General features: G+C 36.9%; 6 protein-coding genes, 2 long non-coding RNA genes and 1 other non-coding gene across 14 annotated transcripts; 4 read left to right on the top strand and 5 right to left on the bottom strand.

Moving 5' to 3' along the window:
- Positions 1 to 15,259: 15,259 nt before the first annotated feature.
- On the bottom strand, positions 15,260 to 17,679 carry LOC105278603. The gene is made up of 3 exons (XM_020031386.2): positions 17,553 to 17,679; positions 16,235 to 17,194; positions 15,260 to 15,301 (listed from the first exon to the last, which is right to left on the bottom strand). Exons 1-2 carry the CDS (start codon positions 17,677 to 17,679, stop codon positions 16,554 to 16,556), a joined length of 768 nt encoding a protein of 255 aa, XP_019886945.1. The 3' UTR covers positions 15,260 to 15,301; positions 16,235 to 16,553.
- On the bottom strand, positions 15,590 to 16,669 carry LOC105278604. The gene is made up of 2 exons (XM_020031388.2): positions 16,558 to 16,669; positions 15,590 to 16,456 (listed from the first exon to the last, which is right to left on the bottom strand). Exon 2 carries the CDS (start codon positions 16,454 to 16,456, stop codon positions 15,644 to 15,646), a length of 813 nt encoding a protein of 270 aa, XP_019886947.2. The 5' UTR covers positions 16,558 to 16,669; the 3' UTR covers positions 15,590 to 15,643.
- An 8,108-nt stretch (positions 17,680 to 25,787) lies between the features above and the next one.
- On the bottom strand, positions 25,788 to 167,443 carry LOC105278602 (E3 ubiquitin-protein ligase LRSAM1). Of its 5 annotated transcripts, XM_026968613.1 has the most exons (14): positions 167,256 to 167,443; positions 164,779 to 164,842; positions 164,600 to 164,703; positions 136,753 to 137,166; positions 136,040 to 136,069; positions 133,701 to 133,802; positions 116,216 to 116,324; positions 97,492 to 97,653; positions 97,325 to 97,424; positions 83,760 to 84,003; positions 35,534 to 35,659; positions 28,910 to 29,104; positions 27,309 to 27,524; positions 25,923 to 26,048 (listed from the first exon to the last, which is right to left on the bottom strand). In XM_026968613.1, exons 1-14 carry the CDS (start codon positions 167,322 to 167,324, stop codon positions 25,923 to 25,925), a joined length of 2,061 nt encoding a protein of 686 aa, XP_026824414.1. In that variant the 5' UTR covers positions 167,325 to 167,443. The 5 variants fall into 5 exon arrangements, with proteins under 5 accessions (XP_026824412.1, XP_026824414.1, XP_026824416.1 ...); XM_026968611.1 differs by having other exon boundaries at positions 25,788 to 26,048; positions 164,600 to 164,842; XM_026968615.1 differs by lacking the exon at positions 164,600 to 164,703 and having other exon boundaries at positions 167,256 to 167,409.
- On the top strand, positions 68,407 to 70,607 carry LOC109610920. Its single transcript, XM_020031387.2, has one exon. It carries the CDS (start codon positions 69,446 to 69,448, stop codon positions 70,409 to 70,411), a length of 966 nt encoding a protein of 321 aa, XP_019886946.2. The 5' UTR covers positions 68,407 to 69,445; the 3' UTR covers positions 70,412 to 70,607.
- Trnap-cgg lies at positions 73,033 to 73,106 on the top strand. Its single transcript has one exon. It is a non-coding gene; the product is annotated as a tRNA-Ser (tRNA).
- Positions 110,572 to 116,209, bottom strand: LOC105278600. The gene is made up of 2 exons (XM_011337807.3): positions 113,206 to 116,209; positions 110,572 to 110,973 (listed from the first exon to the last, which is right to left on the bottom strand). The coding sequence occupies exons 1-2, from the start codon at positions 113,671 to 113,673 to the stop codon at positions 110,644 to 110,646; spliced, it is 798 nt and encodes a 265-aa protein (XP_011336109.1). The 5' UTR covers positions 113,674 to 116,209; the 3' UTR covers positions 110,572 to 110,643.
- LOC113561711 lies at positions 147,551 to 151,072 on the bottom strand. Its single transcript, XR_003406384.1, has 2 exons — positions 150,507 to 151,072; positions 147,551 to 150,420 (listed from the first exon to the last, which is right to left on the bottom strand). It is a non-coding gene; the product is annotated as an uncharacterized LOC113561711 (long non-coding RNA).
- LOC105280901 lies at positions 152,351 to 153,337 on the top strand. 2 transcript variants are annotated; one of them, XR_003406383.1, is made up of 3 exons: positions 152,351 to 152,916; positions 153,003 to 153,134; positions 153,214 to 153,337. It is a non-coding gene; the product is annotated as an uncharacterized LOC105280901 (long non-coding RNA). The 2 variants fall into 2 exon arrangements; XR_894199.3 differs by having other exon boundaries at positions 153,003 to 153,337.
- A 228-nt stretch (positions 167,444 to 167,671) lies between the features above and the next one.
- Positions 167,672 to 217,336, top strand: LOC105279385. The gene is made up of 8 exons (XM_026968515.1): positions 167,672 to 167,806; positions 168,274 to 168,749; positions 189,384 to 189,540; positions 189,645 to 189,815; positions 194,953 to 195,041; positions 205,099 to 205,255; positions 214,975 to 215,197; positions 217,272 to 217,336. The coding sequence occupies exons 3-8, from the start codon at positions 189,409 to 189,411 to the stop codon at positions 217,334 to 217,336; spliced, it is 837 nt and encodes a 278-aa protein (XP_026824316.1). The 5' UTR covers positions 167,672 to 167,806; positions 168,274 to 168,749; positions 189,384 to 189,408.
- The last annotated feature ends 13,512 nt before the right edge of the window (positions 217,337 to 230,848 follow it).

Raw genomic sequence — 230,848 nt, 5'->3', positions numbered from 1 at the left:
AGTTATACGCATGGTAGCCAATGTAAAGATTATCTCCTCTCTTTGTCCTTCTGACCCGAGGGGCGAGATGCGTTTCCCGATTCGCGTTGTGAATTGTTATATTGCCGCTTCCGGCATTCCTCTATCTCGTGTCCAACGTTTTTTACAATAACGGCACCATTTTTTCTCTGGGGTTGCCACGTGTATGGTCCCCTGCACGGTTGGTCTTCTCGATGTTTATTGGCGATAGGGGCTTCCCGGTATCTGTTTATGGTAGGGCCGTCCCGATATTTGTTTATGACGGGACCTTCCTGGCGGTGTCCATATCTGGCGAGCCTTTGTGGCGAAGGGTTTTCTGTTACCGCGGTGTTCACGTGTTTGGTTTGTGTATGTTATAGGTCGAATGTTGGTTCGTGCGCGGTATTCTTCCGTTGGTCTATCGTTACGTCGTGGTTCGAATCTTTCCTTGTCTAACTCTCTTTGCTTAGCTAAATCGATTGCGCGAGAGTATGCTTCGAGGGGTTGCCTGTAATGCCCGTCGGACAACTGCATGCGAAAATCCGGCGGCAACCCTTTGCAGAAGGCTTCGGCTACCTCGGCACGATTTCGGTGGCCTTAGTCCTTGTTAAACTTCCATACTCATGTCGTTCCGCGTCGAGTATGCAGGAATGGAGGTCTTTTACACGGTCGATGTAGTCAAGAATGTGTTCGCTAGGTTTCCAGTAAATGTAAGATAGGTCTCCGTGGTACTGGCGTACAGTTTTTCCTTTTTCCGAATACGCGGTTCAACAAGTCAGCAAGCTGCGTTACTGTGTTACAAGGAACTCCATCCACAGCGGAATAAGCGCGTCCGCGTAGTTTGTTTACTAGCATACGCGTGAGGCTGATTTCGGAGGATGCGGGTACGGTCTCGCGAGCGCGACGGCATGCTCGAATGAACTGTGTCACCGTAATGTTATAACCATCGAAATGCGGTACTGCTTCTAGGATCTCGCGGAAGTGTACTCGCGGTGTCGGGGAGTCGAAGGAGGATTCTTGCGATGCCTGCGCATTTGGTGTAGTAAAGTATCGCATGGTGTTCGCATGGGAAGGTATTTGGGATAGGGGTGTAGGTTCAGGTATTACGGCTGCACGTAATCGCGCTAATTCTTGTCTCAGTTCGGCATTCTCGCGGAGTGCGTCGTCGATAGAGTCCGTGTCGTTCGTTGGGTTGGGTTGCTCGTCTAATGTCAACCCTCGTCTTTCCAACTCGGCTTCCTTTTTTTGAAGCCCTAGTTGGATGTTTTTCAAATCGCGTTCAGTGGATTCTTTTAGGTTGAGAAATTCGCGTTTTTGTTCCTCTAGAGCGGAGGATTGTTCCCGTAACTGTATTTCCTTCTTACGTACCTGAGCCTGAAGCTCCTCTATTTCCGCTTCCGTTAACATCTTGGGTGTTTTAGAACGCGTTTCCATTACGAAATTTTCTCGTATCCCACCGCTGTCACCAAATTATGTTACGTCCCGGTCGGCCGCGGTTGTTGATTAACTCGGGCAATGACACGGGGCTGGATCGCTGTTTTCGGGTATTAACGAATCCGAGAATTCTTCCCGGGGATACCGCGATCGGAGTAATTTCGTAGAGGGAAACGGGTCTAGTTATCACCAGGTGCAAGAGCTAGAGTGCTTATTTCGTCGCCCTGTACCCGCACCACGGTCGGGTCGGGGAAATCAAGAATACTTTCACCGGCTGCCTGTAACAAACTGAGCAGTGCCGAATATTCGAGCGCACAGGTATCGCAGCTTAGCACCGGAGAGTAAGACGCAAGGTTACTTCTGCAATCGTGGCACGTAGGAATGTATCGTGTGAATCCTACCACTAAATCGTGCTTCTGTATTAGCTCACAACTCAATTTCTCTGAAGTGGAAATGGCGTTGGTATAGCAGTTCCGACAGAACAAGTTTCTAGACTCTGGATGGAAGTAGGCCGAATACTTCATACACGAAGTGGCGGTGGTCCGCAATTGATGATCCAGTATGGGAGGAGGAGGTCGGGAGAGGCTAAATCTACGCGTTATGAAGCGGCACATCACACGTTATTGCGCCCGCTTCCGGGATAAGTAAGTTCTGTTAAGCCGACCGGGGCAGGAAGGGCGGTGCATGCCCCAAGAAGCGATGTTCGCTCTTCGATTTGTCGTAGGTATAGGGGGGAGAGGGGTAAGGTAAAAGAAATATGCATACAGTTGGTTAGCTTACGCTACTTCGGTAAATTTATTAAACAAACTCCATTTCCTCGGGGAATTCGGTCGTAGTGAGCGAGTGTCCGCTCGAGAAATGAGCGTTATTCGCCCGAGGAGAGGTTATGTTTCCCGACGAACACGTGGCTCGAATAATACACGTTGAGGTTAGACGTTGAGGTTATATCTCACGACAACACGTGGCTCGAATAATAAGTAAGGTGGCACGACCAAAGTGAATAATTAATGGTTTAAATTACGTAAGCAACACTATAGCAGTGGGCTTAAATGTAAATATAAGTTGTACTCACCGTTGCTGGCCACATGTCTTGGAGGTTAAAACTCTAGCGTAGCGTGCGTCTACTGGATTTGGAGGTTAGCTGCCTCGTGGTCGTCCTTCTCGTGGTAGATCGTTTGTAATACGCACCACAACTTCGTATTTTAAAACGCGCACACTTATTTATTACTACGTTCGCTGAAGGAAAGGGGAAGAATGGATGAGAGAATTAAATAAACAGTGATTACAATTATTAATATGTATAATTGAATACTCTCGAAAGGAGAAGTCGAGTTTACATACGTTATGAAAAATATAAAAGAATCTACGATAATGTAGCGATATCTATAAACGCTTAATTATTAGTTACAAATAATAGTAATGATAGTAGTCGATATAATAATGGTTGAATAAATGGAACTTGGTTGTAGGTTGATTCGCGCTAAAACTTTGAGGTTAATAATGAAAATAGAATCTAACACTAGACCCCGAAGGGATGCGAGGAAGGTTTGGAGGTGTTACCTCGACGACGGCTGCTGCACAAGAGAGCGATCGCGGCGGATGTTCCGAGTATATAGTCGGAGATTTGTGTTGTCTAGTTCCGTCGGGTGGCGTTCCGAGTTGTAACTAGGAACTAGGGCTGGTGACGTTAGTTACAACTAGCGTCGTCTGATGGGTCTAGTTCCGAACTAGGATTTTAGTAACTTGTCCAAACCTTACTCTAGGAACTTGCCCAATTCCCAAGTTTTGTCCAATAGTGTTAGTGATATGTAACAGCTTCTGATTGGTCTATTTTCGAACTAGTGCAAATACTTGGCCAATGGCGTTGGGATTTGTTCAAGTGTTTTTCCTTATGATCTAGCGCTCGCAATTATTACTATATATAGTCTAACGCTGGAGATTGTTATTGTAAAAAGGAAATTTTTAATTCTGCGGTAGCGGTGGACGTGACAATGCATTTTACGCCAATGAATAGATTCCTATAACTGTGCAGTAGCTCGGTCGGCAGCACGCTGGTCTTCCTGGACTGCGTCAACCGAAACGTCGAGTGCACGGTCGTTCCGCCGATCGACACCGCCGCCTTCCCTGTCGATGCGCAGGCAACATACGCGTTATGAAGCGAGTTGTGCTGCTGCGTATACCGGTTATATATCTCCATGACCGCTTTGAGAACGTATGTCTTCCCGCAACCGGCGGGTCCGGTAAAGAAGACCTGTATGGGATCCGAGTTGGGATTATGCAACCGGTGTATGACCTCCAGTATAAACTCGCGCTGCTCGCTGTTGGTAGAACGCAGCATTTCGCAATACTCTTGCTTGGACATTACGTTGGTTCGTCGCCGCACGGCAGAGATGCCGGGCCTCGCCTCGATCTCGTCGAAGTCGTCGGCGTTCTCCACGCCACCTTCTCCAAGCACGTCGTTCACAAATCTAATGCGGCTCTCATTTGGCATCTCCACACGTCGAAGCTCGTCGTCATCATTGATGCAGAGCTCCTTCAGCTCGGCCAACACTGCGTCTATGTCTATATAGTGGACTCATATAACTTTCTCCGTTGCAGTATATCCTGCTCGTGAGTGTCGTACAAGTCGAGGAACTTATTGCGATCCAAAATATCAACGACCTTCTTTCGAAACGGTAGATACAAAGTAACCATCTCACGTTTGCAGTTGACGGTTTCATCCAACTCGTAATGCCTGTAGCGAATCACACGCGGAACGTCACGTTTATGATAGATGCGAGATGGTCGGCGACGGTCACCGTTGTCATCGGTATCATCTTCGATATCCGACGACGACTGTACCTGTTTACTGTCAGCGTACCACGCCACGAACTCGGCCAGGTAGACAGCGTCGAGCGACGGCGGCCTTTCCTCGTATTGCTGTATCACATTCATGGTCCACACTTCGGTACTGTCGTCGCCGATGTTCTCTTTGTCCATCTACGCCCGTCGCTTGCGGCTCTTCTGTCGCTCTTGCGGCCACACTGTCGGAATGTAGACAACCTGTCTGCTGCTATGGCTCATCGGTTGCCTAAGCAGATACCATGCACCCTCTTGCGCCGACATCTCGACTGTATTCAATAGCTTGACACCGAGTTGTTTCAGCAGCGAGGTGTAGTCTTTATCGGGATTGTCATCTTAACGTGATTGTGATTATGAGCTTAACGAGTTCACGATGCAAGTTACCCATACCTCGATTAGACTTGTTTACGTATTCTACCACGTACGAGGCGCAGCTGTATTCATCCAGTATAAACTGCAAGTCCATATTCGAGTTGAGAACACCGGCTATCCAGGGGTGGAAAGTGTTCGTGTTCACTTCGCGCATGCTGCGCTTGAAGAACAGCGTAGGTCGTCGAATCGAGGCACGAATAATATTAAAGTAAATCTCCTGAGTCAACTTGTTGTCAATCAGGAATTCACCGATCGAGTTGTAGTTCTTCTCCTCGAGTACTGATCGCAGACGTCTCGCCTTCCGTTGCAGCTACGCGCGCCTGCCGTCATCTTTTGCCAAAGGAAGCAAAATTTTGGTTTCCTCCATTGGCCAGAATGGTATGTTAAAGCGACATAATGTCTCGCCGCGTTTTGTGCATGTGAACGTGTGTCTGTGCACCTGATTACTGTACATGGACTCGTCCGGCAGATCATTGATGCTAACTGAGCACAACTCGTTCACCAATTGCACCGTTAACGGCATATTCTCGCTGACCGGCTCCTTGGGATCGTTCTCGAGCCAAAGCAGTATATGAGCGTGTGGACTACCGCGGTGTTGAAACTCGATGCGCAAGAAGTGGTCGTTGACTCTGTACTTGCCGAACGGATTGTACGAGCATTTGGAGCGGAGCATGGTCATTATCGTGTTCACTGTCACGTCCGGGGAGGTGAGAACGTTGCTAACCTGGTTTCTGTGCTAACCTAGCCCTCGGTAATTAACATCAGATACTCTCTTTTGATTTAGGGTCAATCTGCATACACCGACTTTACCCGGGAATGGAGAGAGTTTGGATCAACTTACAATGATGACGATATCTTTCAAAATCGAACTATGAATGTATAATTGTTGATTAATAAAATATAGTCTATGACTCTATGATGCTAGTATTATTTATTACTATGTATTAAATTGAATTAATAACAACAAAGGAAAAATTAATAAACGTAATTGGTACTAACTAAATAATTAAGTAGTATAACTCAAGTAATAACTAACCTTATATTCTTCATTGTTGGATTAACGGTAAAATAAGTGGTATAAACTAATAAAATCGTATCGTAGATGGACAACTTCAAGTAGTATAAGTAAGTTAATAAAAAGTTGTAATGCAAGCGAATTAAACGCTTGATATAATAACTTATAAGTAAAATAATAGTGATATGAGTCAATGACAAAGGTATATCGCAGGCGGATAAACGCCGATTGGTATAGGTAGGAAAAGAAAAAATGAATAAGTAGTACAACTCAATGAAAGATTTATATCATAAGCGAAGTAAACGCTTAGTAGTGTAATTATAGGTAATACTAATATTCTAAGGATAATTAAAAATTGTATCATAAGCGAAATGGACGCTTAATAATATAACTAAAGGTGTATAGCCAATTGTATAGCTATAAGTAGCATAAGTATTAAAGGGTTGTATCATAAGCGAAATGGACGCTTAATAATATGACTAAAGGTGTATAGCCAATTGTATAGCTATAAGTAGTATAAGTATTAAAGGGTTGTATCAAAAGCGGAATGGACGCTTAATAATATAACTGTAAGTAGTAATGGATCAACAAATAAAATAATAAGGAGTGAAATAATAAGGAATTATGCTGATAATACGAGCAAATTGATGCTAGTAGTATAGTCATAAATGGTATCGCCTAGTGGTAATATAGCTGGAAATAGTATAAATAAAATGAAACTAAAAGAAGTCGGACTATCAGCGGATAAACGCCAAGTAAAATAAGGAAAGGTAGTATAAATCTTTTAAAGAATATTTTAAGGATCATATAAATGAATAATTAATTAAGGTAAAGAGGATACAAAAGTTACAAAATAAATGATGAATTAATAAGTAAACTGTCACTGAATGTAGATATAATATAATTGTGTTACAGAGAGATTGAATACAAATGTCGTATGAATATAAAATAAAGTATGAGTTGGCAAACAACAATTAAGAATAGTGAGTATACAATAAGAATTCAAACTTGGTACAAATCTACTCACAAGTGTTCGCAGGAATCTGGACCCTCAGGCCAGGAAGCACTTAACAAGCAGCAGCGAGAAATAATTGTTAAACAACTCCACTGATTCTAAATTAGGTTGATGCCTCAGTAGCGACTCAACGCTATAATGCAAATCAAGTAATAGCAAATTATAAATGACTGACAAGTACTGAGTTAGGTAGACGCTTTATATGCGACGTAACGCTATAAAGCGAAGTGACTTCAAGAAGCAAATAATAAGTGACTGACAAGTACTGAGTTAGGTAGGCGCTTTATTAGCGACGTATTGCTATAAAGCGAAGTGACGAAAGTAATGATCAAATAATAAGTCAAGAGTCTTCCAAAGAGTAGTCGTAGTAGTAGTAGTAGTAACGCTCTCTTGCTGCTGCACCAAGTCTTATACTAAAATTTTAGGGCTGAGTCCCTGTCGCTCGAGAAAGGGTTACAAAAAGTGGGGACCTTATAATTAAATGCAAAGTTACAATAGTAGGGAGGCTACGCCTTGATCGCTGATTGGTTCCCCGCTCTTAAAATTATTAATGGTGGGATCGAGACCTTGAAAAGTCTGGTGGGGACGATGAGCTCAGTGCTTTGGTTAGATAAAATTATTTTTCTCCCAATGTTCAACATAAAATTCTCAGTACGAATTTATCGCATGAGCTGTTGGGACTTATGGTCAACAGAAATTTCTCCGTACTAAATAATCAGAACACCCGATATGACTTTCAGTCAACTAAAATTTAACGATTAAATTTATCGAAGAGACTGTTATGTCTTTTGATTAAGACAGTGGACACCGATTATTACTTCAATCTGGCATCAGTAAATCGCCGCCTTAAGAATTAATATTTCATGGTTCGCGTCCCGTTAATTATTTTTTCTTTTATTTTCTTTTATTTTAATATTAAAAGTCTTTAATAAACCAATAAAATCAATATATCTAGTGTAAAACATGAATATTGCATGATTACTATTAAAAATATGAAGAAATATAAAGTATTAGTAACAGGAGCACATAGCAAGTAAGGAAGTAAAGCCTCGAGTTTAACATATCCTGGTTCGCGCCCCGTTAATTAAATTTTTTTTCTTTTATTTTAAGATTAAAAATCTTTAATAAACCTATGAAGACAATATTATCAAATTTTAAATGCGAATATTGCATGATTAATATTAAGATATGAAAAAATATAAAGGTAACCTTACATGGTAGTAGTACGAATCAACCAATAATGATACTAAATTATAAGTGATATTTTCTGTTAATGAAATAATCTTCAATTAACACCTTGTCCACTTTATTATTCGATCCCAACAAATGAAATATTAAAATTATTAATTTAACCTAAATTTCTACAACCTTATGCATTAATTATTTATAAGGTCCCTTGTACCTCTGGATAATAATTTAATGCATTCAGTTAATTAATATTAGAGTAACCTTGTGTATTATACTTTAACGCACTACTGTAACGTTTCTTATTAATAATAATTGTTCATACACCTTAACCTATTGATTAGTTGTCATATTAATGTTAGTCATTATAATATCTTCCATTAAATAAAATAATGAATTAATAATTCAATACAAGTAATATTAAAATAATTAATAGTATTGCAATTTAATGCATTATAATTGTTTCTTACTTCACAAATTAGCAACTTAATGTTACGAAGCGTATGAAGTCTCTTAACCGCTTTAAAGTGTTTGAAACATTACAAAGCGTACGAAATGTTGTAAACGCTATGTGGTCCATATAAATAACTAAATGCCTAAGTTTACAATTTGACCCATTATTATAATGTTCTTTATTCTACGATTAATAATCATTCATATATTTTAACTGATTAACTAAATGTTATATGAATTTTAATGATGGTATAGTTAAATAATTACTCTTATTAAATGAATAATGAACCATAATGCCACAGCGAGCTAATAACTAATAATGTAATAATCAATATATGTTTTTTGCAATTGGTTTTTCGTTATTCATAGTTAATGATCAATTAATTAATTGATTTTAACTTAATTTATTCAAATCCATATAACCTTTAAACTACTGATAATTTATTAAAGTCTTTTACACCAAACGTAATAAAAAATAATGTATATTTGTTTACTGAATAGTAACTTTTCGAATTTTGCAATATCTCGTGAAGTAATAATGTTAAAACAAAAATTTTTCCACAGGTACCATCAGACTAGCGAAAAATGGTGCTCAACGAAAGTTGTTGGTCATTTCTAAATTAATGAGTTTTTCATAAATTTGATGGTACCGTTGAGTTCCTTTTATTACCCACAATAACGCTATATAATTATAAAAAATTATTTCCCAACGGTTAAGATTTTCATTGCTTAGTTAACAAATAAAAATTTCGACAATTTTAAAATTCCAAATTCCTACGGTCCTTTGATAGGGTCCATGGACCATTATTATATACTTTTTATTCATCTAACCTTATTCCTTCAATTATTATAAACAATAACCTATGGTTTTTTCATAACAAATGCACTCAGATGTTCTATTTATTTTTGTTATACTCGCAGATGACTATATAATCGTATAATTAAATATATCATAAATGTGATTGTTATTATAAAATTTGTTTGTTTAGAACAAAATTTTATTATATTCAAAAAATTTAATTTGCTCCTATATTTAATTGATAAGCCTTAATGTAACAGTGTACATAAAATATATTGTTATAAGGACGCCCTAAATTATTTATATGTATATAGTATGTCTAACAGCTAACGTTATGAAATATCCAAAAATTATAACAATTACAGTATTAAAACGTATTATAATGGCTTTTTAGTGGATTTTCGTTCTTATGCATGTTTTTATGGTTTTTTCATTCTTTTATATATATATATATATATAAGTATCTCTTCCCGTTCATAAAAGGCTACTACGTAACTTAGGTAATAACTATAATTCTAAATTTAGTATATTGTATTGGTTTTACTCGTTTGTGTTTTTTGGATTTTTCCTTTTTCCTTCTTAACTATTGATTAGCAACATTAATAATGATTAATAAAATATAATAGTAATATGTTCGATACAATAGTTGGTACCTATCGAAGGTCGGTAATTGGTTAAGTAGTGAATATGCGTTTGCCGGTAACCTGTCTTATATGGTTATACATTGTCGGTAACAACTTATGATGTACCTTGGTTGACGATAAGTGTCAATGGTAAGTTTTAATATTGCCAATATGTTGGTAGTTATACCGTAATTCTAGGGATTAATTCATAAATGTGTTGAATAAGCAAAAAATAAAATTTTTAATGCTATTGGACATCGCAGGATGTCACAGTACTTTCGCGTTCAATACACGTTCTTGACCCGTTCGTTCCACGTTCTTAAAACGTGCGTTCGCGTTCGATACCCGTTCTTGACCCGTTCGTTCCACGTTCTTAAAACGTGCGTTCTCGTTTGGTACACATTCAAGCACGTGCGATACACGTTCCTAAAACGTGCGTTTTTAGCGCGGCTAGCGCGCGATTCGCTGCCCCGCACCCTCGCGAGCCAGCTGAATGGGTCGATCAGCTGAGCGGTCCGCTATCGCGCTGAGCAGTGGTGCTCCTCTGCGAGTCAGTCGCGCTCGCGCCGATGTGTTTCGAACAGTTCGCTATTGAATTATTAGCGTTCGCGTTCGATACACGTTCCTAAAACGTGCGTTCTCGTTCGATACACGTTCTTGACCCGTTCGTTCCACATTCTTAAAACGTGCGTTCGCATTCGATACACGTTCTTGACCTGTTTATTCCACGTTCTTAAAACGTGCATTCGCGTTCGATACACGTTCTTGATCCGTTCGTTCCACGTTCTTAAAATGTGCGTTCTCGCTCGGAGCTAGAATCATTCCCGTCTCGTATCTGAACCGCCTCCTCTTACTCGCTCTTTGATAGCAGCCAGGTATAACGTGTATCGAACGTTTTAAGAACGTGGAACAAACGAGTCAAGAACATGTATCGAACGTGTATCGAACGTGTAGCAAACAAGTACGAATGTTCGCGAACCGCTCTTAAAGGACTGATAAACGGGTCAGTAACAATCAGTGATTTACGCCCGTCAACACATGAGCTCCGAAGACCGTAGGGATGTGGTTTAACGGTTATCCTTTGATCTGACGCGGTATCGACGACGAACGCGTCATACCGATCCTTTAGATATACGTTTGCGGAGACGCACGGACGCGTTTATATTTAAATTTTCCACCGGATGTGGTGCAACGGTTATTTTGAATGTTCCGAATTTCCGCGAGGTTATCACGACGTAGCGAGTGACGCGTATATAAGATGGGGAGCGCGGCCGATCGGGCAAACGCAACGATGTTCTTGTTGCTGCCGGACGATAGAGCGATTCTCGGTCTGACGAGCGAGTTGTTGCAGTACGTTCCGAAGATCATTCTCCTGGAACGATACGGCGACTACGTGGAAGGGTTGTGGGACAGGTTACCTGAACACCTGAGACGCGATCCCGAGGTGCAACGGTACCGCAAGTGCTACGCGCACCACAACCAGCCCTGGCAGCGTACGCACATAGACGGACCGGCGCCGCGGATCATGGACTGTTCCACGTGTTGAGCGATCGAGGAGCGAAGGTCGCGCGGAGCGACATGTGATCGTATCACGTGAACGGATGAAGCCGCATATACTGTCGTATACGGGACGCGTAAACCGATGTAAGAAAACATACAATAAAAAAATACTTTTACATGTATAAGGACGTGTACCTCATAGAGAAAGTACTGCGCAGGAGAGGTGACGAGGTCTACGTGAAGTGGCTGGGATTCGATGAATCGCACAATTCGTGGATACAAAGCAATGTCGTTTAATGCATTAATTTTTTTCACAAACATATAAAATATATAAATGTATAACTCTATGACAGTATATATTGATACATTATATGAAAATATATGGAATACAATAACTCTTTATTATCCTTATCCTACATATTTTACAACGGTATCCGGAAATGTGCCCACGGTAGCGTATCGTTCCTATCGGGTACGACGTAGCGCTTATCGTCGTACGGACTCAGAGCGATTTTCGTCTCGCGAACGGTGTACACGTTATGCAGCTTCGATGTTATACGCGATTGATCTCGAGTCATTTCTACGTGGTCTGTCAAACACTGCATGTAATCAGCGAACGCTATCGTTCGCGCGACTACATTACTCTTAACACCTTTCGCTTTTTTGGTATCTGTTTTACCGTCTACTTTCAACGCGTACATTTTCGCTCTGAGCCCCACGAATTCCGTCATGATTGCGCCGTTGTTCTCATCTTTCATTAAACCTGGTACCTTTTTATTCGCGAGCGGAATACCATATATGTTTTCGGATGCATAATCGCTTGTATCAAATCATGCAATGTCGCGTTTCATTTGCTCGTACACGTCCTCGCACTCGATATGATAAATCAAACTATCGGTATCCGTGTATGTAACCTTACACTTCTCGCGATAAAGGGGTAACATGTGTACTCGTGGTGAAACTCGTACAAACAGACCTTGGATATGTCGAGGATGCACATACCCACGTAGATCGGTTTGTTGAACTTCACTTCAAGCTTACGCATCTCGATCGCGACCAGGTTTTCCGAAAAGACGCTGCGACTGTGGAAATTCGGTTTCGCGATCATTGCCTCCGCGCCGTATGGTCCGTTCCATTGCGTTAATAGTTTAACATCCACGTGATTGCGCACGTTCTCTATGGTTTTACCGAATACCGCGTTGTTCATTAGCTTGTACAAATTTTTCTCAAAATCATTTTTCGCTGCCGTTCTAAATCGCGTATTTAGTTCGATGTAATCGCGGAGCCATGGAGATTGCGCAAATTCTAATACGCGATGTATTTTTGTGACGCGAAGACCGTGACGAGTACACTGCTGCAGGTTGCGATAATGAATGACGTACCGCTTCTTATCGTACACAGTTGCGAGCAGCTTATCCTGCCGTTTACCCGGCGGTTTATCGTGCGTCGGGCAGAATGGAAGGTCGACGTGCGCGTCGTGTAGCAGTTGTGGATACTCGAGATCGACTTCGAGAATGTACCCTTTCGGTGAATCCGGAGCGATCACGTTCACGTCGCAATTGGAAGTGTCATCGACCCATCGAAATTCGGCATAGGGCAGTGGTTGACACATTGCCCAACCGTACAAGTTATTAACGTCGTAATACACGAGATACAACGAAGGTTTCGATGGGTCGTACTACTGCATGTACTTGTTGTTGGCTTGCGCGTATCTGTTCGAACATTGGCTCAGACCGCCGCGTATACCGCGTTCTATGTACATGACCATATCGATATCGGTAAGAAGTTCGAAGTTTATACGCGTATGCTTGAGCATCGCGTCTCACGTAAAACCGGGCAAAGTGTAATAATACGCGGGATCAAGACCGTAACTATTGATGCAGCTATCGCGGAAATTTTCGAATACGTCGGTCAACAACAGGACATCCGTTTTCAAGTACAAATTGCTGTACTCGCCGAGCGTTCGAATGGCGAACCGCTGCCAGATGTTCTCGGCGTGCGCGTAATCGCTCTCGGATACCGTATCACCGGTCAGAGAACTATAGAACGATTCGCGCGGCGGTAGGCGAGTATCCTCTAATTTTTCGGCACAATCCACGTATTCGTAAGGGAACACGCCCTTTCGCGTAAGTAAATCAAAGTCGTCAGCCGACAATTTTGCAAATTCGGATCGTACGATTCGGAGTTTATCGTTATTACAACAAAATTACCTTTTTAAAAAAAGGTACAAAAAAGCGCCAAGTATACGTGCCTGAAGTTCTTTCAAAAAAGGACTCTACAAAACTAATGATATGAACAAATTGCGCCAACTACAATGGATATTTATGCAAACCAGAAAATCTATTACTTTATTATTATTCTTTGGCCGATATTCATTGTTGATTCTGATTTAAGACCATCTTAAGTACAATTATAAGATATTTGAAACCAATCACACAGTCGTATTAGCATCTTAAGTCATTACTTCAGATCGTCTGAAAATAAGAATGGACTATGAATACTAGCCTTTGATAATAATATTAAGCAGATATTTTTATACGAATAAATATTTTAATACATAGAAATATATTTATTAATACAAATAAGTGTTTTTTTCAAAATACTTGGCGCTTCTAAACCGAATCATTATGTTAATTGCCTCATTCTCTTTCTTTATCTCTTGTGAATGCGTGCATGGGTATGTATGTGTGTGACATTAGAATTAAGCATAGAATAGGTTTAACTACATTTGTACATATATGTATTTCAGCGAGTTGTTATGTAATTTAGAGTTTAAGGAAATTATTGTAATCTTTAGATTATTTAAATACTAAGACAATTTTTGATTCGGTTTAGCAGCGCCAAGTATTTTGAAAAAAACACTTATTTGTATTAATAAATATATTTCTATGTATTAAAATATTTATTCGTATAAAAATATCTGCTTAATATTATTATCAAAGGCTAGTATTCATAGTCCATTCTTATTTCCAGACGATCTGAAGTAATGTCTTAAGATGCTAATACGACTGTGTAATTGGTTTCAAATATCTTATAATTGTACTTAAGATGGTCTTAAATCAGAATCAACAATGAATATCGGCCAAAGAATAATAATAAAGTAATAGATTTTCTGGTTTGCATAAATACCCATTGTAGTTGGCGCAATTTGTTCATATCATTAGTTTTGTTGAGCTTTTTTTTGAAAGAACTTCAGGCGCGTATACTTGGCGCTTTTTTGTACCTTTTTTTAAAAAGATAATTTTGTTGTGATTTCACACATTTTGTAATGTAAAGTATGTTATTCTTTTTTATAATATATGAAGAAATAAAAGCCATAGTCCTGTCAGTCAAGGTTTTTAAAAGTATTAACTTACATGTTTCCTATTCTAAAAGAGGCGTGTTAACTTCGTGAAATTCTTTTTTATCGAATAGTTGAGGCCTCCTTTCCGCGATGCTGATTGGTTCTCTCGCTTGGCTCGAACTTCGTGTGACTTGAACTTCGTGTTGCGAATGTCAGAATGTTATAATGGCTGTCAGTGCGGTTATATTGACACTTTTATTTATTATTTCTTAGGAAAATGGCAGCTGTCAATTCTGTCAAATTTGTATATTGATGAAACACGATGAAATAAATATAACACCTTTAACGCCTTTTTTAGAATAGGATTTGTGTTATTTATTATATAATAAATAATAGATGAATATTAGTATTCGAAAACATTATAATATTGAAAAATAAAATAGCGCGCGCATAGCACTCGCTCTCTCGCCCTCTCGCTCTCTCATTCACTCGCTCTCTTGCCCTCCCGCTCTCTCGCTCTCTCACTCTCTATCGTCATCGACGTGGTGCAACGTCGTCGTCGACGTGGTGCAACATCGTTGTCGTCCACATGGTGTAACGTCGTCGTCGTCGTCGTCGTCGTCGTCGACGTAGTGTAACGTCGTCGTCGTCGTCGTCGTTGTCGTCGACGTGGTGCAACGACGTCATCGTCGTCGTCGACGTGGTGTTGCAGCTTCAAGTGTTTCAGAACATTTTCTATTCCTTTTCTTTGAAGCATCTGAAGCATCAACTGGACCTCGCATCTCTGGCGCATGCAAGAAAACTGATATTAGCTGCTGCCATCTCGTTGAAAAGAACGAACTGTACAAACGACGATGACAACGATGATAATAATGATGATGACGTTTCTTAAGTGAAATTTGCCAATTTCAGACTTTGCATCGCCATATCTCCGCTCGTAGGGCACGTAGAAGAAAAATAAAAACATTTTTATTACATAATTCGACCTCATGCTATCCATTGAGCCTACTCTGAACTTGATCCGTTCAGCGGTTATTGAGATCTAATAATCTGAGTGTCTGCGAAAGCGTCGCTTCGTGTAACAGTACACGGTCGGTCTCGCTGCGCATATACTTGGCGCGAGACACTACCGTGTCTCTTGATTTAAATAAGATGACAGTTTATCGAGACTACTGCTTAAGAATTTAAATGAATCGATGAACCGCAATTGCATGTGGTTATGCCATGGTGTTTTATTGTCATCGAACCCGTAAACGTGTTTCGTGAACGAAATGTACTTTTCTTTATTAATCGGCAATACATCGACGTTGCCCTTGAAATTGCTAGCCAGTTCTTTGACAATGAAATGCGCGTCGTAGCCGGATAAATTATGGAACACTATCGGAATAGTATGCGAATCTCTGTAATTTAGGTTACAATTCGCGTGCGCGGGACCTCTGTACCGACCGGTCAGGTGGCAATGATCACGAACCCGCGTGTCGTCCGGCGCGAAGGGTTTCTTGCAGATATGACACTGCGTCGCGCTATCAAATTTTTCGCGCTCGTCTCGAGTTAATTCTACCATGGGGACATTTCTCGACAAACTCGCTTTCATGCGATACGCTATACTTCTTAATTCTTCGACGAACCATGATATACAATCGGTATCGCGATGGGATCGGTACCCGGATAGCGAGTCGTCGTAGGAGCACCGCACGTAATACCCGATGCTGAATACCTGGTGACGCTGGTACAGCTTCGGGTCGTCCTCCTCCGTCTTCTGCAGGATGCACTCCAGATCGGTGTACACGATGAACGGCATTCGCTCCTTCCGGTTGTAGTGCGTAAATTGCAGCCACTTGTCCTCTTCGTTGGGTAAGACGATGGCACAATCGTTCATCCGTTGGCAATCCACGGAGTGGGCCTCCAACTTCTCATTAGTGTAGAAGTAGTGCAACATCTGCAAGAATAAAAGAAAGGACCTGTTAATTTCTGGCAATGCTAATTGCTAACAATAGGTATTTATTCATTATAATAATACTACTATATAATACTACTTACCACTCACAAATGTATTTTTGCCCATTCTTCTTATTTATTTGGGAGCTCACCAAGCGGGACAGATTCTTGATGCAAGCGAAATGTCCCACGTTGTTGTCCTGCGCATCTTGCACGTACAGCAGATTCGCGTGCTTATCCATCTTCTCATCGGTGAGTCGTATCGGTACGATCGTGAGTTGTTCCTCTTCTTTCTTCTTCTCCTTGATGGTATACACGTTTATGGAGATGTTGTTCAGACGTTCGAACTTCGCAATGTTCTTCAGCGTTACGGGAAACTCTATGCCCTGGAGATTCAGTACCGTTGTGTAATGCGGATAGGAAGATTCGCGTTCCGTGTTTCTTTCCGCCGGGTACAGAGCAGCGACCACCGACCACGTGAAGCACGCATTGTCCATAGAATGCACGTTGATTACGGCCTTCTTCGTCGTGATCTCCTCCGGTAATTTGATGTAACATCCCGCGTGCAAGGGATTGTACTTGTTAATGCTGATTGTCAGGTTCAATATACTCGACAACGCCCACCCGCTATCGCGCTCCTGGAACTCTTCGAGTGTTGTCAAGGTGGGTTCGATCACGTGTTGCGTGAACCACTCTTGCAGATCAGATGTAGGGGAAGAGGCCACGATTTTTCGTGTTTATACTCTTATTGGCGGTCTTTTCACCCGCCACAAACTCGCCGTTGAACACGGTGTTCACTTTTACGCTGTGTTGTTCAATAGCGTTGCGCACATGCCTCAGCACTATGCTGCTAGCGTCTTCCAGGAATCGTCGCGGTTCGATGTAATTCGCGTTGATCACCGCACCGGTTAATATACGGTTTTCAAACGTGGTATCAATCTCTCGCCATGAGAGTTCTGCGCTGGAAGGCTATTCGGCGTAATCACCACCACCACCACCGAAATGTATAAAGCGTCTTTCCAAATGCTTCTTCAATCCCTCGAGCCGCGCGATTCGAGCCATTAACGATTATATATTTCCCATGGATAGCCGCGAACGCTTGGCACGACTCTTTTCTTCCAATTGTTCAATACACTCGTCACAACGTTGCACCCACGCGAAATATTCGCCCAAGGTAGCGACATTGTTGGCTTCCTCCAACAGGTCATGTTCACTCTGCTCCATGTTTCCATAGCACGCTCACTGAAAACTTTTCTGGAGCGCTCGTAACCAACTGTGGTGCTAAACCTTTTTCCGTTTGATTATATGACATCTCCGTCTCTTTCCACCCTGCGGCCACATTCTTTGACTGCAGTCGACGGTTGAAGACCCACGTGTCAGAGGACACCCGCCCCTCCCCACACCCCCTCAGAGCCCCATGGGTTAGAAACGGGTACCGGTGCCCCAAAGAATTTTTAACGGATTATTTTATCTATCAACTATCTCACGCGCGGTAACGTCTTTGTCGTAATTGATAGTAGCCAGGTACCGGCGCTTGCATTTTTTTCTTATCGCTTCTGTATAACAATACCATAGTTCCTAGTAGTCTGTTTACATAAACATCCCTTTGACTGGTACCGGCGCTCGAAGACCCCCGCGTGACGTCATACCCCGCGCCCAGAGAAACCCCCCTCCCCCGTGTGACGTCATACCCCGCGCCACCGAGATACTCCCCGCCCCGCACCCCCCCTCGGAGCCCATGAATTAGAACTCCCATATTATCACCTACTTTTGTAAATCAATAAAACAAAAATTCCGACAACTCAACTGGCAAAGAATTTCTTTATTAGTTCACAACGTTGCGACCATATGGGTTGTGGTCCTTCTCAAGTGAAAAATGCTACAAACAGTATATACGATGTTACAAGAAGAAAAAACGCAAAAAATACGAAATTAGCTCAAAATTACTTACAAATCAAGATGACAATTCACGACAAAGCCATTTGAAGAAATGGAACATGCTACACAACGCGTCTAGATCAAGCAAATAGCACTAACGAAATAGCAACACAGACAAACAACACACAGTGGTCTCATGTCAAATTTGTAAATGTTCTCAAGTATTATTTCACCAAAACCTGCATTTTTTGTAGTATTAGTATGTAGTAATAGCATTGGTCTTTTGTTTTATATTTTTTATGTAGCTCTTGGCACAATGGGGTATTTAATGGCGAAGAACAAATTGGCGGTTCGAATGTTATTGTCGAAATTGATGAGGCAAAGTTTAGAAGACGTAAATATCATCATAGACATCTCATAATCGGTCATTGGTTATTTGGAGGCATTGAACAGTATATTGGACGACTATTTATTGTTCCTGTCGAACAACGATCCTCGAGAGATTTTGATACCAATTATTCTTCAACATATCGCACCGGGTAGTGTTATCTACATTGATTGTTAGATGTTGTAACTATACGCACGAAGTTATGAACCATTCCGAAAATTTTGTAGATCCTGAAACGGGTGTCCATACTCAAAATATTGAGCGTCTCTGACTCAAAGTGGAATTCCACGATATAGATTCAGATATAGGTACGAGATTATCATTACATACATTATCTGAGTTTGTTTTTAAACACAAATGCCAATATGATAAACGACTTAAATTTTTCGAAATAATGGCTGTGTTCTATCCTATTAATCTTGATATTGATATAACAAGAAATGAATAAATGCATTTATACCTCAATATTCAAATCCTTTTTTGTTATAACGCTTCCACTATTCATATTTATATATTTTTGATAGATTTGCAGATTCCAATGTTTTACGCTGTGTTGTGTATGAAAGGACAAGAGAAATTATATACATTAGAGGAGTTAATATTGATAAAAAAGGTCATTGCACAGCACATAGCATAAAACACTGGAATCTATAAATCTATAAAATTCGGGTAGGCTGTGTCGGGACACGGCCGCAAGTTTTTAACGTGAATAACGTCATGTTAATGGAAAGAGTTCAAAGAAAGATAGTAGTTTCAATCAACTGTGTATATTTTCCTATATATTATAATCCAAAGTCGACACCTTGTATATTATAATAAGATAAAGTGAGATACCCTATATATTATAATTATAATTAAAATGAGACTGTATATTAAAATTGAATAAAAGAAATTTCGTCACGCATCCCGCGTCTCGCGTGACGCTCAACTTTTCAAATTGGCATCCATCGAGTTATAAGACGTATTCACGTCAAAATATATAGATATGAATAGTGGAAGTGTAGGCGGGGAGTATCTCCCCGCGAAAAACCTAACCTAACCTAACTCAATTCGTAACTCCTCCCTTCAGAAACAGCTGGCAATTCATCGTGCAATATCATTATATCAACGTTTTGTGTTAATAACTTTTGCATAAACTACGAGCGACGGCTAAAAGGTGACTCTGAAAAGTGATCTCTATAATATATGTCACGGTCAAGCCCTTATTTCGCGTGGACAGCTGACAATTCGTGCAAAATCATTAAACTTCTTTTGTTAACTTTTTAATAAACCGCTAGCTAAGATCTTTAGAATGTTACTTAGGGACATGACTTTGACAACATATGTCAAGACCAAAGTGATTCGAGCTGCCTATCCTAAACTGCATAATTAGTCAGACAAAAGTTGCTTGCTTCGTGATGTAATTAAAACTAAGGAGTAAAAGTGAAGAATAGGGGATCCACCTCTAATCAGCGTATGTGTCCGGGGCTCCAGTTTCGGAAAATATAACCTAACCCAAACCTATTTCTGATTTAAAGCTAAAAATTCCATCAAATATACTCTTTCGTAAACGTATATGGTATCGTAAACTTATGCTTTATTCATTAAATTTCTTTGGTTAATAACTTATTACCAAACAACGAGCGACGGCTAAAATCTCTTGAAGGTCACTCAGGAGAGTGACTTTGATAACATATGTCAAGGTCAAGGTCATTGAAGATGAGTCCCCTATTCTTCATTTTTACCGAATAAAGAATTATTTTATATAAGTACCAATTTGAAATATTATATTAAAATTACTTCCTACTTCATCCTTCAGAGATAAACGAGGATCAGTCTTAATTTAGATGACTAAAATTGATCGCAATACAAGATAGTTCTCGGAATATCAACTTGTTAAGCTGTACATAAACTACTGAATATACGTACAAGCGTGCGCGCGCGCGTGTGTATTTTAACTTTGAAGATTTAAATATGTGTTCTTTTCTATATTTTTTATAAAATATGTATCATGCATACATCGTAATCAATATCGACATTCGGTACTATGATTCAATAATATAAGGTAAAAAGTATAGTATATATGATAAGGTAATAAGTATAGTATACAGGGTGATTCAGAACAACCACGCGTCCTTGCAAAGACGTATTCTGGAAGTAATTCTGAGACGAATTTTCCTCTACGAAAATTTTGTCCGAAGTTTACTTTTTGAATTATTAAAGGAAATAGTTAACGAGTAACGGGCCGAGTATAAGAGGCAGACAGGGGCGGCGCGCGACGCGATTTACCGCGACGCTTACGCGGGGCGCTCAGCTGATCGCTGCACACACGATACCTACTAAATACATGCATGTGATACATCACACACACACACACACACACACTCTCTCTCTCTCTCTCTCTTCTCATTCACTCACTCACCTGTACAGATTCGATGTTCTCATACTTGACGAATTGTAGCTTGACGAATGAATAATTTCACCGTGACTCAGATCGCACCTCACGTTTCCATCCACAAATCCACACCGAGTAATAAGCCAGAAGTTTTTTTCTGTCATAAATTGTCATCACGTATCGATACGCACTCGGATTTACTGACGCACTTGAGTGATAAACGAATCTATCGATTTATTATTACTAGTCGCTACCGATAAATCATTCGGCGACTGAAAATTATTCAAAGAAAGAAATACACATTACGCACAATCACAGTAATCGATCAGAAATTTTCTGGACACGTCTTTTATAAATTGTATCGCGTATCAACACTTTCACGGATTTATTCACACACCTGATCGATGGAATGAGGCATTTACGAATGCCTCTATCGGTTCATCACTGTTAATCACTACCGGTTAATTATTCGGCGATTGAAAATTATTCGAAGAAAAACGCGTACACAACGCACGTAACCCGACGCGGAGATAACTCGATAACAACAATCAGGTTATGTTTTTATAGTAAACTGCATGAATTCGTCAATCAAGGCTGACTTATCGATACTGTAAATCCGATCGATAAATTAGATACTATGATAACCGGCAGGGGAATGCTTCGAAACATTCGTACTGCCAAGTGAATAGTAGATAATGTCTGCCTGTAACGTGTCGATTTTTTAAAAATAATTTGCGAACTCGAAGAGAATGTTCCTCGAAAATAAAATATTTAGTTGCCCTGAAAAGGGCAGATTACTATAATATTTGGTTGCCCTGAAAAGGGCAGATTAATTATTTTAGAACACTTCTTTTTACAGCAAGTGTTCAAAGTGTCCGCCGTCCATTGTGATGCACGCTCTCATGCGTCTCAATAAATTTTCTTGCGTTTTCTCCAGGACTTCGTCCTCGATTGAGAAAATGGCATGGTGAAGTTTGTCATTTAATTCTTCGATGGTCTCGGGAAGCTGCCTGTAAATGACTTCCTTGCAGTAGCCCCACAAGAAAAAGTCCAGTGGATTGAGATCTGGAGATCTTGCAGGCCACCGTATCGGGCCATACCGGCCCATCCAACGTCCGGGAAATTGCTGATTTAAAAAATTTGTGACGATTCTGGCGTTATGTGGACCAGCACCGTCCTGTTGAAATACAATCTTATTTCTATTTATTAATGGTACTTCTTCCAGAAAGTCCGGCAGATTTTCCGTCAGAAATTCCATGTACGATGCGCCATTTAATGTTTCTGGAAGAATAACTGGGCCCAATATTTTTGTACCCATAATTCCAGCCCAGACGTTCAGTTTCCAACGAACTTGGGAATTTCTGAGTCGTGTCGGTCGAGGATTCTCGGCGTCCCACACATGCATATTGTGTGAGTTCAATATTCCTTCTCGCGTAAACAGCGATTCATCGCTGAATATTACGCAAGACGGAAGTTCTGGATCTTCGTTCACTCTTCTGAGGAAATCCTCGTAAAATCTCTTTCTCCGAGGATAGTCTTCTTGTCGTAAGTGTTGCACGCGAGTGTAATGATAGGCGTGTAATTTTTCTTCTTTCAATATCCTTTGGACTGTGGAATAAGACAATTCGTGCTCTCGAGCAATGTCCCGAATGCTAGTTTCAGGTTCTTGCTCAATAGCACGAACGACTGTTTCCACGTTTCGTAAGGTTCTCGCATCACGATGTCTACCAGTGTCTTTTTTCTTCGGTAAAACGCTTCCGGTTTCGTATAATCTTTGAGTTGCTGCAAGTATAACGTTAGGCCTGGGATGTCTTGCTCTGTTCGGATATAATTCCGCGTATCTTCTCGCAGCAACGTGATATTGTCCCTGACACTCACCGAGTGCCATCAGCATATCGTAATATTCTTCATTTGTGTACGCTGCCATTTCGCTCTGTTTCTTCGCTTTTAATAATCGAGGGATTATTGATTGCAATATCGATCGCTTCATCCTATTTATGCGATCTTCGCGGGGGGTCGGTACCCCTTTCGCGATTCGACACCCCGCGACACGCGACTCGCGGGTGTCCGCGATTCGTCCGCGGGGTCGCGGAAGGGGTACCGACCCCCCGCGAAGATCGCATAAATAGGATGAAGCGATCGATATTGCAATCAATAATCCCTCGATTATTAAAAGCGAAGAAACAGAGCGAAATGGCAGCGTACACAAATGAAGAATATTACGATATGCTGATGGCACTCGGTGAGTGTCAGGGACAATATCACGTTGCTGCGAGAAGATACGCGGAATTATATCCGAACAGAGCAAGACATCCCAGGCCTAACGTTATACTTGCAGCAACTCAAAGATTATACGAAACCGGAAGCGTTTTACCGAAGAAAAAAGACACTGGTAGACATCGTGATGCGAGAACCTTACGAAACGTGGAAACAGTCGTTCGTGCTATTGAGCAAGAACCTGAAACTAGCATTCGGGACATTGCTCGAGAACACGAATTGTCTTATTCCACAGTCCAAAGGATATTGAAAGAAGAAAAATTACACGCCTATCATTACACTCGCGTGCAACACTTACGACAAGAAGACTATCCTCGGAGAAAGAGATTTTACGAGGATTTCCTCAGAAGAGTGAACGAAGATCCAGAACTTCCGTCTTGCGTAATATTCAGCGATGAATCGCTGTTTACGCGAGAAGGAATATTGAACTCACACAATATGCATGTGTGGGACGCCGAGAATCCTCGACCGACACGACTCAGAAATTCCCAAGTTCGTTGGAAACTGAACGTCTGGGCTGGAATTATGGGTACAAAAATATTGGGCCCAGTTATTCTTCCAGAAACATTAAATGGCGCATCGTACATGGAATTTCTGACGGAAAATCTGCCGGACTTTCTGGAAGAAGTACCATTAATAAATAGAAATAAGATTGTATTTCAACAGGACGGTGCTGGTCCACATAACGCCAGAATCGTCACAAATTTTTTAAATCAGCAATTTCCCGGACGTTGGATGGGCCGGTATGGCCCGATACGGTGGCCTGCAAGATCTCCAGATCTCAATCCACTGGACTTTTTCTTGTGGGGCTACTGCAAGGAAGTCATTTACAGGCAGCTTCCCGAGACCATCGAAGAATTAAATGACAAACTTCACCATGCCATTTTCTCAATCGAGGACGAAGTCCTGGAGAAAACGCAAGAAAATTTATTGAGACGCATGAGAGCGTGCATCACAATGGACGGCGGACACTTTGAACACTTGCTGTAAAAAGAAGTGTTCTAAAATAATTAATCTGCCCTTTTCAGGGCAACCAAATATTATAGTAATCTGCCCTTTTCAGGGCAACTAAATATTTTATTTTCGAGGAACATTCTCTTCGAGTTCGCAAATTATTTTTAAAAAATCGACACGTTACAGGCAGACATTATCTACTATTCACTTGGCAGTACGAATGTTTCGAAGCATTCCCCTGCCGGTTATCATAGTATCTAATTTATCGATCGGATTTACAGTATCGATAAGTCAGCCTTGATTGACGAATTCATGCAGTTTACTATAAAAACATAACCTGATTGTTGTTATCGAGTTATCTCCGCGTCGGGTTACGTGCGTTGTGTACGCGTTTTTCTTCGAATAATTTTCAATCGCCGAATAATTAACCGGTAGTGATTAACAGTGATGAACCGATAGAGGCATTCGTAAATGCCTCATTCCATCGATCAGGTGTGTGAATAAATCCGTGAAAGTGTTGATACGCGATACAATTTATAAAAGACGTGTCCAGAAAATTTCTGATCGATTACTGTGATTGTGCGTAATGTGTATTTCTTTCTTTGAATAATTTTCAGTCGCCGAATGATTTATCGGTAGCGACTAGTAATAATAAATCGATAGATTCGTTTATCACTCAAGTGCGTCAGTAAATCCGAGTGCGTATCGATACGTGATGACAATTTATGACAGAAAAAAACTTCTGGCTTATTACTCGGTGTGGATTTGTGGATGGAAACGTGAGGTGCGATCTGAGTCACGGTGAAATTATTCATCCGTCAAGCTACAATTCGTCAAGTATGAGAACATCGAATCTGTACAGGTGAGTGAGTGAATGAGAAGAGAGAGAGAGAGAGAGAGAGTGTGTGTGTGTGTGTGTGTGTGTGTGATGTATCACATGCATGTATTTAGTAGGTATCGTGTGTGCAGCGATCAGCTGAGCGCCCCGCGTAAGCGTCGCGGTAAATCGCGTCGCGCGCCGCCCCTGTCTGCCTCTTATACTCGGCCCGTTACTCGTTAACTATTTCCTTTAATAATTCAAAAAGTAAACTTCGGACAAAATTTTCGTAGAGGAAAATTCGTCTCAGAATTACTTCCAGAATACGTCTTTGCAAGGACGCGTGGTTGTTCTGAATCACCCTGTAGATATAATACCAATTTTATCGAAAAGTACATATTTTATATCAGTATTTATGTTGCTTGTGATGTTATATTGGCATTTCTAGAAATTGTCTTTTTTCATATATATAAAACAGGAAAGTATCGATATTTAAACGATATTTTTAATATCAATATTTTTAATACTGATTTCAGTCCTGATTTTCTATATCACTAAAATATTGCATACATAAATGCCAATATAATAACAATATTCATGACCATTATCACATACAGTGATAAATACTATTATTATGCGCTATATATTTGTTTCCCGCTTTATTGTGCGAATAGTTTATTAATAAATTTGAGTGATTACACAGACCAAAAAAATAACATATTTTAATGTTCTTGAAGAAGAATAATTTGCGAATAAGACGAATGAGTAAGATTTATGAATTAAGGTTTTACAACACGAACTTTTTGCGTTATTGGACTTCTGCACATTGGACAGCCTGCAAAAACTTTATCCGAGCAAGAAGAGCAACAACAGAGATGTCCACAAGGTAGAAAAATTATCTCACACTGCAAAAAGAGATAATAATATTAAAATACATATAATAATAGCACAATAAAATAAGTATACATATGTGAATACGTATGTAAATAAATAAATGCAGAATATAAATAAAATATATAACATCAAGAATTAGTTCTTGGAAACTCCTTATACAGGGTGTCTGATATCTGAGTGACCAAACGAAAAGTGATGGTAGAGTAGGTCAAACTGAGAAGAAAAGTCCTCTACCATTTTGCAAAATTCGCAATAGTTATTAAGTAATAAGCAAAAATGTCTCGGCGAATGAGCGAACGAGAAACGGTAGACTGGACGCGTTGAGCGACGAGCGGCACGCGACATATGACACCGCGTCGAAAAAGTATAAATGTGTATGTACGTATGCAGTTGCGTAAAGTTCTTGTGTTTCCGAGTTTGACGGCGACAATAATATTTACTGCTCAAAAGTACACAAATGTGATAGTTCATCGGCTAGCGAAGAAAAATGCGTATGCACGCAGCTCGGATTTTATAAGTAGTGATTTCACGGATATGAATGATATCCTACAAAACGTATCAAAAAATGTGCAATGTGCGTACATTGTATTTAAAATATCGACACAAAGCTGCATAAGTGCGTCATCGCATTTAAAAGGAAAAGAATTGTAAGTCTTCGATGAAAAAACCTCGGTACTAGTATGTGTAATACGGAAATGCATTCCTTTTGCGGTATGTATTATACTCTTCGTGCAAAATAAATTACTACTTCATCTAGGTGTGCAACATCTTTCAGTTCTTGCATTGAGTAATGAGAGTGGATTAGGCCTATCGGGGAAACCCCTATAAAAAAACGCACCAAACTATCTACCGCAAGGTGATATAGAAATGATAGCGCATCATTTTCCTATCACCGAAAAACGAAGTGACAATACTTTTTCGGTGCGATGTCATATGGTGCGTGCCGCTCGCTGCTCGAATCTATTGTTTCTCGTTCGCTCATTCGCCGAGACAGTTTTGCTTATTACTTAATAACTGTTGCGAATTTTGCAAAATGGTAGAGGACTTTTCTTCTCAGTTTAATCTACTCTACCATCACTTTTCGTTTGGTCACTCAGATATCAGACACCCTATATAGTATATGTATATAGTACATGTATGTATATAGCAATACCATAGAACTTGAAAATTTGCATACGTGCATGTGTGCGCGTGCTTTCATGTGTGCATGTGTATGTATATGCGTGTATGTAAGCGCACATCTTCTGAGAATTAGAAAAAAATATATTTACTTGTAAATCAAAGCAGATTACACATTCGGTCATATCAATATTCTGAACAAGATTATAATCTTGACTGGTCGATGCTTCTTCGGGAGGTGCGGAAGGTATTGTAGATTCTTCGGGAGGTGCAGAAGGTATTCTTGATTCGTTCAGTTTTAGTTCCATTACATAATTCTCAACCGCCAACATTATGGCGGCACGATCTTTATCGCAATTTATGCCAATCTGTAAGATGTAAAACAATAATAATAAAGACATACAATAAATTTCACAATAACTAAACTAAGATTTCGTAGAAAGAAGATTCAAGATTATTTCTAAAAATTCGAAAATCTAATAATTTGCAGAGATCCTACTACACTTCATTTGTATTAAATTTCTAAATTCAGAAATTCGAAAATATGTACAAGTTTACAAGTATGAAAATACGTACATTAAATTTTACAGATAGCAATATACGGTAAAATTTCTAATCTTTTTATTAGATGTGTGAAGTAATTCGTAACATTTATTTGTAAAACTAAAACTTAATTAAACAAAATATATTATATAAGCTTAATTTTCTCAAAATATTCTACATTACTTTCTAATAGTTTCTGTCATCTTTTACTCAGTAAGCAAAATGCGAGCAGTATGCCAGCAGATTTCCATAAAACTTGTTGGCAAATTGGCATCCGTTATGTCCGCATTCGGCTTATAATCTCCAATTCAGCACTGAAATTGATCAGCAGTTGTTGATAATGTGCTGTTGTAAGTTTTATTACCTAGTAAAAACTTATAATACACAATGTCTTTCGTGTCTATCAAACGCACAAGATCTTCTTGACGTTTGACTTGGCAATTAACGTAGATGGTTGTCCGGAATTGAATGACTTTTTCGTTTCGGTTTATCATATAGAATCTATTTTTCATCACCCCTGATAATTTGATATAAACAATCCTTTTGCTTAAACCACGATAATAAAGATAAAGCCTTATTATAATGCTGTACTTTGTTAGTGACACTAAGTTCATGCGGAATCTATCGGCTTTCACTTGAATTTTACCTAACTACTTCAATATAAAAAACAGCTTATTGGATTATTCCCAATTGTTCGGCAAGCTTTTTCAGTTTATGCCGGATTTTCTTTGAGTTACTGCTCTTCCGTTCTTCTGAGCATGGCTCATCATTAAGATCGAAATTACTTTGTCTGATACTTCTGATATAATTTTTTACAAGTTGTATGACACCACGTCTTTGCCAAAATGCGAAAATTCATGGACATGACTTTAGCACTCTTCTTTTTAGTTAGAAGATAAAAAAATTCAATGCTTAATATGAGGTTTATGGGAGTCAGCACATACAATACTAAGTTATGTTCATAATTATAAAATGTCCTTTAAACATAATGTCAGCTTTTTAAGACCATAAAATGGTGGGAAAATATTTAAATTTCAAATAGCTGTCAAAAGCTATTAGTCAAATTAGATGCCAAAAAAACTGCGAATTAATTCACACACCTAATATTATATGTATACACCTAACATTATTATAAATAAGTTTATTAAAAATTAACTTTTAACTTTTTTATTATTTTTTATAGAATTAAGATTTTTAAATAATTGCATACATTTTTTAACTGCTCGTTGGTGATATTCGGCAGCAAAGATGGCAACGTCGACAGAAATGGAAGACAATGTAAAACTCCTGCTATGGCCATATGACGAACTAATGTAGGTTTTAACATTTCCAGCATTCCTTGCGGTCGAGTTTCCATTAAAGATTGATACTGCATCAACCAAAACAAACTATCCCGTCTCGTATCCTAAAAATATTATTTTATTAAGTTATTTATATTATCTTATATTATTTTAATGTCACATACGCACGTAGTTATATACAGGGTATCCCACATAAAGTGTCCAATCATTCTCCTGCAGATAGATCTCGTTGATGATGATTAGTTGCTATAGCGCCATGTCAGGGGCACATAGTGCCAGAGTTAAGGATCTCCACTGCTCTCTAGATCTCATTAAGCTGAATTACAAAGTCCTATATCATTTTGCAATTAACCACGTAAAATTTTGAGATATTAAAAAAAAGATTAGCGAGTTAGTACAAATGAGAGCGAGGCTATCGGTAGGAGGGCCGCGCGCTCGTTGTTGGTTACGGCGCAGTGAGGCAGCGGTGCCAGAAAGCGTGCTTTGTAGCATGCGGTGGGGATGGAGTGGGAATGGTCTCGTGAATCGTCGCACGCTTTCTGGCCTCACCCATTCCACTCACATCAGTGATATCAGCAAGCGTGCGAGGATTCGTGAGACCATTCCCACTCCATCCCCACTGCATGCTACAAAGCACGCTTTTTGGCACCGTTGCCTCACTGCGCCGTAACCAACAACGAGTGCACGGCCCTCCTACCGATAGCCTTACTGCACGAGCCGCGCTCTCATTAGTACTGACTCGCAAATGTTCTTTTATTAATATTTCAAAATTTTACGTGGTTAATTGCAAAATGATATAGGACTTTTTAATTCAGCTTAACCAGATCTACCTGCAGGAGAGTGATTGGATACTTTTTGTAGGACACCCAGTATATATATACAGGGTGTTTCAGAGCGACCGTATCAGTCTCTTTCTTCGAAAAATATGCATTTTCATGAAAAATGTTTTATACAAAAGTTGTAGGGTTTTAAGTGGTGCATTACGTAGTAGTATTGGTATGACCTTGAATGGCATTGTTAAAGATACATGAAGGTCACCTTCAATTTCTTAAATGGAACTCCCCTCTTTTTATTGCATATTCTGATTTCCCGTCGAAAAGTAAGTAACTTTTGTTCGAAACATTTTTTTAAAAACGCCCTCCTTATCCAGAAAACTTAGGTTCAACCTTTGGCGGGCCAATGATAATAACTCGCTTTATAACAGACACTGAAGTTGTTTGTTAGTATTTTACTGTTTACCGTCAGCATTAGCATTACGTAGTAGTATTGGTATGAATGACCTTGAATGACGTTGTTACAGTTACGTGAAGGTCACCTTCACTTTCTTAAGAAAGTGTTTCAAACAAAAGTTGTAAGGTTTTAAAAAGCGCATTCAGTGGCAATATGAGTGTGACCATGGGTAGTGTTACCAAGCTCAGACCAAGGTCACCTTAATTTTTAAATGAAAACTCCTATTTTTTATTATATTATCTTTTTCTACTAATTAATTTGGACAACTTTTGTCTGAAACATTTTTTTTTCTGTTTTTAATTTTTTTTATTTTTCTGTTTTAATTTTTTAATTTTTCTGTTTTAAATTTTGTTATTCTTTTGATTTAATTTTCTGTGTTTCTATGTTTTTAAGTAATTTTGAGTTAATGATAACATGTGCGATTCAAAAAATGTTCAAGACACAAAAATTGATTGCAGTGGGCGCAACTAATAAAAACTGTTTTCTCACATCGACAAGAAATTGCGAATGTTCTTTTATAATTAAAGCAAATTTCTTAAGAAAGTGAAGGTGACCTTCACGTAACTGTAACAACGTCATTCAAGGTCATTCATACCAATACTACTACGTAATGCTAATGCTGACGGTAAACAGTAAAATACTAACAAACAACTTCAGTGTCTGTTATAAAGCGAGTTATTATCATTGGCCCGCCAAAGGTTGAACCTAAGTTTTCTGGATAAGGAGGGCGTTTTAAAAAAAAATGTTTCGAGCAAAAGTTACTTACTTTTCGACGGGAAATTAGAATATGCAATAAAAAAAAGGGGAGTTCCATTTAAGAAATTGAAGGTGACCTTCATGTATCTTTAACAATGCCATTCAAGGTCATACCAATACTACTACGTAATGCGTCACGTAAAACCCTACAACTTTTCTATAAAACATTTTTCATGCAAATGCATATTTTTCGAAGAAAGAGCCTGATACGGTCGCTCTGAAACACCCTTTATATACAGGGTGAGCCATTTTAGACAGTCCAGTTGAATATGTCGAAAACCGAGTCCGATAGAACAAAATGTTTTAGATGAAATTTGTAGGGTTCCGAGAGGGTCAAAAGGTGGTGATCTTGTGATTTTACCAAGGTCATTTTTCGAAAACATATGAAGGTCAACTTTGGTTTTTTAAATGGAAACTAGTATTTTTTATTGCATATTTGAAAAGATTATCGAATTTTGCATAAGAAATATTTGTGACTTGTGTGAGCTATGTCTAACAGTTTAGAAGTTATTCAGGCATGATGAATTTTTTCCATTACATTCTACCACAAATAACGCGGGCGCGGATGTTTGTGTTTGTCCATTCTTAGCGATACCCAGGATCAACGACGAGGACGAATTACCCATTTTATTGGAAAATGTTGATTTAGATACCAGACAACGACTCTGGTATCAGCACGATGGCGCGCCACCACATTATGCACATTAAGTACGTGCATATTTAAATCATGCATTTTCCAATCGATGGATAGGTCGAAATGGACCGATATTATGGCCACCACGATCGCCAGATTTAACGTCTCCTAATTTTTTTTATGGGGCTTCATTAAAAATTGCGTTTATACTCGACCAGCAACCGCGAGAGATGACATGAAAAACAGAATACGTACTGTTTGCTATAACATTTCACGTGAAGTCTTATTGCGCACTATTGATAGTTTTAAAATGCGAGTTAATCTATGTGCGAGAAGAGGAGATGTCTTTGAACATCTATTGAACAGTTAGTTCTATATCTAATCGTGAGAGGCAAGGGGACTCACGGTAATCAAGCACCCCAATGGGATCAGATATCCATCACATCCTCGTCGTTGATCCTGGGTATCGCTAAGAATGGACAAACACAAACATCCGTGCCCGCGTTATTTGTGGTAGAATTTAATGAAAAAAATTCATCATACCTGAATAACTTCTAAACTGTTAGACATATCTCACACAAGTCATAAATATTTTTTATGCAAACTTCGATAATCTTTTCAAATATGCAATAAAAAATACTAGTTTCCATTTAAAAAACCAAAGGTGACTTTCATATGTCTTCGAAAAATGACCTTGGTAAAATCACAAGGTCACCACCTTTTGACCCCCTCAGAACCCTATAAATTTCATCTAAAACATTTTGTTCTATCGGACTCGGTTTTCGACATAATCAACTGAACTGTTTAAAATGGCTCACCCTGTATATATATATACAGGGTGTCCCACTTAAACTTTCGCGCTTGAATATCTCGACACCACGGCAATTTCGGGAAAAATATTTCAGACAAAAGTTGCAGGGTTGCCATTCAATGGTGGTAACAGATTGGTCATTCGGGATCATTTTTAAGGTTAGTTGAAAGTCAAGTCCAATTTTTTAAACGGAAACCCATACTTTTTATTGCATGTTCTAATTCTCCGTCGAAAAGTAAGTAACTTTTGATCGAAACATTTTTTTAAACGCCCTTCTTATCCCGAAAACTCAGGTTCAATCTTTAGCGGACCAATGATAATAACTCGCTTTATAACAGACACTGAAGTTTTTTTTTAGTATTTTACTGTTTACCGTCAGCATTAGCGTTACCCAGTGTGCACTACGTAGAGATTGCTCCTCCACGCATGATCCTAAATGTTCATGATCCCAAAGGAATATTATGAATATCAGTTTTTCGACTCGTGTTATAAACTTTAAAAGGAAGTTTTTAGTGGTGCACACTAATGCTATTATCCAGTGGGCTGCTTTATGGCACTTTTGACTCTACTTTAAAAAATATTTCTATGCAAAGGTATAAATGGTCAACATTTTCTCCAACTTGGGCATAGCTTTTTGATTAAATGCTGGAATCTCATTACTCGTCGGTTCAGGCAGAAGAATTCAAAAAATCTTTACTTTGATTTGTGATGCACACTGGGTAACGTTAATGCTGACGATAAACAGTAAAATACTAAAAAAAAACTTCAGTGTCTGTTATAAAGCGAGTTATTATCATTGATCCGCCAAAGGGTAAACCTGAGTGTTCAGGATAAGGAGGGCGTTTTTAAAAATGTTTCGGACAAAAGTTACTTATTTTTCGACGCAGAATTAGAATTTGCAATAAAAAGTATGGGTTTCTGTTTAAAAAATTAGACTTGACCTTCAAATGACCTTAAAAATGATCCCGAATGATCAATCTGTTACCGCCACTGAATGGCCCCCTTTCAACCCTGCAACTTTTGTCTGAAATAATTTTCCCGAAATTGCCGTGGTTTTGAGATATTCAAGCACGAAAGGTAAAGTGGGACACCCTGTATATACAGGGTATTTCACATAAAAGTAAAAACCTTTTGCCCACAGGTAGATCACGTCAGATTGAATTAAAAAGTCCTGTACCATTTTGCGATTTGCGCAATAGTTAACTAGTTATTAATTATTAAAAATTGCTGTATTAGTCCGGCCCACCGCCGAATGCAAACGCGCGGCGAGATGTGATCTATATACATTCACTCCCAAAAAAAGCGGTACACTAAAATTTAGGGAAAAATTTACCAATCTTCAAATGATCATAACTTGGTAAATAATGAAGATAAAAATATGTTCAAAAATGCAAAATGAAGCTTCAAGTATCCACTTTAAGAATATTTGAATGGCAATTATGGTCGGTCATTTGATTCAAAATGGCGGATGACAAAATGAGAGGATACAAAAGTGATAACCGAAAGTCCGAGTTTGTGACGGTGCATGGCGTGAATTAGATATCGCAGCCTAATGGGACCAAATGCAAATGAAAATATAGTGTTATCTTTAAAATGCTTTTTACCGAGCTCGATGCGATCATTTTTCGCTGAGTTGTGCAACTTTAAAAAAGAAACACTGTTAAGTAAATTTGGAGTATCTCAACAAAAAATTATCGCATCGAGCTTTGTAAAAAAGCGTTTTGCACGCGCGCGCGCGCACACACACACACACACACCACAAGGAGGGCTTGGAGTCTTAAATTACTGTGGAACTGATGAACCACGGGGTCCTCATCCTTGTGACACACACACACACACACACACACACACCACAAGGAGGGTTTGGAGTCTTAAATTACTGTGGAACTGACGAACCACGGGGTCCTCATCCTTGTGATACACACACACACACACCTACATACACCTACACCCACACACGCACACACCACAAGGAGGGTTTGGAGTATAAAGAATAATGAACGCAGCAGTTGGATTTATAAAAGAACTAAACGAACCGCAGGGATTTCTAATTCCTTAGGCCTTGCTGAATCGACGATATTGCAAATTCGAAATTGAATATCTCGGTACCTAACTATCCTAGCACAAAATTTCAAAAACGGTTTTAAAGCTTTGAAACCCTACTTTTCGCAATTTAAATCGAAATTGTGCACGACGAGTTTTTTAAAATGGCGGAAAGGGAGAGCATGCGAAATTGATAAATGAAGATTCGAGTTTGCGATGGCACATGGTGTAAAGTAGGTATTGCAGCCCAATGGGACTAAATGCATATAAAAGTATAGAGTTTTATCTTTAAAATGCTTTTTTACAAAGCTCGATGCGATAATTTTTTGTTGAGATACTCCAAATTTACTTAACAGTGTTTCTTTTTTAAAGTTGCACAACTCAGCGAAAAATGATCGCATCGAGCTCGGTAAAAAGCATTTTAAAGATAACACTATATTTTCATTTGCATTTGGTCCCATTAGGCTGCGATATCTAATTCACGCCATGCACCGTCACAAACTCGGACTTTCGGTTATCACTTTTGTATCCTCTCATTTTGTCATCCGCCATTTTGAATCAAATGACCGACCATAATTGCCATTCAAATATTCTTAAAGTGGATACTTGAAGCTTCATTTTGCATTTTTGAACATATTTTTATCTTCATTATTTACCAAGTTATGATCATTTGAAGGTTGGTAAATTTTTCCCTAAATTTTAGTGTACCGCTTTTTTTGGGAGTGTGTATGTGGCATAGCGATCGAGGTTGCTAGGTGCGCCGGAAGTTGTTTATCACAAGTGACAATGGTTAGGCAAAAGCGGCGCGCCTAGCAATCTCGATCGCTAGGCGGTCGCATCTCGCCGCGCGCTTGCATTCGGCGGTGGGCCGGACTAATACAGCGATTTTTAATGATTACTAACTCGTTAACTATTGCGTAAATTGCAAAATGGTACAGGACTTTTTAATTCAATTTGACGTGATCTACCTGTAGGCGAAAGGTTTTTACCCTTATGTGAAACACCCTATATACATATATATCATTGAAACTTAAGATAAAAAATAACAAATATAATTACAGAATCATATCGTTGTTGCTCTATTGTGTTAATCGTCTTTAGTAATTGATCTCTTCTAATCTTCTGCTGTTCCAATAGGTCAAGTAGAATAGCTGTCAAGGCCACTCGTCTGTCAGCAATTTCATTCTTAGAAAAAGAAAAAGTATGAATGAATGTATGTTTCTGCGCGCACGCACGCAAGAAAGGATGAAGAATAATAGAATTGAATAGATGATTTTTTATGTAAAACATGTGTACATAATAAAATATTCATATAAAGCTGGAGTTTGAAGAAAATTTGTCATTTATTTCGACTAATTGAAACATAAAGGTCATTTAACAAATAAAGAAACAAGCAGTTATAGTTTAAAAACGGTTTATTTTGTTTATTAATACAACCATTTACCTACTTTTCAACATAATTCCTTTCATAGTTAACTTATGTCTCATTACTGTTACGTCCAGACGTACAACCCACTTTCACGTGTGAACGTGAGTCGAGCCGACTAATTTACCTGAAAGAAGGTCAACGGCCGGGAGCCGCTCTTACGCTTCTTAAAGGTAGAGGTCTGCTCGTTGGTCCTTTTTATTGTAAGGGAAGTACCCTATTACAAGGGATAGGACCTCGTGCGATTAGAGAAAGGGAAAAGGTGAAATAATTTAAACGAAAGTTAAAATTTAATAATAACTGAAAGTAAATTTATTTAAAAAAAACAAGGATTTGAAAATTATTCAATTTCGCAATTAAATGACCATTAGAAAATAAAACAATTCGTTTTGGAAGGAGAGTAATAACAACTGATTAAAAGGAAATAACTGAACATGACACATTAATAAATGGTTTCGAAATCAATAAAATAATAAAACTGAAATAATTAATAACAAATATAATATGATAAAATTAAAAGCGGATTGATGCGATTGAACGGATGATTATGATACGATTTGGTATGAATAAAATCTATTCTGGCTGGCTCTCTTCATGCTCCGCCCTTCGGGTTGAAACCGGAGGAATGTCAGATGTCGGACTCGGAAGAAACGGTGGAAGGTGAGAGAACAATGGAAAGTTGGCTGGAGATAAACTCTGGTGAGGAAGATCAGTGAATGTTTCAATGTCTTCCAATGGAATCGGAAAGGGTGACCGTGAGACAAAACGCACGGGGGAATGCTGGGTTAATTCTTCAAGAGGAATGGGTGAATAGGAAGGTGAGGATGTTAGAGGTGGGAGAGGGAAAACATCTGGATCACTCAAGAGAGACTCTAACTCTTTTAAAAATCCTTCGACCTCCTCATCGGTGATCACCTCTGGAGTCAATTGAGGAACCGCTGGTCGATGCGACGTGATGTTAATTTCACAGGATGTCACTATAGGAACTAAAGGGTAAAAGAGTGTAATTAAGGGAGAAAGCAAAGGAAGAGGCAAATAAAAAAAATGACAACCAGTTGCAAATACTAAAAAAATTTTAAAAAGGAAAAAGAAATCAACCAAAAGGCTTATTTTTATATTGTCCAGTGACAGAATCGGAAGATGAACTGCAGAAGATACTCCTGCAACTGAAGGTGGAACAAAGAGTGCAAGGCGCTGATGGATATTCTTAGATCCGGATCGTACTGGCCTATGTTTTAAAATTATGTGGTATTGCTCGGAATTTAAATTGCGACAAAAAGTCTGGCTGACTGGAACGAAAGCTATTAAGTGCCTCGGGCGTTTTCACTGCCCTTTTTATAATATATGAAAAATCGTGTAGGAGAGGATTCCTCGGGACCATTCGGAAAGGGAAATGTCCTTATTAGCTAATGGGAAAACGCCCGTAGTTAGGTAACGGGAGGAGACGTGTAGCTAAATATCGAGGGGCCACCTTTGGACTTTGATCGACAGGCGAGAGCAGGAGACAAGAGCGTAATCATGATTAATGATCGGTACGGTGATGAAATGCACGTGTTCACGGCCAAGGTGAGCCAACGGTCGTTGTGATAAGATGGACGATGCGCTAGCGTTCAGGGTTGCTGCTTGAGGATGTTTATCTAACGATCACGCGATGGGCACATGTACTGCGTGTCTTACGGTCCTCGCGAGGTTTCTGCTTGGTACCGTGTCAAATATAATAAAAAAATAAAATTTGATTGATATTGTGCAGCAACCGTTTTGGCTCAATAACGCGTGAATAGTCAATAGCATGCGGAAAATATTAAGACGGATGTAATTCTATTATCTGTTTCTTACGAAAGCAAGGGACCGTGGAGTTTGGACGTAACATTACACTTTTCTTATTATAGCAGGTGTGCTCGCCGCGACGATTTTCATGGGCGTTGATTGAGCCTGAGAGATGCCAGTAGCGCACCGACGGGCGCGCAGAGAAGATTTGTGCGTGGGAGATCGAAATCGGGCAGAATGCACAGCGGTTGAGAAGCGATGGACAGTACTGGCCTTTAAACAATATTTTATTCACAGTTACAATTATCTACAAATAGCGCAACGCTCGACGGAGCCTCGTGTAGCTCGCGGCTTGAGCGCCGAATATTTCAAAGGCGCCGAATCGGACTATCTTGATGCAAACGACGAACGATCTTGACGGACGGACTATCTTGAAATGAAATGACGATATATCGCCGCGTATGATCCTCGGAGATATACAGACTTTTTCGTTTAGCTCGGCCTGTTAATGCTCGAGTTGGTACCACGTGGCGATCGCGATTGAGCAATGGCGCGATGTCACGTAACGTGGCGATTTCTGAGAAGAGAAGTCTCGCGTGACTTCGTCTGACTACATTGGGCTCGATTGCTCTGATTTGTTCGGACCCTTTTTCCTTGCACGAAGGAGTCACGTTTGGGTACTCAATTCTACTGCTAACCAATATCAAAACTGAACGATCGCGAGGGAATATCGTAAGCAGGTGACTGGCCATGTGCAGAGCTGAAGCACTGGACGATAAGTTAACTGACAATGAGAACAGTAGCCGGAAACTAAGAACTGGGATAGGAACCGGACGCGGAGTTTACGACGCCAGTCAATCGCTTTCAGTGTTTTTTCTATTGAAATAAATATAAACAAAAAGGGGCTTGGGAGTCGCGCCCATCTTGCCCTGAATGTTTACATACAAAGTACTCTATTTTACTATAAAAAAAGAACTTAACAGTATACTTTGCGAAACGTAACTACTTAAACCTAAGTACATAGTACTCTAACCTAGTTACATATATTGTTTGTGTTATACTAGTTAACTTAACTTAAATTACATTACAAGAATTATTTAATACATAACAAAGCAAAAAACACTCTCAATAAGAAACTTTCATATTCTAATGTTAATACTATCAATAAAGTGAGCGATAGCTACTAAACTAGGTGGAGACATCATACAGGGTGTCCTATTTTAAAGGATTCACTCAAATTTCTTAGAAACACTGCGTTAAATCGAAAAATGTTTCAGACAAAAGTTGTTTGGTTTGAAGGGGGACATAAGATGGTGCCATTGGTTTGACCTCGAATGGTCGTTTGAAGGTCACGTAAAGGGCACTTCTAATTTTTTAAATTAAAATCCCAACTTTTTATTGCAGATTCTGATTTTCCATCAAAAAGTAAGTAACTTTTGTTCGAAACATTTTTTAAAACGCCCTCCTTATCCCGAAAACTCAGGTTCAACCTTTGACGGACCAATGATAACTTACTTTATAATAGACATTGAAGTTTTTTCTTTAGTTTTTTACTGTTTACCGTCAGCATTAGCATTGCCCAGTGTGCACCACGTGGAGGTTGGAACTGATCGGATTTGATCTTAATTTTTCGCGGCTGTTCAAATTGAAGTGTGCGCGATGCGCGGGGCCCCTTCGACCTACCGTCACTAAACGCGGGAAAATTCTGCACAAGGATAGGATAAATACAACCCTTCGTAGCGCCGAAACTACGCCACCCTCGACATTTTGCAAGAGAAACTATCGTCTTGGAATGACGTCAGGAATCTACCCTGAACCGGTGATTCGGTAAATCTGGGACACCCTGTATATAATACCAAATTTAGAAATAGAGAAAAATAATAATCAAGAACCAATCCCCACCAGCGAAAAGTACGACCGGACGGGTGGAGGGGCCAAGTGGTCTTAGCGAAATGTCACGAAATGATATACGAACCATAAAGCTCACAAACTTTTCAATCCTCTTTGACGCCTGTGCTCAGCCGAAGCACTCGATAGGCTAAATATATCTGGGGTTAACGGCTAAAATCACTTAGGGAAGATCGCTCCAGATCTGAAAAAGCGGAGCGGCACTTGGGAGACGTCACTCGCTGACGGCAATAAAATAATCCACCGAATCTAAATACTGAGAAATTCTGCCATACATGGGCAGCCGCGAACCAGATACGTGATATAAATAGATTTAGACTAATGAAAACGTAAACGTGGATTGTTATATGTAGGGTCGAAGGAGGGGTCATCACAAGTGCCGCACTTTAATTCACGAAAACAAAACCATAAATCCATCAGATATCACGGTAATTTTAGAAGCAACAAACGCTGCTTCATTAGAAACAAATTTTTCGTATTTCCTTCTTTTCTCGGAACCAGAATAACCCCCTTCTAAGTTCTTTTAGCCCTATATAAAGGGAACAATTTGGCCAGAGTGCGTCTTTGGTCTTTGAGTATTGAGCATTACGTTTGAGCATTGTTTCATTATATTACGCACAAAAGGTTTCGTTCCTATGATCGGGACGTCGCGTTAAAAAAGTAGAGTCAGTGATAGTCTCCACGCCAAGACTCTCTGGTCCGGTTGGCTCCCTCATCCAAGCCATCGAAGTTCTCCATCCAAAGAGCAGCACCGAAGAAAGTAAGCCAAAATTCGCATGTTAATTTTATTTTTCTCCCCTTCAACCGTTTCGTGGCTTTTTATTTTTTTTCATATTACCGAACAAAGTTTATTCCGTTTTCCCGTTTTAAGTGGCCCATATAAATCGCGGACGGAGTAGTTCCCCGGCAGAAATAGTGTCGACCGAGCAAAGGGCACCCTTCTCCGAACCGGCAGCAACCGAACAACCGGGGAAACCCAACAGCCCAGTACGATCCCCTTGTTGCGATTCTACCGAGCGGCTATCACCACTTTTGATTAACATATCTTCTCCTTCTTCTTCAACACACGCGAATCCACCTTCTTCACCCCGCTACTCCCCTCTTTCCCTCCCCGAATTGTCTCCTCGATGGTACTCCTATTCCCTCCCAGGAGCTCGAGCAGTATCTTAACTCGGCCATCCCTTCCCCAATTCCCGAAGTGTGTCCGGAACCACTCATTCCCCCTCCACCTCCAGTCCCTGAAAACGCCGAGTTTTCCGAGCTACCTATCCCTACCATTTCCGCGTTAAGGGAATTTTCCCAGGGCACTTTCCAATTATTATTTGAATATTTCCTCGATTTTTTCCCCACCTACTCTTTTCCCCTTCCGCCTCACACCGTAATCTGTGGACCCGAATCTATCAACGTACCTGCCCTCAGGGACGCACTCAGGAACGCTGGTCCTAATACATTCGTTCCTTTTATCACCAGTAACCGTGTCCATCCCATGCTTATCCTCACATCCTACGTTCGAGAGTTCTTATTTAATTTTAATTAAACACTCCGAAATTTAACCTGTCTAGATAATTTAATATAAATTTATACCGATTTATAAATATGGAATCGATACCTTCAAATTAACCAAAATTATAGTTTTAATTTCCGTTACTCATTAGAATTATAATGCCATTTTGAGATCCAATTCCAAATTTTCATTTTTTAATTGTATTTTTGCAAATTATCTATTTCATGTAAGTCATCAATGTATCGAAAGCTTGCGAATTATAATGCTGATTGTAATCCAATTCCAAATTTTCATTGTTTAATTGTATTTTTGCAAATTATTTATTTCATTTAAGTCATCAATGTATCTGGTTCAAATATAATATGTTAATTTCTTAAGAGAAAAAAGAGAATTTAATTCATTTTACTACCCTCGTTTCACTCTCTTTCCTCGACAGGTCCTATCCCTGGTAATAGGGATTCATTCCCCTTACCTAAAAGGGACCAACGAGTTGACCGTTTCGACTATTAGGGTAGATCGACCTTGGTCGTTGACCCAAACATCGAAGCGTATCGATCAGCTCGAACTCGAGATTCTGCGGCTGAGTGCCAACGAACCTCGAGCGGCGTCTGGTTGCGCCCTTTCTTGAGCTCACGGAGTTCTGGACGTAACACTATCAACGCTATCAATGCCATCTATATGGCTCATTCGTTCCTAGCATCCTACTTGAAATTATCTATATTCCAACAGAAACAATTCCCTAAACTTGACTTCGGCTTCAGGGGAGTCCTTTAACATATCCTCTTCACGGTATAAGTATATCCAGTATCGACACTGAACTCCTTCAGCGGTATCCAATTTTCAGTGCATATACGTTGATTTGTCCTACCAGGAATATGGCTTCCATGGATGACATAAGATCAAGGTTAGTAAATATTTTATGTACATATGTTTATTTGTGTTATGTATTATATCAATAATTCTGTAATAATTTGTTACATAATAGCAACAAAATGATTAGAGGTGGGTATAGTCGTGCCATGGATAAATGTCCAAATATTTCGGGACGAATACCTGGATTAAGCTTTTTTAAAATTCGATTTTACTTTTCACTTTCTTTCATAAAAATGAATTAATTTTATAAAAGAGATATATGAATGATGTTAAAATGTAACGTTTTATCATTTATAAAAACATTTTGAAACGATTTAAATTCTACTTTTTCTTTCATTAAATGTAATACAATTTCATCTACAAATTTCATTTAATTTCACAAATCAAGCTTTTTTAGAGATACATTTTGTAGGGACATATTTTTTAGATTCATAATTGCACATTTTTTAAATTTTGACACATTTTATAGATTTACAATTGTACATTTATATAATAAAATATTTTTGTAATGAAATAACATGATCGAGCAGTAAACTATTTATAAGGAAATAAATCATTTTGTGGCTTAATTTAAGCGCCTATCCTATCCTCAACATGGTGGTAAGTCATGTGACCAGGGACCCACTACAACAAAGGAATTGACGCTCAGTGTCGATACTGGATATACTTATACTGTGTCCCCTTCCAAAAAAGATACAAATGGAATAAACAAAAGTGATTGATACGATAACTGCCTAAAAGGAGGACCATCGCCCGATCAAATAAGATGAAAGGAATTATTTTATGATAACAGTCAGCAATAAAGAACTTAGGAACTAAACTTCTATCGGGTTCTCATATAAATTATCAAACTCTTCTAATAAAGAAATTAATGGATGGTTTTCAAATGACAATACTTTCGAGATATAGTTTTTACTTACACAGTGTGGCTAAAAAGTTTTAGGACTGATGTAATAGAAACGGTGTAAGTGGCGCTATCTGTATGCGACAAACGAAAGCATGTAGTCCAAAGCCTTCTGAATACAGTTGCCAAGTTGCACCAATTTCCGTTGAGTGTTCGCCGAGATACTACGTTTTGCGTGTCGTGTGTTATTTGCGGTTGTCATAACGCACCGTCTCACAAGCAGCAGTAATTCGCCAGTTTTTAGCGATAAAAACTGTTACTGCTACACCATTCACCGTATTCGCCGGATTTGGCACTGGCGGATTACTTTTTGTTTCCAAAGTTGAAATTAAAGCTAAAAGGACAATTCGATGATATCAAGACGATCCAAGATAACGTAACGAGGGAGTTACGAAGCATTTCAGCAACAGATTTCCAGTATGCTCTGGAGCGAATGGCGGAGGGTGCCGAGCGATGTATAACTTTACAAGGGTCATATATAGAATAATTAATAATAAAATTTTTTATCATACTTTCTGTTTTGTTTATGAGCTGAGTCCTAAAACTTTTTAGCCACACTGTGTAAAAATGTAATTCTGGTTGATAGAGGTGCTTTCTTAGCTTCAGCTAAGATGATATTAGTAGGAGTAGGACGTTGATAACCGAAAGCTAATCTAAGAGATTCAAATTGAATTCTATTCAACTTATCCTGTAAATACTTAGGTAATTGATACCAGATGAAAGAGGCATATTCGATCCTTGATCGTATAAGAGCCCTATAAATGAGAAGGAGTAAATTGGAGCAAGCCCCCCAGCAAGTAGTGCGAAGGAAGCCTAACACTCTCATAGATTTATACATACGTAGAATTACAAATAGATTCAATATGGCTGTTCCATTTTAAATCATTCTGAAACACTACTCCCAGGAATCTGATGGATTTTTGAGAGTGGATAGATGTGCCCTGAAGCGGAGGGTTTTCACAGTTTTCCGAGTCGAAGTACTATTGCTAAAAACGCATAACGAGGATTTATTAGGAGTCAAGTTAAGACCAAGGTCATTAAACCACAATGCAATCGCATTGACTCCACCTTCCAGTCGATTAACAGCCTCATTAGGGTCCTTATTTACGGAAATTAGATAAACATCATCAAACTGGAGAATCTGTACATCTTGAACTTCAGAAACTTTACTTTCGAGATCTGCCACATAGAAGGAGAATAAAGAAGGGCTGAATACATTACCCTGTGGAAGGCCTTTGTGAACTATCCTGATTTCAGTAAGTGTACCAAAAGTAAACGTAACAAATTCTCCTATGAGTCACATTATAAATAAACGCAAGAGCGTTAGAAGGAAGACCTATATCCTTGAGTTTATCAATCAGAATGTTAACACATTATCGTAAGCACTCTGAATGTCCAAAAACAAAGCTGCAGTTGATTTATGGTCCTCAAAACTTAAAGAAATTTTTCAGTGGAAATATGCTAAATTATCACGAGACTTACCATTACAAAAACCATATTGAGAATCAGGATTCTTTTATTTTTTGCCAAACATACAGTAGCCGCCAAAAATATATCAACTTTTAGTTTTTTGAGAATAACTTTTTTCAAAGTTATTCGATTAGTCTAAGACGTTTACTGATTCACACTAGGAAAGTACGAATTCGGTTGCACATTGATGGTTTGAGTTGCATACACTATAGCTAATTATAGGAGCAATGTTTATTTTGATCTGATTTCAACAAAAATCAACACCGGACTTTAAAGTAATATAACAAGTTAGATGTGGCGAGTAAAATAAAACTATGAATAGGGCAAGTGGATAGGATCTAGTACTTGGTGGGAAAATCCTTAGAGTCAATTACAGCCTGGCATCTACGGAGCATGGAGTCAACGAGTGCGTCGATGGTCGACTGGGGGATGCGGCTCCAGGCGTCGGCCAGCTGAGCGAACTTCTCGTCAGCATTCTTCGCCGTCCTGCATCCTCTCGAAGGTATCCCACAGCGGTTCGATAACGTTCAAGTCGAGAGACTGGCTGGGCCATTCGAGTAGACTGATCCGACGGCGGCGGAACCAGTCTAGCACTTCTTTCGAGCGCTGCTTCGGGTCATTGTCTTGCTGGAAGACGAACGTTCGATCCATGGAGCCAAGGGCAAAGGGACGCATGGTCTTCTCCAGGATGTCCTTATACTGGTAGCGATCCATGGTGCCCTGAATGCGTCGCAGTGGGCTTGCCATGCTTCATGGTGGGGGTCTGGTACTTGGGATCGTATCTTGAGCCCACGGGATGCCTTACAAACCTCACACCGTCGGATCCGAATAAGTTTTACTTACTCTCATCCGACCAGAGCACCTGGGATTATACTCAGTACGAGTCCACCCCACATGTGCTTTCGCTCACGCAACTCGCCGCGCCCGATTCTTCGCGTTGATGAACGGCTTCTTAGCGGGACGAGGTCCGTCCAGCCTGCTGCAGACGACGCTGGATGGTCCGAATGGAGGGAACGGGGCACGAGATAGTTGATATGAGGGCTGATATGGCAGAGGCAGAACGGCGAGGGTCGTCGCGGGAAGCACGGACTATATTGCAGTCGATGAGACGGTTAGTAATACGAGGTCTCCCGGACTGCTTTTTGACGATGGCGTCTCCACGGATTCGGAAACGGTGGAGGGCACGAGATATAGCGGATTTGGAGACGTTAAACTGAGCCGCGAGCTGGTCGAGGGTGCGGCCTTGCTGACGACCTCGGGCGATGCCATCGAGCTGCTGCAGAGTGAGATTGCGACTGCCACGCGTCTTACCCATACTGAACGACATTTCGTGTAAAGAAGGAAGTGAAACAATAAGGGAAAACAAGAATAAAAATGAAAATTATGTAAAACGTAAAACGCGGTTTTTCGTCGATATAATGAAATTCTCCATATCGTCGATCTTACCTTTGGAAAATCTCTTCAATTACCACACACAACACCACTTGGTATGAGATAACTACAAGCCAAGTGTCATCAAATTAGGTTAGGTTATAAGGAGGTTATGTTTAGAAAACCAAAAGTTGATACATTTTTGGCGGCTACTGTACTTTAAATTAGATTGTCTATTAAGTGTGCTACAAAAATTAAAAAACTATTCTTATCTTTTTGAGCCTAACTCTGACCTTAGCCTCCGCTTGTTTACATTTAATGAAATTATCTTTGGTAAAAGAGTACTTTAGTTTTTTTCTAGCCGCTTTCCTTAATCTAATTAGTCTTACGCAATCACTATTCCACCACAGAATAGAGTTATTATTTTTACTTTTATAATTATTATTATTGTAATTCCCAATATCGTTATTTTTATGCTTAATTTTATATTTTATTAAGGGGATCCTGAAGTCGTCTATAATATCGATAAAATTTGTGAACACTAATCTTTTTATTGATTGCATAGAATGAAAAATCCTTTGTCACGATTAAAGTATAGGCAGTAATGAATACGGGACCAATGGAGTTTATGTGAAAAACGAGAAAAAGTTTTAAAATTAAATTTTCTTCCCGGCTTATTGTCTGACTACAACAATTTTACATTTCGTATGTACAACATAGGGTGGCTCCCAACTTAGAACAGGATGAAGGAATATGAGGATGTTTTTAGAAGTAAATTTATAAGCGTAGTAAAAAAGATGAGTGTTTATAAAAATTTAGTAACTATGCGTATACGTGAAGTCGTGACGAAGAATAAAACGAGCACAAGATTAGTTGTTCGATGTTCCGAGAGCTGCAATCAGTTTATGCCGCTGGCAACATACACTACAAGCAAGCGAGCGTGTACACCAAAGGGCAGATATGCTGTCCGTATATCCGTGTGTCGCACACATAACGATCGGGTCGATAAGTTAGAGATTTTCTAAGGTAGAGCCTGTCGGTAGAGAGATGGCGCGAGAAGAGTATGGAGCGCGCAGATGGTGGGAGTCGCGGCGATCTGCTATCCTCTACGCAAGACGTGAAACCGAGAGAGAAAGATTACGCGACGTGCTTCGCTTAATGCTGTCCCAAAGTATGTGTGAAAACACAAATAAACACGTTATCACACGCTCTCACCGCCTATACGTGAGGCTTATGCGTGTCACGCTATTTCGCGCGTTCTTCAACAAAATTAGTCTAACAAATTAGAATAACATACTGAAATATTTATTGAAATTATTAATATCGCTCATTTGCTGCAACAATGACATAACTCAAAACTTGTGATTTTTCAGGAGACACGATTTAAAGTTTTGAATTGTTATAACGTTGAACGAGAATTTTAAAATACCGTATTGGCATAATTGAATAAAGTAACGTAACATAATAGAAAGAAAAAAACTATTATAATGGATTGAATGAATTGCTACTGGATTCGGTAAAAGTTCAGAAAAGGAGAACCCCCTCCAATGACTTTGACCTTGACATATGTTGTCAAGGTCACCCTCCTGAGTGACCTTCAAGAGGTTTTAGTTATCGCTCGTTGTTTGTTAAAAAGTTATTAACAAAATAAGTTCAGTTGTTTTGTATGGATTTCCGACTTTTCACACGAAGTAAGGACTTGAATTTGACATATATTACAAAAGTCACTTCCCCAAGTAGCACGCAGAAGGTTTCACCCGTCGCTCGTTGTTTGTTAAGAAGTTATTAACAAAAGAAGAACAAAGTAAGAAAGAAAAATAATAAATATTTCAGATTCATATACTTTATTCAGCAATATTATTATTAATAGAATAAATTAGCAGAAACGCAACCTAACCTAACCTAACCTTGGTGGAGGAGGAGCGAAGCGTATGTGTTCTGGGCTCCAGTTTCGGAAAATAGAACCGGATTAGGTTAGGTCAGGTTAGGTTAGGTTAAAGCAGAGAATACTTTGTATTTAACTTTTTGTGCTGTTAGTTAAAATGAAGAATAATTTGTACTTATATTAAAAGAAACTATTCTATATATTAATGATTCACTGCTTTAATGACTTTCCTACCTTCGGTCATATACACATTCGTTGTTTCTGGCTTTTCATATTCAAAATAAGTACTATATATATATACCCAGCATATACTTTTCAAATTTATTAAATCGTTGAAAATCTTTGAATATGCTGGGAAAGTGTATGCTTAGGTGTAGTGCTTCGACATATGTAGATCTCCATATATTACGTCTTAACTACTTAATTTTAACTCGCACATTTTTCAAATTTCTCTTGTTTATAACTTTTTAATGAACAACGAGCGACGGCTAAAACCTCTTGAACGTCACTCAGGAGGGTGACCTTGACAACATATGTCAAGGTCAAGATCATTGAAGGGGGCTCCCCTTTTCTGAACTTTTACCCTGGATTCTCCTATAACCCGAAAACAACCCTTCTTTAGACTTATGACATTCTTGTTAAAAATAGCTTTTAGAATACGACATATGTAAAAATATGATGTTCTTGTTAGGAAAAAAAGCATATTTGGCAATCTTTCTCCCTGTATTAATAACTCAATAAAAGCGATTTTTGAGTTATGTCATTGCAGCAAATGAGCGATATATGAATTATATATTATTAATATTTTAAAATATTCCCTCAAATTATATTAAATAATATTCTCTCAAATATATTTATTTTAACTACTTAAATATATAATATATACTATATGTTTACGCGAGCGTTACTCTGTAACCGTACGGTTAATATATTGAAGTTAGAATAATCTCACAAAAATTACCTTTTTTGAAAAAGGGGAAAAAAGGCGCCAAATATACGCACCAGTCGCAACCAACCAAATAAAAATCAATCTATTACAAATGTCGTATATACATAAAATTAACCAAGTAAAAATTAACTTCTTAAAACAATGTCGTGTATAAACCTATAAAAACTATAATATCGGAAAATGGTGCCAAGTACAACTTTACCAGTCACAACTAACCAAATAAAACTTAATCTCTTAAAAACATTTCATACAGGGTGTCCCATGGGAAGTTGCTGAAAGTAAACGATTGGTTCTCCCCTCCATGACTTCAGAAAGGGTCTTACGGTTAACGGTCGTTCATCTGAGTGTCCGCAGTTTTATTCTGGTTGTGGTAGATGCAAGTCCGTGCGCGTCAAAATGAGTAATCTGACGACGGAAGAAAAGATTTATCTTGTCGAGTGCTTCTTTTCCAGAGGAAAAGTTTATAGCAATGCTTACAGGGGGTTTCGTACTAAATACAGAACACATAAAGTTAAGAGCGAAAACACGCTGAAAAGGTTAGAATTTATTATTTCTTTAAACGTATGCGTTACGTCACTCCATTTTTGGCAATAAATCTGCATTAAAATAATGTTTTGTGTTATTTTTATCAGAATTATCGATAATTTTATGCAGTATGGAACTATCTAAGACCGTAGACATGATCTGCCAGATCCTTCTGTGTCTGTAGCTGCAGAAGGAAACATTGAAGATATTAAGAAGTATTTTGAAGAGAATCCAAATTCTTCCATTCGGAAAGCTGCTCAAGCTCTTGAAATATCCAAAACAACGTTACACAGGATTTTAAAACATTTCCTGAAAATGCATCCCTATAAAATAACATCGCATCAATTGCTAACCAAACGCGCTATGACGAAACGTGTGGAATTCTGCAAGACGATAAATGGAATGTTTGAAGATGGAGAACTTGATGCAAAATTGATAATTTACACGGACGAAGCACATTTCTGGCTAAATGGTTATGTTAATAAACAAAATTATAGATTTTGGGGGTCGGAAAATCCCAACGTTTCCCTGGCTAAACCTTTACATCCACAAAAAATAACAGCATGGGCTGCGATCTCGGTAAAAGGAATTTATCTGCAATTCTTCAAATCAACAGTCACTGGTGAAAGTTACAAGCAGCTTCTCGAAACACAATTCTTCCCTCATACAAAAAAAAGAGGCCTGGTCAGAGGATTTTATTTCATGCAGGATGGAGCGACACCACATCGAACCCAGGAGGTCTTCGAAACAATCCATAAAGTTTATGGCAATCGAATCATCGGTCTGGGATACCCCAAATTTACCCAGGGGGGGCTAGAATGGCCACTGTACTCGCCGGATTTAAATCCATGTGACTTCTTTCTTTGGGGATACATTAAGGACCATTGTTATGCCGGAAATCCAGAAACAGTGTCAGATTTAGTAGTAGCTATTAAAAAGGTCGTCAGCAACATTAAAGACATGTTAGAAAAAGTTTTCACAAGTTTTCGTAAAAGAATTGATTTTTGTACAAATTCAGATGGTGCACACTTTGAAAATATTTATCATTAGCTTACTTGATTATTAGCATATTTTTCATTAATAAAATAAACTGATATACAAACATTTTGCTAAATTTTATTTATACCCATTAAAAACTGCAGACTTTCCTCTTTCCAACGCACTTTTTGTTTTTTCAGTAACTGCATACGTTTAAAAATGACAGCTGATTAGTTTCAGCAACTTCCCATGGGACACCCTGTATATATATAAAAATAAAAAATAGTAATGCTAAAGAACTTGGTGCTGCTACATCATCAAGTAATACGTTTACTGACAATGCTAAGTAATGTTTAAATACGTTAATTGACAGTGTTCACGAATGTAATATTGTTATTTACTGAATGAATATTGTTTTATGTAGCAGCGCCAAGTTCTTTAGCATTATTATTTTTTATGTTTATATATATATGAAATTTTTTTAAGAGATTAATTTTTATTTGGTTAGTTGTGACTGGTAAAGTTTTACTTGGTACCATTTTCCAATATCATATTTTTTATAGGTTTATATACGACATTTTTTTAATAAGTTAATTTTTACTTGGTTAATTTTATGTATATATGACATTTGTTTAATAGATTAATTTTTATTTGGTTGGTTGCGACTGGTACTTAGCGCCTTTTTTCCCCTTTTTCAAAAAAGGTAATTTTTGTAAGATATAATTTTTTTATTATAATCGAATGTCAACACCCAATATATTGTAATTAATTATCGGAATACAAAAAGTTCAATTTATCATGTTAAATTTTTCTGAAATCACAAATACAAGTTTTTCGGGTTGGTCAATTAAAATCGTACACCCTATATATTATAATCAAACGTCGACACCCAGTATATTATAAAATCATAAATACAAGTTTTTCGCTTGGTCATTAAACATTGGACACCCTATATATTATAATCAAAAGTCGACACCCAGTATCAAAATAATTACTCATCAGAAAAAATAAAGTTTAATCTATCGTGTCAAATTTTTCTAGAATAACAAATACAAGGTTTTCGGGTAGGTCAATTAAAATCGGACACCCTATATATTGTTACGTCCGGGCGGCGGATTCCGCTCGACACGCACGCTCGCGAACCGCGCTCGCTTACATTCACTCGCGCACCAAATAAGACAACACTCTTATGATAGAACGATAGAGATTTATTATAATGAGAGCGGGATATAATACGCGTCCGTCGTAGACCACGTCACGTCCGAATCTATCTTCTGTCACTCTTTGTTTATTCCCCTGGCGACCCGTCGCCACGAGGCTCGCGTCTTCTTCCGACGGCCGATCCGACGACGCTCAGCTGATCGGCAGCTGACCGGCTCTTGGTTATGCCGGGTGGCCAACCCGGACATAACAATATTATAATCAAAAGTCGACACCCAGTATATTATAATTCATCATCAGAAAATATAAAGTTTAATCTCTCGTGTTAAATTTTTCTAGAATCTCACAATTACAAGTTTTTCGGGTTGGTCAATTACAATCGGACACCCTTTATATTATAATCGAAAGTCAACACCCAGTATATTATAATTAATCATTGAAATAAATAAAGTTTAATTTGTCATGTCAAATTTTTCTAGAATCACAAATACTAGAATGCGCACTGCTCTTTTTAGCGGAGCCGTCAGCCGTGCCGGCACTGCCGTAAACGCCGCGCCGTCTAGTGGTCAAAAGGTGAACTGTACGCTCTCCGTGACCAAGACGACAACGACGACGACGATAAGAGAGTTTCTTAATACAAATTTTCACGATGTGGACTTTGCATCGTAGTATCTCCCTTCACCGGGCATGTACGAGAAAAATAAAAACACTTTCATTATATAATTCGAGTACGCAGAATCGATTGAGCCTGTTCTTAACTCGATCGATCCACGCGTTATTAAGATCCGAAAATCTCGGCTAGTCTCAACTAGTGTTCCTAGAAGATAGAGTTTGGCCACTTGCCCCTCAAAATGGCGTCCTTGTGGTGGGGATGGCTCGTGTCGGTAACGTAACGTAGCAGTGCGTAAGTGCGTAGTGCAAGCTGTGCAAGTGGTTTTGTACTGTAATTACACAAACTGTAATGTTGTAACTGTTATGTACTGTAAATACACAAAGGTTAGTATATTATCAAGCAATTTGTTAAACGAAAAATAAAAATATTTAGAAGTTTTTTTGTATTATCCTTTTTATACGTGTAAAATCCGTGAGTTGCTTTGTAACCTCACAATATAATGATAGCGTTAATTATAAAATGAAATATACAGATATTAATGTAATAAACATTTATTTATAGAATATACAAGATGCCTTACTGCTGTGTGCCAAAATGTTCCAACTCGTTCAAATTTGTTCACTTGCGATGCTTTCGTAAAAATACACTGTTCTTTGTTAACAATTACTACGTTTACACGAGCGCTACTTCTGTAGTAACTTACTCAAATTATAGTAACTTACCCCGTTTACACGCAGAGAATTATCGTAAGTTATTATAATTCGAGTAAGTTACTACAGAAGTAGCGCTCGTGTAAACGTAGTAAATGCAACGTTCACATATTTTTATAATATGGAAATTATTATTCGTCGATATTTGTCTCATGTTAAAGAAAATAATATGTGCAAGTTTATTATATTTTACATAGACAAAATGAAAAGTGTAATGTGTCCTCTAAAATCGTGTCACAATTTACCGTCCAAAAGTATGAAACGTTTCATTGTATATCGAATACACATCTCATAAAAAAAAACTAAATTAACAAAGAAAGAATACAGTAGCAAAACTATGGCAATGCATTCTGTGTGTAAATAAAATTTTATTATTAAACCATTCTTTGGTACAATTATTTTCACTTTATTTTGATATATATGCTTATTTCCGCCATTTTGAGGGACCTGCAAGCTAAACCAATGAAAATGAATATACGGTGAGTGGCCAGACTCTATCTTCTAGGGACACTAGTCTCAACTAGTCGTCTCGCGTAAAGATACACGGTCCGTCTCTCGCTGCCGTTGCGCTGCGCGTGAACTTGGCGCGAGACACTACCGTGTCTCTTGATATACAGGGTACATTTTAATCAATACACGCAAATATCTCGTAAAGTAACTAAGATGGAAAAAAATGTTTTATACAAAAGTTGTAGGATTCAGAGGGGGACACTTGATGGTCACCTTGACTCTGACCTTGGAGTCAAATTTAGAGGTCATTTTAAGGTCAACGTGATTTTCAATATTAGTTTTTCTATCGATCTTCCTGGCTAAACGTATGCTAGATGATCAGCAATCCTCTATTATTTTATTATTCAATCCCGTCGGCGTGCAATGGATCGCGTTTGAATAATAAAATAATAGAGGATTGCTGACCATCTAGCATACGTTTAGCCAGGAAGATCGATAGAAAAACTAATATTCAATATGAAATTAACTGGCGAAGTAATAATAATATTTCAACGTGATTTTCTTAAATGAAACCACCAATTTCTCATATCATATTCTTGTAGCCGACGTCAAGACTTTTCAAAACACTACAATAAAATATTTTTCCATAAAGTATTTTTTGAGTTATGAGACTTGAAAAATCGTATGCTGCGCGTAACACGGCAGACGTGAGGCGCCAGACAGCAAATACCACCAGCAGTTCAATGGCGCTACCGCTACGCGGCGCAACATACAATCCTTTTCTCGTATGCAAAATTCAGTTTGAAGATTATAATTATCACATTCCCAATCAAACTGACTTCTCTAAAATTACGTTTTATGTTAATTTTATGTGAATTTATGATCACATATTCATTTAAATAAGACAGTCGATGCTTAATTGATTCTAACACTAAAGAAAGACGTTTTTCAGCAACACACTTATAGGGCATCTCAAGGCATTCGTTTTTAATTCTCGAAAGCGGTAAACTGTCTAATTTTACTTTTTGAAAATTGATATCGCGCTCAATTACATCGCGATATTCCTAACTATTACAAAGCAATTTTTGTTTCCAAACTATTGTATCACATTTTAGACGTGGCATTATAGACGTGGCATTATTTTAGACATGGCTGATTAAACTTCTTTAGAAATTGTCGACATTTTACTAGTTTTGGGAGAATCTTTTGTCAGTTATTGTGAAGCTGCGAGACTGTACCAAAATCGGTGCCCAAACAGATGACATCCGAATTCTTCCGTCATTCGGACGCTTAAAATTAGAGCCCAACAGGGTCAGTTGACTCATCGCGTTAAACGTGATTATGATGTTGATGATGTACGTATTCTGGCTGTCTTAGCGGCTGTCAACATTAATCCTCATATTAGTACTCGTGAAATAGCAAGACAAACAGGTACATCTCAGAAAACGGTTGTGAGAATTTTGAAGAATAAATCATATCATCCATATCATATCACACTAACGCAGTTTTTAACTCCAAATGATATCCGACAGCGTGTACTGTTTTGTCAATGGGCCGAACGGATGATTGTGCATGATGCAACTTTTTTCAAATACGTTCTATTCTCTGATGAATCGACATTTAAAAATACCGGAGAATTGAATACTTATAATGGTCATTATTGGGCAGATGTCAATCCTTATTGGTATAGGCAAGTAGATAATCAACACCGTTAGAGTGTAATAGTTTGGTGTGGAATCGTCAACGGTTATTTAATTGGTTCATATTTTTTCCAAGAAATTGTGAACAGACATAACTTTCTGGAGTTCCTCAGAGATCACTTACCCGTTTTACTCGAAGAAGTCAATTTAGAAACAAGGCAAAGAATGTGGTTTCAACTGGATGGTACAATACCACATTATACACGAATTGTAAGAAATTTTCTGGATCAACAATTCAACGGCAGGTGGATTGGACGCGGTGATCCAAGTACATGGCCTGCCCGCTCACCAGATTTAACCCCTCCTGATTTTTATTTGTGAAGATACATAAAAAATGTCGTATTCGAGCGGGAACCGACGACAAGAGACGACATGATTGAACGGATTCGAATGGCATGTTGGGCAATACCAAGAGCTGTCTTACTTAGAACAGTCAGACATTTCGCAGAGAGGATCAGGTTATGCATTCGAGCCGAAGGAAATAACTTTGAACAGTTTCTGCGATAAATGTTGAAAGAATGCTAATCAAGCATACTGAATCATGAGAGGCAAGGGGACTCACGTTAATGAAGCACCCCAAATCGTGAGAGGCAAGGAGACTCACGTTACTGAAGCACCCTGAATCATGAGAGGCAAGGGGACTCACGTAAATCAAGCACCTCAAAGGGATGAAAGCCCTGCCACGTCCAGGTCGTTCATTTTGGTAATGCTAAGCACGGGGGAATGCGTCTCAATGGGTCTGGAGCTGGTGAGCATCAAACAGAATCAGACCAGATAATAGAGAGAAACAATACACGCGCACGCGCGCGCGCACACACACACACACGCACACACAAAGAGGTGGAGAGCGGTTTGCCGTTACAAAATACGCACACTGTATAAGCGTGGAAGCCTTTCACTTACATTATAAACTTTGAAGCACTGTAACTCAGTGAATAATGATCCAATTTCAAAAAACAAAAAACCGTTGTATTCCTCTTATTGTCAGCTACAACTTTTATTTAGAGAAAACAATTGACTTCCATTTAAAAAAATAGTCGCCATGATAAAATCTCTAACGTAGCGCCATCTACCATTAAATAATCAGACCAGATAATGGAGATGACAATACCATCATCTTTCCCCCTCGAGGCCATAAAACTTTTGGTAAATCTACCGATTAGCGTACCCACCTTCTATCACCTTGTCCTTCGCATATATTATAGAGGTCACCCTCCTGAGTGACCTTCAAAAGGTTTTAGCCGTCGGTCATTGTTTACTAAAAAGTTATTAACAAAAGAAGTTTAATGATTTTGCACGAATTTTCAGCCGTCCACGACAAGCAAAAGGTTATATTTTCCGAAACTGGAACCCCGGACACATACGTTCGGTTTCAGCCCGCTTCACAGGAGGGCGGGGGGCAGGGGCTTCGCCCCCCCCCCCACCGGGGCCGGTGTTACAGGTTTCACCGTACAGATTTTGATCACCTGGTACACGGCACGGATCCCGGCGGGGGGGATGGGCGAAGTCCCTCCCTCCGTCCTCCCGCGAAGCGGGCTGAAAAACGAGCGTATAAGTCCGGGGCTCCAGTTTCGGAAAATATAACCAGGTTAGGTTAGGTTAGGTTAGGTTAAATTACTCTCCTTCGTTCATATTCGTCGTTTGTCTTTCAATATTCAAAATAACTATTATATTTTTGAAACTTCTTTTGTTAATAATTTTTTAATAAACAATGAGCGACGGCTAAAACCTTTTGAAGATCATTCAGGAGGGTGACGTTGACAACATATGTCAAGGTCAAGGTCATTCGAGGTTGCTCCGTTAATCTAAATAATTACCATTTATTTTATCATTCTATTATTCATTAATTATCATTAATCTTTCTGTTCTCTTCCCTTTTTACTTATTATATATTGTTGTACAGAACATATTTATTATACGTTTTATTTGAACGATTATTAATAAAGTAAATACGATGAGAGAGAGAGAGAGATATTTATTTGCACTCTGGGACAAGTCCCCTCAAGCGCTCAGCACGGTGATATACATACTATGTATAATCATTACAATATATTACAAGTGTAGAAAATAAACCAGCATACAAAACACATAAAAGTGAAATAAAATAAAATAAAATAAAAATACAACAAAATATAATAAAAGTACAATAGAAAGAGCTACAATAATAGATACACATAATAAAATAAATGTAAAGAAAATGCAAAGAAATGAACTCAAATGAAAGTACTGGATTTGCAACGTTTTACAATAGAAGTACACCGACTACGAACACACATGTCGCAGAAGTATAGAACTGCGAGCATAACCAGAGCTGCTTAATAAACATTCTTAAGGAAAAAGTCGTACAGGTTTCCCTTAAACCACGAGATAGAATCAAGCGATTTCAATTCTTGTGGTAAAGCATTCCATAGCTCAGCAGCAGAGCATCTAAACGATCTCCTATACAGTTCCGTCCTACACGCTGGAATCTCCAAGAGTGAACCTGACGCGCGAGCGCATCTCACACTAACATCACTTCTCCAAGTAAGTTCATTTACGAGTGTTAGTGGCCTGCCGGACAAAATCACGAAATGAATGAGATTCACCATTAGATACTTTCTACGCTCGTCCAGCCATTTCAGCCAGTCGTTTCAGCCATTTAAGTTGTATGAAAAAGGGGTGATATGGTCGTCAAGCTTCCATTGCCCTATGAAGCGCACACATGCATTTACAGCCCTCTGTAGACGCAGATTTTGTATCCCCGTAATATGGTACATCGCCACACAACAATAGTCAATATGTAGAAAGATCACCGTGGTAACCAGTGATCTTCTTACACTTTCGGGTAAAAGGTCTTTATAAAGTTTAAATTGATACAAGGTGGAGTTTACCCTACTCACAACCGCACTGACCTGTTTATCCCACGCAAGAGTATTAGTGATAGTCAACCCAAGATAAACGACAGAGTCTGTGAATGGGACAACCTCTCCTCCAACTACTATCTGCGGTATAATTCCCGTTTTGATTCCATTTAAATATCTCGCCGTGCCTAACAACATTGCTTTAGTCTTGCTGGGATTAAGCCGCAAGTTATTCGCGTTAGCCCACTCAGAGATATCCCTAATATCTTCGTTAATCAACTCAATGGCGTGCCTGAGATCCCGTGGATGGCAGTGGCAGTAAATCGTTAAATCATCTGCGTATAGGTTATAGTCAGAGTGCTGCAGTGCATTTCGTAAATCCAATAAGTATATCAGAAAAAGCAGTGGTCCCAGTACGGAGCCCTGAGGAACATCCGCATGGATACAGACAAAGGGCGACATATTCCTTCCAGACAATTCCCTCACAGCTTGCGTTCTGTTTTCCAAGTAGGAACAGATCCAGCGCAAAACCGAATTCGAGAAGTTCAATGACCTTAGTTTCTCAATTAATATTTTGTTTGAGACACAATCGAAGGCTTTAGTAAAATCGAAGAATACAACTACAGTAATCATTCTTTTATCCATCGCGCATCTCACATTATCTAGCACTTTAATGAGAGCAGTCTGAGTAGAATGTCCTTTACGGTACGCATACTGGAAAGGATCGAGACCCCTCTGCTCCATATACTCGACAATTTGGTCTGCCACCAGACGCTCCAGTGCCTTGGATATGCAGCATAGAATGGAGATCGGTCTGAAATGCTGAAGCAAGGTTGGTGTCTTAGTCTTAAGAAGTGGTATCACAAGCGCTGCCTTCCAGATGGTAGGAAAAACTCCATATGACAGAGACCAGTTATAAATGTGCGTCAGCACAGGCATAATACAAGGCATGGCGATATTTATGAGTTTACTGGACAATCCATTAACACTTTTCGCCTGCAATTTTATCCTTGACAGCGCCGAACATACCTCCTCAGGTCCCACATGCCTCCAGTAAAACTTGTCCTCACTATACTCCAGTTCGCCCAAGTATATGCTCTCATTCGAATTACAACCGGGACCAGTTACAGACACAAAGTACCTGTTAAATTCCTCAAGACTGCAGCAGGCGACCAGCATCACGAGATTTAACAAGACCAAGTTACTTTAACTTGCTCCAAACTTCTTTCTGATCCTTACAGCCGTTAAATGTATCGTAGTAATAGTTCCTCTTGGCAGTTCTAACCATACACTGAACCTCGTTTCTCAGTCTTTTGTAGCGTTCGTACAGAGCGTCGCCTCTACACCTCCTCTATATCCTCCGAGCCTTATCCCTCTCATCATCCTCTCAACCATCATCCTCTTTATATCCGCACCTAACCACGAAGCAGGCAGTTTTCGCATCACGATGAGTCGCTCTGGCGCATGCTTGTCGATGGTGTTCAATATGAATCTGTTAAAAATCTGTATCATCATGTCAATGTTATCCATTTGAAACACATCACTCCAGTTTAGGGCCTCCAGATCCACCAGAAACGCATTCCTGTCGAACCTCCTGAAATCTCTTGCATAAATCCATCTGTGCGTTAATCGTTCAACTTTAACTTTGAGAGAGAGAGAGAGAGAGAGAGAGAGAGAGAGAGAGAGACAGACAGACAGACAGACAGACAGACAGACAGACAGAGAGGGAGAGGAAGAGGGAGAGGGAGAGGGAGATGAGCGACAAGATATGCTAAAGAAGATTGATTTTGCGAGCGACGGCGAAGTCTGCTGTCAGCCCGCTATAGCTATATTACAGCTATAGCTATCGGTCGGATGAGTAAAGGACAGCAAATATATTTGCGCTCGTCTACTGCCCTACGTTGGCCGAAGCGCGGCGCGCTCGCGTACACAGTTGCTTGCTTGTAGTGTATGTTGTCGCATGTTACCAGCAATTCTGTCGATAATGTCAGTCACTACTTTTTTAGTTGCATCGAAATGGTGGCGCTACCGCGAAAAATTCACTAGGCCACTCCAGGATCCCCTTAACTTCATTTAAACTATCAACTATACAAGACATGAAAAAAGTATATTTAGATTGAACATCTAAATTAATCATTAGTAAAAACTATATCACGACAAATACCTAGTTTAGCCACTTTTCATTTTATCTAGAGGTAAGCCAATCTTGAATTTAAGCAAACTTGTGATTATATAATCTTTTACGATTTTTAAATGGAGACGAAACAGAAAAAGAACCAACAATTCCTACAGAAATTAAAAAATGATCACTGCCACATAAGTCTTTTAAAACTTCCCAATGAAAGTCGAATGCTACACGAGGAAAAGTAAGGGTAATATCAATAACAGATTCAGAATTATTGGATATGCTCCTATAAGTAGACTGCCCATTATTGAAAATACATACGTTAGAATCTAAAGCAGCATTATAAAATTTAATGCCCTTAATACAGTATTTTTATCTCCCCAAGCCGTATGATGAGTATTAAAATCACCGCCTATAAGAAAGTCCTCAGTGAATTGATCGAAAAATTCACACTATTCTTCCGTTATACTAACCTTTGGGAGTTTATAACAAGATACAATAATAACTGGTCTAGTGTTAATAAAAGTTTTAATAGCACAAGCTTCTATCTTATTATTGTAACTAATATTTAAGTTAACTTTTTGATATTTAATATCATTTCTCATCAATATAGCAACACCTCCGCCCTTACCAAAGCTTCTGTCTTTACGAATAGTATCAAAATTGCGAATAATAAATCTATTACAGTCTTTCAACCAAGTTTCAGATAATAAAATAATATTGTACTTTACACTCACAAGGGAACCCTCCCAAGTGTAAATCTCATAATAATGCCAAACCTATATAGATTTGTTATTTGGGCCACCAAAAAGTAAACTTCACCATTCATAAGCCCTCTTTGCGATATATACAAGATATAAGCACAAAAGATATTAAATAGGTAAATCTTTAGAATTACGGACCGCGCTCCACTCACCTTGACCTTGACATATGTTGTCAAGGACATCCTTCCGAGTGGCCTTCAAAAGGTTTTAGCCATTGCTCGTTGTTTATTAAAAAGTTAAACTTTTTAATAGACTTTTATTGAAATAAAAAGTTTTTACATTGCACGAATTTCTAGCTGTCTAGGCGAAAGGAGTTACGAGTTGAGTTAGGTTAGGTTAGGTTTCTTGCGCAGAGGTGATACAGTGGGGAAGCCCCTCACCCACCCACACTTCCAGCGTTCATATCGACAGATGATTTATAGATTTGCAGATTCCAGTGTTTTATGCTATGTGGGCGGGGAGCGGCTCCTCTTCCTGTACCCCCTCGCCGCTCTAACCTAATCTAACTTACCTCATAACTCCTCCTTCGCGTAGACAGCTAGAAATTCGTGCTATATAAAAACGGTTTTTGTTAACTTTTCAATAAACAACGAGCGACGGCTAAAACCTTAAAGGTCACTCGGGAGGATATTTTTGACAACATATGTCCAGGTCAAGGTGATTGGAGCGGGGTTCGTTATTCTAAAGATTTACCTATTATATAATACCTTTGTGCTTATATCTTGTATATATCGCAAAGATAGGGTTTATGAATGGTGAATTTAACTTTTTAGTGACCCAAATAACAGATCTATAGCTGTGTTTGGCATTATTACGAGAGTTACACTTGGGAGGGTTTCCTTGTCAGATGTTCCAAATCCGCGCGTTTATTTCGGATACTTTGGCAGTTCCATTGAAGAAACTTAGCCATTTTGGATATTGGAATGTGTAGTATCAGCAATAGTCAAAAGAATCTTGTCTAACTAGGAATGTCCTTGCTCTCGCTGATTATTGACAGGATGTCCTCCCATGTTCAAAGCTCTTTCGTTATTAATTTCTTCAGCCACGGAAAGGCGGTTAAAAACTCCTTTGTGTTTATATCTGTGTTCTTGGAAGAGGTTGAGGCCGTTGCATTAGCAAAGGTTTTGTGATTAAACTCCGAATTTCTCAAAACTGAAGGACTAACTGAGTGAAAAATTGTAGGATTATCCTGAGGTAAGGATTTAATAACCGGAAAATTTACATTTGAAGCTGAATCAAAGGAAAGATTCTGGAATGAGATGTTAGAAGGATTATTGGGAGTATTGGTGATTTCTCTTTTGGCCGAATAAAAATCCAGATCTTCCAAAGCCATCACCCGATTCACGTGTCTTTTGAACATGACCTTCGGGCAATCCTTATGAAGACTTTTGTGGTTTCCACCACAGTTAAGGCACTTCGTAAGAAGTTCACAAGATGTATACTCCGAGTGTTTGGCTTAACCACAATTCAGGCAGCGGTCTTCATTTTGACAAAATTTAGTACTATGGCTGATTGTGAGTCGACAACAATGTTACACTGTAACATGCCAGGAATATAATAATCCATTTGAAATTTAACCTTCCATAAAAAAATGACAAATTTAAGTCCCTTGTTTCTGATCGTAAACCTTATTGAATGTGAATTCACAAGCTCTGATTTACCATCGATCAATCTTCTCATCTTTAGGCGGAAGCACTCCACAGGATTTAAATCTGGATTTTCAAGTTTTAGTATTTTTAAAAGTTCCTCTTCTGATATATCAGTAAGTATTCCTCTGATAACTAATCTTCTTACCAAAAAGAAAGCTGGCAGATACATTGAAAATTTAGATTCAGTGACGAAATGGTTGTCTAAAGCTGCATTAGCCGCACCTCGAGAATGGAAATATCATCCAATTAATCTATTAGGTTGTTCATTAAGTTCTGCGGTTTTCTTGATAGATAGCGTTTATCCATTGAAAAAGATAGCATGCATCGCCTGAACCGCGGATTGCCGAATACTCCGTGACAGGTTAGACAACACTTGACATTTCGCCAAAGTCTTTGTTGTGTTTTGACGTGTTGTGTGTACGCGCTATTCATTGAAAATGGAGGATCAAAAGGTGCATTTTCGGCACATTTTGCTATTTTTCTTCCGCAAAGGAATAAAAGCGACGGACGCACAACGTGAGATATGTAGCGTGTACGGGGACTCGGCCATAAGCGCTGACACTTGTCAGCGTTGATTTGCGCGCTTTCGTTCCGGAGATGTGAACGTCTCCGATGCTGCTCGCTCCGATCGTCCATCCACCACTGACGACGACCAAATCGTGGCCGCAATCAAAGCAGACCGACACCTGACGACGCGGGAGATCGCGGAGCGCTTCGACATCGCCCATACAACGGTTGCGCAGCGATTAAAACTGCTTGGGATGTCGAAAAAAGCAGATGTTTGGGTCCCTCACGAGCTCACCGAAAAGAACATTTTGGACCGCGTCATGATCTGTGAATCCCTGCTGAAATGGAACTCGCTGGAGGCCTTTCTCAAACGGGTGGTCACGGGAGATGAAAAATGGGTGGTATATAACAACATTCGACGCAAGTGGTCATGGTGCGGTCCGGGTGAGTCGTCACAATCGGTTGCCAAAGTGGATTTGCATCCGAAGAAAGTAATGCTGAGTGTGTGGTGGGATTGGCGAGGCGTTCTGTACTTTGAGCTGCTTCCGCGCGGTCAGATCATCGACGCCGAGAAGCATTGCGCTCAGTTAGAAAAATTGAAGCAGGTAGTGGCGGAGAAGCGGCTGGAATTGACGAACAGGAAGGGCGTTGTCTTCCACCACGACAACGCCAAACCACACACTGCTTTGGTGACCAAGAAGAAGTTGAAGTGCTTTGGCTGGGAAGTCATGCAGCACCCACCGTACTCCCCAGACCTTGCGCCGTCGGATTACCATCTGTTCCGGTCACTCCAAAACAATCTCGACGGGCAGCGCTTTAATTCAGTGGACGCTATTCAAACGTACTTGAAGGACTTTTTCGCGCAGAAGTCGCGCGACTTCTACAAACGCGGCATTATGTCCCTTCCAGAACGTTGGCAGAAGGTGGTCGATCAAGATGGACAATACATTCTAGATTGAATAAATGTGTAAGTACAATAGATTTATGTTTTAATTTAGGGCAAAAAAACCGCAGAACTTAATGAACAACCTAATATTAACAGTTTCAACATGTGTATAATCAATAGCACATTTGAATAAGAAACGACCGCCTTCTGCCGGTAAGGGCTGTCTTGGACGATCTTCGCCCTTGAGTTTCTTAACAGTTAGCCATGTCCTGAACGGACCAACGTCGGATTTAATGTACCTGAATTTCGGTGGAGAATGTAATCCAACAACTTGATTTGATTGAGCAGATGAATTCTCGTCTTCTAGGATCATGGCTTCACCATCTTTAACTTGATTATCCTTTATCGACTCTGGAAGTTTCCGCTTGGTTCGTTTGTTAGGAGACATTTCTAGATTATCTGGTACTTGCAAGTCAACGAAGTCAATATCTCGAAGCTTGTAATCATACGTATTCGAAATTACAGACGATGTCGAGATTGGATTGGCAGTTGTAACCAAAGTGTTGTTAAAAGTATTTTCATTACGTTGATATGGATTCCATCGGTGCTGATCCTTACTCGTCGGACGAGTAAAGTTAGCTTTTAAATCGTTTTTCAGCAGATTGTTCGCTTATTAATGTTGTTATATAAGATTACTACTATATCTCATGAACAAGAATAGAAAACAGTTATCAATCAACCACTATCTTAAATAACGCCTTGTACGCCAAACTTTTGGAAAATCAGCCAGATCGTTCCACAACGTGGCCCGACTTCGATAAAAGCTTCTTTCTCATTCCGCTTTCAGTATTAGCGGAGTCTGTCCGAGTGCGCTGACTAGCGACTCGATAGCTAACACCGCTTTCAGGTGATAAGCCACTACCTTACCGGCCGAGTTCTTACGCGAACAGCAGGAAAAAAATCTTTGTTCTAATGTCTAAGCCAACTTTGAACATCTTTCTCACATCTTTTTCTCATCAAACCTTATTCCATACAATGCCTCCTTTAATGGGCCAAACAAAAAGAAATCCGAGGAAGCAAAACCTGTATTCATTATTTCGAGCTGGAATCCAAACGGCAAAGCATGAAGTGAAAACGTCCCAGTTCTCCAACCAGGAAAAATTCAAAACAATCGACTGATGAAATGATATTTATGATCAGGTAGTAATAACTTATAGTCGCCAGTAATGGAGAAACAACTTGAATAAATTTATTGTCGACAATCTGGCCAAATGGTATTTACATCAAGGACAACGTTTCAGCCTCAAATTTAGGCCCTTATCAAGTCCATAACTTTAAGACAAGTGTTCACAAACTTGTAAGTAGGAACTCTTTTTGCAATATCATGTTTATACATCGTACGGTTTTTATATTAAATTTTAATAACTGACATCTTATAGTACATTTCTTCATTTAAGGGGCATGCCCACCTTGGACGCTTGAAAATTATAGGTATCTTTGGCATTTTTTGGAGGAAAAATTATAAAGGAAATAAAAAATCTGTTTTAAAGAATTAATTCTACATGTTTTGAAGAGTACAAGAAAATTTTTTTTATATTTCTTTTCAATAAAATGGCGACGCTGGAGCCGTCTCATGTTCGGTGTTTTTTAGGCGAGAGTCCAATCGGCGTGCAAAATTCCTCCTAAATCGTTTGATCTGGAACAGAAAACCAACCATTTTTGTTTTCTACATAAGATTTATTGTGGAAGTACATAGGGTGTGAAGTACATAATATTTAGAAATATTAATTTTTGTGGAAATGGTGCACATCTGAAAAAAAAGTTCCAATTTTGACCCTAACATTTTGTTAAAAAGTTGTCTGTAAAATAAAAAGTTTTTAACTTAGCGTAAAATCCGTACGTACTTCCACAGATAATTATAAAAAGAAGATTCTCTGAAAATTTCAAGTGAATCGGATGAAAATTGTAGAAGTTACGTTGCACGCCGATTTTAAAAATGTCGTTTTGAGAAAAACGATTTTAAAGTTTTGCTTAACGATTTCTCGTGAATAAAATTAAAAATGGGATATTAACCTTTACTCTGCAATGCCTGCACCATACAGTTGGCCTTCCAGGGTGACATCAGTCTCTTCTGCCTCTTTCCTTTGCGATATTGCGGTTGTTCGAGCCTCTTTAGCTGCATCTGTCATCGAGCGCTCTGCTATCTCAACGCGCCGAGCGTCCAGAACTGTATTTAGAGCCTTTTTTTCTGGCATACACTTTCTTATTATTTTCCATTATTGCAAAAGTACAAGAGAAATACTGTTGCTATACGAACACCACAAGGTGAGAGTCGTTTGGCGTCTGTAGGCACAACTACATTGATGCCAGTGACTCATGTACATGAAATTAGGCGGGAAAGATACTACTCCATCTATAATTACATACCGAAGTCTCTTGTCCGCCAAGTAAGGGTTTTCAAAAGATATAACAGGCCTTTTTGTAACTGACGAGCTCAGAGTCTCTCAAGGTCTACCGACCGCGCAGCGACGCGCTTTCACTAAATCGACTCCAAAACTTATTTTGGCTTGAAATTTCGAACTTAGATCAATTAGGTATTATTTCTAAGACTATAAACTATCATTTAAGCAAAGAAAAAAAATTTCGATTTTTTGGAAGTGTCAAGGTGGGCATGCCTCTTAAGTTATTTATATTGGTTATTGTCTTTACAGTGTTGAATATTTGACTTGTTTATTTTTATATTGGTTATTATTTTTACAGTGTTGAATATTTGACTTGTTGGAACACGTTTATATATTTGCAAGTTGCATTGGTTTGTGAACACTTGTCTTAAAGTTATGAACTTGATAAGGGCCTAAATTTGAGGCTGAAACGTTGTCCTTGATGTAAATATCATTTGGCCAGATTGTCGACAATAAATTTATTCAAGTTGATATTTATGATCTTTAGGAAAAGGCCTGTTGAAACGAGCAGAGAACGAGTGATTCATCTTACGCGGTTGGCGACTAGACGGAAATCTTCAGGACTCGCAGGAGTTCACAAAGAATAACATATGATTGTCACATACACTTTAATCTCTTCGGTACGGCGCGTGTCCGCCGTGTAGTATTACTTGATGGCCGAGACAAGCGAATCGCAAGATACTTTCGTGTAACAAGTGTTTTATGATGGGTTTACATATACTTATAATGTTTATAGGATATAAAAGAAATAATTTTTAAAACTCAATGAAAAAAGCGAATAAAATAAAAAGCATTCAGTAATTGTCGACTTCAGTCGACGATCGGTGCATGTCTTTCCTGGCTGTCGACTATAGTCGACGCTCGTACCGAAGAGGTTAATACTTTAATGTTAATATATAAACTATTTACAATTCCAACACTTTTAGTATCTACTCTGTAAGAAATCGGCATCGGCCGGATAAGTGAGTGGATCCGAAGAGATACTGTCCATGTGTGCGAGCGGTAGGAGAGGATTAGGCGGAAAAGCAAGCCAAAAAACGCACATCACAAGCACGAACGGGAAAGAGTTTTGACTTGAACTCCCAACGCACTTTTAGCAAATCATCCGACAATCATCCGCTTAGCAAGACTGACGGTTGACTGTGTTTGTTCTCTTCGGAACCCTTTCTTTATAAAGATAAAGCCTTCCAGAATAATCCAGACAAATCGCGAAATAATGGCACTTTCGACTACTCATAAGAGAAAAATAACAAAGGAATACTAAAAGACAAACATTATTGAAGCGCGCCTTGTTTGTCTCGTCGAATTATCAGCGCTCGACCGCGACACGTAGCACAGCGATAGATCATCAGCGTAGCAGCGACCTGGCGGCAAATTCAAAACGCGGGTGAGAGTCGCACTTAGCACACTCCGATTAATTCCGCGTATTGCCACGAATGAACTTTAATTATTATGACGGCGAGTACCAATAATCGGCACCTACGTTCGATCTCGAACATAACCTAATTTTGTGCAATTATTTGAAAGGATAGCCTGCTACTGTCAACAATCAGTACTGCAATGATATACTTAAAACTAAAAGCAAGACTACGATTTCCGGAGCGCCAAGTTTTGACCGTGAATTCTTCATCTACAGGTCATTATAAACAAAACTTAAAGAGTGATAAAAGTGGCTATCTGGTTTAGTTTAGGAGATATGGAGGTTTTTAGTCGGAATTTGAGAAATCGACAAAAACGCTTTTTTGCTAGTTCCAGACTATAAAAGGTTTTAGCCGTCGCTCGTTGTTTATTAAAAAGTTATTAACAAAAAAAGTTTCGAAAATATAGTAGTTATTTTGAATATTGAAAGACATAAACGACGAATATGAACGAAGGAAGGAAAGTCATTTAACCTAACCTAACCTTACCTAACCTAATCTGGTTAGGTTATATTTTCCGAAAGTGGAACCCCGGACTTATACGCTCGTTTTCAGCCCGCTTCGCGGGAGGGGCGATGCCCCTCCCCCCCGCCGGGATCCGTGCCATGAACCAGGTGATCAAATCTGTACGGTGCAATCTGTTCCATCGGCTCCGGCGGGGGAGAGGAGTAAAGCCCCTTCCTCCCGCCCTCCCGCGAAGCGGGCTGAAAACGATCGTACGTGTCCGGGGTTCCAGTTTCGGAAAATATAACCTAACTCAAACTTATTTCTGATTTAATGCTAAAATTCCATCAAATATACTCTTTCGTAAACGTATATAGTATCGTAAAATTATGCTCTAGTCATTAAACTTTTTTGTTAATAATTTTTTAACAAACAACGAACGACAGGTGAAACCTAGTGCGGGTTATTCAGGAAGGTGACCTTGTAATATATGTCAAACTCAAGTCCTTGCTTCGCGTGGACAGTTGAAAAGTCGTGCAAAATCATTAAATTTCTTGTTTTAAAATAACTTTTTAATAAACAACGGGCGACGGTTAAAACTTTTTGAAGATCACTCAGGAGGACCTCTATAATATATGTCAAAGTCAAGGTCATCGGAACGGGCTCCGTTATTGTCAATATTTACCCTATATTGTTCTGAATAACGCGAAAATAGTCTGCAACTGGCAAAAAAGCGTTTTTGTCGATTTCTCAAATTCCAACTAAAAACCTCCATATCTCCTAAATTAAACCAGATAGCCACTTTCACCACTCTTTAAGTTTTGTTTGTAATGACCTGTAGATGAAGAATCCACGGTCAAAACCTGGCGCTCCGGAAATCGTAGTATCCCCAAACTAAAGTTAAGCTTGCAATGAAAAAACAAAATGATTTACATTAAAGTGTTTTTGCTTTATTTCGCATAATACTCCTTCACACACAGCACAATCAACATTTAAAAATATTCAAAACCTACTTTCAAGAAATTTAAAAACATTAAAGTGAAAAACTTTTAGGTAGCTTTATGCCATATCCGCTTTATTGTTTAGGTCTTGCCCTTCTAAATTTTTTTTATTTCGTCAACTTAAGACGGCATTGCGTAGTATAAGACTTGAAACGAAAATGTGAATAAATGGACATATATTTGATAAATTTATAAAATAACAATAAAATTAATGGTAAATATTGGACAATAACAGAGGCAGTCCCAATGACCTTGATCTTGATATATGTTGTCAAGGTCATCCTCTTGAGTGACCTTGAGGTTTTAGCCGTCGCTCGTTGTTTGTTAAAAAGTTATTAACCAAAGAAGTTTAATGGTATCACATGGGTTTTCGACTTTCCACACGAAGGTAGGTCCATCCCACATCGCTTCCTGCCTTCAACGCGGAACTACTTTCCATGCAAAGAGAAGTTCACCCCACACCACCCCCTGCCTTCAACGAGGAACTACTTTTCACGCGAAGGGAGGTCCATCCTACACCGCCCCCTGTCTTAAAAAATTTTTAATCTATATATACAGGGTGCGCCGTTAGAATCCGGACAAAATTGAATTTGAAGTTCCCGCTATATTAGAATTCAGGAGTAGGCGCTAGTTGGTGCTAAAAAAAGTTAGATATGTCAGTAAGACTTTCATAATTTCAAAATGGCCGAGCTCGTCAAGCCAAGCATGGAGTACGATAGAAGAGCGGCAATTATAGAAAGCCTTCGCGCCGGAAGAATGACAGCCGAAATTATAAAATTTTTTGGATACCCAAGATCGACGGTATACGATGTTGCGAAGAGATACGCAGTCTCAGAGGAGTCCGAGGAAGGCTCTTACACTCCGGCGAGGAAGAGACAGGCTAGGGAAAAATCAACAAGGACTCCAGAGATCATCCGAAGAGCCCAAGACATGATTTTGGAAGACCCAGGGACCTCGCTCCGGAAATTGGCCTCCGTCTTGGGGGTGAGCGAAACGATCGTCCGTCGGATCAGTAAAGAGGATCTCAAATATACCTCCTACGTCCTCAAGATCCGCCAGATGCTCTCTGAGGCCGCCAAGCTCAAAAGATTTGCCCGCTGCAATTTGCTTCTGTGCTCGTTAAAACACGAAGCTGCTGGCCGCATTAGGTTTTTCTCTGATGAGAAAATTTTCACCGTGGATGCCAAAGTGAACCGGAGGAACGACCGTTGGCTCGCCCACAACCCCGAGGACATCCCTGTGGTGGGCAAGACCAAGTTTCCGGCCAATATCCACGTCCTGAGCGTCGTCTCAAGTGAGGGCGATATCATGCCGCCGCACTTCTTCCAAAAGAGGGAAACGGTCACGAAGGAGGTGTATTTGAAGGTCCTGAGGACAGTGGTAAAGCCGTGGATGGAGACTGTGGCCTCTGGGAGGCCATACATATTTCAACAAGATGGCGCACCCGCTCACACGAGCCATTTAATCCAAAACTGGCTCTCAGATAACGTCGACATGTTTTGGTCGAAGGACTTCTGGTCTCCTAACAGTCCCGACTTAAATCCTCTGGACTACTACGTGTGGGGCGTAGTCGAGAGACACACCAATAAGTCCAGGCACCCCAACGTCACCTCCGTGCCGCTATCGAGACAGAGTTCACGGCTATGAACCGCGATCATTTGAAGACAGCGTGCTCGCGCTTTAGGGCGAGGATCGAGCAAGTGATAGAGGCGCAGGGCACCTATGGGTATCCCATTTTAAAAGTTGCACTCAAATTTCTCAGAAACACTGCGTTAAATCGAAAAATGTTTCAGACAAAAATTGTTTGGTTCGAAGGGGGACATAAGACGGCGTCATTGGTTTGACCTTGAGTGAACGTGTCAAGAACATGTGAAGGTCAACTTTGTTTTTTTAAATTGAAACCCCAACTTTTATTGCAGATTCTGATTCTCCATCGAAAAGTAAGTAACTTTTGTTTGAAACATTTTTTTTAACCCCCTCCTTATCCCGAAAACTCAGGTTCAACCTTTGGCGGACCAATGATAATACTCGCTTTATAACAGACACTGAAGTTGTTTTTAGTATTTACTGTTTACCATCAGCATGTGCGTGCGTGCGTGCGTGCGTGCGTGCATTTCCAGCCAACTAAGGCAAGATCGATCACAGATCCGGCCAGTTAAGGCAAGATCGATCACTGATCCGGCCAACTAAGGCAAGATCGATCACTGATCCGGCCAACTAAGGCAAGATCGATCCCTGATCCGGCCAACTAAGGCAACATCGATCACTGATCCGGCCAGTGAAGGCAAGACCGTCGTGGATCCATCCAGTGAAGGCAAGACCGTCATGGATCCGGCCAGTGAAGGCAAGACCGTCGTGGATCCGGCCAGTGAAGGCAAGATCACTGTCGAAAGCAAGGCCTTGATGAATTACTGTTTTACCTCATCAACTGTTCAAAAATGCCTCCATTATTTTCAATACATAGTTGTACTCGTCGTTCGAAGTTTTGAACAGTTGACAAAAGTATGTTTCTAGGGATATTTCTACAGTTATCAATTATCCGTTGCCTCATGTTTTCCCTAGTAGTCGGTTGTTCTGCGTACACGAAGTTTTTCAAGTAGCCCTATAGAAAACAATCTGGACTAGTTAGATCTGGAGATCTGGGGCACCACTCAACATATCCTCGAATTCCTATCCACTTTCTTGGAAATCGGCGATGTAAAAATTGTTGAACCCTTCTGCTCCTATGGGCTGGCGCGCCATTGTGTTGAGGCTACATACGTTGTCTTGTTTGCAGGTCAACATTCTCCAAAAGAATTGGCAATTCATGTCTTAGAAAATGTTAATAGTCGGTTGCATTGACGTTTCCCTCGAAAAAATACGGACCAATCAAATAGTCATTCACAACTGCACACCACACAACACTCCAGCGATGTTGATGGTCAACTTCACGATACCAATGTGGATTTTCTACGTACCAATAATGACTGTTGTGTCGGTTCAGTTGGCCGTTGTTGTGGAAAGTAGCTTCATTAGAGAATATTACATATCTAAACAAATCTGGATCATGAAGTATCATCGTTTGGGCCCAATTGCAGAATGCTAGCCTTCGTTGGAAATCATTAGGCATTAAGCACTGAGTTAAAGTTATGTGGTAAGGATGGAAACCGTGGAGAGCTATAATTCTTTGAATCGTGGATTTTGGAATACCTGATTGTCTTTCAATTTGTCGCACAGAAATATGGGGATTTAGATTTAGCATAGCCAACACAACAAGAACTTGTGGATCATCTCGTTCAATTATACGACGACGTTGTCGGTTTATAGGAGGACGCTGTCTGTCACCCTTTCAATTCTGGCAATCACTACATTAGCTGGATGCTGATATCTGTTAGGAAAGCGTTGACGATACAATTGTGCTGCTGCACGGTAATTACCACGGCATTTTCCGAGAACTAGAAGAATGTCAACAATTTCATTTCGTGTGTAATCTGGCATTTTGCAAATTAATAAAAGAGAAAAAAATTTTAGAATTACTATTTTTGAATGAATACCTGAACACCAGACTACTCAAAAAATCATTCACAGCGCGAGAAGCGGCTCCGTCAAATCGAAAGCCTCGCACAAAAGCGCTATACTTGAGCAGCAATCACACTATTGACGAGATTTGCTGGTATTTACGGATACACAAAGCGGAAACTCAAAGTTGCAGCGCTGCGTATCCGCCGAGCTGGGCCTCGCTCGAAACTGGTCCGACGAAAACATTTCCAGTCTGATACTCCGTTTCGGACGTCGAACAACATCGAGCTCGAGATGGCGCACTTACATTTTTCCCGTGGTTATCCACGAAGCGGATTTCAATTACGCGTATTTTAATTTTAATCGGAGAACGACTTCTCGAGTGCGGCTAGAGCGGCACCTTTAATCGACGTTTAATTAGCGCCACGCATGTCGCCATCGCTTCTTCAGCGAAGCAGATGCCGCACACGTGAGAATTATTGATTTACCGTGCGTTTCCGTAAATTCTCCGACGCGTTTGCAGCTGAGCGAGGCTCAGCTCGGCGAATACGCAGCGCTGCAACTTTGAGTTTCTGCTTTGTGTATCCGTAAATACCAGCAGGTTAATAGTTCTGGATAATAATTCTGTCTGTCCATCAGACGTTGCCAGTGTCCGCGATGATATATTACGTTAAATTAAAATTACCTGGCGAATATCTATACTTGTTATTGACACACACCGCGCGTACAAGGTGTTTATATCGTTCGTTGTGAGAAGATATCATCATATGCCCCAAGTGGTCGAGTTGGTTAAGACGCCCGCACGGAATGAGGGAGGTCCCAGGTTCGAACCCTGGCGTGGGGTGGTATTTTTTCACAACGAAATACTATTAATTACAAATTCTTCATTAACCATGGAGTATTTTCATCTAATTATTTCCGTAAAAGAGATCACTACGTTATAAAGTCTAACGATATGTTGGCACGTAGTCGGGGGTAGGGAGGTAGGGGAGTAAAAAAGTAGCTGCAGTATGTCCAACGAATTGTTGGCTTGCAGCTATCATAATAAAAATTCTGTCCGTCCATCAGACGTTGCCAGTGTCGGCGATGATATTACGTTGAATTAAAATTACCTGGCGAATATTTCTATAATATATGTTAAGGTCAAGTTCTTACTTCGTGTGGATAGTTGAAAATTTGTGCAAAATCATTAACCTTCTTTTGTTAATAACTTTTTGATAAATAATGAGCGACGGCTAAAACTTTCTGCAGATCACTCAGGAGGATGACCTGGACAACATATGTCAAGGTTAAGGTCATTGGGGCTGCCTCCGTTATTATCAATATTTACCAGTTATTAACAAACAAAAGTTAATAGCTTTGCTTGCGTTTTCAACTGCTCACGCTAAGTGAAGACCTTAACATATATTATAGAGTTCGTGAGTAATCTGTAGATTTTAACCGTCGCTCGTTGTCTATTAAAAAGTTATTAACCAAAAACGTTTAATGATTTTGCTCGAATTTTCAGTTGTCTACGCGAAAGGAAGAGTTATGGGTTGAGTTAGGTTAAGTTAAGTTATGTTAAATTTTTGCGGCGCGGAGGTGCAGAGGGAAGAGCATCGTCTACTGTTTACATTTATTTCACAAAATGAAATTATAAAATAATAGTTATATTTATTGATCATGTTCTATTCAATATAATACAACACAATGATAAAAATAATGGCATCACGTCCGGTTGATGATCCAACACAAAAATTATGACAATGGTCGTATTATTAATGGTAATATAACAATAATGAATACTATGATAATCATAATATCAGTATTATACTGAAAGTTGCAAATATGCTAAATATACTCTTATGTAATAAATATACAGGGTCCGGCAAAAGTATGGAAATCTCTAAATTTTACGAAGACTATGCATTTTAGAAAATATTGCTTTAGACAAAAGTTGTATGGTTTCAAATAGCGCATTACACAGCAATATCAGTATGACCTTGAAGAGTGTTGTCAAAGTCATATGAAGGTCATCTTCAATTTCTTAAATGGAACTCCTCATTTTTTTATTGCATATTCTTGTAGCTTATCTCGAGAGTTTTCCAAAACACTATAATATAACCTTTTTTCATGAAGTACTTTTCGAGTTATAGAGCTTGAAAGTTACGGTATCGCCGGCATCAGCATTATTTAAAGTAATAATCAGGAGGAATTGAATTCCTTTCTGAGGGTCCAATAGAAGCTTCCAACGATCCAATTGCCCTCTCTTCCCCTCCCCTTTCCCTCCCCCTCCCTCTGACTCCCTTATCGATACTCCCACGGGGTATAAAATGCAAACGCCATAGTGTAGAGTGTTATTTTCTCGCGCATAATCATTCAGATATGGTGATAGCGTTCAGAGCAGAGCACTCTCCGCTTCTGCTGAGAACTTTTGTCTTCTTAGATCGGAAATTAATAAATTAAATATTAATCGTTTGACTAAAAACATGGCTAACGAATTGTCGGAGCGTTACAGAATCACTATCCTCATGATGCGCGGATGGGGTGATAATGAACGATTGTTAACTGAAGTAGTTCGATTTTTTATGAGACTTTTCCGAATCGTCAAATTAATAAATCCACTGTTTCGAAAACAATACAGTGTTTTCAAGAAACTGGTAGTGTAAATAATCGCTCTAGATCAGGCAGTTCATTATCTGCAAGTAATGAGAATAAACAACTTGATGTTCTGTAGAGTTTTATTGAAAATCCCCATATGTCTCTTAGTGGAGCAGCTCAAGTTCACGACATTGCTCCCAGGTCCATTCACAGAATTATACGAAAAAATAAATTATATCCGTACAAACTGCAGTATGTTCAAGAGTTGGAAGATGGAGATAATCAGCTTCGTTTGTGCTGATATATTTATAAACAGGGCGTCCCATTTTAATTGCTGACATCAAACACCTTTTTTATTTTTGATTGTAGACCAAAAAGTTTCAGACAAAAGTTGTATGGCTTCGAGGAAGCAAGATGATGATATTATCAATTTAATTGTAGATGGCACCACTTTAGAGATTTTATCATGGCGACCATTTTTTTAAACGGAATTCGATTTTTTTCTCGAAATATAATTTGTAGTCGACAATGAGACGAATACAATGGTTTTTTGTTTTTTGCAATTGGATCATTTTTCAGTGAGTTACAGCGTTCCAAAATATAATATTTTATAATTTAAGTAAAAAGCTTCCACCCCCATACAGTGTGCGTATTTTGTGACTCCAAACTACCCTCCACCTGTGTGCGTGTGTGTGTGTACGCGCGCGCGTGTGCGTCAACTCGTGCCGCGCTCTTTAGTTACGAACATTTGTTGACGCGTTGCTAGCGCGCGAGCGGTAGGGGGGCAGCAACAGGCGTGAGTCGTGCGATACGGCCGAAAGTTGCATTTAGACGGCACTACTGATCTATCGTATCGCACTACGATTATGACGAACGAAATTGCGTCGTGAAAGACCTGGAATTGAATGAAATCATACTCGATTTGGTTTCTTCTCCTTTAGCTACATACTCTTTCTGATTACTTGTGTAATTTTTTCAGAGAAATTGGTTCAAGATACAATTGAAGTGTCACGCAAAAATCGTGGTAATACTATTGTTACGTCCAAACCACGTACCTCTCGCATAAGAACGCGAGTCGAGCCGAGCAAGTTATCGGGAGGAAGGTCAGCGGTTGAAGGCCACTCTTACACTTTTTCCGAAAGGAGGTCTGCTCGTTGGTCCTTTTTATGTAAAGGAAATGAATCCATATTACAAGGGACAGGACCTCGTGCGATTAATTGAGGAGGGGACGAGGTAAATAAATTAAACGATAGTTACCGTAAACACAAAAAGAAAACTTTTATTTAAAATAATCAAAAGAAATAATAACTCATATACAGGGTGATTCAAAACAACTTCATGTCCTTGAAATGTCGTATTCCTGGTTGAATTCTGAGACGATTTTTCCTTTACCAAAATTTTCTCCGAAGCTTAGTTTTTGAATTATAAAAAGAAATAATTGTCGAATAACAGGCTGCGCGTGAGAGGCAGACAGGGGCTGCGCGCGGTGCGACTCACAGCGGCGCTTACGCGGGACGCTCAGCTGATCGCTACATATGATCTCATAATTCTCTCTCATGATTCTCTCACTCACTCACTCACTCTTTGTTTTTATAATTGAAAAACTAAGCTTCAGGGACCATTTGGAAAAGAGAAAGTCTCAGAATTGAGTCAGGAATACGATATTTCTCTCACTCACTTACCTTGTAGAGAATGACTTCGTGTTGTTGTAGTTCCTTGGAAAAGACGAACCGATCATAATCAATATTTTATTCTTCCACACACAAATTTTACGCAAATATTCAATCACAGTTTCGAGACACTGAGAGTTCACAGCAGAGTAATTAATCGAAAGTTGTTTTTATAAACTATTACGTTTCACACATCTTACGTTTCACTCACTCGATCAATGAAATGAGAAATATATTAATGACTCTCAATCACTCTCCGACTAAAAATCACTCACAAGAAAGAAAGAAACACGCAACACAACACAACGCACGGTACACATGTTTCTAACCTCAACACATGTTTACGCGGTGACAGGAAGCAGTCGACTGATTTTTTATTATGATTGTACTAGCGTTGTCGAACTTGTGATCAGTTGAGGCCTCAGTATTCAGATCGTGGTAATTCGAAAAGTATAAAACGTATAATGCCGTATGATGTTCGTTTTGAGTTTAATTAAAATAAAGTGTTTTTAAAATATTTAATATTTTATTACACTTTATTATTTAAAAGCAATCGTAATATGAAAAAATTTGAATTAAAACTCTTGTAACTTTTTCTTACATTTTGATAAACGTAAGATATTCGACGTAAAAAATATTGGTCGCCCTGAAAAGGGCGAATTATTTTTGATCGTCCTAAATAGGACGAATTGTTTTTGGTCGTCCTGAAAAGAACGGATTGTGATTCTCTTTTACAAGAGATGTTTAAAATGGCCCCCGTCCATTCTAATGCAGGCCCTCATCCGTCGTAACAAATTTCTTTGCACGTTTTCCATCACGTCGTCTTCGATGGTCCATATGGCTTCCCGCAATCTTCCTTTCAAATCTTCTAGGCTTTCGGGATGCGTTTTATAAATCATCTCTTTGCAATGACCCCAAAGGAAGAAGTCCAGTTAAAATGTCTGGAAGGAATAATTGGACCTAGGATTTCAGTTCCAAAAATTCCACTCCAGACATTCATTTTCCAACGAGTCTGGAAGTTCCTGACTCGTGTACCGCCGGGATTTTCCTCGCTCCATAAGTGCATGTTGTGCGAATTAAATACCCCTTCTCGTGTAAATAGCGATTCATCGCTAAATATCACACGAGAAGGGAATGTGGGATCTTGTTCTGTTCTTCTTATAAAATCTTCGCAGAACCTTCTTCTCAGAGGATAATCTTCTGGTTGTAAATGCTGCACGCGGGTGTAATGAAACGCGATCAATTCAACGACAGAATAGGGATTTTATATATATATATATATATATATATATATATATATATTCTGTCGTTGAAGATCGTATAAATAGGATGAAGCGATCGATACTGCAATCAATAATCCCTTGATTATTAGAAGAACGACATTAGAAGAAGCATTAGGAGAACGACATGGCAGCATACACATACGAAGAATACTACGATATGCTGATGGCACTCGGCGAATGCAACGGGCAGCATAACGTTGCTGCAAGAAGATACGTCGAATTATACCCAAATAGACCAAGACATCCATCGACCCGTGTCATACTTGGTGCAGCGCAAAGGTTGTATGAAACAGGGAATGTCCTGCCGAACAAACACGACACAGGGAGAGATCGTCGCGCAAGAAATTTGCGTAATACGGAGACAGTTGTTCGCGCAGTCGAGCAAATCCCGAAACAAGTATTCGGATCATTGATCGAGAACACAATTTAGCATATTCAACCGTACAGAGGATCTTAAAAGAAGAAAAGCTGCACGCGTTTCATTACACCCGCGTGCAGCATTTATAACCAGAAGATTATCCTCTGAGAAGAAGGTTCTGCGAAGATTTTATAAGAAGAACAGAACAAGATCCCACATTCCCTTCTCGTGTGATATTTAGCGATGAATCGCTATTTACACGAGAAGGGGTATTTAATTCGCACAACATGCACTTATGGAGCGAGGAAAATCCCGGCGGTACACGAGTCAGGAACTTCCAGACTCGTTGGAAAATGAATGTCTGGAGTGGAATTTTTGGAACTGAAATCCTAGGTCCAATTATTCCTTCCAGACATTTTAACTGGACTTCTTCCTTTGGGGTCATTGCAAAGAGATGATTTATAAAACGCATCCCGAAAGCCTAGAAGATTTGAAAGGAAGATTGCGGGAAGCCATATGGACCATCGAAGACGACGTGATGGAAAACGTGCAAAGAAATTTGTTACGACGGATGAGGGCCTGCATTAGAATGGACGGGGGCCATTTTGAACATCTCTTGTAAAAGAGAATCACAATCCGTTCTTTTCAGGACGACCAAAAACAATTCGTCCTATTTAGGACGATCAAAAATAATTCGCCCTTTTCAGGGCGACCAATATTTTTTACGTCGAATATCTTACGTTTATCAAAATGTAAGAAAAAGTTACAAGAGTTTTAATTCAAATTTTTTCATATTACGATTGCTTTTAAATAATAAAGTGTAATAAAATATTAAATATTTTAAAAACACTTTATTTTAATTAAACTCAAAACGAACATCATACGGCATTATACGTTTTATACTTTTCGAATTACCACGATCTGAATACTGAGGCCTCAACTGATCACAAGTTCGACAACGCTAGTACAATCATAATAAAAAATCAGTCGACTGCTTCCTGTCACCGCGTAAACATGTGTTGAGGTTAGAAACATGTTGTGTACCGTGCGTTGTGTTGTGTTGCGTGTTTCTTTCTTTCTTGTGAGTGATTTTTAGTCGGAGAGTGATTGAGAGTCATTAATATATTTCTCATTTCATTGATCGAGTGAGTGAAACGTAAGATGTGTGAAACGTAATAGTTTATAAAAACAACTTTCGATTAATTACTCTGCTGTGAACTCTCAGTGTCTCGAAACTGTGATTGAATATTTGCGTAAAATTTGTGTGTGGAAGAATAAAATATTGATTATGATCGGTTCGTCTTTTCCAAGGAACTACAACAACACGAAGTCATTCTCTACAAGGTAAGTGAGTGAGAGAAATATCGTATTCCTGACTCAATTCTGAGACTTTCTCTTTTCCAAATGGTCCCTGAAGCTTAGTTTTTCAATTATAAAAACAAAGAGTGAGTGAGTGAGTGAGAGAATCATGAGAGAGAATTATGAGATCATATGTAGCGATCAGCTGAGCGTCCCGCGTAAGCGCCGCTGTGAGTCGCACCGCGCGCAGCCCCTGTCTGCCTCTCACGCGCAGCCTGTTATTCGACAATTATTTCTTTTTATAATTCAAAAACTAAGCTTCGGAGAAAATTTTGGTAAAGGAAAAATCGTCTCAGAATTCAACCAGGAATACGACATTTCAAGGACATGAAGTTGTTTTGAATCATCCTGTATATATAATAAATCATTTGCTAAATAAAAATGTAATTCTTCAAACCTTAAAAATTATATATAATTAAATCAAATTTACAATACAATGGAAATATAACTGTATGTTAAGTGTGACATTTAATGATCGGCCTGCTAAGACTCTTCGGAGTCGGTTGTGTTGTTTACAGGTGGGGAAAGGGTTGATGGTGCATCAGAAGAAAAAGGTGGAAGATGTGAAAAGAGTGGAAAATCGGTAGGGGATAAATTCTGACTGGGATGGTCAGCAAAGGCTTCAATATCCTCTAACGGGATAGGAGAAGGAGACCGCGATATATTATGTGCGGGGGAGTGTTGAGATAATTCATCAAACGGGATAGACGAATAGGACGGAGATGAAGGTGGAGGGAATATGTCGGTATCGGTCAGGAAGACCTCTATCTCTTGCAAAAAATCTTCGACTTCCTCATCTAAGGTCACTTCTGGTGTTAATTGCGGCGGTGATAGACGATACAACGGAATGTTAATTTCGCAGGGTGGCACTAGATGAGTCAAAGAGTGGCAAGGTGTAATTAAAAGGGAAAAACAAAGGAAAGGCACAAATAAAAACAATATCAACCAGTCGCAAAAGAAAAGAAAAGGAACGAATGAAATCAATTAATTAAACTTACTTTTGAAATTGTCCAAAAAGATGTTGCAAATCGAGAGTAAAAGTGCGATGCACTGAAGCTACTCCAATTCAATGAGAATAGGCTAACTAAGGCGGTACACAGAGCTTTTTCCAATTCAACGATGAGACTGGTCTGATGTTGGAACTCACTGACTCTGATTTTAAACCGATGACTTAAAAATCTACTCTCGAAATATTAAATAAAGACTGATGCGTCTGGTCGTTGTGATTGAAAACTAAAAAATGCCCCAGAGCGGTTTCTCTGCCCTTTTTATAAGGTAGGAAAAATCGTGTAGGAGGGGATTCTTCTAGAACATTCGATGAGGGAAAACGCCCGAAGTTAGGTAACGGGACGACACGTGTAGCTGAAATCGAAGGGCCACCTTTGGACCTTGATAAGTGGCCGAGAGCGTGATCATGGTCATGGTGACGAAATGCACGTGTTCACGACCAAGGTGACCCAACAGTCGTGGTGATAAGGTAGATGATGCGCTAACGTTCAGGGTTGCTGCAAGAAATGTTTGTTTAATGATCACGCGACGAGCACATGTACTGCGTGCCTTACGGTTCCGGTAAGGTTCCCGCTTGATATCGTGTGTCGGAAAAAAATAAAATTCAATTAAAATTGTGCAACAACCGTGAGTGTCTTGGCTCTATAATGCATGAGTGATAAGTAACACGCGGTAATTACTAAACGAATGTAACTCTATTATCTATTTCTTACGAAAGCAAGGGACCGTGGAGTCTGGACGTAACACTATGGAGAATTATTAACTAAATGAAATTCTTGATATTTTGCTAGTTCTTGGCGAAAGTGGATACAATTATTCCAGAGCGTCACAACTTTACCGTGCTCGTTTTCCACAACGAAGACATCCTGACCGCAGAACGATCTGTCGTATCGAACAAAGATTACAACTAAAGAACTTTCATCGTGAGAGACCTCGACTGAATCGTGCTGAAATTAATCGAATAGATGATCGAACAATGGCTGTATTGGTTGCTGTTCATGTTAATCCTCAGATTAGCTTACGACAAATCGAGCAGGAAGTAGGAGTATCCCGAAATACTGCGCAAAGAGTTTTGAAATTTTTCAAGTTCCACCCATCCCAAATAGCACCAAGTCGACTGTTAGTTGACTGTCAGTCGGCAGAAGAAGTCTAAAGTCCACTTTAAAAAGTCGAAGTCAGGCTGAATGTCAACTTATAGTCAGCTAATAGTCGACAAATGACTCGACTATAGTCGTCTATCAGTCAGCCAAAAGTGGACTTATAAGTTGACTTTATGGCAATTAGAAGTCGACTTTCGAAAATAGTCGACCTTAGGTCGACTTTCAGTCTATAATTAAAGTCGACAATAAACCATCCAACAAATAGTTGACTAAATGTCGACTTAAAAAGTTGACTTCAAGTTGACTGAAAAATGCCGACTATCACCCGGCAAACAGTCATTTGTGCTGTGTGGGATATCACGTCATGCTAGTGCAAGAACTAAATGATAATAACAGGTTCCGTCGAATGAGATTCTGTGAGTGGGCGTTACATCAAATTGAACAAGAGCCAAACTTTCTTAATTTCGTCCTTTTCAGTGATGAAGCCACATTTCATAACAATGCGCAAGTTAATCGTCATAATTGCCACTATTGGTCACCAGAAAATCCTCATTGGGTACGCCTACTGAATCACCAAAATCACTGGTCTGTAAACGTATGGTGTGGTATTGTAGACGGGAATATTATAGATTCTTATTTTTTTGAATAAACAGTTACAGGTGACACGTATTTTTATTTTCTGCAAAATATTCTACCTTTATTGTTAGAAGACTTGCCACTAAACGTAAGGCAACAATTATACTTTCAGCAGGATGGAGCTCCACCATATTATGCTGCTATTGTGAGAGAACACCTCAATACAACATTTCCATAGCGCTGGATTGATCGTGGAGGTTCAATTCAATGGCCGCCTAAATCACCTGACCTTACTTCACCAGATTTCTTCTTATGGGGTTATCTTAAGAACATCGTATACCATGAGCCCCCAACAACACAGAATGATATGAGAAATCGTATCAGGGATGCCTGCAGAAGTATACCACGAAATGTTCTCCTTTCTACGATAAGGGATTTTGAAAAAAAAATAAGATTATGTCAACAGCAGAATGGTGGGCACTTTGAATAGTTCCTGATGAACCTTTTGCCGATTGCTCGAAAAGATGACCTTATTATCTTATAATATACAATCAAGTCCTCAAGTGCATGTCCTCACTTCGCGTGGACAGTCGTAAACGCACGCGAAAATATTAAACTTCTTTTGTTAACTTTTTAATAAACAATGACCGCCGGATAAAATCTTCTGAAGGTCACTCAGGAGGATGACCTCTATAATGTATGTCAAAGTCAAGATCAACGGCGCTGTGTTCCTAATCTAAATAAGTACTAACACTAACGAAAATTGCTCATTTTTAAGTCGATCTGGCATTAATCTAGATGTTCAGATTATGTATTTGAAGTGTGAGTTATAATATCCTCCAACACAAGTAACACAAGTTTTTCACAGTGAATATTATTTATTCAAATAGCTTCTAATTAGGTGAGATTTCTAGCATTGGAAAAATAGCTGTATTGTAAAACTGACGAATCCCATTGGCGCGCAGTTACTTATGTTGGAGGATGTTATAACTTGATAGACATAAACTGAACATCTAGATTAATGCCAGATATGATCGACTTAAAAATTGGCAATTTTCGTTAATAATGTACTGGCGAAAGTAATAATTCTATATTACTAAACCTTTTTCACGTGCAACAGCGTTTATCAATAAGTTACCGATAGAAAACAGAAAATACTGTAATTGTAACTATAACAGTAACATTACAAATAACGAGTTACCTTTTAACTCTAAAAGTTTCAAATAATTTCTAGTAAAAAGTTTTTGTTGGTTATGCTCTTGTTAAAGTAGCTATAGTTGATAACATACTCAAATAAATTCTCAAAGAAATTTTCTTGAAGACCAAGCTTTATATGAAATGATTTTTTTACTTTTCATTTTCACATAAATAATTATTCTCCTTCCTCTGTCCTCAGATCCGTCAATCAGATTTTCATTTTTGATGATATTTATTGAAATTAGAATATAAATTTAAAGGAAATATTTTTTCTTGTTATTAAAGTAAATTATTATGTCAGTTTCAATTAAATTATTTTGTCAGTTAAATTGTAACTTTTATTATTGTTAACATAAAATTACTTACGAGTTGTTGATCGATCTCCAATTTCCTTTTCTTAAGTTCGATATTCGTAAGCGCGGCTAATTGCGACTGTACTAGATTTACTTGCTGAATAATGCTCCAGAAACGTGTATCGCTTCGCTCCAATAAAGCAGTGACCACCGCTTTTTGCAAAATTTCATCTTGTCGCAATCTCTCAATGAGATTTTGTCTATTCTTTTCGTGATCATGCACTATTTGTACTAAGTAATCGTTGTTTCTCATCTCCCTAAAGATAAAACACATCTCTCATTTTCAGAATCTTGTTTTTTTTCTTATATTAATATACATAGTGAATAGTAAATTCAGCTACTCGCACTACACAGCTCTAGAGCACACTAAAGCTTGCTGTACATGAAGATGCGTAATGTAAATGTGTAATATATGTATAGATATCGTGAATAGTTAAGAATATTTAAATATTTAATACTGTCAATTATTCCTTATGAAAAATTGATTCGAAAAGTCCTGAACTATTTTTTTCTGTGATGCTTAATAGATATTCTTAAGTAAAGTCCAGTCAATTAGCACCGTCCTTTAGGAGTGTACACGTCTGTGAGTCACACAGATTGTCTTAGCAGCGTGAACGCAGCGTTGTGACAGCGCAGAATGGCGATAAAGTATTTACGCACACTACAAGGCGCGCGACTCATAGTGTAGTCTAAAGGACGGCGCTGATTGGCTAAACTTTACTTAAGAATATCTCTTTCATTAAGCATTTCAGAAAAAAATTTAGGACTTTTCGACTCAACTTTCCATAAGAAATAACACTATTAGTGAGTGCGAGATAAGAAACTCTGTATAATACTCTGTATAATATAGTTATATAGCTCTTACATAATAGACGTTATTCGAAAAAAAATTACAAATTATTTCAAACGATTTAATGTATAAGTATTAAGTACTTATTAGATATGTAAATATTAAGAAATTAATTCGGTACTTTTATCTTCAATCAAACATAACTCCGCTTTAAATTCAAATATCTTTCCGCCGTTTAATGCATTTGAACTGTCAATCTTAAGGTTTAAAATAAGCAATATAGCTTGGCGAAAACAACATAACCTCACAAAATAGTATCGAACACAATGGTATTCGACAAGCAGCATATCAGATATTACATTCTTTTTGTTTTCCAATTGAAAAAATGCTACTGAGGCTGCATATAGGTATGATTTGTTTAATTTTGAGGGAAGGTACTATAGTGTTTACGATCTGTAAACAATAAAAATATAAAAAATTTCGGAGTAATGATTTTTATCTGATAATGAACAATATCTCGGCACGCCGAAAAAATTTGAAGAACTTGAGCAATTGTTAAATAAAAATTCCGCTCACAATCAGACTCAAGATGAGCTTACATTACTAGGAGTAACTCGCACATCAATTTCCATTCGCTTAAATAAGCTGGGAAAAATTCGAGAATTGGCTGAGAGACCTTCCGCACTAACTCAGCCTGGAGAACAAGCAGAAGTTTGACACAGTAATATTCTTGCTAACAAAATACAAAATGAAGGATTTTTTTGTACAAAATCATTATTGATAAAAGGCGAGGAATGTATAGTATGCATAGTCGAAAATCCTTGCGTCCCTCTGTCTGATCTGCCTGATGCATGCCGTAAAATCATAAAATAATTCCCAAACTAAGGACAATTTTTGATAGCTGTCAAAACCGGTTCTGGCAGCGGAGCTATACGATTTAATATTTCTACTTTAACACTATATCATCGGACAGATATCAGAGTTTCCGGTATATTTTACAGATTTTAAGAATATAAAAATATTATTTTTGTGAGGAAAAAGTGAAAAATGAAAATATGGGACGCAAGAATTTTCAACTATGGCTGCGTTCCGTTATTCACTGCCAGTACTGAAAATCTATAGTTCACGTGACATAAACTATAGATTTTCAGTACTGGCAGTGAATACTGGAACGCAGCCTATGTCATTCTTCGCCTATGACGTCATAAAATCAAGATAGCAGATTGGAGAGAGCTGACCCTTAATGCTAAATATTATAATAACTGATTCATTTGAGCGACGAAGTAGATGAGAAAAGACCGTTTACTGGCCATGTAATGAGGTCATCTTGCAGCACGATAACGCTCGATAGCACGTAGCTAAAGGGACGAAAGACATTATTTATTCGTTGGGCTAGGAAGTTCTCTCTCATGCGGATTATTCACTGAATCTAGTCCCTTCAGATTACAATCTATTGCGATCGCTCTAACACCATTTAACTGATATATGTATACTTTAAACGTGTGAAAGAAGTCTGAAAATGCATCGATTATTTCATAGACTCAAAATTGTCATATTTTCTTCGAGAGGAGATTTGTCGGCTGCCTGATAAATGGAAAAAAATTTTGAAAATGATAGCGAATATTTTAAAGATTGATATGTTTATTATCTTTGTGTAAATAAAGATTCAATTTATTCCAAACAAGCACTGAATTAATTTCCGTACCTTATTGTAATTTATTGATTTATGCGCTTTTTTACGATTTCAACCTCTATAACATTTCTCATATAGAAAAAATGAATAATTCACAAATTATATACAGGGTGTCCCATTTTAAATAATACATTAAGATTTCTCGAAAAATATGGTAGATACAGAAAAATGTTTCAGACAAAAGTTGTATGGCTTCGAGGGGGCAAGATGATGATATTATCAATTTAATTGTAGATGGCGCCACTTTAGAGATTTTATCATGGCGACCATTTTTTAAAATGGAAGTCGATTTTTTCTCAAAATAGAAGTTGTAGCTGACAATGAGATGAATACAACGGTTTTTTGTTTTTTGAAATTGGACCATTTTTCAGTGAGTTACAGTGTTCCATATTTAATTCCACATGCTACGACTCACGCTCTCAGAGAGATTAGAATAATCCGGCAATGCGAACTACGTGTCAATAATTACAGTTTTTGAGAACCATGCTCTGCTACCATGTTGATGATTCAGGATGAAGAAATTACACTTATGAAAGTATCAACATAAATATTTATTTGTAATATGATTGACACACAAAAGTATTGCAGGAGACTTGACTCGACTGGACAAAAGGCGCATAAACAAGACAAAGGGCGACAAGTAACGAAAGCAGCAATGTTGCTAACTCAAAAAAATTATTACAATAATACCAACTTAAAATAAATGAACAATAATGAACACTAATCATTCAAATGGTAACTTAAAAATTTGCAAACTATAAAATTTAATAGCTTTACTTCAACAATCATTATCTGAGAATACCTTTGCTACTTTTCTCTTAATATATGGAATACATTCAATTATATCTTTAGTTCTATTAATAATATTTCTTTCGCCGCAATATGGTTAACATTGCAGCGTTAAGAACATCATACATATGACAAGTAGACAGTAAGCAAACAGTGTCAGACGGCAAATTATCAATATAATCACATAATTCATGTAATCTTGCTTCAAAAGTCTCACTTTTAAAAGATATTAACAGCGTGATAACGCGGAGTGTAATTCCAATTGTTATTGCATTTATAATTGTCATTGTTACTGTATTGTTAACAATCCGGAAATAGCACGTTAATAAATTTAAGGTCTCAGTGCTAATGCTGAAGACTGTAACTTTCGAGTCTCATAACTCGGAAAGTACTTCCAGAAAATGAACTTCACTATATATAGTGTTTTGAAATTGTTCATTCCAGACTCTTTGGCCGAAGTATTCATGCCGATTACTTCCTGTCAGTGGATTCCACGAGAACGAGTGTGTGCGATTTTGTTCCATCTTTTTTCTCGCACGTGTTCTAGAATGTGCGCGATACCAGAACATTACAAGGATAGTGCCTTGTTTTTGTCTCATCGGTAAAAACGTAAGATAAACATTCCGATCACGCTCGTTGGAGCTAGGTCTCTGGTTTCGTACCATTGTCGGATCTTTGTTTACTGTCGTCTGCCACGCGCGCTCTGCATTACATTTCACCGCAGATTTTTTTGGAAGGTTCCATAGAAGTCCATATTGTTGATCCATCTGATCAGTATGCCTGATTACAATTCTAATGAGATTGTCGACATACTTCTAGTGCTTGGTGAATGCAGAGATAACTATCGCAGAGCTGCAGCTTTGTATCATCAGAGGTTTCCTAGAAGGAGGCATCACCCAAATGATAGTATGATTCGCATAACAGAGCATCGTGAACGTCGCAGAATTCGGAGACGAAATAGACAACGCAGAGATCTTAATAATATTGAAAATGTGCGTATCATTGCCGTATTAGGGATGGTTACTATGAACCCACATGTGAGCACTCGACAAATAGAGAGCGAGTTAGGCATTCCAAGAAACACAGCTTCCAGGTTACTACGATCTTTAAAGTATCACCCTTACCATGTAATTCTCACACAGACACTGTCTGATAATGACATGATGCGTAGAGTCGAATTTTGTAGATGGTCGCGAGAAATGTTGCGAGACGACCCAAATTTCTTTAGATATGTCTTGTTTAGTGATGAAGCAACATTTCACAATACTGGACAGCTAAACAGACATAATTGCCACTATTGGTCGGAAGAAAACCCACGATGGTTTCGGCAGGTTGCACATCAACATCGATGGAGCTTAAATGTCTGGTGTGGAATTCTTAATGGATATCTTGTAGGACCCTATTTTTTTGACGGTACTCTAAGTGGACAGAACTATTTGCAGTTTTTGCGAAATGATTTACCGCCTTACGTTGAAAATGTCGATCTTCACACAAGACTCAATGCTTGGTTCCAGCATGATGGTGCACCAGTGCATAACCACCGATGAGTGCGTCGCTTCTTGCATCGAAGATTCCCTCAGAAATGGATTGGACGTAGTGGACCTGTAGCATGACCACCACGTTCCCCCGATCTATCACCGCTTAATTTTTTTCTGAGGTCTATTAAAAGACATTGTTTTTGCACGACCGCCGACGACGAAAAATGACATGAGGGAACGAATATCACATGCCAAAACGTTGCTAGAAATTTGTTACTGAGTTCGATTTAGCATTACATTTTTTGGCTACAACGTTGCATTGATGTTCAGGGAAACGTTTTTGAGTATTTATTAAATTCTTAATTTACTTTTAGTTTACTTTTAGTTCATTTTTTATGTGCATATGTGTAGTATATATATACACATATATACATACTGTAACCCTAATAGCACGATAAAGCATCCCGACGTGAGAGACAAGGGGAACTCACGTTAATAAAGCACCCCGACGTGAGAGGCAAGAGGACTCACGCTAATAAAACACCCTGAATCGTAAGAGGTAAGGGAACTCACGTAAATCAAGTATCCCAAAGGGATGAAAGCCCCGTCACGTCCACGTCGTTCATCCTGTGTAATGATAAGCACGGCAAAATGCGTGTCGATTAGTCTGGAGCTGGTTGACTGTCAAACAGAATCAGTCCAGATAACAGATAGGAACAGCATACACGCACGCGCGCGCGCACACTCACACATACACACACACACACACAACACACACACACAGGTAGAAGGTGATGTGGAGTCACACAATACGCAGACTGTATGGAGGTGGGCGCTTTTTACCTAAATTATAAAATATTATACTTTGGAACGCTGTAACTCACTGAAAAATGGTCCAATTGCAAAAAATAAAAAACCGTTGTATTCGTCTCATTGTCAGCTACAACTTCTATTTTACGAAAAAATCGAATTCCATTTTAAAAAATGGTCGCCATGATAAAATCTCTAACATAGCGTCAGCTACAATTAAATTGATATATCATCATCTTACACTCTCGAAGCCATACAACTTCTGTCTGAAACATTTTTCTGTATCTACCATATTTTTCGAGAAATCTTAATGCATTATTAAAAATGAGACATCCTGTATAATTATAGTTTCACAAACTGAAAAATAACATAATATAATATAATATAATATTGTAATATCTTTTATACCGTTGTTTCATGTTTATAAGCTCGATAATTATAATATATAAATATAACATAATATTCAGATAAATATTGACAATAACGAAGGCAGCCTCAATGACCCTGACCTTGACATATGTTGTCAAGATCACCCTCCTGACCTGCAGAAAGTTTTAGCCGTCGCTCATTGTTTATCAAAAAGTTAGTAATAAAAGAAGTTTAATGATTTTATACAAACTTTTAACTATCCAGACGAAGTAAGAACTTGACCTTACTATATATCCCACTAAAAAAACCTTACAAAGGTGAAAAAACTACGCCAAGTACATAAAAAATTCCAACTTATACGCAATAAAAAGTTTAAAAAATATTTATTATAAACATCAAGGCTAACTATGAAATCAATTGTTAACTAGCCAAGTATCTAGAAGTATCAATTCAGTTTGAGTATTTTCTCTAAATACTTCCCATGCATATTCTCTTATCGCATGACGACATTGAAGTACTTGACGTGCCCGGGTGGCAGTAAAACATACTGTCCTACCTATTATTTGTACTTTACATGTAAATTATTTGTATCAACTAATAATAAGTAATGAAAACATATTTATAATTACTTTACTAGTCTATAAAACTGTAAATGTATAGGGTCTTCCATTAAGAGGTTTCATTTTAAATTAATAGAAAGAACGAATTTTTTTGTAAAAGTTGTAATATTTTTATTGTAATTCAAAGTACAGACTATGCGATTAAACATGGAACACAATATCAACCAAATGGCCGCTTCGACTTTTCTTGCAAGTAGTCATTCTTTTGAGAAAATTTTCCATCACGTTTTCGCACAAGTGCAGCTCAATTTCACCAATAACAGTTCGAATATTGTATTTGAGTGCTGGAATCGTATATTTATTTTAATATTACCAACTAAAAAAATTTGTAAGTCAGTATTAAAAATTAAGATGCAAGATGAGAGAGACAGAGTGAGAGAGAGAGAGAGAGAGGGAGAGAGGGAGGGAGGGAGGGAGGGAGGGAGGGAGGGAGGGAGAGAGAGAGAGAGAGAGAGAAGATACTGTACAAATTTATACTAATTTTATAAGATACTAGCATCCCCCGTGACGGCTTCGCTCGCGATATTTATGTGTAGAATTAAATAAAAACACATTTTACCCCTTCTCACCCGTTAAGGGTGGAATTTCGGAAAACCCAGTGAGCACCTACGTGATAGTAGGAATATACCCTTAAAATTTCCAGTCGATAGGTGCAGTGGTTCGGGCTGCACGTTCATGAGTCAGTAAGTAAGTGAGTGAGTGGTATTTGGCTTATATATATATAGATTTACAAGAAGATATGTCCAATGTGACCCGGGCACGCCAAGTACTTCAATGTCGTCATGCGATAAGAGAGTATGCATGGGAAGTATTTAGAGAAAATACTCAAACTGAATTGATACTTCTAGATACTTGGCTAGTTAACAATTGATTTCATAGTTAGCTTTGATGTTTATAATAAATATTTTTTAAACTTTTTATTGCGTATAAGTTGGAATTTTTTATGTGCTTGGCGTAGTTTTGTCACCTTTGTAAGGTTTTTTTAGTGGGATCTCACTGCTTATTGTAGAAATTTTTATTTTATATATATTCGAACCAATAGAGACCTTTTCCATAGGTTCAACTTTAATTTTTAAATCTGTTATTTTAATAATTTTTATATCATTCTTATTATATTTTATTATAGTCCTATCTATCATCTCTCTCTTTCTCGCTCTCTCTTCTGCTTTCTCTCTCTCGCTCGCTCGCTAATAAATTAAATCGTGCATGTGTGAACGCACCTTGAGGGACAAAATCGCTTTGTGTATGTGCGAGCATACGTACGTGAGTCTGAACCTGATTTTGGAAAAGGAACGAAACGTCACAATTCTAACATTCAATTACAATATCTCAGGGTTGACTGCACCAATCTTATTCAAATTGGTCGCGATCGAAAGTTTATATCCATATTATGTTATCAAAGTGCCGTTAGATTTTTGAATATAGCTTTAGTTCTTGAGATATATTAATCAAAAATTTGTTTGACATGAATTTGGCATGAAATTCCGGATAAGCTATACGGTAGTGCTCGACGTTTATGCAATGAATTTGGCAACGCTCGACGTCTATGCAGTGATGCTAATTGCTTGGAATCTTGTTTTTTATGTACTTGGCGTCGCGATACTTGATTATAGAGATCATACTTCCGACTAAACCTAAAAATGGACCTCCCTTCGCGTGGAAAGTAGTTCTGTGTTAAAGGCAGGGGGTGGTGTGGAGTGGACCTCCCTTCGCGTGGAAAGTAGTTCTGCATTGAAGGCAGGGCGCGATGTGGGGTGGACCTACCTTGTGTGGAAAGTCGAAAACCCATGTGATACCATTAAACTTCTTTTGTTAATAACTTTTTAACAAACAACGAGTAACGACTAAAACCTCTTCAAGGTCATTCAGCAGGATGATCTTGACAAGGTCCAGGTCATGGAGGCTGCCTCCATTATTGTCAATAAGTACCGAATATACAGGGTGTCCCATTTTAAAGGATCCACTCAAATTTCTCAGAAACACTGCGTTAAATCGAAAAATGTTTCAGACAAAAGTTGTTTGGTTCGAAGGGGGACATAAAATGGTGCCATTGGTTTGACCTTGAATAGTCGTTTGAAGGTCACGTAAAAGGGCACTTCTAATTTTTTTAATTGAAACCCCAACTTTTTATTGCAAATTCTGATTCTCCATAGAAAAGTAAGTACCTTTTGTTCGAAACATATTTTTTAAAACGCCCTCCTTATCCCGAAAACTCAGGTTCAACCTTTGGCGGACCAATGATAATAACTCACTTTATAATAGACATTGAAGTTTTTTCTTTAGTTTTTTACTGTTTACTGTCAGCATTAGCATTGCCTAGTGTGCACCACGTGGAGGTTGGATCTGATCGGATTTACACCTCCTCTTGTGCGCGCGCGAGCGTGTGTGTGTGTGTGTGTGTTGTATGTGTGTTGTGTGAGGAAGGGAGGAGAGAGAGAGACGTACACGCAAGCACACCGCAAAGACACACAACAAACGCGTTGAGCGCGTAGGTAAAAGTGGTGGACACTTTTCGAGCGAGATATGAGAAAGAAAAAGACAGCAATAGAGCAGAAGTGATCGGTGTCTCAGGACGGCTTGTGTGTATGCGCGGAGAGTGTGAAGTATCCTACTGTCTCTTGTCTTGTTATTAGTATAGCAATTGACGTACCGACGGTTAGACTTCTTCGGCATTCGCATAAAAGATGTCACATCTCCTGAATCAATAATCCTATTCAAGTAGCCTGTGCGTTGCGGATACGGTTTGGATACGGAATCTCTTCTTGGGCTCCAGTTAATTATCATTGGATTGGGGCAGATTGATACGGAAATACGGAATCTCTTCTTAAGTAACTGATCTCTCACTTGTTCCCAATTGACGAGATACTCAGACATTCCTGGATTTTTTCGATCGTAAGCTCGAAATTCGGCAAAAATGCCTGATTACTCGCCTAATAAGATTGTCGATATTCTGATCCTAGGAGAATGTCGGCGCAACTACATGAGAGCAGCAGTATTGTATCGTAGACGATTCCCTCGACGTCAACACCCGAATCATACTAGGATACGCAAAATTTAAATTAGGATTCGGAGAGGAATCTTCGTCGCCAACGAAGAAGATATGATGACAATAATCACGCAATGAATCCTCGCTTTCTGGCAGTTGTGGCGATTGTGCATTTCAACTCACATGTAAGTTTGCGTGAAATCCAACATACGGTGGGCATTCCGAGATCGACTGCTGGTAGACATTTAAAAGCCGTGAGGTATCATCCTTACCACATAACTCTTAACCAAGCCTTAACTGAGCAGGATGGTAGAGACGACTATTGTTTTGTCAGTGGGCGTCACAACAAATCAGAAACGATGGTGAATTTTTCAATTACGTACCCTTCAGTGATGAAGCTACTTTCCACAATACTGGGATATTGAATAGTCACTATAATTGTCACTATTGGGTTCCAGTTAATCCTCATTGGATAGGACAGATTGATAACCAGCATCGTTGGAGCCTAACTGTCTGGTGCGGAATTGTTAATGGCTATTTAATTGGTCCTCATTTCTTTGATGCCATGGTAACTGGTGAGAATTGGTTATAATTTCTGAGGGTTTACTTGAAGCGATCTTCCGGGTTTACTTGAAGCTGTTGACATTGATACGAGGAGAAGAATGTGGTTGCAACAAGATGGAGCAGGTCCTCATTATGCAACTGTGGTTAAAGATTTAATCAATAATAACCTTCATAATCGATGGATTGGCAGAAGTGGTCCAGTAAGATGGCCAGCAAGATCGCCCGATCTAACATCTCTTGATTTTTATTTTGGGGGCTACCTCAAAGATATAGTCTACCGGAATGCACTGACAAGAGATGACATGAAGGAGAGAATCCGAGCTGCGTGCAACATTCCACGTAATGTACTCTTGCGTACTGTTAGACATTTTGAACGCCGTATAATCCAGTACTGCCAACGAGTCAACAGTGCGACTTTCGAACACCTGATTAATTGATTAGCCTTTTTCAACGCTACATGATATTTTCTTCGATGGGTTTCGGAATGCAGTCTGCTAACCATTGATTCTTACTTATTATTGAATCTAATCATTCATTTACGCTCAAACCCATCATACTCGGGTCTTGCCTTGATTGGCTGGAACATTCTCCGAACACACAAGAGGTGTAAATCCGACCGTGCAACTTCCATGCGGTACACCTTGGATAATGCTAATGCCGGCGGTAAACAATAAAATACTAAAGAAAAAACTTCAATGTCTATTATAAAGTGAGTTATTATCATTGGTCCGTCAAAGGTTGAACCTGAGTTTTCGGGATAAGGAGGGCGTTTTAAAAAATGTTTCGAACAAAAGTTACTTACTTTTCGATGGAGAATCAGAATCTGCAATAAAAAGTTGGGATTTCAATTTAAAAAATTAGAAGTGCCCTTTACGTGACCTTCAAACGACTATTCAAGGTCAAACCAATGGCACCATTTTATGTCCCCCTTCGAACCAAACAACTTTTGTCTGAAACATTTTTCGATTTAACGCAGTGTTTCTGAGAAATTTGAGTGGATCCTTTAAAATGGAACACCCTGTATGTTTAAGAGAATATAATAATACATTACGTTTGTAAATCTAGAATAAATTATACTTGTAGACAAATTTTAATTAGCATATAACTATTTCTGCCTATATAACTTAGTCTGTCTAAAAACTTGCAAGACTGATGTTGTCTGGAACGAACAAGCAATGCCATATTTCGGAAACTTATGGTACCTTTTAGTACTAATACTCAACTACTTATAAGATTTGTTTCATATCGTACATTTTGAAAGATGGCCATACATTGTTTTGTAAGATTGTTGCTTATCATAATTGTCGTAATGGAACAAACGCACTACTCTCACATTTTGTTTCAAAATTCAAAAAACACCAACTGAGGTTTATAATGTAATGAAACAGACGTACGGTAAAACAGTCTACCATATTCACGTGTGTTGAGTGTATAAGCGTTTCCGTGAAGATAGGGAATCGTTAGAAGACGACCCAACAGTGGTCCTTTCACAAGCATTATCGACGCGAACGTTGAACGAATTCGCTCTTTCCTTATTGTGAATCGTTAACATTCTTGCACGTGTCGAATATTAGCTTTTAGCTATTAAAAATTATTAGTTGAAGAATTGAAAATCAGTAAGGATTTGGTTCACATGATTATCCGTGGTAATTTAAGGGGGCATATACTTTTCTCTTGCTTTTTGCACTTTTTTAATTATTTCTATTTTTTTAAGAAACATAATGAAAATTTCGGCCAAAAATCGATGTCTTCAGTTTGAACATCCGCCATTTTGTTAAAAATCAAAATTTTTAAATCGCATCCGATAAGAACTAGAAAATATCATATATTTTAAGATCTTTTCGATTATTTTATTTCAGATGAACCAGGTCGGAGATTTTACTGGTACCACAAATCGCTGTATGACATGCAAGACCTAGGGTGAAGGGCTGTAGAGAAAACACTTACAATTATAAATAATAAATAATAAACAGAAAACGTTAACTAAAATGTGTACTTTCATTTATGAAAAACCTGATCCTCGTAACTTTTATATTTTCGCCAGAAAAAATCATGAAATATGCTGATTTTTTGCTCCGAGAAAGGTATATGCTTAAGACCACAAAATTCGTTCCTTATTCACTAACGCATGAACGAGAGCAGGGAGTTCAAGCTTTTCAAAATTCGATCGACATGACTAATGAGAACAAATATTTTTTTCAACGAATCATTACAGGCGACGAATCGTAGTATTATCAAAACGAACCAACGATGAAATGGCAAAGTGGTTAGTCATAGGAGAAGCAAAACCGACTAAAATGAGAATAGCAAAGTCAAGAAAATCAAGACGATGTTGATCGCATTCTTTGACATCGATGGCTAAATTCATCAAGAATTTGTTCTTCCCGCCATCATACGCCAAATACTACTTAGAAATGCTCGATCGTCTTTTGGCACGAATCAGACGCATTCATCCGAATGTTACCGAATGCTGTTTGGTGCACGACAACGCACCGGCTCATTCCGCGGCAATCGTGGTCCATTTTTGGCTCGTAAACAAATGCCAATTCAACAGCTTCCGTAGTCGCAAGAGATTTGACTTCGGCAGATTTCTTATTCCCAAAATTAAAGATACAAATGAAGGAAGAGCGATTTGACGGCATTTTTAATATTCAAGCAAGGAGAGAATTGAAGGCCAAAGGAAAACTATAGAAGCTTCCAATGGTTGAAAGAACGTTCGCAACGTTGTATGGCCATCTAGGAGGACTATGTTGAACTATGTTGTAATTAATAAATTTATATATACAGGGTGTTTCCTAAGTAAGTAGACAAACTTAAGGAGGATATTCCTTGGCTTATTTTAAGAAGAAAAGGTCATATAAACATATGTCCTAAACTGCTTTGTTTTCCAAAAAAAGTACATCACTGTTTTCGTTCACTTTTCGTTTATTATAGAACAGTTTGTGTTATTGCAAATAAAACAAATGAAAAACAATAGTAACAAAAAAGAAAAATTATAACGAAAAAGAAAATAGTAACTAAAGAGAAAAATAATAACATCACAGTAACTGCTGAAAATGTCCACCTGCAGCTATGATACACGCCTCAACTCTCCTTTCCATTGATTAACGTACACGCTCAAAAATACCTGGAGCGTTACGTATTCTTTCACATCCATCTATTATGCGATTTCTGAGATCTGTTGAAATTTGTTGACTCGTACTGCAAAAGCACGCTATCCGAAAAGTGAACGAAAACAGTGATGTACTTTTTTTGGAAAACAAAGCAGTTTAGGACATATGTTTATATGACCTTTTCTTCTTAAAATAAGCCAAGGAATATCCTCCTTAAGTTTGTCTACTTACTTAGGAAACACCCTGTATATATATTTTTACTTTTTAATCAAGTCAGTCTCGGAAGTTTTTAGATGGACCGTGTATTGTCCATGTAATGTAAAAGAAAAAGTTGGTAAATGTAATAATACAAATCTTATTACTAACAGCATGAGCAGTGATTGAGCGGTATAATCTCTATATTTTGTATGTTCCTCTAATTTTTTTGCTTTGTACATTTCCTCCTCCAACAACTTCTCCATTGCAACTGCAAAAACACACATGTAATCAGATTGCAATCCTTGATTTTGTATGGTTTAATGCTTGAAACTCACAAAGAGTATCCTTCATGCGTAGCATAAATTGTTCTGAATGGCAGGAGCTCAATAATTGCATCTCTTCTTGTTTTTCTTGTTCCAATAGTTTAGTTTGACTTTGCCTTTCCTCGTCATTGTTTCTTAGAAATTCTTTAATTACGTCATCAGCTTCTTTCTCAGCTAAAGGAAAAGTTTATTTATATGAAATAGCGCTCAAAAGTGTTTTAATAATTAGTTTTCATGTATTAGTTTATAAACAGTGCTATTATCGGCTAGTTATTCATTGACTTTCATACAATATAGATGTGCTTTTCGTTATAACTCAAAAATATCTTCAGATTTAGATAAGAAAAACTTTGTATTTAAAAACAACATTTGATCGAGCTCAAAAGTCTTTTGAGACATTTGATTACTGCAGATAATTAACAAGATAATTAATATATTGAACAATATAAGGAAGAAGTCGTCACACACCCGGGGCGGAATCGTCACTTCATTCTCGGACTGGATTTAAAATGAAGAAATATAATTCCCATTATGAAGAATGATAGGATACATTTTATTAATTATTTTTTGATAGAAAAATATAAACAATTAATCGAAATCCGATGACTGCTGATTTCGATTTTCGTCCACTGTTTGTCGAAAGCTGCAGTTCTACAGGAACTACGGAACGTGTATCACCATAATGAGACATAGAAGAAGTCGTGGGATCAAATTCGTTTCCATGCACTGCCAGCCGTGATATGCGTTCCTAGCGTATCGTATAATTTCAGCTATTTCTTATCTCGTTTCTTTGTCCCGACGGCTTGGTGACGACTTCACCACGGACACAGATTTCAAGTTTGGTCGCTCATGAAATATTAGAATTCAACGAAAAAAATGTAATGAAAAAACTTTACTGGATTCGTGTTCAGCATACATACTCTTTAGAATCATCTTACCACGAGATTTGGAAAGAAAATAATATTTAAAATAATAAAACTTTTTGACGCGCAAAAAATTTCACTTTTGACGTCCGAAAACACGTTCATCGTAATGCAAATCACAACATGACACATAACTTCACTAAACTCCCTTGGTCACGTGGACACCATAAGTGACGTTTATAATATTAATGGCGAGTTCACGCAACGTACAGATTTTGAGACAACTAATGACGTTCCGCTCCGGTCTCCCCTATATGTTAATATCACATTTTTTTTAATATTAAGGATTAGTTATAGCTACAAGACATCGAAAAAAGTATTCATCCAGGTAACAAGGTGACGTCTTAATGACGTCTTAATGATGTCACCTTGCTAGTTGGGCAGTAGGGAGTTGTAATACATGTTTTAAAAGAGGGAGTCAATCAGAAGTTGCCTGTTGTTTTAGTATATCTCGGTAGTTGGTGAGTGTTTGAAATAATCAACAAAAAGTCATTATATAAATTGTAAACCCATCAAGGACAGCCTGGAAAAACATCTACAAGAGTCGATAGAATTATTAAACACATCAGTCGCTGATCTTCGCAAGTACAAATTACTCGAGAATTACAACAGAATCATGGGTTCATGTTTCAATTATAAAACATCGACTTCAAAACTAAGACTTACTAGATCGCCGATCTAATAAGAAATCTTTTATTAGTGCGAAAAATGAAAAGGCTAGGATTGACGCACCGCAATGGGAGGTCAAAGACTAGTCTAGACTATTATGGAGCAATGAAAGTAAGTTCAATCTTCCGATTGTATTGGGTCGTCCGGAAAATTCGTGCCGATTTTGAAGGAAAATTCAAAGGCAACATTTTTTTAAGTTGATAAATATTTATTGACTTATGTATGCACCGTTTTGTTTCACAACTTTTGTCCATCTTTCACGCAACTGGAAGATTCCATTCTCTCAGAACTTCTTAGGTTTCTCGGCGAAAAACTCCTCAAGGTGGTTTTTTATGTCGATCAAAGAGTTGAAGTTCTTGCCGCTAAGAGAATTTTGCACAGACCTAAATAAGTGAAAGTCTGAAGGTGCAATGTCTGGTGAATACGGTGGGTGAGGTAGCACATCCCAGCCAAACTCCAACAATTTTTGTCGGGTAGTCAAAGAAACATGAGGTCTGGCATTGTCCTGATGGAACACGACGCCCTTTCTATTAGCTAATTCTGGACGTTTTTCCTGAATCGCTGTCTTTAATTCGTCCAGTTGCGAGCAGTACTTATCTGCATTTATCGTTTGGTTGTGTGGTAGGAGCTCATAATATAGGATTCCCTTCCAATCCCACCAGACACAGAGCATGACTTTTTTTGGATGAAGGCCGGCTTTCGGAGTGGTTAATGCTGGTTCATTTCGCTTACCCCAGGATCTTTTTCGTTCTACATTGTTGTAAATGATCCATTTTTCGTCACCCGTCACTAATTGCTTCAAAAATGATACGTTTTTGTTGCGCTTGTACAGCGAGTTGCAGATGGAAATGCGATGCATTAAATTGTTTTCGGCCAAATTAATCGGAACCCATACATCATAGCGACTTACGTAACCAAGCTTCACTACATGATCGTGGACAGTGGTTTTCGATATTTTCAGTATCTTTGCTAATTCACGTGTCGTGTAGCGCGGGTTATTCTCGATCAGTGTCTTGATTTGGTCATCATCAGTAGTAGAGGGTCTGCCCGAGCGTTCTTGGTCTTTAAGGTTAAAATCACCAGCTCTAAACTTAGCGAACCACTTACGTACGGTTCTTTCAGCTAAAGCGCCTTCTCCGTAAACAGAACATATCGAATTTGTTGCTTGTGAGGCATTTTTGCCTTTCCGGTAATAGAAAAGCATCAAGTGTTTAAAATGTTCTTTGTTTTCTTCCATCTTCAAAAGAGTACAAAACTGACACGAATCAATTTATCTGAAACAACTTTTTTCCTAAAGTGCGTTGAAATGTCACCTTTAAGCATATGTATATAAATCGTATGTTTTCAATAACATTGATATATTCAGACATGTTCCAACGCCATCTATTAAAAATCGGCACGAACTTTCCGGACGACCCAATATTATACAGAGTGTCTTAGTGACCGCATATCACTCGTTAATGGCATATAGCCCGGACTAAACTGAATAGAAAAGTCCTGTACCATTTTGCAATTTGCAAAATATTAACGGAGATATTAACGATTAAAGTTAACGAATAAGAGCGTTTTTCGAGCGGAAAAGCTGTGAAGGCGTGCGGTCTCTTCTTCTTTCTGTAATTAGGACGATCTTTTCTATGTTTTGCAAAATCAGTGGACGATAATTCTAAAACATATAATACAACTTATCTGTGACTCTATGACTCTATACCTGAGTAAAGCTATGTTGTAAGTATTAGTATCCCACTAACATAATAATTTTAAATAAAATAACGGAATAATAAAATAAATATATTTTAAATAAATATTTAATAACGAGTTTTTGTAATGTTTTTTTTCAAAACATTACTACTTAATCGTTAAACATTGTTATATCAAAAACCTTATGAAGTGTAACTTATACATAAGGTAAATTTTTGTTTATATACAATAATATTCATTTAATATTGGCCAAGATATAATTATAAACATGTGCTATTATGTGCAAAGTTTAAGTTATGAAGTTTAATATAATATTGTTACTAATAAAATAATTTCAAAAAAATTATAGTGTTACGTCCAAACCTTCGAGATAGAGCTAGAGAAAGGAGGGACGCATAGAACGCGTTATCGCGTGAGTCGAGCTGACTAGTGATTACCTTTTGGATCAAGAAGGCCGCTTTTACCTCTCCGAAGGGTAAGGTCCACTCCTTTATTATGTAAAGGAGTTAAATCCCTAATACTCGGGATAGGACCTTGTGCGATCGAATGAGGGGAAAAGAGACGAAACCGAGTCAATGATTTTATATATAAATCTGTTTACTGGTAGACAAACAATTTCTGTACTTTTCACAAATCAGTATCAAATAATCTTATTACAATTAATTTTATTAATCTTAAAACTGCTGGAATTCTTGCTACTCTGTCGTAAGTGGGGAGGCTGAATGAAGGAAAGAATCCACGTTAAGGGTAAAGCCAGGATGGAGGTTTCGAGCGATAGTCAATACAGATGATTCAGAAACGAAGGACGGATTTGTGGATGGTTCTGAGGAGCTCTCTAAGGGAAGATAAAACGAGAGAGGATGTAAGTCGGAACAGGTTCATGTATACCTGGCACGCTCAAAAAAGTCTCCAACTTCTCTAAGGGAATTGGAGAAGGTGAACGTCACAGGGAAATGTGAAAATAGGGATCCTGTTCCTCGAAGGGAACGAGAGAATAAGACAGGGAAGATAGAGGAGAATAAAGATCTTCGTCAAACTCCGCGGCGATGTCCGTGTTGAACGAAGTTAATATTCATTCAAATTTATTTATTATTTTATCTACATTAGATTTTAGTTTATGGTAATGTGTAGCGCTATTGCTGTAGTTGTTCTTTTGTTCCCTTTTGGTTCGTGTTCAAGAAAGAAAATTTCTTTTTGTAAAGTGATCATTATTCAATAAAGTTATATTATTTCATTTAAGTCTCATCAAGTCGATTAATAATTAATAGTATCAATTCCACTAAATTCAATAGTCCGCAGAGGACCGCAGCTGGAGGTTGTGGCTCCGGCGGATGCTGCGAATGGAAAATCGAGGTCATACGAGGAGGAATGCTAATAACAATTAGACAATGGGAAAAACACCTCCTGAGGTGATTGACAGAAGCAGGAGATGAGTTGTGAAAAATTAATCGTAGTAGATGATCAGTGACAAGCGTGTTTTTGGATAATCTAGGGAAATAGTCTTTATAATAAGTCGGACGCTGTGCTAGAGTTTAGGGGTGTTACAAGAGACTTTCGTTTGCCCAAAGATCATGCGGTGGGCGCAAGTAGTTTTTTATCGGTAATTGATGTCTTCTTGCAGCAACCGTGAAGATTACCGCTGACTAATGTGTGACATAAGACAAGTAAATAATAGGTGGAAAAATATTACTTCAACGAGATATACATATCTATATTTTCTATCTCTTACGAAAGCAAGGGACCGTGGAGTCTGGACGTAACAATATTTTATTATAATTTTATTGTTATTATTATTATAAAAAACTATTTATCAAACGACTTTTGAGCACTACTAGATATATATACTACGTATATACGCTACTATATAATATATACAGAGTGCTCCCGTGTTAAATGGTCAAACTTATGGTTAAAATATAACTAAATTTAGGACCTCAAAACAAAAAAATTTTCTCTGAAAGTATACTTGCAAACACTTCGTTCAAAAAATATTGACTTCTGAAGTTACAGAAGTATAGAAATAAATAAGGTAAAAGTTCAGAAAAGGGGAGCCCCTTCCAATGACCTTGACCTTGACATATGTTGTCAAGGTCACCCTCCTGAGTGACCTTCAAGAGGTTTTAGCCGCTGCTAGTTGTTTGTTAAAAAGTTATTAACAAAATAAGTTCAGTGGTTTTGTATGGATTTCCGACTTTTCACACGAAGTAAGGACTTGAATTTAACATATATTACAAAGGTCACTTCCCCGAGTAGCACGCAGAAGGTTGCACCCGTCGCTCGTTGTTTGTTAAGTTATTAACAAAAGAAGAACAAAGTAAGAAAGAAAAATAACTATTTCAGATTCATATACTTTATTCAGCAATATTATTATTAATAGGATAAATTTGCAGACACTTAACCTAACCTATCCTAACCTAACCTAACCTTGGCGGGGGAGGAGCGAAGCGTATGTGTTCTGGGCTCCAGTTTCGGAAAATAGAACCGGATTAGGTTAGGTTAGGTTAGGTTAGATTAAAGCAGAGAATACTTTGTATTTAACTTTTTGTGCTGTTGGTTAAAGTGAAGAATAATTTGTACTTATATTAAAAGAAACTATTCTATATATTAACGATTCACTGCTTTAATGACTTTCCTACCTTCGGTCATATACATATTCGTTGTTTATGGCTTTTAATATTCAAAATAACTACTATATTATAAATAACTACTATATTATAAATAACTACTATATACAGGGTGTCCCATTTTAAAGTTTCCCCTAAAATATTTCAGAAACACCGCGTTAAATCGAAAAATGTTTCAAACAAAAGTTTTGTGACTTCGAGGGGGACATAAAACGGTACTATTGGTTTGACCTTGGGTGGCGTTGTCAAGGTCATATGGAGTTTAACTTTGTTTTCTTAAACGGAACCCCATACTTTTTATTTCAGATTCTTCGTCGAAAAGTAAGTAACTTTTGTCCGAAACATTGTTTTTAAAAACGCCCTCCTTATCTCGAAAACTCAGGTTCAACCTTTAGCGGACCAATGATAATACTCGCTTTATAACAGACACTGAAGTTTTTTTTAGTATTTTACTGTTTACGTAATTACAAAAGAGCAGCAGCATTGTACCGAAGAAGATTTCCTCTACGACAACATCCGAGTCATACTGCAATACGTAAAATTGAAATAAGGATTCGGAGAGGGAATCTCTGTCGACGAAGATGTTACAACGTAGATAATTACGCGCTGAATGCTCGTTTCCTCGTAACTCTGGCGATGGTTCATTTGAACCCTCATGTATCATTACGTGAAATTGAGCGTACAGTGGGGATTCCAAGATCGACTGCTTCTAGATACTTGAAGGCTGCAAAGTACCACCCTTATCATATTACACTAAATCAAGCCTTGACTGAGAATCATCGAGAATGGCTATTATTTTGTCGCTGGGCAACACAGCAACTTCTGCACGATGGCGATTGTTTTAAGTACGTTTTGTTCAGCGATGAAGCTACTTTTTTTCATAGTCATGGAACGTTGAATCGTCATAATTGTCACTAGTGGGCTCTAGTTAATCCTCGTTAGATGCAACTGGCTGGATCAGTGATCGATCTTGCCTTAACTGGCCGGATCTGTGATCGATCTTACCTTAGTTGGTTGGATGTAGAACACACTCATACGCACGCACGCACATGCTGATGGTAAACAGTAAAATACTAAAAAAAACTTCAGTGTCTGTTATAAAGCGAGTATTATCATTGGTCCGCTAAAGGTTGAAACTGAGTTTTCGAGATAAGGAGGGCGTTTTTAAAAACAATGTTTCGGACAAAAGTTACTTACTTTTCGACGAAGAATCTGAAATAAAAAGTATGGGGTTCCGTTTAAGAAAACAAAGTTGAACTCCATATGACCTTGACAACGACACCCAAGGTCAAACCAATAGTACCGTCTTATGTCCCCCTCGAAGTCACAAAACTTTTGTTTGAAACATTTTTCGATTTAACGCAGTGTTTCTGAAATATTTTAGGGGAAACTTTAAAATGGAACACCCTGTATATACCCAGCATGTATACTTTTCAAATTTATTAAATCGTTGCACATTTTTCAAATTTCTTTTATTTATAACTTTTCAATGAACAACGAACGACGGCTAAAACCTCTTGAAGGTCACTCAGGAGGGTGACCTTGGCAACATATGTCAAGGTCAAGGTCATTAGAGGGGACTCCCCTTTTCTGAACTTTACCGTTAGGAATAATATGTTTTGAACCCTATTTTCTATCAGATCATTTGAATACAACCGGATTTTTCGAATTTTAAACGCGTTTTTCTGGAAATAGTGTGTTAAAAATCGTTAAAAATACCAGAAATATCTCGGAGATTAGAACTATTTTGCATGAAATTTTTTAGTAACTGTTTTGGTACTCTTAATAATACAATAATCTAGTCGTAGGATTTTTCGATTTATAGCTTAGATTTTTTCTATAAATAAAAAAATCGATTTTTAGGTAAAAAAATCGCAGTTTTTGCTATGAATCACTGCCATTTTTCGAAAAATTAATATTTCCAAAATCGGCTTTAACAAGTACTAGTTTTACGGATAATTTTTGTTTTTTATTGTTGTTTGTGTAACAAATATAAAACTATTCATTTTGCGCAAAAACTACCTGATTTACAATTGCACATACATAATATTTATTTATTTATGAAAGAAGTGGAGATATCTGTGATACCGCAAACGCCGTTTTTTCATAAACACCGCTCAGAAAAATGGTCGCCATGACCACAATTTTTTATATTTTTTATTGAAATTTTTGAAAGATGTTGTTTAAAAACGACTTTATAAAACACGTCTTGTCATTTTTTAATAAAACATAATTTACCTACAAAAATAATTCGTTAATTTCGTTTTTGGATTTATAAACGTATATAACTCCTTAATATTCATTTTTCCGGATGGATAATAAGGTAATAATAAGGCGGAGTCTGATTGCGAATGGAACAGCATATGCTTACAGCGCACACTTTCTGGCCTCACTGATGTGAGTGGAGTGGGTGAGGCCAGAAAGCGTGCGACGATTCGCGAGACCATTCCCACCTCATTTCCACCACACGCTACAAAGCACGCTTTTCGGCACCGCTGCCTCACTGCGCCGTAACCAACCACGAGCGCACGGCCTTTCTACCGACGGCTCGCTATACGAGCCGCGCTGTCATTCGGTTACATTAATCGTGTAATAACTCGGTTATTATTGCGAAAATCGCAAAATGGTACAGGATTTTTATACTCAGCTGAGTCCAAACTATACGCCATTGACCGGCGGTAACAGAGTTATGAGACACCCTGTGTATACAGGGTGTATCAGACCACCCGTCCATCTTGATTTTTCTGAAAACGCGAGGTGACAGGAAGTTAGAGGGAAATGTTATGTCCTATATCCTGTCCGAAGAATCGAATGAAGGAATTTCCATTTTCCGGAACTGACCGGAAGTAGTGGTCACTATGGTCAACTTTGAAATCTCAAGTAGAAACATATGTCGTATAGGGTATTGTTGGATAGAGCTTTAAAAAAGAAATATTTTTTATTCAAACATAATCGCAATATCTCTAACCGTTGACGAGAAAAGACTGCAAAATTGAAAAGTGATGGTGTCGAAATAATAACGTTACATAGTTAAGCATTCAACAGATATCTAGAAAATGTTTACATTTTTTGACCTCAGTACATGTTATTTGACAGTATGTGTCTAGCACTCTTGTCTATCAGTCGCTTGTTGCGTGTGGTGTGTGACCAATATGTCGTTTACAAACGAAGCTCTTGGAAAATGTCCCACTGGCAACACGTGTAGCCATGTGGATGCAACAGGATGGCTGTCCAGCCCATTACTCTTTGGTGGCTCGAAATATCATGGATTGGCGTTTTCCTGGAAGATGGATTGGCAGAGGAAGTTATGTAGCTTGGCCGGCCCGATCGCCTGATTTGACACCTATGGATTATTTTTTCTGAAGATGGATAAAAAACATTGTTTATCAGCAACGTCCGACGACAAGAGAGGACATGAAAGAACGTATCGAAATGCATGCCAATCACTAAGTGACGTAGAAGTCCTTCGAGCTACGGATAATATCAGAGAGAGAATTCGCTTTTGCTTAAATCAAGACGGAAGACATTTCGAACATTTGTATTGAGGTCAAGAAAATAATAAACATCTTCTAGATACCTTTGTAACGTTATTATGTCGAGACCATCACTTTTCAATTTTGCAGTCTTTTCTCGTCAACGGTTAGAGATATTGCGATTATGTTCCAATAAAAAATGTTTCTTTTTTAAAGCTCTATCCAACAATACCTTACACGACATATGTTTCTACATGAGATTTCAAAGTTGACCACAGTGACCACTACTTCCGGTTAGTTCCGGAAAATGGAAATTCCTTCATTCGATTCTTCAGACAGGATATAGGCCATAACATTTCCCTCCAACTTCCTGTCACCTCGCGTTTTCAGAAAAATCGAGGTGAACGGGTGGTTTCATACACTCTGTATATATACAGGGTGTCCCAGGTTTTACCCGACAAACTGCGGGAGCATATTCTACTAGTGGAAATAAGAAAAAATTCTTATATCGAGTTTGCTTAGAAATGCTTTATTACAAAGTTATAAACCAATATTGAAAAGAAATATGAGATAAGTAACAACGGATTTTTTCACAAAAATAAAAATTATGTACGCAATGATTTAGTGACGCATTTCAAAATGTTGTTCTTGCACATCGATACAAACTAGACATCGACGTAGTACAGAATTTGTTACAGTACGACATTCTTGAAAATTTTGTTGAATCTCAGTAACTGAATTAGTAATTCGTTGCTTTAAATCTTCAAGCGAGATTACTTCTGTACTGTAAACTTTATTTTTTAAAGTTCTCCATAAATAAAAATCAAGAGGCGTTAAATAGGGCGATCTTGGAGGCCAGAAAACCGGTCCTCCTCGACCAATCCACCTATGAGCATAATGTTCATCTAACCAGTTTCTAACTTGTCTAGCATAGTGCGATGGACAACCGTCTAACTGTATCCAGCTGTTTTGGCGAAGATATAAGATTCTTTCCGAGCGTCGTCGGTGTCTTAGAGCTGAACGAACATCATCATATTCATTCATAGGTCGAAATGAACCCAAATTACGTAATTGCAAATGGGTATTACTAAACACAGAACTATCTGGTACTCTCCTGTTAGGAAATCTACGTTGATACTCTCGTACGGCAGCTCGTGCATTTCCGTCACAGAATCCGTACACGAAATGAATATCAGTGTATTCCTCATTTGAAAACACTTTTGGCATTCTGATAGTAATTGCTAGTTCACACGACGATTGAAATCTAACAGCTACTGTTGTGAAAGTAACAATCATACTGAATCGTTTTAACATAGTAAACATGAATACATATGAATACACGTAACATAAACATCTTCGACCTTCCAAATTCTACACTATGTTCCGTTGTTACTTATCTCATATTTCTTTTCAATATTGGTTTATAACTTTGTAATAAAGCATTTCTAAGCAAACTCGATATAAGAATTTTTTCTTATTTCCACTAGTAGAATATGCTCCCGCAGTTTGTTAGTTAAAACCCGGGACACCCTGTATATACAGGTCCGGCGAAAGTATGGAAACCCCTAAATTTTACGAAGACTATGCATTTTAGAGAAAATTGCTTCAGACAAAAGTTGTATGGTTTCAAATAGCGCATTACACAGAAATATCAGTATGACCTTGAAGAGTGTTGTCAAGGTCACATGAAGGTCATCTTCAATTTCTTAAATGGAACTCCTCATTTTTTATTGCATATTCTGGTAGCTTATCTCGAGAGTTTTCCAAAACACTATAATATAACCTTTTTTCATGAAGTACTTTTCGAGTTATAGAGCTTGAAAGTTACGGTATCGCCGGCATCAGCATTATTTAAAGTAATAATCAGGAGGAATTGAATTCCTTTCTGAGGGTCCAATAGAAGCTTCCAACGATCCAATTGCCCTCTCTTCCCCTCCCCTTTCCCTCCCCCTCCCTCTGACTCCCTTATCGATACTCCCACGGGGTATAAAATGCAAACGCCATAGTGTAGAGTGTTATTTTCTCGCGCATAATCATTCAGATATGGTGATAGCGTTCAGAGCAGAGCACTCTCCGCTTCTGCTGAGAACTTTTGTCTTCTTAGATCGGAAATTAATAAATTAAATATTAATCGTTTGACTAAAAAATGGCTAACGAATTGTCGGAGCGTTAAAGAATCACTATCCTCATGATGCGCGGATGGGGTGATAATGAACGATCGTTAACTGAAGTAGTTCGATTATTTAATGAGACTTTTCCGAATCGTCAAATTAATAAATCCACTGTTTCGAAAACAATACAGTGTGTTCAAGAAATTAGTAGTGTAAATAATCGCTCTAGATCAGGCAGTTCATTATCTGCAAGTAATGAGAATAAACAACTTGATGTTCTGTAGAGTTTTATTGAAAATCCCCATATGTCTCTTAGTAAAGCAGCTCAAGTTCACGACATTGCTCCCAGGTCCATCCACAGAATTATACAAAAAAATAAATTATATCCATACAAAGTGCAGTATGTTCAAGAGTTGGAAGATGGAGATAATGAGCTTCGTTTGCTTCTGTGCAAGAATGATGGAGCTAGATGCCTCGCTCAACTTTCTTTATCAACTTGTTTTCACAGACGAGGCAACTTTTACAATGACAGGAGAGGTTAATAATCAAAATGTTCTCTTCTGGTCAGATGAAAATCCAAATTAGCGGGCTTTACACGTACGCTCTTTCCTGCGCGATTAGGCTTTCGCGCGAAGAAGAGCGTGCGTGTAAAGGCGATGCAGGAAAAGGAAAGTGTTGACAATCGGACGGATAATCCTGTACGAGCATCTCCCCGGTACGAGCATTGCGAGTAAGAATTTGCGGTCTTTACACACACAATCTTTTCCACACACCTAGGAGTGTACAGTTTTACGTGAAGTAAAGACCGTGCGCCTATTCGCGCATGATTAAAATTTTTCATTAAAATGTATGCACGTTTTTCGCGAGCGAAAGAACATATGTATATATTATTTTGTGGACCGTGCGAGTCGCACTGGACGGTTGCTAGGCTTCCCAATCTTGTAGCCTGAAGACAAAATGGATTTCGAAAGGAGAAATGTCGCAATAGTAATAGCTTTTGTAGGATTAAATAAAGTTCTAAATAGTAAAGGTCGACGAAAGAGAAGGTTTTGGATAAAAAAATACAGATGTTTTGGTCATTTGCCGTTATTAAATGAATTGCGAGAAAATTATCCTGATGATTTTAAAAATTACTTATGAATGGATTCTGGCTGTTTTGACTTTTTACTTCAAAAAGTTAAACACAAAATCACGAAACAAGACACTATAATGAGAAAAAGTATTAGTGCAGAAGAACCTCTTACAGCAACTTTGAGATTTTTAACTACAGGTTAATCATATGAGGACTTAAAGTTTAGCACAGGAATATCCGCTGCATCTTTAAGTGTACTTATACCAGAAACATGTAAAGTTATATACGACACACTTAAAAAAGAATACATGAAAGTAAGTCCTAATTAAAATGTTTAAAATACATTTTTTCAGATGACGTTTTATGCCACAAACTAATTTCTTACATTATAAAAAAGAATACAACAATTTATATAGATATATTATATATATATATTATTTTTATATATTTGCGTATATTATAAGAATACAACAAAAATTAATTTAAAAATATTTTTATAATTACATTTGAAAAAGAACTCTAACTAAAAACAAAAATCTGAATTTTCATTTAATATTTCATTTTTAATATTCATGGGGCACGATATTTGTTTCTTCAGGTTGAAGTATTTGAGATGATGTAGTAGACGTAGATGATCGTGAAGACGCAATTGCTGTGCAATTTCTGTACAATTTTTGTTTCATCCGTCAATTTATTTAATAAGCCTTTTTGAAGAATATTATTAATTAAATACTCGGCGTACACAGCCTGTACTGGTTCCATCTTTGCTAACTGTTTGGAAACGTTTATGCCAATTGCGTCGAATTCATTTATTGGCTGATTATTGGCCTTTAAAGTGGCGGTACACATTTCAAGGAATTCAGTATGGGAATCGGCAATTTTTCTTTTCTTCGGTTTTACTGCGGGTTGAACAACCGTTCCAATCTGAAACAGAAAATGCAGAAAATATTTATTATAATTTATATTCAATTTTTTTCAATTATTAATTTTTTTACAGTTTCCGACGACTAAAGAAGAATGGAATAAAATTGCATATAATTTTCAAAACAAATGGCAATTTATTAACTGTGGAGGGTCAATGGATGGAAAGCATATACGCATTGTACCGCCAAAGCATTCCGGAGCAATGTATTACAATTACAAGAATTTTTATAGTATTGTTTTGATGGCGTTGGTGGGCCCTAATTATGAGTTTTTATATGTCGACGTCGGTAAAATGGAAGATTATTAGACGGAGGAGTGTTAGCATACACTGAATTTTACCGAAAATTGAAACGTAACCAATTAAATTTGCCTGAAAATACTGAAACTGTTAAGAACTTTAATTTTGTATTTCTTGGTGATGAAGCATTCAGTTTAAGTGAAAATTTTTTTAAGTCTTATGCACAAAGAGAACTAGATATGAGCAAAAGAATATTTAACTACAGATTATCACGTACTCGAAACGTTGTTGAGAATGCATTCGGAATAATAACATCCAGATTTAGAATACTTCACACAGCCATTAATATGAAACCCGAAAATATTTGTTACGTGTTAATGGTAATTTGTGTTTTGCACAATTTTTTAAATGTATCGAGTAATTCATATATTAGGTTGTTCATTAAGTTCTGCGGTTTTCTTGATAGATAGCGTTTGTCCATTGAAAAAGATAGCATGCATCGCCTGAACCGCGGATTGCCGAATACTCCGTGACAGGTTAGACAACGCTTGACATTTCGCCAGAGTCTTTGTTGTGTTTTGACGTGTTGTGTGTACGCGCTATTCATTGAAAATGGAAGATCAAAAGGTGCATTTTCGGCACATTTTGCTATTTTTCTTCCGCAAAGGAGTAAAAGCGACGGACGCACAACGTGAGATATGTGGCGTATACGGGGACTCGGCCATAAGCGCTGACACTTGTCAGCGTTGGTTTGCGCGCTTTCGTTCCGGAGATGTGAACGTCTCCGATGCTGCTCGCTCCGGTCGTCCATCCACCACTGACGACGACCAAATCGTGGCCGCAATCAAAGCAGACTGACACCTGACGACACGGGAGATCGCGGAGCGCTTCGACATCGCCCATACAACGGTTGCGCAGCGATTAAAACTGCTTGGGATGTCGAAAAAAGCAGATGTTTGGGTCCCTCACGAGCTCATCGAAAAGAACATTTTGGACCGCGTCATGATCTGTAAATCCCTGCTGAAATGGAACTCGCTGGAGGCCTTTCTCAAACGGGTGGTCACGGGAGATGAAAAATGGGTGGTATATAACAACATTCGACGCAAGCGGTCATGGTGCGGTCCGGGTGAGTCGTCACAATCGGTTGCCAAAGCGGATTTGCATCCGAAGAAAGTGATGCTGAGTGTGTGATGGGATTGGCGAGGCGTCCTGTACTTCGAGCTGCTTCCGCGCGGTCAGACCATCGACGCCGAGAAGCATTGTGCTCAGTTAGAAAAATTGAAGCAGGCAGTGGCGGAGAAGCGGCCGGAATTGGCGAACAGGAAGGGCGTTGTCTTCCACCACGACAACGCCAAACCACACACTGCTTTGGTGACCAAGAAGAAGTTGAAGTGCTTTGGCTGGGAAGTCATGCAGCACCCACCGTACTCCCCAGACCTTGCGCCGTCGGATTACCATCTGTTCCGGTCACTCCAAAACAATCTCGACGGGCAGCGCTTTAATTCAGTGGACGCTATTCAAACGTACTTGAAGGACTTTTTCGCGCAGAAGTCGCGCGACTTCTACAAACGCGGCATTATGTCCCTTCCAGAACGTTGGCAGAAGGTGGTCGATCAAGATGGACAATACATTCTAGATTGAATAAATGTGTAAGTACAATAGATTTATGTTTTAATTTAGGGCAAAAAAACCGCAGAACTTAATGAACAACCTAATACATCTTCTTCTACTTTTGATAAAGATATAAATTCAGGCACAATGTAAGAAGTTGATTGACGAACAAATTCAGTACAATTGTTTGACTTACAGCGATGCATCAACACATCCGTCACATTCGAAGCAAAACAAAACAGAGAAAATTACAAAAATTATTTTAATTCAGAAGGCAGGGTAGAATGGCAAGATTTAATGATAGCAAAAGGAAAAGCTTAAGATTTAACTATTTCATTGTAATAATTACTTACTCTAATTAATAAACATTTATAAAAACTTACGTCATTTTTTTGTGCATTTTGTCTGGAAGTACTTGATTCTTCTATTTCGCTTTCTTCCTCTTCTTTATTCTCCTCATTTCTGGCATCCTGAATGTCTTCTTGAGTGTCTATGTTAGACACACTGTCAGCTGAAAGCTCTTGATCTTTTGTAAACAGTAATAAGTCATAATACCATAATGATGAGACATATGTTTCTTCAGTTCCACGACCGCTATGTTGACTTTCTTGAATTTTTTTTGTTTCCTTTCTGAAAGATCCTCTAAGACTCTGAATTTTTTTTACTATAAAATCTCTGTTTGCATCGGGAAATCCTCGCATTTTACAAAACTCAATTAATGTTTTATATGCTTCATCACGTAAATTTCTATTTTTATATTCATCACTTTTTATTTTCCACAAACAAGGATAACACTTGTACATATTAATAAAATCGGTAATTAATTCTTTTAACCATAGCCGAATATCCATTTTTGCGATAAAAGTGTATTCTCATTCGCAAATCGCGGACATGACAGGATTTAGATGCGCAATTGTCAACACGCTTTCCTTTTCTCCCTTCGCGCAATCGAGCAGGAAAGAGCGTACGTGTGTAATTTTACGTGCTCCACACCTTCTGCTGTTTCGTGCATTTCATGCAGTGATGCACGCACAATTCGGCTTTACACGTTCGTTCTTTCGCGCGTGCTTATAAGTCACTCGCGAAAGAATGTGCATACATTTTAAGTGACAAATTTTAACCAGTGTGAATATAGGCACGGTCTTTACCTCGCGTAAAACTGTACGTTCCTGCGTGTGGGAAAGATTGTACGTGTAAAGCCTCCTATTGGGTGCGGGAAACTCATACACAATACCCACAAAAAGTAAATGTATGGTGTAACATGATAGATACTTATTTGATAGGGCCGTTTTTTTTTTAGAGAAATCTTAATGCTCAAATGTACTAGGGATTACTTGTAGATCAAATAATTCCAGCCATACAAAATATTTTTCCGAATAACTTCGAGCAAATATGGTTTCAATATGATGGAGCTTCGCCTCATTTTGGTGCAAGACCACGTCGAATTTTAAATGAGGTTTACCCACGAAGGTGGACAGGAAGAAGAAGGAACCAAAATGAGGGAGGAGAAGATTGGCCACCACGGTCACCAGATCTAATTGTAAGTCCTCTTGATTATTACTTTTGGGGTTACCTAAAGAGTAAGGTTTACGAAACAAAACCTCAAAGCATCCAAGAATTGAGGCAGCGAATAAGAGATGAAGCAGCTTTAATACCTGCTGAATATAATCATAAAGCTATTTCTGCGTTTTATCACAGATTGGCATACTGTCAGGAAGTCAATGGAAGCCACTTTCAGAATGTATTCTAATAGCGCGTATACACGATGACACCTAGAGCGGACACTTATGTCTAGATCAGTGTCATTACCGTCCATACGTATTGCAGTTTTTGAGGATAGAGTAGTGTCATACACTTATGTCGGGTCTAGATATCGGCAAAAAGTATCGCGTCTGTCTACACTTCTCTACATTTCGGCTAGATTGGGAGTCGATTTAAATCAGTCAATATGGAAGAATGTATGCTCGCTGCTGTGATAGTCGCTTGTATCGTGATAAAAAGAAAACATAGAAGACGAAAAAGAAAATTATGGATGAAGAAGTGGGTGAAGAAAAGAGAGATGATTTCTCCAGAATCAGTATTAAATTGCTGCGCGAGTTGTTCAATTGAAGCTGTACGATTTGAATGATTTTTATAATCAGCCTGCGAGACGTCCCATAAGTGCGGGAGCCCTTCCAAAAGGGAAATTAAAAGTTTTGTTTTTACTTTCGTCCAGTCAAACTTCGACATTATCACGACACTTACTAAAACCGTCTGATTGGAAATACACTAGAGCGCCATGCAATACTCGTTTGGACGTGTCCATACGTGAATTGCAGAAACAATTGAGACACTGCAATTTTCTTTAGCAACACGGTCTCAAGCGCTGTACACACGTCGACACTTAATGTATACACTCGATCTAGACACAAAAGTGTCGACGTGTGTATAGCGCATAAAACGATCAAACCCACGATACCGTAACTTTCAAGCTCCATAACTCGAAAAGTACTTAATGAAAAAAGGCTGTATTATAGTGTTTTGGAAAGCTCTCGAGATAAGCTACAAGAATATGCAATAAAAAATGGGGATTTCCATTTAAGAAATTGAAGATGACATTCATGTGACCTTGACAACACTCTTCAAAGTCATACCGATATTGCTGTGTAATGCGCTATTTGAAACCATACAACTTTTGTCTGAAGCAATTTTCTCTAAAATGCTTAGTCTTCGTAAAATTTAGGGGTTTCCATGCTTTTGCCGGACCCTGTATATCCTTTTACTAAAAGCCTGATTATCTTCAATTCTGGATTTAAAACTTGATTTATTTATCGATAGCCAGACTTGTTAAAATGTTTTGAAAGTGATATTTGAATAACCCAATAATACTCATATTTTTTCATCCCAAAACCACTTCGTAAAACAATTTCATATATGTATATGATATTGAGAGAATAGACATAGAAAATCTTGTCTGATTTTCTATTTTAGAAGAATACATCTTTTAAGTAGGCTGCCCTTAGGCTCACTTGTATGATAATGCTCAAATCTGTTTTAATATTCACAGTATATATAAATAAAATTTTAATTTTAAATAACATAATATTTTTGAAAATATTTAAAGTGTTTCATTAATCTTTTAGAAATTCGTTGCCGCTATGTGTCACATCGAATTATTAAAACTCAAAAATTTCAAGTTAGATATATCATATCATTCTATTGTATAACCGAGCTTATATTTTGCACAATTTTTTTCACTAAATATAACAATTTTAAGAAACGTCGTGAAACAAATTTAAAAGTTAAAAAATAATATTCACTCTAATATATGAGAATCTATCTCTTTTTATATTTAAGTTCATAGTTTGCGTGAACTAATTTTGAACCAATTATGGAGAAAATATCAGTACATACCAGTGTAAATGTAGGAAAGCAAACGCGTTCTGTTTGTGTCTCTTTCATGTTGTACTTTCTCGAGATCTTGTTCCAATTGTATTTGCTGTAGTGTTAAATCTTCCAATAGCTGAAATAATAATTATTAATATGAGATTGAAAATCAGTTTTAGTTCATAAAATTACAATTACTAATGCATACATCTATAGGGTGTCTCTTAACAAGTGCGAAAAATTTTAGGAGATGATTCTTTGTCGAAAATTAAGGAGGATTTTTCATATAAACATATACATCCCTCCCTGTGGAGTTATATTCCTCCAATAATGGGAATAAAAATTGGGTTATTTTTATCTCAAATTAGGAACAAGTTAAAGAAATAAAATTTGGTGGATATTTTTTACTAGGAAAAAGGTTATTTATTACTACTTTTTTCAGCCTCCCGTATTGTTATAAGGGGATGAAACTAGCAACCCCTATTCAATTTTTTATTAGAACTTTTTAATGGGCCGGAATAAGTTTGATTTATATAGAAACTTTTTTATTTCTCTTATTTTTTTCATAAAATGAGTAGTTTTCAAGAAAAAAAGAAAATACGTTATCGTGCACAGCACGATGCTAACAAGGGGAGGACGGATCCACCGGGTCACCGATTTTGCCCAGCTTTTATAGGTATGTTGTATTCATATAGAAGTAACATATACTATCCGGAGACGATGCGCCTCTCAAGAGTTTATGAGAACTCGCGGAGTTAATGTCAGCATGTTCCTTTAGTATCCTTGCTTTTACTTGGATTGTTGAGCTACAGCTTATTTTATACAAAGAATGAACATTAATCAATGATATATTGTCCTTTTTGTTCGATAACCTTCTGCCATCTTTTGGTAAGCTTCATGATCTCATTCTCGAAAAACTTCCTATCTGTATTAGCGAAGAACTGAACCAAGTGCCTTTCGATAGCATCATCTGAAGCGAATGTTTTTCCACACAAGGAGTTTTACAAGGACCGAAACAGATGGTAGTCTGATGGTGCAAGGTCTGGCGAATACGGTGGATGAGGCAATACATCCCAATCAAGCTCCAACAATTTTCCGCGAGTCATCAAACTTGTGTGTGGTCGAGCGTTGTCATGATGGAAGACAATTCCTTTGCGATTTATCAATTCTGGCCATTTTTCTGCTATTGCTTCGTTCAATTTGTCGAGCTGTTGACAGTACACGTCTGAATTGATCGTATGATTCCGTGGTAAGAGCTCGAAAAACACCACACCCTTCCAATCCCACCAGATTGAGAGCATGACCTTTTTCTGGTGGATGTCTGCTTTTGATGTGCTTTGGGCCGGCTCATCGGACTTGCTCCACTATCGCTTTCGCTTCACATTGTTGTAGACAATCCATTTTTCGTCGCCAGTAATCATGCGTTTCAGAAATGGGTCGGATTGTTCACGTTTCAGAAGTTGATCGCAGATGTCTATGCGTTTTATGAGGTGAACTTTCAATTCATGTGGGACCCAAACATCGAGCTTACTGACGTAACCAAGTTGTTTCAAATGAAGGTGAACGCTTCCAATCGATATTTTTAGTGCCTCAGCGAGCTCACGAATGGTAGAATGTCGATTCGCTTCAACTAATGCCTTTATTTTATCATTATCAACCTCTGATGGCCGACCTGAGCGAGGTGCATTTTTCGCGCTATAGTCACCAGAACGGAAACGAGCAAACCAATATTGACATTGGCGATTTTTTAGGGCTTCATTACCATAAACTTTTCGCAAATTTTCACAAGCCTGCACGGCGTTCTTTCCTTTTCGGAAGTAATAAAGTAAAACTTGCCGAAAATGCTCGTGTTGACTCTCCATTTCCAAAACGTTATAGAAAGAATAACTGTTGATCGATTCGCGCGCTTTTTTCCTTGATGGAAGCTATAAGTGTCAACTATCAACCGCGCATAGACTCATGAATTTATAGATGCGTTCAATACATTAAATATACAACTAAAGCCATCTATCGGAAATAAACGCAACGACTTTTTGAACAACCCAATAGATCACCATTTATTTCATCAACCAACACTGGCAATACAATATGAACGCGAACGCAACGTTTCGACCAATATTATGGTCCTCTTCAGGCGTAACAATCTTTTTCTAAAATCGGTAATAAAACAATCCACAATACAATAGAATAATATACAATATAAAATATAAAATTAATAAAACATACAATATACAATTTACAATACAATAAAATAATATATAACGAACATGGTTGGTATCAAAACTAACTTACTGGCAGAAAAAGACAACGGTAAACTGTACAGCTTTTCGACAGACAGCAAAAGACGTCGGTGAACGCCGACAGCCAACAAGCAAGTGAATTCAAGGAGACAAACAGCCAATATTTGTCAGTATTAGATCATATATACCGGGTAACGATGTCATGGACTACTTGGAGAAGTGTTGTATACAGAAATTTGGTTTTTCAGTTAAAGTCTTTTATAGGTATGACTGATATGATACATGTGGCTCTAGAAATTTTGAATAGTTACCATCTACGATTAGGCTTTACATTGGAAGTAGAGAACAATAGGTCGTTGAGTTTTCTGGATACAATGGTGATTCGTGACAATGGATTGCTTATCACTGATTGGTATCGGAAACTAACCTTTTCGGGCCGATATTTGAATGTTTTTGCTAACAATCCTGTACAACATAAAGTTAGTGTTATTACGAATTTAATTGACAGAGCGGTCTTGTTAGCTAATAAGAGATTCTATGGTGGTAACATTCAAATTGTGAGATCGATTTTATTAAACAATTCTTATCCGATTGAGTTTATTAATAGACATATTAAAAGCAGACTAAAAAGTATTAAGCATAGAACTGATAAGGGTAGTGACAGTGAAATAGTAAATACCAATAGTAACGAGGAACATAATAACAAAACAATTATTACTATTCCGTATATAAAGGGTTTAAGTGAGAGGCTTAAGCGTTGTCGTTTGAGTATTGTATGCAAAGCGTTTAATAGATTGGATCGTATAATAAAGCGAGGTAAAGATGCGCTCACGAAAGATAAAATAACTAATGTTGTTTATAAGATTAATTGTGAGGAATGCAATTCTTGTTACATTGGCCAGACGAAAAGGCATCTAAACACGCGAATTAAGGAGCATATATCGGACATAAAGAAAGACGAAAATGATTGGTCCGTGGTCAGCAGGCACAGGGGTCTTGATGGCGATACGTTCAAATGGTCAGATGTTGAGGTTTTACACCACGAGATGAACTTAAAGAAAAGGGAGATAGCTGAAATGGTCTTTATTAAGAGGCACAGTAATTCTATCAATATGCAGAGGGATACGAAATCGTTACCCGGTATATATGATCTAATACTGACAAATATTGGCTGTTTGTCTCCTTGAATTCACTTGCTTGTTGGCTGTCGGCGTTCACCGACGTCTTTTGCTGTCTGTCGAAAAGCTGTACAGTTTACCGTTGTCTTTTTCTGCCAGTAAGTTAGTTTTGATACCAACCATGTTCGTTATATATTATTTTATTGTATTGTAAATTGTATATTGTATGTTTTATTAATTTTATATTTTATATTGTATATTATTCTATTGTATTGTGGATTGTTTTATTACCGATTTTAGAAAAAGATTGTTACGCCTGAAGAGGACCATAATATTGGTCGAAACGTTGCGTTCGCGTTCATATTGTATTGCCAGTGTTGGTTGATGAAATAAATGGTGATCTAGTTAAATTTCTGGCTGAACAACGATATCTAATCAAAATTATAATTGTAAGAGGAACGAGAGAAAAATGTACGGAGCACGGATAGCCGAGGCCGGGAATCGAACCCGGGTCTTTCGCTTGCCGGGCGATTGCTCTGTCCGTTGAGCTATCCCGAACTCCCGCTTACCGACACTTCTCCTCGTTCTCTTATTGTCTAGGATGGTAAACACCGATCGGTTGCTTACATAATAAATATTAGAAATAAACAAAAATAAATTAAACTTCTCGTAACTCGAAACCTATGTGTATAAACCTACATTTTCTGTAATATAATAAATACTACAATGCAGTGAATACTAAGACAATTTAAAAACTAATGCACGCTATAAAACTCTTTTAAATTGAATAACTTACTAACTAGAAATAACTGTCAACTGTTTTTAAACTTTTATGCCAAAATCTTATTCTACGGAAAAAAATACGTCGGAAATATGCTCTAGTTCTCCCAATATATTTTCGATGAAGCTGTAAATTGACGAGAAATAGTGGAGAAAAAAGTGTTCATACTTCCATGTGATACGCCAAGAGATACGTAATGAGAGAGCAGGTTTTACAAGTAATGTTAAAAATGTAACATGTTTCTTACATAATTTTTTCCGTAGAATAAGAATTTGGCATAAAAGTTTAGAAAAAATACAATTTTGCAGTAAATTGTTTAAACAATTTTGTTTAAACAAACTGATTTTGCAAATCTAACTTGATATTCGTAATCAACAATGTCAAAAACACCTAAAATAGTAGAAATTCTACCGGATTGAAGTTCCAGAAGCGATAATAACAGAAAAACTGATTATTTTTGAAATTTTTGGCGGCCATCTTGGATCTGCCACCTTTGAAGTTACAAATTACGTTGAAACCTTTGCGTATATACCTATGGACTGCTAACGTTGCCACTTAGGTAATGTAAAAGATGCGATCCAAGATCTCAGCGCACCCAACGGCCAAGCCAAAAACTAATAGTCATACATATACCTTTGACTGAAGCATTTGTTCTGTGGTTTCATGACGCATGTGAGGTGTTATAAGTGACCAATTCTAAGTGAAAACAAAATGGTTCGTTATTGTTGTATCAAATCATGTACGATCACACGATACAAAGCCAAAACAGGAATATAAAAATCGTCTCGAAATAAAGAATTCACACTTGGTTCCTTAAATTCTCTGCGATTATTGGTCCGCAATTCCGATGGTTGATAATGCACAGATCCTTGAATCTGAGAGGTTTCTCCTTACTTACTTACGAACGGACGTCGATTAATCATTGAGGCCATACCTCATACAATAACGAGCACTACAGAAAAAATATTTAATATTTATAGAATAGAAAATAAAACACGCATTTCAAAGAATGACTTTGCACGTAATAAGAAATATAAATAAATGTCTAAAATCTTTTTACCAATTTTGACGCGCACGTATTAGATAATGATTTATTAGAAAATCACAAACATAAAATGATAAAAACAATAATAGAGTTTTATTAAAAAATAAAGTTATATTGGTTTGGCACAGAATTGACACGTAACTTACATGTAAAATATGTCCGTAAAGATTTTACAAAACTAATTTTGTTCAAAGAGCAGTAAGTGTAATGTATAATAAAACTGATTTTTAGTCTCTTAAGATTACGTTTTTATTTTCTTAATTTTTTCCTTTCAAGTATACTTTATTGTACTATATTCTCATGTACCTAATGCTTTATTGTAAGTAAGAAAAGAATTTGAAGTTATTTTGCAATTTAACATGAAAAGAGCAACAATTTTACTGTTCAAAAAGCATTTAAAAAATCATATTAATACAATGATCATGAATATTTTGTTTTATATTGTAGTATAAGAGAATGTGAATATTATATTCTTAAAACAATGTTCACGAAATATATGATTATTAGTTCTTGGTTTGGCCGTTGGTACCTGGTGGCGCTGAGATCTTGGATCGCACAATGGCTGCCCATTAGTAGTCCATAGGTATATAGTCAAAGGTTGAAACATGATCTACGGTAATGAGCTCAACAATTGGTAACGTTTCAAGTGTCAGAAACTTCGATATTTCGAACTTTATTAGATTATTTACAATAAATCAGTATTTTTCGAAAATTTTCTCATATAAACGTCATTTTAGGACAATCACGCAATTTTTCGAAAAACAAAAAAATTCGTCGTTAAAGATCAACTATTTTATGCACCGATAGTTGAATTTAGAAGTGGATTCCAACCCTTTATCTGTACAAGAAAAAACATTTAGAAAAAAGTCTTCAATTTTTGGTGTTTTTTAATTTTTAATACGTCATATTTTTTTCTGAAGCACGGAGGCTCAATTTTGATCCCAGAATTCGAAAGAGCACACCCAAAAGTAGTAAGAATCATTGTTTTTGTAAAAATGTGCTTCGTGATTCTTTCCGAGACTGAGGCTGGAAAATGAGCAAAGAATTCGAGCTTGTTGGGCATTAATGGGTTAAATTGGATCATTTTTCGCTGAGTTACAGTGTTTCAAAGTTTATAATGTAAGCTTCCATGCCCATAAGTACAGGGTGCGTTCTTTGTGACTCCAAACCTCCACCTCTTTGTGTGTGGGTGTGTGTGCGCGCGCACACGCGTGTATGTTTGTTTTTTTGAAATAACCGTTCTCTCTTTATAATAACATATTCTACTGGATAATAAAGCCTTGGAAAATTAAGCGAAATACAGAAAAAATAGTTAGACATAAGTTTTAGGGTTTCGAGGACGAAAGAAGGTTACGATATCAGTTAAGTTGTAAATGGCGCCACTTTAGAGAAGCATTGATTTCAATTTTTTAAATGGAACTTGATTTTCTCTTTCACCAAAAGTTGTAGCTGGGATTGAGACAAATCCGACAAAATAAAAATTTTAGCTTGAAGAAAACGAAAAAATTAAAGGTAATTTTCTTTTGTTTTTGTAATTATTTTATTTTTGATACTTTTTTGTATTACATGATTTATGTATGTATTTAATGATTTATAAAAGTAGTGATAAAAATAATGATAATTTATAAAAATTGTTCAAACGTACCTCCATTTACATCGATGCAGAATTGAAGTCTTTGGCGAAATGAAATTTCTGTCTTTTTAATTACTTCGGCCGGAATGTTTTCGCACGCTCTTGTAATGCGTCCTTTTAACTCGTCCGTCTGTGGCATTGTCTCGTGGACTATGCCTTTTAAATAGCCCCACAAAAAGAAATCGGGGACGTTAGATCCGGTGATCTAGGAGGCCATGATACATAACCAGTTCTTCCAATCCAACGTCGTGGATACATTTCATTTAAAACATTAGTGACACTCCGTGCAGAATGTGCAGCTGCACCATCCTGCTGTAGCCACATACGCTGGACAGTATCTGGATTAAGGCCCCTCAACAGTTGCGGCAGCTCATTTTGTAACAGGTGAAGATAATTTATGGCATTGATATTGCCCTGAAAGAAATAAGGTCCCACGATATGGCCGTCTAAGATTTCACACCACACATTTACTTTCCAGCGATGCTGGTTGTCTATGTGACGAACCCAATGCGGATTTATTTCCGAATAATAATGGGAGTTGTGCCGATTCAATTCCCCTGTATTTTGGAAAGTAGCTTCGTCACTAAACATTTTTAATTTAACAAAATTGGGATCACGTGCTATTTGCTCCACCCCTCATCTACAAAATATGAGTCGACGTACCTTGTCATCATCAGAAGCTCTTGGTGAAGCGATATGTGATATGGATGGTTTGCCTTCAAACATCGATGGACTGAGGATTGCGACACATTTAGTTTGCGAGATATTTGCCGCTGGCTGACATGAGGATTCATTACTATCATTCCAAGTATGGTTATCGTCAAAATATTGTCATTTTCATCTAGCGACTTCTTTCGACGTTTCCGCTTCATCTCACCATCACGAGCTCTCTGTATTAACCGAAGTATCGCTTTGTGGTCGGGATGTCGCCGATCTGTGAACTTCTCCACATATTGCCTTGCAGCCATCACACGCTCCGTAGACCATAATCATATCCACAATTTCATTCGGTTGATAATCTGCCATTGTTAATATGATATCGGATTCGGATTAACCGACTTCGAAAACCTTCGGATACCCCAGGACAGGTTCCAAGGCCCTGAACTTAATAGTGATGGTAACCTCGGAAGAGTATCTAGTGCTCCGATCAATGCCATAAATTATCTTCACCTGTTACAAAATGAGCTGCCGCAACTGTTGAGGGGCCTTAATCCAGATACTGTCCAGCGTATGTGGCTACAGCAGGATGGTGCAGCTGCACATTCTGCACGGAGTGTCACTAATGTTTTAAATGAAATGTATCCACGACGTTGGATTGGAAGAACTGGTTATGTATCATGGCCTCCTAGATCACCGGATCTAACGTCCCCCGATTTCTTTTTGTGGGGCTATTTAAAAGGCATAGTCCACGAGACAATGCCACAGACGGACGAGTTAAAAGGACGCATTACAAGAGCGTGCGAAAACATTCCGGCCGAAGTAATTAAAAAGACAGAAATTTCATTTCGCCAAAGACTTCAATTCTGCATCGATGTAAATGGAGGTACGTTTGAACAATTTTTATAAATTATCATTATTTTTATCACTACTTTTATAAATCATTAAATACATACATAAATCATGTAATACAAAAAAGTATCAAAAAATAAAATAATTACAAAAACAAAAGAAAATTACCTTTAATTTTTTCGTTTTCTTCAAGCTAAAATTTTTATTTTGTCGGATTTGTCTCAATCCCAGCTACAACTTTTGGTGAAAGAGAAAATCAAGTTCCATTTAAAAAATTGAAATCAATGCTTCTCTAAAGTGGCGCCATTTACAACTTAACTGATATCGTAACCTTCTTTCGTCCTCGAAACCCTAAAACTTATGTCTAACTATTTTTTCTGTATTTCGCTTAATTTTCCAAGGCTTTATTATCCAGTAGAATATGTTATTATAAAGAGAGAACGGTTATTTCAAAAAAACAAACATACACGCGTGTGCGCGCGCACACACACCCACACACAAAGAGGTGGAGGTTTGGAGTCACAAAGAACGCACCCTGTACTTATGGGCATGGAAGCTTACATTATAAACTTTGAAACACTGTAACTCAGCGAAAACTGATCCAATTTAAAAAAACAAAAAAGCGTTGTATTTCTCTCATTGTCAGCTACAACTTTTATTTAGAGAAAAAAAATCAACTTCTATTTAAAGAAATGGCCGCCATAATGAAATCTCCAAAGTGGCGCCATCTGCGAACAAATTGATATCACTGTCTTGTGTTTCCCCCGAGGTCAAACAACTTTTGTACGAAACGGTTTTTTGTATCTTACATATTTTTCGCAATATTTGCCCGGGGCCATTAAAATGAACCCTATATATGCTCCAAGAAATTACTATGTGTTTTTGAATACTATGTCACAAACAACTGGCAAGTTTTCGGTGTCTCTCTGTAAATTAATCGAGTTGCTATTTCTTTTAATAAAGAACATCTCTGCGATCTCTCTTTTTAAGATGGTCCTCTTTATGTAAAAATATGAACATTGGACCAGTCAAATTCGTGGTTATTAAGAATTCTATGCTTGCTGACCACCAAGTGATTGCTTTCATGCTTTTTTACATCAGACTTATGTTCCTTTATTCGTGTATCGCGGTGTCGTTTCGTTTGTCTTATATAGCACGCATCTCAGTTCAAACAATTAATCTTATATACAACTCCCGTCCTCCGGCCGTTATCCAATACATCTTTACCGCGTTTAATAATGACATCTAGTTTATTCGAGACCGTGTATACGGTGTTCAGTTGACATCGCCTCAATAAACGTCTAATATTTTCACACAAATCTTTAACATATGGAATAGTTATAAACTTATTTCTAGTAGATGTGACTTGGTCAATTCCACGAACAACTCCATTTTGTGTATCGTGGTTATTGCAAGCTAAATCTTTATAATTAATTTCTCTAAGTCGTTTCTTAATATGTCTATTAATGAATTCAAACGGGTAACAATTATTTGATAAAATAGAACGCATTAATTCAATATTAGACGAATGGAACTTAGTATCAGATAAAAGTATAGCTCTGTCAACCAAACCCGTAATAACATTCTTCAATCTTGTATTTTTCCGGATGGTTAGAAAAATAGTTAACGTAATGACCGGAAAACGCAGGCTTGCGATACCAATTGGTTATTAATTTACTGTTCTCTCTAATTACCGTAGTGTCCAGAAAAGTGATTGAATTGTTGTTCTCAATCTCAAATGTAAACTTCAGTCTTTGATGGTATTCATTACAAAACCTCGAGCACATCCTGTATTTTATCATTAGGAAGTATAGTGATAATGTCATCAACGTATCGGTAAAATAACTTTATGCTGAAACCAAGCTCCCTGATACAATGTGTCTCTAAATCTTCCATAACAATATCCGCTAATATCGGCGACAATGGAGAACCCATCGGGCTCCCAAAGGTTTACTCGAAAAATTATCCATTGAAGCCGAAGCTGGTGGAATTTAAAATTAAATCGATGGCATGTAAAAATTGTTGTAAATTAAATTTACTACTATTACTACTATTTTTACTACTATTTTTACTACTATTTTTACTACTATTCATATGCCATCTTTTCTCCATCTCTTTCATCACAGTTCTTTAGGGATAGTATTAAAACGTACAGTTACATCTAACGACATCAACGACTTAAACGGTTCAATATCTACATTTCGAATTTTCTTAACAAAGATCCAACTGTCAAGTATGTGAGAAGCAGGTTTTGGGATAGATTCCGACAGTATCTTATGGAACAAATACGATATATTATAAGGGACTGCCAATAGCAGAAACGATGATGCGCAACGGGTAACCATATTAGCGGATATTGTTATGGAAGATTTAGAGACACATTGTATCAGGGCGCTTGGTTTCAGTATAAAGTTATTTTACCGATACGTTGATGACATTATCACTATACTTCCTAATGATAAAATACAGGATGTGCTCGAGGTTTTGTAATGAATACCATCAAAGACTGAAGTTTACATTTGAGATTGAGAACAACAATTCAATCACTTTTCTGGACACTACGGTAATTAGAGAGAACAGTAAATTAATAACCAATTGGTATCGCAAGCCTGCGTTTTCCGGTCATTACGTTAACTATTTTTCTAACCATCCGGAAAAATACAAGATTGAAGAATGTTATTACGGGTTTGGTTGACAGAGCTATACTTTTATCTGATACTAAGTTCCATTCGTCTAATATTGAATTAATGCGTTCTATTTTATCAAATAATTGTTACCCGTTTGAATTCATTAATAGACATATTAAGAAACGACTTAGAGAAATTAATTATAAAGATTTAGCTTGCAATAACCACGATACACAAAATGGAGTTGTTCGTGGAATTGACCAAGTCACATCTACTAGAAATAAGTTTATAACTATTCCATATGTTAAAGATTTGTGTGAAAATATTAGACGTTTATTGAGGCGATGTCAACTGAACACCGTATACACGGTCTCGAATAAACTAGATGTCATTATTAAACGCGGTAAAGATGTATTGGATAACGGCCGGAGGACGGGAGTTGTATATAAGATTAATTGTTTGAACTGAGATGCGTGCTATATAAGACAAACGAAACGACACCGCGATACACGAATAAAGGAACATAAGTCTGATGTAAAAAAGCATGAAAGCAATCACTTGGTGGTCAGCAAGCATAGAATTCTTAATAACCACGAATTTGACTGGTCCAATGTTCATATTTTTACATAAAGAGGACCATCTTAAAAAGAGAGATCGCAGAGATGTTCTTTATTAAAAGAAATAGCAACTCGATTAATTTACAGAGAGACACCGAAAACTTGCCAGTTGTTTGTGACATAGTATTCAAAAACACATAGTAATTTCTTGGAGCATATATAGGGTGAGTTTTTTAACTTGAGACTGCAAAATATCTCGAGAAATACGCATCGTACGGAAAAAATGTTCACATAACCCGCAATATTTTCGAGGAGCCAATTCACTTATGCTAAAATTAGCCCGCCCCCGCCTCCCCTGAGGGTGGAGCGGGGGGTAACTTTGAAATCTTAAATGGGAACCCCTACTTTTTATTGCAGATTCGGATTCTACGTCGAAAAATACGTAACGTTTGTCTGAAACATTTTTTTCTAATTATCATAGACAGCGCTGTAGTAGGAGTATTTTTATTCGGTAAGTCCCCTTGCCTCTCACCGTCGGGGTGCTTGTTTTCTGTGAGTCCCCTTGCCTCTCACTGTCGGGGTGCTTGTTTTCAGTGAGTCCCCTTGCCTCTCACCATCGGGGTGCTTGTTTTCTGTGAGTCCCCTTGCCTCTCACCATCGGGGTGCTTGTTTTCAGTGAATCCCCTTGCCTCTCACCATCGGGGTGCTTGTTTTCTGTGAGTCCCCTTGCCTCTCACCATCGGGGTGCTTGTTTTCAGTGAATCCCCTTGCCTCTCACCATCGGGGTGCTTGTTTTCAGTGAGTCCCCTTGCCTCTCACCGTCGGGGTGCTTGTTTTCAGTGAGTCCCCTTGCCTCTCACCATTCAATTAAATTAAGTGCTCGAACTGATGACCTTCAACTTGAATGCATCTATTGATCCGCACTTCAAATGAGTGTACACAACTTAAAAGTGTGTTTGCCTCAATTTGTGCGCAAGCATTACTGATTCGCTCAATCATGTTTCCACGAGTTGTTGACACTTGTTGATAAACTTTATTTTTTAGGAAACCCCACAAAAAGAAATCTGGCGACGTAAGGTCTGGCGATCTGGCAGGCCAATGTACGGGTCCACCTCTACCAATCCAGCGACCATTGTAGTCGCGATTTAATACCTCCCGTGCTGCTGCCGAATAATGTGCTGGACAACCGTCATGTTGAAACTACATGTTCTGTCGCTCTTCGAGGCTTAGGTCTTCAAGCAATGTCGCCAGTTCGTTTTGCAGAAAGTTGCGGTATTTTTCACCGGTCAAATTGCCTTCAATGAAATAGGGGCCGATGAGTTTGTAGCCAATTAATCCACACCAAACGTTAACAGACCAAGGACGCTGATGTTCAATTTGACGCAACCAGTGTGGGTTTTCCACACTCCAATAATGCATGTTGTGTCGATTAACCGTACCTTGGTTCGTGAAAGCCGACTCGTCAGAGAAAAGTACCCGACAAAAGAAATCCGGTTTTCTTCGTTTCTGTTCAAGTGCCCACTGACAAAACGTCACTCGATTATGGAAATCATCGCCATGAAGTCCTTGATGCATAGACACATGGTAAGGATGATATTTATAACGTTTTAATATTTTACAAACACTAGTCTGAGACAATGCTAAATTGCGAGCTATTTCTCGAGTGCTCACATGGCGGTTATTAGCCACCGCAGCTAATATGCAATTTCATTATTTTCTCTTAGTGATAGTTGCTCTACGCTTCCTTTTTTTGGGTTGCACACTTCCTTCGGTAGTAAACTGTTTGACAACACTGAAAAAAGAAGCGCACGACCGCTCCCTATCTCTCTGGAAAACGCTGAGCATAAAGGGTGACAGCATCATCGATGTTCCTGCCACATTCTCCATAAATCAAAACCATTTCGGTTTTCTCTTGTACAGACATACCTTCCATACTAAAGAAGTATCAATAGCACTCTAGTCGAAACACGAAATAAAAAAAAAGCTTCAGGAGTAAGAGAAAATAAACTGTTGAAACAACTCCTCAACGAATGGAGTAACAAATTTCTAAATGACTAGAGTGTCAGTAGCACAACTGAAAAGGTGGGTCTAAGTTCTAAAAGGTTGTTTTGTTTGTTCAAGACAACAAGTTAGAACCGTTGCGTCGATAGTACGTAATGACAAGTAGAGAACATTCAAGACAACCTTTTAGAACTGAGACGATACGGGACGAAGCAAATAGGATTGTACTAGATGAAAGGGAAGCCGTAAACGTATGGCATTCATATACTATAGCCAAGCTCTTCGACGACACCAGAACGAATTTGGAACTTAATCAGGAAAATCTGGAGGGTCCCGAGATACTTAAATCGGAAGTACTACACCCCATTTCGATAGTCAAAAACAGGAAGGCCACAGGCACTGACGAAATTCCGATAGAAATAATTAAACTCATAGACGAGGATAATATAGATATAATCCTGAGATTATTCAATCATGTTTATAACACAGGTGAGATCTCGGAAGAATGGCTGAAATCGACGTTTATAATCATACCGAAAAAACAACACCTCAAAAAGTGAGACTACCGTTGAATTAGCCTTATGAGTCACATACTAAAGACATTCCTTCGCATCATTCATGCCCGTATACGAACAAAATGCGATGGACCTAGACGACTCACAATTCGGGTTCAGGAGCGCCTTCGGCACGCGTGAAGCGCTCTTTGGTTTCAACGTTCTGTTACAAAAGTACCGAGATCATCGACAGGATATGTTTGTATGCTTCATGGACTATGAAAAAGCTTTCGACCGGGTACATCATACCAGACTCATTGAGCTTCTCGTTGAGGCTGGAGTAGACAAAAAATGTCCGAATAATAAAGAATTTGTATTGGTAACAGAAAGCCGAAATACGAATGGGTACTCCACGTCATCAGGAGTGGATATACAGAGAGGGGTTAGACAAGGATGTATCCTCTCTCCCCTCTTGTTTAATTTATATACGGACAAGATCTTTAAAGAAGTCATTGGCGATTTGGACCTCGGCATCAAGATGAATGGAGTACGCATCAGTATTCTCAAATACGCTGACGATACGGTTATTTTGGCGGAAAATATTAAGGACCTCCAACTGCTTCTCAATAGAATTTCCACAACCAGCCATAGAGCAAGATTAAGTATTAACATTGATAAAACAAAGATGATGGGTTTTAGCCGCCAGAACCATGATTCATTTCTCCACCTCCACGGTAAACAAATTGAATGTGTCACCTCATTCAAATATCTGGGGTGCCTGATTACTGAGGACCTAGATCCCGATCGGGAGGTTAAGCGTAGAATAGAATATGCTCGCACTATTTTTAACAAAATGAGACCTTTCTTCTGCGACGATAGCTTAAACTTAAATATACGGCGGAGGATAGCTAAATGATATGTTTGGTCTGCTCTTCTCTACGGGGTTGAGGCATGGACCCTCAAGATAGGCACGATGAACCGCCTAGAGGCCTTCGAAATGTGGATGATCAGGCGTATGCTCCGAATCTCCTGGATCGACAGTGTCCAACACTGAAGGGCTGGAGAGAGCACGTGCACAACGAGCTGCTGACCACTATCAAATGTAGAAAGATTAGCTATCTCGGGCACGTCTTGCGAGGGAAGAAATACCACCTCCTCCACCTAATTTTGAAGGGAAGAATTGAAGGTCGCCGAGGAATAGGGAGAAAACAGTTATTCTGGCTAAGAAACATCAGGACATAGACCGGTATTCGAAGGGCGGAGGAGCTCTTCCGCATGGCGGAAGAGAGAGAAACTATCGCCAGAGTGATCGCCAACGTCCAGGGGACCGGACACATGAAGAAGAAGAACAAGTGCCAACAACTCGTGAAAGCATGATTCAGTGAATCAGAAATGCTTGCGCACAAATTGAAGCAGACACACTTTTAAGTTGTGTACAGGGTGTATAAAAATGTTTGGTCGCCACTTCGTCAGATGATTCTCCAGCTCATGATCGGAAAAACTAACCTCCATATAAGATGCCGCAAAATTGTCCTTCATCGTCAAATTCAAGGTCAAATTTTTTATTGGCTTATTCGATCCTCCTCATCGTCAGGATCAAAAGTGTCAAAGAAACATATGGTCGCAAATGCATTCTTGACCTTCAAAATCAAGGTCAAAGTTTTTTCTTTCTTCAAATGAATGATTTCATCCCATATAATAAATCATTACCGACAATTGAACTTTGACCGTAACCTTGAAGGAATCTGAACAATAAAATTGTAATAGAGCCTTCCGTTTCTTAGCCGGTAGATGTCATTGTTGGAAATAATGGATCTTTCCGTTGCCCAACTCTCACCGCAAGGAGGTGAACGGACAGGCACATGGTAAATAGCAACAAATTTCAGTTTCTGTAGCCATACCTTTGAGAGTCGTCTTTCTGTCTGTCTATCTGTCTGTCCTAGTCAATTTATTCTGTTTGTCTGCTCTTGTCCTTCTGTTTTTATCTTCATTTTTCTGTTTATCTTTTACTGTCTGTCTTTATTCGTCTGTCTTTCTGACACAGATAGACAGACAAAGACAAATGAAGAAAGACAGACGAATAAAGACAGACAGTAAAAGATAAACAGAAAAATGAAGATAAAAACAGAAGGACAAGAGCAGACAAACAGAATAAATTGACCAGGACAGACAGATAGACAGACAGAAAGACGACTCTCAAAGGTATGGCTACAGAAACTGAAATTTGTTGCTATTTACCATGTGCCTGTCCGTTCACCTCCTTGCGGTGAGAGTTGGGCAACGGAAAGATCCATTATTTCCAACAATGACATCTACCGGCTAAGAAACGGAAGGCTCTATCACAATTTTATTGTTCAGATTCCTTCAAGGTTACGGTCAGAGTTCAATTGTCGGTAATGGTTTATTATATGGTATGAAATCATTCATTTGAAGTAAGGAAAAACTTTGACCTTGATTTTGAAGGTCAAGGATGCATTTGCGACCATATGTTTCTTTGACACTTTTGATCCTGACGATGAGGAGGATCAAATAAGCCATTAAAAAAATTTGACCTTGAATTTGACGATGAAGGACAATTTTGCGGCATCTTATATGGAGGTTAGTTTTTCCGATCATGAGCTGGAGAATCATCTGGCGAAGTGGCGACCAAACATTTTTATACACCCTGTACAATCATTTGAAGTGCGGATCAATAAATGCATCCAAGTTGAAAGTCATCAGTTCGAGCATTTAATTTAATTGAATGGTGGGACTCACTGAAAAAAGTCACTCCAACTACAGCGCTATCTATGATAATTCGAAAAAATGTTTCAGACAAAAGTTACGTATTTTTCGACGTAAAATCCGAATCTGTAATAAAAAGTATGGGTTCCCGTTTAAGATTTCAAAGTTACCCCCCACCCCACCCCCAGGGGCGGCGGGGGCGGGCTAATTTTAGAATAAGTGAATTGGCCCCTCGAAAATAGTGCGTGTTATGTGGAACATTTTTTCCGTACGATGAGTATTTCTCGAGATAGTTTGCAGTCTCAAGTTAAAAAACTTACCCTGTATATGTGTAGGAAAGTGTGTGTGTGTGTGTGTGTGCGTGTGTGCGCGCGCGCGCGTGCGCGTGTGATATACATATATATGCTCTGAAACCGTTTCCTGCTTATCACTTGCTTGCTGAATACCGTGGAGTGCTGACGTGCTCTCCGCTAGGGAGTTTTTGTCACGATATTCTATCGATTATCGAATGTTATATCGATTTGTTTGACAGTTATTTCTAGTCAGTAAGTTATTCAATTTAAAAGCATTTTATAGCGTGTATTAGTTTTTAAATTGTCTTAGTATTCACTACATTGTAGTATTTATTATATTACAGAAAATGACTTGTTAAATTCCGTGGGTACACTTGAGAAGGACCAGAAACTTGATCGAAACGTCGTGTAATATAGATTAATAAATTTGCCAGTTCGGTCGAGATAAAAAAGGGAATACCTTCATAGTTTATAATAATGTTTTTATCACCTTTTTTCTATGAGCCTTTAGCGTATGCTGCACATTTATCTCATACTTTTGTTGCTGTTTTATGTTTTTCTCCACTTTTAGCAAGGCATTCTGGCGATTTTCCTATTGAAAATAGATTTTAGTATTACTATAGCAGATTTTTGTATAGTATAAAAAGATTTCTTTATTTCTTTAATGGAAATCTTACACTAATGAAACAAGAGAGAGATAAATCTTCTTAATTAATTTAATATAACAAACTTTAATATAATAAATTCGTGATAACTTCTTGATGCTTCTAAAAGAAATAAACAAAGCAAAAAAAGTACATGATAATTGAATTAATAAACGAGATAATTGAATTAATAAACGAAATATGTTTAAAAATTCTAAAATTTGGTTTATTGAATTTTAGTATTATATCTATTTATATTAGGTTGTTGCAAATATCTATCATATTTCGTGCGCTTATCTTCGATAAGATTGGTTGCATACTACCTTTGTTACTATTTAGTAGCGCAGTTAAATAATGAATCTATATAATAAATTATTGCGTGTTGAAGATAAGCATACAAAGTATGTCAAGAATTATGCAACAACCTATATTAAATATTATAATAAAATATGTAATATTATAATAAAAAGAAACTTTTTAATTTATTATAGAAAAAAGAGACATTTTAATAAATTGTGAATACATTCAATTAGTTTTATTTTCATGCTCATAAAACAGATATTGATGATACTGTTATATTGAAAACTGCATTTATGCAAAAAGAAGCTATGCTAATTATGCATTATAGGGGAGCCAGCCCCGATGACCTTGACCTTGACACATGTTATAGAGATCACCCTCCTGAGTGACCTTCAGAAGGTTTTAGCCGGCGGTCATTGTTTATTAAAAAACTAATAACCAAAGAAGTTTAATAATTTTGCACAAATTTTCAGCTATCTACGCTCGTTCACAGCCCGCTTCGCGGGAGGGCGGGGGGGAGGGGTGAAGCCGCCGGAGCCAGCGTAACAGATTTCACCGTACAGAGTTCAAATTAGTTTATATATTTGTGTATTTAACACCTTATATAGAGTATACGTGTTTGTATTACTATATTGTGCGCTGATATTATGTTGTGTTTACCTTTTCTACATTCCTCCGAATTCAGCTAATAGAATAAGTTAGTATAGGACAGGTTGTCGTACAATTAACATTATGATTATGAATAAATTTAAATTAAATAAAAATTGATATATCTTTGTTCTTGAGGTTTCTTGACAAAAAACCTAACCTAACCTAACCTAATCTAACTTAACCTGGCTTCGCCCCTCCCCCACCGGGATCCGTGCCATGTACCACGTGATCAAAATCTGTACGGTGAAATCTGTTACACTGACTCCGGCGAGGGGAGGAGCAAAGCCCCTGCCCCCAGCCCTCCCGCGAAGCGGGCTGAAAACGAGCGTATGTGCCCGGAGATCCACTTTCGGAAAATATAACCTAACCAAAGTTCGGTTCGGTTCGGTTAGGTTAGGTTAGGTTAAAGCAGAGAATAATTTATACTTATATTAAAAGAAACTATTCTATATATTAACGATTCACTGCTTTAAATGACTTTCCTTCCTTTGTTCATATACATATTCGTCGTTTATGTCTTTGAATATTCAAAATAACTACTACATTTTCGAAACTTCTTTTGTTAATAACTTTTTAATAAACAATGACCGCCGGCTAAAACCTTCTGAAGGTCACTCAGGAGGGTGACCTCTATAACATATGTAAAGGTCAAGGTCATCGGGGCTGGCTCCCCTATAATGCATAATTACCGAAGCTATTTTCAAAACTTCTTTAATCAATATTACTATACTTACTTTTTGTATCAGTAATATATTTGCATTTATCAGATATAAATAGTATTATGAACAATACACTAATTATTCGAAACAATAAGCAGTCGATAAAAATAATATAAATAAATAAATAATGAAAAATATTACTAATAAAATTAATAAGATAATAGCACAATGTTTAGTAGCACAATATTTTGCACACTTTAATAGATGTAAATGCATTTAACACATACATGCACATGAATATAATAGAAACAGATAAACCAATAAATATTAAATGAAACAAATAAAAAATAGATATTTGTGATTTTTTTACAATACAGACATTTTTTTAGAGTTTTTTTCAGAGTTTTATGTTCCAATTTTTTTACAGTTTATCTATTTCTAGTATAAGAAGTTTAGCTCTAATATTGTACTACTAAATTATAACAAACTCTCTTCAAAGCACCTTATTAAGAAATAATAAAAACAATCTGTAAAATAAGAAAATCATACGAAACACAAAATAGTATCCAACATGCCTTTATTTTGTCTAGCTTCTGTAATGCTACCTAAAAGAAAAAAAAAACAAACTATGAATATAGAGAAATGTTAAAAGCATAATATATGATGTATGAATTATATGTGCATATAATTATTCACAAAATACATCAAAGCCTAGTAGAATTTCCTTGATTATCTTCTTGATAATTAAAAAAAAATGAAATAAAGATGATATAAAATTTTTTATATTAATTTTAGAAAGATAAACTAAAACACATATTTATCAATAATAATGCTGGATTGTAACGAAAGTTCGCAAGGTTTTTTCAATGAAATTCCAAGACAATTATTACTACAATTATTATTACATATGTATAATGTATAAATATTTATTCAACCACACGTCATTTTATTCCACTATACTATTTGCCATCTTTGCGGTAGTTCCGTGATTACATCCTTCCAGAACTTCTCATTTTTTTATTCATAAAAATAATGCTACGAACTTTTATTAGTATCCAATATTTAAATAAATGTTTTTGAAATTAAGATATATTTAATTAATTTAATGAATGTCATTATATAATAATAAGTAAAAACAACAATATATAATAACAAATAAAAAAATGTCATAACGTTATTACATTCGTACATTAACAAGGTGACGTCCTAATGACGTCTAATGACATCTTAATGACGTCTAATGACGTCTTAATAACGTCATTTGACGTCACCTTGCTACTTGTAATACCTGCACATCATTATTTTTATTGCAACATGCCGTTTGCATATTTTCTGAGCTTCCATCTTTTAAGATATTGATCTTTGCTACTGAATCTTCTGGCGAATACGCGATGCCGCACTCGTTTGCCATAAATGCGACAATCACTATTGTACCGCCATGTAAAATATCTTCAGGTGGATACAACACATTTAACCCATCGATATTCAGATTAGCTAATTGTTGAGTATATCCCAGAGACTTCGGCAATTTCTGCAACGATTTATTGTGACTGATGTCAAAAGTAATAAGTTGTTGCAGCTGTCCAATGTCCTCAGGCAGCTGTTTCAGGTTATTTCTTGCAACATTCAGAATTGTTAGCTTATTTAAAAGAGCTATCTCGTTAGGCAGTTTGCGGATGTTGTTGTCTTGCAAGTAAAGTTCCTAAAAAGATAGAACACACAACATCTAGTATTATTCTTGTTATATTCCTTTAAAAAAGAATATTATGATATAATTATTATAATATTATATCAAGCGACGCAGTAGCGTCGCGACGCCAAGTACATAAAAAAAGTATATATAAAGTTCCGAGCAATGAGCATTACTGCATATACATCGAGGTGTCGAGCATTGCCAAATTCATTGCATAAACGTCGAGCGCTACCGCATAGCTTTATCCGGAATTTCACGTCACACAAACTTTCGATTAAAATATCTCAGGAACTACAGCCTTATTTAAAAATCTAACAGCACTTTTATAATATAATGTGGATGCAAGCTACCGATTGTGACCAATTTGAATAAGATTGGTGCAGTCAATCCTGAGATATTGTAATCGTATGCCAGAATATGCTAGAAATGTGATGTTTCGTTTTTCAGGTTCAGTCTCACCTACGTATGATCGCATACAATCAAAGCGATTTTATCCGTCAAGGTGCGTTCACATATGCACGACTTATTTAATTTATTAGGAATTAAAAATGATTTTGATATATGAGAAATGTTTTATTTTAATATAAATAAATAAAAATATAAATTGCAAATATTATAAAAAGTTTAAATTTAATTATTTTAAATTCAACGACGCGGTAGCGTCATGATGCCAAGTAAATGAAAAAAATACATAAAACAAGGCAAAATTCGAACATATCCGATATAATAATAATGCTACAAATCTGTTAAGTAAAGATTTATCTAGTTAAGATATAATTTGGAACATTTTATACTCATAGAACGAAACCGAGAAAGAGAGAGAGAGAGAGAAAGAAAATTTTAAATTGTCACAATTTATATTTGACAATTAGAAGTATTAAAAAGATTTGCACGATTAGATAAATCTTTATTATCCAACATTTTTATGTTGGATGAGATCTCACAGCAGAAATAAAATGGCATATTATTGCGGCAATACAAACATACATATAAAAACATTTAAAATTAATGAAATATAAAACATTTTTTACAAAAAGTAATGAGATCCCTCTAAAAAAACCTTACAAAGGTAAAAAAACACGCCAAGTACATAAACAAGCAAAACTAAATATAATGAAATCCATAGTTAACTAGCCAAGTATCTAGAAGCAATTCAGTTTGAGGATTTGTAATTTGAAATAATACTTGGCGTGCCCAGGTCGCATTGGATATATATTCTTCTACATTTGTACTGCCTTGAGTATTTTCACTAATGACTCGTAAATCTTTGTATTTGGTAATATTAAAACAAATACGTTTACAGTTTTGCACGTTAGCAAAGTGATTATAAATATCCCTTTTCATTACTCACTCTATACAAATAATTTACACATAGAGTTTACACAAATTATAGATAGGACGTACGTTTTAATGCGACCCGGGCATGCCAAGTATTATTTCAAATTGCAAATCCTCAAACTGAATTGCTTCTAGATACTTGGCTAGTTAATTATGAATTTCATCATATTTAGTTTTGCTTTTTTATGTACTTGGCGTATTTTTTTACCTTTGTAAGGTTTTTTTTAGAGGGATCATATTATACAAACTTTAGAAAACAATTGTCATTTATTATACACACTTTAGAAAATAATTGTTACTCTACAAAAACCTTTTTAAAAAAAGAAAAAATATATACGCCAAGTACATAAAACGTGTCGAACTTTCTAAAAACAGTGTAATTCTAAAAAACTTTTCTAAAAAAGTATATTATGAAAATTTATTTCTTCAAAAATATACATGAAATCAATACAAGTAGAGAAGTATATCATTCTTATTATTCAAAAGTGAACTGTTCACAAATGGATATGAAATCAATGCAATTTATCTAGTATTGGTTTAAAAACTGATGTTGTCAGTGCAATATCCAAAAATTATATATACAACAAGAGTTTTATGCACTCAAAATTAATTCAAAAATTATATGAAACAAGTTTTATACATTCAAAAGTATATGCAGCAAAAGCATAACGCATCCATTGTCTTTTCATGCAAATTCTAAATCGCATAAAACGGGCTTAAACTGACTAAAATGATCAACGGAATTATAGTGAAGCAAAAAATTTGGCGTGTCCGGGTTAAGATGCAATAGTCCACCAATGTTTTACAGTATAGAAATTATTTGCGTGAATTAATGAAAAGATTTACATACAATATTTGTAGAAATATAAATATATATATAAGCAACAATTAAATAAGGAAGAGATATTTTATAGTTCCAAGGCAATTATTGCAATTATAAACATATTTACAAGAATACAATTAATGCGATGTGGGCACGCCAAGAATAATAATACAGAAGTCTTCCAAATCAAAACATCGTTCGCGCTAATGGCATTGAACAACGACACATACGTGAGTTTATGTTTGCAGAACTTCCTACAGTTCGCAGAAAACAAATTCCCATCACACGTTCGACAAGCACAACTAAGGACTGGTGGAAAATCAAATCTGATCAGTGCTTTATATGTGACCGTATTGAATCGATTGACGTCGAAAGTTACATTTTCTAATTTTCCGTGTGCCATTTGTTCACGTTAAGAACATACCATACGAAAAGACGATTTGGCGAGAAATTTACTTAAAAGGAGATTTGGCTGATACGAGAAACTTTCCTTACAATCTAAGAAGCAATAATAAATATATAGTGATCTGTACAAAGAAACTGGCTTCAAAGTTATCGACTTCTGACAATACTGGTAATATATAAAACTTACGTATCTACTATATTCACAACCAACCGCATATTAGATGATTTTCCATTCACACCAACTATTATTAAAATTAAATATAACTAGCTATATAAACATTATATTATCAAGTAGAAGTCTTAACCCTCCGTCGTCCATCATTTTTTTAACAATGCCATCGTCCCACTGTACACTTGAGTGTTATACATGTATCGGTTCGGTGCAATTGTGCAAATAATAGAAGACAAGTTAAATGATTTATATGAAAATGTAAAACATAAAACCGACTCAACAGAGACAAGCCAAAGACTTTACATCAAAAGAGAAATTAGTGGTAGCTCGAAGTCATTTGAAGAAATGTTTAGAATTATTAGGTGGAAAAGAATTGGATCGTAGAGCTATTTGGTTCTTACAGAGCGGTTGTGCAACTGGAACATGTTTTCCGTCACTTCAATGAAGAAGAGAAATGTTCATTCTCACATAAAGCGATCGGTTTCTATTTCGAGTACACAAAGCAGGGAAGTGAATTTCCTGCACCTATCGTTTCACCCTTTTCGTACGTACTTACGTAGTTTTCAGCCTCTCGGCTAGTCTTGATATTGAAAATAAAGTACGATCAAATACAATGCTTTACTTGGTGACGTTGTATTTCGAACTTTTACATCATATAAAGCACTGTGACTATTATAATTGGGATCTAGAAACTCTTGTAAATCCTATGCATAACTTTTTCATGAATCAGTGGATGGAGGCAACAGCGCATCCGTTAAAAGAAGGTTATGCGTGGGCTGCTGCCATACTTGACTTTTCTCTCTATTTCGTGAACACTTGCGCTTCAGTGATGCTAGAAATTATCTCACCGCTATACAATATATCTTAGATGCATATAAAAAGGAAATAAATAATTATTTGTCTGCGAATTGTTGTGCTCAGGATTTTTCCGAAATGGTAAGGTGTCTTACTATAAGATGTTGTATACTATAAGAGTTTGTATGGTAACTATCTTTTGTTTTCTTCGCGATATAAATTGTCGTATAGTAAAAATATCAAAGTTCGTAGAGCATGTAAATCAAAATCAACGCCTTCTGTCGAGTTACCTATGAAATCATTAATATTCACGACCTTGGAGGATATATAAAAGATATTCAGATATTCAGTCAAGTTCCTATTACTGTGTCAAATCTCGATGATGTTAATTTAGTTTGCACGTATAATCTGAAATGGTTTGAAATGACTGAAAACTACGTAAATACTGCAATAAAGTTGAGTGGCCTTTTTGTAAGAAGAACTTTATGCAAAATGGAAGCAAGCAAATACTTGACGTACTTTCAGGCAGACAAAGACAAATAGATGACACTTCATAAAAAGCGAATAGAATTGTTAATGATGGTTAAGAATTGTATTCCAGATCTATTATTTTATTCCAGTTCTGACGACAAATACCTTTTTGATATACTCTCTCCACGCTGTAATTTTAAACTAATACTTATTTATGGCAATCTTTTAGACATGATACTAGAGGATGCCGAAATCACTGAAAAAGGATTTGAGGACATAGAAAAGGAAGTGTACAACTATGTGAAAAGCAGTGCAGAATGTTGTGAAGCGTTCTTAGAATAGTTGGATATTCTATATGAACTATGCGAAAAACGAGAATAACGTGGAACATAATCCAGTTTTCAAAAGCGCGATTGTAGTCAATGTTTAGTAAGCTTACAGAAAAACTATTTATAAATCAAAAATTCTGTTTGATCAAAAAGTCTGCACACCAAGTATTTCAATGTCGTCATGCGATAAGAGAGTATGCATGAGAGATATTTAGATAAAATACTCAAACTGAATTGCTTCTAAGTACTTGATTAGTTAACAATTGATTTTATATTTAGTTTTGATTTTTATAATAAATATTTTGTTAAACTTTTGTTGTGTACAAGACAGTGCGTCGTCGTGTTCGCGACGAAGAAAGAGTGCTCGACGCGTTTCATGAAAACCCTGGAACCAGCGTACGTCGTACGGCACTCGAATTTGGTCTTTCGCGGTCCGAGGTGCATTCCATCTTACGGCAAAATGAGTTGCACCCGTACCATTACCAACGAGTGCAACAGATTTTACCGAGGGATGTAGAACAACGAATATACTTTTGCGAAGGTTTGTCATTATCAACTTTTTATATTCACGATAATTTGAAAATGTTCTAACCGTCGAAAAACCATACGCAGGATTTCTCGCACAATGTCGACGGAATGTCTCTTTTCCCGACATTATTTTATGGACGGACGAATCAACGTTCACACCAAACGGCGTGTTCAATTGCCGCAATTTTTTGTATTGGGTAGATGAAAATCCTCATGTCGTCCGTCAAGGCGCATTTCAATATCGTTGGTCCATTAACGTTTGGACGGGAATAATCGGCAATCAAGTCGTAAGTTTAAGTTAAAAGAAAGCAATTTCTCCTGCTGTTTAAGTAAAATATGTTCGTTTATACTTATTATTTTCAGATTGGTCCATACTTTCTGCCACCGCGTTTAACCGGCGATATTTATAGAAATTTTATAGTGAACGAATTGCCGATACTTCTCGCGGATGTGCCTCTTCACATACGAAGACAATTAATATTTCAGCACGACGGGGCTCCGGCTCATTTTAGTCGTCAAGTACGCGAGGTGTTAGACGCGCATTTTCCCGATAGGTGAATAGGTCGTGGTGGCCCTATTATCTGGCCGGCACGGTCGCCAGACTTGAACGTGTTAGATTTTTTTGTATGGGGACACATAAAAAATGTAATCGAGCACCAGCGTAATGGTACAGAAAACGAGGTACGTGAAGCTATTGTTGCGGCCTTCAATACCATTACGCCGGACATGGCGCACCGTGCCACACGCGATATTGTACGAAGAGCCGACCTCTGCGTACGAGAAAGAGGACGACATTTCGAACAATTCAATTAAATTAATCGAATTAAATAATGAGAGTGGATTAGGCCTACCGGGGAAACCACTATAAAAAAGCGCACCGAGCTATCTACCGCTAGGTGGTGTGGAAATGATAGCGTATCATTTCCTTGCTATTAAAAACACCGCGCTGGAAACTTATTGTTTCCTCGTCGGCAATGTACGGAAAGCACAAATAATAATAGATTCTCGGCGCGGTATCATATGTCACGCGCCGCGCTTCGCGACTCGTGAGTCGCTCGCGGTTCCCCCCTCGCCCCTCTCTTCTTGACTCCGCCTCTCGCTCTATCTCCCGAGTCCGGCCTAACGCTTTCAGCGCGTTTATTGGCTCAGACGTATATGTTAATAACTTAATAACTATTGCGAATTTCGAAAAATAGTATTTGACTTTTCTTCTCGGTTTACTCCTATCTACCTATACTTTTCGTCTGAGTCACTTTATTTCGGACACCCTGTATATATGCGAACCAATAAAGATCTTTTCAGTAAGTACAGTTTTAATTTTGAAATCTGGTTTTAATAATTTCAAGTTAAACTTGCAAAATAAATCTTTATTTAACAGATTTGTAACATTATTATATCGGATCGCTCGAATTTTGCTTAGTTTTATGTATTATTTTTTATCTACTTGATATCGTGGTGCTACCGCGTCGTTGAATTTAAAATAATTAAATTTAAACTTTTTATAATTTTTGCAATTTATATTTTTATTTATTTATATTAAAATAAAACATTTCTCATATATCAAAGTCATTTTTAATTCCTAATAAATTAAATAAGTCGTGTATATGTGAACGCACCTTGAGGGACAAAATCGCTTTGCTTGTGTGCGTGCGAACAACAATTTACAATAATTATCCGGATTATTAATATCTTCTATACAATTATATACAATTAAACAAAACGATAATATATATTTTTTTGCTTTGTTATTACCATTTATTTTGTTGCGTATTTTTCTTATGTCTTATCATATTTTATTTTATTAAATGCTAGCAATATACAGGGTGTCCCGGGTTTTAACCGACAAACTGCGAGAGCATATTCTACTAGTGGAAATAAGAAAAAATTCTTATATCGAGTTTGCTTAGAAATGCTTTATTACAAAGTTATAAACCAATATTGAAAAGAAATATGAGATAAGTGACAACGGATTTTTTCACAAAAATAAAAATTATGTACGCAATGATTTAGTGACGCATTTCAAAATGTTGTCCTTGCACATCGATACAAGCTAGACATCGACGTAGTACAGAATTTGTTACAGTACGATATTCCTGAAAATTTTGTTGCATCTCAGTAACTGAATTAGTAATTCGTTGCTTTAAATCTATCTGGTACTCTCCTGTTAGGAAATCTACGTTGATACTCTCGTACGGCAGCTCGTGCATTTCCGTCACAGAATCCGTACACGAAATGAATATCAGTGTATTCCTCATTTGAAAACACTTTTGGCATTCTGATAGTAATTGCTAGTTCACATGACGATTGAAATCTAACAGCTACTGTTGTGAAAGTAACAATCATACTGAATCGTTTTAACATAGTAAACATGAATACATGTGAATACACGTAACATAAACATCTTCGACCTTCCAAATTCTACACTATGTTCCGTTGTTACTTATCTCATATTTCTTTTCAATATTGGTTTATAACTTTGTAATAAAGCATTTCTAAGCAAACTCGATATAAGAATTTTTTCTTATTTCCACTAGTAGAATATGCTCCCGCAGTTTGTCGGTTAAAACCCGGGACACCCTGTATATAACACAGTATGTGCAATGCTGTTTTTAATGTACCTACTATTGAAGTAAAGAAAACGAAATGTGAAAAGTGTAGAAGGATGAGCGTGAAAAGAAATGAATGGTTAAGAGGAGATTGTAAACCAAGTCCCACTTCTTGACTGTAATGGTTGAAGTAAATAAATTACTATTATTAGGTAAGAAAACGAAATGTAAATTAAAAAAAAACAAGTTTGCAAAACGATGGCACCTTCTGTGTATAGAATATTTTTCATTTATTCTTTTTGGCTATCCGTTTTTCTCCCTTTGTCATGTACATTTCTGATTTGCAACGTAGTGATTAAAAATTTGTTTATTATCACAAATACAGAAGACAAGAAAAAATACTGTACAAGAAAACCATCTTTTATATCAAAAAACTATAGTTTACTATAGATATTAAATAAAAATAGAATATAATTTAGCCTATATTTTGTAAAAGAAAAAACTAAACTACGATATTAAGTTATAGACCCAGGCGCAGAATTAACCCTTTCAGGGGTACAATTAGACGGCTCGGTGGATTTTTGTGAAATATGTAGTTCTATGTTTTTCTGATCGCTTATTACGAATCTAAAGTCAGATTTGAAAAATTCAATATGGTGGTTCCAAAATGGCCGCCGCTTTTTTACTTTTTGAGTCCGTTTTTTTAAAAAACGTGACGTGATGGAACATTTCTGTTTTCAGATTCGTAATCGACGGAAAAAAGACTATTGAAATGACCTATCACACTTTCAGAAGCAAGACAAAAGATTCCACATGTTTTACATTGTTATATATTGTATATTTTTGTATTATATTTATCTCAATATATATTATTTATATGTATCATGCTTTTGACAATGAAAACCTCAACTTGTATTTTTTCAATGTATATTTTGAGCAAAAGGTCCACATTTCTCGCTTATTTTGCAAAAATATATAATTGTTTATTTATTTATAAAAAATTGAACCTGCGCAAAAATGTGCAAAAGTTATATATTGTTGATAGGGTTTAATTTTATACAGGGTAAGCCATTTTAAACAGTCCAGTTGAATATATCGAAAACCGAGTCCGATAGAACAAAATGTTTTAGATGAAATTTGTAGGGTTCCGAGGGGGTCAAAAGGTGGTGACTTTGTGATTTTACCAAGGTCATTTTTCGAGGAATATGAAGGTCAACTTTGGTTTTTAAAAATGGAAACTAGTATTTTTTATTCCATATTTGAAAAGATTATCGAATTTTGCATAAGAAATAGTTATGACTTGTGTGAGCTATGTCTAACAGTTTAGCAGTTATTCAGGCATGATGAATTTTTTTAATTTTGTTTTATTTAGTGATAAGGCAATTTTTAAAAAATTGCCTCGTCCATCCATTTAAAAAATCAGGAGACGTTAAATCTGGCGATCGTGGTGGCCATAATATCGGTCCATTTCGACCTATCCATCGATTGGAAAATGCATGATTTAAATATGCACGTACTTGATGTGCATAATGTGGTGGTGCGCCATCGTGCTGATACCAGAGTCGTTGTCTGGTATCTAAATCAACATTTTCCAATAAACTGGGTAATTCGTTTCGTAGAAAATGGAGATATACCTCAGAATTTAACGTTCCTTCAAAAAAATAAGGTCCTATAAGGTAGCCATTCACAATTCCGCACGAAACATTTAAGCGCCACTGATGTTGAAAATCTATCCGTCTATACCAATGCGGATTTGCCACCGACCAATAATGACAATTGTGACGATTTAATTGGCCTGTACTGTGCAAAGTAGCCTCGTCACTAAATAAAACAAAATTAAAAAAATTCATCATGCCTGAATAACTGCTAAACTGTTAGACATAGCTCACACAAATCATAAATATTTCTTATGCAAAATTCAATAATCTTTTCAAATATGGAATAAAAAATACTAGTTTCCATTTTAAAAAACCAAAGTTGACCTTCATATGTCCTCGAAAAATGACCTTGGTAAAATCACAAGGTCACCACCTTTTGACTCCCTCGGAACCCTACAAAATCTAAAACATTTTGTTCTATCGGACTCGGTTTTCGACATATTCAACTGGACTGTTTAAAATGGCTCACCCTGCATATATGTTGGTAATTATCTAGGGTCATTAGTGTTTAGCATGTTGAGTCTCGAAGGTGAGCGGTTGAAATTCAACCACGAGCGAATTAGAACATATTTGTCCTTCGTTCGATAGCAAACAAAATAGAACAACAGAGTGACTCGATGAAATTGATTGTAACGGCAAGCAAGACAAAGACTATTTTTCGTTTTAAAATTTCTGTGCGTATTGCCAATCAGATTGTTCCTGAGCTGAGATTGTTATCAAACAGTTATTATTAAACAGTTTGCATTTAAACTAGTGCACAATTTATTCCGAAAAACCTGAAATAACAACATATATAATAGTAGGAGGTATCAAATATATTCAGTAATTTTTTTATCCCGTTTTCTTTCTTTCGTGTAATTTTGGTTTATATTGATTAGACAAAATTTATTTATTATCAAAAATAAGAAAGAAAAGAAAGAAATACTCTGTACACGAGAGAATTATATTTCATATCAAAAACTATATTAAATAAAAATAGTGTACAATTAGTCTATGTTATGTAAAAGAAAATAAACTAAAATATAAAAACTATAAAACTTCTAATATTGATAAGTTGATAAATCAAGCGACACGATAATGTCTCGCATCAAGTGCATATACGAAGCAGCATAAGCTGTGAAACAGCCTCGTATACACATACATCTTCTCAAAAAGGGCGCTAAGTGCACGCGCTTGTTAATTTCATTGATAAAGAATAATATAATATGATATAATATTATTATAAGCATAATATATATTATATATTATAAAATATGATTATTTTATATACTATATTTTATTTCATGTCATTTATAAGTTAACAAGATAAATTTCTTTATCATTTCATATTTCGAAATCCAGCCAAGTTTTTTTCCATTAACAAATTGTGTATTAAGGTAACTGTTCAGTAATACGGACCACCTTCCAATTTCAATAATTCTGAGATATGTTATCAAGGTCATCACCCTAAGATGTTGTTGTGAAGGTTTTAGTCGGCGCTCATTGTTGATTAAAAAGTTATTAACAAAAGAAGTTTATTTGTTAATAATGTTTTAATAAACAATAAGCGCCGACTTCACAACCTTCACAACATCACTCAGGTTAATGACTTTGACGACATATTAAAACATTATTGAAATCGGGAGGTAATCCGTATTACTAAATAATTACCTGTATTAATCTTTAATAATATATCTTTTATAATTATAATAATTATGTATTTTTGAATCAAGATAACTTATTACAACGAAAATAATGTAATTCAACATTCCCCATGAAACTATAATATTAAGTTGTTACATAATTTCTGTCATATTTCTGTCGTGCGCTTATTTTCAAGGTGCAATAAATTATTATTAAATTTGTTTTCAAACTGAGCTAATAAGTTGCATATTACCTTTGCATACTACAGGGGAGGACAGACCCACCGGGTCACCGATTTTGCCCAGCTTTTACAGGTATGTTGTATTCATATATTGGGTTGAGTAAAAAGTAATTTCGTATTTTGGGTAGATGTAATTAAGAAAAAATATTGGCAGCTAACTTCACTCAAGATGTGACATTACCATTATTTTTCTAAAAGGTTATGTTTTCCTGTGTGTATAAAGTCATCATTCATCAAAATCGATTCAGTAGTTTGTATTTAGTGGCATTGTAAACATAGAGCAAAACAAGCAGTATTTTCGGTATTTGATGCTTTTTTATTTTCACAAAGGGAAAAACGCAACGCAAACTAAAGAAAAGATATGTGCTGTGTATGGGGAGGATGCCGTAAGCGAACGTGTGTGCCAAAACCGGTTTGCGGAATTTCGTGCTAGTGATACGACATGTGAAGATGGAAAGCGCTCAGGTAGGCCATTGGTTGCAGATGATGATCAAATCAAGACGTTGATTGAAAATAATCCACATTATACGACATGAGATATCGCACAAATTGTCAACGTATCTCAGAAGACCGTTGTGAACCGCTTGCACACACTTGGCTACGTGTCTCGGTACGATATTTGGGTACCTCATAATTTGACTGAAAAAAATTTAATGGACTGCATCTCCATCTGCGATTCATTGCTCAAACGTAACGAAAACAATCCATTTTTAAAACGAATAGTAACGGGCGACGAAAAGTGGATTGTATACAAGAATGTTGAGCGCAAAAGATCGTGAGGGAAGTGAGATGAATCGCCGCAAACCACACCAAAGCAAAATATACACACAAAAAAGTTATATTGTGTATTTGGTGGGATTGGAAAGGAATCATATATTATGAACTGCTTCCACAAAATCAAACAATTGATTCGAAGGAGTACTGTTCCCAACTGCACCAGTTGAAGGCAGCAATCGACGAGAAGCGACTAGAATTGAGCAATCGTATGGTGTCATCTTCCATCAAGACAACATTAGATCGCACGTATCTTTGGCAACCCGTCAAAAATTACTGCAGCTTGGGTGGGACGTCTTGCCTCATCCGCCATATTCACCTGACCTGGCACCATCAGATTTCTACTTATTCAGATCGTTACAGAATTCGCTTAATGGAAAAAATTTCACTTCTTTGGAAGCTTGCAAACAACACCTTGAGGAATTTTTCACTCAGAACACTGGGAAGTTTTGGGAGGATGGAATTCTTAAATTACCTGAAAGATGGCGAAATGTTATTGAAAAAAATGGTGCATACATTGTTTAATAAAGTTATTTTTTAATATCAAAATTTTGTCTTTGACTTTGACCAAAAAATACGAAATTAGTTTTTACTCAACCCAATAGAAGTAACATATACTATCCGGAGACGATGCGCCTCTCAAGCGTTTACGAGAACCCGCGGAGTAAATTTCAGTATGTTCCTTTAGTATCCTTGCTTTTAATCAGATTGTCGAGCTACAGCGTAGCGCCACAGTATAAGTATTTACAGTAGCGACAGTAGCTGTCGGTTCCTTTGATATAGCCGTATTCGGTCACGTGATGATCAGCCATGTTGAAGGCTGTGCGAGCGCTGTACGCAGTAGTGTGTCGCGCGAAGTATTCTATATGTATATGTGCACATGTATGACAGCCGCCATATTCTTAGCTGTGCAGCCAACGCATGCGCAGAAGGAAATTACTTCGCCAATTTGTGAGCACTGTCGCTACTGTATATACTTATACTGTGGTAGCGCAGCAAGTTAGGCGTCGGACTGGAAGTCTGATGGTTGCTGGTTCGCGTCCCGTCCCGGTGGGTCTAGCCTCCCGTTAGCAACATTCAAACACAACTCTAATAATTTATTGTGCCTTGACGATAAGCACGAAATGCGACAAAAATTATGCAACTTAATATATAAATTTCAATTAAAATAGTAGTGTAGTGGCTCGTATCTTGATATTGGTAATAATCACGGTAAACGAGCAAGCTGGTTGTTGATAGCTGATCAATTTATTATTCATCCAATGGTACAGATGAATCAATAACAAACGTTTCGGTCACATCATTGGATCATCTTCAATGTTAATTTAAAATTTCAAAAAAGCGGTATCCTGTTACAAATCAAACATGTATAAACAATTTGTCGTTCGGCTGAAAAACCAGAATAAAAATGAACAGCTGTATACTCACATATTAAATCAAAAATATAAATCGGAAACATCTATTATAAATTGTAAGTCGTAATTGAGGTCAACAAAAATAAAAAATCCAGTAAAAATTAGTCATTGCAATTGTCATTCCAAGAGCAGTTAGCCGTGTAACCTGTCACATCAGCAACATCAGATATACGAAAAATGCTTTTGAAAAAACGAATGTATAGGAAAATCGTTATGAAATTGAATACTCACATAGTGTAGCAGAGTCATTATATATAATAAAACTTTCTTTATATGTACTGCAAAACAAGACTTAACCACGACACACGAACATATTTCACCATTTCTCTCTGATGTATTAGAGGCGACTGGGATAAATCGAGCGCTCAACAGATCACAACATCCACACAAACAGCCCAGGAAAATATTAAAAATAAGGTTATTGGGAAGAAAATAAGTCTAGGATAGGAAGATAAACCTCCGGTAACGCCAACGTATCGGTTTGCAAATTGAGGGAGTTTGGTTGTAGTTTGATATTAACCATTTCAGAAACGAGTCTTTTTTTATACGAACTCTCCTCATCAAGGATATGTACATCGTTCCATTTAAACTCGTGACCGGAGGTCAATCTATGATTGGAGATAACCGAAGGGGATCCCCCTCTTTTTAAAATATCTCTCTTATGCTCATTAACTCTGGTATGGAGTTGTCGTTTTGTCTGGCCGACATAGGAAGCGTCGCATTCGTTGCATGTGATCTTGTACACAACATTACAGTGAGACATTACGCTCAACGTATCCTTCTTGTTTCGTATCAGACTCCTTAACGAATTTTTAGGTTGGAACGCCGTGTCAAAATTAAGTTTTTTGGGCTTATCGATAAAAATCTCTGATATATTTTTTATGTATGGTAAGGAAAACCATTTCCTGTTTTCAATTTCGTGTGTAACATTGTTTGAGCCATAGCAATATTTCTTCAATCTTTTATTAATGCTCGAAAAAATGAATTGAAGGGGATAAGAGTTGTCCAGTAAAGTGTTTATCATAAATTCGAAATTCTTTTTGTGGAATTGAGGATCAGAAATCTGTAAGACCTTATCGGTCAACCCGAAAATCACACCTCGTTTATGTGAGGTAGGGTGGTGAGAAAAGAAATTTAGGTATCTTCCAGAGAATGTTGGTTTATGATACCAATCCAGATTGATGTTTCCGTGGTCAAAAATTATCGAAATGTCAAGAAAGTTAATACTATTATTGTTGCTGTGCTCTATTGTAAATTGAAGTCTGTTATGGAAAGAGTTGAAGGTATTTAAAATATCATTGAAATGTGCAGGATGTGATGCAAGTATGATGTCGTCTACATATCTATAATATATCGGTATATGCCTGTTCAAAATACTTAATGCTTTTGATTCAATATCCTGCAACGCCAAATCCGCGACAATCATGGCGATGGGTGATCCCATTGGAGTACCGAATATCTGCTTGTAGATGTGACCCCCGAATGAAAAATAGGTCGAGCTCAGAACAAAGTTAATGACAATTAAAAATTCGTCAAGCGGAATGGATGTACCTTTGGAGGTATCATCCCATCTGTCTCTTATGCTTTGTATTGCTAAGTCGGTTGGTACATTCGTGAATAAATAATAACAATAACAACAATAATAGTATTAACTTTCTTGACATTTCGATAATTTTTGACCACGGAAACATCAATCTGGATTGGTATCATAAACCAACATTCTCTGGAAGATACCTAAATTTCTTTTCTCACCACCCTACCTCACATAAACGAGGTGTGATTTTCGGGTTGACCGATAAGGTCTTACAGATTTCTGATCCTCAATTCCACAAAAAGAATTTCGAATTTATGATAAACACTTTACTGGACAACTCTTATCCCCTTCAATTCATTTTTTCGAGCATTAATAAAAGATTGAAGAAATATTGCTATGGCTCAAACAATGTTACACACGAAATTGAAAACAGGAAATGGTTTTCCTTACCATACATAAAAAATATATCAGAGATTTTTATCGATAAGCCCAAAAAACTTAATTTTGACACGGCGTTCCAACCTAAAAATTCGTTAAGGAGTCTGATACGAAACAAGAAGGATACGTTGAGCGTAATGTCTCACTGTAATGTTGTGTACAAGATCACATGCAACGAATGCGACGCTTCCTATGTCGGCCAGACAAAACGACAACTCCATACCAGAGTTAATGAGCATAAGAGAGATATTTTAAAAAGAGGGGGATCCCCTTCGGTTATCTCCAATCATAGATTGACCTCCGGTCACGAGTTTAAATGGAACGATGTACATATCCTTGATGAGGAGAGTTCGTATAAAAAAAGACTCGTTTCTGAAATGGTTAATATCAAACTACAACCAAACTCCCTCAATTTGCAAACCGATACGTTGGCGTTACCGGAGGTTTATCTTCCTATCCTAGACTTATTTTCTTCCCAATAACCTTATTTTTAATATTTTCCTGGGCTGTTTGTGTGGATGTTGTGATCTGTTGAGCGCTCGATTTATCCCAGTCGCCTCTAATACATCAGAGAGAAATGGTGAAATATGTTCGTGTGTCGTGGTTAAGTCTTGTTTTGCAGTACATATAAAGAAAGTTTTATTATATATAATGACTCTGCTACACTATGTGAGTATTCAATTTCATAACGATTTTCCTATACATTCGTTTTTTCAAAAGCATTTTTCGTATATCTGATGTTGCTGATGTGACAGGTTACACGGCTAACTGCTCTTGGAATGACAATTGCAATGACTAATTTTTACTGGATTTTTTATTTTTGTTGACCTCAATTACGACTTACAATTTATAATAGATGTTTCCGATTTATATTTTTGATTTAATATGTGAGTATACAGCTGTTCATTTTTATTCTGGTTTTTCAGCCGAACGACAAATTGTTTATACATGTTTGATTTGTAACAGGATACCGCTTTTTTGAAATTTTAAATTAACATTGAAGATGATCCAATGATGTGACCGAAACGTTTGTTATTGATTCATCTGTACCATTGGATGAATAATAAATTGATCAGCTATCAACAACCAGCTTGCTCGTTTGCCGTGATTATTACCAATTCAATTAAAATGTTTATTTCTATCATTAAAAATAAAAATGGTAAATCTACCGATTAGCGTACCCACCTCCTATCACCTTGTCCTTGACATATATTATAAAGGTCACCTCTCTGAGTAACAATGTGCAAATTTTAACCGTCGGTCGTTGTTTACTAAAAAGTTATTAACAAAAGAAGTTTAATGATTTTGCACGAATTTTCAGCTGTCTACGCGAACCAAGAACATAATATTGACATATATTACAAAGGTCACCTTCCCGAATAACCTGCACTAGGTTTTAGTCGTCGATCGTTGTTTATGAAAATTATTAACAAAAGAAATTTTGCAAATATAGTAGTTATTTTGAATATTGAAAGATATAAACGACGAATATGTATATGAACGAAAGAAGGAAAGTCATTTAAAGCAGTGAATCGTTAATATATAGAATAGTTTCTTTTAATGTAAGTACAAAGTATTCTTCACTTTAACCAAAAGCATAAACAGTTAAATACAAAGTATTCTCTGCTTTAACCTAACCTAACCTAACCTGGTTAGGCTATATTTTCCGAAACTGGAGCCTCGGACACATACGCTCGTTTTCAGCCCGCTTCGCCCCCTCCCCACCGGGATCCGTGCTGTGTACCAGGTGATCAAAATCTGTACGGTAAAATCTGTTACACTGGTTCTGACGGGGGGGCAAAGCCCTGCCCCCCGCCCTCGAAGCGGGCTGAAACCGAGCGTATGTGTCCGGGGCTCCAGTTTCGGAAAATATAACCTTTTGCTTGTCGTGGACGGCTGAAAATTCGTGCAAAATCATTAAACTTCTTTTGTTAATAACTTTTTAGTAAACAACGACCGACGGCTAAAATCTTTTGAAGGTCATTCAGGAGGGTGACCTCTATAATATATGTCAAAGACAAGGTGATAAGAGGTGGGTACGCTAATCGGTAGATTTACCATAAAAATATTTTTAAGGGGCCTTATTATTGTGACAGATTGAAAAAATCGAATTTTTTGCAGTTACTTTTTGACCTTTATATGCATACACACACACACACACACACACACACACACACACACACACACACACACAGAGCGTCCAGCGAGAGAACTTTATCCGTCTGCGCATAGGCGGGCGAAGTGGGGATAGCGTGGCGTAGTGATGGCGTGTATAATAGCATTTAGAGATCCTATAGTATAACAGAGATGCGCCAATGATCACGTGATTGCGATATTTTGCTGATTGGTCAGAGTAAATTGTATAAACGTAGCCGCTGCCATGTTGAATCTGTCACTATCTTTCATACAAGTTAGTACATGTTTCTTTGGACGTCTTTATTTTTCATAGTCGTTTATGTAATGAATTATTTTCATTTCTTCATTAAATAATGTTTTGTATTAATTGTCGCATATTTTGTGCACAGAATTTACCATGCCAACCAATTGTGCTGCAAATCGCTGTACGAACAGCAACAAAGGTTATGTAGTATTTAATGTCCCAGCAAATGCAGATTGTCGTAAGAAATGGATAGCTGCTCTTTCAAGGAACCCCGATTGGCGATCCACAACCTCGCAAAGAATTTGTGAGGTGAGTGATACTAATAGAAATTTACTGCATAACCTTTGTTGCTGTTCGTACAGCGATTTGCAGCACAATTGGTTGGCATGGTAAATTATGTGCATAAAATAAGCGACAATTAATGCAAAACATTATTTAATGAAGAAATGAAAATAATTCATTACATAAACGACTATGAAAAATAAAGACGTCAAAAGAAACATGTACAAACTTGTATGAAAGATAGTGACAGATTCAACATGGCAACGAGAAATTCAACATGGCAGCGGCTACGTTTATACAATTTACTCTGACCAATCAGCAAAATATCGTAATCACGTGATCATTGGCGCATCTCTGTTATACTATAGGATCTCTAATAGCATTAACGTGCTTGTATCGCGGCGTTGTGGGGGGTCTCTAGGGAGGAGATCTGTGCGGAACGCGTTTTCGTCTGCTCCGATAACGTTCTCTCGCTGGATGCAGTATACAGGGTGGCTCATTTTAATCCATCCACGCGAATAACTCGAAAAGGAAAAAGTTTTCAAAACAATGTTTCAGACAAAAGTTTTATAACCTCGAGAGGGGAAGATGATGGTATTATCAGTTTAATAGTAGATGGCGGCACTTTAGAGATTTCATCATGGCGGCCATTTTTTTAAATAGAAGTCGATTTTTTTCTCTAAATAAAAGTTATAGTTGACAATGAGAGGAATACAACGCTTTTTTGTTTTTTAAAATTGGATCATTTTTCGCTGAGTTACAGTGTTTCAAAGTTTATAATGTAAGTAAAAAGCTTCCACGCCCATAAGTACAGTGTGCGTACACTTTGTGACTCCAAACCTCTACCTCTTTGTGTGTGTCAATCCTTGGTGGTTCAGGGAAGTAGATAATCAACATCGTTGGAGTATTTACGTATGGTGCGATATCCTTAACGGTTATTTAATATTAGATTTACCAAGAGGGCCAAAATGACTTGTTTGGTATTTTGTTATACTGATTAGTCATTTTTATTACATCTTATTTTTTATTTTTCTTAAGTATAACAAAAAATATATACAAATGCACGTTTTTTTAACTATGTTGGAAATTAGTAATTCTGGCGCCCTCTTACGGTTTTGTCTTATCTTTAATTATGTGGAAACGCGCCTTAATTAATTCGATATATACATATGCTTGCGTAGCGCGGCGAACGTTCTCTCTCCTTTTAGGTAGGCCGGTCGCGGATGAGCTCACCGATACAGAAAGCGTGCAACGTGTCAAAGATAAATAAACCTTTTGTTAGATATATGTTCGCCCACACAGCAACTTTATCCTGAGGATATCCCAAATTGTTGCAGATTTACTAATACAATCCCAGAGATATCCAAGTAAGTAGCATCTAGGATATCCCAAAAGGATATCCTTACGATATCCTACTGAAATCTTCGTATTGCGTGATATCGACAGGATATCTGCAGGACATCCGCATGTCAGGATATCATCACGCACAAAAGTCTGAAGAACGTCGTAGGGATGTCCACAGGATATAAAATGTCCTTTAGACATCCCTTCGATGTCTCTCGGATATCATTTTGCAATGAATTATATATTATACATAAGAAAGTTGAGAATGTCATAGATATCAAGTAAACGCGTAGCGTGAGACCGCACCGTGAATTTACGCAAGTCGGCGAGCTGCGAGTACCCGAAATTATCAGATCTCAATAACGGGTAAATTGATCAAGTTCTAAGTAGACTCAATCGATAGCTTGGGTATGATTTGCATGAGAAAAATGATCTTATTTTTTCACTATGTGCCCTACGAGCGGAGATATTGCGATGCAAAGTCCAAAGCAACGTCGTCGTCAACGTCGATTGTTGTACAGTTGCACTTTCTGCCGCGAGAGAGCGCTAGCGATATATCTAGACCAGAGAGAATCTAGAGGGAGTGGAGCGGATCGTGTTCCCTTTTCTGATTGGTGTCGCCATTAACAGGGCAACTTCCGTTAACTTTGTACATTTCGCACTTTCAATGAGACTGACATGGACTGACGCTACATATTCTGGCATATTTGCACTTTTGAACGCGTAGTTGAATGATGGAAGACGTAAGAGTGTCAAAATATAACACTGTAATAATATATTAGCAAAGTATTATTTTGTATGTGTGTTGGTGTATGTGTGTATTAAATCTTCCCCAAAAGTTGCGCTGTTAATGGCGGCTTCCGGTCAATCCGCTCCACTCTCTCTAGATTCTCTCTGATCTAGACCTTTGTAGGTTATGGTTATAGATCGAGTGAGCGAACAAGGGATTGACAGTCAGCGAGAGAGTGATCGAGTACAGGAGTGAATTATTTAAATGAGTAAGAGTAAATAAGTATGTGATGTGCGTACGTGATGTGTGTGTGTGTATGAGAGAGAGAGAAAACGAAATAAGTGAAGTGAATAATTGAATGATAACAATATTATACAATTCACAGCGAGGTTAAGTTACAGGTGAGCTTTAATCAATCATTAATTAATCATTTTCATTGTGCAGTAATGGTACGATAACGTATTTATCATTTCCACATGGTATTTTAAAAAATTTTCGTTTTACTTTAGACAATAGCCATATTCTAGTTTGCGATAACGCTGATTCCGATTTTTGAAACGACATACGTGTCTAGTAAACTAGATGTGCAAGGAGTATTGTAAAAATATGTTTTTCGTACAAACTTCTTTCCTATTGTCACAAAATCATTCAACTGCACATGTCGTACTATTTGTTGAACAATTATAACACTACCATCTTCTAAACCGCAACAATTATTATCACCATTTCACAAAATTGTAGAGCGTAAATTTAACATATAATTGAAAAAGATATACATCATCCAGTTTTTTTCAGTAAAGTATAAAACAATGATATTATTTTAATTTTCGGCAATTCTAATACAGTTGCATAATGATGCAACACTACTGGGAATAAAAAAGTGTATTATAGACTGGCTAAGACATGTCAAAGAAAGATACATAAGACATTCGAACAATGACAATGAGGAAGCAGCAAGACCATAAACAATAATACTTTTATTACTTTTCGTATTATTTCGTATTTTATTACTTTTTGTATTATGTTTATGTTTCGTGTTATATCGGAGGTATGTGTTTAAAGCTTTTTCTTTGTGCTGCAGAACTTACAAGAATTTTTTATGCAGAATAAATAGATGGAAACTTTAATTATTTCGGCCTTAACTGGCAATATATTTGATTAAATTGATCACAACGTTTCGACCCTTGGTTTGGGTCCTTTTCAGGTGATAATCATACAAAATTGGACATTAAATTAATCTGTGCAAACCAAACCATAACAATGTCAATAAAAATAAGCGCAATTAATACATAAAATGAAAAAAGAAACACCAAAGAAAAAGAAAACTCATTGTCGATTATACGTAGAAAGTCGCAGAAAAAATTAATTAATAAATAAATGAACATGTCAGAAAGTGGTAAAACAATTAATCATTTGGTGTCACAGCAGAACAAAGAAAGCATAAGTTTCAAGAGAAAATCAATTCTGACCAGAAAGGAAACATGAGCGAACACTGAAAGCAATCCACACAAAGCTAGTCTATTTATACGAGTCGTATTATGTTTTCGTAAATGTCAGGTAAGTTGTCAGTATCCGTTTGAAGGTTGACCGAGTTGTGTTTTTTAATATAGAACATCTCGGCAATTTCTCTCTTCCTTCTATGTTTTTCGTGATGTAAAATAATTGGTTTGGACCAATCAAAATCATGACCATTAACATATCGGTGTTTACTGACAACAGAGTGGTCACTAGCATTTTTGCAGATGTCTGACATGTGCTCGCCAAATCTCATCTTTAAATGTCTTTTGGTTTGCCCCACATAACAAGCTTCACAATCCTTACACTCAATCTTATAGACAATTTCGGTACAATTTAGATCGTCTAATCTATCTTTACCCCTCCGTATGATACTATCAAGCCTATTAGGAATGCTAAAAACAATCTTCAAACAAAAAGACTTCAAAATCCTTTCAACATTCTCACCGAAATCCTTGATGTACGGAACGGTGAAATATTTTTTCTCTCTGTTATCAATGTCATTGTTAGACTTGTCACGCATAATATATCTAAGAATTTTTTATTTACTTTTAACACTTAGAAACTTGTGATAATTTTAAGAGGTACTGTTAAGAGTTATGTTTATAAAGTTTATAAAGTTTCCTTTTATAAATGAAAAGTTATGTTATTGTAAACTTTATGTTTTTTTAAAAAGATTTTTTACTATTATATAAGATTAATATATACTTCTACAGCCGATTTTTACATTGAAAGACTGATTATATAAATAAACATTTATTCTGCAATGTAAACTTCTTTTATATATAGTTATCCCCTTCTTTATTTTATGAAATGTCAGAAATGTATTATTATGTAGCATTCAATATCGTAGATATGTAGATATCCCAGATAGCACAGAGAGTTAAAAAAATTCACTTGTATGTCACAAATTGTGAGTTAATTTTCAGATGCAAAAAGAATTCTTTTACGCTCCATAACATTTTTTCTATTCTTTTTGCTTCTGAAAATGAACTTAGCATTTGTGACATACAAATGAATTCTTTTTGAACTTTCTGTGCTATGTGGAATATCTATACATACGATATTGAATGCTACATCTCATACAGCAAAACAAAAGTCCGAAGGATGTCGAAGGGATGTCCAGGATATAAAATGTCCTTTAGACATCCCTTCGATGTCTCTCGGACTTTTGTGCTGTATGCGATATCTCATAACATCACTCGGACATCCTCTGGATGTCGTCTGCGATATCTGTAGGATATCCCCTAGGCAGATTTTAGGCGGACACTTGTGCATATTTTGTACATCCCACGGATAACTGAGATCATCTTGGGATATCTTATGGCTATTGCGATATCCCAAAATAATATCTATGGGATATCTTTCAGATAAAGTGTGCTGTGTGGGCGTGTATGCATAACACGAAGAGAGCATATTAGTTTATATTCGTTATTAGATTTGTTCATTTAGGAAGCGAAAGTGCGAGAACATTTAATTTGTCACGAGCACGTGGCACACAGAGCGTATTGCGCTATTGTTAATCTTTCTATTTTTGCGTTTCGATATATTTTTGTGCTGCTATTGCGTGCATCTTTACGTAAAATGATATTAAATTTCAACAAACTAAGTTGTTCTTTTGAAGACCAAGTCATTTTGATCTCTCCGATAGAAATAGGTACATGTAAATCGTTGGTAGTTCTAGTGTTAATTGGTCCATTTTTTCCATGGAAATGTGAATGGGCAAAACTTTCTGGACTTTTTACGAGATGAATTATCTCTTTTACTTCAACATGTAGACTCACATACAAGGTAAAGTATGTGGGTTCAGTTAGATGGAGCAGGTGCCCATCGTGCACGAATGGTAACGCAGTTGTTACACATGCACTTCAATGGAAGGTGGAATGGTCGGGACGGGCCAGCACGATCACCAGAGTTGACTTTGGCAGATTTTTATCTGTGGGGATACTTAAAGAATGTTGTTTTCGAACTAGAAGCGACGACTAGAGAAGATATGATTCAGCGAATTCAAGTTACATGTAAGAACATACCACGAAATATGTTACTTCAAACTGTGAGATATTTCGGGAGAAGGATTGACCTATGTATTCAGGCGAATGGGGACTTTGAACAAAATTTGTAGACCTAGATTTCCAGAAAACCGTGAGAGGCAAGGGAACTCACGTTAAACAAGCACCCCAAATGTGAGAGGCAAGGGGACTCACGTAAATCAAGTACCCCAATTGTGAGAGGCACGGGATCTCACGTTAAACAAGCACTCCAATTGTGAGAGGCAAGGAGACTCACGTAAATCAAGCATCTCAAAGGGACAAAAGCCCCGCCACGTCCACGTCGTTCATGGGTAATGCTAAGCACGGGAGAATGCGTCTCTGGAGCTGGTGGAGCATCAAACGGAAGTTTGAACAAAAGAAAATTATTAGTCCAGATAATGGATAGAAACAACACATATGCACACACACGCATATGCGCGCACGCACACGCACATACACACAAATAGGCGGAGGTTTGGAGTCGCAAAGTACGCACACTGTACTTATGGGCGTGGAAGCTTTTTACTTACATTATAAACTTTGAAACACTGTAATTCAGCGAAAAAAGATCCAATTTTAAAAAACAAAAAAGCGTTGTATTCCTCTTATTGTCAGCTATAACTTTTATTTAGAGAAAAAAATCGAGTTCTATTTAACCCTTCGTGGTCACACATCTAGAAAATCACGTAATGGTCACATGGGGTCCAATAGACTCCACCAACTTTAAATGGTTTCCGTGTTTACCCTATTCATTCAATTTGAATTACAAAATTACATAATAACTTTGAAAGCTTGTATAACAAGGAGAAATAGACTTTTTATGCAAATTTTAATTGTAATATAACTAAATAATAACTAAATAATAACTAAATTTAATTGTAACATAAAACATTCACAAATTTAGAAATCGTGAAAAACTGAGTTTTTCACTAAAACAATTATAACTTTTTAAATTTTTATTATTTTCCGACACAAATTTAGGGTCATATTGTGGAGATGTAATACTTCAATTTAAAAATAGTTTTATTTTGGTTGAAACTAATATTATTGTATTAAAAATAGTGTTATAATGCACGTTTCAAAAAAGGTATTTATTTTCAGAATTAAAGTGGATCATTTTCGAAATAAATAAAATCTACAATTATGGAAAATAAGTATATTTATATAACATAGAACATTATTATTATTACAAGTATTGTTAATAATTAGTAGTAGTATTATATTAGTAGTATTATTATTAATTATAGAAATATTAATAATTAGTATTATAACGCAAAAAATATATATAATAATAACGATATAAAAATAACGAAAATAATAGAAGATTTAACAAGTCTAGATTAATGAAAAATCCATTGAAAAATCCGGAAAGAGGGAGGTCCCAGGTTCGAGTCCTGGCGTGGGGTGATATTTTTCGCAATGGATTTTTCATTAATTAATTAACCATATTAACATCTTTTGTTCTTGAATAGTAAGTCGCTACGTTTTAAGACTGACGAAATTTGTTGGCATGTAGTAGACGAATGTGTTCTTGGAACGTTAAAAATTTCTGCATTGAATCTAACAAAATTGTTGGCATGCAGTTAATGTATGAAAAATTCGTCCGTCCATCTGACATTGGCCAGTGTCCGCGATTAAATATATACATTTGAATAGAAAATTTAACTTATCAAATTTATAAAATAATTATTCCACACTTCCACAATCACTACACATGTACATTCTATGAGAATCGCACATGAGGCGCTCGCATGATGAACAAAGCATTCTTGTTTATCCTGCGTCGCATCTTCAAACTCCATTTCTTCATCAGCGTCCGAAATTTCAAAATCACTTCCCGATTCCTTAGAAACATGGGTCACTTTCACTATCAGAACTATTTCCACCAAAAGATTCTGTATTTTCAATGTCATTCAACAACGAATTTTGAAACTCACGACTCCGTAAATCATATGCCATCTATAAGTGTAAATAAATACTTATAACCTTTGTAGAAAACAATTACTCGGTCTTTAAACTTGCACTTACGTTTTTCCACAGATAATATGTGCGAGAATCACAAAAACAAAATTTTCCAAATTTTTGATATCAAATTACAAGTTAGTCACACAGGCGGTCCGGAAGACCCCAGCACGCGGGAAATGTTATTTGAATAATTGCTATTTCTATACTAGTGCGCTGCGAGCGACACCTAATATTAGAACGGAAAAAGAGTACTTGAAGCTACCGGTAGATGGCAGTAAAAAGTTAATTTTCAATTTAGACCAGAAAGATATAAAGCCTTAAACTTTCGTTGGAGTCTTTTGGACCCCGAGTGACCACGAAGGGTTAAAAAAATGGCCGCCATTTTTTTTATTATACAAAAGAGAGGGCCTTGGCAGCGCCATCCGGCCAACAGGTACAAAGTATTTACATCGAGAGTTGGTAACACGTATCTAGTAACACATGTCTAGTATGAGAAATTGCATTAGAAAAAAGGCACTAAATAACCAACTTAGATAGTCGCAATCGCTCTGATAGTATCATATTCCGCGTCGGCGGGTAAAGTAACATAAGAAGCTAAAATGGCCGCCATGATGAAATTTCTACAGTGGCGCCATCTACCATTAAACTGATAATACCTTCATCTTTCCCCCTCGAGGCCATAAAACTTTTATCTGAAACATTTTTTTGAATAACTTCTCCTTTTCGAGTTATTCGCATGGATGGATTATAATGAGCCACCCTGTATGTATGTATGTATATATATATATTAGGGGTGTGATTTAGTTTTGAGGGTTTTTTTGCTCAAAAACGCATGTATTTAAATATGATAATGAATGAATACCTTAATCAAAATATTTTCCTTCGTTTTCTATAACTTTTTCCCATCTTTCTGGCAAGAGATGGATTCCACCACGATAAAATCACTCTTCTTTTGAGTTGATCCATTCGTCGACGAATTTTCGCACTTCTTCGAAATTATGAAAGTTTGTATCCTCTAAAGCGTGTTGCATCGGCCGGAACAAATAATAATCGCATGGAGCAATATCCCGAGAATACGCGGGGTGCGGTAAGACTTCCCATTCAAGCTCTAATAGTGTTTGTTTCACTGATAACGCAATGTGAGGTCGAGCGTTGTCATGAAGAAGAATCACTTTCCGTCGTTTACTCGCAATTGGTGGTCGTTTTTGGTCCAATGCTTGTTTCAACTTGTACAATTGGTGTCGATAACGATCAGCCGTGACAGTCTCATGCGAATTTAACAGCTCATAGTACACTATACCTTCTTGATCCCACCAAATACAGAGCATTACTTTTGAACCATGAATATTGCGTCTCGGAGTGGATGTTGATGGTTCGCCTGGATCCACCCATGATTTTCTGCGTTTGGGATTATCAAAATAGATCCACTTTTCATCCCCAGTAACAATCCGAGACAAAAGACTCTTCTTTTTTTGCCTGGCGATCAACGAAATGCAAATGTTCAATCGGTTCGCAATGGCACTTTCCGATAATTGATGTCGAACCCATTTCCCTTCTTTCTGAATTTTTCCCATTCCATGTAAATGTTTGGTAACTGTTGTACGATCAACATTTAATGCTCTGGCAAGTTCTGAAGTGGATTGTGTTGGATTTTCGTCCAATAATGCTTGCAAATCTGCATTTTCAAGCTTTCTTAGTTGTCCCGAGCGTTCTTTGTCCTTCACATCAGTATCACCACTTTTAAAGCGTCTAAACCAGTATTCACACGTCTTAATTGATGGGGCAGAATCACCATAAGTTTCCACAAGAATTCTATACCCTCAGCCGCAGTTTTCTTTTGATTAAAAAACAAAAGCAACGCATGTCGAAAATGCTCTTTCGGAAGTTCCATTTTTACGATGATATAAACACGACTGTTATTGCATCTATTGCTATAATGCTACTAAATGTCATGGATAATGTCAACACTGTAAGAAAAAACAGTTATCGGAAACAGCTATTGGAACAAACTGACACTACAGCCATCTGTTGCAAAACCCTCAAAACTAAATCACACTCCTAATATATATATGAATTTGAGAATTTATATATATATAATAAATGCACCTTAAGGGAAGAAAGATGCATAATGTCAGAAGGTAACGTGGTAAACTCGTTTCCATGAATATCTAATATAGTCAATAATGACAGATCGGCTAAGGCACCTCCGCCTGAGAGCGAGTTTAACTTGTTACTATACATTAACAAACTTTCCTTCCGGAACACCTTGCAAAGCGAGTAAATACCTGATGGTACATGCTTCAAGGCACATTCTGATACATCAAATATTGGCTCCGGATTCTCCCTGGCCTATAATAAAATTATATAATAAATAAGAAATAATTATAATTTAATGATTAAAAAAATTAAGTGGAGTATATTTCTTTTTTAACTGTATATGTAATCACATTACATAAATTTATTTATAATTCAATCTGATTAAGTGCAAGCCCCGCTTAGAGAAATAAACTACATGACTATTGTGGATAAAATAAATGTTAGACTGACGATAAAAACATAATAATTAGTGAAAGCCAATATTAAAATACTTAAAAATTAGTTCTTCACAATCATTAATAGTAATTATTTTTATATACGTATGTATTTGTCTGTTATAAATATATTTGTTTATATAAGATTTATAAATTAAATACAACATAAATAAAGAAATACACAGAATAAAAATGAAAATTATGTATAAAAATTAATATTATATGTATAAAAAATGTTTTAGTAATTTTTTGCACGTTTTTATTTTAAATGTATAATATGTTCACTGAGGTGCATAAATGACTTCCTTTTTCGGTGTAGATAGGTGTAGATAAGCGCAGCATACATTCGACCACGCAGATGGCGCGCTTATCTACACCATTTACACCGAAAAAGGAAGTCATTTATGCACCTCAGTGTTCAATATAATTCAGTCATCGAAATAGTTGCTTTCATTATTTACGATTTTCTGCCATCTCTCGGGAAATTTCGAACTTCATGACGACAATCAAATATTAAACTAACAAGAAAATCCACGGAGGTATCCCTATTCAATTTTGATAAATTTAAAATATGTACATAAAAATAGGAGGCACATATTTTTTTATACGCACTTTTAAGGGATAAAACATCTTTTTGAAAACAACGATTTTTCTTTTCTTTAGGAGCGGATACCATCGAAATTATGAAAAATAGAAAACAGTATTTCAATAAAAATTGTATGATTTCAAAAGTATTTTGCAATAACATTTCTTTCATTACAATCTCATTACAATCTCATTATAATCTCCTTACAATCTTATTATAATAAGATTCTTTGAAAATATTAAAATTTTTAATATATCCCCACCATTAACTATTTTTTTAACATCAAAATTTGATTATGACTCTGAATAAAAAAATACTTTATGTCGACTCCAGCCATCTATGACAATGTCATATTCCGAAAATGGATTTGTCAAAAAATAGATGGAAGTACTTCTATATATGTCCTATGATGTGCAGTATACGTTACTATGTAATATTTCAATGTTTTGTTTTTTATAATACTATAGCAAGAGAACAACAAATAAGAATTAATAAAAGGGAATAAATTAAGCAGAACAATATGTAAAATATTCATTACTAATTAATAATAATATTGCCCTGCAATAATAGAAAATATTGGTTAAATATATACATTTCTGTTTGTATACATTTTAATAATACAAGTATTTAATAATAGGAAATCAATCTCAGTTATTGATGAACTTATTTATATATTTTTAAAATTATTCGAAATTATCAATTATTCGATTTTTTTCAACTTCGAAAAATATCGAATACAAAAAATATGAATAAAATATCAAATGAATTTAGGCAAGTCGTATAAATGAATATTTTTGAAAACAAGTCACTAAGTTTATATCGATAAGGTATATTCAAACAAACTTACATATTTGCATAATGCGTCATTTACAATGAGATTTTAAGGCGTAAAACTTAAGATTTAGGCTCGATTTAACCGTAGCTTAACTCACTTTTCGTCTCTTTCTGAAGAGCACATTAAAAAGGGACGAAGAGTGAATTAAGCTAACGAGTTGGTGTGTAACCAGACCTTAAACAATCACAGTCACAATTATTCTATAAATATTCTAAATATCTTCCTAGTTTAATTTCTTAATTAATTTTCGTAGAATAAAATATTTCTTCCCTACACTTTTTATTTATTATAAAGAAAGATAAAAGTATCATGATAGACTTTTTACAGCTTTGATAAAAAGATATTGATTATTCGATATTTGATTCGATATATTGACCATTCATTCGATATTAACATAAATACCTTTAAAATTAATGAATATATATATATATTCGATATTTTTTCTCTATATCGACATCTCTGTTGCATAATTTTTATCGTATTTCATTCATCTTTGACGTGCAATAAAGATTTATTAGATTTATTTAGATTTATTTTTCAACTATACTGCTTGATTGGTTACATAGGGAGTGTTCGGGGAGACACTATTAACACTACTAATCTATAATTTCTATCACACTACATATAGAGTTTTAGTGCTAAATAGCGTTGATAGTGGGCTCCCCGAACACAGCCATAGTGTCCGTATCAGTGCACTAAAAAACAAATCGAAATATATTGCGCGTCGACGATACTACGACCGAAATTATGCAACAACCTAACCTAATATGTTTGTCACACATTTCATAACCTCAATTCACAGATACGTACCAAGTACAATTTGTACTCAAGTCGTGCCTTGTAATCGACATTAGTTTTATTCTCGTGTTTTTTGGACATTTTTCTTTACATCAGTTGTCATAATAAAAAACTGGGTAAAAATCTCATATCACTCACACACCCAACACATGTCGTAAAATAAACTAAATTGGACACTATTGATAAGACTTGATAATTGAGTGCGGTCCACTTAAAGCTACAAATGTTTCAAAATACTTCCTATCCTTTTCCTTCTTTCAAATAAAAATAAGGATAGAAAATGTCTGATAGAAAGCATTTGTAGCGCTAAGTAGACCGCACCTAATATTTCAAGCTGCGATAGAGGCTGTAGTTCGGTTACAACTGCGAATGCTACAAACACTTTCTATCTTTTTTCGTCTTTCAAATAAACTGAAGAATTTGAACCGCCAATTAAACTAGAGCTTAAACCTAGAGTTATATCTAAAAAAGTAAATATGAGTTACTTTATTAAAGTTAAAAACAAAAATGGTGAAGAAGAGTTCCACCAAATTGATCCAACGAAAAACTTAAAGTAAAGCAAGGTAAGTTGCAATAGCAAAACTGTAAATTTATATCAAATTAACCTAAAAATGCGTACCTATTAAGAATGTAAATTGAAAGTAACCTGTAGATTACTTTCAATTTACATTGAAAAAATCGGAATTTCCTGTAAACAAATTTTATAATTTTTTGTGGTTTGTTTTTGAATGAATTTATCTCAGGTGCACATTCTGCTACAGTCGTTCCTAGTTATAAAGCTATTTCACCTTCAGCTTATTTGGAAATAGCATCACAGAAATCGTAACAGAAATTATTATTTGTTATTGTTCGAAATGGAAAAAATATGATTAGAAAACTGAAACAGATTTCTATTTTGTCAAAACTGTAAAAAAAACTATTATAAAAGCATGAGCACAAATATGATAAAATAAATTAATTTTGAAAGTTATTTTGGAATTTTCAAGATATTTATGAGTACTAATAAGTAATTTTTTTGTTTTAATTTCAGGTACCACTAAAGAGAACTGAACAGTCACAGAAATAAAGCTTTTACTTGAACAACGTTTTGGTACGAATGACAAATTTGAAAACCCAAACAGCCGAAAGACACCGTATTGGAATTTAATTACTAAAGCTTTCGAAGAAAAGGATTACAAAGTAACAGAACAGGATTTGATCAATACATGGAAAAATCTCCAAGTTACCCACAATCGGAATGCGAGTAAATTGAAAAGAACGGGCGAAAGTGCCATCACTTGGAAGTATTTTCATCAAATGCATGAAGTTTTTGCAAAAAAAGAGAGTGTAAATTCTTAGGAGAAATCACTGGGTTCAACTTTTAAACCGGAAACACTTACCTTGAAGGATGAAGCACATGCTAAGGGCACATGTCAGGAAGATACAAATGTCAGAGAAAACATTCTACATAAAGGGAAAAGAAGGAAACTAAAGGGAAAACCCAATTTCAGGAAGAAATGTTACTTGGTGAGGAAAACAAATCACAATCGTTAAAGCTAAAGAAGGAAATGTGGGAAGATAAAAAGAAGATTACAACAAGCAAAATTGAAGCAATTCAAAATTTTCATAAAGTCTACTTGTGTTCAATTCGATTGTTATAAACTAATTCCGTATTTTAGACTTTAAAAATATATAAATGTAAACTGCTTGGGATATTTACAAAATTTCCATGTAGTTTACATGCTATTTGAACTTAACTATACACTGTGAAAAAGTTTGTTAACTTGACTTTGTGTTCAACTAATTACTATTTTTTTAATTGAAATATTTAAAGTAAATGCCATATATAAAATTTGATCTGTAATTTCGTGTAATTTTATGTAATTTCACTTAAATCCTTAAATATTTCTATTAAAGAAATGGGGAATCAGTTAAACGCATTTAGTCAACAATTTAGTTAATAACTTTTTTCTCAGTATATATATACATTTAAAAAAGTTCACGGTACTTTGCTTTTCTATACCAAAGACTTCTTTCACAAAGTCAAGTATTATCTTATTGGATAAAATTTTTGATTTTTTGTTTATTTTCAGATGTTTTAGTGCAAAATAGTGCAATACTTACGTTTTGTTTTAATATAATACAAATATTATTTTTCTCATATTATGTTCCTATAATATTGAGTTTTTTTATATTTTGTTATGTGAAGAGGATCATACTCATTACTATTAAAATCGTTATTTCATATATATTGAAAAAATATATATATATATATATCAAAATATATATTTTATACATTATTAAAAATACTTGATATATTTGTTACTCTAAAATGAAATACATGTACACCAAATGTTATAAAATTAACATACAATTTATTGGTATCGTCTTCTATTCGCCCACAAAATATCAACAATGCTATTTCTTTTATCACATTGAGAAAAAAATGTAATTGATCTTACGAAATGTTTTGTCACGGGCTGCCAACAAAATATATACTTATTTCAACAAGTTATATATTGAAACAAATATGTAGTTCTTGGATTATGGATATGGATGTGTAATCACACATATGAGAATTATAATCTAACAATTATATATTTGATTCAATATATAACTTGTTGAAATAAGTATATATTTTGTTGGCAACCCGTGACAAAACATTTCGTAAGATCAATTACATTTTTTTCTCAGTGCATTAGCCGCTTCCAAAATGACATTGCCCTCATCTTGGTCCTCGTCTTCATGCTCATGGTCGCTGTCACTTACTTCGGTTTCATCGTTATATCGGATGCAAATATTATGTAAAACACAAGCAGCAACAACAACTATTTTTATTTCATTTGTGAGAGACATATTTAAAAATTTTAATCTTCTAAATCTGGACTTCAGCTTTCCAAATGCTTGCTCAATGATAACTCTCTTGGAACTTAATTTTTTATTATAAAATTTTTGCCTTTGAGACAAGTGACCATTATCACGGAATGGTGTTAATAAATAAGAGGCTAAACTATATGCAGAATCCCCTATAATATGAGTTCCTTCCGGTATAAGTGTTAGATCTTCTGCAAGTGCCTGACCAATTGGACTTTCTCTCCACACTCGGGCATCATGAGTCGCACCGGGCCAACCAATAAAAATGTCAATAAATTGACATTTTGCAGTATATAAATTCACAATTTGTTTTAGTATTATTTTTTAAAATACTATATTCAATGAAATTAAATAAGATTAATCATACCATGCGTTGCTTTTAAATTACAATAATTATTACTTATATACTTACTTATTACTTATATTACGTACCTCAAAAGAACCTCTCGTAAGACGGAAATGTAATTGAAATGTTGTACCATGCATTCGAGAAATTGTAGTGCAATAATTTTTAACGTTTAGCACTTCCACACGTTCCTGTAGACAACAAATGGATGTAAATGTGTATATCTATATCTATCTATCTATACTATTATATAAATTTGAAAGTGCATATTTTAAAATGCGTTTTCTCAATAAACATGAACTGCATCTACAAGTGTGTTATATCACTTTGTTCGTCTTGACAAGTAGAAGGTCTTAACGTCTTTAGTTTTTTAAATAAGTTTTTTTAGAGAAAATTATCTATACTATTATATATCTATACCTACTACAAGGTAATTAAACACTGTTTAATGTAAACTGTACCGGGCAAGGCCGGGCATTAAAGCTAGTGTGTATATAAAACTTTCATAACATATATATTTTTTATTTAAACTTTAAAAATGTTAAACAATACTATATCATCCAATAATAATAGCTCTTCATCAGAACTATCATCCGATTCGGAATCTGATGAGCTACTATTTATAAGAGATCCATAGCAATGTGAATAACATTTTGCGAAATTAAATCCATTTGTCCATCCATGGTGTCTGAAAATTTAATTTTTTAAATTAACCTTTAACAAACTATGAAGCAATTAAATATCTTCAAAATATGCATTATTTCTATCAATAATAAATTCTTAAAACAATACACTAATATATTAAAATATAATCTTTTATTATATTTTGAAATTTTATTGTATTTGTTCGAATATTAATTAATGTTTATTTGAAATATTTTCTTTACCTACGCACAGTGGGCCAGAAAACTCACAAAAGTGGCAAAAAACCAACACTCAAATTTTTATTCAATTATCACATCTTAAAATAGAGTAGTTGAAGTGGCCGTAGCGAAATGTTTTTACAGGTTATTCAATATTTGTTTATATAGGGGCATCATGAACAAGAAAAATGTTATTTGTTTCCTAACGTATTTATAATTTCTTTTTCTCATATGAAAAATTTAGCTTATCACTTTTAAAGGTTTTTCTTTTATGTAATATCAGTATTACGGGTATTTGAATTTGAAAAAGCTAGTAAAGATCTGTGGACGTTAACCTGATTTGAGTATCATGACTTCTTGTGAAATCAATTTTATTCATTTCGCTTTTGTACAGGTTATTGTTTTCCTGCTCCCCGAGACTCCACTTTCTAATCAAAAATTGAAGGTGTCAGGATCTTCATTATAATGTCTACTTTAAACTTATTCGGCGATATTTTGCGAATACTGTAATTTGCTATGTGTACATGAGTTTTAAATCGCCCAGATTTGCTATGATTACGCGACTAGATACGTACAATAAGGTGCATTAATTCACGTGATAGCGAATATTTATTAATAGTAATATATTTATTAATGTTAATATATATATTAATATTATATATATGTATAATATATAGGTATATATATAATATTAATATATATATGTTAATATATAGAATGCATTTTTTCACGATATAAAGCTAGTTTGACGGATAGACACCAAAGTTTTAAGTTCGATAATTTATCTCACTAGTTTATTTCTCATTGTTCTAAATGTAACAAATAGAAAATATTTTGTCCTACGCAACGGTGCCCCATCTGCTGATAGGCCGCTCTACCGTGCCGGCACTGTCTCTCGCGGCGCTTGTACGCTCCGAGTAGGGAGTAGGAATTTTTGATGTCAGATTCGTTATCAGCAACCTTGAAAACCATTAAATATCAAGTTCCATACAAATCCGATCAAAATTAATAGATATTGACCGCCATATTGGATCCACTAATTTGAATATTGAATTTTCCATGTCAGATTCGTTATCAGCAACCTCAAAACCTCAAGTACCTCGAATTTCAGAAAAGTCTAAAGAAATCTTGAATTTTGTCCGCTTTTGCATGCTTTCTGGCTCACTGTGCTACGATATGAAAAGATTTTGCAATCAGCTCAGTTGTATTATTATGATTTTCCGCCAATATTCCCATTGGAAGATACAATCCGAGTAGCCAATACAGCAGATGCCTGTTCGGTGAATTACGTCACGTGACTGACAGATGAGAAACGCAGTGGATGCGCTAACCACTGCGTAAACGAACGTGAAAAATCGCGCTCGATCGCTCTCCTATCATACGTGTCATCGGAAACATTTAATGTGGAAATATGTAAATGAAATAGCCACCGTTCATGTTTTGAAGATACATGAAGCATGCTAAACATATTATCCAACAGCATATTTTCAAAAATTTCGAATATTCTGTAAATTCAATTTTCTTTGGAATCATTCACTATTTTTTACAACTAATTTTTTTCACTCTGTTTCTTTGATTTCCTTCAACAATTTTTTTAATAAGAATTGTTGAATTTAATTGAAGAATTCCACATCATTGATATCAATATTTTTACTTTTCACATTTTAAATAAATGAATTTTTCAATTTATTCCCACTTTGGAATTGATTGTAGTAACATCGTATGCTTATATGCTGCAAGTTGTCAGATTTTATGAATATATTCTATTCATCGTAAATATGAAGAGAAAGTTCATATAAACAGTTTTATTTCCAAATTATAAACACTTTTACAACAGACTTTCGCAAATCTAACATAAAGCACAAGTATTACTATTATCCTTTTCCTGTTAGAAGTAAATAATAATAGTACTTGTTATCGGATAAACCTATTTGGAGTTGGAATCAATGTGCATCATAGAGTGAATACAAAGATTATCAGTCTTCATTTAAGCATTTAAGAGTTAAGATATTAATTATTTTAACCAGAGCCGGGACTAGAGTGTGACGAACGAGGCGCTTGCCTCATGTAAAAAATTTTGAAGGGGCACAAAAATGGCAATACAAATTTCTATATATTTTAAAGTCGAATTAATAAAAACGTCTCAGAATGTAGAAGGTCTAACAAGGAAAGGTACGGAAGTGTCCCTCTCCGATTTTGATGAGCTTTGAATATGTTGTTTTCCAGCTCAAAATAAGCGACACGTATTTTTTTATACGTGCCCTAACTCACTTTTAGGGGGTTAAACACCCCTTTGAAAAAGTCGGTGTTTATCTTTCGAGGCGAATATCTTGGAAATTATTAAAGATAGAAAAATTGTTTTCGAATAAAAAATTAATGGCTTTGAGAGTACTTTAAAAGAGAATAAGGAAAAAAATCTTTTAGTTTTTTATTTTTCAAAATACCCCCACCACTCATTACTTTTTTTCAGAATTTTGAAATTTTTTCTCACCAATAGAAAGCTTATTTTTTTACGAATTCAACCATGTATAATAAAGTTGCGTTCCGAGAAATCATTTTCGAGAATTAATTACAAACGCCTCCGTATATACGCTATTTGTGCCCGTCCATGTGACCGATTTCTTTACGCAACACATTTTGTCCGCATCTTCTCTTAATAACAGATGACTACATCATAACTGGTAAAACATATTTTGTAACGAACAAAAGAGAACTTTAATATGTCAAAAGTCAAGTTGAATGCGTCGTGTAACAGATTACTATGCGGCGAGACTAATTTTAGATGCTTCCTTCATTAATAACAATAGACGGATAGATGTATACATTACATGTTGCACTTATTTATTACTTATTGTTTTAGGTAGAAATGATATTAATATCTTAAGACATCATAGATCGCAGCTATTTCTATAACTTTAATTTAAAATCTACGGAAAAGATGAAATAGGTGGAAAAATTGAATTGTAGTAGAACAATACAAGAACGTTGTAAGTGATATGAAATAGATAATGTAGACATATATATATATATATATATATATATATATATCATTTGAGCAGTAGTATAAAATGCCGTCACTTTGCCAGCGTCACTCTAGTACGTTACCATTGTTTTATCATGTACTATTATCGCAGTATGTTTTGTACGACCTTTTGCTATTAATGGGCAAGAGCAGCATTATGGCAGAGAATATTTATTAAAATGTTTATTAGAAAATAGAACAGAGATCAGATCTGTTCATAATGCTGGAGAGCATAGCAGAGATATTGGACAGTTAAGAAATCGTGTAGAATTTATACGTAATAGAGATAGTAGAGATGAAAGTCATCGATGAGTCAGGATGAATAATACGTAAATGAAAATTAAGATTTTTTTCAAGAAAGGTAACTAAACTTTAAATACTTATATAATTTAAATAATAAAATAAAAAAGTAATATGTATCAAAATATAATAATTTTTTTACAATTTTAACTTACAATTTTAGTTTGCAACTAATTGTAAAAGGAGTACGGTAATAACGAGGAAGTACAGGCATGTGCTATGGGAGCCCTGGTAATGGAAGTCTGCACCTATCTTCTAGTTTGGTCGAAGAATAGTATAAGGGAAAAATAGAAATAAACACACATATATTATATTATATATTTGTTTATTAAATTATATATATTTTATCAATGTTTTTATTGATGAAAATAAACAATTTTGTTATAATATGTAATATAATGTATTGTGTAACAATATTGAAACAAAATTACAAATAAAACAAATTGTTAATACAATTTGGAATAATGTAAATATTTATGGGTCAAAATTATAACAAAGATGATGGTCATGAAAGAAATGTTGTATACAAAGAGATTTCTTACACCATGCGCAAGTAATTATAGCAATACCACCGCAAACATCGCATGTCGGTTAAAAATTTTTTTTAAAACAAAAGTCAACTGGCGTTTCAAATTCCGTTGGTCTATGTTCTATATAACCGCTTTTATACCATGCATATTTAAATACATTTCTAAATCTTGGTGATGAAAATTGAAAATTTGTTAATGATTGTAATTTTAAAATGGCATCTCGCGAATGAAGGTTGATTTCTAAATCTAGAAGTATGACAATATCCGAAAAATGTTTTATAAAATTTTTCCACAAGCGAAAACCATACACATCTAATGGTTGTATTCGACCCGTTGTCCCTGCTGGTATAGTTAGAAAAAATGCATCTTCTGCAGATTCTGGTTTATTTCGTGCAATTACATTTGAACAATGTCCACTCCAAGAATCCAGTAACAAAACCGATTTAGAACCAACATTTGGAAAATAAACTTCTCTTAACCAAATCTCAAAATGATGTGATGTTAATTTTCCAGATTGAGAAGCCATAACATAAATATTGTTTTCTCTAAACATTACTTCTTGTACTCTCGGACCGAATGATCCAGTGCGTTCTTTTAAAACAATAAAAAGAGGCGATAATAATCTACCATCAGCTGAAATTGTCGGTTGTATAGTGTAACTATGTGTAGTTGCCGATATCGACTGTGCCGTGCACTCAACCTTTTTTGTACCTTGGATTGCTAAAGAACGATCAGAGTGAAATTCTAATTGAAATCCGCTTTGATCTGAATTATAAACATTTTCAAGTCCATAGCGCGTAATATAATCTTTAACATTGTCAATAAACCTATTGCTTTCGGTTATCAGATTTTCTTTTGATTGCAAAGTTTTTTTTGTAACAAATTTTGTAATTTTTCGGGAAACAATATTATGTGCTAGCTTAAATCTTTTTACCCATCCAATTGATGCTGTAAATCCTGGTGCATTTATTTCCTGTTGCGCTTTCAGGGCCCATCGAGTAATATCAGTGTCATGAATAATTACTCCTTTCTCAAGACCTTCTTTGAATTTCTCTAATGTAGATGATGCAATTTCTTTCAGCTTCTGCAATCTAGTTCCACCTCTATTCACTTGTTCTTGTCATCTTCGTAATTGGCGTAAGGATGTAACTTTCCGAAATCTATGTTTCACAGACTCGAGAAGTTTTGTCTTAATTGAATTAACAGGTTTCCAAAACTCAACAGCATTTCTTTTATATTCAATTGGAATATCATCATTTACACATATCATTTCCTTTACATATGTTATTTCGTTCTAATTTTCTTCTTCCTCTGCTACTGGTTACCCACATAAAACGAAAACCTCCATTTGACGTCCAATGGACGTCTGTCATGGAGGTTCAGACTATCCAGTGGACGTCCTTTAGACATCCAATATACAGCCACTAGAAATCCATAGTTCCGCTTTGCGCACGTCCAATGGACCTCCATTAGACATCTTCATAGACGTCCATGGGACGTCGATTGGACGTTTTGTGGATCATTAATAGAGGGTTCACGGAGCCTCGGTGGACGACTAACCGACGTTCCGTGGATCATTAATGGAAGCTTCATGGAGCCTCGAAGGACGACCCAGGCAGCACACATTGGTTTCAAAGCCGTTATAAACGTTTTAACGTAACGTTTCATAACCATTTTATTGAAACGTTTATTTAGGAGAAAAATGTCCAACGAAAAAACGTTAAGAGAAACGTTTCTTTTTCGGGAAAAAACGTTTCAGAAACCATCAGAAAAAGATTTATCAATTCTATATATCAGTGCCTCAAAGATAGACAGAGTTAAGTCACATTTTTGTAAAAAACTAGATTTTTATATTTTATGAATTACTCTCTAAATTTCGTGTAGTGAAATCTCACTCTTTTAGAATGAGATATCACTTCAAGCAATAATGATTTCAAAAGAAAAGAAGAAGAAAAGAGTACTGGATCGGTTTTCCGGATGGTTATTTATAAGGTGATAACGCAAATGTTTCTTGCGAGAACGTCACGCCTGGCCTGGCCATCTATCGGTCGCTTGGTGAATCAGAGGCGGGAATCTCACACACACACTTATGTTGATTTTTGTCTCTTGTTCCATAATCGAGTACATTGAAACGTATGATGTAAAAATAATTAATACTCGCAAATTAAGTAGAAATTACTATTTTTTTCTATATTAATTATATAATTTTGAATCAATTTAATAAAACACATTTTTCGTTTTTGTGGAAACGTGAAAAATACGTTTTTAAAATTTAGGTCTAAAAACGGTTTCTATTTAAACCATTTCTTAAATGGTACTTTATGTTTCTTAGACATTAGATGCGTCTAAGAAACATATATTAGATTAACATGTGCTGCCTGGGGACTAACCGACGTTCCGTGGATCATTAATGGACGGTTCATGGAGCATCAATGGACGTCTATTAGACGTTCCGTGGATCATTAATGGAAGCTTCATGGAGCCTCGATAGACGACTAACCGACGATCCGTGGATCATTTATGGACGGTTCATGGAGCATCGGTGGACGTCTATTAGACGTTCCGTGGATCATTAATGGAAGCTTCATGGAACCTCGATGCCACGAAACGTCGGTTAGTCGTCCATCGAGGCTCTATGAACCTTCCATTAATGGTCCATGGGACGTACATTAATCGTCCACCGAGGTTCCGTGAATCTTCTATTAATGATCCACGGTACGTCTAATAGACGTCTTTAAAGACGTCTAAAGGCAGGAGCACAGACTTTTGCATAAGCGCATAAAAAGATGCATAAGAAATTTGATTGGTCTATAAGCATGTGCATAAGGAAATGGACCAATCAAATTCCTTATGCATCTGTTTATGCGCTTATGCAAAAGTTTGTGCTCCTGCCTTAATACAGACACTGGACGTGCAAGGCAGAACTATGGATTTCTAGTAGCCGTCTAATGGATGTCTAGTGGATCTCTACTGGATGTTCCGAATCTCCATGACATACGTCTAATGGACGTCCATTACAGATTTTCGGTGGATGTAAATTTATGTAAGAATAACTTCAATTATATACATATATTATTAATAATTAAAAATAAATTCTATAATATTGTGAATTTCTAAATGTTAAACAAAATTAGCTGAAAAATTGTAATTAATAATGAAACTTAAATATTAGGTTATTGGAAATACTCTATATGTTTAATAAATCTATTATACATCCATAATGGATGTCTAATGGACATCTGCAATGGATTTGTAGAGGACATCTATTATGGAGATAGGATGGACCTCTAATGGACGTGTATCTGACTTCCACTATGGAGATGTATATCCCATGGAGCTATGGAGGTTTCATGGACATCCACTGGATGCTAATTTCTATGTGGGTATGTTTCAGGTATATCAAATGAATTTTCAAAATCAAGAGAATCTTCTTCAATTTCGTATTTATCCTCGTACATTTTTTGCAGCATGTTTTCTATTTTCTCTTTTACTTCCATTTCCTCATTTGTAACAGGAGTTTGTGGCAAATTAAAAGTAGCAGCAGTAAACAGCAGTATTATGACGTTTCTCGGATTGAATTGCATTTTGCTTTAAAAATTATACATAATAAATTACGTACATACATGCATACATGTTTAAAACATAATTAATAATCGTGCTTAAAGAATAGTAACACATTTTATTGTATTTACATTATAATACGGCATTTAAATAAATATTTTATTTTATTCTCATTTTAATAACAAGCATACATAGTATTGTGTACCTTTTTTAAAATCTTTATTTTTCAAGGGAGGTCTGTTTCAATAAAGAAGTTGAATAACGTAATACATAAATGTCTGCGTATTTTCTATATATTTTCTACAAAAGATCCGAAGTACCAAGAAATATCTTTGCTATACTGTAAGAAAAACATGACTAATATAAATTTATATTATATTTGACAAAAAATAATAAAATTATAAAATTGTAAAAAAAAAATATAAAGATTAGTAGACATTTTCAAAATATCAATACATACCTACTACTCGTAGCTATTAATAATTCACACTGATAATAGTACACGATAAGACAGTGTAACGCACTAGAGTGACGCTGGCAAAGTGACGGCATTTTATACTACTGCTCAAATGATATATATATATATATATATATATATGTCTACATTATCTATTTCATATCACTTACAACGTTCTTGTATTGTTCTACTACAATTCAATTTTTCCACCTATTTCATCTTTTCCGTAGATTTTAAATTAAAGTTATAGAAATAGCTGCGATCTATGATGTCTTAAGATATTAATATCATTTCTACCTAAAACAATAAGTAATAAATAAGTGCAACATGTAATGTATACATCTATCCGTCTATTGTTATTAATGAAGGAAGCATCTAAAATTAGTCTCGCCGCATAGTAATCTGTTACACGACGCATTCAACTTGACTTTTGACATATTAAAGTTCTCTTTTGTTCGTTACAAAATATGTTTTACCAGTTATGATGTAGTCATCTGTTATTAAGAGAAGATGCGGACAAAATGTGTTGCGTAAAGAAATCGGTCACATGGACGGGCACAAATAGCGTATATACGGAGGCGTTTGTAATTAATTCTCGAAAATGATTTCTCGGAACGCAACTTTATTATACATGGTTGAATTCGTAAAAAAATAAGCTTTCTATTGGTGAGAAAAAATTTCAAAATTCTGAAAAAAAGTAATGAGTGGTGGGGGTATTTTGAAAAATAAAAAACTAAAAGATTTTTTTCCTTATTCTCTTTTAAAGTACTCTCAAAGCCATTAATTTTTTATTCGAAAACAATTTTTCTATCTTTAATAATTTCCAAGATATTCGCCTCGAAAGATAAACACCGACTTTTTCAAAGGGGTGTTTAACCCCCTAAAAGTGAGTTAGGGCACGTATAAAAAAATACGTGTCGCTTATTTTGAGCTGGAAAACAACATATTCAAAGCTCATCAAAATCGGAGAGGGACACTTCCGTACCTTTCCTTGTAAGTTCGAACCTTGGCTGGGGTATTTTTCGCAATAAATTCTTTACAGCGTTTTAAAATGCTCATTAGCATCAGTATTATTATTGCTTGGTAATTTAACTTGTAATATTACGTATCCCAGCTTCAGTTTATCTACATGGAATATCATTCTTTGTCAAGTAGAATGAGTTAATAAAGCTTTAAAAGCTAAAAATGTTACTGTGTTTCAAGATAGTCAATTGATTAAAGGATTAAAATTATATTTAGAAGAAATGAGAGAAAGTAATATAGAGTATATTTATGAAAATTGTGGGAAAATAGCAGAAAGTTTAAATATATCTTCTGAATTCTCAGAAAAAAGAAAAAGAAAAGCAAAAAGATTAAATTTTTACGAGACGGAAGATGAAGATAATAATTTTTCTGCCAAACAGTTGTATGAAATCGAAATAAAGAAAGTATTAGATGTACTTATTTCTGAATTACATTGGAGATATGAAAAGCTATACGAAGTATCATCAGATTTTGATTTCTTATTAGGCCATAAGTTATCAACAATTAGTGTTTTCGAACTACAAAATGCAGCAATAAATTTAGTTTTAAAGTATGAAAATGAAATTTAGCTTTAAAGTATGAAAATGATCTAAACGCAATTAAAATTTCTTCTGAAATTTCAAGCTTCAAACAACATGCGACATCAATATTGCTTAATATAAAATCAGCTTCTATTTTAGATGTCTTAAAATTAATTCATAATTATTCTTTAACCGAACCATATCCGAACTTGGAGGTAGCATCAAGAATATTCTTAACTATTCCGGAACAGTGGCTTCATGTGAAAGAAGTTTCAGTAAGTTAAAGTTAATAAAAAATTATTTAAGATCATCTCTAAGTCAAAAAAATTATCAAATATGGGAATTCTTTCAATTGAAAAAGAAATATGTAAGGATATAAATTTTGATAAAATAATTAATGATTTTGCGGCTATTAAAGCACGAAAAGTATTACTTTAAAATTATTTTTTAAAAATGCATTTTTTGTGATTTTTACAAGAAATATTATCTATATAAATGTAAAAATGTATAGTATACACATACACACATACATATTCTGATTTTGCTATGATTAGTAACTATGTTCTGTTTATTCGTATATACATGTATACATAATACATGTATAGATATATCAGTATGTTTGTAACGTATACCTGTACACTTGTTATGTTTCAATAAAATTAATATTAATATATTAAATGTTGCTAATAAAAATTATGTTTTATTATATTTTATATTAAAAAAAAGAAATATTATTTTGTTACTAGGGGGCGCATTTTTATCTTTGGCTTCGGGTGCCAAAATGTCTAGTCCCGGCTCTGCTTTTAACATAGAATGAGCAGATATCCACTACATATATGAGCGAGTTAATAGAAACTGCAGGGAAACTCAACACCTTTATCAAGAAACTTTTTCTCAAAAACGATATCTTGTTGATAAACATAGCTTTATTTTGATCCATTGTCCACTTAGAGAAACGGAATCTTTATCATCTTCTAATACAGTTAATTAAGGACGAAGCAGAAATAACTGAAATCTGCGAAGTAATTAGACGATTCGAGAAGAATCCAAGATTGAACGTGAGACATGTCACATTAGAAATGCAAGATGTTTCTTATTTAACTGTATGAAGGATTCTGAAAAAATATCTTTTGTATTTCCACCTCATATAAGCTCGCTTGCCAACAAATTATTCATCAAACAAGTTTGTTTAGTGGTACTTGCGACAGTGTACTTTTTCAAATGTTCAAGTATCGATGCTCTTCACAAACAAAGCAAACTTTACGCAGGATGCTATAATAAATTATCATAATAATCATTAATGTTGTCATATAAAAAAATCGCCTGCATGATATTATTGAGGCACGGCGTCAGTAATTAAATTTAATTAAATTAAAAAATGTCTATAAATAAACGATATTTTATATTTTATCGTTTATAAATGATACTCCGTGCTTCATGCAGACGATTTTTTTATACGACTACATTAATGATTATTATGATAATTTATTATAGTATCCTGCGTAAATTTTGCTTTAATTTAATTTAAGACATTTTTTGTTCCACATAAATATAAGGAATCCAACAAAGAGGGAAAGATGCCGAGATTGGAGACGATGGAAAGTTTGCAAAACATTATCGTCCCGATATCAATCCAATTAGACGCTCAAGCAGAAAAATTGTACAGGGAATTGACGAAGGTGTTGGAAGATCAAGCTGTTATCAATAACAGTCTATAAGAAACTGAAAACTATCTTGAAAAAAATTCTTGACGTTTCCGAGAAATAAAGTTTCGTAGAATTCACAGATGTCGCGTTATTTTGTACTAAAAATAAAGATTATAATATATCGCTGATATTTACAATGAATACTTTATTAGAAAATAATTAGAAAATGTAACAATAAATAAATAAGAAAATATTCAAAAAAGGGAAAATTAAGAAAAAAGATAATTTCGAAATATAAACAAGAAATCATGATAAATGACAGAAGAAGATAAAAATAAAAATGTTTAAACATTTATAAATGCTTCTTAAATGGCTTGGTTATATTTATTTCACAGTAATATTTAAGAAATGTGAATTAGATGAAATATTTAATTCGAAAAATTAGAGAAAGAAAAATTAATAATAATAATAAAAAAATGGTTTCAAATTTTCGGTTTTGCGAAATTTAAAAATTAGAAATTTCACGAAACTTGTGTTATCTGCTGTAAGTTAGAACCAACATGATAGGTTTAAGTCTGCTAACCAACTAATAAATTATTTTTAACATCCAACTTCTTGTATATTTATTTTTATTATTTTATATTTCTTCCAACTTCTTGTTTTATATTTATTTCTTATTATTTTATATTTATTATTACTATATATTATTTTTCTTCTTGCTTTTTGAAAAGAAAAACTTATTTCTAAAGCATATAGAAAAAGTATAGATTACGCTTTAAATTTTTCATATCTTTCTAAGGCATAATCTACGTTTTTATTTGTATTTATAATTGTTATATACATGACGTAAATATTTATATGTATTTAATAAAGAATATATATTTAATAAAGAAATAAAGAAATATTCATTTAAGTTACTTTGGATATAAAAATCTTCAATCCAATTTATGACGATCGATTCTTTCTAAAAAGAATCTTATTCAATCTTATTGCTTACGCCTGTCGCCATCTAGGACACACTGCTTCAGTTATTGATTGTGAATCATCCATCTTCCACGTATAAAAGCTGCAACATACGGCGACGAACAGTGGACAGTGGAATACGATTCGACATAAGTTCGATACAAATTCAAATGTTGTCTTCTTTTATATTATAGTTTCATAGTGAATATATAATCAGTAGATCAATTAAAGTTATATAAGCAAAAATCTAAAATTTTGATCATAAAAGCAAACATATTAGTCGCAGTAGTAAGTCACATTCTATCTACTATCTGCAATAATACATCCATCTTTAGGCTAACTGAATCTTATCTGCATCTGCACTGCGTTTTGTAAGTATAATTATATATGAACGATATTTATGCATGCATAGGAAACAAAATATAGTGATTCTTTAGAATAATTCAACCATACATTTATAACACAATGAGATTCATGACTTTCTTTATTTACTATAGATTCATGAATACTTAAATATATAATACACAAGTCTAATTGTTTTAATCTATACAGTTAAGATTCTTTTTTCCATTGAATTATCGAGGATTCGAGAATTTAATTTAATTTATCATATTACGATAAAATTATTTAGAAAATTATTATGCATGTATGCATGTTATAATTAGATATGACTAATTAAATATTAGATTGATTTAATTAAAAAAATTTTATTTTATTTTATTTTTAAAATCAGTTTTATTAAAATATTCCGATTTTATGAAATATTTGTGTACATACATACATTTTATAAAATAATAATATACTATATACACACAATAATATATACACACACGCGCGCGCACGCACGCACCAGAGTATATTTGTGTCACGCTAATGTTTTACTATAGCTTTCTATGATCATTTTTTTATTTTCTTAATATATTGATAGTATTGTATTATATTGATATGTAAATAAAGTATAATTAGAAAATATAATGAAACACCCCCTATATTTATTATAAAAATTTATTTTAAATTTAATATAGAGTTTTAATATAGAGTATGTCGGTTTATGGCAAACTCTCAAATTTTCTAAATTCTAAATCCTTGAAATCGTACGGCAAAAAAAGTAATAAAGATAAAAATAAAAATAAAATATGTTTAGAAAGCATGTAACAAGAAATATATAAATTATGAGTTCTTAATACGTGAGTTCTTAATTAACTAAATAGATCGCGTTGATATTAGTTTTGATAAAGTGTAACATTTACTTTCTGAGCAATAGGGGTATGTCTATTTAAGGAGGTCTATGTTAGTTTCAGCGTTTTTCCTCTACATTCATTACTGAAAACAATCACAAATACATAAATTTAGTGACAGTGAAAATTCTATACATAATTTTTTATAATTCTATACATAAAACATATAATTCTATAAATTCTAATCAGAGGTTTGATTCTATTAAGCTATGACTTATATTCAAAACACGTTTACAATGATAAAAGTCTCCGAAAGAACGAAACCCCACCTAATTGGCTGAGAATCTACATTGAAGGCGCTTTTATCGAAAGCGCGTTCTGCATATAACCTTATGGCGACGTTCAACTTGCACGCTTTCAGTGCTATTAGCGTCTATCTTTATTACTCATTCAATATAGAACAAAGATAGACTGATGCTAAAACACGCGCGAAAATACGCTGCGCGAACGCATCTTATATGAGCAAGTAGAACCGAATGGACGAGGTTATTAGCATGTGCATATATTTTTATTATTTTTGTTGTTTATTTTACAAGTATGATAGTAGAAGTAGTACGATATTCGTTAAACGTTTCGATCCTGCTATGAATCCTCTTCAGCGGATACTTGTAAAATAAACAAAATAACAAAAATAATAAAAATATGCACATGCTAATAACCTCGTCCATTCGGTTCTACTTGCTCATATAAGATGCGTTCGCGCAGCGTGTTTTCGCGCGTGTTTTAGCATCAGTCTATCTTTGTTCTATATTGAATGAGTAATAAAGATAGACTGACGCTAATAGCACTGAAAGTGTGCAAGTTGAACGTCGTCATAAGGTCATATGCAGAACGCGTTTTCGATAAAAGCGCCTTCAATGTAGATTCTCAGCCAATTAGGTGGGGTTTCGTTCTTTCGGAGACTTTTATCATTGTAAACGTATTGTAAATTTATATTAACTGTTGTTAATGTTGATTAAAAAAATTAAATTACTCTTGCTCTGTATGTATGTGTACTACGTGCGTGCTTCCAATAGGGTAGGGTGACCAAATTCGGATCAGATTTTAAAAACCCTTCTCTCCGTTGAAAACAGTTGCTCTTAGTGAAATTTGTTCAACATGGAAATGTTGCTTATAATATCCTCTATGAAATTCCAAAGAGGTAATTTAATCAGTTTCTTCTGAAAAGCAGGAGACAAGTTTAATTGTACCCCTGAATTTGAACCGCATTAAGACCCGGGGACCAAATTTGGATCAGCAACGGAATGTCTTGGTCTTCAGGTATTTGCGATAGATAAAAATCTATAGAGAAAATGTGTAGCTGGATATTCAGTGCACTATTTTCAAAACAGAAATATAACAACTGATTCGCATTTGGGCACGGGTCCAAAAGCGGATAAAAATTTCAAATCTCTTTAAATTGACGAAATTTTATTTGCAACTTTATATAATTGACAACATTAATTGATAACACAAAATGAGACGCTGAAATTTCAACATTAAATTATAACATAATAATATCTATCTTGAAAACAGAGAAAAAGAAAGAGTAAACTTTTTTAAAACTTATAAACTAAAAAGTAACAAAACATTCAGAAGTTCTTTTTAGTATTTGCCATTAAAATAATTCTTGCAGAAAGACAATATTATGGATAAAACGTCGATTTTTAACTATTTGTAGCAAATAGTGAAAGGTTATGGCACCGGCAAATGTGAGATTTCAGTACCATCCGCATTTTTTTCTTCATATTAAACAGAATCAAAAGACTTGAAAATTCGAAAGTTTATATCTTTTTGTAACTTTCTGAAAATTTTCATAAAAATATTTGTAAGTGAATCGAAAGTAAGAGTGAAATTATTTACGTATCTTCGAAAGACGCTTCAATTGAGTTGTCATATTTACTGTCATTTATATGCTTTATATTTTCTTTCCTAGTTTAGCGGAAATAAAACATCGTTGATGCCTTTTATAATAGCGATAGTATAGAATAAGGTTGTTAACGTACGAGAGAGCAACATTTAAGCGAATAATTGTAAAATTCACTAAATCAGCGACCTGTCAAATTTTTGATCCACATTTGGTATCTGATCCGAATTTGGTCACCCTACCCTATGTGCAACTGTGCAATGGTTCTTTTTAACTGTAGAATGAAATTAACAAGCATTTACAAAATATTGAATCCCCAGACACATCGTTCAGTTTTAAATAGTGATAACCTTATATCTTGAGTAACCTGTTAAATATAGAAAGTTAAATATAGGAAAATAACACTGACTCACGCAGCATTTCAGTATCCATTTTTTTATTTAGGCTGGTTTCATCTATTTCATCAAAATAAACATAATCAACTATAAATATATCAAAACTATTTTCCTGATGTTTATTTTTGTAAAGAAGACTCCTATTAATATCTGCATAACATATATACAGGGTGTCCCGGGTTTTAACCGACAAACTGCGGGAGCATATTCTACTAGTGGAAATAAGAAAAAATTCTTATATCGAGTTTGCTTAGAAATGCTTTATTACAAAGTTATAAACCAATATTGAAAAGAAATATGAGATAAGTAACAACGGATTTTTTCACAAAAATAAAAATTATGTACTCAATGATTTAGTGACGCATTTCAAACTGTTGTCCTTGCACATCGATACAAGCTAGACATCGACGTAGTACAGAATTTGTTACAGTACGACATTCCTGAAAATTTTGTTGCATCTCAGTAACTGAATTAGTAATTCGTTGCTTTAAATCTTCAAGCGAGATTACTTCTGTACTGTAAACTTTATTTTTTTAAAGTTCTCCATAAATAAAAATCAAGAGGCGTTAAATCGGGCGATCTTGGAGGCCAGAAAACCGGTCCTCCTCGACCAATCCACCTATGAGCATAATGTTCATCTAACCAGTTTCTAACTTGTCTAGCATAGTGCGATGGACAACCGTCTAACTGTATCCAGCTGTTTTGGTGAAGATTTAAGATTCTTTCCGAGCGTCGTCGGTGTCTTAGAGCTGAACGAACATTATCATATTCATTCATAGGTCGAAATGAACCCAAATTACGTAATTGCAAATGGGTATTACTAAACACAGAACTATCTGGTACTCTCCTGTTAGGAAATCTACGTTGATACTCTCGTACGGCAGCTCGTGCATTTCCGTCACAGAATTCGTACACGAAATGAATATCAGTGTATTCCTCATTTGAAAACACTTTTGGCATTCTGATAGTAATTGCTAGTTCACACGACGATTGAAATCTAACAGCTACTGTTGTGAAAGTAACAATCATACTGAATCGTTTCAACATAGTAAACATGAATACATGTGAATACACGTAACATAAACATCTTCGACCTTCCAAATTCTACACTATGTTCCGTTGTTACTTATCTCATATTTCTTTTCAATATTGGTTTATAACTTTGTAATAAAGCATTTCTAAGCAAACTCGATATAAGAATTTTTTCTTATTTCCACTAGTAGAATATGCTCCCGCAGTTTGTCGGTTAAAACCCGGGACACCCTGTATATATATACAGGGTGTTTCCTAAGTAAGTAGACAAACTTAAGGAGGATATTCCTTGGCTTATTTTAAGAAGAAAAGGTCATATAAACATATGTCCTAAACTGCTTTGTTTTCCAAAAAAAGTACATCACTGTTTTCGTTCACTTTTCGGATAGCGTGCTTTTGCAGTACGAGTCAACAGCGGTGGGGATGGAGTGGGGATGGTCTCGCGGCGCCGCAAGTGAACACTCGTTTCAGACTGCGCCGCGCGGCCGCCGCGAGATCATTCCCGTTCCATCCCCACCGCTGTTGACTCGTACTGCAAAAGCACGCTATCCGGCATCATTGCTATCACGTTATCTTTGACGCAAACTTTATTAGTTCCTATTAAGTTTAGTAATTTTATTATGGTAAATTACACAAACGCCGAAATGGCAGATATGCATTTCGTATACGGTCTTGCTAATGGAAACGCTCGTCAAGCAAGACGTATTTACAATGACAGATACTTTTTTTTGGAAAACAAAGCAGTTTAGGACATATGTTTATATGACCTTTTCTTCTTAAAATAAGCCAAGGAATATCCTCCTTAAGTTTGTCTACTTACTTAGGAAACACCCTGTATATATATATATCTCACTCACCCACTCACTCATTCACTTCATTCACTCATTCACTCATTCACTCATTCATGGTTACTCTTAGGTTGGTATTCATAGTCGAATCTTATATTTAAGACCGTCTTAAATAGACCGTTTTAAGAATCTTAAGTGTATCTTTAGATACTCCATAGCCAATGAAATGATTTATACAACGTCTGCAGATAAACTTAAGACGGTCTTAAATATAAGATCTGATTATGAATACCAACCTTAGACTGTTTTCCAGCTACGGAGCATAATGATACACTGTGTAACACAATATTACACAGTGTTGACTTATAGCTGGAAGGCTGCTTAGGGCCACAATTTTTTCCGTACGCGTTACGTTACGTTAAGTACTGACTTTAAACTTAGGCGCGTACTTAAAATTAAACTTTGGTCAACGCACAAAGAAAAGAAATATGTAAGGTAGTTGAACATAGCAAAAGTGTAGATTAGAACAGTATGATCAGAAGTGTTATGAGGTAAATGTATGACATATTTTATAATAAAAATGTTTCGTAATTCTTTAATTTGATAAATTAATAATCTTATTCATATTGCACTCTATTTCTGATTTACAAAAACACAATACGAGTACCACAATAGAATATTGTAAAGATGACATAATAACATAATAACATGATAATATAATAACATATAGTATGTAATTTTAATATAAAATTTCAGATTCTAAAAATTTAACGTATATTATATGTACATGATGATGGATCCCACAGATATTGCCAAATATCTTGTTGATGATACAGTATTTAAGAAGTTAAACAGACAATTTATAACTTTAGATCCCGACGATGTAAGGAATAATAACCAGTATTTAAACGAGGTATTGTAAAACTTCTTGTCCATACTATAAAAATAGTATTATAAAAAACATGTCTCGTGTTAGTATAAAGTTAAATACACTGTATGTCATAACATGTGTTATAGATCATTGAGAAATTAATAAAACTAATGCAACAACAAAGCAAGTTATTTAATAAAACGTATCGAAGAATTGTATGGGCTGGCAGTTACTACAAGAAAACACGAGTCGGAGATCCAGAGGAATATGATATAAATTTGGTGATTGATTTACCAATCAAACAGGAAGATATGAAGGTAATATTATTGTCATATTATTATCGTCTTATTATTACATATATACCTAGCAAACACAAAGTAACAGTAATATACATGTTAGTTATCCTTCCCACTCAACAATGTAATTGTTACATAACACGTATGTTATGTTGTATTTATATTAATGAGTGGGAAATTATAACTAACATGTATATTACTGTTACTTTGTGTTTGCTGGGTATATACAGGGTATCCCATGACTGAAGATCCATACATTAAGGGCGTGTTATTGACGTCATTTAGAGTTGAAATTGTTTAATAACCATATATCCGCAAATGCATCCTAACAGAACTACAACCATTGAAAGTTGATGTGAATATTTGAAAGGAAAAGAAAAAAGACATTTAATTTAACTTATTTATTTACAAATATATTACAAATTCTGTTCAAAATGATCTTCTACAGATTCAATACAAAGTCTTGCCCTGTGTAAAAGTGATCTAACAGCTCGCCTCACCATGCCAGGAGAATTTCTTATTTGTGTTGCCGCATCCATAATTCTGTTCACAAGTTCATTTCTATTGCGACATTGTTCTGCATAAACTATTGATTTCATATGCCCCCAAAGGAAGTAGTCCAGAGGTGTTAAGTCTGGTGACCTTGGAGGCCAAGAAATTGGACCACCTCTTCCAATCCAACGGTTGTAATATGAATGATTTAAAAATGCAGTTACTTGTCTGCTAAAATGAGGCGGTGCGCCGTCGTGCTGTATCCACATCTGCGCATTCTGTTTCGAAGAGGAATGTTCTCCATTAAAAGGGGTAGATGTTCTTGCAAAAAGCGGAGATAAATCTCGTCTGTTAAAGGTCCTTCCAAAACAAAAGGTCCAACAAGTTGGTTGTTAATAATTCCACACCAAATGTTTACGGAAAACTTATGCTGAAAATGTTTATCGTATGTTTTGTGGGGATTTTCAATTGACCAGCAATGTGAATTTCTGGTATTATTGATGCCGTCTCTACTGAAAGTAGCCTCGTCAGTGAATAATATCTTTTGTTAAAGATACTGATGTTCAATAAGCCAATGACAAAACTGCATCCGTGAATCTAAATCCGTTGGTAACAAAGCCTGCACTCCTTGGAGATGAAATGGATATAAACCAAACTTATGTAGCGTCCTCCATACTTTCATTCGTGTAGTATCTGTTTGATTAGATATTCTTCGCACACTGGTAGATGGATTGCGTTCAACCATTTCCAATATCATACCCTCTTGATCGTTATCTGGTTCATGCTCAGCGATACTTTTCGGAAACGATCCGGTTTCTCGTAGACAACGGTGAACTCTGGCAAATACGCGCCTATCTGGCACTCTGCGATTAGAAAGTCGCTTTTCATATTCTACAGCTGCCTGTCTTTCATTTCCATTACAATAACCATAAACGTAATGAATATCGGCGTATTCTTCGTTTGAAAACGACACTTTACGAACTTTAAAAGAAAATCTAACCTTAATGTAAATTAAAAATCTCTACAAAACATATGACAAACGACAATACGACAATCTCGCGATAGGAATGAAGTTGTGAACAGAATTATGGATGCGGCAACACAAATAAGAAATTCTCCTGGCATGGTGAGGCGAGCTGTTAGATCACTTTTACACAGGGCAAAACTTTGTATTGAATCTGCAGGAGATCATTTTGAACAGAATTTGTAATATATTTGTAAATAAACAAGTTAAATTAAATGTCTCTTTTCTTTTCCTTTCAAATATTCACATCAACTTTCAATGGTTGTAGTTCTGTTAGGATGCATTTGCGGACATATGGTTATTAAACAATTTCAACTCTAAATGACGTCAATAACACGCCCTTAATGTATGGATCTTCAGTCATGGGATACCCTGTGTATATATATATATATATACAGGGTGTCTGAGACCACCCGTACATGCCGAATATTTTGATAACTGAGCGTGACAGATAAAAATGTTTTAATCAAACGTTGTAGGGCTTTAACAATTACATGAAATGGTGATACATATTTGACCTTGACAGCAGTTATGCAGGAAGTCTCAAGGTCAACTTTAAAATCTTAAATGGAAACTCCCATTTTTTATTATATCATCTTCTTCTACCAATTAATTGGAACAACTTTTGTCTGAAACATGTTTTCTGAAAATGCCTCCATAGTGATACCAAATACTATGTTACACAAACCAATTATGAATACGTAAAAGCATTTAAAAAAAACTGAAATAGCTGTCCCAAATACGGGACAGCTATTTCAGTTTTTTTTAAATGCTTTTACGTATTCATAATTGGTTTGTGTAACATAGTATTTGGTATCACTAAAAAAAACTGAAATAGCTGTCCCAAATACGGGACAGCTATTTCAGTTTTTTTTAAATGCTTTTACGTATTCATAATTGGTTTGTGTAACATAGTATTTGGTATCACTATGTTTATTAATTATTTTTCCGTTTTTTTGGCCGTACCACTGAAAACATTTTAAAAACATTACAATTTTTTAAATTAAGAAAAAACATGGAACTAGAAACTCGCCACGTCCTCGTCGTTAGTTCTGGATTATGTTAAGAGCGAGACTTTTTTATTTCAAAATGTAGTTTTTATTTCAAATACATGTCAAGGTCAATGGAGGCATTTTCAGAAAACATGTTTCAGACAAAAGTTGTTCCAATTAATTGGTAGAAGAAGATGATATAATAAAAAATGGGAGTTTCCATTTAAGATTTTAAAGTTGACCTTGAGACTTCCTGCATAACTGCTGTCAAGGTCAAATATGTATCACCATTTCATGTAATTGTTAAAGCCCTACAACGTTTGATTAAAACATTTTTATCTGTCACGCTCAGTTATCAAAATATTCGGCATGTACGGGTGGTCTCAGACACCCTGTATATATATATATATATAATTATCATCAAAAATTCCACGTTTTTTTCTATACGTATATGATGAATATATACAGGGTGTCCTAAAGCTCGTGTAATATTGGTTAATGAGAGATTAAGAATATTGAGTATTTTGGGGTATTTTTGGAGACGAATATCCTAATACCAAAATGTTGAGGCTACAATAATTTTTAAATGAGAAACATTTAAAGTTGACTAATCGAATCGTCTAAAGTTCGCGCGCTCAGGCAAGGTACATTGCACAATAGTGACAGGCTCTAAAGATGCCGTGAGTTTGGATCATATACGATATTACAGTATCAATTTTTGATACTTCTTTTCATTTATATGCCGATAATAAATGCGTTGAACATTCTATTAATTTATTCTAACATTTAAATATTTCATAATAAGATTATCTTAAAAGAGTCAAATCTTCTTCGCCAGTAAATAGATAATGAAAGCAAAGGTTTAAATTGACTAACTGGCAATCGTTTATTGAAACAACGCTACGTTTCGACCGTGATTCCGGTATTTTTCAAGCGTCTAATCTTACATCGATTTTAACATATTATTCAAACAACGTAGCAGCGTTGTGTTAAGTGTCTAGAAACGTAACAAACTTTACTATTCAGGAAAAAACCTGTCAAACAATTATCAAATTAAAAAGAATAAAAACTTACATATGTCTAAACCACAAGAAACTTATATACATTATACATAGTCAAATGGAACTAGTGAAGAAACAAATGAGTAACCCTATCACAAAGCAGGAACAAAGTCCAAACGGTTACAAAGACGGACAAAGACTAAGCGATGTCTATGATCAAATCGTAAACACCCGGTAAGTTGTCAGTGTCCTTCTGCGTGTTTACGGTATTGGCGTGTTTCTTGATACTAAACATTTCGGCAATCTTTCTCTTTTTGTCATGTCTCTCGTAATGTAAAATTTCAGGATGCGATCAGTCAAATTCGTGAGTATATGTGAGTCGGTGTCTACTAACAACAGATAAATTGCTGTCATGTTTTTTAATGTCATTCCTGTGTTCTCTAATTCTAGTTTCCAAGTGTCTCTTGGTTTATCCTATGTATATATAGGACAAACCAAGAGGCACTTGGAAACTAGAATTAGAGAATACAGGAATCCTATGTAGATAGGACAAACCAAGAGACACTTGCATACAAGTCTAGTAATGAGGCCGAATTTCAGTGGTAGGGGAAGGCACCTTTAGTGCAGTGATGCCAGATTCCGTGCATTTGGTAGCACGCGGTAGCATATGGGGATGGCTCTCGTCACGTGACTTTCTGTCTCACTCTCGCTCGACTCAATTCGCCCATTGACATATAGAATGGATCGCTGATCGTAGTGGTTGGAGGACCAATTATGTTTGGAGTGAGAGGCAGACAACTGGAGACACTTCCGTCTCTTTCTAGTAAAGCCTGATTGGCTACCGCGGTTTACAGTAACCACTCAGGCTTTACTAGAAAGAGACGGAAATGTCTCCAGTTTTCTGCCTCTCACTCTAAACATAATTGGTCTCACTACGATCAGCGGTCCATTCTATATGTCGATGAACTCGATAAGAAATGCACTTACTAATCTCATACCTATTAGAACCTTTTCGACGACTTTGCATTACCCAAAATTTATGAAACTCATAACATTTGATCATTTCGTTAAAATCCTTTTTTATTCGTTTTCGTCCTTGTCTACCTATCTGGAAGCGGGTTAAAATATCTTCCACAGTAGGCCCTGTCTGACGCAACGTGTGTGCATCGCGAAACCATCCCCAATCCATCCTCACCACATACTACCGCATGCTGCAGAGGCCCATTTCTGGCAATACTGCTATGAGAAGGAGGGAGGAAGAAGAGGAGGGATAAAAACAGAGAGCAGAAAAAGAAAAAGAAAATATAAGAATAATAAAAAAGAATAGAGCAAAAAATATAGCAATAGGAAGCGGAAAACCAGAGAGGGAGTATGTGTGTACGGCGCGTGTTCGGGTATATGTGTGCGAACTATGGCATAAACACGCATAAACACGAGAAATAGAGTGTAGAATAAGATTTAGATTAAGTTATTTAGTTGTAAAGTAGATATAAATGAATTTGTAAAGATTTGTAATCTTGAGGAGATAAAGACTACTATGAAATTAACTAGTGTTTATTAAAAAGTAATTATTATTTTTAAAACTATTATTTTATTTATTTATTTAAAATTATTATTTAAAAATAATTAGTATTTATTAATTATTACAGTTTACATCACAGTGTCCGGGTTACGTTAAAATACTAAGTAATATAAAGTGGGACAATTCTTTCGGAAAATCTATGGATCCAGAATATCAGTATGTATAAGTTATATTAACAAATTATCAGTATGTATAAGTTATATTAACAGAAAAAGAATTCTTTCCTAATCTTGATAAACTTTAGATATCTGTAGTAAACTTTAAGAGATATTGTAAAAATCCTATATTCCGACCAATCTGGCAATACATCCAAAATTCAATCCACTACGTTTCGATCATAGTATGAGGTCCTTCTCAAGTGGTAATTAACAATATAGTGTATAAGTCATTTTCTAAAATTTTAACAACTGAATTAATACTAAGATACAATTAATTAAAAGGTAAGAGCAAAAACAAAAAATTCATTGGCAGAAAATAACTTAAAAACCTACAGCACACTTCGCCAGAACACCACCAACAAGCATGACATTCTCGTGTGGACTGAGGCACAGTCAAACCGCTTCAAAACAAATAACTTAATACAAAAGTTACAACGCGCGCTCAAAAACAGAATCATAAATACCAGGCAAATCATCAGTGTCTCTTTATGAATTAATGGTGTATTTAGAACATTTAATATAACACATCTCCGCTAGTTCCCTCTTTCTACGATGGTTCTCTTGATGTAAAATGTCGACTCCATCCCAATCAAAATCATGATTGTTGCAAATCCTATGTTGGCTAACTACCGAATGTGAGTTAGCTTGTTTATTAATATCCGACAAATGCTCTTTAACTCTTTTAATCAATTGTCATTTAGTCTGACCCACATAACAACTATTGCAATCTTTGCAACTTAATTTATATACAACACCAGTCTTAAGTGTGTTCGACAATGCATCTTTTCCTCTTTTTATCAGGCAATCTAATTTCTTACTAACTTTGTAAAACACATCAATTTCTAAGCGTTTCAAATTGACTTGATAATATCACTGAAATTCTTAACATACGGCAAAATGATAACATTTTTATTAATCTCTGTATCTTGCTCCTTCTCCGTATCGTTACCATATTTTATCCTTCCAATTCTTTTGTAAATATGTTTGTTAACAAACGTCAAAGGGTAACAATTATTAGTCAGTATATTCCTAACAATTTCGATGTTGGAGACATGAAAACGTGGGTCGGAAAGTAAAATAGCTCTGTCAACTAGGTTTGTTATCACACTAATTTTGTGGTTGTCAGAATGATTGGAAAGATAATTAATGTAACGCCCAAAAAAAGTCGGTTTTCTAAACCAGTTAGTTATCAAGATGTTACCATCTCTTATAACCGTCGTATCAAGGAAATTAATCCGATTATCATTTTCCATTTCGCAAGTAAATTTTAACCGTGAGTGATACTTGTTGAGCATAGAAAGAACATCTTGGATCCTATTCCTAGGTAAAATTGCGAAAATATCATCCACATATCTCAAATATATCTTTAGATTAAAATCAAGCAACCCAATACAATACGTTTCTAAATCATCTAAAACTAACTCAGCCAAAATCGGTGATAGTGGAGAACCCATAGGGCTACCAAAAACTTATTCATAATAAATATCATCAAACTTAAAGCAGGTTGAATTGAGCACCACTTCAATTGCGTATTTAAACTGATTCAAGTTCAACTTTGTAACATTGGAAATCAAGTGCCATCTTTTCTCAATGCTATTTAATACTAACTCTATGGGTATATTAGTGAACAAAGATATGACATGATATGACATGATATGACATGATATAACATGATATGAGATTTTTAAGAGATATTCATGTCTATCTATAAATGCTTTTAGGTGTACAATTAGTTCGCCGTCTTTTTTTAAAGAAATTGCACGTTTATTTACAAAAAAATGAGATCCTCAAAAGATTCCCTTTAATAAAGATAAATCCACTCGAAATATTCGCCATTATTTTCTTCATTCTTCAATCAGTTAAGGTATCCCTCTCGACAAGAAAGAGAAACAAGAAAAAGAAAGCGGCTTAAATTTGATAAAATCGTCAAAGCTTTTTCGGATCTATTCTACTGTTTTGAAGTGCATATCAGCAAGGCAATGTTGAAGTGATTGTAACAGATAGTAATGGAGTTAGAAACTTCGGTGAATATGCCACACGAAAGAGAATTTCCCAAAGAACAAATATCGTCCTCTTCATCCTTTCGCGACATGTGACTAAGTATTATCATGTTACAGACTGACAGCCTACTTTCGTAGTTAATAAATGGTCTTTTTCGCTCTATCTCATCATTCAAAGTTTAGTTGTTGGTACGCTTTGAATTAATAGTCTGACTAAATTCTAGTAACTCATAATATATTCATCCTTAATATTCCACCAAATATACAATAATATTTTTTAGCCTAAATAGTGCCAACTCAATACTTCGAAACCTCTAATATCATTTATTACAAATGTTATGCGTCATAGCATCTTTTTCCAAAGCTGAAATAATAATCATAAATCTATATTTATATTTGTATTTGGATAAGTATTAGTATTACATCACTGAGATATAATAATACTGGAGGAGGCACTGCTATGCTTCGACCGTAAGCGGAAAGCGGCCGTGAGACAGTAGATTTTCAGGTCACAGTTTGTCTTTGTCTGACGTACGAGACGCATGCGCAATCACTCGCAGTACAATCCGGGCCAAAAGTTAATGATCAGTTTCGTTTGAATACTCGCTTTAATAGTACTCGAGAACGTTTGAAGTCTTGAACGTGACTGTACAAGACCTGAATTTCAACTATCTCACTTGGGCCGCGCCAGGCGAGCCAGTTCCTCCTCCAGTATTATTATATCTCAGTGTATTACATAGTATTACATTAGGATATTAGAGTTAGATTATAGTTAGACCTTAATTAATCATCGACATCGACTGCAAAACTCAATATTCATGCCAAAAAAGTTTTATTGTCTATTTTGTAGATATGAAGGATAACAAATTATGAGCTGTAATCTGGTCAAAAAATTAATGCTGAATATTACCAACAATTCATTCGGTTTAGTGACGAAACACAGAAGAAAAGATCATTTATTGACCATAAAACGCGGCAAGTCATCTTGCAGCATGATAACATTCGACTACACGTAAAAAGGATTTGTTTATTCACTGAAGTTTTCCCTCATGCGGCTTATTAATCGGAGCTTATTCGAATTACCATCTATTCCGATCGTTCTATTTCTGACCGTATTGAACCCGTATGGGGATTGGGTACCAAACAAAAAGAAGAAGAAGATCGTTCTATTTCTACCGTCTGGCTAATAGGTACTTTATAAATGGAAAAGGTCCGAAAATGTATTAACGATTTTATCAACTCAAAGACGGCCATTTAGAAGTATACACGTCTGTGAGTCACAAAGACTGTCTTAAGGGGATCCTGGAGTCGTTTGTATTACCGATGAAGTAAATGACATTTTTTAATGAAATCTTTTTATTGGTTGCGTAGAATGAAAAATCCTCTTGCACGATGAAAGAAATCCGTTTGCACGATATCAAGGAATTAATCTTCTACTTTTGTAGATCCACGATTACATGCGAAATTTGGCATGGAATTTTCCAAATAATGAAATGTTTTATTACGTTTCTAAATTCATTTCGAAAAACATCATCGTATTCGTTTAATATGTGGCTAATATGAATGATAGCTATTTCGTATATACAAAGCTTCGAAACGAGACAAGTTCGAAAATTACAGGTTTATTATCGGCTTGCTTAACCTCGTACAATAATGTGTTTAATATAACAATTTGGTGCTTTGTATGTACGAAATGGCTATCATCCACACTGGCCACGTATTAAATGAATACGATGATGCTTTTCGAAGTGAATTTAGAAATGTAATAAAAAAATTCATTGTTTGGAAAATTCCATGTAAAATCGTGGACAAGAGTACAAGATTAGTTCCTTGATATCGTGCAAACGGATTTCTTTCATCGTGCAAGAGGATTTTTCATTCTGCGCAACCAATAAAAAGATTTCATTAAAAACTGTCATTTATTTCGTCAGTAATACAGACGACTCTAGAAACAAAATGGGGACAAAATGAGTGATTTTTTTAAATAGCTCTTTTCATTGGTTGCACCGAATGAAAAATCCTTTTACACGATGAAAGAAATCCTTTTGTACGATATCAAGGAACTAATATTGTTTTACTCTTGGTCACGATGTCAGAGATGTACACTGCCGGCCAAAAGTTTGAGACCACCTTAATTATTACTCGGAAATCGAAATCAATACCAAAAATATAATTTTAAATGCTTATATTTTTTTAATATAACGTTACATAGTTCAAGAAATAAAAACCAATAAAAATACGAATATATCTAAGGGAATTTAATTCAAACAGTAAAGTATGCTTATACAGTTTTTTCGTCGAAAATTCCACCCTTACACTATATTATTTTTTTACAAGTCTTGGCATTCGATTAATTAATTTATTGATTGTATCTGGTGAGATGTTGTCCCAACTGTTTTGTAACACATTCCACATGTCTTTTTTAGAAGATGGGCAGTGCTCACGAACTTTTCGGTCCAATTCCTCCCATAAAAGTTCTATTGGATTTAAATCCGGAGATTGCGGTGGCCATATCATATTTTTCAAAATTCCTGCTGTCTGTTTTTCTTTTAAAAACTCTCTGCACACTTTTGAGTCGTGTTTGGGATCATTATCTTGTTGCATGGTAAATCCATTGCCAATTAACCGAAGGCCAGATGGAATAGCATTCTCTTCTAAAATCTTTTTATACAACTCTTTCTTCATGATCCCATTGATTTGTACCAAATCGCCTAAACCACCGCCAGAAAAACATCCCCAGATCATAACGGAACCACTGCCATGCTTCTTCATCGTTGGCACTATACAGTCTGGCAACATTTTTTCCTTAGCATTACGACGAACATAAACTCTTCTCTTTGAACCAAATAATGCAAACTTTGATTCATCTGACCAAAGCACTTTCCTGAAGTCTTCTTCAATCACGATGTTTCAACGCTTACTCCAACCGTTTTTTCTTGTTTTGAGGAAGAAGCAATGGTTTTCGTACGGCAATACGTCCAATTAAGTTGGCGTCTCTTAAACGTCTTTTAACTGTAGTTAGAGAGACAGGTTTTGAGCGATTTTTATTTAACTCTGCGCGGATTTCTGGTGCCGTAAGTCGTCTATTTCGCTTGCTAGTGACTACAATAAAGTGATTTTCACGTTTATTAGTAACTTTGGGCCTTCCAGAGCGCGGTCGATCTTGATGACTGCCTGTTTTTATAAAGCAATCTATGGCACGATGCACGCACGTCTTTGATAATTTCAATTGAGCAGCGATAGCACGCTTGGATTTGCCTTCATTATGCAGTGTGGTGATGGCTGATCTCTTTCAACACTAATTTCGCGAACTTTTCCCATTTTAATGCGTGCTTACTCGAAAGACAGCAAACTGAGACTGAAGCATATGTATGACCGAAATGGTATGTTCTTAAGAGTGACATTTGTTAAAAATAAACAAATGAACGTTATTATTTGTGGTTATCACGAAAATAATTCTATTGGTATCGGAAAACAAACGTTATACAAAGATAACGGCAGGCAGACTCTTTGACGATTTGCGACAGATGTGCGTGTTTCACTTATTGTTTAAAAATGAAACAAAAGAAATCGTTAACGACTATTTAGCAGTAACACAAAATCGTGCACGTCTTCATATAAAGAAATAGTTTTAAGGTTCCTGAGTACTCACCGCGGCCATGTTGAATTATGACGTTAGAAGCGAGAAATGACACATTGAGAATTCTTGCGTGCCATTTTCTAATAAAAAGATATTTTGATAAAAAAAAGCACTACAAATCGCTTCAGCACGCTTGTAAAATATACCGAAAACTAAGCTTTTCTGTTAACAGTCCATCAATAGTCGTAAAATGACTGTGATATGAGACTTGGTTATGCGGAATGACTGCGCATATGCAAGACTATTTTCATATTACAGGCATTTTATGACTGTGGATTGACTGTTAACAGAAAAGCTTAGTTTTCGGTATATTTTACAAGTGTGCTGAAGCGATCTGTAGTGTTTTTTATCAAAATATCTTTTTATTAGAAAATGGCACGCAAGAATTCTCAGCGTGTCATTTCTCACTTCTGACGTCATAATTCAACATGGCCGCGGTGAGTACTCAGGTGCCTTAAGAAAAGTGTATTTAATAAGCTAATGCATTGCCATTCACTGGTGGTCTCAAACTTTTGGCCGGCAGTGTACATATGCTCAAACTTTTATTTTTCCATTCTAACTTCTTTACTAGACTTCTGAAATCTCTTTTTAAAGCGTCCTTATATTCTTTCCTTCTGTCTCTTTACCAATAGCTACTCATTTTCTACGTACAGAATATATATATATATATATATATATATATATATATACAGGGTGACAATTATTGTTTAGACAAACAAAAAGTTTTATTTAAAGGGAACGATAAGAGATAGAGAGATACAACTTCTCAATTGTCTACTTGAAATAAAAGGCAATCAATTGATGAGGTTTTCGAAGTGACTGCCTTCGGAGGCGATGACATGACGAAGACGCATGATAAAGTTATTGATGACCTTCGGCAAAATATCACTATGAAGGCTATCAAAAGCGTTAACAATGGCTGTTTTGAGGTCATCCGTTGTTTTTGGGGCCTCGTAATAGACCTTATCTTTAATGTAACCCCAAAGAAAAAAATCAAGCGGATTCAAGTCCGGGGAGTATGGAGGCCAGTGCATACTGTCGGGATAGTGATTTGGGTAGCCTAAGGCTATGACATTTGTTTTGAATGTCGAAAAGAGCGTATCAAAAACAACCCGCGTTCTGTGAGGGGGTGCTCCATCCTGTTGGAACCAATAATCCCCAACCATACCTAATTCTTGAATCTTCGGGACAAATTCCTCTTGAAGAAGAGCTTTGTATCGAGCTGTAGTCACAGTTCCTTCAATAAAAAATGGACCGAGAATCATTTGACCACATAAGGCAGCCCAAACTGTGACTTTTTGAGGGTGAAGAGATTTTGTTATTGAGAATTGTGGTTTCTCTGAGCCCCAAAAACGGTAATTCTGGCGATTGACATAGCCATCCAGCCAGAAATGGGCCTCGTCACTGAACCAAATAAAGTTGGGATCGATCTGGCCATTATCATATTGGTCAATGAATGTGTTGGAGAAGTCCAGTCTTTGAGTTATTGAAGCTTCGTTGAGGTGCTGCATTGTCTGGATTTTGCATGGAAACAAAGACAAGTCCTTTTTCATGACTTTTCTTGCAGTCTCTCTGCTCACTTCGAGCTGGCTGGCTAATTGACGGCAGGATGTTAATGGACTCTCGTCGATTATGGCTCGGGCTCTCTCGATAGTTTCTTCTGTCCTTGCAGTAACTTTTGGCCCAATATTTCCCTTATAGGTATCAAGGACAGAACCAGTTTCTTCACATTTGTGTATTAAATTGATGATTGTACTCCGAGATGGTTTTGGCCGGTTCTTGAATGCTGTGGACCACTTGCGGAGCAATTCTGTGATGTTTTCACCTACTTTATAATAAGTTTTCACGAGAAAAATGCGGTCTTCAATCGAATATTGCTGTTTGCACGCCATAGTGTAAATAAAGCCAAACTCTGTCTATTGTTTACCTTTTGTATGACTATCTCACTGGCAGACTAGCAGCGCCCCCACACAATTTCTGCTCACGAAATTCAACTTTTTCTCTGTCTAAACAATACTTTGTCACTCTGTATATACGTACAAAATACAGGGTGAGTCATTTTAAACAGTCCAGTTGATATGTCGAAAATCGAGTCCGATATAACAAAATGTTTTAGATGAAATTTGTAAGGTTCCGAGGGAGTCAAAAGGTGGTGACCTTGTGATTTTACCAAGGTCATTTTTCGAGGACATATGAAGGTCAACTTTGGTTTTTTAAATGGAAACTAGTAGAGGAAAATCCCCGATTATGAGATACCATATCGATTTTGTCGAATGTAAGGAAATCTATAGGTAGAATTTTAAAATGTAATACGTTATCTTGAAGAGAATTTAATAAGCTTTAGGTTGGTGAAATGAAAAATCTAATTTAAATATTATTTTTTCTGAAAATTAAAAAACTTTGAAAAAAGAGCTTTATGCAGGATCGAGAAAGTGTGCTCCTAATATAAGATACCTCGAAAAATCGGTGTTAAAAGTGCAAAATACATCAGTAGTGCAATTAAAAAACTTTATTAGATAGTTTTATAAAAATACTGCTGCCACAGCCTTCCTCAAATCTTCACAATTCCACTGTCGACGCCTTCTCGTTTCTTTAACTTCCATAGTCAGATTCTATAAAAATTAAATACACAAAACTTCGTAATATAAATTCGTATTAACTTTTCTTTAACCTTAACGTAGTATTTTCTTTCTTTTTATTACACTACATAATCTTCATATTCGAGCAATTATCTCATATTAAGAATACCTTGAATATCTCATTATACGAACCACACGCCTAGTGGTTCCGCGATCATGAAATCTAACCTCTACAATTAAGTAATTCAACAAATTACGTATTTTCCTGTTACTACGATTCTACTCTATCATTGCATACTGAATTAATTGCCAACCATTTCTTTATTATATAATAAACAAGGTTTAAAGACTTACCTCAAGTTCCTTTGACATGTTCACAATTTCACAAACCTTTTCTTGCAAAGGCTAAACACAATACGAACAATGAATTTTTCACTAAATACATTTTACACCAAGAGAAATAAGTTCATGGTGGAACTAACAGATGGTGCTCACTAGTTTAGCAGAAACCCCATTATCTCATATTAGGAGCATATCTCATAATAGGAGATTCTCCTCTATTTTTTATTGTATATTTGAAAAGATTATCGAATTTTGCATAAGAAATATTTATGACTTGTGTGAGCTATGTCTAATAGTTTAGCAGTTATTCAGGCATGATGAATTTTTTAAATTTTGTTTTATTTAGTGACGAGGCAATTTTTAATGAAGCCCCATAAAAAAAATCAGGAGACGTTAAATCTGGCGATCGTGGTGGCCATAATATTGGTTCATTTCGACCTATCCATCGATTGGAAAATGCATGATTTAAATATGCACGTACTTGATGTGCATAATGTGGTGGCGCGCCATCGTGCTGATACCAGAGTCGTTGTCTGGTATCTAAATCAACATTTTCCAATAAAATGGGTAATTCGTTTCGTAGAAAATGGAGATATACCTCAGAATTTAACGTTTCTTCAATAAAATAAGGTCCTATAAGGTAGCCATTCACAATTCCGCACGAAACATTTAAGCGCCACTGATGTTGAAAATCTATCCGTCTATACCAATGCGGATTTGCCACCGACCAATAATGACAATTGTGACGATTTAATTGGCCTGTACTGTGAAAAGTAGCCTCGTCACTAAATAAAACAAAATTTAAAAAATTCATCATGCCTGAATAACTGCTAAACTGTTAGACATAGCTCACACAAGTCATAAATATTTCTTATGTAAAATGCGATAATCTTTTCAAATATGCAATAAAAAATACTAGTTTCCATTTAAAAAACCAAAGTTGACCTTCATGTCCTCGAAAAATGATCTTGGTAAAATCACAAGGTCACCACCTTTTGACCCCCTCGGAACCCTACAAATTTCATCTAAAACATTTTGTTTTATCGGACTCGGTTTTCGACATATTGAACTGGACTGTTTAAAATGGCTCACCCTGTATATTATAAGCGTATATATTATTATCATACGAGGCAAGCCACAAGTCGATAATAAAAGTCGGTAATTTTCGAAATCTTTTTCCGTTTTTAATATAAAGTCCAGTCAATTGGTATTTTTATGTGTATTGTAATTGTGGAAAAGAATTTCTTATTTTATGGAACCAAAAAAGTTCCAAAATATAACTTTATACAACTTATACAAAATTAATTAATATCAAAGAATATAATATATGTAATATAATTATAAATACGTAACAATATAATATAATAATGTAATAATACAATATAATATAATAATGTAACAAATACATAACAATATATGATAGAAAATTAATGTTTAGCTAGATAATAAATAGTTTGCGCAAACAAAAGCGTATTATATATGTATTTTTTCCAGAGAGATGAAAAAATTAATTGACGATGAGTCTTATTTACATCAAGTCAAGTTTCGCACTTGGATGGAGGGAATTTTGGACAAAGTGGCTCGCGCCAACAGTGACACGACAAGAGTTGCCAACTGTGATGAAATTGTATTACCTGTTTGTGGAAACTTGGTAAGCAAAATTTGCATTATATGTATATCAGAAAATTGATAATAGATATGATTTTTTTCACTTATATGTATAAATGCACACACTTATACGTTTGTACATTACATCTGATGAGTTTTTTATGGATTTTTTGTTGATTAAATAAATTGAAACTTGTGGTATAAAACGTGTATATATTTTCCACATAGACAGACTAAGGACGGCAATACATAAAAAAACTTAAACAGTAAAACTTAAGACTTAAGGGGATCCTGAAGTCGTCTGTTTTACCATGAACTTTATTCCACTGAAACTTTTTTTTGGTTGCATGAAACAACAAATGCTTTCCACAATTACAATGCACATAAAAATGCGTATCAATTGACTGGACTTTATGTTAAAAACGGAAAAAAATGTCGAAAATTACAGTTTTATTACCGACTTGTGGCTTGCCTCGTATGATAATATGCTTATAATATTGTCGCCGACACGTATGACAATTTCAAATCCGCTTCCTCGCACTACCTTCGAGCTCCTGCTCGAGGTTACCATGCGGCGGCTCTCCTCGTCTTCTTCGCACTACCCTCGAGCTCCTGCCCGAGGTTACCGTGCATGAATTTTGCCGGTCTCTCCGTTCCTTGCCTTCTCGCGTCTTCGGCCATCTCCCGATCGTCGACTTCTTCAGACTAGGAGGGAGAAGAACTTCCGGGGACCCTGCATCCTCCGAAGAGGACCCCTAGTCCCTGCCCCGGCATTCGCCCACCGCCTCGCGAAAAAACCGCGAGGGGGGCAGTTCCTTCTTAGCCGTGCCTGTCCGGAGGAGGAAGAGGGGGAGAGGGGGAGAGGGAGAGAGAAAGAGAGGCAAACTCAATTAACATATTAAATTCAATACTTTAACATGGGAGAGTAACAATTGCACATGGCGTACTAGGCAATAAAATCAATCACATTTAACCTAACCTAACCAAACTAAGCACTTTGATTGGTCTAGTACGCCATGTGCGCAATTGCACTGTGTGCAATTGAGACGCTCTCCTTTAACATCCCTCTTAGAATTTAATATCAACAATTAATTAATTTGATTTACATAACTTCATACATAACTTCAATTTTTCTTTAGGTATTCTTTTGAATAAGGTGTCGGCAATTATTCCACCAGTTTCCTCATGTTGGAAAGTCATATTCTTTTGTTGAATGTGTTTTCTGATGAAATGATACCTTACATTGATATATTTTGTTCTTGAACGATATGCTGCCGTTTTCGCAAGATCTATGCAACCTCTAACGTATTATCATGTAGAACTTTGGTTGGAGCATCAACTAAATCTTCCGATATTTCATGTAATAGGTTTCTTATCCAAAGAATTTCTTGACAGGGCTGAAGAGAGCATATACTCCTCGGTAGTAGAGAGAGCGACTGTGGTTTGCTTCTTTGAATTCCAGGATATTGGTCCATTATTAAATTGTAACAAGTAAATTAAATTAAATTGGACAAGTCCTGTGATTCAGCTGATTGCCCCAATCGGAATCACAAAACATTTTCATATTTAAGTTTTGTTGGAATTCATAGCAGATTGACTCATTGGCTTTCAGATATTTAACTCTATTTTTACTGCCATCCAATGAATTTTGCTAGGATTTGATGAAAATCTGCTTAAGACACAAACTGCGAAGCTGATGTCTGGTCTAGTGATTCGGTTCAAATAAGAGTAATCCATAGACCTTATAGATATGGACTGGCAATACGTGCCAGACTGTGTCAGGAGGAGGTTGGAGAGAGAACTGTTTCTCTCTCTGATAGTGTACGGAAACATATACTATACAGTGGAACATTGTGATTGTTGTGTGTAAGATAGAGGTCAAGCACAGAAAACATCTGTTGCATTTATTGTATAAATATTAAAAATATCTTTAAAAATAGTATAACAATTATCTGATTAGCTGAAATATCACATTTAAAGCATTTTTATCGATAAAAGTGAATTGAAAATAGGAGTTCATATGTTTCAAACTGCCGCTTGACTGACATGCGCAAAGCTTATTTCCGTACACTAGCAGAGAGAGAAGTACTGGAAAGCATGCTTTTTCTGTCCAACCTCCTCCCGACACTATTTCTGTACAGAAACTATAGCCAATGCACAGTGGGCCAGCGAACCTAAGCAAATGGCCAAAATACTAAAAGTGCTCCAATTGCGGTGAAAATGGGTATTCAGAGGTTTCTGAGGTCGCTGAGTCCGACCTGAACGAAATTTAGAAATTCAAACTGACGGACGGAAATGCTAAAAGTGCTTCGACCGTGATAAAGTTTGCTATTGGGAGATTTTCGGGGTCAAATCCGATTCAGAATTAAAAAATTAAAAATAGCAGACTCAAAATGGTGGTTAAAAATTTCAAAAATTATTAATTTTTGGTTTATTATGACTACAATTAGTCTACACAAAAATTGTAGTTTCCAGGAGCTAAGTGGAAATTGCAGTATGATTTGAGACTCCGTACTATGGGGTGCTTGTTTATAGTGAGTCCCTTTGCCTCTCACTATACTGCGTTCACGGAGAGAACGACCACGCTTCGCACAGTTTTGGGCAGAGTGAGGGGGACTCGAGCGCGCTACCCACTGCCGTATGCGCTAGCGCGGGCTCCTTCTACCGACTGTAACCACTGGGTCAGACTTGACACGCTACCACACGCGCATACAATGAAGAACTGTGTACGTGTGCCACTCGGCGCTCGGCACAGCCAATGCCTGAGCACCGAGCGGCACACGTACACGATTCTTCGATTGTGTGCACGTGTGGCAGCGTGTCAAGTCTGGCACCACTGCAGTGTAACGGCTTTGGCCTACGAGATGCCACGCCCATTTGCGGGCGTGGACTCTCCAGAGGGCGGGATCTGACCGTACCAGACGAAAAGCGTGGTCGTTCTCTCCGCGAACGCAGTATAGTCAGATGTTTTAAAATTACTCATCGGTAATTTCTTCTCTGTCGGATAACTCTACTTCATCTAAAATTTTATACGTTCGTGGGAGACCAGTTAAATCACACTCATCTTCATGTTCCGTGTTCAATGTAGGTGGTAAGTTCTCTGTTATATTAGCAAGAAGGTTCCAAACCTCAGTCAATCAATAGTCGTAAGATGACTGTGATATGAAACTTGGTCATATGGTCATTACTGCGCATGCGCAAGACTATTTTCATATTACAGGCATTTTATGACTGTTGCTTGATTGTTGACAGAAAAGGTTAGTTTTTAGAATATTTTACAAGTATGCTGAAGCGATCTGTAGTGTTTGTTTATCAAAATATCTTTTTATTAGAAAATGGTACGCAAGAATTCTGAGCATGTGATTCCTCGCTTCTGGCGTCATAATTCAACATGGCCGCGGTGACCACCCAGAAGCCTTAATGATGAAATTATCGGATCGAAGGTATCCATAATTCTATTAAAAACATCAGTCAGATTACCAGTGCGGTCATGCTTCCTACTATGATCGCACCTGTATTGTTTATAATTTTTGTTGCGTGCTTCGGATGCTTCTTCCCCGAGCATTCCAATAGGCAATAAACTATTCCTCATTATATCTGCAGCGTACATGAGTACTTTATGGACAGTTGATGGCATCGGAAACCAAGCATAGTGGTTGACATAGATTTCCGCAGTAGAGTAACAGAGACTTTCAAAGAGAGTGGGATCTATAGGTAGGTGGCAAGACAGAGCGATAAGAATTGTTCTGAAATTCTTAAGCAACTGGTTATTAAGCCCTAAGCACTTAGCTAGCAAGTCGACATTTTTGAAAGCTCTGCGAGCCGCGTTACCATCATTGGTGTTGCCACAACCTCCTGGTTTCGGTTTATCGACATTCAGTCCTAACTTTTTGCGAAGGATTTCTTGTACTAACAATTTCTTTTGCGAATATTTGGTTTTTTGTTCTTTTGTTCTCATCTGCCATGTTTTTATATCCAACCTATATGAGATATGCAAGCATTCAAAGAATCGCATCCAAGCATGCAGTGGACTCAGTCCGTACTACAATGATTTTGGATCTGGCATCAAAGTGGATATTGATGTGTTCGAAAGATCATTAAACTGCTTTGGAGTCGCATGACAGATAGGACAAGCTTGTGTAGATTTTGTATTCGTAATTATGTTCAACACTTTGCCATGAATCAAAGTCAAAAACAAGATGAAATGTATGCGCACATTAATATTATTTAAATCTATTTCAAGAGCTTGCAGCTCATCAATCTCAGCTTCAATGCTGGTTTTTTGTGCCGCAATAATATCAGCTGACTCTTTCACATATTGCAAATTGGTAGGACGGCAAAACTGTGACTGTCAGGCCCGATTATTCCACAAAATAACATTATCTTTCGTTAACCAACGCAAAGGTATAAGTGAGGTAGCAAATATACTTTCGTCGATGTTGCTTGCATTAAAATCTGCATTTTGATATCTGTTTGTATGAGGAATTACCTGTGCTACCGTCGAAACCATATGACCAGATGACCGTTTATAATTCTTTTACAGCCGGATCTAGGACCTGCTGTATGTACTGAAGCAGAACTTCTTTTTGCATATCAAAAATTCGTTTTCCAGTATGATCTAGTAATCCTTGTAGAGAAACCTTAGCTTTGTCTTCTGTAATTGATATAGCTGCTGCGGGTGGTCTACATAGAATTTTGGCTTCTCTAACACTATTATATAAAGGAAAAATATCCGCTCCTTGTCCCTTGATTAACAAACGCATACTAACGTAATCTTCTTTTAACAGAGATCTGTCTAGTAAGAAGGAAAGTGCTTTTTCTGGCGTTAGCTTAACAACGCTGCTTGATTGTGGATTTTCTAGTAATTTTCTAATTTTACATGCTTTTTCTGGACTATATTGAATCTGTTTGAGAACCGCAAATAAATGTTTTTTTCCTGATAATCTTGCAGCATGACGACATGTCATTAAAATTTTCTGAGGATTATTTTCATTTTGATTGCTGATTGCTGCAGCATCTGGTCTTAGATCTCTGAGATTTTTGATCGAATGCAACAGTTGGTCTTCCTGGTTTTGGTACTTTTTCGCTAAGGATTTCCGGACATGAAAAATTTGGTATTTGAAACTCCGATTCCAACCACACAGCATTTTTTGCATGAAATCGAATCAGGGTTCTTTTCGAAGCTTCCCACTTCAGTTAGAATTTACTCTTGAGAGTCTTAACTGCAACTCTCAATTGATCATATTTCTCGGTGTGTATATCTCCGACTTTTAGATTTAGTTTTGTTAGGATGTAATTAACCGCTTCACTTATGTCGTCTACTTTAGCTTACTTTATCGAAGAGCTCAATAATTTCTCGTTTTGTGAACATGTCCGAAGTATTATTTATTGAAATATATTTTTGAATATATATAAGTAATAAGTAGGAATATATAAAGAATAAGTAAATTAAGTAAATAAACTACTAACTATTAAAAACTACTATTTAAGTTTCAAAATGAGCAGAATGAAAGAAAAATAATTATTGTTTTATCGAAAACTATATGGACAAAGAATTAAAATAAAAATCATTCAAATCCTGACTTAAGTTACCACAGTCAGTGCGCAGTGTCCAGTAAAATAGATCAACGAGGCAGCTAACTGACCTAACGAGTGAATTGTGTTGATCTCTGTTGGTCACGGTTTTATATACAATCTCCGAAAAAAATTGACTACGAGAAAACTCGTCATTGCAGCTGCCGCCTAGCGGCTATATCATTTATTAACAATATGCGGTCTGGCGTTATCATGGAGCAAGAATATTGCGCTTCGGTGTTGATGTCGTTGCTTGACCGGGATCTACCCAGTGTTTTTTGCGTTTGGGATTGTCGAACCATATCCACTTCTCATCGCCCGTCACAATTTTCCACAGAAGACTTCCTACGTTGTTTGTTTAACAGATTCAAACACTTCATGATACGCTCATCTTTGTTCCTCTGACTCAGTTCATGTGGCACCCATTTTCCTTCTTTGTGAATCTTTCCCATTGCGTGTAGACGATTAGAAATAGTTCGTTGAGTTACTCCCACTTGTTCAGCAAGTTCTTTTTGCGTTTGCGCGGAGTCTTCATCCAGTAATGCTTGTAATTGCTCATGTTCAATCTTCTGTGGGGCACCCGCACCGCTACGTTCTCGATCGCTAACCACAAAATCACCAACTTTACACTGCCTGAACCAAAATTCACATGTGCTTTTCGATACAGTATTCTCCCCAAGAACAGAACATATTGATGCACATGCTTTTGCAGCACTTTTCCCTTGGTGAAATTCGTAACGAATGCAGTGACGAATAAATGCTTTGTCGCTTGCCATCTTTCACCTACCAACGTTTAAGAACGTTTAAGAACGTTTGAATGCTGAGCCAACTTCTGAGTCGTTTTTATTACTCTGGATTGGTTACAGTCACGTGACAAAACCGCGGGAGAATTTCTGATTTGTAAACCAGCAGTATACATCACACAAAAAACGCTTTAAAACTTATTTGTACACCTAATAATACTGAATACATCGACAAATTTTAAATACGGAGGGGAACTTCGGGGAACTTTCGATTGAAAGACTACCATATTAGGTACCTTCCAAACAATTGCATGTATTGCATGTAAACAGGTATCATTGAGAGCAACAGAAAATTTCGACTTTTTTTCTTGTTTAATATTGAAATATTGAAATATACTTTCTTTGATAACAGACAAAAAGTTTATAGTTCAATCATCATTCGTGATGCTCTGAACATATAATAGGAAAGTGTTAGTAAAACAAAAATTAACGAAAGTCAAGAAAATTGTCTCATTTGAATCGCTCTAAAAGTTCAAAAGATAATTGAAACGTGTATACAATTTGGATATCAGATGCTTCCAAGTGTGTACATTATGGAAAAACTTTCCTTTCATCTTAAACGTGACATTGACTTTTGGCCACTTTTTGAGGTATTCTGGCCCACTGTGCAAAGGCCAGTCCATATCTATAAGGTCTATAGAGTAATCCAATAACTTGTCTATAAGAAATTTTTTTCATTTTCATTTTTTCTTTAATAGTCTTAGATTCTGCATCTTGGATCAATTGCTGATTGATGTCAAATGGCATTGACACTGGATTAGATTCAGACATATTAAATCTTGATAAAATCATCTCTATATGCTATTCTTCTTCTTTCACATCAGTCTCTTGGAAATCCGTTTCCACTTGATCATGACGAAGGTTTTCCCTTGAGATTGCTTTAATTTACAATTAAAGAAATTAACGAAACTAGTAGTAAAATGTAATTACCCTTTGCCATACTCTTTTATATTCCCCACGTGCTCGCCTGTGGTAATATGCCCGCAGCGTGTTACTTTCTGAAGTAAAACAATCTCCTCGCCTCACAGGTGAACCCTCGCGCCTTATCTCCAAACTTTTCAAAATTTATAGAATTAATTAAATCTATAAACTTCACAGCCCTCGTTGCTGACGTTACATTACGTCGAAACTGGCACGTAACAACTTTTGTTTCTGTTCTATGCATATTTTTTCTTACTTCTGTTGCGATGAATGTGCATTAAATGTGATGAATGTTCCTAAAAAATATTTGATTGTTCTTAAATCCTTGACCTTGAATTTTTCTTTAGTTCATATTTGACTTTATCCTTTTCCTCTTTACTTTTACTTATAATTAAAATATTATCAACGTATGTCACAACATAAAAATTAGTGTTTTCTTTTTTATAGAAGACACATTGGTCGGCTTTTGATGGCAAAAAATCCATTTCTTTAAGTGTGTTTATTACTATAATATTCTAAGTACGACTGTATTTGTTTAAGGGGTTATGCCACCTTGACGCGCTCAAAAATAGACCATTTTCGTGAATTTCTGTGGAATGTATCTTAACAACAATCATAATTTCGTTTTTGTATATGTATTTGCCATACTTTGAAGTATTAAAACAATTTTAAAAGACATTAATTATGATAATAAATAAAAAGATATATGTCTTGCAGTGGAGCGCCGAAAAAAAACGGGAGTCAGTGGTGGGCCTGATTCAGCTCACAAATGTTATCTGAAAGCAAAAAGTTAAACTGCTTCTTAATGTTTGAACTTGTCGCTATCGGTTATCGGGCTACTTTTTTAATTTTTGCAAAATTACGGAAATTACAAACAAATGAAAAAAAAGTGGAATTTTGGCGAAAAAATGCGCCTTCTTTCTAATGCCAAAAAAACGAGGAAAAAATCGAAAAAAGCTCCCGATAACCGATAAAGAATATAATAACAAATTCGAAATAATGTTCAGTACTGTCACTGGCTGAGTCTGATGGTCGGACCGAAAATCTTTGTAACTGCACGCCAACCAATCGTTGGACATACTGCAGTTGACCTCTTTCCTTTTTCCCCCCTCCCCACCGAACTACGCGCCAACAAATTGTTAGCCAGTGACAGTACTGAACATTACTTCGAATTTCAATTTACCTGGCATTTAATCTCTTGTTATGACACACACCACATGAGGTGTTTTCAATATGTGCCGTGAGGTGGCTCTTACAGATCTTTCTCGCAGGTACTCTGCACGGTACAATTTTAATATATATGAGTTTTTCTAACATCTTCGTGTATAACGTTTAGGGCAAGGGATCGTCTGCACAGCCCTACTGAAGAGTCTGCAGGCGATCTTTAGACGAAACGCTTCTTCTAACTAATAGTAATCGGGGAATATGCACACTGCGTTTAAGTCTAACAATTTGTTGGCGCGTAGTTCGGTGGGGAGGGGGGAAAAAGGATAGAAGTCAACTGCAGTATGTCCAACGATTGGTTGGCGTGCAGTTACAAAGATTTTCGGTCCGACCATCAGACTCAGCCAGTGACAGTACTGAACATTACTTCGAATTTCGATTTACCTGGCATTTAATCTCTTGTTATAATAACAAATATTGTTGTAAAATTATAAAGCGATCTGTGCATTACAAAAGGAGTTAGAAGACCCACCGTTCGGAAAAAGTAGTTTCGAGAAAAACGACTTTACAGTTTTCGTAAGAGTTTACATCGATATAATATTAATAAATTCTTACGTTTTCTACTAATCAGCGATGCCTAGTCCATAATAGACATCTGCCGAAGTAGAAGGATGTGATTCTGTGCTGAAAGGTGAACACACAAAAGCCCTTTGTCGCTAGGCGGTCGAACCGAACCGGCGCTAAACGGACCGTACCGGTTTTTGACCTGAACACTACTTCAGTTAAATGGCTATAACTTCGTCAATTTTACGAATTTTTACATGCAACTTGTTTTAAACTATTTTTAAATGTTCAAACTTTGAAATTAAGCAAAAAATTGTTTTTGAAAATTTGAAAGGTTCAAGGTGGCATAACCCCTTAAATCCATATACAGCTTTTTTGTAGTTTACAAATCTTGTTGTGATGAATGAATATGGTTCTTCTTCGATCTGTGATAGAATATCTGTTTGAGTCTCTTCATCATTATTGAACTCTTGAGTTGCTGATGTATTTATAGGCACAACCGTGCTGTGCATATTTAGTATTAAAAATCCTTTATTAATAACCAAGCTGGCGATGGAATTATTTCAATTTAGCACAACATTTCGGCCGTCGATTCTGGTGCTTTTCAAGTGCACAGTTCAATAATTACAAAATAAATAAGTCACATTCTAAAAGTAAAAATACATATAACGAAATGTACAATGAAATAAAACCCTTATAATTAATTAATTAGACACTTTTCGAAACTAACTTGCAGAATGTAACCGACAAAATTAAACAAGACAAAGAGGAGAAAAGACCACGCAAGCAATTCAGACAAACATCCACCTCATCTGAGGAGAAACTTGTTATGAGCAAGGTCTCAGATAGCCGAAAAATTCAAGCATCCTTCAAAATATTGTCATATACGAGAGGTAAATTCTCAATGTCATTCTGCGAATTAATCGTTTTATCATTACGTTTAATAAAAAAACATCTCGGCTATCTCTCTCTTTTTAACATAATTTTCCTGGTGTAAGATTCTGACATTTGACCAGTCAAAATCATGATTATAATTGAGACGATGTTTGCTCACCACAGAATCAAGAGACACGGTAGTGTCTCGCGCCAAGTATATGCGCAGCGAGACCGACCGTGTACTGTTACGCGACGCGACGTTTTCAGAGACGCTTAGATTATCGGATCTCAGTAACGGCTGATCCGATCAACTTCTAAGTAGGCTCAATGAATAGCTTGGGGTCGAATTATGTAATAAAAGTGTTTTTGTTTTTCTTCTATGTGCCCTACGAGCGGAGATATGGCGATGCAAAGTTTGAAATAGGCAAATTTTCGCTTAAGAAACGTCCTTATCATCGTCGTTTGTACAGTTCGTTCTTTTCAACGAGATGGCAGCAGCTAATATCGGTTTTCTCGCGTGCGCCAGATAGCATGTACATATACCGACCGGCGGAGATGCTGTTGGTATATCCGTGTGAATCACACATAACGATCATATGTAGAGGCTCTACATTAGAAAACTCTAACTTATCGACCTGACCGTCATGTGTAAGTCACACGGATATACGGACAGTATCTCCGCCGGTCGGTGTACGACAAATGTATGACGCAATGTAGTGCAAGAAGTTGGAGTGAGAAAAGATATATTTGCGAGAGAACGAGTGAGTGAGAGAGCGAGAGAGCGAGTGAATGAGAGAGTGAGAGGGCGAGTGAGTGAGAGAGCGAGAGGGCGAGTGAGTGAGAGAGCGAGAGGGCGAGTGAGTGAGAGAGCGAGAGGGCGAGTGAGTGAGAGAGCGAGAGGGCGAGTGAGTGAGAGAGCGAGAGGGCGAGTGAGTGAAAGAGCGAGAGGGCGAGTGAGTGAGAGGGTGAGAGAGAGAGAGAGAGTGAATGAGAGAGCGGGAGAGCGAGAGAGTGAGTGAATGAGAGAGCGAGTGAGTGAGAGAGCGAGAGGGCGAGAGAGCGAGTGAATGAGAGAGCGAGAGGACGAGAGAGCGAGTGAATGAGAGAGAGAGAGAGAGGGCGTGAGTGAGAGGACCACATCGACGACGACGACGACGATGACGACGACGTTGCACCACGTCGACGACGACGACGGTGACGACGTTGCACCACGTCGACGACGACGACGACGACGACGACGTTGCACCACGTCGATGACGATAGAGAGCGAGTGAATGAGAGGGCGAGAGAGCGAGTGAATGAGAGAGCGAGAGAGCCAGTGAATGAGAGACCGAGAGGGCGTGATGGAGAGGACCACGTTAGAGACACTAGAAGTAAGAGTCTGGACAATCTTTGGTTTTGAAGCAAAATGGCGTCGACAGTTACCGACTGTGGAGAGTAGGATGCGTTCAATTATTCACTGGCAGTCACAGAGATTGGTGAAATTGGTATTATACCACGTGTAAGGCCGGTATTCATAGTCGGATCTTATATTTAAGACCGTCTTAAGTGTACCTTCAGATACTCCGTAGCCAATGAAATGATCTATACATCTGCAGATAAACTTAAGACGGTCTTAAATATAAGATCCGACTATGAATACCGGCCTAAGTGACTATTATACCATGAATTAAATGTAATGGTAATGTTAAATGAACTCGTTATATAATGTCAGCGGTTATATTTTGTCTAGAATTTGTAAGACGAATGTTATTTGCATTAATTGTTTAGAATCTGCAGGATCAAAAACATATGATCTTACTATAAAATTTTCCAAATTAGTACAGCTTAAGTGTTATAGGACAGATGCATTATTTTTTGTCAACAATGCAACATTTAATTACTTTTACCAGATGAAAGTCATCTTTCGACGATACATTCCGTATTTAAAAAATGTTAACTATGACTTGATTACATTTTTCATTGATAAAATGGCACATCTGCACTGTAATGTACTTAAAACCTGTCATAATATTTCAGATGTAATAATGAAACGTTTTATTAGATTTAGGATTAAAATAGAATGCGCAAAAGGGCGTTTAAAAACACCTGTATTTAATAGCTTGACAATGGCAAGGCATTCTATTGTTAAATAAACATATTATTTTATGTTGTTAGTAGTATGTTATTTATTTCTCAAATCCAAACCTTGCCACGCGCTCATGGTGTTTGAAGTGATGTGATAGCATTGATTGGTTCCGCCATTTTGCTTCAAAGCAATCTACGGCCAATGAAAACTTTGACAAGATTGTCCAGACCTTTACTTCTAGTGTCTCTAGACCACGTCGACGACGACGAGGAGCTCAAAGCAATACCAGCTTCAGCGTTTGAAAAGTGTTTTGAGGACTTAAGCGTTGGCACATGTGTATTGTATCCGATGGGGTCTATTTTGAAGGTGACAAAATCAATATTGATGAATAAACCAGTAATTTTTGTTTTATTAACTAATTCCGGATACTTTTTTTGCAGAATGCATATTTATTTACTAAACGAAATAAAAAACGACGGGGGTAAACTCTGTTTTCTTGCATATATTGACTTCTGTGCATAAATATACTTAATATAATTTTATATTTCATAAACATGTAAGTTAATACTTTTAAAAACCTTGACTGACAGGACTATGGCTTTCATCTCCTCATATATTATAAAAAAGAATAACTTACTTCACACTACAAAATGTGTGAAATCACGACAAAATTACCTTTTTAAAAAAAGGTACAAAAAAAGCGCCAAGTATACGCGCCTGAAGTTCTTTCAAAAAAGGACTCTACAAAACTAATGATATGAACAAATTGCGCCAACTACAATGGGTATTTATGCAAACCAGAAAATCTATTACTTTATTATTACTCTTTGGCCGATATTCATTGTTGATTCTGATTTAAGACCATCTTAAGTAAAATCATAAGATATTTGAAACCAATCACATAGTCGTATTAGCATCTTAAGACATTACTTTAGATCCTCTGGAAATAAGAACGGACTATAAATATTAGCCTTTGATATTAAAAAATAAAGGACATAATATTAAGCAGATATTTTTATACGAATAAATATTTTAATACATAGAAGTAGGTTAGGGGAGCTGATTCTAACCCAGGGATCTGAGGGGGGGGCTGAGTCAGCGGGGGGAGGGGGGTACGACGTCACACGGCGAGGGGGTCGCGGGGAGGGGGGAGGACTGCTGACCTAACCCACACGCGACAGTATTTGCTGGCCCAACTCGCGGGAAGGGGTTTTCGCGGACCCAACCCGCAGGGATAGTGGCAGTGTTTTTGCTGACCTAACCTACGGGAGGGGGTGAGGGGGGAGGATGCACGGTACGTGCGCGATGTAAGAGAAACCTACACAACATGTTTCGCGGGTGACGTGATGTCGCGGACCTAACTCGCGGGAGGGGAGGGAGGGCCGCAGGGACCGCGACATTTTCGCGGACTATTCGCGAACCCAACCTCATTGTACACAACATGTGTCGGGGTGGCGTGATGGAATGTGCATGATAGCATTCGTTACTAAGGAACCAATATCCAGCATCTCGGCACTTCCGCTGACCCGGCCCGCGGGTGGGTAGGGGCATCCACGTGCGCGACATAACCGATACCCTCTTCGTTGTATACGTCGCGACGTGTTTCGCGGTGATAAAGTAACGCACACAATGGTGGCAACCTTGCATGTTGCTACCACATTTCCTCTTCTTCTAATGGCTCCTCATTAAACAAGCGCCGTAAATGAAAAATATCTTGGCCCCGCGATGTTACGTCCAATAAACGGTATAAACTAAATTTAATGTAAAAACAAGAACCTGTGTGTGGTTCAGGTGATTAAGCGAGTGGTCATATGGCAGGCCTGACCCAGGTTCGATCCCAGGCATAGGTAAATCATTTTTTTATATTATATCATATTAATATCTTATATTATAATATGAATTTTTTTAAATAAAAATTTAAATAATTAATTATCACATTTGATAAAACATAATGTTCTCACACATGTAAAAAACAATTTCGAAATACATTTTCGTTATAATCAGAAAGGTAAAAATTAATTTATTACTTTTTCTCTTGTGACAGGTTCTGAGAGGAAAAATTAGATTAAGGTATCCATTTTATCGAAATCTTGTTTTTTATTAATATCATATATCTTTAATTGTTTGTAAATGTAAACATTTAGAAACAATATATGAATAACGCACAAAATGGTGGCAACCCTACATGTTGCTACCAAATTTCCTCCTCCTCTAATGGCTCCTCATTAAACAAACGGTGTAGATGAAAAATATCTTGCCCCCATGTAGCTGTCCATCTCTCTTCAAAGTAATCTCGATCTCTCTGCCGCATCTGGCGGCGGTAGAATCGCATGAAGTTCAGCTTATCAAGATTTATAAATCCGTCGATCTCTATATCCTGCCTATAGACGGTCTGAAAAGAAATAAACAAGTACATTATATGATGCTAACAGGAGATGTTATTAATCGATGATAAAAAATCTACCGTCTCGGGGAAAAGAAGCCGCAGCTCGCGGCGACCATTCTCTACCAGTTCATTAATACCCACCAGTAGGTACTAAAACAAAAGTGCAGAACACAAATTAAGATGTGATAAAAAGTGGAGTACAGAGATGCGAGTGTCAAGTATTGTCTGCGTGTGTGTGTTAACGAATATGAATTCGTGTCAATGTTATACGTTACTTACCGCTTTTGCGGATACGTTATCCGCACGCCAGTGGCAAAAACAACTCAAGTAGTGCCTCCACGTCCTAGGCCGCTGGTCGCGAGATATCGTTATACAAGACCTGCACTGACTACACCAGAACCTCGACGATTTAAACTGTACTGAATGAAACTAACATTAAGTGGACGCGATGGAGGCCCATAAAGGGACTTGGATAGGGTTATCAGCATGATGAAAACCATGGTCAGCAAAGCTAAAGCACGTTCCCCGCGATTAAATTGATATTCTCATATATCAATATCCGCAACGAAAACCGTGACGTGTGCGATGATGGCATGGAGAGTTCTGTAAGAAGGGGAGAACAGAATAGAATAAAAACGCAGACACAAGTTGTAATAATGAATGCAGTTTATTTCAGGCGGTTCGACCACCAATTGTAGAGTTTGAATACATTTTGTAAGGCGCAATGTTTCACATGGTAACCACATCGAAATGTATTTACTATATCTAATTTATGTAAAGGAGTGATATCTTCGTAGTCCACATCCAAAGTCTCAATGAATACGTCATCTCGCGCATCGTCTTGAAGCAAATCGTGCAGCCATTCGCGTTTCTCGTGTCCCTTGACGTACACGAGGGGTACTGTTTCATCATCCTCTTGTTTCGCCGCGCCCACCACCGCCTTCGTGATCAGACGCCTAGCCCATCGGTACGGAATCGTTCCAACGTCCCATGATAGTCCGTGATGGTTCGCCGTTAACCAGGAAACTTGCGATCTCTCAGATTTTAAGAGATCGTACCACGATTCGTAGGGTCCAAAGATATAGTGCGAGAGAACACATCCCTCTCTGAGAGCGGCAAACTCCTTCACGACGAAGTGTCTGCCGACGATGAAGCCCTGCAGGTCCACGAACGTCGGTACGGACATGACGAATTTCCCTGGACTAATCATTCACATTCGCTACGGTCCGTAGTTATAAAGAGAGAGATATCTGCTGACGATGCAATTTTACATGTCGTAAAGGATGGCGTATTTGTTCCTCTCAAAATCCAAATTCAGGTCGTCGTATATGGATAACATTCCGAGTTTAGATACAATTTCACGTTGATTAATTTGCAGTCGTCGAATATAGCAACATCCTGGGACATTACATTTTTACGCCCAGTCTGCAATGCAAAGATCACGTATCGCGGTTTCTCCAGCTGACTCGCGGCCTTGACAGTCCACGAGTGCTTGGTGGTACTCTGTAGTAGAGGAAACTCGTACAAATCCCACGATCGGAATGTCATGCTCAGATATCGTCCGCTCTCTAAGGCTCGTAGCATCGACAGCTTATTGACTTCATTCAGTAACACATGCGGCATTCGCCACTGTATCTTGAGCAGCTCAATCTTTGGCTCCAGCGCGGGATCGCCCAGTAGACTATTGTTGTCGTTGCGCGATCGTATTAGAATCAGCTCATGACGAGCGTTGATCACCACGCGTTTGTAATCCTCGCAAAATCCCAGTAACATAGAGAGCGGTACGCAAAAATTAAAGTTTCCGTTCACATTGTCAATATATGTATCCCAACCGGCATTACCCAAGGTCACGCCTCTGTCGAGTGTTAACAATGTATAGTTTTGAGTGTCGAAGTCATTCCAACATTTTTGTTGCGATCAATTTCCACTCCGTCAAGTTCGTAGCGTATCTCATCGAACATGAACGCCACGCAATTATTCCCCAATACCACATTAGAGCCCTCAATGGCTCTGTTTGTCGTTAGTTTACCCTCGACGTACAGAAAGCTCTGACACGGTAAGGTATACAAATCTTACTGCTGTATGGGTATTCGTATCTCATCGCTGTGTCCAAACAGCGTGTTGGCGTACGGATTATACGTATGAGTCTCAATCTTGACGATGCGATCGTCGAAGACTGGCTCACCTCCGATATTCAAAATGTCAATCATTTTTTCCCCGCGATTAGGTACTTCGTACTCTGAAGCCCAAAGATTTCAAAAATTCAACGTTTGATGCACTGAGCTTTTTCGTATTAGATTTGAAAACGTCAATGTTCGGCAGCTTTTGTTTATCGAATGTCACCGCAGTTCTTACAACAGTATCACGCACGTGCTCCGTTTCGTTCAGAACAAGCACCTCATCTTACACTACACACACTATCGTTGTCGTCGTCGTATGTGTAATCTGACGGTAATCTCCTCACTGCTAAAATCAAGTAATCGCCCGTCTTGATCCACAACACGTAACGTCAGATCCGTAATGCACCGTGCGATGATCGGCAGGTAAATGATCTGCGCAGGTATTTCCGATATCTTATATCCTGGTAGCACGCGCGGCGAAAATTCATGTATCGTGTGCACACGCGTACCGTTGCTGTACGCACCGGCGGTCACGTTACACTCTATGCAAATAATGTTCACGTTCATAATATTGACCGGTACGTCCGATTCGTGCCATTTTCGCGGTTGCAATATCCGATTCGACGAGAATCCCAGCAGCGATCCAATGTTGTTCGGTTTCTTAAAGTTTATTCGATAGGCACACTTGATTTCGCTCCACATCGTATTGTGATTAGCACGAAGCACTATCGGATACTCCTCATCATCGACGTTTTTGGCATTATCGCCGGAACCAGCTACGTGTCGTTCAATCGCACGCTTCAGATACTCATCTATGGCGTGTAGTTCGTACGATCCCTCGGGTATAGTAATTTCCTTGTCGTCTTTACCAAAGTAAAATTTATTATTCGAGGAATTCACGTTCGGTATCGTGTAATACGTTTCAAAATCCATAAGTCCGAGCTCGTACCCATCATCGCTCAAATCAATCGCGGGAAAGTAGTTTACCGCGAGGGTGCTACTCTTCCCGGTTAGCGTAAGCGTCAGCGACATGTTCGAACGAATACTGAGCGTCGATCGCGGAATGTTATGGTTTAAAATGTTTTGCCAACTGTCTGGAGAAATATCAGGCACAATTGTCCGCAAATGCTCTGATCGTACGTTTGATACGCGGTACGATTGTACTCAATTTTCACCGCGTTATGTCCGAGATAGCGCACCAAGTCCCTCGGTGGTCGAAGATTCCCAAAACTGTCAAAATATATAACGCGATCTCCTCGCTTCGCATACGCTACCCAATGCGTGCCTGGGCCTTCCGCGTCATCCAAATTCACAATACCGCTCTCGTTTCGACCAACTCCGTCCATCGGTAGGGCATTACGCATAAATACACCTCTGAAGAACGGTATGCGCATACGATTAGCCAAGTGTTCCAATTGTATATTGGTGGTTATACCCGTAGGCATTTTTATCGTCTTTTTGACGTTTTTTTTTCCACCATCCTTCTTTTTCGAAATACCCTTTCCACGCTTGTACGGAACGAGATAAAGTCCCTGACCTTCCATAGCGCGATTGTGACGGCGCATTTCATTGAGCTGACGCTGCGCGGCCTTGTTGTCATTTACCGCTTTCGCGACTCCCGCAGCCAACGATCCGATTACTCCCAGCAACGGCAGCAGTGGCAGGACACCGCCGCGTCTCGCTATCGGAAGCACTCGTTTCTTTGGTACTCTTCTGATAGTCATCTTTTTCTTCGTCTTCATACCCATGCCCAATTTGGTCTTGGCTTTCATAGCTGCCCAAACTGTTGTAGCGGCAGCTCTCTCTCTCTCTCAGAGTCGAATCCCTCGCGAAAATGCGTTCTCGCGCCCTTTCGGCGAGTATCTTATCCGCCGCGTGTCTGTTGTCAAGATCGTTGCTACGTAGGTACGCTATATTGTGCTCGCGACACGCCGCGTCCAAGGGATTGATACCTCGATCACCTCTAGCTAGACGTTCTTCCACACGAGTTCCAGGACCACAAAACTGATAGCCCGGAATATGCAGTTCGAAGGGAAGCGCGTTTATCGCACGATTCAGCAAACCTCCACCTCTCACTACCGTTTTTGGCATGCGTAACAATCCCTGATCAACGGTGCTGGACCGTCGATGTGCGTTTGCTGCCACGGTTGATTGTAATGTTCGTAACAGCGGCGATAAGTCTGCACCTCCGAATCCGCCTTTATATGGTCCAGAAGCTTGTTCCACACGCAGTCGATATAGTTCCTACACGCTCGCAACAGAACGATCTTCGGCACAAATTGTAACTGTTCAGCGGTTAAGTCGCGAATATCGGAAGGACATGACAGTGTGAAAAACATTGTGGTACTGATGGCTTTCGCGATTCCGCCAACCTATAAATAGTCGTTCGACTCCCCTCTTCCTAGCAAGTGCAAATATGCAATTCGTGCGACAACCGTTGATGATACGCGTCACAAATTTGGACGATAGAACGCGGGTGCTATCGGAGAAGGAGGTACGCAGAAATGGAAAACTGTTGCCACACACGATACGCGCGATTGTTTGTGGGCCCTCGAATTGTGGCAAGACCAACGTGCTGATAAGTCTGTTGGAAAGTCCGCACGGTGTACGTTTCGAGAACGTGTACGTGTACTCGAAATCGTTGCAACAGTCCAAATATCGGTACTTGGAAAATGTATTGTCGCCAATTGAAGAAATTGGCTATTTCACGTTTTCTAATAACAGTGACGTCATTCCACCGAGCGAGGCGCGTCCAAACTCGATCTTCGTCTTTGATGACGTGGCGTGCGATAAGTAAGATACGGTGAGAGAATACTTTGCGATGGGGCGACACTCGAACGTCGACTGTTTCTATCTCTGTCAGACGTATGCAAAGATACCCAAGCATCTTATACGCGACAACGCGAATCTGCTGATCTTGTTTAAACAGGATGGTACCAACTTGAAACATGTGTACAACGATCACGTGAATACCGACATGTCGTACGATGATTTTTGCGCATTGTGCCGCAATTGTTGGCAACGCAAATACGGTTTCGTAGTGATAGACAAGGACAGCGCGATCACTAATGGGCGGTATAGAAACGGATTTAATGAGTTTGCGATACCATAAAGTGGTTAGTCACCGTTAATACGTGTTCGGTGAACCGTCCGAACCCCGTTACGACATGGCGACGTTTACTGCCGATACAGATATTCAAGCGCGCGAGAGGATGGTGAAGGAAATTGCGAAAATCAGTGATTCCATCCGCAAGAAGCATCACGCTCTAAAGACTGGCAAGATGGTGGAAGATGCCGCGTTGGAGAGACACTTTAGACCGATCATCGAACCTCTGCAGAAGCTTGTCGATAATACCACGGACGATACATCCAGCCCGCTCATACAGAACGACGAACCGATGAGCAATACCAAAGACAGAGAGTGAAACATTATCCCCGCAGAGTGAGATTAATGTGGTACATAATAATAAGAGGAAACTCTCGTTGGATGCATCACCGAGAACGTCACCGCCCAAGCGAAAACGAGTTCCATTCAACATGACAACCTCTACCCCGATGAAAGTAGCGCCGCAACCGTTTGAACGGTCCGCGATCGAAATCTCTTCCGATGAAGATTTCGAAACCACGAACGAATCGCTACGAACTTCCGTTCATCACACGCTGCAAATACCGGAGGGTCGAGAGATGCTGCACAGTCAGCTAGGTCCGCTAGGACAACAATACGTAAGCTCTGTCCTGAGCGGTGATCGAGAGAGCGGCATAGATAACGTGTACGGCGTTTATCTCGGTCAGGATGGAATGATGTTCGGTAATAAACATTTCGACGTGGACACCCGTGATAACATATTTGTCGACGGCGTGCGATACATCGGTACACCCGGTCTTTACGAACTGATTTTCATGAAATGTCCTAACAAAGTCGTGTACACAGTTAATGATTTGCATGCGTACAAGAGCATGCTGCTGACGACGAATGCGCATAGACGCAAATACATCGCGCATGGTCAAGTAAAGAGCAACAAGGGTTACAAGTACAACCACGTAATCGCACCGTTACTGTCAATCGTACCTAAGAAGCAATCTGGAAGAGGATTAACTCGCGCTGTGACATTAAACGACAATGTGACACTAAACAACAATGTGATCGATTACGTGCACTGGAACGATCCCAACGAACTGGTGGATCGTCTGCGATTGCTCGAAGCTTCGCGCCAAGTGGGAAATAACAACCATGATAATGAGATTCTGTCGATTATCGAAAAACTTCGCGAGGCAGGTCTCATTATAAATTAAATAGTACATCAATGAAACGAATCAGTCAATCGTGTGCACCAACATGCCAATCAACAAGTTTGGTGTATTACTTGAACGAAGGGAGGCACCGATGAACAATCTGTATTATGAGTTCAGTGGAGTAGTGAGAAACTACGTACGTGCAAACGCATTGTGTCGCCACGCTGCTGATTTTGACGCACAGTCGCGCAAAATTCGTCGTGTAGCGCAGCCCGAGGCTGATACCGACGCTGTCAACAAACTATACGTGGAACAGTACGTTAAAATGTCGTGGAATCAACATGCAGAATTTGAGAGGAAGCTGAGTATTGCGTTCGAGGAGGATACGCAAGCGTTATGGGCTGCGATAAAGGAGCTTCGACTACTGCTATCGACTACTGCTGCATCAGAAACGACTAATAGAACGGCAACGAACGGCCAACGAAAAGTGTCGAACGGCTCACGAACGACTTAGGAACGGCTCAAGAAAGGGTCTGGAACAGCGACGAACGGGGCAAGAACGGCTCTGGAAAGGCGTCGAACGTTTACAAACAGTTTGAGACATATAACTACACGCCTAACAGTCGTTGATTGTATCGCCAAAACATGCGATCGCGAAAATCCGATGGACGTAAAAAGATTGTCAGTTCCGAGAAACGGCGACTCGTCGAGGAACTGCATGCTCCGGCGAGAAGAACTTTTCCACAAAGACCGTCATAGTCTGCGGATACCATGACCTGTGGCAAGCTGACATAGTGGAGATGTGCCCATACTCACGTTTCAACAAAGGCTACAATTATATACTCACAATTATAGATGTGTTGAGCAAATATGCATAGGCCGTACCGCTCAAGAGTAAATGCGGAAGCGAGACAGCCGATGCGTTTGCAAAGCTATTTCGAAAGAATGGAAGGTGTCCAAACAATTTGCATACTGACAGAGGAAAGGAATTCTACAATGCTGACGTGCAGCGGCTCCTGATGAAACATGATATCAATCACTATTTTACGTATTCACCCATGAAAGCCTCGGTCGTGGAACGGTTCAATCGTACGCTAAAGAACGACATGTGGAAAATGTTTACGCTCAATGGAAACTATAGATGGATCGACGAACTACAGCAGCTCGTCGCAAAGTACAACGCGCGAAAACATCGGACGATCGGTATGCGACCCATCGATGTAACGGCCAAGATCGCGGATAAACTCTTGGCCACGGTGTACAGCAACGTAAAGATTGCAGCCCCGGCGCGATTCACAGTAGGTGACCCGGTACGCGTCAGCAAGTACAAGACGGTCTTCGACAAGGGCTACACGCTAAACTGGACGACCGAGGTATTCAGAATCATCAAGGTGCAGACGACTAATCCCGTGACCTATCTCATCGAGGATTCGCGCGGCGAGCCAATCGCCGGAGGATTCTACGAACACGAATTGCATCACGTTGCTAATCCGAACATATATCTCGTGGAAAAGGTGTTACGCAGGAAAGGTGCCGAGGTTTACGTGAAATGGCTGGGATTCGATGATTCGCACAATTCATGGATACACAAGGATAATGTAGTTTAGAAATATATTTCGTATTGTAGTGGAATATCTACGACAAAAAATATATACAATATCATATGAACATTACAAAACCTGTATTTCCTATTTACAATGGTATCCGATAATGTCCCCATGGTAACGTGTCGTTAGAACCGGCTATACATAAACGCTTATCGTCGTACGGACTTAGAGCGATTTTCGGCTCTGACACAGTGTACACCTCATGCAATTTTGATCTTATGCATGATTGGCGTCGCGTCACTTCCGTATGATCTTTCAGACACCGCGTGTAGTCTTCAAATGTTATCGCTTTCGATACGACATTACTCTTGACACCTTTCGCTTTTTTGGCGTCTTTCCTACTGGCCACTCTCACAGCGTACATCTTCGCTCTAAGCCCGACGAACTCTGTCATTATCGCGCCGTTGTTTTCGTCTTCATCAAACCGGGTACCTTTTTATTTGCGAGTGGCATTCCATACACATTATCGACCTCGTAATCGCTCGTATCGAATCTCGCAACATCATGTTTCATTTGCTCGTACACGTCGTCGCACTCGATATGGTAAATTAAACTATCCGTATCCGTGTACATGATCTTGCATTTTTCGCGATAAAGAGGTACCATATACTCGTGATGAAATTCGTGCATACTCGACATATCTAAGACGTGTTTGTACGAATTTCATCACGAGTATATGGTACCTCTTTATCGCGAAAAATGCAAGATCATGTACACGGATACGGATAGTTTTAATTTACCATATCGAGTGCGACGACGTGTACGAGCAAATGAAACATGATGTTGCGAGATTCGATACGAGCGATTACGAGGTCGATAATGTGTATGGAATGCCACTCGCAAATAAAAAGGTACCCGGTTTGATGAAGGACGAAAACAACGGCGCGATAATGACAGAGTTCGTCGGGCTTAGAGCGAAGATGTACGCTGTGAGAGTGGCCAGTAGGAAAGACGCCAAAAAAGCGAAAGGTGTCAAGAGTAATGTCGTATCGAAAGCGATAACATTTGAAGACTACACGCGGTGTCTGAAAGATCATACGGAAGTGACGCCGACGCCAATCATGCATAAGATCAAAATTGCATGAGGTGTACACTGTGTCAGAGCCGAAATCGCTCTAAGTCCGTACGACGATAAGCGTTATGGTATAGCCGGTTCTAACGACACGTTACCATGGGGGCATTATCGGATACCATGTAAATAGGAAATACAGGTTTTGTAATGTTCATATGAATTTGTATATATTTTTTGTCGTAGATATTCCACTACAATACGAAATATATTTCTAAACTACATTATCCTTGTGTATCCATGAATTGTGCGAATCATCGAATCCCAGCCATTTCACGTAAACCTCGGCACCTTTCTGCGTAACACCTTTTCCACGAGATATATGTTCGGATTAGCAACGTGATGCAATTCGTGTTCGTAGAATCCTCCGGCGATTGGCTCGCCGCGCGAATCCTCGATGAGATAGGTCACGGGATTAGTCGTCTGCACCTTGATGATTCTGAATACCTCGGTCGTCCAGTTTAGCGTGTAGCCCTTGTCGAAGACCGTCTTGTACTTGCTGACGCGTACCGGGTCACCTACTGTGAATCGCGCCGGGGCTGCAATCTTTACGTTGCTGTACACCGTGGCCAAGAGTTTATCCGCGATCTTGGCCGTTACATCGATGGGTCGCATACCGATCGTCCGATGTTTTCGCGCGTTGTACTTTGCGACGAGCTGCTGTAGTTCGTCGATCCATCTATAGTTTCCATTGAGCGTAAACATTTTCCACATGTCGTTCTTTAGCGTACGATTGAACGTTCCACGACCGAGGCTTTCATGGGTGAATACGTAAAATAGTGATTGATATCATGTTTCATCAGGAGCCGCTGCACGTCAGCATTGTAGAATTCCTTTCCTCTGTCAGTATGCAAATTGTTTGGACACTTCCATTCTTTCGAAATAGCTTTGCAAACGCATCGGCTGTCTCGCTTCCGCATTTACTCTTGAGCGGTACGGCCTATGCATATTTGCTCAACACATCTATAATTGTGAGTATATAATTGTAGCCTTTGTTGAAACGTGAGTATGGGCACATCTCCACTATGTCAGCTTGCCACAGGTCATGGTATCCGCAGACTATGACGGTCTTTGTGGAAAAGTTCTTCTCGCCGGAGCATGCAGTTCCTCGACGAGTCGCCGTTTCTCGGAACTGACAATCTTTTTACGTCCATCGGATTTTCGCGATCGCATGTTTTGGCGATACAATCAACGACTGTTAGGCGTGTAGTTATATGTCTCAAACTGTTTGTAAACGTTCGACGCCTTTCCAGAGCCGTTCTTGCCCCGTTCGTCGCTGTTCCAGACCCTTTCTTGAGCCGTTCCTAAGTCGTTCGTGAGCCGTTCGACACTTTTCGTTGGCCGTTCGTTGCCGTTCTATTAGTCGTTTCTGATGCAGCAGTAGTCGATAGCAGTAGTCGAAGCTCCTTTATCGCAGCCCATAACGCTTGCGTATCCTCCTCGAACGCAATACTCAGCTTCCTCTCAAATTCTGCATGTTGATTCCACGACATTTTAACGTACTGTTCCACGTATAGTTTGTTGACAGCGTCGGTATCAGCCTCGGGCTGCGCTACACGACGAATTTTGCGCGACTGTGCGTCAAAATCAGCAGCGTGGCGACACAATGCGTTTGCACGTACGTAGTTTTCTCACTACTCCACTGAACTCATAATACAGATTGTTCATCGGTGCCTCCCTTCGTTCAAGTAATACACCAAACTTGTTGATTGGCATGTTGGTGCACACGATTGACTGATTCGTTTCATTGATGTACTATTTAATTTATAATGAGACCTGCCTCGCGAAGTTTTTCGATAATCGACAGAATCTCATTATCATGGTTGTTATTTCCCACTTGGCGCGAAGCTTCGAGCAATCGCAGACGATCCACCAGTTCGTTGGGATCGTTCCAGTGCACGTAATCGATACATTGTTGTTTAGTGTCACATTGTCGTTTAATGTCACAGCGCGAGTTAATCCTCTTCCAGATTGCTTCTTAGGTACGATTGACAGTAACGGTGCGATTACGTGGTTGTACTTGTAACCCTTGTTGCTCTTTACTTGACCATGCGCGATGTATTTGCGTCTATGCGCATTCGTCGTCAGCAGCATGCTCTTGTACGCATGCAAATCATTAACTGTGTACACGACTTTGTTAGGACATTTCATGAAAATCAGTTCGTAAAGACCGGGTGTACCGATGTATCGCACGCCGTCGACAAATATGTTATCACGGGTGTCCACGTCGAAATGTTTATTACCGAACATC

This window comes from Ooceraea biroi, chromosome 3 (assembly GCF_003672135.1).
Source record: "Ooceraea biroi isolate clonal line C1 chromosome 3, Obir_v5.4, whole genome shotgun sequence".
NCBI classification, from domain to species: Eukaryota; Metazoa; Arthropoda; class Insecta; order Hymenoptera; family Formicidae; genus Ooceraea; species Ooceraea biroi.
This window is presented reverse-complemented; position numbering and strand designations above follow the sequence as displayed.

Coding starts and splice junctions, on each gene's coding strand:
- LOC105278604 (XM_020031388.2), bottom strand. CDS start 16,456: ATGTTGCACTACTTCTACACTAATGAGAAGTTGGAGGCCCACTCCGTG.
- LOC105278603 (XM_020031386.2), bottom strand. CDS start 17,679: ATGGAGCAGAGTGAACATGACCTGTTGGAGGAAGCCAACAATGTCGCT. Junction 17,195..17,552: donor AGAAAAGAGTCGTGCCAAGC/GTTCGCGGCTAT, acceptor CAATAAGAGTAT/AAACACGAAAAATCGTGGCC.
- LOC109610920 (XM_020031387.2), top strand. CDS start 69,446: ATGGCCGAGCTCGTCAAGCCAAGCATGGAGTACGATAGAAGAGCGGCA.
- LOC105278600 (XM_011337807.3), bottom strand. CDS start 113,673: ATGGATATTCGGCTATGGTTAAAAGAATTAATTACCGATTTTATTAAT. Junction 110,974..113,205: donor AAAATGCACAAAAAAATGAC/GTAAGTTTTTAT, acceptor TTTCTGTTTCAG/ATTGGAACGGTTGTTCAACC.
- LOC105278602 (XM_026968611.1), bottom strand. CDS start 167,324: ATGTCCAAAAAACACGAGAATAAAACTAATGTCGATTACAAGGCACGA. Junction 133,803..136,039: donor AGAAGCTAGACAAAATAAAG/GCATGTTGGATA, acceptor TATTTTCAATAG/GAAAATCGCCAGAATGCCTT. Junction 116,325..133,700: donor TAAAGGCTCATAGAAAAAAG/GTGATAAAAACA, acceptor TTATTATTTCAG/CTATTGGAAGATTTAACACT.
- LOC105279385 (XM_026968515.1), top strand. CDS start 189,409: ATGTACATGATGATGGATCCCACAGATATTGCCAAATATCTTGTTGAT. Junction 195,042..205,098: donor TCTATGGATCCAGAATATCA/GTATGTATAAGT, acceptor TATTTTTTCCAG/AGAGATGAAAAAATTAATTG. Junction 215,198..217,271: donor TTTAATAAAAAAACATCTCG/GCTATCTCTCTC, acceptor TTATGTTGTTAG/TAGTATGTTATTTATTTCTC.